Source organism: Drosophila biarmipes, chromosome 2R, assembly GCF_025231255.1.
Source record: "Drosophila biarmipes strain raj3 chromosome 2R, RU_DBia_V1.1, whole genome shotgun sequence".
Lineage (NCBI taxonomy): Eukaryota > Metazoa > Arthropoda > Insecta > Diptera > Drosophilidae > Drosophila > Drosophila biarmipes.
Window position 1 is genome coordinate 14829925 of NC_066615.1, and position 276770 is coordinate 15106694.

The window sequence follows — 276770 nt, forward strand, 5'->3', positions numbered from 1 at the left end:
CTATAAGAAACATTTAGTTTTGTTTGTAATGACTTAAAAATGTATGTATTTAAGTATAATAGGAAATATAACAAAATAAATATTTTATGTTCTTCGTCAGATACAGAGAAAAATTATAAAAATGAAGAACCAGAAGTTACCTTTTTTCTAGAGCCTTAGTTATAAGACATTCTTTAACTTAAATCATGCGCCTACTTTCGGAAATTTTATTGTATCTTGAATGTTTTTCACAAAAAAGTAAAAATTTTCTCTAAAAACAAACAAATTAAAAAAAGAAAAATTTTTAAAACATTCTATTTCAAGGCAAATAATTTAAAATATTATAAATTATAAATTATAATTTGAAGTGAACTTGAGTTTAGTTTGGTGTTATTTATTTGTATAAATAAAACGATTAGTACAGCAGGAGTGTGTAATTAGGAGTTACATACTCTACTCTAATTAAAATAAAAGTATCTTAACATTTTGAAGGCCGACTCTTCCCAGCCCAACCCCCAACTCTGTAAGCCTAACAGCAAAACAAACTGTTAAAAAGCCGGTAGGTCCTGAAAGTGTTCCCTGGTGACAGTTGGCTGGGCGTTGCCAGCTCGAAACTCGTTTTCGCCGAGCTCCGGCGACTGCGAAACGAACGAGAGCGAGCCAAGCCGAGCCCCAAGAGCCGAAGATACAAGTGTGCGAAAACTTCGGTGGCGAAGCAACAGCGACGGACTCAGATTCAGTTTGTCTTTCAATCGCGACTCGAACGGTTCTCAAGTGCGGATGTTGAGCGGGAAAGTGGAAAGCGGAAAAGCGCAGTCGAAAGCCCAGCTGAAAACTCGTGAAACTCGAAAACTGTGAGCAGTGAACAAGAAACAAACAGGTTGAAAGAACCTACAAGTATAAACCTAAACTTCAGAGATACAAGTGCTACAAGTGCCATAACAGCCATATCTCATCAGGGGAGCACAGTTCCAGTGAGGTGAATATACAAATCTCGATGCCCCAAGACTGTGCAACGTTCTCCCATCCGAATCCAATCAGAATCCCACCTGAGCGCTACCTGCCAAGCGTGTTTCACTTTGCATTACCCTCGCTGACCAGTTGAGGCCAACTTGTTTGCAACCCGTTCTCTCTCCCGGCTTTAAAACTCAAAGACTCTGATCTGGAAGAAAAAAGATACGAAACGAGACAAAGGAGTTATTTTCGGGCTCCGCTCGGTTGCCATTTGCATTTGCAGTGCCCCCCAGTTGGCCCATTCATCGCATAAATCGCGAATGCAAGCGGTCAAATTGTTATTGCCACTTAGAAGAGCTCTAAGCGGAATTCTCTCGCTTTTTTGTGTTCCGAGTAAAGTGTGCAATATCTTGGCCGAAACAGTAGCCACCTGGTTGCAATTCGCGACTTGCGGCACCGAAAAAGAAGAGGAAAAACGCCACCAAGACACAAAAGCTGGTCGAAAAAAGCGCTGGCGATTGCATCGCATGTCGAGGTTGTTTCGCATGCCCTTGCCCCACCTCCACCGCCGGCAAGCCCCCCTTCGACGCCTCTGCATACCCCCCTAGCCGCCCGAGAGCAACAACAATGCGAACAGAAAGAACTTCAAAAGCACTCCGACCCTCCGTCTGTTTTTTGGTGATTATAAGCGCAGAACCGCACCAGAAGTCAAAGAAAAGTGCAGGCAGTCGCGGCTTAAATGCCCTTATATTTTCCTATGTGCAAGTGAGCTGAAAGTAAGCAAAAAGTCATTATACTCAGCTGGTTTCATGAATGGTCTGTGGCTTTCGGCTTTGTCAGCACTTTATTTAGCTGGGATATTGGTTATTTTGTAATTTCTTGATGCATTATAATGTTTTTAGTCTATATAGACTTCTTATTTCAATTCTACCAACCATTTCAATATGTTTATTAAATCGTATTTCTATATTTGGCATAATCAGCACTTTCGAATATTTATATCGTAATTTCCCTCTTTTTTTAAGATACGATTTTTTTTTTTTATAATTTCATCAAAATAACGACAAAACTTAATGCTAATTTCAGTCTATACTTTTTATCCTATTAAATCAGGTTAGAAATACAATTTCTCAGATAAATTATTGTTAATATACATTATTTTATGTAAAAGGTTATTTTAAGAAAGAATTTCAAAAAGAAAGGGAAACACTGAATCATAGTATATTCCTTGCCTTCAAAACTATATACCAAAGGTATTATGGTTTTGTGGTCAAAGTTAAACAAAAAGATCCCCAATTATCCCTAATATGCTGGACCTTAATTATTTTACAAAGGCCGCTACAAAAAGCGTTGGAATTTCGCCGCAGCCCGTAAGAGTATTAAATGCAAAGGCTCAGAAAGCGTTTTTAGCCCGTTTCGCGCCGTACAAAAGAACCTGAGAAGATTGGCCAGGGCCGAAAAAAATGGGCAAAAAACCTGGCAAAAAAAGGGAAGGGAAGGAGACGTAGGGGCCGGCATGCTCAAAGCGTTTAAGCGCCTTTGACACTCAGCTGGTGGCATAAAAGGGGGCATGGTCTTCTGGATTAGGGGATTGGGAAGTGGCTTTTTTGGGAGGGGTGCCATGTGAGACGGCTGCCAATCAATGGCAGCCTAGGCCCATCACATTGCGGCCATTTTGGGCCGTGTGGCATGTTGCATGTGTGTTACCAAAGACAAATAAGGCCTAAAGAAAATCGGAAAAGAAAGAGAAAACGGGAAAAAACGCTTTCAGCAATCGTTTGGAAGTTTCCTTTGGTCCCAGGACCGAGGAAATTATGCGCTAATGGGGGCCAAAGTTCAATTTCATAAATAGTTAACTTCAAAGTTGCTCACATTCTCCAAGGAAATGCCAGTAAATTACACACCGTGTGTACACAATCAATTGCAGGCAGCCCGGCGGAGAGAGACATTTTCAGCTTATTAAATGGAATTAAGCAATTTCTGCGTTATTACCATGAATATTTGAAATCGGGGGCAAATACCAAGCCGAGGGATCAGTTATTCCCGGCCCTCTTTGCGCACTTTTATTTCACTTATTGATTCTTAGGCGGCAAATTAATGTTTTCATTGCGTTTTCCGGCGCCTTCCCAGCGGAAGTGTCGTGCGGTCCAATCAAACAAATACAAACCGAAATGCCCGAACATGGCCGAGTAAAAGGAGCCACAGAGGTAACCAAATTACGCCTAATGGTTTTTTAATTGTAACAATAATTGCTGTCGCCATTGCATGTAGCAGCACAGAGGCAGCAGCAATCAGAGCTTCTGAGGGGGGTGGAAGGGTGAGTGGGGTGCTCAAGACCCCCTATTAATGAGAGCTCTTGGCAAGCATTTAGGTGCCTGCAAATTACCAGGCAGCCATACAGGCAAAAAAGTTTGTGGTGCCATGCAAGGCGAAAAAAATGGAGGTGGAAAAAGGGTTCGTTTCGGGTTTCTATGAAAAAATAATCCTCTTAGCTCAGCAACTTGTAATTGTGGAAATATCAATATTCATTGTAAGGAGAAGCTTAAAAAGAGGGTTTTATTTAAAAATGCTTCTGCAAAATATACACTTATTATATGGCTTTGTTATCAGCCACAAATTACTATGCATATCATAACTTTTAAAATGTATAAGTACCTAGAAAACCACTTTAAATATTATTAATTTTATAAGTATTGACTCTAGATTAACAGCAGATTCAAATTATTTAAATAACAGAAACTTATCAGATACAGTAAATATATTTTTAACTTTTTTTTGTAGTTAACATTTTTTTTCTTATTCTAATTGAAAATGTATTTATTTCCTTATACCCCAAAAAAAAAGGCATAAAAATAACCTAACTTTAAATAAAAATCTTCTTTACCTTTTGGGAGGTGATTCTTAACTTTTGGCTGGGCAACAAAGACTTTGGAGCTTTAAAAAAAGTATTTAAATTTATACATTTTAAATTTCTTTCGGTGGATTACGGCGGATTTGAGGCTCATGTTTCTGCTGCGCTCGACTGTTGCTGCTGGGCAGAGCCCAACATAATTGTGCGCTTCATGTTTGTGACTGGTTTGGCTCGTGTGCGTGTCTATAATTAAGGCCAAAAAAGTGCTGGCCTTTGCTGTTCTCTATGAGGGCTAAACAAAAGCCAGCAATGAGAGTAGATGAACCTTGAACTTGCCTCTGTTTGGGTTCGTTTCCATGTTTGATTCTATTCATTGTTCCGTCGGCGGGGGCAGTTGATTATGAGTGTTATTTTTTTCGTGCTGCCCCAGCCTTCCTTTTTTTGCTAGCTGGCTTGTTGCTCTTTGGCCCTTTGGCTCTTTGGTCGTTTTCGGTTAGCCAACATAGCCTGAAATGGCCAAGCGTAGCATACTTCTGAGCGCCGAGGGTCTCTAATGTGCGCCATTTTGGTTTTATGCGGGGTCGGTGTCGGAGTGTGTCGAGTGCGAGTGTGTGTGTGTGAGTGTGCGTGTTGGCCCATTTGCCCAGAGGTCATTATAGACGCTGGCTTGGCCGCCAACTTCCGCAGTTGTTGCTGCCGTCGCTCTTGATGTTGCTGTTGTGGCATCTGCAAGTGTTGCTGTTGCCGTTGCCGTTGCCGCTGCCATGGCCATTGCCACTCTGAGCCTTTTGGCTTTTGGCCTGGTCCAGGTCCTCCAAAGTGGCAATTTGTCTAGTTCTGTAAGCGCCTCTTTTAACGATAATGATGATTGCGCATTGTTGCGTTTTTATTTCAGTGCACAACCTGTTCTCATGCCTTTTTTGCGAGTGTCTGTATGTTTGCTTAGCATTTTCCGATTTTCATTCATGGCCACACCGTTTTCCCGCTCCATCCTTTTTTCCCGCTGTTCTTTCATTCAGGACTTTTATTATTTTCATTGCCATTTCTTATTCCATTTGGCCGTCTGTCAGTCGTCTGCCTTTTGCTTTATGCCTCTTGCTTTCCCTCTTTTTCCCCGAATTTTCCCCTTTTTCCTGGCTGCTTTTTTCCCTTTCTGGCCGAAACGTGTCGTCGCCGTTGTTAATTTTTAGTGAGCGACGAATGCTCGCATTTGCTTTATTGGCCATGGCCGAAATGCAATGCCGTCTAGCCTCTTTTGATGTCCCTATTTGTTTTGGCCGAACTATTTTGATTTGGTATTTGCCAAATTCGGTTTTGTTTTCGGCCAATTCGGCATGACCGGCTCTGGTTTGATTTATTTTACACACACTTTTTGTCCCTGCTGTTTGTTTGGTAAATAAATTCTAAAAGTTTGCATACAATTTTCGTAAATATCCAGCCGCAAAAAGTGCCACAGTGTGCGGCAGTGTGTGTTGCAAATAATCAATGAACATTTTGCGGTTACCGTCGGTCAGTGTCGTGGCCCCGGTTGACATCCATAGCCCAGCATCCATCGATAGCCATCTATCGGTGCCTGGACTTTGGACCCTGGCCGGCGGCATCAGCTGATTACTTTATCACAAAAGCGGAAAATGAGGGGCCAAAACGACGGCACAGGGCCAACACACACGCACTCACACTCGGGCATAACTTAGCCGGCATTCACGTGCTGCACTGAATGACTTTATCGACTGCTAAACGTCGCTTGGCCATTTGATGCGGACGTCGATGTGCACACGTTTAACCCACTGGCAAATATTCACACAAACAGGGCACTGGAAAAAAGGATTTCGGGAAGATATTCAAGAGAAGAAATTGAGGAAAATTAAAAAATACGTTTGAAAAAGTATCTTAGAAAATCTTAAATATCTTTTGACATGATTATCGCATTTTTATTCACTGCCAGCTTACATATTATATTATTAGAGGAAAATGGTTACTTCTGAATAAAGATAGATACTCTTCATTTGAATAATTAATTATAAATTACAGTTAAAATCAAAAAATCTAATAACCAACTTAAATATTGGATAAAATATTGTTATTCAATGAAACTCAGGTAAATTATCCAGTAAAAAATAGTTGGAAATTCCTTTGAGGCCATTATATTCAGACAAATTTCAGCATTATCTAAGCACTTCCCAAGCACTATATTTAAATCAAATTTTATTTGGAACACCTAGTTTTTCGCGCTGTGTACTTCAGTGAGTGGCACACACTACTACGATAATTTTTCTGCTTTTGTCGTGTGCTCTGGCTTTGATTCTGGCTCGAGCTCACATCGTCCTGGGTCCTGGGTCCCGAGTCCCGAGTCCTGTGTCCTGAGCCCTCTAAATGTTTATTGCTTCATTCTGTTGCGCAATTTAATCGATGTCTGCCTGTCGCTCTGCGCTCCACTTCAGCCCGTTCTGATCCCTGATTTTAAAGAGCGGTTAATGTAAATCGTTGAATTATGGCAATTTACGATTTAATGAAAGTTTACTTCGCAGGGAATCAGTGGTTCTCTCGGTATATACGCTGCCTGTCCAGCTTTATGGGGCTGGCTGACTGGGGAGACTGGTTCGGGGGCTCACTTCCCAAAGGACTCTATCCTTTTAAGCAATTATCTTATAACACAATCCTGTGGGGGTCAATCCGTGCCTCATTTTGCGCTCGAATGCGCCGCACAAAGTATTTAAGTAACTCAAGCCGTTACCAACAAAACAGATTTGGCTGAAGAAGAACGGATAGTGGCTATGGGATTTGGTTGTTTTTCGGGCGGGGGGTTAGTCTCCCAAAGGCGGACGGGGTTAACCCTTTTTGTGTGCCCTCCTGGATTATGTATTTGTGTTTATCCTCAGTTTTTGTCTGCTGCGAACGGAGGGAGAGAGACAGCTTGCCGCAGAAAAAAGGAAGCCGTAATGAAATGCAAAATCGCTTAAGTTCGCCGGCAGGGGAAAACACAGCCGGCCCCGCCCCCCATTTTCCCCGCCCCTTTGTTGACAGCGTGTTAGTGCAAACTAAATGAAATTTTCTTCATGCTCCAGCTTTGTGGGTTTTTGTTTTTCCCGGTTTCCCGACTCTCCGGCTCTGCCGGCTGTGTGTTAATGTGTTTGGGGATGTCTATTAAGGGTGCTGCATGTACATCAGGCCAGGCATCATCCACATCATCATTACATCATTGTGATCATCATTAACATCGGGGCTGTAGTTGTACTTGCCGTCATAGGGCCGATGCCACAATACCTTGGCCGCAATTGCCCCATTGTCCTGTGCATAATTGAATGCTCAGACGCTTTTCAAATTCCATTTAATTCCCGGGGAGCAATATGTATGGTTACAGGGAGAAAAAATACACGAAAACATAAGCATTTCAAATGTAAGCGGCTTACCTTTAAAATCCCGAACAATTTTATTTGACAAAGTAATTTGCTCGAGACCGCGAAATCTTTAGAATCTAGTGAATAAATTAATCTACAATAAGACACAGGGAATTCTTTTATTCATTAATAAACAATATGGGTTGGTACTATTTTAAAAACTACACGAATTCATTAATAAAATGAGTCCGCGAATTCTTCAGAACAAGAGTATCTAATATTTATCACTTTGATATTTTTGATAGCATTCCCTTAATAACCCCTAAGAATACAAGAAAACGGCGAGTTATTTAGAAGGAAGAAAAACAAAGTTTAACAGAAGTCCAAAAGACCTAATATAAATATTCAAATCTCCAATGGCAGACATTTTTTCCCAGTGCATATGTGTGTGAGTCACCTTTTCAATGACTTCCGCATAAGTGTTTAATTTCCTGTGTATTAACATGCTTAGCAAAACACTGAAAAAGAGTAAAGGGAAGCTACAAAACGCAGTGCTGATATGAAAGGGGGTTGCAGAAAATAAGAGCTGAAAAGGTGCGTTTTTAAGACCCCCTGTGTGGGCTGGCATAACGATTTGTGCCAACAAATTTATTTAGAAAGGATTATCAGCAGCTAAGCGCCACGCTGGCACACTTCAAAGGCGGCCACGCTTTTCCACCGCCGCCCCCCGAAAATATCTTTGGGGAGTGGGTCAGGGATTGGGGGAAAACAGAAACAAAGAGCAAACAAACCGTCATGGCATATGCAAATTTCAATGTCAGACCCAGTCTGAATTTAAATTTGAATTTGAACTCGAGTATGAATTTGACATTCAATTTTGTTTTTCTATGGCCTGGGGAAAGGGGCAAAGGCTAAGTGGCTTTATTTCGATGATTATGGCCGGGGACCGAGTTTAAATAATCAAAATTCCAACCATTTCGAGATTAAACACGGAGTCGTGGAAATTCGATGCGCTCGCTGGAAAGGAGTTCTAGGGTATCTCTTCATTTTATGACATTCCTGCGATAACCTTTCGCTGAAAATGAACTTGATGACATTTATATGCTTTTAAGAGGCACATCGAGGGGGGAAATTGGTCTGCGTTCATATCGAGTTTAAAAATAACGACAAAAATTGTAGCAACCGAATCTGAAGGCGTGAGAAATTCAATTTGTTGTCACGTCCATCAGGTTAAAATAAAAGCGGGCGGGGGTTATTTGTGGAGCAGGGTTGGCATTTTCATGTTATTGAATACTTTAAAAGGTTTTTCGGCTACGCCTGCCCCCGCCCCGACTCCCAAACTCGAATCTTGCTCAATTTTCAGTCCCATTTTGCCTGCCCTTTTGTGTATTTCGGGGTTGGTAAAATTTTAGTTGAAATATTTTATTTACTAATTGCTCAGAATTTGCCGTATACGTGTACGTATGGGTTTTTGGGAAATTTGTTTCTTCTTGAATGAGCGCTCCCCTACGTTTGTGTGCATGTGCGGAAGTTCACACACGCCTGAACACTCACAGCCTGTCAAACGCACTGCTGGAAAATCCCCTTGCAGTTTTCCCTTTCGAAGTTGGCTGAAAATTTTCAAATTTCCGGCCCACCCACTCGCTCCGCGCCCAAGGAAATTGTCTACGCATGTTTCTGGCACTTTTAAGCGGATATAGTGTATGTGGGAAACTATTCAGCCAGCCAAATCTGCGCCTTATCCATTATTAATACACGAGTTTGAGTCTTCAACACAAATTTGCAATTTGCTCAAGACTCAGAAGGGGGGGCGTGAATTAGCTACAGCCCGATAAGGTCGATTTTCCGCCGCCATTTTCACCCTCCGCTTGCGACTAAATGGCATATGGATTTCCGTTGTCCATTCGTGCCTTATCTCGTTGCCATTGGCAATGTCTGTCTGATGTGATAATCCGCAGGAATTAATAAATAAACCATTAACAAATAAACTAGGGTTAAGTCCATGCACACAGCATTGCATTGCGCGGGGTGGGGGTGGTGCTCGGACGGGTGGTTGAGCTGTGGGCGGTGGGAGGTGGGTGAATGTGCGTGCCGCAGGGAAACCCTTATCAAGGAGCCACCAACAGGCAGGCAGGTCCAACCCCGACTTGACTTTCTGCAAGCATCAGCAAACAAAAGCGGAAGGCCCACTCCAACACCTCACTCTTCATACTTTTCCTCGGACGGTGGCACAAAAACCTAGAATCAGCCCTAAAAATATTGGAAATTATGATACAATATTAATTTTTTTAAATGTGATTCGATAAAAGTCACATTTCATTTGAAGCTTCACCTATGTGAATAAAAAAAAATGTTAATAGTAAAATCAAGGTTTTAAAAAAAATTAGTTAAATATTAAGATTATTTTTAAACATTTTGGGTGACTTGCTACCTTACTTCTAGGGTTATTCCATAATTTAAAATAATTGCTTTAGAGAAAAATAAAAAAATGTGTGCTTAAGAAAACTAGTTTTTCCTAAGAAAGAGTTATAAAAATACACCTTTTCTAATTTATTTATACCCCTAACCAAAGGTCAATGCTTTGGCAATAAATTTCCTTTGAAGGCGTGTCTCGAAATAAAAGAACGACAAAATGCAAATGGCATTTGTGCGTGTGTCGACGTGCGTCGCCAGAAATTTCAGTCGATTAAATGAAAATAAATGAATAATTGATAGTTTTCATGGCTCTCGCTCCTCGAACTCCACCTTGAACTAGGCCTTGGTCAACTGTAATTAGGGGAAGAGCAGCACAGTCGGTGGAAGAATGTGGTTTGAATAATTTAAACTGTTAGACGCGCTCGGCGTTCACCAGGCGGAGTGGGCGGCTCGGTGGGAGGGGCGTGGCACAGGCTGCTCCTGACCGGAGCCACAATGACGTTAATGACAGTGACGAGCGGTTGTTTGCCTCAGCTCTCGACCAAACATTCAGCGCAAACAAACAAACAAACAAATGCACGCACGTACTCCGTGCGACACACTCATCCCCACACCCGCACTCACACTGGCTCATAAAAAACAATCAAAATGCAAAACGGAACCAGGCAGACGACACTCCATGGGGAAGTGTCCGTGTGTGTGTCTACACTGGAAAGAATAGTTTGCAAGGCACTTAGAAAAAATCTAGTCCGAAGAGAAATGGGTGCAGTTGCCACTTAACACTTTGAAAGACCTCAGAACTTTAAATTTTTAATTAATAATCTATAATTCCAATAAGGCTAGTTAAGGCCTATCATTAGTAAATTTATGGAATTCGAATAAAATATTTTATTTATAAGACATAATATTATTATTTATTTATTTATTAAAGATGATAGTAAAGTTTTTAAAACTAAAACTAACATAGGGGGTAGTAGTTCTAGCTGCGAGGCCTTCGACTACGTATTATTGGACTTAATTTAGTGATATTTTACATTTTGATTTAAGATTAAATATAATATTATTATTAAATACAAATAGATTCATAAATAAATCATTTTTGTAAAAAATTTCACTAACTCAAGCGCTTATTTTTTTTAATTTGAAAGGACACTTAGTCGATTTATATGTTGCATTCCTTTTATAAAAAGAAACTCGTCCTCTCTTTTAATTATTTCAATTCTCAATTCTTTCTTATGAATTTTTACAAATAATATTTAAATTAAATATTAAAGATAAATTCACTTTATACTACTACATAATTACTTATATTATAAAAAAACTCTTTTAAGAGTATTATTCCAGATAAAAAACCTTTTGATCCATTCAAAAAATTGAATAATCAAACCCATTTCAACATCTGGTTAAGTTTTAGTTATAGCTTAGTTCTTCTAGTTCTTGTATATTTAGCTGAAGGCCTTTCTCACACCTCATACGGTTTTTCTCAGTGCACGTGCGTGAGCCTTGCACCAGGAGGATCAACGACAAACACAAATGGCTCCTGATTGCAGGCAGGAAGCAACAGCCATGGGGATACGGCGGTGGATCGGGGCACCAGGGGCTATCCTTCTGTCTGGCTATGCGACTAGAATTCAACATTTTGCCGCCATTAAAATCAAATTGCACTTTCGTGCAGCGCAGGCACAGGCCAGGATACTAAGCCAGAATCAGGAGAGATCCGGGAGTGGCCATAGAAAGTGGGCAAAATGGGGTGGCGAGCAGGCGTTTTTGGCAATTTCGGCAAAATATTCCTCTCGCTCCTGCCGTCGCTCCGCTTTTTTATGATTAATAAAAGCAAATGTAAATAGTCGCAAATAAAAGGCGGCTAAACGAAATGAAAGCAAGCGTTGCAAGGGCGACCTTCAGCAGGGTGGTGCAGGTGTTTGCAGTGGGTGGGTAGATGGTTGGTTGGGTGGTTAGGTGGCTGGGAAAACCCCCTGCCCTGGCCAAACTTTCGCTTAATTTCTATTAGCATTGCTGTCGCTTCGTTTTCATTGCTGCGGCACGCTCCGCAGGTTGCTGAGGTTACCCAAGGGTGGGAGTTGGCGTTGCAAAAGTTACTGCAGGGGTGGAATCAGTGGGCGAGGGGTGGTGCTGTTGGCTCGCTGAGGGAATGCAACTGTCTGCCCGGCTTGATTGTTTGTATTTCTCATGGCACTCGATGTCAGTCAAAATCGCTTCGTTTCCACCCACTCCCAAAACTTCGAACAGGCCAACTTCAATAACTCGAACCGCCAGATGTCACACGAATATGTTTATTTTTATGTACTGAAATGATTCCACTTTGAAGGGGTTTTGCGTTTCGGAAAGAAAATGTGTCTTACATCCCTTAGACATATTTTCTTTCCGAAACTCTATAATCACTATGATTTGTGGGAATATATTGTGGTACGAGCATAAAAATATTACTAAACCTTATATAATTTCTTTTTAAAGATCCTTTGGATAATAAATTATTATACATATCATACCTTTTACTATATACTTAAAGTCTTGAAAAGTTCTTAGCTCAACATTTCCCGCCACATCTTTGACTATTCCATTTCGACTTTCGTTCCAAATTAGAGCTTATTTCAAAGACTTAATGTTCTCTAGGAAAAGTCTGTGAAGTTTGGCTATTAAACGCGATTGCCACACAATTTCACAAGAGTTGCGACGAATTCGAGTTAGGGAACTTCGACTGTAAACCCCATTCCGTTCGGAACCCCCGAAAAAGTATGCACCACCCACTTTGTACTGTTGTTTGTTTTACAGCGTTTTTAACTTGTTTGCAGGGATTAGGTAAGCAACTCAAACAAGGACGAGTGCCCAGGACCTCGCCGGGATGCAATGCTAGCTCATAAAAATAGACAAAGACAGGCCCTGTCAATTTTCATCGGGAAAATGCTTTCTGTGGGGAGAGGTAACTTGGGGTATTTCCCCGAACCCGGTTGCCATAGACTGATTTCCATTCAGCAACCGTTGCCAGCATTAAATGCATCGAATTACATTTTCTATTAGCCAACTTTAAGAGGGGGGCTGTTTGGGATCGTGTGGCTACTTTGTGTGTGGGGGGTAAAAAAGTAGGGGTGGCCCATGGGCGGGCAAATGGGCGCAGGGGTGGGCGATGTACCAGCCCTGAGCGAATGTTGCTCGTTTGTTTGCTGCTTGTTTTACAATTCGCTTTTTTAACGCTTTCGCGCTGTGATTCCTTCGTCCTGCCAGCGGGTCCCTGACATTGTTGTGCGGCGCCTTGAACCTTTTGCAGTCCTTGGTCCTTAAACCCCCTTCAGCCACCACTGCCCCCCCATAACCCGTCTTGATTGCACAAGTTTTTGTACTGCGCTTTGGCTAAGAAGCCGCTGGCTGCACGCCGTTTAGACCTGCTTCTTCTCCTCCCCTTTTTTTCTGGCTTTAAGTTATGAAAACTTTTGTCGTTGTTTTTCCTGCCCGCCCTTCTTTCCTGAGCTCCGCCCGCTTCCCCTGCACTTCCCCTGAGGTTTTTCCACGTATTTGGCTCCTCTTTAAGCGCACATTAATCAAAGTTTTTCGTTGGGCTTAGGCGAAGTTTGGGGGCATTTATAAGGCAATTGTGGAGCTCGTTCTTTGGCCGCGACAGGTGTGTGGGTGCCGGCTTCTTGGCCCGCTTCTTTGATGGCTGCATTGAAGCCATATGGCAAGGGGGATAAATATTCAGGACACGATGGAAAAAAAGAGGTTAGGGGAAAAGTACAATAGACAATGGTCAGTTTTTCTGCAACCCATTTAAAAGGAGACTCACGAACAGAAAATGGTCTTAAAAATACCACATTCTGAATAGTTAGAATTAATATTTCCACTTAATTTCAACTCAATTTTGTATGTGTTTTTGTTTGGGAAAATCATCTGTTTTTAAAGAATATTTTTATAACATAAAACATTCAATTGTTTTAAAATTTTTGTTATAGTTTGATAGTTAGGAAATCATTTTTTAAATAATATTTTAATATAACTATTGGAGTACTTTACAGTAAGTTTATGGCTTCCTATATCTTTAGCGACTCTACTTAATGTAAGTTAGTACTTTTGTGTAAAAGAAAGCATTTCAATCTTCTTTTGATCTTTATTTTATATCTAAATTAAAAAATTAAAAAGAGTTTTTCCTGTATAACTTTGTTGATAAAGATAAAAATAACGAGGCCCCAGTAGCTAAGTGAATAAAGTAAGGCTTATAAAAGTAACTTCAATATTTGCTCTTCTATAAACCGCACTTCTGCCACAGTGCAGCTGGACTAACCTGTCAAACAAAGGTCTCCGAAAATTCCTGAAAACTTTCCCCGAACTGACCAGACATCTGGCTTCCAACTCCTATTTATGTTCCCGGCCAGAGTTCCGAAGTCAAACATCCAGGCTGGGACGGCAAAAGTAAGCTGCAAGACATTCGAAAGAGCCGACTGTCTGAAGGTTACCGCACACTCACACAATGCCTAATTGTCTTTGGGCTCGACTCTGTCTGGCCGTCGGGCCCCTCCCCCTATTTGGGCCCTATCCCCGCCCCCTGAGGGCCTGTCTGAGTGACTTATGTCTGGCTTTAGAGAACTTTTTGCAGCATACAATGTTGCATTGCAAATTGAAACACGCGACGCTGCGCGATGCGGAGCATTGGGAAAAAAAGCGGAGAATTTCCCAGACACACACAACTGCGCACATTCATATGCATAAATAATAATGCAGGAGCGTACTTTAAGTGCAGGCGTCTGCTAGGCTCAAAGCCCCGATTCTCAGGCATACTATATTGGGGACTCCACTCCCCGGCACCATCTCCATCTCCACTTCCATCCTTAAACCCTTCACTCGTCTAGCCGTCTGCTCTCGCTTTGGGCTGTCCGGTTTTTCCGGGAGTTTGAATGTGGGTGGTGGGTGGCTGGGCTGCTGAATGCACTTCAGCTGGTAAGTGTCTGCTGCATTTACCCTTGAAAACGCGGCCGCTGCAGACTCCGTTGCACGTTGCACATTCTGGCCGTTGCAAATGAGTTCAATACACTTGGCATAAACACAAACATTACTGGGAAATCCACTCATCTAGCGCGAGGGACATTCTCCCCTGCGCCGGCGCAAGTTTTCCCAACTAATAAACGCTCTCTCGCCTTTTTCCGCTCTTTTAAGGTTTTCCCGAACCCTGCCGAAGGGGGTCCAAACGAGTGTGTTTATTTAACACACTTCCTCGTGCCGAAAGCCCTCAGTTCGTGTCTGGTGCTCGCGAAGTGCGCGCCACAGTGAAGAGGGAGAGCGGAAACGGAAACGGCAACAGCAACGAGTGCGTCGCAGGCGATAACGGAAACGGAAGCCAAGGAACATGTGTGTGTGACGGGAAGATCGCTGATCGTCCGCAGAGAGAGAAATAAAGATCGCTCAATGCCAGCCAAAAGATTGCTCAATCAGTGAACTTAGTGAACTGCAAAAGTGACTGAAACTAGTCAGTGAAATAAGAAAATACTTTATCGCCAATTCAGGCAGCATGTGTGCCACGGGGAACCACAGGCTCTGCAGCCTCAGGGCTCTGCTCCTCGTGCTGGTCGCCATCCTGGTCATCCACGTGGAGTACGCCCGGGCGGATTATGAGAACACCTGGAATTTATATTACGAGCCGCCCTGCTGCACGGGCTCGACAGCTGGCCACCATCTGCGCCACCACAAAGGTAAGTCCCTCCAGTTAGTCAGACTTTGAGCACTTCATCCCGTTTCGCAGTCGCCCTCGCAGTCGCAGTCAAGGTAAGTGAGTGCCCAAGGAGCCCCGACTAATTTGCTGCCGGATTAGGGAGGGTTTATATACCAACTAAATTCAGTTTGCTTAGGCACTGCACTGAGAACTTGTTGGCATTTTTTTGCTAGTCCCTTGGCTTTTTTGGACATTTAAACACTGACTATTTCTGAGAATAGCTGGATTGTTGTTATCTCAAAGAACCCAAATTACAATAAATATTTTGAATAACTTTTAAGAAGTTCTTTATCTTGGAATACCCATGGCAAGCTTTTTATGCTAACACCAATATTATTTTACTTGTTTTAATTTTTAAGTGGTGTAGAAAATATCTTTAAATGAATTACCTTTCCTCAAAGCATTTTGTTTGAATATTTTATTTATAAGAAGATACTTTTCTTAGAAACCGATAGTCGGCCTTTCATCCTCATGCCAAACATTGTTTTATTTTCCTGTTGCTTTTTTCTTGGAAATTTTCGAGTAGTCGTAGAAAATATCATTTGAAATTTCAATTTGTATATAAAATACTTTAGCCTTGACCTGTGGGTTATACTTCTTGAAAATACTGTCCTTCAAAAAGGGAATATATCTTTAAAAACTTCATGCCAAGCCCTCCAAATGAGATGCTTTTTTTTAGTGCCGCTGCATGGGAAAATGCGAAATACAAATAGAATGGCTTAAACGTTTCGCCCACTTTGTTCGGCCTCGAATTCCCGGCCAGCTAAGCTCCGGCATACAAAACTATTCACAACAATGGGCTGAGGGGCCCAGGATCGAAGTTTGGGAAATAAGTCAACAGCTTACACAGCCGCGAATGCCAAGAAGCCGAAATGGAATTGTGTGAGAGAGTGTGTGCTTTTGGGGGGTTTCCCTTCTTATGGCCAAAAGGAATAATTTTCACTTTAAGCGGATTTGCCGCCCACGCCTCCATCCCCCCTGCCATGCTCCTCTTCTTGATTTGCCATTTCGGTCCACTTCCGTCGGCGACGTCTGTTATCCTTTTTCAACCCGGCTTTTTCTCCACTCCGGCCATTTGGCATCCAGAACTCGTTCGCATTGCTATTGTTTTGCCATTGTTTTATTTCATCGGCAAGACATTTCTCTTCCGCATTGTGTGAAGTCGATAAGGGGGTTCTAAAGAGGGGGTTCCAAGGGGAGGTTCCAGAACTTATAGACTCATTCGCGCGCAGCAGCCTGTGCTTCCTTGTACTTTACTTTTCCGCCAGTGCTCGAGCGAAATTAAAACTTTTGCTTCGTTTTGTTGTTTGTTCAATGGCAGGACCTCTCCCTTTCTCCTTTTCCCCATACTGACCCTCACTTCCGCCACTTAAGATGTGTTTTATTTTACCCCGAGATCTTCGTTTTTCCCTCCCAACTATTAGTGTTTAATTAGTTTTCAAGTGGACTTTTTATGAACCCAAAGCCGAGCTTAGCCCAACACAGATTCCCGTTTTACTGAGCTGTCGCTGAATAATTAAAACTCATTTCGCATATCGGATGAATGTGAGTAAGTAATCCGCTTTAACCAGCAGAAAAAAAGGTTTCTATAATGCGAAACTTTTTAATGCTCTCATTGGAAATTATGACTAGTATCACGGGGCTATTATGTGTGAAAATTCGCCTTTGTTTAGCATTTTTATTTACATAAACAATTTGGGTTTACGCAAAAGATTCCCAGCTCTTTACAATTACTGCAATCTGGGGAGGGATTTTCCAGCCGCAGAAATGTAAACAGAAACGAGTTTTAAGCGCTCAAACTTTTCCGGCGACCCCAAAAAAAAGGCGGGGAAGGAAGGATATTTTCAACTTCATAAAGGTTTCCCGAGACGGCAAAGTAAGCAACAAAAAAAGGAGAGCAAAGAAGGGAAAGTACGAGGCGAAAAGCGTCGGGATAGCATATCAGATGTTTGCGTTGTTAATTAAAGAAAAACAAGCAAAAGTTTAATGGCGAATATTAGCGCTCCCCCGCTGGAATGACCCCCAGAAACCTCAATCCACCTGGCTTTTGGTCCAAAGTTGTGGCCATTGCGTAAATAGAAACAGCGCAAAAAGGGGTGCTAGAGCCCAAAAATGAAAACGAAAAAACTTGGCTCCTTATTTCCCTCACGCACGCAAAGGCCAAAACAGGAAAAACAAGAAAAGCGGGAAAACGGGGTAGCTGTAAAGCAGGAAAATGAAAACTGCTCACAAATGTTCATTCCTGCCGTAAACTTAAAGAATTTCGAGCATTTAGCGCTGGCAGCCAACAAAAGTTTGTTGTTTCACCCTGTTGTGTTCCTTGCTTTTTTTCCCACTTTTCCGTTTTTTTTTTTTTTGCTGAAAACGAGAAAACTTTTACGTTCGACCAGCAGGTGGGAGTACGTACTTTTCGCTGTGGGCAGCTAAATTAGCCAGCCCAGCAAATCAGCAATTAAGCAGCAATTTTCAGCTGCAAACGCCAAAGGAGGACTACAGCTTTCGGAGGTATTTCCAGTCATTTCATAAGTTTATCCGAAAATTCAACACACAATCGAAGTCATGTCAAAGGTAGAATTGGCCAAAATCGGCAGCACAAAGAAGCACACACGCAAGCACAATCAATGCGGCAGTAACAGGGCGTATACGCAATGTGGGGGATGAAGATGCCCGGGGGCGGAATTTAAGAAAATCAATACCAACTCCCTTTCACCTGCGTGTGTGTGTGAGCTTCCGCCACAAATAGCAGGAACGCAGAGATTTACCTGTGTGTAAGGGCCAAAATCCAAAGCGAAATCCAAAGCCGACTAAGCCATAATTTACAATCGCATTGACCTGGTTTGCTGGCCTAAAGGATTCATTAGCCAACTGTAACTGCAACTGGGAGTGCCATAATTCAGTTCGCTTGGCCGCAAGTACAAATGCTTGCTTGACACACAGAGTGTGTAATTTATCTTAATGCAAAAAGCAGGGGCGTAGCGAGGACGACCTTCGCAGCTACAAAGATACAATGATACAAGGATGCCATGATACGGTTATAAATACACTCACAGCCACAAGAGCTGCGGTTTCATGTTGCCGTTGCAAACAAAAGCCAGACCCGGGATGTGTGTGTGTGTATTGGCACCTCGAAGGATAAGGCTAGGGCTCCTCGACCGCAAAGCGAGAGGAGCCAAGGATGCGCCTCCACTCGAGGACTTTTCCGGCCAGCCATCCTCACGCTTCCAAGCCACTCGCATTTGGGCTCAAGTTAATGACGACAAATTAATTAAACCAGAAATGTCTGCGCCACTAAATTTGATTATAAAAGTTTACGTTTTCCATTCCAATTTCCCATCTCCCATTCTCTGGCTCCGAGTGAATGTGTGGCTTTTGCCATAAATTCGTTAACATAATGATGCCATACTTGTACACATTAACTCCCCCGAAAAAGATGAGACCAACAAAAAAGATGGGCATTAAAACTTTGGTCTTCCAACATTTCTTTGGGATTGCTCGAAATGACAGTGGCAACTTGTTTATAGTTTTGGCTTAACAACTTACGGCGAGCCTATTAAAATTAATTTCATTTTATGTTAATGCCGAGTTTATTCAATTTATTTAAAACACATGTCGCTTGATTTAATTAACTTTACATGACCGCTGCGGCTTTTGTTGCAGGAAGCAGCCGCAGCAGCAGCACGCATGTTGCTCCTGTGACCGATGTTGCTCCCGCGGCTGTTGCTGTTGCTACTGCTGACACATGATGGCGCAGGCCCGATGGCCATAACACCCGACCTGACAATATTACGCCGCCATTGTAGTCTGGCGTGTGTTTTTAATTAAACACTTTAAACATTAAAATCAGATAGTACAAAGCTTGAAGAGTATATCATTTTAAGGGCTTAAAGTTTAAAGAAAGAAACACAGTTTCAATTTTATATAAAAACAAAAGCAGTAAAGCAAAATAATGCCAAAAATAAAGTTCAAATCAAGAAATTTTACGCTTGATTTCAAGAAGACTTGTTCTAGTAAATTTAAGAGAAAGTAGTATTGTAATCAATCATAATTGCTCTCGATTTTTTATTTTTCTTAGTGGTGGGTTAGACCACTAACTATTTCAATTAGTCAATAACACTTTACACTTGATTTCAATGACACTTGCTCTCTAAACAAAAATAAAAACTGAAATCAAGTATTTTTCCTCTTCTCTCTCGTTCTCTAAGTATAGGTAGTTTTCTTGTGGGTTTCCAATTCTTAAACCTATCTATCTATTCATCTTAAATTCATAGCCTTCAGGCCATTGTTTCAAATATTCATGGCTCAGGACCACAGAATAATTTTCCAAAATAATCATAATGCATCTTAGCCCCCACAGACCTTCACTCATTAGATGTGGCCATTACAAACACACTCGAAACTCAACCCCTGCCATGATATTATAAGCATAAATAATCATTAAAAGTAGACATAAATGGCAAACTTTGATCTTCAGGAAAGGCACTTAGTGCTCGGCCATACACTACCGCCTCGCACTGTACACACACGGACACCTCTCGGTGCACTTATTTACACTCGATTTCAATTATCTGCTCGAATGTATTTAGACACACCAACCACAAGGATAACAAAAGGGGGTATACACATATAAGGAGGTCAAGAAACAATATGAACAGCCGAAATATGTTCATTCATTAAGTGAGAGAGGGGATGATGGTGTGTGTCCGTCAGAAATAATTCGTAGTGAAATATATTAAAGTTATGGCCTGACCCCCGGGCACACATGTGGTGGTGGGTTGGTCGACTGCCCCCTTTTCTCTAGGAATTTCTATATATGGAGTAGCGTGAAATTGGGGGAAGTCCCGCTTTGGGCTGGATTTTTAGAGTGGACACCGAACTATTTTGACCGAAAGCATAAGGCATGGAAAAGTTTGGGGGGACGGAGTTTCCCGGGGGTTGCTAACCAGCATATTGCAAAAGTTAAATTGGTTTATTGTCCATTTTTATGACACAGAAAAAGTTTGTGCCATGCCAAATAATTGCATTAAGTGCAGCCTTCCTCCCCTTCGGACTCGTGCTGCATAGGAATTGTCTGATTTAAATGGATGTATCGGAGCTTTTTTGCATGATAAATTCCGGAATTCGGAGGGGGTAGAAAAATTAACACATCATTTAATCGACGCACAATGGAAACCGATAACAAAGCAATCAGACGGATAAAGTTCGCCACCCAGAGGAATGGACTGGGTGGAAAAACCATTTCTAATTAATGCTCAGCTGGCACTGTGTTTGTGTTGGAAAATTGTGCTGCCAATGAAACGCCTACGAAGTGGCAGAGTAGACAGAAAAAGGGGGTAGAAAAAGGAATGGAGAAAGGAATCGATTGACCTGCTTCCCCGGCAGATACTCCCAGCTCAAGGTTCTGAGTCGGAGTCGTATCCGTACTCAATAACAGTGTTTAAGCGGGATCCTCCGGCCTGTCCGTGTGTGCAGTCATTTATAATAAATAATAAACCTGAAACAAAGGACTCACCCACACGCACGAAACGGGAGACAAAGGAAAGTTATGGCCAAACAACTTCTTCATATGGATATTCAATATTTATTACGCATACGCCGTGTGTGGCACTGTGTGGCGTCCTGCAATCACGCTATTTGAAATCAATGCGAGAAAATATTCACTTCATTTGTATGTATATTCTCCCAGAAGTGGAAAGGAAAGGAGAAAGACAAAGTATTTATGATAAACAAATACTTTTCACTTTTTTCCCGCAACTCGGCTTGGAGTGTAAATGGTAACTGCGCTGCAAGTACATATATAATTTACTCAGAAATACATACATGCATTTGCACAGTACGTGACATGAAAGTGAGCCAAAAGGCATTGGTTTCGATTGAAGTAAAATTATTAAAACGAACGGGATGCAGTCTTCATAATATATTCAGCTCTGAGTTTACTTTGAAAGTCTTGAAAATTAAAGTAGGCATTCAAAATAACTTTTAAAGTTCTTGATGTGCTCCTACAAATATGCAACAAAGTTTTATTAACTCACAATTCCTTAGTTAGTGCATACTTTTGGACACCGGAAGTTATATTTAAAAGTCCCAACTATTTTAAATTCCTAATGACTTATGTGGCATTTCCCAATTTTATAATTTTCCGCTTTTAATGCTCGGTTTTTCTATTTTTGTTTTTCCCAAAGAACTAAGAACTTACGTTGGAAAAAGACATAAATGAGCACCCATCGACTGCTGGCATTCAAAGCGTCCTAATGTGCCGTCACGCACTGTTCGCTTATAAGGGCCGACACAAATATAATCGTATAAAGTCATTTCCATGAAAAATGAACTTTCCCTTTGCGGTGAGAAGAGGTGTTTTCACAAGGGGAATGGGAAATATAAGGGGAAAGCGAGGACGCGCCTTGTTTGCCCGGCCAATGTGGCTTAATAGCAATATATAAATCTCAACTCAGCCCGTGGAAATTATGCATTCGCATTGCGAGTGTTTCAATTGTTACGCAAAAATTATGCGTAAAGCATAAAAACCGCACACGGAGCGCAGATGGCCAAAAGGACATGGACGTGGAAAGGGGCGCATTAAATTGCAATAGCGCACAAGAGTATGCAATAAAATTTGGCTAATGCGTACAACAAGCAGACTGTCTGTGGCTGCAAGTGTGCGTGTGTTCGTGTGTAGTGGTGTGTTTTGCGGGTGTGTGCAAATATTAGTCATGCCACGGCACACACACACGCACACACTTACATGGGGAACCCCCCTGCACACATTGCCATTTCGAATTGCACATAAAACCGCCAATTTAAAAATGAAAACTGCCGGCCAGGCTGTCATGAGAGGGGATTTTCCACAGGGGGAAACTTCAGTCTGCCGCATAATTCACTTTTTTTTTTTTGTTTTCGCTTTTCCCCGCCGTTGTAACCGCTCAATTGCTGCCTTCTACCTTTTGGCGCAAAGCCCGAGCAAAAGTGAAATTTAGCGGCTACAATTACCGTGCAATTTTTGGGCCAAATTTCCTTCGGCTTTCGGAGGGGGCTTGCGGTGGGGTGCTTTTTGTGCTGTGCAATTTGCCACACTTTCGAATTAGAGGCCATAGTTCCGGGGTAGAGCTGAGGAGGGAGCACTGTGTGCAGCGAAGGTGGGTGGAATTTAAAATGCCCCACCATAAATAAGTGCTGAGGTGTTGCCCGATATTCCTCCCAGGGGGTGGATTCTCCTTCTGTCTCTGCCGGCCAGCTGTCTACGGTCAACTGCAACCTTGCCATTACCCTGAAGGCAGCGCCCCCCACCCAGCTAACCACCCAACCACCCGTCCAGCCACCCCCCTCGTCTAACTCTCTAATTTATGCACCCTTCTGAAAGCAACGGCACAACCTGCTGCGTTGCATGTGCTCCCCTCGGAGTTGCCTTTATACGATTTTTTAGTGCTACACGAGTTTTATAGAAGAAGCTTTTATTTTTTCTGGTTTACCCAATTGAGGTGAAACGGAAATGAGCTGCCGGAAACGGCAAACCTACACACCGACGGAGATTCGGGCGGACATACGGACGGCATAGTTGCGGATTAAGGAGGCCAGGTGCCGTTCTGTCTTGTTCTGTCTTCCCCTGTAATTTGAAACAATTTAGGCCACGCGTCGTCAAAGAAATGCCTCCGAATGTGCCGCCATCCATCCTCACTTTTTCTGGGAAAAAGATGGAGACTCAAAGGAAGCTGTGGGAGATTGCTTAAAGGGAGTTCTTAAAGTCGTGCTTAGCAGAGAGAGAAAGTGCTGAAGCAAATTAATACAATATGTTCCTTTCAATTTATGTCAGAACTCAAGAAAAAATTTACTGTATAAAGGAACCACCTAAAATTATGGTAGAAATAGTAACGGAGGTTGCGGTTTTAATATTATTTATAAGAGTAGAATTTTAAATATTTAGACAGACGATATCTAGGTTAATAATAAAATATCCTGTAGTAAATGCCATATTGTAAATAAGAAATTTGGAATCGATGACTACAAGCTTTCGAAGGCCACTGTTTATTCCCTAAAATTACACAATACCCTTTTTATTGTTTAATCGTTTTGCGATATGCGTCACTCGGCCATAAAAATCGGCTATAACCCATTTATGCTTTATATTTTTTTTGCTCTGTAGGATGTGTGTCGCACGCACCTCGCCGGCGTCTGGTCGAGGTGCAAAGTTATGCGCATACGAAACGCAAAAAGGCTCTAAGGATACTCCACTTCGTCCTTAACACTCGGCGACATGTGCGTGCCGCAAGGCGTTAGCATACTTCTTTCTGCCAGGTAGCCCAAAGTAAAGTTATATGTAGTGGGTTGTCGAGCAAAGTTAAAGTTGCCCTTTGTCACGAAATAGATACTCCTTTGTCCAGCCCCCAAGGCGTGTCGTCCAGAAAAAAAGAAATGCCTCAGAAAGCGGAAGCAAACGTGTTGAAAATTAAGAAAATAGCAGGCAAGCAGTCGAAAAAACCCCCGAATTCCCAAGCCAAACCAATCAACCTGGAGGGAGACCAGTCTCTGTTGCTTCCAGGGAAATTCTGCTGACGCAGGATGGGCAAAAACGAAAAAAAGTCCTGGTCTGTTGACACAAAAGGTGTATCCTGGAAATAAGCATATTATTATGTCCTTTGTGTTATGAAAGCGAGAAAAACCCAGGCAAATCTAATGAGTAAATGAAGAGAAGGGCGCGCTGGGCTGGGCAAACAAGTCAAATGATTTATGTGTATCCCGGTCGAAGGACACGACAGCCCAAGAAGGGACATCAGAACCTAAATAATATCTGCGATTAAAGGTGGAGGCGCCAGAGCCACCTTGCGTGCCGCATGGCTTCTTGTTTGTCTTTTATGATGATTATTTTTCAACATTTTTACGATTTATAGGACGGCAGTGGTAGAATGCAATTATAGTGCACGCACGGACACCGAGCACAATAAAACGATCGTAAAGGGGAATCAGGCTCCTCTATATATCATAGGAACTGTGTCAGTTGCAGAGGACCGACCGTGTCTCTCTAATTAGACGAGAGTTGCTACCCGTTTTCATGTCTCTGTTATGTGGGTAATTAAACTTACAACTTAGTGCCATTGTAGGTATAAACCCTATAGCACCATCTCTCCCTTTCCATCCCCATTTCCCCAGCTCCACTTTGTATTTGTGTTGCCAGCAGGGGAGCTTCTTGGAACTCACTCCTTTCGAAAACTCACCCGGCTATCATTATGCCGCACACACACCTAAGAGTTTTCGGCAAGGCGCCCTGGATTTATGGCAGCTACCCACTGTAACAGTGGGCCCCGGCTACAGTAACTGCCGGGGCCTCACCTGCTCCAACATAACACGAACATAATTCTTGCCGCATAATTGCAGCATTAACAGGGTTAATGGCGCCGCCACTGTCTTGGCATGTTTTTGCGAAAATGTTGCCTATTATGATGAGCAAATGTGTTATAAACAATAACATGAAGTGGCCAAAAGGGCTGAGGGGAGGGCCAAGAAGGGCTCAGAGGGACAGGTGGCAGCTGGGTAGTCTGTATTTTGTCGGGCAAAGTTTCAACTGCATCTGCATGCCTTCAACTAATTAGGAAAACTTTCTCGTGTGCTTAGTGAGTGTATGGATTTTAAGGATTTATGTGATAGAGGGATTGCGTAACTTTGTAATAGCATAATGTCATCTGTCAGGATATAACTATAACTTATAAGCGAAAAAACACCACGGTTTTAAAATCACTTAATCACATAGAAGCTATTCTATGTGCCTAAAAGTACGCAGTAAAAATATGAATCTGAAGAAATTTTATTTTAGAAGAAATTTGAAATCCTTAAATCTTATGAAATATATTATTTAAGAGCCCAAAAGCATGCAGTAAAAAAAGAAAACTTTAAAATATATTGTTGCATACTTTTAGAAACAGTATATATAATTGAAAAGTAAAAGCAAAGTGAAATTTCCATGTTTGAACACTACCCATAACAAAGTTCTTCATTCGAATGAATCCCCTCACCTGTCTTACACTTCCGTCCTGCACTGTACATCTCTATCGGCCCACACAACCCCACAAAAAAACCAGTTTCATGTGTTTTTGTTTAGTTTCGCCTTTTCGCCACGTAATTAACATGCAGACAGGCACGCACCCATCCTATAAGGCCGAACCCCTCGAACTCGCCCTCTCGGCACACCAGGGGTTAAGGCAACAGTGTTGCAGTTATTAAGCGAAGATGGGAAATAGTTCGACGGGGCTGCACCACCACCAGAAGCACCCGAAAGTAGCAACCACCACGTCTCAATACGGACACATAATGGCCAATAAAATGCATGCAATTTCCTACGTTCCGAGAAACTTTTGACGCTGCATTAACATTTAAATGAGTTTATCAGTGCGTGCGGATCACGGGCTGGCCGAGGGGGAGTGGAAAGTAGTACAAATATTTATGTAGCGTCTCGCAGGGCCACTAAAAAGCCATCTGGGCCCCAGGACAGCCTTCGACCCGGAGAGACAACCCCAATGATTCAGACTGATTTATGTGTTTTTGAACTTTTTCCTCTGCGTAATTTAATTAATGGCCACCGGGGCAAGGGGTAGTTCACTCACTTATCCCCGGGCACATTTCACTTCATATCGCCGTGGCATAAGGCATACCTGGCCCAAGATTAATTAGCACTTGCAACGCACTGAAAGTGTCAGGGGAAATCCCCTTCGGCCGACTTGTTTAGCAGCTGAAAACAAATTGCGGCCAATTGCGCAGCGACTTGGCAAGTGAGTAGGTGAGTGATGGGCCTGCCCGATCCGATGGGCGGTTGAGCTTTGGGGAAATCAAGGTAAAGTGCCGCCGCTCTGCTTGTTTTCCGCTTTCCTTTTTTTCGCCCCCTTTCCTTTTTTTTTGCCACTCATCCACACAAAGTCCTCGGCATGCAAACGTGGTTTTCATTTTCCAATGTCACGTGGCCGCTGGGAATCGGTGGGCAGCAGGGAAAGTGTTCTGGGGGCCACATTCATGGCCAGAGATATTCAGCTGGAAGCTTCCTTAGCACGGTGACACACAGCCCGGGGGATAAGCTGCAAAAAATTTAGTGCCCCCTCCTAAAAATATTAAAATCACCTACAAAATATGCAAGAGATTTATACCCCACATCCTGTACATAGTAAAAGCTTATCCACTGCACCCCAGCTACATATAAATATATTAAGACACTGAAAAAAAATATTTCTGCCATTAAAGTAGATCGTTTGGCTATTCAGTTCATGTAGGCAGATGTACGACAGGAATTTTAAAAACGAAAAAACCAAATTTAAAAATAAAACCCACGGTCCGTTAACAAAAACTTTCCCAAAACAAATTAGTAGGATATTATTTAATAATAGCTAATGATAAATATTCAACTATGTTTAGATTTAAATACCCTTTTGGCATATATTTTTCCAGTGCATCTAGATGGGTGTGACTTGCATCTATGCGAATGCCATGCACCCACTTTTGCCACCGTACAGCTCTCACGTTTAGTTTTCATAAATTTTCGCCATAAATATTTATGCGGGCGCTTTGAAATATGTAAAATTGGTAATTGGAAAATTTTTATCATACTCTGCTGGAAATTTGGCCACACACTCGCACCACGAGCACCGGGGCGAAGCTGGCTTTTGCTGTAATTTCAGGTGGTGACCCCGACGCGGTTAGATATCGAATTCCAATTATGCGCTGTAATTAAAAACGCTTCAAAGCGCACAAGAATTCCAGGGAAATGCTGGCCCACCCACCCCTTTTCCCACTTTTTCTTGCCCCTGCTTTTCCACTCTGTAGATTTCGCCATAAGCTTTTACCGCAAATACATGTGTCGTTACATTGAAATGGAAATGTAAAACTCGGAAATGCATTCCAAGTGGAAAGCAGCGGGGAAAGGCGGTGAAAATTCGGGCAGCAGTAAGTCGAGACGCGCATTTTTCAGCATATTAAACAAGCCAAGAGGTTCAAATGCTCCTGGTGTTCTGGGTCCTGGTGCTGTGCCTGCTCCTGCTCCTGCTCCGGCTCCGGCTCCTTCTTGGCTCAGATCCTTTTGGGATGGCTGTCTGGAGGGCTGTCAGACCACGTCGACTTCATCGTCTGCTTGACGTCTCATTTTTTCCCAGTTTCCTTCGCTTTCCTCGGCTGCTTGCGTTCGAGTATGTATCCTTTTCGTCCTGCTGCACGTCCTTTTTTCGGCAGCTTTTGCCAGTGTTGCTGACGCATGACGTAGGTGTCTAGACTTGCTAATGTTTCCTCTCGCCGCCGCTGCTGCCGCTGCCGCTGCTTCTGCTGCAGTTGCTGCAACTGAAACATGCAGCTTCCGATGAAGTCGTAAAACCATCCGCTGAATTATGTTGCCTCGATTTCTGACCAGTTTCGGCATCCCCGGGGACTTGGCTTTAAAAATTGAAGTTTAAGGACTCCGCAGCTCGCTGCTCCCGGAGCCACTGACATACTTCCCTTGTAAACCGACTTGTAATATATTCCCACGCCATTTCGTGTCGAGAGTGTGCAAGAAAAACACACATACGTACTGTGTGCCCGACCGCATTTACGGCGAGCGGAGAATTGCACGTTTGTGCTGCTAGATTACAGCATTGTCTGGCTTTCCCCGGGACCTCGGAGGGTCCTGGTGAGCCTGCAGGGGCCTCAAGTGCCGGTGCCAGCCATGTCTATGGCTTTATTTTTACTATTCTATACGGTGTGCCCTACTGTATGTACCATACACACTTCTGTGTCGCCGCTGCCGCGAGCTTTCTCCTCTGCCCAATTTCTTTCTGTCTTTTTTACGGCTCTGCCATCATAAACTGGCATAAAGAAGGGCCCGGAGAGAGCGAGAAAGGGCCAGTAGCAGACGGACGGACACACGGCCACACGGAATGAAACCAAAAGCGCAGCGCAGTAAAATGAAGTCTAAACTAAATCCCACATAAGGTACGAACGTGCTCAACACAAATGCCAGGTGCTTACACCAGCCCACACACTGGCACACGGGGCAGCGCAGGCTGTTTGCCGCTCACCTTATTGGATTTTTACAGCGCACACCGGGCAAAAAACTGCCATAATGGTGCATTGCCATTAACGTGACTGGCTAGCTACTTAGTATTATTAATATTTTTTGCCTTTTATTAGAGTTAAATGTATATATTTGAATTTTCCAGGTTGATACATGTCCAGGTTCCCATTTAAAAGGGAAATTCATTATACTTGATTTTGGGGTGCTTCAATAGTTTGTATTTTATACATGTTTAAAAGAGCACTACCAATATTTATAATATTATTATGATACATTTTATGCCAAATACCTATATAAATCCTTCTAGAAATGTTTTTGGGTGGAGTTAGGAATACACTTTTTTAATTATTAGTAAGAATGCAATCCAAAGCGATTTTCATAGAATATTTTTATCCCAATTCCCCCCCAAATTTGCCCCAATTCCTCGAATTATTCTGCCAGTGCAGCTACTATTTGTACTTGGCCCGCTCACGGGCTGCCTGAACAAACTTGCCCCAAAGCCAGAGCCAAATTTAAGCCTGGCCAACACCGGCCGCAGTTCACTTTGCATACATACGAGTATGTCTCGTCTGCATCGCCAGCCCAGTCATCCCGGCCAGTCGTCTCCTGCGCCACCGAGCGTCCTTGGGCAGGAGCATTCGAGTGGAAGCTGTTAAATATCGAACACATATTTATATGTAACGAGAATGCAGGTGGCTCAGGACATTGGCAAATGGCTTCGAGATTTGTGCGACAGTCCCGGCTGCTGGAAGCGAGATAAGCTTGATGCATGGCCAGGAAGCGGGACTTACAGTCCTGATCTGGAAAACTACCTCATAGACACGCAGAAAAACGGGCTTACTCTCAAAGGATTGAGTTGATGTTCTGGAATTTTCATCAGGTGCATTAACTACCAAATAAGAAAACCAATAGCCCTGAAATTATATTTCACCCAACATCGATCGATTTTCATTTTATTTCGCAATACCTAGAAATTACTCAACAGCAAACGGGGTTCCAAGGAATGTTTAATTTAAAAAAACTGACTTGGCAAACAGGTTCGGCTTCCTTTGGCTGCCGAAAGCCAATCAATGTTAAATTAACGCCATAAAAAATTACGCACTCCCTGGCACTCGACTTCAATCTACGGCAAAGTGAAGTAAAGTGAAGCCAAGTCAAGCAGCCGCAACGCAACTGAGACAGAATCAAATAAAAATTAAGTGCTGACTCAGTTCGTCTGGAAAAAAGAAAGGAAAGCGGGGGAAAACACTGTGCGGCATGCAAAGTGGAGATAAGAAAAAATGCTTCACAACAACAACAGAAACGGGGGCGTAGAAGGTGGCAGGTGGGCGTGGCAGGGCATTTACATGACCGCAAGCACAACAATGGAAGTCGCAGGCAAACAAAACTGTCGGCTGGGAGGTGGAACGAGGGGTGGAAAGCCCACATTTTCATATGGGGAGTGTGAAACAAAAGTCGGACCGAGAACTGTGACCATATGCAAGGGCAGGTGTTTTCTGGCTCCGTATAGATGGTGGGTGGATGGGTTGTTGCGTATAGGGAGGGAGATCCTTGGCTAAGACAAATGATGCAAAATACATTTGGACGCCGCGCCGCACGAAAAACGGAGGCAAATTTTTCATTTACCTGCTGCCAGCCTCGGAGTTTAGTACTTGGTCCTTGCCGCAGCATCCTTAAGATCCCGAGCATCCCCACATCCCTGCCATTCGCCGTTGCCATTGGAAGTTAAGTATACGTAACGTAAACGCAAATTTAATGCTTGAAAAATTCGCTTAAATGGATTTAAGTGCCGCCTTCTCTGGTTGCCTTGCTTTTCGGCGCATTTTTCTTTATATTTTTTCCTTTTGGCCGTCTTGCCTGCCTGCCTGTTTTTTATCTCGGCCAGCAGATAAATGAAAATCTTCAAAAAGATGAAGTAGCGGTCGGCGAGCAGCAACAGAGGCCAAGCTGAGTAGACTTTTGTGTTTATTGGGGCTACTTATCGACTGAGCACAGTCAAGTGAGCTTTGGCTTTGGCTTTGGCCCCCAGCTGCTGACCCATTTGCGGCTCAGACTTGGCCATATAGATAGCACCGAGGCTGAAGCCCAACCAATTCAGTTATCGGCCTCGAAAAAGACTTCAATTAACCGCCAAGGGGAAAATGATTACTTAGAAAGCATTTATCGCATTAAAATATGCGTTTCATTGCAGGGGAAAACGCAAAAATAATTACTGTGGGCTCTTGTAAATATTTAACTTGTTTTAATATTTACTTTTACCTTCTAGTAGTGCTGTCAAATCAATGCCAAAAGCATATGTTTTCTTTCCACAACAATCACAAAATAAATATTTAGGGCACTTGTAAATATTTTAAAGCTCAGCCTTCAATGTTTACTTCCACATATTTTCCATTAACACTGCAAAACAATTACTTTAATTTATGATACAAAAAAAACATTGGACAAATATTGTTCGGTCAATTGACTGAATCTAAGCCTTCAATATTTATGTCAGCCCAGTGTAATTCATTGCCCTTTGCCACGTATACTTGTCATTTAAAAGAAACTTTTACAGCCAAGGAAAACGTGCTTATAAACATAAAACATAAAAACCGTAAGTTTAAGGACTGACTTTGTTTAGCTCCCTTTTATCTGGTTTATCCGGCCTATAATTTATATGCTGACGCATCATATAATCCTTATCCCAGACGAAAAAAGAGAAAACCCTTAACCTTTGCCGCTGGCATTTAAATTTAGAGCCCTATCGTGGGGCGTAAATCGATGCGGAAGTGGGGAGGGAGGCGAGTTTACGATTTACGGCTACAGCTTGCCACGTTCAACAAGCCGCATACATTTTTATGGCCAATTAAATTCCATAAGCCAGGCTAACCGTGACGAAACCGCCGGCTATCCCGAAGATCTGTGTTTTTAGCCAGAGGTCCTTTAAGCTTTCCCCAAGCCCCTCGGGGCAGCCATCGATTGAGGAACCGAATGTGGTCACCATGGGGTTTTTCCGAGTGTTAAGTGTGAAGTAATGAATATTAAAATGGAGTTTACCGAAGACAAGGACACAGGCGGCGGCGGCGGCAGCGGCAGAAGCCACGCAGCCATCGAAGAAGAGCAAATATTTTGACAGCTGTCAGTCGAGGGAAATGATTTCGCATTTCTGTTGCTTCCCCCTTGTAGGGGCTTCTCTGGGGCGGAGTTTCCCGGGGAAAAGCTCTGCGCGTAGGGAGGGGGCGTGGCACAAGCCAATGCCAAACTGATAGACAGGCAGACAACGTGCGACTGCCGCCTGACTGCTCTTTTAACACCAATTGCTTTTTAATGCATGCACGTCCTTGCCGCTCTGCTCTGCCCTGCTCTCTAAAAAGTGAAAAAAATGGGGCCCGAAGGAGGCGAGCAAGGAAATTGATTGACATTTTTGGTGAGCAGACATTTCGTCCTATTTTATATGCAAATCAGCAGGATACTCGCACACACAGCCGCACGACGACGAGCATGTCAACTGGCTTCCCGTTGACAGGACAATAATAACGTTAAAATGTCGGGCATTTATCGTGCCAGCTTGTGTGTGTGTGTTTGCAGTGTATGTGTGCTTAGTCCTGGGACTTCTTCCATTTCCAACTAATTACCCGAGGTTTTCATTCACCACTCCAAAGCAGGTCAGTAGTTCCTAGGCGAAAATCCCGGCCAAGATTACCCCTTGTTCTTCTCCTCCTGGGCATCGGTTTTGGGTCGAGGATTCGCCGGCGGCGTTGGCGGTGTTGGCGGTTGTTCGGGATAAGCCCAGGTCGTTGGCAGCGAGTTCTGGTACTCAAACGTGTACAGGGACTTCTTCACAAACTCACAAACGTCCTCGGGCTTGGGGTAGATATTCGAAAGATCTGCGGGAACAGGGAAAACAAAGAAAATTCAAACATTCGTAAAACTAAAAAGTTATTTTAAAGAAAGGTATATATGCAAAGATTTTCAATTCCCCTTTGTTAGGGTCTTTTTTTCATCCGCATCTTTGAGATTTTTGTTTTACAAGAGAAAAGCGAACCTAAAAAATAGATATCTCAACTTTAAGGATCTTTAAAAGTATCCTTAAGAGAATGTTGCTTCTATATTAGTTTAATATCAAATTTTTTTAAGTGGGAGGTGGTGGGTTTGGCTATAGAAATACAGAAGTTGCAAACCTCTAAAGAACTCTCTTTCACTCATCTTACCATTATCAAACAGATACTGAGCCATGGCCACCCCCACGTTAAAGGCCACCTTACTGGCATCCTTGATGGGCGGGAACAGGGTGGCAGCATCCAGTTGCTCCTGGGTGGTGTTCCTGGCCAGCTCGTGCGCCACCACGGAGAACACCGAGTTGGGCAGATATCGGGCCTTGGCAGTGATGGCGGCCAGTGCGATGCCCGGAAAAATCAGACAGTTGTTGGCCTGGGCGGGCTTATACCTTTTGCCATCGATCACCACCGGCGGAAAGGGCGATCCGGAACCGAAGAGCACCCGACCCTGTAGGGAAGATTAATAGCAATCAAAATATATACCATTAACAGGGAAAATCCCACCTCAGTGTGAGTAAAGGCCTGTTCGGCGGTGCATTCCGAGTTGGTGGTGGGATTCGAGAGGGCAAAAACAGCTGGACGCTTATGATTTTTGGCCATGGCCTTCAGGACCTGCTCATTGAAGAGTCCACCTATGCCAGTGGCTCCAAGCAAGACCGAGGGCTTCAGTTTCTCCACCACCGCAAGCAGGTCCTTCATGGGCTCCATGGGCTTAACAAATCTTTTGGCCTGCTCCGGCGGATTCGGGCTCTCGCAGGTTAGCAGGCCATTGGCATCAATGATATAGACATTTTTGGTGGCATCCTCGTAGGAAATGCCACGCTCCTCCAGCTCAATGGCCAGCATATTGGCGATGCCCAGGGCCGCACTTCCAGCGCCCACGAAAAGGAACACCGTGTCCTCCAACTTGAGGCCCGTGATCTTTTCCACATTAATAAATCCAGCCAGTCCAGTGGCCCCGGTACCCTGGATGTCATCGTTGAAGCAACAGTACTTGTACTGATATTGATCCAGGAACTTCAGGGCGTTCGGCGTGGCAAAGTCCTCGAAGTGGATGAAGACAGTGTGCCCAAAGCACTTGACCGCCGCCTGCATGAACTCCTCCACCAGTTCCTCGTACTCAGGCCCTTTGACCCTCGGAATACGTGCGCCCACGTAGAGGGGATCCTGCAGCAGGGCCTGATTATCGGTGCCCACGTCCAGGCAAACTGGCATCAGAGTGCTGGGCGGCAGGCCACCCAGTGCCGTGTACAGGATCATCTTGCCCAAACTAATGCCCATGGCATTGGCTCCCATATCGCCAAGGCCCAGCACCCTGCCTCCGTCCGTCACACAAATGGCCCTCACTCCGTTGTCAATCCAATTGTGCATCAGATCCCGGATGTGGCCTTTGTCGTGGATGCTGATGAACAGGCTGGTGGCATGCTGGAAGTTCAGTCCATAGGTGGCCACCACATCACCCACCGTGGGCGTGTAGACAATGGGCAGCACCTTCTCTATGTTCTCCCTTATAAACCTATAGTACAGTCGTCTGTGGCGATGGTGGACGGCACTCAGGTAGGTGAACCGGCTGATGTCCGAGGGTCTGGCCTCGAAGTTCGTCCTGGCCGCCTCCATCTGATCCTCAATGGAGCGCACGGAGCAGGGCATTAGCCCCATTATGCCCAGACGCTGCCGCTCCTTGATGGTGAACGCAAGACCCTAGGAACAATCAAATATATAATATACATTTCATAGAACACAGTATCGTAACCCACCTTATTATACTTGCCATCCATTATGAGATGCCAATCGGGCCGTGCTATTTGATCCATTTCGTCATCATAGATGTTGACCCCTCGGCAAAAGCTCAAAAGTGGTCTAGCTGGAAGTCTCAATAGTGGATGCAGCCGGCGGAAATCCATGGCTCAAAGTTCTATTATACAACTCAAAATTTATAAGTTTAGTTCGTCATCTGGAAATTTTGAAGTGGAGACAAACGAAACCCTTCACATTTTCCAACGGTTAGCGCCTACTTTTTCTTGGGAGTTTTCTTTTCAAAAGCCGCTATACTTGGATGCGGTTTCATCTTGGGATATTTCCAAGTCTCGGCCAAGGAACTGCCATATTCCAGTTCATAGGAGTTCTTAAGGATATAATCCTCGACTTCATCTGTTTCTAGAGAACGTTTGGCAAACCCTATTTAAGGTACCAAAATTAGAATGCTTTGTAACACTGCTCTGAATAGTGCCTTGTAGTTACCATTATCTATCAGATACTTGGCCACTTCAACACCAATTTTATAGGCCACATCCTTGGCCTGATCCACCAGTGGATAGATACGACCTCCCGCTACATCCTCGTCAGTTGGAAATTTTGACAGTATGTGGGCGGCCAAAAGAAAGATTTCATCAGGCATTCTTTCGGCCACAACTGTCATTGTGCCCAGAACCACGCCGGGGAAGGCAAAACAGTTGTTGGCCTGGCCGGGAGTGAGTCTTTTGCCATTGAACTCTACTGGCGGAAAAGGGGAACCAGACGAGAATATGGCCTTTCCCTGGAAAACATGAAAATTCAATCCTGATACACCACCTCTATTCGAAACACTTACATCTGAGTGCTGGTAGGCCTGCTCCGCGGTGCACTCGGATTTCGATGTTGGATTGGAAAAGGCAAAGATGCCGGGACGCTCGTGATTAGCTGCCATAGATCGTATTATTTTCTCCGAGAAAAGACCAGCCTGCGAGGTGGCACCCATGATAATTGAGGGTTTGATTGTTTCTACTAGCTTTTCCAAAGACTTGACTTTCTTCATATCCTTGGCGAACACTGTCAGATTTTCGGGTATATTCTTTCTCCTGGTGGTCAAGGCACCTTCTTGATCGAAGATATATATATTTCTGGCCGCCTCGTCTTCGGTGAGACCTCGGGAGACGAGTTCCGTTTTGAGCAGGTAAACAATACCCATGACAGCGCTTCCTGCGCCGGCAAAGAGGATGACGTGCTCTTGCAGCGGCTTCTTGGTTACCCGCTGGATGCCCAACAATCCTCCCAGGCCCACAGCGGCAGTTCCCTGGATGTCATCGTTAAAATGGCAGTAGCAGTCCCTATACCTGTTCAGAAACATGAAGGCATTGGGCGTGGCAAAGTCCTCGAAGTGGATGAGGGTCTGCTGGCCGAAGGTCTCCACCACCGCCTCCATGAACTCATCCACGAAGCATATATACTCATCGCCCTTCAATCGCTCATCGCGTAGACCAATGTACAGGGGATCCTCGTGGAGCATTTTGTTGTTGGTGCCCACATCCAGGCAGATGGGCATCAGCAAGCTGGGTGGAATCCCGGCCAGTGCCGTGTAGAGCTCCATTTTTCCCACCGAAATGCCCATGCCATTGGCTCCCAGATCTCCCAGTCCCAGGATGCGTTCTCCATCGGTCACACAGATGGCTTTCACGGTGCTCGCCATGGGCCAGTTGGACAGCACCTGCTTTATGTGCCCCTTATCATGTTTGGTGATGTGTATTCCGGATATTCCCCTGTACAACATTCCGTATACGGTGCAGGCCAAGCCCACAGTGGGCGTGTAGATGATGGGCAGCACTATCTTAATATTCTTGGACACAAACTGGAAGTACAGTCTTTCGTAACCCTGACGTAGGGCCCTCAGGTACCGATATCTCTGCACATTCGTTTCGAAGGAGTGAAAGTTCGTCTCGATGCCCAGCATCTGCTCTTCATAAGTCCGAATGCAGGCTGGCATTAAGCCATGGATGCACAATCGCTGGCGTTCTTCTAGGGTGAAAGCCAAAGCCTATCGGGCTCTAGAGTCGTAACTCTGTGATTATAGACCTGCCATAGCTTACCTTATTATACTTGTCGGAAAGAACCACCGCAATGGGGACCCGTATGGTGTCATGTGTTGAGGCAGCACGACTTCTTAAGTTTGGATTCCCATCGGATCTGGTTGGGTGTTCTGTTTTTGACATGGAAGTCCGTCGGGTAAAACCATAATTTAGTATTCTAAAGAAACTCATCTTAAAGAAGACCAAAATTTATCTTAAGTTTGTAATGCTTTAGTGTTAAGGAATAAAATGATATGTGGGTCAAAGCCTCATTTGGTACTTGGTACATACCTTCCAAAATATCTTCTGTTTCTGCACTAAAGAAATATATATCATACATTAACATGTTAAGGACTGACAGCTAGGCACTTAGTGCCCTAGAAATAGCCCAATCTAGATAGAACAACCATTACCACAAATTGAACAATTTTTACTTGGAAGGCGAAACAAAACTGCCGAAAATGTCAGGCGCAATTGTGCCAAAAGAGGGCTAATTTGCATGAGGTCACAAACAGTTCCGTATCTATCACTCATTATGCATTATTATGGAAATCACTTTTGTAACTGCTATTGTTGCTGGCCGGCCATTAGGGTTGTCAATGGTCAGTACAAAGGACAAAGGGCAAAGGAGCGGGCCAAGTCAGCACAAATGACTCTTAGCGCGGCCATCAAAGGATTTGCCGGGCTTTGTCCCGAAAATAAAAAGTTGTCCTTGCCCACTGTCCTTTGTTTATTCGGGTGTGTGTTTGCCTGACACTGTGTCCTCGTTGTTGTTCCACTAATTGTGCCAAATTAGTTGACAACTTAATGTCGTAAAAATTTCAGCTAAATGCCTCAATCTTTTGTTAATGACATTGACAGCGGTGCAACTTTTTCGACTTGTGTTTTTCGGCTCAGAGCCCTGCCTCAGGACTCCGGGACTCCTTCTTTGAGCACGTGACATCGCTGGCAGCAGTACGTGACACTGTCAGTGTCAAATGTGCAAGGACATGGACGAGGAGCCCGTCCGCCGGCTGTGTTGTATTTACCCAGGCCCCCATAAATTAACTTTCTGTTTGTTGAGCCGAAATTATAATAGTTTAATTAGTTGCGTTTCGTTTTTTGGCCCCATCCTAACTGCTGCTGACAGTTTCATTAGGCTTTAATTAACTGCCTCAACTTTTGTTAATCAATGTACCCGGTGCGTATACTCAATCTTGTCCTCTCCTCATCTCTTTGCAGAACATGTCAAGGACTTCAGTTGCGGGCCGCTGCACTACAAGACCTTCTATATGGACGAGAACAACAATGCGCTTTATGTGGGTGCCATGTAAGTAGAAATTAGTTTAAAGGGGAAAAATTGAATATTAACTCTATCTAGAAAGTATCTTTATGCTATTTACTGCATCTTTTTTTTCATCCAGTGGCTTATAGTCATCCATTAGCCTTGAAACTATGTAACAAACTATTAATACGAATAGTTATTAACCTTTAGCCTGCAATAAATATTTAGGGCTTCATGAGACCCCTTTAATGGTGAAAAATATGCCATCATTTTCAGGAAACTTTCTTTTCCGGTCGCAGACAATTAGAAAGTTCCGCTTGAGACAGCCCCTATTTGGCAAGCCGAACGCATTTGGGGCTGCATATTTCATTTTTCCCGGTCTCCTCGCCACACTGTCGGCATACATAATTATGAATTAATGCCACCGACGAGGGGCGAAGTCTGGGGTTCTGCAATTTGACAGGGAGCGCACCCGTCTGCTCATTTGTCTGCGGCAAGTTGAACACGGCCGCATTTTCACAGTTTTGCGGCTTCGGGGAGTCCGGAAGAACCCAAGGAAAATGTGAGAGGGCCGGGGCGCCTAAAAGCGGGCACACAAAGTAACCAAAATTACCACTTGACTTGAGAGGAGCCGAACCACCGAGCCACCGAGCCACCGATCCACGGACGACCCCACGCAACCACAGCTGGCGGCTCTCGTCAGCGATTGCCGGGCTCCTAGAAAGCCGGCAGGGAAATGAAGATTAATGGTCTCGCAGTTGTCGGGGGAAAGCCACCAAAAACTCCGGCAGTAACTACATAAAACACACTTTAGACCGTCGCCGCTGCCCTTTGCGTTTTCCTTTTGTTTTCCCGGGGCGCCGCAAAAGTTTCGAGTGGCCGGAAAGCGGGAGATGGGCGGATGGTCGGATGGCCCGCCTGGCAGCGCTTAAAGTTGTGTCTGTCGCGCTGGCAATATTGCCACATTCGACATATCAATCAATCAGGGCACACTGACTGCAATAAGTACGCTGGCAGGCTGGCAGCACACTGCACAGCAGGTGTGTGCGCACCGACAACGATTTTTCAAGCCAGAAGAAAGCCTGAAAAAATGTCAATGAGCCCAAGTTTACCGGGGCCAGACAGCTGGCAACTGGTGTGGCATTAACTTATCGCAGAAGGGGGCACGAGTGGGGGATTAACCCGAGTGCCGGGGGCTGACAAAGTTGTCCTCCTCACCATGCTAATTCATTTCATTGACGTTGCCCTTTCTTTTCCAGGGATCGCATATTCCGGCTCAATCTGCGCAACATCAGCCAATCGATTTGCGAGGTAAGAAAATAAAAACAAATAGATTGAACCTTGTTTAATAAGAAAGTATTTCTTTTTTTTTTTTTTTTTTTTTTTTTTTTTTTTTTTAATTAACATCTTTATTTAATATAATCCAGGAACAGATCTAATTAAAGCCTTTAACCTAAATGTTTTCTTAAGTAAATAATCTCTTAATTATAAATTATAATTAGTTTTCAACTTGGTATATAGGAGTAGATCAAATTACGACTAGTTTCAAGTAAATAATATATTCATATTAGTCTCTTAGGAGCAGCCCAAAATGTCTTCTTTTGAGCCTGCGAATTGGGATAGCCCCCTGTAATCTCCGGGCTAGACGATTACGGTGGGCAGTTAGACGGTCGTTGTACCTGCTTGAGAAGAACGATATTTGGTCTTCAACAAGACTCAGGTTTAGGTCATTGTGAAGCGTTTGGCCGCTAACGAACCACTCACAGCCAGTGATTTGTCTTAATGTTTTGTTCTGGACGGTTTGGAAACGTTTTCGGTGGGACGCAGCCGCCACTCCCCAAATTTGGATTCCATATCTCCAAGTTGGTGCGATGATTTGTTGATAAATGTGCCGCTTGCATCTTAGAGATAGTTTGCTTTTCTTGTTTAGCATCCAGAATAATTGGTTCCGCTTTAGGTTGCACATTTTGACGACTCTGGCAATATGTTCTCGGAAGGTTAGGCGTTTGTCCAGTGTGAGGCCTAGGTATTTCGCCTTAGTCGCTTGCTCTATGTCCACATTATTAATGTGGACCACCGGAGTTGTTTTTCGGCGTAACGTAAAGCAAACGTTTACGCATTTGCTTTCGTTGATTTTGATATTGTTCGCCGTGGCCCATTTCTCGAATTCGTTGAGGTAGGTTTGCAGCGTTTGTGAAGACTCGGTCTCACTGTTCGAGGAGCTGAGAAAGCAGACGTCGTCAGCGAAGCTGGCCAGCAGCATTTTGCTGTTGTCGTAGGTCATTTCTTCATAGCTTGGCTTGGGGATGTCTGCTGTAAAGATGGAGTAGAGTAGCGGTCCTAAGACGCTTCCTTGGGGAACGCCAGCTGTAATGGCAACATTTGCAGAGATTGCGTCTCTGGACTGGACGCAAAAATCTCTGTTTGTGAGAAACGATCTGATGAGCTCAAACAGGTTGGCTGGCAGCGCTGTTTTGACTTTGGCTAGTAGTCCCGGGATCCAAACTCTATCAAATGCCTGTTGTATGTCAAGAAAGATGCCGTTGCAGTATTCTTTATTGTCGTAGGCCTTCAGGATGTGATTGACTACACGGTGCAATTGCTCAATCGTACTGTGACCGGCTCTGAATCCGAATTGGTGCATTGGGATAGTATCATTGTCTTCTAGGTGTATTATAAGTCGGGAAGCTATCAGCCTTTCCATTACCTTCGATAAAGAGGGCAGGAGGCTGATAGGCCGGTAGGAGCATGGATCCTGTTCCGGTTTCCCTGGCTTTAGAATCATACTGATTCTAGCACTCTTCCATTTTTTGGGAAAGTATTGCACTCTAAGTATCGCATTGAATATCAATGTGATAAGTAATAGTGCTCTCTTGGGAAGGATTTTAAGTACTGCGTTGCTTATTAGGTCATGACCTGGCGCCTTTCGACTTTTGAGGGTACGTATCATGTTTGAGACTTCTTCCAGACGGATATGTCTTATTGGAGGTGACATCTGGAAAGGGCGCTGTAGTATTTCGTTTATTCTGTTGATATCCTCCTCGGATGCGAAATTAAACGCAGTGAATCTGTCGCCAAGGTGTTCCGCAAATGTTTGTACTTGCTCTTCTAAGGAGCGACACCAGTTACCATTGCTGTTCTTCAGAGGCGTAACTTTCTGTGGCATTCTTTTTACTTTTTTGGTAAAGGACCACATATTAAAAATGGAATCATTAGAATAGTCCATATTGGTCAGCATATGTTCGAATTGCGCATTTTTCAATTCAGCCATGGCAACGTGAAGCTCTCTGGCGCATCTATGCCATTGAGCTTTATCCTCAGGACTGTGCGTTCGAATATAACGTCTTCTCAGTGCTCTCTTACGGACTAGAATCTCTGCAATGTTTGGGTCAATTCTATTCGAGTGGCGTATGAGGGCTCTGCCATGATTGTTTGCAGTGTACACGTTTGCACTCCTCGCCGCATTTGTCACGTTGGTAGTGAAGAGGTCTACAGCGTCGTCAATCTCAGCAGCAGAGTTGAGCTCAATGTTAAGGCGTATCGATCTACATAGTTCTTCCTTGAAAACAGCTACATTTGTGTGTTTGCTAAGAAGTTGTCTACGTTGAGTGCATTGTATGGCTTCTGTTTTTAATGTAGTGATGAGAGATAGGTGGTCCGATTCAAGGTCCCAGCTGTCTCTGATGCTTAGCTTGTCGTGTGGAATGTTGCGATAAATTGCAAAGTCTAAACAGGATGGTCTTCGATTTACTGCGCTTGGATAGTATGTTGGTGCTCCAGTCGCCAGGATGTTGGCGTTAATTGAGATGGCGCTTGCGGCAAGTAAGTTACCTCGGTGACAGGTGATCGCAGAACCCCACCATGGATGTTTGGCGTTCCAGTCTCCGCTGATAAATGATCTTGGGAAGTTGAAGTTACCGAATATGTCATCAAATTCTGATTGAGTCCAGCTGAAGTTCGGAGGGCAATAGATTGATCCGATGAATATTTGTCCTATACATGTTTGGATTCTGGCACCCACGATTTGGACTTTAGCATGGACGATTGGCTCGATGGGAAAGTGATTGATCTTTTTGTTAACCAGGATTGCAGCTCCACCCCTGTGGCTGCCGTCAGGTAGATTTGAAGTGTAGACTTCATATCCAAATAGTTGAAGGTTGGATGTCTTCGTTTCAGTGAGAAGGAGAATGTCAATATTCTCTCTCTCCGCAAGGTGGCCGATTTCCGTCATTTTGCCGGCAGCACCTCGCGTGTTCCAGGTGAGAATTTTTATTTGGGACATTGTGTAAGTTGCGCGTTAATTGCAACCAGCATCTTCAGCATCTGGGCTTGCATGGCGTATAGACCTTCGATAGCTTTTGAGAGCGATGCAACTGCCATTTCTAGTTTAGATTCTTGTGCATTTTGCTGTTGTGACACATCTGGGAAAAAGTGCGCATGATTTTTTGCACCGTAGTGATGTTGCTGTTGAATGGCGTCCTGTAGCCTATTTGTTAGGTTTCCTGGTCGTTTGTTTTGTTTTTCCGTGATTGGATTTGCATTTCTGGCTATTTGAGCATAAGAAACTCCATTTTCATAATGTTTGGGTGTAGAGTTATTGTTTATGCTCACTTTTGGGGTTTTCTGTACATTTTCGTTCATTTTGAGCAATTTTTGATAGGATTTGCAGCCACGGAAGTTAGCTGGGTGATTTTCACCACAGTGAGTGCAAGTTGCTGGTGCTTCTTTGCTTCTGGGACAATCTGATGATTTATGGTAGTCACCGCAAGAGACACAGATAAAAGGTCTGTAGCAATATCTTGCAGTATGACCAAACGATTGGCATCTCCGACATTGCACTATGTCTTGTGCTTTTCTGGCTACTTCAAAACGGACGCGTTGGCGACATAGAGATCGTAGTTGGAGTATATCTTTGTTATTTAGATTCTTTTCTACATTAATGAAGAAGAGGTTCATCTGTTCACCGCTCTTGTTGCTTTTTGGGTTATATATTGATAGAACTTTATGCCCCTGTCTGAGTAATTCCTCTTTGATTTTATGATGGAGCTGTGAATGGTGTAATCCTCGCACAACAACTCTGAATGGTTTCTCGTCTTTCAATTGATAGCAATGGAATTCAATTTTCAGGGAATTTAGTTGTCGTACTACAGCCCTGTAGGTGTTTGCGTCTTTGGTGTAGATTCTGTGAGTGGAGCCCACTGAGGATTTGATTTCAACATTTTCAAGATTTGTAACTTCCTCGATAGCGATAAGAAGTTCGTTCACGTTTGTCACGTCCATAAGAACGATTGGTGGTGGTTTTGGACTACCAGTAGAAGCAGATTTTACCGTAGATGAATCAGTTTTACTTTGTACGTTTGCGTTCTTGTTATGTGCATTGCTGTCTTTAGCCTTAGAAGCGGTGTGAGAACGGTAAGCCGCTGCTGCAGCGCTAGTCGATGGTTCGTCCACACTATTGCAGTCCATCTCATCGTCATCAACTGATAGTGTTTCGAACCTGTTTGCTGACACAGGGTCACTGGGTTCTAAATTTCTAATATCGGCACGTTTTCGTTGACTTATTGGTGAGTTCGATGACCCCTTCCTCTTCTGGCTCTGGATTTTTTGCCATCTGGGTGAATCAGATTCATTGAGGCCCGGTAGAGGGGGGAAGTCTATAGAAGTGCTTAATGCTTTAGGAGGCATAGGCGTTGAGCACATGCCACTGCATATGCTGGGTGATGATGTAGTGTAGGTATATATTGGACTGTGAGTTGTTGTCAGAGTACTGGTGATACAGGCTGCATTACTGCTTGATACTGCTATACCATATGAGTTAAGCTTGCCGCTAGTGGCCAGATTTTTTGCCAGGGTTAACTCTCCTGGAATCACCTCGTCCATGACGGCTTTTCTCAGAGCTTCGCCCAGAAGCATTGTTTCTCTGGTATTTGCCATTTCTCTCGATTTTATGCAAAGTCGAATGTAAGTCAATCACTGCTTTTGTTGCCCCTCTTGTACGGCTGCGCGCAGTGTGAGGGGAACAGCGATGCCCTAGCGGGCACAAATGCAGTCTTGTCGCACTACACTTATGTTGTTGTTGTTGTCCCACTGCCGACACTGCGCTAGACAGCGTCCGAATTTTTATGATCTGTGCTATTATTAGCACACGAAGAATAGATAACAAAATAATAACGCGTAAGCACGCACTTTGTTTTTTTTTTTTTTTTTTCCCACGACACAACTTGTCAGAAAGTATTTCAATATATCAAAACACAAATATCTTGATATGCATAAAGTATGCTATGAATTACGGAGAAGCATTCTCTCTCTTAAAACACAAGATTATCGGAGCCTACTTTTTTACACTCTTACAAGGGGAATCTTTATTTTTTAATTATTATATTACGTTTAGGAACCACATTATTAAATGTCTTTTAGGCTCCTCGATTCACATTAAGAAAAACATTTAAGTACAAATAAAGTTTTCAAGAATAAATACGCTTTTACTTGAACAGCCTCCTCTTTTATATGCATTTCCGGGCAACATCAATATGGAATATTAAAATCGATGAGTTCATGGCCTCGTGACAGCCCAAGAAGCGAGCGCCTTTAAGACCCACCCTCCGAGCCACCCTTTGCATTTGTGAGTGACCAACTTGTCACTGACAGCTCGCAATTGCTCTTTAATGATTCCATCTTCAACTATCAATATCCGCCTCGGTCCGTCCGCTCAACCATTTTCCGCCACTTTTTTCGTCCTTGTAAGCTGCAGCCCAGTGCACTATCGCCACCTCCTGAGACGTAGCAAATGCTTTTAACAGCAATTATTTGAGCTGACTTCTGTGCGAGCGTCGGCCAAAAGGAAAGGAATTCCATTTCAAGTCGAGTCCCAGCACTTAGGGCCCGGCCAAAAGGGACCGACACTCCGGGCAAGTGGAAATAAAAGTGGCAAGTGCGTCCACAGAGCCACCGGATATTGTGTCTATATGTCAGGCATAAAAATTGTCAGTCGATGGCTTTCTTTTTTCGCCCCCGCCATTGATTTGTGGCTTTCACTTAGGCAAAAGTATTTGCAGCAAGACAAACTCGGCGAGCAGATTCAGTGCTCAACAAAAAAGGCGAATCGAATTAAATAAACAAATGTCCAACGTGAATCGCATACAGAATATAAAGAAAATAAAAACGCGACATGCGAGTGTACCGAAAATTCTGGCGCGTGCTCTCGGTTGAACCACCCATGGCATCGCATTCCAGCACGCTTTCAATAAACTTGGCACACATAAATTTAAACCCGATGCCATTTCTCATTCTTTCAGCGCGATGTCCTCATATTGGAACCCACCGGATCGGATATCCTGAATTGTGTGTCCAAGGGCAAGCGGGAGGTGAGTTTCCCCTATTTCAATGACCATTTAAGCCCTTCCAAAGCATGTGCAAAATTCTTTTTAATATCAACAAAAGTTGTGAACTTAACTCATGCCACGGCCCTGTCCACTTTATTTCCATTTGCATTTCGAAAACCACAAACCCACAAAAACCGCTGTATGATTTCCTTACGACTATTATTTTCTAACATTAATTACAATTACACAAAACAAAAAACAAATCGAATGCAATTCGTTTTCTGGCGCTTGACAAGAAGGTGGAATGCCGCAACCACATAAGGGTTATCCAGCCGATGAACTTCAATGGCCAGAAGCTATATGTTTGCGGGACCAACGCCCACAATCCCAAGGATTACGTAATAAATGTAAGTAGACTGAAAATAACTTAAGACTGACAGTTGCACTTTGAGACAGTAGAAAAGTGAGGTTTTAAATTTGACTAGAATGTATTTACAACTTGTTAACAAGATACGCCACAGAAATTATCAGCATTTTGAAATAACTAAGCAATTTACATTTTCAGAGTAGGCCATCAACTCTTTGACAAGTTGTGTCGTGGGAAAAAAAAAAAAAAAAAAAAAAAAAAACAAAGTGCGTGCTTACGCGTTATTATTTTGTTATCTATTCTTCGTGTGCTAATAATAGCACAGATCATAAAAATTCGGACGCTGTCTAGCGCAGTGTCGGCAGTGGGACAACAACAACAACATAAGTGTAGTGCGACAAGACTGCATTTGTGCCCGCTAGGGCATCGCTGTTCCCCTCACACTGCGCGCAGCCGTACAAGAGGGGCAACAAAAGCAGTGATTGACTTACATTCGACTTTGCATAAAATCGAGAGAAATGGCAAATACCAGAGAAACAATGCTTCTGGGCGAAGCTCTGAGAAAAGCCGTCATGGACGAGGTGATTCCAGGAGAGTTAACCCTGGCAAAAAATCTGGCCACTAGCGGCAAGCTTAACTCATATGGTATAGCAGTATCAAGCAGTAATGCAGCCTGTATCACCAGTACTCTGACAACAACTCACAGTCCAATATATACCTACACTACATCATCACCCAGCATATGCAGTGGCATGTGCTCAACGCCTATGCCTCCTAAAGCATTAAGCACTTCTATAGACTTCCCCCCTCTACCGGGCCTCAATGAATCTGATTCACCCAGATGGCAAAAAATCCAGAGCCAGAAGAGGAAGGGGTCATCGAACTCACCAATAAGTCAACGAAAACGTGCCGATATTAGAAATTTAGAACCCAGCGACCCTGTGTCAGCAAACAGGTTCGAAACACTATCAGTTGATGACGATGAGATGGACTGCAATAGTGTGGACGAACCATCGACTAGCGCTGCAGCAGCGGCTTACCGTTCTCACACCGCTTCTAAGGCTAAAGACAGCAATGCACATAACAAGAACGCAAACGTACAAAGTAAAACTGATTCATCTACGGTAAAATCTGCTTCTACTGGTAGTCCAAAACCACCACCAATCGTTCTTATGGACGTGACAAACGTGAACGAACTTCTTATCGCTATCGAGGAAGTTACAAATCTTGAAAATGTTGAAATCAAATCCTCTGTGGGCTCCACTCACAGAATCTACACCAAAGACGCAAACACCTACAGGGCTGTAGTACGACAACTAAATTCCCTGAAAATTGAATTCCATTGCTATCAATTGAAAGACGAGAAACCATTCAGAGTTGTTGTGCGAGGATTACACCATTCACAGCTCCATCATAAAATCAAAGAGGAATTACTCAGACAGGGGCATAAAGTTCTATCAATATATAACCCAAAAAGCAACAAGAGCGGTGAACAGATGAACCTCTTCTTCATTAATGTAGAAAAGAATCTAAATAACAAAGATATACTCCAACTACGATCTCTATGTCGCCAACGCGTCCGTTTTGAAGTAGCCAGAAAAGCACAAGACATAGTGCAATGTCGGAGATGCCAATCGTTTGGTCATACTGCAAGATATTGCTACAGACCTTTTATCTGTGTCTCTTGCGGTGACTACCATAAATCATCAGATTGTCCCAGAAGCAAAGAAGCACCAGCAACTTGCACTCACTGTGGTGAAAATCACCCAGCTAACTTCCGTGGCTGCAAATCCTATCAAAAATTGCTCAAAATGAACGAAAATGTACAGAAAACCCCAAAAGTGAGCATAAACAATAACTCTACACCCAAACATTATGAAAATGGAGTTTCTTATGCTCAAATAGCCAGAAATGCAAATCCAATCACGGAAAAACAAAACAAACGACCAGGAAACCTAACAAATAGGCTACAGGACGCCATTCAACAGCAACATCACTACGGTGCAAAAAATCATGCGCACTTTTTCCCAGATGTGTCACAACAGCAAAATGCACAAGAATCTAAACTAGAAATGGCAGTTGCATCGCTCTCAAAAGCTATCGAAGGTCTATACGCCATGCAAGCCCAGATGCTGAAGATGCTGGTTGCAATTAACGCGCAACTTACACAATGTCCCAAATAAAAATTCTCACCTGGAACACGCGAGGTGCTGCCGGCAAAATGACGGAAATCGGCCACCTTGCGGAGAGAGAGAATATTGACATTCTCCTTCTCACTGAAACGAAGACATCCAACCTTCAACTATTTGGATATGAAGTCTACACTTCAAATCTACCTGACGGCAGCCACAGGGGTGGAGCTGCAATCCTGGTTAACAAAAAGATCAATCACTTTCCCATCGAGCCAATCGTCCATGCTAAAGTCCAAATCGTGGGTGCCAGAATCCAAACATGTATAGGACAAATATTCATCGGATCAATCTATTGCCCTCCGAACTTCAGCTGGACTCAATCAGAATTTGATGACATATTCGCTAACTTCAACTTCCCAAGATCATTTATCAGCGGAGACTGGAACGCCAAACATCCATGGTGGGGTTCTGCGATCACCTGTCACCGAGGTAACTTACTTGCCGCAAGCGCCATCTCAATTAACGCCAACATCCTGGCGACTGGAGCACCAACATACTATCCAAGCGCAGTAAATCGAAGACCATCCTGTTTAGACTTTGCAATTTATCGCAACATTCCACACGACAAGCTAAGCATCAGAGACAGCTGGGACCTTGAATCGGACCACCTATCTCTCATCACTACATTAAAAACAGAAGCCATACAATGCACTCAACGTAGACAACTTCTTAGCAAACACACAAATGTAGCTGTTTTCAAGGAAGAACTATGTAGATCGATACGCCTTAACATTGAGCTCAACTCTGCTGCTGAGATTGACGACGCTGTAGACCTCTTCACTACCAACGTGACAAATGCGGCGAGGAGTGCAAACGTGTACACTGCAAACAATCATGGCAGAGCCCTCATACGCCACTCGAATAGAATTGACCCAAACATTGCAGAGATTCTAGTCCGTAAGAGAGCACTGAGAAGACGTTATATTCGAACGCACAGTCCTGAGGATAAAGCTCAATGGCATAGATGCGCCAGAGAGCTTCACGTTGCCATGGCTGAATTGAAAAATGCGCAATTCGAACATATGCTGACCAATATGGACTATTCTAATGATTCCATTTTTAATATGTGGTCCTTTACCAAAAAAGTAAAAAGAATGCCACAGAAAGTTACGCCTCTGAAGAACAGCAATGGTAACTGGTGTCGCTCCTTAGAAGAGCAAGTACAAACATTTGCGGAACACCTTGGCGACAGATTCACTGCGTTTAATTTCGCATCCGAGGAGGATATCAACAGAATAAACGAAATACTACAGCGCCCTTTCCAGATGTCACCTCCAATAAGACATATCCGTCTGGAAGAAGTCTCAAACATGATACGTACCCTCAAAAGTCGAAAGGCGCCAGGTCATGACCTAATAAGCAACGCAGTACTTAAAATCCTTCCCAAGAGAGCACTATTACTTATCACATTGATATTCAATGCGATACTTAGAGTGCAATACTTTCCCAAAAAATGGAAGAGTGCTAGAATCAGTATGATTCTAAAGCCAGGGAAACCGGAACAGGATCCATGCTCCTACCGGCCTATCAGCCTCCTGCCCTCTTTATCGAAGGTAATGGAAAGGCTGATAGCTTCCCGACTTATAATACACCTAGAAGACAATGATACTATCCCAATGCACCAATTCGGATTCAGAGCCGGCCACAGTACGATTGAGCAATTGCACCGTGTAGTCAATCACATCCTGAAGGCCTACGACAATAAAGAATACTGCAACGGCATCTTTCTTGACATACAACAGGCATTTGATAGAGTTTGGATCCCGGGACTACTAGCCAAAGTCAAAACAGCGCTGCCAGCCAACCTGTTTGAGCTCATCAGATCGTTTCTCACAAACAGAGATTTTTGCGTCCAGTCCAGAGACGCAATCTCTGCAAATGTTGCCATTACAGCTGGCGTTCCCCAAGGAAGCGTCTTAGGACCGCTACTGTACTCCATCTTTACAGCAGACATCCCCAAGCCAAGCTATGAAGAAATGACCTACGACAACAGCAAAATGCTGCTGGCCAGCTTCGCTGACGACGTCTGCTTTCTCAGCTCCTCGAACAGTGAGACCGAGTCTTCACAAACGCTGCAAACCTACCTCAACGAATTCGAGAAATGGGCCACGGCGAACAATATCAAAATCAACGAAAGCAAATGCGTAAACGTTTGCTTTACGTTACGCCGAAAAACAACTCCGGTGGTCCACATTAATAATGTGGACATAGAGCAAGCGACTAAGGCGAAATACCTAGGCCTCACACTGGACAAACGCCTAACCTTCCGAGAACATATTGCCAGAGTCGTCAAAATGTGCAACCTAAAGCGGAACCAATTATTCTGGATGCTAAACAAGAAAAGCAAACTATCTCTAAGATGCAAGCGGCACATTTATCAACAAATCATCGCACCAACTTGGAGATATGGAATCCAAATTTGGGGAGTGGCGGCTGCGTCCCACCGAAAACGTTTCCAAACCGTCCAGAACAAAACATTAAGACAAATCACTGGCTGTGAGTGGTTCGTTAGCGGCCAAACGCTTCACAATGACCTAAACCTGAGTCTTGTTGAAGACCAAATATCGTTCTTCTCAAGCAGGTACAACGACCGTCTAACTGCCCACCGTAATCGTCTAGCCCGGAGATTACAGGGGGCTATCCCAATTCGCAGGCTCAAAAGAAGACATTTTGGGCTGCTCCTAAGAGACTAATATGAATATATTATTTACTTGAAACTAGTCGTAATTTGATCTACTCCTATATACCAAGTTGAAAACTAATTATAATTTATAATTAAGAGATTATTTACTTAAGAAAACATTTAGGTTAAAGGCTTTAATTAGATCTGTTCCTGGATTATATTAAATAAAGATGTTAATTAAAAAAAAAAAAAATTTACATTTTAAGTGTCTAAAAGTATGCAATTACTTAAGGATAACATTTTTCAGAATTCTGTGGGCTAAAAATATATTGTTGCTTACTTTTAGACACCTAAAAAAAGAGATTTGAGGTGAGAATACATTATGATTTCTGTGGTACCCCCCTTACATACGTTAAGAACTTTTTAAAAATCACTGAAGTTCTTAAATTTAACCACTGAATGGCATTTGTGGAAACTTAAGTTTCATAAAATCAATTTATTTTTTTTTTTTTTTTTTTTTTTTTTTTTTTTAATTAACATCTTTATTTAATATAATCCAGGAACAGATCTAATTAAAGCCTTTAACCTAAATGTTTTCTTAAGTAAATAATCTCTTCATTATAAATTATAATTAGTTTTCAACTTGGTATATAGGAGTAGATCAAATTACGACTAGTTTCAAGTAAATAATATATTCATATTAGTCTCTTAGGAGCAGCCCAAAATGTCTTCTTTTGAGCCTGCGAATTGGGATAGCCCCCTGTAATCTCCGGGCTAGACGATTACGGTGGGCAGTTAGACGGTCGTTGTACCTGCTTGAGAAGAACGATATTTGGTCTTCAACAAGACTCAGGTTTAGGTCATTGTGAAGCGTTTGGCCGCTAACGAACCACTCACAGCCAGTGATTTGTCTTAATGTTTTGTTCTGGACGGTTTGGAAACGTTTTCGGTGGGACGCAGCCGCCACTCCCCAAATTTGGATTCCATATCTCCAAGTTGGTGCGAAAATCAATTTAAAATCATATTTACAAGTTCATCAAACCGTGTATATAGTATCATCAATATGTACAGACTTCTACCAAATTTTACTCGTAAATTGAGAACCCTTTTTCGCGATGTAGGGCGACTTCATCAAAGTGCCTAATTGTGAATGTCAGACAAGTTTTTGAAGTTCATTTCAGCCCAGCGGGCGGCCAAATTAAAGTCAACTAATGCGCTTTCACCCTGCTCTCTCTCTCTTTAACCCACCCACACCCGAAAATGCCTCAACCACCCCAGGCAAACTTAACACATTTACCCAGATCCCAGTACGTGCCCGGCGTTGGCCTGGGCATTGGCAAGTGTCCCTACGATCCTGCTGACAACTCAACCGCCGTCTATGTGGAGAACGGAAATCCCTTCGGCCTGCCCGCCCTGGTAAGTTCGACCCGGAAAGCGGAAGTGGAATAAAAGTAAGGATAAAGGAAGGCACAAATAAAAAGAAAAATGTCAATTGTAATAAAATTACGAAAGTAAAGCGGGGCCAAAAAAGCAGAGGGAAATTGCCAAAGTTGTGTTTGGGACGGGCCAAGAAAATTTTAAAGACGGCCAAAACAGAGAAAGGCGGCAATAAAACAGCTAAAATTAAATTAGAGCAAAAAGGCATCTTCACACACACACCCGCAGAGGAAAAGAGGGGGCACGTGCGTACACTTTATGCGTAATTGTGTGCGTGCGTGCCCTGGCTTACTGGGCGTATGCGTGATGTTCGAGCCTTATCAACAGTTGCCCTTGCTAACCAAGTATGTCTGTGTTTTTCTCCACCGATTCGTCAACATAAATGCAGTACGCCGGCACGAATGCAGAGTTCACCAAGGCGGATTCCGTCATATTCCGCTCGGACCTGTACAACCTGACAAATGGACGGAAGGAGGCCAACTTCAAGAGAACCGTGAAATACGACTCCAAGCTGTTGGACAGTAAGTTGAGGCTTTAAATAACACTAAGTAAAATCGATAAGCATATGCAAAGAGATCCTTAATAATTGATATTTTAATTCCCGAAACGTTTTGGTTGTATTTGGATTGGTAAAAAAAAGAATTAATAAAAACTGATTTATATTTTATAAACTATAATTTATTAAAAAAAAAAAACCAATCATTTTCAGATATTCGGGGGAGGCATACAAAATCACTAGATTTTTGAAATCAGCCTAAAATACCATTATAGGTGTCCAAAAGTATGCAGGCAATAAATTCCTTCAATTTTGAGTAATTCTGTTGCATACTTTTAGACACCAAAAATTAAATATGCATATGATTTCAAAGACAGGGATGTGTGATCCGGCACCGAATATGTTATGCGTTATTCAATCACTATCCATAAATATTTTTCAGTTCAGTCTGCTTATATCCCGGAGGACCCATTTAAAAATATCTATTTTCTTCACCTTTTCAGAACCCAACTTTGTGGGCTCCTTTGAGATTGGAGAATTTGTGTATTTCTTCTTCCGCGAACATGCCGTGGAGTACATAAATTGTGGAAAGGCTGTCTACTCCAGGGTGGCTCGCGTTTGCAAAAACGACAGGGGTGGCAAGTACATGATCAGCCAGAACTGGGCGACCTATCTGAAGGCCCGGATGAACTGCAGCATCTCCAGCGAGTTCCCGTTCTACTTCAACGAGATACAATCGGTCTACAAGATGCCGAAGGACGATACCAAGTTCTATGCCACGTTCACGACGAATACGAATGGTCTGATTGGATCGGCAGTCTGCAGCTACGACATCCGGGACATCAACGCGGCCTTCGACGGTGAGTGTTCACTGTGGACGCGAGTGGGGATGCTCGTGTGATTTATTGCACTGTCCATAATTCTTCCGGGGGATTCCTTTTCTCCGACGACTGCGGATGGAATTACGCGCACAGGTGGAGGCCCAGCCCCTGGAATTTGAGCGTTAAATGGTGCGCATATTGAATTGATGGTGGCCTCACCACCGCCGCCGTACTCTTTTATTGAAACAGTCTCACATTCAAGTTGAATTTCTTTAACTTTGCTTGCGCCCTCGGGTCCAAGTAATGAGTACAGCCAACACTTTTTTAACCCAACTTGGCCCGGAAAGTTCATTAACACCATAAAGTTGGGGTCTGCCCGCGAGTGTGGAGCGGTGCCAAGACTGACGGGCAGACAATCGGGCAGACAGATCCGCACAGACACTGCCACCGGGCAAAGTGGTGCAAAAAATCTGGCATACACTTAAAATTCATTACGAAAAGTTTGCGGGCATGTTGCACAGACAGCAATGAGTGCGATAAAAAAATGTGGAAAGCCACAGCAATTAATTATGGCCACAAACGATTATGCTGCCGCACTCGAAGGCCAGAATGTGATTCTTAAATTGTATTTCATACTTGCCACGTAATAATGTTCATGAGGGGTAGAGAAAGTAATACATGTGCGAAGAGACCAAACCACACTGGGAAATTTAATGAAAATATGTCAATTAAAAGTGGTATTAAAGTGACATTGTCGGGGGGGGTTTGAAATCACTCTTTAACGCAATTTAAGGTGCAAAAATGTATGCACTTCATAAAGGCTACCCGTCTTTCTGGATGAGTTCTCAGTTAATAATATATTGTTGCATACTTGTAAGCCGAGAGGTTTCTAGGAACTTACTTTTATTTTATTTTTTATAAGATAAAAAGTCAGATTTTTACGATAAAGTGATTAAAAGGTCCTTAATATACAATTTCTTTTTTTACAAAGTGTCCCTCGCATGAACATTAAAGCAGGGACTCTTAAATTGTATTCTTTATTTACGCAGTGCGAGTGCCACAAATCTTTCGCGCCGTACTGACACACATAAATTAAGTGCAGCATTCTCCGGCACTCAACTCAACTCAACTCCGTACTGATGCTCCCTCTATATCTATATGTATCTCCATCCATCTACAGGCAAATTCAAGGAGCAGGCCACCTCGAACAGCGCCTGGCTGCCCGTGCTGAACTCCAAAGTGCCGGAGCCACGTCCGGGCACTTGCCACAACGACACCGCCACGCTGCCGGACTCCGTGTTGAATTTCATTCGCAAACATCCGCTAATGGACAAGGCGGTCGATCATGAATTTGGCAATCCGGTCTTCTTCAAGCGGGACGTCATACTCACCAAGCTGGTGGTGGACAAGTAAGTGAGAACTGTATTCATTAGCGCCGCCAGCCAGTTGCCAGTTGCCAGTGGTCCGTTGGTCTGGCAAGGAGCCAGTCACATGGGAGTTTCCCTGTTGACATTTGTCGGGGCAAATGTACTCGTGCACTGAAAAAATTTAGAGAAATTATTTTTATTGAAAATATAATTTTAATTGGCGCTCTTGACAAATTTACTGGGACTTGACAGTTTCTAAAAGTATACTATACAAAATGTAGCGTTGCATAGTTTTAGTGTTGTAAAAACTCTAGTACTAACTGCCCACCGTAATCGTCTAGCCCGGAGATTACAGGGGGCTATCCCAATTCGCAGGCTCAAAAGAAGACATTTTGGGCTGCTCCTAAGAGACTAATATGAATATATTATTTACTTGAAACTAGTCGTAATTTGATCTGCTCCTATATACCAAGTTGAAAACTAATTATAATTTATAATTAAGAGATTATTTACTTAAGAAAACATTTAGGTTAAAGGCTTTAATTAGATCTGTTCCTGGATTATATTAAATAAAGATGTTAATTAAAAAAAAAAAAAAAAAAAAAAAAAAAAACTCTAGTAAATTGTTGCATACTTTTTGGTATGCCTAAAAATAGTTTGAAATATCTTCAAAGACATAAAAGCCAGTTTTTTTAGTCAATTAAAGACTACACATTCTGATCTAAAAAACTTGTATTCTTTATTTGACGTATTCGGTTCCCCATTGTTTTTTTTAAGTGCACAGACTCCTGGGCTGGCTCTGTGCTGTCAGTTGTTCTGGCAGCGAAAAATGTTTTGTCTTGGCCGGAACTTGTGAACAAAGTGCCGCAGGATGTGTTTTCAGTTAAGCGCTCGCCACTGACGCTGGTTTTGTTGCCTTCTTTGCCTCGTTTCTCCCGCAGGATACGGATCGACAAGCTGAACCAGGAGTTCCTGGTGTACTTTGTGGCCACGACGTCGGGTCACATCTACAAGATAGTGCAGTTTATGCACTACGGCCAAAGGCACTCCAACCTGGTGGATGTGTTCGAGGCCTCGCCGCACAACGAACCTATCCGGGAGTTGACCCTCAGCCAGAAGACGGGATCCCTGTACCTGGCCACCGATCACCAGGTGAAGCAGATCGACATTGCCATGTGTGCCCGGCGCTACGACAGCTGTTTCCGCTGTGTGGCGGATCCCTATTGCGGCTGGGATGAGGACGTCAAGGCCTGCCGACCCTATCAACTGGGCCTCCTGCAGGATGTGGCCAACGAGACGTCCGGTATCTGCGACACGAGTGTCCTGCGGAAGAGGGTAACCTCCTCGTACGGCCAAACGCTGCACCTCTCCTGCTTTGTCAAAATGCCGGAAGTGCTGAGAAAGAAGCAGACGCGTTGGTACCACCACTCCACCGAAAAAGGACGGTGAGTAGAGTCCTTGAATGTGGTCAAAAAATAAGAATTTGGGTTTTATTATTGGCAATTTTCTATAAAGTGATTTCCCGAATCCTCTGCTCTTTAGAAAGATTAATTGCCAGAAAGCTATCAAATTTAAATTAAATTTTCTATGTGGTACCCCCGATTCTTCAGCTCAAAATTAATTGTTAATTAATTTATTGTTAATTAATTGTTAATGTGTTGGCACTTTCAAATCCAAGACAGCTTCATGATATGGTAAACCAAACCCATCAGTTCTAACCAACTTCAGGAAAGTTTCTAACAAATAACTTTAAAACCGAAAGAGCATGGTATATTGAGTTTTCGAGGGAAACACCACGCCGTTAATGTCTATCCGAAACGCAGATCTCTGGGAAAATTGAAAGCGAATAATGGTGAGATGGGTAAGCGAAACGCCGCTTCATCTCACTTAGCCGTGCCAATGCTGCGGTAAATTGACACTTTAAAATGCGCTCGAAGACTGCTTTTTGGCGTTTACACTGCTGCCGGTGCCCAAGTAATGGAAAAACTTTCAACTTTCCAACGGAGTAGACTCCCTGTGCTTGTGTGTGTCTCGCGCACACAGTTTATATTGATTTTTATTGTGCGTTTCCAATGCGAATAGAAAATGGAAAATTCCCTGCGCTATCGCAGCAGCCATCTGAAAAGCCATCTCTCTACATCTGTCCCTATCTCTCGTCTCCCATCTCTGTCTGGCAGCTACGAGGTGCGCTACACGCCCACCAAATACATCGAGACCAACGAGGGCGGGCTGGTCCTGCTGGCGGTGAACGAGGGCGACGGCGGGCGGTACGACAGCTACTTGGATGGCACCCTGCTCTGCAGCTACGGCGTCACCGTGGACGCCCACAGGTGAGTCAGCTCGAAAATAACCAGTGGTGTCTACAAGGGATGGCCCAAAAAGGTTCTAAACGAAGGGCGCCATCAGTTAAATATAGATGAAGAAAAATAAAATGTATTATTAGAAGCTTGGCTGAATTCGGCCCGGTTTCTCAATGTCAAGTTAATTTCACTGGGAGTTAAGTTGCTGTTTCAAAAATATTACTCTATAAAAATTTTAAGAAACGAATTATAGACTCTGTAAATGATTTAAAAACAATTTGCCTTTTCAAACAATTTGGCCTTTCTCTGACAGTTAACAAACTTAAACCTTAACATGACATTGAGAAAGCGGCAGTAAAATAACGTCTGGTTAAAATTTTTAAAAATACAGTTAAGTAAAGTATTAAAGGAAAGCGGGTTTTACAATTGTGTTAAGCATTAAAAATAATTTGAATTGTCTCGATTACCTTTAATTTAATTGTTAAACTTAAAGGAGGCTTTGTTTTAGAAATAGATAATACGCCAAGTTTGCTGCATTACCATACCAATTCAATTTCTTAAAATTTAAAAGCCTTACATTAGTTGATTACTCATTGCCCCGCCATTAGATTGTGAAAATATCCGAGTGGGCAGCACTGTCTGCACTTGAAATCCAACCCCCCCAGGCTAATTTCCGCTAAAATTTCAAAAACTTATTGTTCACTTTTCCCCATTCAGATGCTCGCCGCCCTCGCAGAAGCAGGACTACCAGAAAATCTACTCGCACTGGTGCAACGAGTTCGAGAAATACAAATCGGCCATGAAGCAATGGCAGGCCAAACAGGAGGTGTGTACCCATGGGAATTATATTTTCGGCTCGGGCGCCAGCTGCCGTTAATTGTTTTAATTAATTTTTGGGCGTCAGGTGCGGGGGTGCTTTTTGAGTTTTAATTATTTTGTAATTCGCTGCCAGAGATCTAAGTGCCTTCCCCCGCCTCTTTCGTTTTCGCCTCTTATTAGCAATGCGGCCTCAAGGACAAAACAGGACCAATCAGCAGCAACGGCAAGCACGTGAACGATGTGTTCAGCAACGATGCTCTGGTCTGACCCAGAAGTGAGTATCCTTGAGTCACTGAAAATAGGACAACCCATTCTATCTTCAGTCCCTGCATTATCAGAGCACTGTGAAAAAACTCGTTCTACCATCAAGAACTTATTTTTTTAAATCAGAATGTAAAGCGGAGATATCACAAAGTATAAAAGGGTCATACAATTTATGGTGCATACTTTTCTTCACCTTAAAAAATAGATTTTAAATCATCAAACATTTTTTCTTACCTGAACCAAATATATATTTAAATGTAAATGTATTTTCAACACAACAATCAATAATTTGTTCATTCGAATTGAAGGACTAGTTAAGATTATAAAAAGAGATAACAAGTTCAAAAAATTTTGCTGTATACTTTTCAGAAGCTTTCAAACAAATTTTTTAAATCATTAAAAATATCTTTGGTATCCTCAAAATTAAAAATAAATCTTTATTGATAATGGAACATACAGTAAGAAGTTTGAGAATCCAAATAATATTTTTGAGATTTCAGTCCTTGATTTTAGAACTGGTTTTTTCGCAGTACACCACACCATCATCACCATGTGTCCCACAGCATAACCAGTATTTGTACATTAGTACTACTAGACCCTGACGAAATCTAACCAAAAATGTCCTTTGTCCATCCCTGCCCCCCTTTCGGCTGCCGCTGACGCCCCTGAAAAATTGTTGTTGCCGCTGCCCAGAGTACTTGTACAGCTTTGAGTTCTTGTCGTCGTCGACGGAGGGCGTGGCCACCGCCCACCGCAAATTGTACATTTTCGTGTTCGTGCTTACCATATTTGCTCGCTTCTAAAGTTTCTAGTTAAAATGTAAATGTAAGTTGAGTGCCCATGTAAGACAACCCACAGTAACCCCCCGTATTTCCCTCTGTACCCACAATTTGTGCCCACTCAATCTCACTTTCTATATCTAAACATATATTTGCTCTATTTGGGCTTATTCTGTTTGCAGGCGCAGAAAAGCAGTAAGCACCCGAGGAAAGGGCGGAGAGGAACTATGAAAATGTGACAAGGGCCGAGCTGGGGAAAAACAAAATGAGAAAAGAAGGAAAATGGAAAAACCACTACAAAGACTGAAATTTTTAAGCTTTTAAAATCGACAATATTTCCAATAATTTCGATGCGTTTTTTGGTCATACTTTCGTTTTGTTTTGAGATGTTGTCAGCGTCAAACTGAATAATTTTCGACATTAACTAAATGATATACAAAGAAGGAGTAAACGAGAAAAGTTACTAGCAAAAGGATCCTGCCATAAGTCAAATGGAAATTACGGTTTTACACTCACACAAAGACACTTACAGAAGACACTATTTCTATTTCGAGCTAAGGTTAAGGTAATCTAACAGTACAGATACAGATACAGAGACAGCTACAGATACAGATACAGATGGAACTGCAACCACCTAAGTGAGAATCTGACCTAAAGTATTAGAGTATTAACCAGGCTCATGAGGCGCAACGATTTGATTTTGATTTCGACTTGGTTCAGTTTCCGGCAACTCGTCGCTTGGCCATTTCGGGTTTGGGGTTGGGAAGATCTTAAACGAATTTGTATATTACTTAGCCATATTTGTTCGACTAAACCTAGCGTAAGGTATATACATATATACACGAATAGCAGCCCCTGTTTAGGTCATAGACAAGTACGGAACCAACTTATTACGATAGCCAAAACCGGAAACGGAAGTACTGTTTCGGAGAACACAAACGACGCACAGCATAGCGGCTATATGGTCCATATGGCCTAGGGCGAACATGTACATAGGAGAGCTTTAGACGATAAGTATTAACCAGCATTGATTTTGACCTACTCGGCTACGATTTTAATTTGACGTTCTGTATTCGGCATTAACTCGCTCTTGTATAGATTGTGCGTTGGCCTAATGTTTACGATAAGCAATACATAGTTATATATGCATATGCGTACTTATAAATAAAGATAGACACATGAAGTTACTGCATTGAGACCAACATGCTCATGATTACTTACCCCGTAAATAGCGTAGGTAAGTCGGTGTGGCAAGTAAATACGTTTTTAGTAATATTGCAGATACTCATTGACACGAAAAGAAAACAAAACACTCGAACACACGACTCGTTGCATTTAGTAAACATATTTATATCCGCGAAAACTGCCATAATATAGCAAAAATCAAGGAAAACCCAAACGCTTCACTCAACCCAAAACCAAAATAGGTTTGTTCGCCGGAAAACAAAAGTAAACAAAGGGATAATGGAAAGAAAATCTTGAACATTACCCTCACCCACACACTCTCTAAATATTTTTCTAAAGATTTTCTCTGCTAAAATTTTTAATGTTTTCATCTTAGGACTTAACCCAAACAAAAAAATATATAAGAAAGCAAACATTTTAGCATTGCATACTGGCATTGCCATTGTAAATGAACTAAACCAAAACCACAAGAGGAAAACTATTTAATAACAGATATTTAAAAGCTACTAATGCTCTGAGCTTCTAACTTTAATGGATGACATGTTTTTGCGTTGCCTTTAGTAGAGTTTTTTGTTTGGACATTTATTGTAAATAATTTAAAGATTATGTGAAATGTTTTGTATGACAATCACATGATGTTGAGTAAAAAGTAAAACAAAAGCATAGAGAAGAGGAAATTAAACGGAAACTCGGAAAAAACACCCAGAAAATATGAAAAAAATTGCGAACGAGGCAATTTGAGATGAAAATTAATATTAATTGAGTACTTAACGAACCATTCACTGTAAAAATATTAATACAAAGTAAACAAATAATCGCGGTAAATATATATATACATAAATAGATAAACGACTTTTACAAAGTATTCATACAATAAAAGAAGATTTGCGCTTAACCATCATTCGAGTATATACCCAATTCAAGGTTCCATTCGAAGCATTTCAAACGCAGATTGATTCACGGGCTATCGAAATATTTCCGGAAAACAACAAAATCAGAATAACAGAAACAAATTAAGAAAACAAATTAGGTGTAAACACATAAAGTAAAATGCAGTAAATAAATGTGATAAGATTCTTTAATAAGCAAATCGAAGGTGGTTGTGGTCTTTTATTTGGGGAGGCGACTGTAAATGGGGAACAAAGGAAACTGTTCCTATTTGCGCTCGAATTCGACTTCGAATGCTCGTGGAACTCAGCCTTTATTTATTTTAAATGAGCAATGTTTCGGAGAGCGGAAACTTGCCGAAACAGAGCGATAAGAAGAGAGTCTTGGGAGGGAATAATGCCATTGATCATCGAATTTCGAATACTCTTTTCGAAATAAAAATACTGGTAAGTAGGGGTGATGAGGTCAAATTGTAGAGTGATAATTATTAATATTTTAATGGCCATTTAGAAACAATATTTTCAATATAAGTACAAATTGGATATTTTGAAAAGATATACAAAGATAAAGTCAACATCAAATATTTTGTTGTAATATTATTATCTTATGATAGTGATAATATTAGGTTATTATTCTATCTTATTATAGTAATAATAACATTTTCCCTTCATTATTTTAATATGTATTAATGTATATTTTTCTAGCCTGTTACTTCACCGAACAGATACATTTTAGATTTAAGGTACAAAGAAAGTGCTTTAGGGATTTGTAGTATGTACCCTCAGTTACAAACATTTCATAAAAACCAAGAAGCCCATTTTTAAAAGAGTAAAAGCAGTACCAAAACACAATTTTTAATCTTATACGAGAAAATTTGAGTAGGTAGTAAAACACAAACCGTTGAGCGAGTAGCATTGATTACCAGAAAAAAGAAGTTATAAACCTAGAATTCAAGGTGAAAAGCTGCCAAAATGTCAGCCTTACGACTGGCTCTACAGTTCATTCTCCTTAGTCTTGTGCTAGTTTCGGGAAAGTTTCGCTATTACAGGAAGTACAGATACTCCCCGGAGCTGATAAGCGAGTTGAAAGACTTTGAAAAGCTGATCCCCAGTGTCACCATCGACGAATTGGTGGCCGAGCACATGATCACAGACTCGGGTTTTCGCAAAGCCGCCAAGTTTTTGCGCAGCTCCGATTTCAAGAGGTTACAACAACGCACTGAGTCTCTGCCAGAAGTTGTGGATCTGATTATTTTTGTGCACCTGAACGATACTGTCCAGGGAAAAAGGCAAAAGTACTGGCAGCACCATGACAATTACAATAGATTACCAAGGTCTGTGGGCAACGTTCCCAGAGAGGAGATTGTTTTGGTGCTACTTGAACCCATCTCAGAGACCAAGAATCTGGGTTCTTTCACCAGCTTTGTGCAGGAGCTACTCACTCATCTGCCCCGAGATCGATTTGTGGCCTTGATCAATGAAAAACGCCAGAAAAGTCCCTTATTTGCGAAATTCTACCAGGCATTGAAAAGTGCTGAGTTTAAGACGAAGGCTGAGGCAGCTTGGGTAAGATATATTTGTATATGATAAGAGGTATAAGACATTATGGTAACAATGCATAAAGGTATTTTTTTGTGATATTTTGAGATATGGGGATGCCTTTAATTGTGATCAACGTAACGAGAAACCCTAAAATATTTCTTAAAGTCATTCCGAAGCTACCTTTAATAATTGTTTTTAAAGGGGTATATTAAGTTTAAAAACAATTTTTCTAAGGGAGAATAAGCTAGATGCATTTCCTCTGAAGCCCTCTTATATCTTTTATATTGAAGCACCTCCCTTAATTTCAGAAAACCTCAAATGTACAGAGCGTGGTCCGGGAGCTCTCAGGCCACTCCATCGATGCGCAGGAACTGAAAACGATTGGCTACGAAGTCCTCTCCTGGGGCCCTACGTAGTGTGAGAAATGCCAAATAAAATCGGAATTCAAGTTCCTGCATAAAAATATATGTGGCTAATGAAAATTCCAGCTGGGCTCTCCGTTCAGGCCAAAAGACCAACGCCATCCGATAAACGATAGCCGGAAAATGCAGTGAAAAACCTAAGCAAATAACTCAATGTGACAAACGGACACAATGCCGGGTTGCATTTCATTTTCCGTATTGATAAATGGAATGGAATATCATGCTTTCGCTCAGACGCACACCTGTCAAAGCCAGACTCGTGCAATTTAATTTGTCTGACTTTTTGTTGTGGCCATGTTTCCTACCATTTCATGGTGGTTGTTTCAATTATTTTATTGTCGCACGGCGATAGTTTCGAATGCAGTCAGGGGGGAATTCAGCAACCGGCCGGAGGACCACCCACATGCACATACACACATACACACATACACACAGTGTAGCCCCACACAGCATGAGTTGACACATGAAAATTGCATGCAATTAATTGCCCGCCGGCGTACTTGGGCTCCGACTTGGGTTCGAATCGAAATCAATATGCAGACTGGGGCAAACAACTGTTATTAGACATGATATGCCATGCAATTTGGCCCCCAGTTAGCGGTGCCCCCAAGTCCCTGACCCTCCGGTTAGGGTCATGTAATAACAGCCCCGCCGTAAGTACAGGTCCTAGATGTTGAGCGTGTAGTACTTGCGGGATTCGGTGGTGGCGATGGTGCGGTTCTGCATGCAGTAAACGTCGACGATGTTCATGCGGTACTCCGGGTTGTACATGGAGGCCTTGATGTACTCCATGGGGTTCTCCGGCTGCGGCCACAGGGTGGCCAGGCCGCGGCGAAAGGCGTAGGTGAAAATCGCCTCGGCCATTTGCAGGCTGATGCACTGGATCTTCCGCATCGGCGGATAGACGTTCCGCCTCTCCAGATCGCAGGGCCAGACCAGGCTGGCCAATCTCTCGGCGGCCACGCAGAAGGCTTCGTCTGGTATGGTGGTAAAGCCGGCCAACATCACGCCACAACTCAGTCCGGCCACCAAGTAGGCACTGGTGCAATGACCCGGCTGGTACCACTTGTTGGCGTACTTCAAGGGAGGCAGCTTGGAGCCCGAGATGAAGATGCAGCGTCCCTTGGTGTAGGAAAAGGCATCCTCCGCGGAACACTCGGCCTGTTCCCGGGGTCTGGACAGGGCAAATATCACCGGTTGATCAGAGCTCTTCTCCATGGCCCTCAGCACATCGGGGGTGAAGCTGTTCGGCTGCGAGGAGCCACCCACCAGGACATTGGGCCTCAGCTCCCGAATGGCCTCCAACAGGCTGGCAATTGGCTCTCTGGGATTGGCGAACTCCAGCAGCTCCTCGGGAATGTCCTTCCTGCCCAGCACCACCAAGCCATTGGCATCGAAGAACCACACTTTCTCCCTGGCTTTCATTTCGATGATACCCTCTCTCCTCAGCAGGGCCATGCACAGTCGAGCCATGCCAATATTTATGGCATCGCCTCCGTAGAACAGGAAGACATTGGCCGAGAAAAATGCCCTTTTCAGGCGGTTGCAAACTATGACTCCGGCCAGAGCCACTGCAGCCAGGCACTGGAAGTCCACGTCCACGATGCACTGGCGGGCGCGGTACAACTCCAGTTGCTTCTTGGCCTTCTGGGCCTCGAAGTCCTTGCAGAGGATCAGGGCATGGGAGCCGTACTGCTGCAGCACGGCCAGGGTGAACTCCTCGAAGAACTTGTCGTACAGCTTTTCCGAGGTACGATGTTCCTTGAGGCCAGTGTAGGCGGGGTCCTGCAACAGCTGCTCATTATTGGTGCCCACATCCAGCATCACGGCCAAACAGTGATCCGGATGAATGCCGCCGAAGACCACGCTGTTGTGGATATTGGAGAAGAGGACGGGCATCTCATCCACACCCAGGTCACCTAGACTGAGCACCGAGGCCCCATTGCTCACCAGCAGGCAGCGAACCAACCTGTAAGGCCAGTTGGCCAGGATCTGGGGAATGTGACCCAGATCCTTGATGCAGATGAACAGGCCCTGGCCCACCGAGTGCAGCATCCTGTGGATCTTGAGGACCTCCATGGAACCGGAGGCATCGGTCAGGGGAACATAGCGTTCCGGATTGGACAGCAGGAGGTAGTAGAACAAGCGCCTATTCCTGCGCGACAAGTAGGTCAGGTAGACATACCTCTGCAGTTGGGTGGTAAACGTGGCTATGGTCTTCGCGCAGGCCATCACCTGCTCATCAATGGTGCGCACCGCCACCGGGAGTAGTCCGTGGATGGACAGCACCCGCCTTTCGTTCAGTGTAAAGGCCAGTCCCTTGTTGTAGTTGGTGTTGTTCAGCATCCACAGACCGTTTAGCTTGGAGGCCGACAGCCGGGTGTCCGTCTTCCAGAAGGTGTTTAGGTGGCGAGGCAGGTAGTCGATCTTGTGGGACCTCTCGAAGTCGCTCACGCACTTCAGCTGGAGGGCCTGCGCCTCCTTTTTATGCTCCGACTTCTCCTTGCTCGTCCTGGGCGACTTAAGCAACGCGTCCTTGGGCATGGTGCCTTTTTCGGGGATGTTTCTGGATGTTTTGGGATCTGTAAGGTATAACAATGTGGGATATTACTGTCCGAACAAGGTCTGAACCAATACTGGGGCAGATAGGACCGCCTGCTTGTTCGTTTCGCACTCATTTGCATGCACTGAGAGAAGTGGTACTTACATTACCTAGAATGTCACGTTTTGGGATCCCCAACTTGTTTTACCTACCAAGCCCATATACTCTTTGTTAAAAGAAGATGGAAGAAGATGGTAAGATGATGATGGTCATAACTATGACAATATTAGCTTAATAATTTTTTTTAACTTTTTTTTGTAACAATAAATATTTTTTAAATATTTCATAACTATTAAGTTAAATCCGTCTATGCTTACAGTTATATTCATATTCGGGTTCTGAAATATAGTTAGTTTAGATTAAATAGATTAAGGAAAATAGAATGATCGATAGCACTATCGATACTATCGACGATTATATAATAATCAAAACATCAATGGCTTGGCTATCGATATTATCGCTAAGCTACATTTCTCATTCAAATTGATAGCCAAAAGTACCGATGGAGCCCTCTATAGATGTTTTTCCAACCCTAGTTCAAATTACGAAAACTCTAAATTCAGAAAGAGAATATCTGCAGCAAAGAACGTAAATTATGAATTATAAAAATTAAAAAAATGCCATTCAGAACAGTTGCAATCCACAAATGTTCGTTCGTAATGGAGTTTAATTTATTAATTTTTCCCGCTGTGCAGTAACCCAAAACGTAGACCAAATTTGAGACCGCATTCAGCATCGCCACTCCGCGCGCTCCACCACATCCCCACTTACATCCACATCCAAATTCACATCCACATCCGCAGCCACATCCACATCCACATCCATCCGTCCCACCGGGCATTATGCAAATTGTGTTGCGCACTTTGCGGCGACCTCAAACTCGGAGTGACATCCTAAAATGTCGCCACTTCCGCTTCGGATCTAGACCCCCACCCCATGCGCACCCCCCGCCGAACAAGTTTGTCAGAATTTTGATGCAAAATATCAACAATGTCGGGGTTAGGGGTCGCAGTTCTCCGAACATCAAAGTCTTGGCCGCACCTTTTATGCTAAATACGCGCGACAGACAACACAGGAGCAGCCAGTGCCATTTGTGGCCATCTCAAGTGCACTTGGCCGGCGGAATCTTAAGTGGAATGGTAATACTTTTTGGCCCCCAACCGAAGGGATCTCAGGCGGACCGTGGCTGAGCATTAAAAAACAAAGGGAACCGAATGGCCCGGCCATAAGCGGCTTAATTTCCTCGGAAAATGTCCGGGAACCGGGTTGCTGCGCTCCCCTCTCAACCAGCACATTCCGATAAGACTAACTGGGGGATACAAAAATTTAAATACAGCAAAAATTCCATAACTAATTGGAAGTGGAAGGGCACAAAACACACTAGAGCAACAGGAACTAGAGACCGGAGACCTTCTGAAATCCAATTATCTACCGAGATGCACAAAACTCTGTGGGAACGCCGGGTGGTGTCGAAGGATATGTGCTTGGAGGCTGGGCCACTGGATGGTCGGGGGAATATGCATCACAGGTTCATAATGAAATCAATTTTCAATCAATCGTTCGCATAGCAAAGTGGCAAAGTAGCAAGGCAGCAGGAGCAGTGTTTTTCTCAGCCATCCTGAGGGGGAGACTTTGCTGCTGTTTTGTTTCGGTTTATTTGGATCCTTGTTCGGGGCTCCCTGCTCCCAGCTCCTTGGACATTTGCACTTTTTTCGCATTTGCACTTTGCTCCTCTGTCAGCCGCTTTTTTACCTTTTGCTTTTCGGCCACGGATGTGCTACAAATTGAATTTCTGCCGCGGGACACATTAAGCGATCGCCCGCCTACGGCCTTTGGCATTTGAACATAAAAATTTATGCGAGTCGACGGGGGTGATGGTGGATCGAAGTGGGAATGAAAATGGGCGGCGAAATGGGCATGGGGACTGCAGGTGCCCTGCACAAAGAATGTTTATGCGTCGTTTATACGGAACAATTTGAATATTTTATGGACAAAATTCGATTTCGGGGCTCCCTCTCGTCCAGTACGTGCAGCAAAAAAGTTTTGCATATGGAAATTGATTTCCTTTGACCACACATACTCGATAGTCTGCTATAAATACTTGTGCGTCCCTGTCGATGTCCAGTTTTTGGTCATTCACACGCACGCTTAGGCAATGCCAAAAACTCTGGTCAATTCGATGCCTGACAGTTGTCAGGCTGAAGTAGGAAAAAAACAGGAAAAACTGAAATTTAGCAAATATACGCCGGGGGCAAACAGAAAAGAACAAAAGTAATTTGCACCTCTACGAAAAAGTTTTGAAACCTGGCAATTTATATGCACCACGTGACGCTTTTTTAGGACCCGCCAGACTCAGCTACTACACAGGGAAAAATAGATAAACTGTGAAGTAATATAAAACTAAAAAAGAGATGGTCACTGACTAAGAAAATTAAAATGAAATGTTAGATATCTCATCTCTTTAATTCGCAATTAAGCGCTAAAATATTATTTATAGAAAAGCAAAGGTTGCCAATTAGTATTCGACGTATTTAATCCATCTTTAAATTTTTTATCATTTTTTATGGCATAATAATATTTTTCCTTTTTTGAGTACATAAAACTATTTTTAATTTGGAAAAAAAAAATAATTTGTTTTTAAAGAATAAAGAATTAAACATAATTGAAGGGTTTCTTTTTTTGACTGCATAATAATCTTATTAATTTAATTTATTTTTATATTTTTAACCAATTTATTTTTAATTTGCTTGTATCTTTAACTATCGAATTCTTCCTTTGATATAAACTCCACAAAACTTTAACTGAAATTTTAAATATTTAGTTACCTTTTATGGATATTATTTAATTAAAAAATTGTTAATTACTTTCTCTCCCTGTAGGCAGACGCAAATAAACGATACCCTCCATCTTATTATCAAACCGGGCGAAATTGGTAAAATTTTTACTTTGCAAACTTCAGCTGGCCACAAATCAAATCGAATAAACTCCATATGGATTTGGTCGCATTTGCAGCTTAAATATGCGCAAAACTAATACAGGCGGTTGGCCGCCATAAAAAAGTGGCCGGCCCTTGGGGAAATTGTTGCAGTTTATCAAATGTTTTCGCATCGCATGTCGTGGCCACTGCGTTTTGGCATTTTTATTGAAATTCCCCATTTCGCCATTCGGCGCTCTGGGCATTTAATGAAAGTGTCGCACTATTTCACAATTTCGGGCATTAACTATTTGGATAATTTATGGGCCTCGACGGGCTAGCTGGCGAGTGCAATGGAGTGTGGGAGGTGGCCTTTGAAGGGGAAATTGGAGTGCTCCTAGCTCCTGGCAGCTCAAATAAATGTCACATGACTGTCGGTGTGGCTGCTGTTTGCCTTCCGCCCCGAGGCTTGCACAAAACTGCTCAAAGTGAAAAGTCTTAAATAAAAAATGTATAAGCTTAATAAAAGCGATGCAGTGAGTGTTGGGAATTTCTGTCGATTCCTGCTATAAAAGCACATACACAAATGTGTATACATATGCGATACAGAGCACACACGACAAACTTTCAAATCGGGAGCTACGTGCGTCAAAGCCAAAAAGCCCCAACTTTATATCGCGCTGTTTGCCCGCTTTTCCCGCTCCACCATCGCATTTTACCCCTGCTTTTACTTTGGCAACTTCAAAAGACTTTTAGCTTATTTTTTAAGTCTTCTTTTTTGCCCCCACTGCTGCCCCCTACAGCTAGCTGCCTTCAGCTCTTGCTATTTCATTTAATTTAATTTCATTTTATATTTCTTTTGACCAAGTTTCTGGCGCTTCTGCTGGTGTCGTTGCCTATTTAACTGGAATTTAGTGTTTATTTGGTTTATGCCGAAAGTGCAGAGTCCCGAAAGCCGCCGACCAGCATAAATATCAGGAGCAGCGCTGAATTATGTAATTAACTTGTTGCACGCTTTGGCAAAAACTATTCGCAATCTGGGCAAAACTAATCGCATGTATCCGGCAAATAATTCCGCCGCAAACGGAGCCGTATTAGTGGCGAATTAAAGGACCCATAAACACGAAATCAGCGCATGCCGAGCGCAGCCGAGGAGCCAAGTCCGCATAAAAATTGTTAACGGAAGCGAAAATTAATTAAGCCACAGGCCAAGGGCAAAGCACGCACTGCCACGCGATGGGTGGCAAAAGCGAGGGGGCGGCGGAAAAGCTAGTTGCCGAAAAGTGGGCGGGGCAAGTCGGTCATCTGAGGAGAGGCTGCTGCTGCCGCCGCCGCTGCAATGCCTCGGAAAATATTGAACGCCTGGCCCGAAGACCGTAACGCGCTTTTAGACGTGCTCAAATATTTGCCAAACGTGTCAAAAGCGACGGAACACTCTGCTCTTCAATCTGAAGGATGGGTTGGGGCATCCCCCAGAATGACCCCTCCCCCGCCCCCGCCAACGCGCCACGAAAATGCCAAAAACCCCAATTGATTGAAGGTTGCGCAGGCAGATGTCGGTCGACAGCGATGACCTGTGTGTAAGGACATAATTTCTGTTTTTGTTACGCTCCGCTGACATCCTGTGCGGGGGTCAGGCGCGGGAAATCAGAGCCAAGCCCGAAAAACTGATTGACATCTGACGGGGACAAGTCGGCGTGGATAAAGTATCCATCGATTGATCTGTCCATCTATGAATAACCCATATCGCATCGAAATGTCGCAGTGAGGGGCAGGCATCACATAAATAGGTAGGCATTAAATATGTTGGCTTGGCTGAATCCTCAAAATATTATTTTCCATTTATAGAAAGCCGTTTGCTATACACACATATCAACTTGTTATATCTTCCTTATGTTAAGGAAAAATATGATTTTTATGAAGTGACCCTCTCCTTAGTAAAGTGTCACAGAGAGTATATAAATAGGTTTGCCTTTAAAATAAAATATAATTATCCTTTTACAGAAAACAGCATGAGGAAAAATTATATTTCATGGATTTGAAAATATAATTTGCATGGAAACCAATTGCAAAAATTTGTCAAAATGTAAATTTTTTATAATAGTTCTTAAAAATATTGAAACCAATTTTCATATTACCATATTTATTAGATCAAGCTAAAAGAAAAGCATAAAAATCCATAAAATATTGTTTTTATTTAGAGACTTAATTTGGAAGTAATAGAGAATTATAATAATAATGAAGGTAAGGTTGGTTTTGCTGAATTTTTAAAAAATCATTTTTCCTATATGGAAAGCTATAAGTTAAGTAATATGTTGCCATATGATCCCGTTCAACAACAATATAAACAACTAGCTACATGGAGGTCTTACATAAATAGATAAATCTAACTCAATCAACTTTATAAGAGTACTATGTTGGTTGCCTAAATAAATTGCAGTTAATCATTTTCAAGCTTGTGTATCTTTTTCCTTTTGGTAGTTTACCGATCTGCTGACACTTCGATTTTGGAGCCATGTTCCCAATTAAACAACAGCTCTTTCTACGTGCTGCTAAAGTGCAAACCGAACTGGCAGAGGGAAAACATTAAGTGTGAAACAGATTACAAGCTCGGGAAGAAGGGACGGGCTGCCCGGGAGCCAGCTGGGGAATCTGGCAAGAAGTTTTGGGGACAGGCCGCCTGGCAAGGAGAAGGAATCGGGCCTAGACAAGTTAATTTATGGCAGTCAGTGAACCATCCCAGATACTACGGGCAACGTCTGCTGATGCCACAACTCAAAGTGCTCCCTGCAGCCCCCCAGTCTCGGCGCCTTCCTCCATGCAATCCCTGCAATCGGATTTACTACCCCTCCGGAACTCGCCCTTTTTCCTCGGATTGTACCCCCCTTTTTTTTGTTTTTCTCCGCTGCGGCTGTTTGTGCGAAAACTTTTGCTAATTTGCGGTAATGTTAATGCTGAACTTTGCACAAAATTAGTCAAGTTCTTGGCGCGGCTCGACTTGGCGCTGCGGATTAAGCGCCATGTTACGCCAAAAGTGTTAAGTTGGAAATAAATGTTGACACTTGCGGTAAAGCGGCGCTCTTATGCCGCAACATAAACAAAAGGCGCCTGGCCAAGGAAATCACTTTAAAACACATGGCGTCGAGGGGGGCAGCCAGGCAGCATGAAATTAACTGTCCTCCGCGTTCTCGTCCTCGTCCTCGTCCTGCCAGGATGCACTGCGTCCTCTGATCCCCCCGCTCCTCCTCCCCAGCCCGGACTCAGGTGCGTGTGTACCGCTGACTTTGCCGGACTGCAGTTAATTAAGTCGCCGCCAAGTTGGGCCGACGGCACCTTTATGGCAGCTGAGGTATGCCAGCAGCTCACTGAAGAATTCTGCCGGGGCCAAATTAATTTATAAGTTCGGCCCGCCCGGCACACTTGCGGGAGCCGGGCAAGGGGTGTGAACATGTGCACTGACAAAAAATAAGAATACGTACTTTAACATAAATATTAAATTTAATATTTCAAACTAAATGTATAAGTTCAGTAAACAGATAAAAAAGGATGATACAATTTTTAAATATTTAAATTATTCTACCAAATCTTTGATTATATGTTAGTCACATGTATGTACTTTAGGTATTTTTAATACAAAAAAAAATTGTTTAAGTTATATTTCCCAAAGTAAGATACTGTTAAGTAACATACAGTGCTATAAATTAAAATAAAATAAATTAATAAACATTCTGCATGCTTTCATCAGTGTATCGTTTAAGTATCCAGAACCATTGTGATAAGAGCCTTACTTCAAGCGATTGGATATCTTAATTGTATACATTTTTTTTAAAGTTGAGAAAATGGATTAAAAAACTTAAAAATCTCTTAAATTGTGAGGAAAATTGAAAAGCTTAAAACCAATAAGATTAAATATATTAAAAGGTACTTTCTTAGCAATAATAGTTTGTTTGTTAAAAAAATCATTGAGCTCAGTACTAATTTTCTAATAATAAAGCCCCTGTGGATCTCGACCCTTAATATTTTATACAGCACTAATTAAACTGAATTGAAAAATCCAATTAGTGGTAATTTCTCCGAGTGCTGGATAACTGGCCGGGCCAATTGTTTACGGTTGCAGCCAAACCGACACCGGCAAACTTTGAGCCCTCGAAACTTTGCGCTCCGAATTCATAAAGTGTCATACGTTACGGGGAGGCCAGGAGCGACAGCCCCCCAGCCCGGAGTATAGGCCAAGTTTTAATCAAGTTGGGGGCTTAGCGAAATAATTTATGTAAAAAATTGCGGTGCAACTAAAGTTCGGTCGGCTGACGTTGACGGCGATACAATTATTATTGGTTTGTAGGCAGAACAGAACAATGTTCTGTGGGCCTGTAATAAATCAAGCCAAGTGAATAAATCATATCTGCGAACACACAGCGGCGGGAATGTGGAGAGTGTCACAGTTGACACATGCGAAAGTGAGCGGCAAACGGCGACTGCGACGGCGACGGCGACATGAAATAATGACATGAAAATTGACAATTTTATTCCTACTTAACTTGCTGAATGAGCAAATGAATACATCACTCAGTGGGTGTGAGTGTGAGTGCGAGTGCGAGTGCGGGTGTGGGATGGGTACATATGCATGTACATATTTTATGCACAGTTTGACAAGCGAGCGAGCTGGAAACGAGACCTGAATGGGCGTCTGAGCGATTGACTGAATGACTGAGTGAATGAGTGACTGGCTGGGTGACTGAGTGACACACACAGTGACTAACCGGGTGACATTCCCGCCAGCTGTCAAAGTGTGAACATCACACTCAGGCGCCCGCTGAGTGGGGTGTTTTGGGTGCGCTTTTCTTTGATTTCCATCGGCGGAAATGCAGTTGGCCAACGCCGCCCACAGGAAGCCCGCCCACTTTGGATAATTTACGAGGTTGAAAACGAGCCGTGTTTTATGGCCTAATCGAAGCCACCGATGATAGCCATAAATCTATATTTATTCACTGCAGATGTAAGATACACTCAAAAGAAAATTTACCCAACTACAGCTTAAGGCTAAGTGGATGGTTACTTTTACTTTTTTATAATATCACTCGGTATTTATATTTATTTTTAATCTTCCTTTGAATCCTACGATTCTTACAAATTGTTATAATTCACCCCTATACATCATGTTTTAAAAATAATAAGTATTATTAAATTTGTAATCTAATAAACATTAAACTTTAGCCTTCCAAATATTATAATCTATTCTCAGAGTGTTGTGACCTCTCCTAGCTGCACCTCGGTCATGAAATCCCCTCCATAAACTGGGGTTTTTGTTGAATGCTGCTGATTAAATTAAATAATCGCTGGGACAAAACGATTGTCGGAGTCTCGAATGGTCTCCAAAGTCTCCACAGAGCGGCGGGCAAAAAGTAGCCTGGGAAGTGGCGGCCAGAAGTTCAGAATCGGTGCAGAAGATCACATCGCCGGAATGAATCGCGGTCACCTGGTACTCTTAGTGGTCTGTGCGGCTGGGTTTTCCCTTTCAATGGGTTTCCCACAGAAAGAACTGATAGCGCCGGACAGTGACGAATCGGATGTGAGTGGCATTGGCTTCGTGACCCTGGACGGAACCGCCAGCGACGAGAGTGACGAAAGTGACCAGGGCAACGCCTCCGACGATTTGATATTCCTGAGTCGCAAGAAGCCCACTCCCTCCAATAGCTCCGTCGATCTGAGCGCCTTTGTGGCCCTGATTCCCCTGCAGGAAGTGCAGTCCATAGCCGCGCAGTATTATCACCACGATGCCGAGTTCCAAAGGGCCTATGCCTTCCTCGCCAGCAGCGATTTTGCGGACATCAAGCGCAAGATCCTTCAGCTGCCGGAGGTCGAGGAGTTCACCAACTACCTGGGTGCCCACGGCTTGGATGTGATCAAGGTTATGCACGCGGTGGCGGCGGTGTTCAAGCACTCCGTTCTGGGATCGGCAGACGTCAAAGGTGCGTATACGTTATGTTTTGGGCAATTCCAAGGCATTAAAGCCTACTTAAAGGGGTTTTCAGAGATTTTGATTTATTGTTTTTAATATTCACGGCAACTGAATATTATTTTCTTTTGATTAAACTAAATTAATATTAATATTACTATACGTTTACTATACATTTAAACCATTACTTATGTCCCATTTATCAAGGTTTCGTATTCATTTCAAATTAGGTTATTATATATTTAAGTCTTTTTTAAATGTCCTCTATTTTTTAGAAGCACCTAAGGCCCCAACCACCGAGGATGGCAGCTCGGCCGCCGGCGAGGCGCAGAGTGGCCTGCACGGAATGGTGGAGAGGGTCCTGGAGATCCTGCCGCAGGACCAACTGTATGCCCTATTTTTCGACGAGTTCGAGAGCAACAAACAGTTCGCCGCTTTTGTGGACAGCATTAGCAGTCCCAAGTTTGCCAAAATTTTGAGCGGCCTGCAGGTGAGTCGGAAACCCGGAATCCCCATGTGGTAATTGTATTTCAGTTGGGGACACGCTTTGTTTGCTCGGGCCCCATCTCCTTTCTATGTATACATGTTCTGGGGGAAAATTGTTTAAAGGAATTCCATTTGAAACGGCCGTCCTCGACTGCCAGGTTCCATAATAATTTCCCACAGGGACGTGAGAAAAATTTCCGATTGCTTTATTGAGTTTTGGCCAGAATGGAAGGTGCAGGTTAAAAGTGGGCAACTTTTATATGCGATTCCGTATACAAATCAACTTCCGTTGATGCCTCAGAATTTTCAAGTGCCACTGCCTTTTCTTTTTATGTTTTTCTGCCGCCTTTCCCACTGCCTTTTTCCTTTCGCCTCGCTTCTAATTGGCAATTGAGCTGGGCTACGTGAGGCACATATTTATGAAATCAAATCGCCAGCCAGCAGGCAATTTATATTTATTTTCCCCGGTCCCGAGCCCATATATATTTATCAGCCATTCGATGCAGAGTGTTTCTGATAATTGATTTCGCCGCACTGATTCACGTTTCATCTTCTGCGTTTCAGAACTCATTGCCGCTGCGAAATTTCCTATTTGTCCTGCACAACAACAGCATCTACGTGGAGCGGATTGTGGAGTCTGTTAAATCGTATTTATCCATCTCCAGCTTTTAATTTGCTTAAGTCTCGGGGATTTTTCAAGGCTCGCTGGTGGGTTCGATGTGGCAGGAAAACTGGCAGCAATGAGGGACAGTAACTAGCCTTACATATTTATCAATATTAAATTAAATGCCATCAAAATTAGGGCCAATTTCACAATGTCATGTTAAAGCTCTGGTTTATTATATAACAAGAAGTTAAAGTGAACGATGAGTCAAAAAATTTTGTTGCATCTGCCGTCAGTGATAACTTATTATGCAGTTCATTGGTAAAATCAGTCAGAAAAAACTTAACTCAGTGTTGAAAGTTAACAATACATTGAGAAATCGGATTTGAAATTATTCTTCAAATACAGTTCCTTCTAATGTTATATTTTACAACCTTTTGTATCTTTTAATTACTCAACTTCATTTCATTATCAATTTAGATTTATAATTGCAAGTCAAAAGAAACTTTTGGAAGTTGTTCTAAAAATGTGTCCTATCTATAGCCCCAACTGCTATATTTATAATGTGGTAACTTTCCCTAACTGCGTGTGCTGTTTAACCGCCACTTTTTGCCTATCACGAGCATATGAAAATGGGCCCCCATTTAGTGTGTAATAAACGGAAATCCTTTAAAGACATTCGCTTGTCGTGGTGGCGGGAAATCGATGGGAACTGGAATTATTTAGCAGGAGGCGCCTCCGGGGAATTGACAACGGCAAAAGAAACTTGGGCATATTAATAACATTGCAGGCACCCCCGAAAAAGCCGAAAAAAGAGGGTTAAATGACGTCAAAAGTTTATCTGCGAAAAAAGTTGCCACGGCTGTTGGCCCTGATTTATGCCGTCGAATGCCAGGAGACGCCTTCCACGACGCAACGCAACAGTTGCAACTCTCTTAATGTCGGCGTTTATTTGAATAAACTCCAACTTTGATTTCACAGGCAGCGAGCACGGCACAGGCAAAAAGTTGCAAACTTTTTCGGTTAACTGATTTCCACACAGACCCACACCTGCAGCTTCCTCGCTGGGTGGGAAAAACAAAAAAAATTTTCGTTCTCGCGCCCCCCAGGAGACTCATAATTTAGCGGGAGTATATCAATAAATTACGCATGCAGCAGCAGGTGGAGAGTCCCAACGGTTGGGGTTGCTGCCGCAGATAAAAGTATTGAAAAAGTATCCAATTAACTGCGTAGCTATGATGCAACTTTGACCGTTCCACTCCTGCCCAGCCGGTGGTGGCTTCTGCCTCGGAATCGACATCGTCTCATCTCACCTCGGGTCGTCTAGGTTAAGTCACCCTCGACATAAGGTGAGCGTCAGCCGTCAAGCGGCAGACGGCAGGCATCAGGCATTCGACATCAGGCTCCATTAATCAATTACAGCCCAACCAGGCAACCACCCACAGCAGCCGCCCGAGCATAACCCATCCGGAGATCACTCTTGCCAACTGTTACCATGCCTGCACTCGAGGAAATTACGGATTCTTTGAATAGTACAATGAGATCTGGAGGAATGCGACCTATATATGTATCTTTAATTATTACTTCTTCAATTATATTGGATTCAATACTATATAGAAATAAGATATCTATTACCTGGGATGTTAAAGCTCTTTCACCTGCATTAAAATAATAACTTGTAATATAATATAATATAATAATAATCTATTTTTCTGTTAATGTATCAATCTTTCTTAGAAGTTTCTATCTATCTATCTATCTATCTATCTATCTGTCTATCTATCTATCTATCTATCTATCTATCTATCTATCTATCTATCTATCTATCTATCTATCTATCTATCTATCTATCTATCTATCTATCTATCTATCTATCTATCTATCTATCTATCTATCTATCTATCTATCTATCTATCTATCTATCTATCTATCTATCTATCTATCTATCTATCTATCCATCTATCTATATGTCTATCGGTATATCTATCTATCTATCTATCTATCTATCTATCTATCTATCTATCTATCTATCTATCTATCTATCTATCTATCTATCTATCTATCTATCTATCTATCTATCTATCTATCTATCTATCTATCTATCTATCTATCTATCTATCCATCTAAATATCTATCTATTAATTTATCTATCTATCTATCTTTCTATTTTTCTATCGGACTCTTTACATACCTTCCTATCTATTCATCTGTCTATCTTTAATAAAATCAATTTATTTATTTCTTTACATAATTTACTTAAATTGTTTCTAAATAACGAATTGTCAATACCCTCAATTTATTCTGAGTAGGTAAGAATCCGACTTAATTGTCAAAATTGTGAGTCCAACAAGTATCACCACTTTCTAACATTAGAAAACTTACTAGAAACCCCAACCAAATCCTCGATTTATTTTTTCAAGTGCCTTCCAGGACGAAATCCAATCTCCTGCAACCTGTGCGGGGCAATCATCCGACCTGCCACCTGGGCGACACACTTCATTCGATTGTCGGAGGCTTAGATTGATGCCCGACGGCTTGCCGAAAACTCTGCGAAACAATTTCAAAATTTCAGTCTCTGAAGGGAAATCAAAATCAGAATCCAGTGCAAAATGACTGTGCTAACGGGAGCCTCATCCGCGGGATTTCCCAGTGCGATGCCGGCGAAGCGGATCAGCTGGCTGCCCTACTCCCCCGGTCCACGGTGGTACCATATAACTCGGCAAGGGGCACGGAGATCCCCAATCTGAAGGATCTCTTGCTCCTGCAGCGACGTCTTCAGGTTGATTTCCTGGCCTGTGAGGCTCTGTGGACGATTTTCGTGGCCGCCGCCTGGAGCTATCGCTACAGGACGCGGCTGAGGCCTCTCCCTGGTCACTGGGGAACCATTGACCTCGTGTGCAACACCCTGGGCGAAGCACCCAGACTGGAGGCACTGCAGCAGCAGCTCATGCACTGCGATTACGAGGCCTGCTCCCCCAATGTGGTTCGTTTGCTGACGGACGTATTGGTGGATCAGGCCGATCGCGTGTCCCTGAGCTCCCTGCGACCCAGTGAGTTCGGTGAGCTGTACTCACACCTGGGTATGCCTCCTCCCAGGCGTCCACCCACCCAGATCTTCGAGGTGCGAATGGGCGGAGAAAACCAGAGGGGTGAGGCCTACGCCCGTTTGAGGCAGGACAACAGGGAGTCCGTTCGCCTGGGCTTCTATGGCTGCAAGTTGGAGAAGCTCTACGCCCTACTGAACGCCAACTCCCTGAGTGATGGAAGGTTTCTGGAACTCACGAGCGATGTGAATGAGGCTTTGGCCAAGAGTAAGCCCCAGGCTGGAGTGGGTGGCTCCAGGTGCGGATCCATCCTGCGCTGCGTGGCCGTGGTGGAGTTCGTCTTTCAGGACAACGAAACCAGCCCGGATAAAAGGCATGTGATAATTAGGGATTCGGAGACCATGCAGGTGTCCTATATCCTCCTCTATGGCCAAACTTGCCACGAACATGCGGCTGAGAAGCACATGCAGCTGCTGAGGGAACCTGCCCGGAAAGTGCTCAATTGGTTAGAGGAGCATCAGGGTGAAGCCATTTCCTTGGGCGTCAGTCTGCTGATCGTTTCCTCGATGGCCCACTTGGGCTACAGTTTCTTTCGCCACTTTGCACGCACGGGATTACACGTCCTCAAGCGGGGACTGCTGTGAAAATTGATAATCGTAAACTTTTATTCCACCGACTTCCATATCCTGTGACCTTGAACTGCTGCAGGGCTTTGTTGCCGACTTCAGTTGCATTCCCCACTGAAGATGGCCACAAAACCCAGTGGCAGGACATCAAGTTATGTGCGAAATGAATTCGATTCTTCTCACAGATTTTATCTTATAGGGGGAGGGGCTGTAAAGTGGCGGACCTTGGCTTCACAGTGCCCACATAAATAACAACAATTTAGCATTCACAAGTGACGCAGTAAAAATTTATGCGCTCTCGCACATTTTCAATTTTCTGCAATTTTTCTAGCAATTGTGTGAAATTCCTTGCGGCCATTGGGCAGCAGCAGCGGCAGCTCCAGCAGACGATGCATGTGGCAAGGACACGGACGGATTTGTGAGTGTGCGTGTGAGTGGGTATGCACCTAGAGAATTTCAGAGAGCCATTAATGGACTGAAACTTAAAAATATAATTAATAAATACATATATATTAAAGATTAGCCTAGGAAAAAGTAAAATAAAGGATATACCAATACTTATACTCGCATTCATAACAAGTGTGCAATGTTGAATTATATGAATATTGTTTTTTATTAGCTATGTAAAATGTACAATTAAGATTATATTTTTGGGATGTATAATTAAGATTCATTTATAAGCAACTAAAATTATTTACTCTTGCCCATAATACAGGCAAATTTGAAATAAAAAAAAAACAAATAAAAAACACATATAATACTTTTTTATTTAATTTTAGCTCATTAAAATGTATATAAAATTTATATGACTATCTATAAACAATTGTAATAACTTCAATTTTTATTTTTTGTTTTAAGTTTAAATCCTTTTTGTTTGTTTCTCTTTTCCTACTATGCTAATTCAAGGACAAGACCCCCATTTTATTTCCAGTGCACGTTCTGTGAGCATTATGTGCCGCCGGACACTTTTAGGGCCGCACAATTTAGAGACTTGCTGGCTAGATTTTCCATTCCATTTTTTTTCGAGCACGCTTTTCTTTTTTTGTGTCATGGAAACCCGCCAGCAATGTGTGTTCGTGTGTTGTGTACTTATAGTATGTGTCGCTGGCTGGCTCCGCTTTTTACATATGCTCGTCTGCTCGTTGCTGCAAGAAGTTATGCCCGGAATTCCAAGCTGCCGTTCGATGTCCGGACGTTGGCCGCCGCTGGTCAGATGGCCACATGGTATCATGGTCACATGGGCTCCAGGTCTCATGGTCTCATGGTCGGATGTTTGGATGGTCGGCGGGACATTGCTGGCATTTTGAGGCGTTGCTTGTGCGAGGCATTTTTGCAAGCCATATTTCATTGAATTTACATGCCCGACTCGGGGGTTTTCGACCCTGTTTGTGCTGCAATTACCGTAAACCCTCCGCAGCCGACGCTCTATCAGTGCTGATTTAGACCCCATTTTCCGGTCCTTGGGACCACTTCTTGGGCCCGGCTGACAGTTCCCAGCAACCATTAATAAAGGCACACATCAAAGTTGGCACTCGCCACATAAAATTCAATTTAGTGACAGCGACACCAAGTAAAAAGGCCATCCCCTGAGAGAAAAGCCAAGCCGAGATGCACATTAGCATGAGTGCACTTGAAGAAAATAAGGAGTGCGGTTAGAAATGTTGGTATAAAAAGATAAAAAATTAATAATCATAAGTATTTAGGCTATAAGAGCTAAAAATTAATAAAAATCTAAATTACGAAAAACACAATTCCTAAACTTTTAATTTCAGCAAATGGTTCTCTATAAATGAAATTGAACATTGTCATATATCTTTTATATCGTACTCTAAATTTGAAGAATTTTAAAATTTGATTTACTAATATTAATATTAATCTCTAGACTTCTGAAAACTTCTTGAGGTCTACATTTAAATTTTTTAGACAGCGTGCAACATAAAAGCATTTACAAATATTTTTTGGGCACCTGCCACCTTTTTTTTGCTAAGTGCATCAAAGGGCAGGGGGAGTTAAACAGGTTGGAGTGGATAACAGATGAAGGGAAATAGAAAGTTCACCCACTTAGGTCCTGCACTCGAAACTGAAATCAAAATAAATGTCAACGCTGCTGTCACACAAAGCCAAGCCGATTTCTACCCCGCTTTCTCCATTTCTCCGAGCTTTCCAGTGAGAAAGAGAGTGCCACACCATCCCCCGATTTGACTTAGTTCCCTGCTTGGGGTCGAAGTTTTTGACTTCCTTAATGACAAAGTGCGGTGGCGCTGGCTTCCCTGCATCCACAGGATGATGATGATGATGTTGATGTCGATCTCCATGCGGCAAGGACGTTGATGATGCAATTTCCCTGGCCGGAGTGGCCCTCCCCATTGTTCGTTTTGTTAATCTAGCAAAATTGATAAGGTGTGAAATTCTTGATTTTATTTTCTGCGTCGTGCGCACCAAAATGTTTTCCTTTCTCCAAACCACCTTTTTTCCTTTCTTTACGTTTTTGATTTTTCCTCCCCGCCACCCGGTTATTGTTGGGGTTTTCCTGCTTTATTTTTTGGGGCGGCCTTTGATGTTCTTTGATGAGGTGTTTGTTTAGTTTTTCCTCTCTCTCGATTTTTTCCTTTTTTTGGTTTGATGTTTCGGCGCTGTAAACGCAATTTGGATACGATTCAGGCGGCAAAAGCCCAACCTGTCTATCACGCTTTTTTCCATTTACATTTTAAACGAAATTTAATCCAGTTTGTGGCAGCGCAACAACACCTTCTGTCATTTGCTTTGAAATTTAAATAGGCAAGGAAATTGACTTTGCAACGACGGCCGTGTCATAAGAACATGCCACATAACTGGCAGTCAGATAGACAGACTGAGTTACATTCCTGGGCTTCCACGCGTTTTCCCTGCGTTTTCCCGGCATTTTCCCTGCGTTTTCCGATCGCTTTCCCTGGGCACCGGCTTAATTATTGGCCCGTCAATTGCACAAAGAGAACCAGAAACGGAAACCGAAACAGAAACAGAAATGGTTCAAACACTGGCCGGGCATAAATTGATTTGTACCGACACGGGAAAAAATGGTTGCCACCGATAGTGGGGGGTCGACTGGTTGGATGGGTGAGTGGGTGGTGGAAAACCCCCGCCGGCGAAATCCAGTTAAAGTGCAACATGCCACTCACTTGAAGTTCCCCCAACGTTCTGCCAAATTCTCCATTGCATTCGATTCGATTCAATGCGATTCGGTTCGATTCAATAGATTCAAGTGGGCGCAGCATCCTCTTCTGCACTGGGGGATTGTTTAATTATTGGAAATACTCGCACCGAACTCAAAGGATCCTCATCCCCATCCATCTGGTGGTGTGTGCACCTTGGTAATCTGTGCATTAGCTGCATCCGCCATTATGGCCAAATGCAAACTTCAAGTACTCCGCCCTCAATCAGGTGTCCATATCCATTGCTTAGTGACCACAACATGAAGAGCCTGATGGCCGAAGGCAATCAAGATTGCACTGCAATGAAGCAGTGAAAGTGCTCAAAAGATTTCTACTTAATTTTATAACATTTCTAATTTAATAAAAACATTTTGTAAGTCATCCAAATTGTAAGGATTTTAATAAAATTAAATAAAATAGATACACTTTTTTTTACTGGACATGCACAATAAGGATATATCTAAGACACAATACTTACTTGAATATAAAAATTATATATTTTTTAAGGGAATATATACTTAATTTAATAATATCTTTGACTATTTAAGGGAATGTTTCAAGGACAAGCCAGGCTTGGAGTCCAATAAAGAGGTTTTAGTCCTAGATAAGGGAATAAATCATAAATGGAATTTAACAAACATATAAGAACACATACTAATTATTTAATTTGTATTTTATTTTTATACATTTATTCTATTTTTTAATCAGATAACAGTTTTAAATTATTTTAGCTTCTCTTTCTGGCAAAATAAAATTGTTTTCCGAGCTTCTAAATACACTTAGCTATTTTCCCCGTGTCCAATTGGTCCTGAGATTGGTTAAATCTCAGGCGGTTGGCAGATGGCGGAATGGGGCCCCGAGATCAAAGTGCCCCTTTGACTCGCTCAAGTGGCCAAGCAGATAATGCCGGCACAAAGGGCCGTGGTCGTATGACGGTCTGGACGACCTAATCGCCTCTGCAGCAGCGGCAGCAGCAGCATGTGGAGCGTGGAGCAGCTGCCACGGCTGCAGATTGCGCATACGCAGTGTGGCGGTGCCGCTTAGGTTTATTTGTCACGCGACTACGGCCCTCCAAATTGATTTAAATCCTCCTGATGGCAGCATAATTCGATGTGGCTCTGTGGGGCTGGCATTTTGGCAAATTTCATTTCCGCCAACCCAGTTAGGTGGCAAAGTCGCGTCGAAAGTTTGCCTCTATCCTGTTGCATCGCATGTGCGTTAATGCGGGCAGTTAACTTGATTTTGTCGCATTTACCCACACATTAAAGAGGCGGCGGCAATGAGGCAGCTGCCGAGCTTGCAACTTGCAGCGCCAACTCGCAAGACAAACAATGCCGCGCGAGACAAATAACTGATGGGCGGCGTCCGTGGCAGGTTGGAAAGTCTGCGCCACGAAGTATGCAATGCACAGAGCTCATCAGCGCAGCATTTGCGCACACTCGGAAAAAAACAGTGTCAATCTGAGAAACAATTCTACAATATATATTTCTTTAAATAATCAACAAACATTTGGTCATAAAAAGATATCATTACAACCAAAAATTTATTAAATAGCTTTTGTTTTCTAGAAATATTTATAATCCTAAATATGTAGAAACATATACCTAAGTATTAAGCTTACAATAATTGTGATAAAGTGCTTAATATATTTCTGTGCACTTCTCAAACCGTGACTTATTTTTCTCAGTGATAACAAAGCACCCGAAGAGGGAAGCGCGGGGTGCTAAGTGAGTGAGTGATGCATGCCGTAGACGATGCAAGTTGAAGGAAAATGGTAAATTACGTTGACAACAGGGCCAGAGGAAGGAGTCAATCCTGTTGCGACGCTGCTTGGTCCTTGGCCCCCATTTGCATGCAAGTATTCTGGATGCGTGCTGTTTATTTATGATTGCATTTAGCGCCCCGTGCACTATACCCTTTTTACTATTTTCCGCAGATAAACCCCATATAACTAAGCCCCCTTGCAAAAGGCATCATGTGCAAGAGCTGTCTGCACTTGAAACCGATTAGATATAAATTAATATAAAACATTTGCATATTGATTGCGCTATTTCGCGGGGAGTCAGAGCAATATCGGGTATAGGGTCGATGAAACTTTAAATATGCATTACTATTTATAAATTTAATGGGTTTTGCACAATTTTAGAATGCTTTCATATATGATAAATATTTTGTTGTACTATTTTATTTTTATATTAGGGTTTCATTCATTTATTTACATTCTGGATTTGAGACAATAACGAATGTCAAATATTTTTATTATCTCTAATATTTAAGGACTTTTTAACAATTTGGAACTCATAGAATGAAAAACATTACAAAACTGCTAGCAATATATAAAACCCACCAGAGAAAACCTTTAATATATGTTTTTCGCCGAGTGCCGAGCAACATGTTTCGGCAATTGAAAACTTTAACGACCACCGAGGCTGTCATCGAGCATGTCAAAACAAACATTATAATCCATAAACCCCACCCGACCCCATCCCAATGCCATCCGCCTACTTTCCACGAACAGAACTCATGTGCTCATGGCTCCATGGGGGTGGCATATTTTTAATGCGTTTATGCTAATCGAGCGGATTTCGATGCGGCTTGCCTTGTTAAATGTGCCAAGGCTGGACGTGTCGGTGGAATAGGAATTTCGGGATGGTATGAGGCCGGTTCGGGGCCCGGCTGTCAACACACACATCCTGCTGATTGCCATGTGCGTTGTCTTCCCCGACGAATTTGCATAAATTGCGTTCAAGTCGAACTTGGATGGGTGCTCGAAAGTGATGAGTAAGGAGCCACAAAAAGCGGCGAGTCATTCGGGAGAACCCTCGTCCTTGGCAATTACGGGGCCCCAGGTAATTACGTGGCCAGGCAGCCTCGAGAGTCCTTCTCACTCACCCGAAAAGCGGCCGAAATTATGCAGCGACATTGAAGTTGAATGACTCTGCTGAATTTGACATCAAGTTTAAATTACTTTGGCAACCCACACATAGGTATACACAGCCACTTACCAAAGTTGCATGGGGTACAATCAAGTGCCCATGTCAATGGTCAACATTTTGGCAATCAGCGTGGCCTTTCCCCTTTTTTGGGCCACCAAAAATTTTCAATTATGCGAAATTTGCTTTCTTTTGTTGCACCCGCTGCCTCTGTGCCGAATTAGGCACGAAAATTCTCAATTGAATTGGCCCTGATAATGACAACCTCCTGCATTATGCCTGCCCAGGGGCCCGGGGAATATGGACACATGGACATATGGACCGAGGAGCGAGGACCAAGGACCCAGGGCCCCGTGCCCCGTGCCCAGGACCTCATCCACAGTTTGAACGACAGCGACAGCCGCTGAGCCACTGAGGCATTCAGAAACTTGACAATTTCGTTCACCGTCCTCCTGCCACAAATATGCGATTGCCTTGTTCTGGTGCAAATGAATGGACCCCCGAAAGTCCGGGTCCGGGGCAGGACCTCCTCCGAAAGCCCGTGCCCCAAAAACCCAGGCCCAGAGCCACCGAAACGCGCCAGTTTGTGCAGTTCTGTATTTTCTTTTTTTTTCGGGGGCTTGGGCTTTCCCCTTGGGTGGATGAGGTGAGCGGGGGCGGCGGACGGCTGATGGCGCTGTGGTGCAAATTTTCACAAAAATGTACCAAACATTTCGCTGTACACGGAGCACGGTGGTCCTCGACCCACTCCCCGCCCTGTCCGATGCTGCGGCATGTGTGCAGGCGTTGCTGCTGACGGCTGGATGGCTAGATGGCTGGATGGCCTAGAAGCCCCCCATTTTCCACGCCCTTTCACCGTTTTACTCTTGCCCCGCCCCCCGCACCGAATGCAAGGCAGAAGGCTTTCGCTTATACAGTGAAACATATTTACCTATTGCAATATAAACAATAAAAAAAAATTGGAGATTATTAAATACAAAATCTGCATGTACATTCCATTAAAGTTTAAAGCTTTTAACACATTTTTTAAATTTATTGAAATATAATACACATTGAGGATTTGAGAAAAGAAATCTTAGTTTGAGGAACTGAAATGTTTTAAAAAATATTATTTTTTTACTATCCTTAAAATATTTTTAAAACTGTTTAATATAAACAGAAAATTTTTATATTAAAAACAACAATTTAAAAAAAAAAAGGTTTTTGAAAAATATACTTATCAATGTATTTGATTAATTATAAAGCATTCAAAAAATTGCATTTAGTATACCTATATTAAACATCATCCGTATAGAAAAAATTTCGATAAAGACATTACCATTAAAAATGTAAAATATCCATTTAAAATATATTTATCAGGTATTCACCAGACTATCTTTAAATTTAATACATTAAGCTGGATAGTTTTAAAAACCTTGTATCGTACTTTAAAATATGATCCACAAAAAACCCAAATTTTGGTTATAGGAAAGGTGTGTACACTATCAAAAAGAGATTTTTAGCAATTTAAGATTATAAAAACCAATACAAACTAATTTCTCTCCGTGTACTTACCCCCTTCACCCCCGGCACTCGTGAGCGGCTGACTTATGCATCCATCCATCCAGTCAGCCGCCAGGATGCCCCGCCCGGCGAGCGAAAAGCGGAGGAGCGGGCGAGCTTGTGTGTGGTTCACTTTTAATAAATTCATAAATATTTATGTATGCAAAATTCGGGCCAAAATGCTGCCAGCAAGCGACTGCGACTGCGGCTGGTCCACCTAGCAATCTATTCAATTTGCCGGCAGGGCAGGAGCAGAAGCAGGAGCAGGAGCACAGCGGTGCACATGGCAGGGAAAAGATCGAACAGGACTATATCCAGCCAGGCTGCACAGCATCGAGAGACAGAAAATGGCGATAGATTGATGCGGCATGTCACAAAAACCGCAACAGCAACTGCAGGTGACTGGGGATGGGCTGCAAAGGTGGGACACGGTGACATGTCCTAGGCTGAGACACGAGCAATTTCCATATTTTGTGACTGGGCGAGTAAATCATGAGCCGGCTTTGGGGCTCCAGACTTTCGAGCCCAACTGCAGCGTCGAACTATGCAAAATGGCAAAATGCCTCTTGCCAAAGATTACGAGAATGTAAACGGGGTTCAGCCCCGACTCCCAGCCTCACAGTTGCGAATCAATTTTTGGCCAAAGAGTGTTCAGCAACATGTTAATAATATCTTGAGCCACCCCGTCCAGTTTCAGGGCGTTCGAGGCGGAGAGTTCCCAGAGAAAATTGGAATACTCCTCGGCTCATCCGCACTGATGTGACATCAGGACGATGCTAAATGGGAACGAGGCGTATAAATCACAGCGGGCGGCACTCACAGAGCACTCCTATTTTAATCTGGTTTTTGAATACTCGTTAACTTGCCTTTTGTTATTTTTTCTATATTTCTTTTTTTATTTTCACGCGTATTTGCATACAAATGCGGCGGACTGAGTGCGGAAGCCTGGCAGCCCTGGCAGCCCTGGCTGTGGCGTTCGCTCGCCGCCTACACACTGTTGAAATGATTTAAAATCAATTTATTTTTTTCTATTATCCCTATGTAAATCATTTCACGACCGACAGACAGACAGGCGGACGGGCCGAGAGTGAAGAAAGTTTCCCGGCAAATAAATCAACTTGATGCGTGGCCATGGGAAAAGAAGCAGAGCGAAAGCTAGAAAAAAGTCGAGTGAATGAATTTGGAATTATTTACAAATTCGCAAACAAATTTGCACATGACAAGCGATTGCGATAAGTGGGGATGGATTATGGGCGGGGAAAGCAGCTTTAATAGCGACTTGATTTCGAGAATCACAAATGGGAATATTAAATTAAAAGGGGACTTAAGGGGGATAATAATGGAATTCGTGTTGCATTTTGAGGGTTTGGTTTTAATGATGTATTTATTTCAGATTTAAAGTTTAAGCAAAATATAAGCATAAGGAATTATAAATATGAGTCATAAACAGTTGTCAATATTTAGTTTATTTCAAACCTTATAGCGCTCCCAAATATATTCAAAAAAATACTGCCATCTGCGCTAGTGTGACCAAATACTTCATATATAAGGTTACCAATAAAAGCGTCAAGCCTACTGCCACATTAATAGCTCAAATGAGTACTTAAAAATTCATATAACTCCGCATCAGTGCCACAAAATATGATAATGGTTGACATTATGCCATTACTGCATCCAGAACAACAGACATGACATCCAGCTAATGACATTTAAATGAGCACTAAGTTTAAACAGACCAAGCGAAACTCATTAATATTTATGCGCAGAAATTATTCCATTCGGGTCAATGTGTGACAAATGGGCAATCAAATATTTATTTGCCACAGACAAAATGCAAAAAATCACAAATGCAGCACAAATTTTTAATATGTATAACTGCATTTAATGGCCACTGAATATTTATAGAAAAAATTACGCACAAATGCAATAATAGCGAAAATGGAAATTAAAGGCGTAAAACAACTAATACGCGAGCTACAAAAAGTTTTCAACTCAATATGAATAACAAATCGTGATGAAATTTACATTGAAATGGCCGCAAAACGCAAACAAATAGAAAACAGCCTGCGAAAATATCAAATTGCATAAATAACTAATTAAATTTAAATTTGCAATTTAATGAGCGCAATTTACGAACGTGCGAAGACTACAAAATGCTCTTTCGGGATGGTATCAAATGTTCGAGGAGTCTGGGTTTCGGGTGCCTCGCCACTCCTATTTCGCTCATTATGCATAACGCTGGAAGCGGGTACAAACAATACCTATATGAAGCCCTAAGATCTGTTTGACATTTTTTCACATTTTATTTGCACCGCTCCCGGGGAAACTTTGCTTTCAAATAAGTTTTTCTTTGGCGTAAAGTTGGGCGTAATTAAAAATGTTCGCATTTTATTCAAGATCAGGCTAATTAAAAAGTTTTGACCAAACCAAAGGGGCTTGAGAGTAAGGTATTTAAAACTTATAAGAAGCTTGTGCTGGGCGCTCGAAACCAAGGATATGAATATCCAGGGCGACAACAGAATAAACAAATAAAATTAAATAGAAATGGCAGATGATTGTGGGGCACCTATAGGGGGAGGAGGCAGAAGCTTGGATGGACGCAGGGTAAATATCACAGCAAGTGCAATTTTCATGAACAAATAAGGAGCTTGGCGAGCTGGGCGAGAGGGGAAGTATCTCGGCTGAAGACAAGAATTAAATAAAAATAGCTCTGAGCCATATGCCAGCAAACTACTTGCCGACTCTCGGGACTTGCTAACCCCCAACTAGCTAAGCCCTGTCGTTCAGGGGTTGACGATGACGACGACCACGACGACACTGCATCATTTCCAAATGAAATAAATCAAAATAGACAAACAGGCAAATAAATAAACAAACAAACAAAGCCAGTCAAGCGAACAAAGGGGAGCACAGTGAAGCCTGGACAGGAAGGGCAACTCATTTCAAAGGCAGTGAACAAATCGTACTTAACTGCAGTGCACTGTAAGTATTTAATCGATTTGCCTTGCAAAGTTCTATGAAAGCAATATTTCTTAACAAAAACACGAGTAATTGAATGAAATTAAGCTTTTGTTTTAAGAACAATATGTAATAACATATGAAGCTTAAAGCTATTTGACTGCAATCAATTTTACAAATAATATTTGTATTAATTTAAGTGCAATTTTTCCTTTTCCTAACTTTTCTGGAAGTTGTACAAATGTTATTTAAAAAATTTTTAATAAAAAGTTCGTACTCAAAATCAATTTTAAAGCCCTTTTCACAAAAAACTGCATTTTCTGTAATACAATTCCACTAAGACAATTAAATAAGCAGTAAATTAATAATGCCATAATTTCGTTTTTTCCAGCACCAGCTTATCCCTTGTAATATAGGATCAATATAATTGCAATAAACATTTAAGGTTCTAAATTACGGGCAGCATTAGTCCGCACAATTAAATTTTTTACAAGATATGATTTTGCTCGTCCCTTCCCAAACACATAAAGCTATTCGAGAGCCATTCGCTCTTGTGGGTCCGAAAAGACCAAAAAGCTGAGCACTTTTATGGCCAGCAGCATTATGATAATGAAAGGCAACAAAGAAGCGGCGCCATTGACACTTAAAATTTAATGTGCGGCATTATGTTAAGCACCTGGCTGTGAATGCAACCCCTTTGGAGTCGACTCACACCTGAAGAATGTGTATACTGCACCGATCCGCAGCACATAAGCATATTAATAACGCCTTTATTCCGCAACAAAGGCAGCTGGGAGCTGGGTCAAAGTTGGGATGATGAGATGATGGGGCAGACGTGTGGCGCCGTGGCGGTTTAATTTAATTAAACAACATCAATCCGCTGTATGCGGACGACCACCTTTGGCCCCTCTAATAATGTGAGTGAGTAAACGTTACACTTGTAGCAAAACGTAGGCTTCTAATTATGATTTTGAACTTATATAAAGTTCACTTTTGAGCTTCAAAAAACAATACAGCAATTTTTGTACCCTTAACGCTGTTAAAAGGCCTTTTTAAAATTGTAAAAAATTATGATGATGAGGAAACATTGTAAACAGTGTTGGTAAATGTAATTAAATTTTGTTTTATAATTATCTGAATGCGAAAACTCCAAAACGAAAAGCCGCTTCAAAGCTATCGCATGCACTTATTTCGGTTTTCCTTGTTTGAGTAGGGTAAAACTCATTTCAACATTACATTCCAGTGTTGGAAAGGCCCTAATTTTCAAACTGTATCCCAAATGGGATTAGATTTAGTTGGACTCCTTTTACTTTCAGTGCACGTTCCCCACTCCGCCCCCATCATCCAGCGCGCTTAATACAAGGGATTTACAACTTTCCCGTAATAATTTTCAATTAAAAAACGCACTTCAACCCCAGGCAACGTAGCAACAACGAGTTTTGTTACTCATTTTTCGGCTGCTGTGACGTGGCACTTGACAAACAAGATTTGCATGTCACACACATACGCACGCCTGAGCATGGTGTTCCTGTCATATTAACGGTGCTCTGCACACACACACGTGCCTAAAAGGATTTGAGTCCTTCAGCGCACTTCGCACGAATGCCTTCTGTCATCGGTACGCCCCCCATCCACAATGTTCCCCCTTTGCAGCGCTCGCTGGCTGCAAATATTTGATTAGCTAGACAAAAGTTGCCAACTTTTTCCCACTCTTCAACAGCACGGTTTTTTTTTTGTTTTAGGGCCCCCATTATGACAGATCCTCCCGTCAGAGTTGCCTCGCTTTGGCAGACATTTGATGGAGAGACTACTACCGCTCGGATCTCAAAATGTTTACTCAGATATCTGAGACACTCGGTGAGGGTCGGAGTTGCTGGCAAATTATTTTCACAAAGTTGGACTCTAAGCTGAGTTTGAGAGCTGGCAGTTGGGCGAACTAATGTGTAGTAGGCCGTGGTTCACGTAGATCTCGGGTTGCAGTTGCGAAATCATTTCGAAAGTTTTCTTAAGCCAACTTTTCAAGCGTTAAAGCCGCAATAAGTCCCCGGACCCTCACTCTGTACGCATTTGAGGTAGAAAATCCTTTCCCCCCATCCTCGAGCTTAGTGTGCTTCCAGCGGAGATTGTATGAATATTATGAGAGCTGCAAAAAATATTACGGGGTAAGCAAAGTGCAGTGAATACCCAAGTAAAAAGGCTTTCAATGTTTTTAGTTGTATGTAATAAAAAAAAAAACAAATGAATAACGTAAAATATTTAGAAAAAATTCTAAAGAAAACATTTGAATTTAATGATATAGAAAAATATTTCAATGTTGTATAACTTATGCAATACCAAAAACTAGCGATTTGTGTTTTAAGAATAAAAATACATATTTTTTATAAACTTGGTTTTAGGAGGGCTCACAGTACTTCAAGCTAGGCTTCACACGACGCCGCCTTTGCCACAGCAGCCGCAGCACTTTTAATTTCCGCAAAATTTTTTAGCTCGTTTTCGCATAAAGTGCTACAAAGTTGCTGCTGACGTTGACGCCACAGCAAATGCGTGTAACTTTTTAATCAAATTATGTGCAAATTTTCTTTGGCAGTAATTTTTAGTAAAATTTTGCACAAAATTACTGGCGAGACAGTAACAGGAACAGCCGCAGCTTCAGCTTCAGTTGCTGCAAGTTTGCGAGTCTTTTTAATGCCCGTCTCTGGCTGTATTTCATTTTGCATGCGGCCAGTCAGCTTATGCCATATGCCCCAGCAGCACATAGTCTCATCCCCCCGGTTTGCCATCGGAAAACGCCTCCCATCCGATCTGCCAGAGAGCCCGCATTATTTTTAATTGAATTTTAAAGTTTTTCGCCAAGCCGAAGACGAAATATTTTTGTTTTTCCGCCAAAGTTTGCCTCTCGTTGGGGCTCTGGCAATTTAATTAGAAAATCATTTTGACTGCCGCTGTCTTTGCCACTTTGCCAGAAATTTATAAAGTAAATTTTGCCAAGCACAAATCACATTGGGTTGACTGCAGATTTAGTTTGGGTGTTGCCACATTAGTAGCCAAGTTTATTTCATTTCGTGGCGCCCAACGTGGGTCGCTGGGCATTCGGCATCCGGTGGTTGCAAGTGCGGATGCGAATGGCTTTGCATTCGGTATCACGTATTGTCTGTCCTTCTGGTCGTTTTCATTTTTTGTAATTTGTAGCAGACACATTAATCAAAAAACTGCTACTCGCCACGAGGTCCTTCGTGGTCCTAGTCAGTCACACATGCCAAATGGCATTGGTCAACTGCCGCTGGCCAGGCTTTGTCAGCCCCTCCATTGTGGCCCAGCCCCCTCCCAATCCCACTTCAGGGTTATTAAGTGGTGGAGGTAATTGAAATGTCAGCGGAAGTGTTGCTGGCCGCACACACAGCCTGCGGTTCCAGGGGATTCGGATGAGATGAGCCCAGTGTCCAGGCGGCGGCGGGAGACGGTCCCTGAAAAAGTCATTCCACGGACCGGAGTGTTTCCATGGGACCACCGGACATAGGAGACCGTAACGAGCATTAACGAGCCCTGTAGTGGTTAATTATGTCGGAATTGGGGCCTCTGCGGTGGGGACAATGCAAGTTGACCCAGCCGATCCAAAGAATCGGTTATGGCTAAGCGCATTTTTGGGAAACAGATACCATTTTTTGTTTTTCAGGGAATAACAAGTTCAAAAAATACCTTAAAATAATAAGAATGAATGCTTGGGTTAATCATGATATTGATAAGAATTTTATTGAACCGCAAAGTAAGCCATCAGGCTTTTGTGTACTTAAGTTAGGTCTTATTAGTTATTAAAAACTACCTATGTGATCTATAACTTAACGAATCCATTATAGCAGCACAAAACTACAATAAATTGTACAGTATTTTAAAAATATTGTACTATCGACTTTAAAATGCAAATGAAAATAATATTTACTTATATTTTTTAATAAACTCATAATAATCTTAAAATAATTGATGTAGACAATAAAGCTGCTTAGAATAATATTATAAAACGAAAAAAATTAGCATTTATTAGGTGACTTGTTAATAACTTTCTTTAAAGAGACTTGTAATAATCCCATCTTTTCTAGTTTTAATCTCTCCCCAGTAGTCACATCGGCAATTCACAACTGGCAACCATTTCCATCCCATTTCAATTTGATAATTTCCGTGGCAGTTGGCTTACTTGACTAACGATGTACGAATTATCAAATGGCGAATACAGACTGGGATCCATTTTCCGCATCCCATAGATACACATGTATACTTATATCCTGAGAAGGTGTGGGCGTTGCGGAACTTTTTCGAAAGGACAGGCGACAGGTTTTTGCGCCGTTTTCAGCTTACCTTCGAATTTGCTCGAACTTTTTCGTTGCCAGAACTTTTTCATTACATTTTGACTTGTACCATTCTCTATCTGCTGTTGTTTTTGCCGAATCTTTTTTTATTTGGGCTGCAATTGCTGGACCTGCTTCTGTGTTGTTTATGAGCTAATTACATAAGCTCGTTATTAGGCGAATTACTTGTTTCTTCATTTGCAGCAGCCGCTACAGCAGCAGCAACAGCAAATAAGAAAACTTTTTTAATTATAACCTCATTTAGATTTGACGTTGCCGTCGCTTTCGCTTCCCTTCGCCCAAGTTTGGCCTGACTGTGCTACTTTCACATTTCCCCGGCAATCTAATCAGCGAGCACATTTAATTTGATCTGATTTGGCCAGGTTCGGTAACCGAAACCGGTGCACTGAGGCCTGGCTAACGTGGATGCACCTTAATCGCTTCCTTTCTGGGATCAGGGGGATATACCCATAGCGTATACCTTACTTTGCTGCTCAGCGGAAATCGTTGTCAATGCATCCGCACATCCGGGTGCCGACTCCACTCGCCACTCAGCAGAATTTATATATTTTTTATTCCGATGAAGCGTAAAAATACGTTTTACCTCTCGCTCCCCAGAAATAAATATGCTGAATTTTGTTTATGCTGCATTTGCATTTGCATACATCTTTGTGAGTTCAATTCTCGTGCGGGGAATATCAGACTTCAGACGGAAGGCAAATAAGGAGGCGAACTGCTTCTTTAGTTGTTGACTGCAATTTCCTTGGCATGATTTCCACATTTTTCTTTTTGCCACCACCCCCCCACTCCTTTCTCTTAGCTATTTGTGCATCTGTCTGTGTGTGTCTTTCGGAGAGTGTGTGTGTTGGGAAAATATTTGATTTACGTCAAATTGACACGCATGAGTTAATCAAAAAATGATTTGTTATTGCTTACAAATGCATCCGTAATTTCCATATTTTTCCAAAACCAAAAGTAAGTTGCATTAAGTGTATATTTCAAGTGGTTTATTCCTGGGGAATTTCCAATCAATCGCCATAGTTTATAGCTTAAGTGATGGATTTTCACATTTAATTTGAAGTGCCTCAATTAAACTAATTTATTCGTAATAAAACAGTTTTAAAAGTGTAAAATACCTTTTAAAAATATGTACACCGTATAATAAATATGCATAAATAAAGCGTATCGAAATAAGAGGATTGGTGGCAACTAACACTGTAAATTAATGTGTTTAAAAGCCCTCTTTGATTTTTTAGGCAACACCAAAAATAATGTTTTGACAAAGGACATTCTATGTTTTTGCAATAACTTGCTAAATGTACAATGCACATACATATGTCGCATAAACATTGGTTTCCGAAACATGGAAGAAAGATATAGGTTCCCAGAGGTTAAGCCCCCAGAGGTTTTGGGAAATTTCCACTTGGGCTGCGACTCCGAGTAAGATGGAGAGAGCCTTCTCCCAGATGTTAGCCACTTGAACATCTTGCCGGGCGGAGAAGAACGCCACCTTGAGGCGTCTTCTCGGTTAAACAAGATAAATGGGAAATGTGAAAATGAAACATCACCTTTCCGGTCCCTCGCCTGCTGCCCCATCGACCGCAGGATGGGGCCAAGATATATTCAGTATTTATATTTCATCCTGTTACCCAGCTACCCAAGTAGAAGATAACATTTTAATAGGGCAGCGCCACCTATTGGCCAGTAGGTGGGTGTAGGTGAGAGGTCCTTGGGGCCCACGCCCACGCCCTCCGCCACGCCCCCTACCAGGATGTCTGTCCATTAGGTTAATGTGCACTTCAAACGAAATTAAGATGAATTGATTAAAATTACAAGAGTGCAGAGTGTTTGCTTTGGCTTCGGTTTGAGTTGAGTTGAGTTGAGTCGAGTTGAGTTTTGTGGCAAAGTTCAGGGAGCAAGATTAAGTGCTTTCATTTGCCTTCGCTTGAAAAATGATGCAGCCCTGAGGTCCTGCAGCTTGGGAGCAGGACTTTGGAGGAGGAAACTGGCGAACCGATGGCAAATAATGAAAGTTTCGGTCGGCAGTTCGCAAGTGCAGGTTGCAAAATAATGAATGGGGCCTGCATTTATTAATGTTTTCGGAAAGCGTTCGCAAATTAATTGCCATTTAATTTGTTATGCTAACTACACTCACACACCGAGAGACTAATTGGTTTAGCTGGCAACATTTTGCGTAGCTTTAATTAAATTGTAAATTTTCCGTTTAGCCGGCAGGAAGTCGAGTCGAGAGAGCAGCGAAAATTGCAATTAAGATAATTATCTGGCAAAAGCAAAAGTGTAAATCCTTTGCGCTCCAAGGATTATGCAACTGCAGTCTGCGCTGCTCCACTTCCACTGCCGCTGTGTGCCGCACTTAATTTGCATAAATTTCAAATGAATCCATTGGCCAAAAAAGCGCAGCTAAACAATTGCCACTGATGAAGCAGCAACGGAGAGGCGAAAGCACACGGCCAGAAAAGGGGTGTTGAAAGTGGTCGAAAATTATCAGAAATGAATATTTATTTATTTTATAATTTCTTCTTGAGTAGTATAGAGAAGTCTGCCCGTTCTCTGCCGCCACACGCACAGTGTGCAAAAAAGAATACTTACAGAAATTAAAGATTGTATGTGAATATTGCTAGTGTGAGCCAATTTCTTGGAATTAGGCAATTAGGCTTATTTTCTCGCAGTGCCAGAGCTGCAACAAAAATTGTATTTAATTTCAAACAAGGGAAAAATGGTAAAAGTTGTATTAATGTAAGTTAGATAAATTCTTTCAGATATGCTTCAAATTGTATTATTTATTTTTAATCATAGGTAGAAGCCGACTTCCTACAAAAGACTGCCCACTCTCTGCCGCCACACGAACAGTATGCTTAAGGCTGCCACGCGGAAATTAGCCATGTAATTAGTGTGTAAGTATTTTCCTATTATAATAGGTTATATAATCAACTATTTCATTAAATTTTTTGCAGTGCCGAGGATGCTGGAAACTGCAGCTTGGGGCGCTTACTTTGTCTGCGCCACATGGCAGCCCTGCATTTCCCCGTTCGCTTTCAGGTGCCACAATCACCAGGAAAGATGTCGCAGGATAATCGAAGAACAGGGAGCGGGACCAAAAACACAGGGCCAACGGGCGTCGGAGGAAAGGAGCCGAGAATTTTGTGTTATTCTTACGGATTTTCTACTTTGTTGGCAATGTAAGCAAAGCAAAAGCAAGCGGCTCCCTCGCCCAGCACTCAGCACGCCGGCCTTCCGCTTTCATTTGCTCTGTGCAAAGTTGACGCTTTTGTTTGATTCGTGTCACACAGCTGACCAACGCCCCTGGGTTCCTCAGACGGTTTCTTCATTTTGCGCCCACCCACTCCACAGCCATCCCGGGCCTGACCAAGGTTCTCTATCGTTCCACTCGGCTGGAGTTACTTTGCTTCGAATTATGCAAAACACAAAACGGGCAGGGAAAGAAACACAAAACAAATAGAAGGACGGAATTGTCAAATGAGATTCAATGTTCTGCTCAAGTGGCTCTCGTCTCCGGCTCGCCATAAAGTGGAGTGGAGTGAATTTTAATAATAAATTTTCGTGTGACCACTGAGGAAAGTTGCAGCGGCGGAGGGAGCAGCAGCCTTTGCAGCATAGCTCACATGCAATTTTCCAGAATTTACTGCTGCGTGAAACTTTGGCAATTCGGTGCCGAATGGCGAATGGTGAATGGCGCCCAACAAAGTGGCGGAGTCTTGGCCAACCGGGATCGCCTTGCGTGTCCAGGCACAAGCTGAAGGCAAATGAAGCTACAATTACGTCTACAAATACACATAAAAGGGGAAGTAATTTGCAATTAAATTACGACGAAATGGGCAATAGAAAGGGAATTAATTGTCCACGAAATGCAATTATGCTTTGCTCTCGCCCTCTTCCCCATTTTTTCCGCCTTTTACTCGCCTGCAAGCTGAATGAGCGAACAAATGAACGAGTGAATGGCATCGCAAAGTGGGGCAGACCAGGCCCAGTGGCTCAACTTTGGTTGCAGCTTAATGGAATTGCATATTAAGAACTTGTCAAAATGATAACTTTTCCTCATCGTTGCCATCAAACTGAGACTGCCAACATGGCAGTTCGCACTCGCTAAGTAAGTGGGTCTCTGCACAGAACTTTAATATTGAATGGCCCGAAATGGGAGCGGGTTGGGTCTGGTTTACCCCCGGGTTCACCCTAATAAATTACGAATGTTCCTTTTATTGAACTTAATTTCCTTTTTTTGACCAACGAAAGCAAACGAAAGCAAAGTAAAAGCCGCTGCAAAGGAGATATATGGCCGCAGTCGAAGATTACTTTTAGTGCACAACACTAGACGAAAATTTGAATAGGCTTGGAAGAGTTTAGAACTCCTGGTTTATTGGAACTAATTTTTGTGGCATTCCTTAATAGAATAAGAACTTGAAGTTTACAATAAAAACAAATACTGAACCACATAAATTTAATCCTTCAATGAAAAATATATTGTTATTTTGCTGTTAGCTTAACCTTGAAAAAATAATTTAAGGCGTATTAAAATTCTTTACAGATCTTTAACTTTTTTAGTGTTACCGAAGTCCTATAAGATTCTGCACACAAGGTCCAATGTAATAAAAACTAAATACCACATTTGGTATTTTATACTTACTAACATTACAACTATTATAAAATACTGAATTGACCTTAAGAAAAATCTAAAAAAATTCCACGAATTCAAATGATTTATTTAAAAAAATAAGTCGTTCAACCAAAAGGTCCTTAAATATTTAATCAGTTTAAAATAGTTGTAAGCTCTTCTTGGTTATCCGCAACCTCTTGAGGCTTTCAGACTTTTTCGAAATTCCAATAGTCCTTTCTGTTTTATTCTAAAAGTGAAAATATATATTTTTCCCCCAGTGGACACACACTCGGTGATTTTTGCTGCACTCGGAGCTGCAGCCCAAGGTTGAGTGCCTCAAGCAAGCCGCAAGCAGCCAAATGCGAAGCCTTTCAAAACCGTCTAACGATCGACAAACAGATGTGGGGGGCAGTGGGAGGGGCATTTAAGGTCCTGCTGCAGGATGTAGCAATGGAGATGGTCAACATTTTCGGCTTCCATGGACTTGGGCCTTGGCTTTGAGCGTGGCACGCAGCAAATGCGTTTGCATTACGGTCAGATGTTTGCGGCGAGGCCCAGTCCGCAAACTTGCAGGCGCACCCAAACAAACACAGCAGCCCCCGAGAGTTGTTTGCGCCTTTATGGCAGCCGAAGTTTGACCACATTTTACTAACAAAAATATTACAACAATGCCGAGTCCTGAAGTCTGCCTGTGGTTAGAGGACCACAGCCTCCTGCACACCCACAGCCTGCCATCGCCCACCGCCCTCCGCCCACAAAAAGGATGCAATTAATTTTGCAAAAGGACAACTTCATCTGACAGCAATAATGTATTGCAAATACCAGGGCCGCACAATGGCCAAAGAAATGCATAAATTGCCGGCTGAAGGCAATGAAATAAGTGCGGAAATTGGTGGGGGATTAAATGGCCTAAACAGTTGCCGCGGCATTAGGCTGATCGGACGGGTTCAAAACCCTTTCCCAAAAAATGGTGAAAAAAGAACACCAGCAAGCCATTCGCTTCGATGTCGTCCGGCAAACTTTTCACTTTGCATGAACATAAAATACATACCAAATAAAACAACAACGCCAGCACCAGCACCACATTGCTGCAACAACAAAAAATGGGAAAACTTTTTAATTTATATTTAAACTTTTTCAAAGTGTTGAGAAAGGGGCGTTATCTACGGCTGGTGCGACTTGCTGCCCCGAATGCCAAATAGTTATAAAGCACCGAATGTGCCCTGCCATGCAGAAGTGTGTAAAACGAGGCTAACAAGCTCGGCTCCCAGTTTAAAGTCCAGCGGATGGTAGTTGAGGTCAGCCGGGGATTACCTTACACAAGTTGGCAGGGGCTCCCGCTCCCCGCTGTGATGAGTGGCCAGCACTCCTTTACGGATATCATTTATTGATGGTAAGATGAGTAAATTATGCTCTAGGTCTAGCGAAAGTTCTAATAAAATGTGATTAAACAAGTGAAAACGACATGATCTATTAGATAGCTTTTAGCTCATGGGAGTGCGAGGGAGATGAAGATATGCATGCTGCAAATGGGCTGTTTCAGAGATTGCACACCACAGGAATACGCCACCTAGCGCACATTTCGTTAATTACTTGATATAGGTCAAATGTTATAGGTACATAAGTAAGTCGAAGCGTGTATCTGGGTCATATAGTTGACAAGAGTTAACTAGGTATATCTTATTTGCATGTTATAATGAGCTATCTCGATTTTTTAATGTAAAATTTTAAGGGGTTTTAGCTAAAGCCTACTATAAGTATGACATGCTCTTAAGGGCAAGAGTATACACACATCACTTTGTCGAAAATTCCTATCATTTTAAAATACATACTCTAATTCAATTAGAATATATTCGTTGACAAAATGATTTTAATTGTAGCTCATTACTCGAGGTACAAATTACACGTTTGTGCCCCATATACCCGGTAAAAACGTGTTGTTTTCAGATCTCAATCAACAACCAAAACGAATTACGAAACATAAAAGCAACATCATATCAAAAATGACAGCTTATTCGAGGACCAATAGCAAGATGAAGCGCGGCATTTTGTGGAAATGGGAGTTACTAATAGTTTTTAAAGTGATCGGCTTGTCAATGCAAGTGGAGTACGAATTCGAGTTGGAAGACGAGGAAATTTATAGCAACTGCAGTGAAGTACTCCCCGGAACCCTAAATATAAAAGGCTTGTTTGACATGACCAACCTTCGCACGGTTATGACCTCAGAGGGAATCGAAATGTCGGGAAACATGACGTGTGTTTTCAATGCCCAGCCATCGGATCGCATTGAGGTCTTCAAACTGCAGAAGTAAAATATATTGTGCCTTATTAACAATATTCCTGTTTTAGCTGACTGGAAGCCTATTTTATTTTGATCGAGGTATCTGGCTACCGACAACACTCAATATGGTAATAAAGGACTTCTGTCACGTTATGTTCGATGATAAACAGCTGTGGTACAGGGCGTGGTCCTCTCGGATAACGAATAGAGATGTCATCAAGCGCGATTGTATCAAAGTCCAAGGCGTAGGTAATTATACTTTGCAGAGTTCTTTCATAGTTTTGCTTGGCCTTACAGACATTAATTATAATGGACTCATATACAATAAAGCTACGATTTGGTACTGGCATACCATTACTTCCCACTCGGCACGCCCTTCGAGTTCGGGTATTTGCAATCGACCTATCGACCGGCCAGAAGCGTCCACACGATGTCTGCTACGAAATAAGAGGAAACTTTTACAAGATTTGAAGCTTTTCTGTTGTAATATGAAAATATAAATAAAATCGTATTAATGAAACCGTATAAAACAGCTGTGAACTAACTTACATTAAAGTATTTCATGATGTAATTAAATAAAAATGTAATATACCATACTATAAGATTTTAAGATCCAAAAGGTCTTTTAGAAATAATTTTGCGATCCAAAACAATTGTTAAAGTCACAAGGAAAATTTCAAAACTCCACTTAAAAAGTTTACATTTATTAATCTTAAAAAACCTTACGCCCTTGGATTAAGCGAATTATCAGATAGCCATCTACGTGTTTTACGCGAGCTAAAACTTTAAAATTATATACCTGCCTTACTGGTTATATAACTAGAATAGGTGTATAATTAAATGTTCACCGCCTCCGGAAGGAAGTTTGCGTGGTAATGCCGAATTAATAATGGTACCTAAACTAATGATGATCACGATATATAAAAAGAATTTCCAGTAGCCTCATTTCCCATTTCATAGCGAAGATGAAACGAGGTTTATTTAATATTTGGCAGGTTCTGATCATTGTGGGACATATCCCCAATTCCATGGAATTTAAATACGAATTTATAATGGAAGATGAGCGTATATTCAGTGATTGCAACGACAAGCCACCGGGAGTACTCGATATCACTGATTTATTTGACTTCACCAATACCACTTTCCGGATGACTGAAAGTGGGGTGACGCTTTCGGGATGCAAGACTGTTATTTGGGGTATCGAGCCATCTGATCGAGTTGAGGTAACTCAAAATATTTCCGAGTAATTTTGGTATACAAAACCAGAAGTAAAATTTTCAGATTGCTTTAAGCGGGCTTTACTTCGATCGCGGCACCTGGCAACCAACCACTCTTAATGTGCTGATCAGAGACTTTTGCACGGTAATGTTCGACCCGAAGCAGGCGTGGTACGACTCTTACAGTAAGCACATTAAAAATGCAGCAGAAGTCAACCACACTTGTTTCAGAGTAAAAGGAGTAAGTAAAATGGCCAAAATTGTACATTGCTCACAGTGATTTCCTTGTTTCAGTCTCAAATAATATTCGAAACATATACAATACAACCGGTATTCGCCAGTGGAATGACTATAAAAAGTGGTCGCTATGCCATGCGATTTATGCACTCAGCATATGATGAAAATGAGGTAGTGCGCCAAAACAAAATTTGTTACGAGATCAAGGGCGAGATACAAAAATCAAGTCAATCTAAATAAAGTACATATTAAAGATAAAATAGTGTTTGCCTTAAAAAAAAGGGTGTTCATTTATTGTTGTAATTAAAGCTATTTTCAGTTATTTTACCCGTAACTCGTAGAGTAAAAGGGTATACTAGATTCGTCAGAAAGTATGTAACAGGCAGAAGGAAGCGTTTCCGACCCCATGAACTATATATATTCTATATAAAGTATATATATTCTAGTCTGTCCGTTTGTCTGTCCGTCCGTCTGTCCGTATGAACGCTGAGATCTCCGAAACGATAAAAGCTATATTCAGACCTTGCATGCAGATTCCTGAAATGTATTGGTACCAGCAATACCTACCGACTGACCAAAAAAAATGTACCACGCCCACTCTAACGTCCACAAACCGACCAAAACTGTGGTGTCCACAGTTTTTATGCTAGAAAATTTGCTTAAATTTATTTGTCTCATCAAAATCTAAACTAAACTCTAACGCCCACAAACGTCTAAAACTCTTGAAACAGTCTGCCGCCCATACATCTCCATTTTCATTTTGCTCCCTCAAGCTGAGTAACGGGTATCTGATAGCTCTCCAGCCTAATTTAAAGATCGCTATCAATGCCGTGGCGTGGCACCTAATGAATTGAAAATTGTATATTGTGGTTCTATAAAACAGGACGTATAATTTAAAATTTCAATTCCGGAAGCAGATAGGTGGTAGTGCAAATTTAATATTAGTAATTAAGTCAGCGAAAGTCGAGAGGCAGCCTATAAAGAGCCAACATTTCCAGCAGCATTCATTCCCTAACCAAACTGAAGATGAATAGAGGTCTTGTTAAGATTTGGCAGCTTCTGTTCCTATTGGAATGCATCAAAAATTCTATGGAGGCTAAATACGAATTCGTTATGGAGGATGAGAATATATTCACGGCTTGCACTGACGAAGCACCGGAAACATTGGACATCAAGGGTTTATTTGATTTTTCTAATAACACCTTCGACATGAACGAAAGTGGTGTGACACTTTCCGGAAATAAAACTGTAATTTGGGATATCCAGCCATCCGACAGGGTAGAGGTGAGTAAAATCATCTTTTTTCAGAGTCAAAGCAGTAACCTTCATTTCAGCTTGCTGCAAGCATACTGTATTTCGATCGCGGTACCTGGCAACCAACCACGCTAAATTTAAAGGTCAAGGACTTTTGCAAGGCCATGTTTGACAAAAATCAGCTCTGGTATGACGCTTATTCCAAACACATAATAAATACCGCAGAGATAAAAGAAAAATGTTTCCGAGTGAAAGGGGTGAGCACCATTACAATACATTTGGATAATTTTTTGAGAAACCATTTCTTTTAGGCCGTAATCATGCTAGAAACTTATTCGGTTGATTTCATAATGTCTACTGGATTTCCATTGAAGAACGGTCGCTACACGATTCGATTTAGGTACACCGCATTCGACGCAAATGAAGTGAAACGTCCAAATGAAATCTGTTTTGAAATCAAAGGTGTTTTTAATAAATTAAACAAATGAAAGTATCCATTCTCTTTAATGACATATAATTATATCTCCCAGTGCAGTAATTAAGTTGTAAAATCTCCTTTGCGCTTCCATTAGCTTAGTGGCAGGTATCAAATAGGCGAGGCACTCTGTTATAACGCATTAGCTTGTTCTTTTTTGTTAGCTTACTAAATGATTTTTATCTTCAAAATAAAAAAAATATTTTTTACTTTCAAAACCCCATTGCCATATTTATTTTTAAGTAAGTATTCTTAATAAAATATTTTATTCTAAAATTTTAAGCCCACAAAAATTAAACGCTACTAACTACTTTTGTTTTCTCTAAAGCCTATATTAGCCTTGATTAGATTTTCTTTTATTATGAGTTATATAACACAATTAACGCTTTTATCGGTAAATATAAAAATGTGATTCATCGATTGGCGTATAATTTTAAGATTGATATCCACGGCATGTGCGGCTTATATAACTTGAAGTATAATTTCAAATTTCACTTCCGGAAGCCTATTTTTAATAATAGTAATTAAAATAGCGTAGAGTAGTGGCCTCTAAAGAGCCTGAGTTTTCCACATCAACTCATTCCGTAACTTTACCGAAGATGAACAGAGGTCTATTTAAAATTTGGCAGCTTCTGATCCTTCTGGGCAGTATACAAAATTCTATGGAAACGAAATACGAATTTATTTTGGAGGAGCACATATTCACGCCCTTCAGGTACGATGTTTGTCCTAAACACATCATAAATACCGCAGAGATAAAAGAAAAGTGTTTCCGAACGAAAGGGGTAAGGATAATTAAAACACAAGCTTAATATCTAGAAACTTAATATCTGCTAGAAACTTACTCGGTGAATTTTGTATTCTCTAGTGGATTTTCGCTCTTATTTATAGGTTCACTGCATTCGACGAGCAGGAAGTGAAGCGCCCAAACGAAGTGTGTTTTGAAATCAAAGGGATTTTTAACAAATTACGCAATTGAAATGTACTTAAGTATTCTATGATAATACGACCCAAAAAATAACAAGTCAAAGGTTGACTTCGGCAAGCCGAAGTTTGTATACTTGCAGTTATAAAAATAATCAATAGTTTTATTAAATTGAATTCGACATTCTTAAAAGTATAAAAATGTATATTCCCAATATTATAAGATAATTCGTCAAGAAGCCCCAAAGTATAATTTTTTTCATATTATTATTATTTCATATTATTATTATTATGTTGTTATGTTATTTTCAAGCTAAGAAGGTTATATGTTAAAAAACAGCAGATATAATTTTTATTTCATGTTTCCAAGCGTAGAAGAAGAAAAAACACCGAAGACATAATTTTTCCATATTATTTTACCACTAATTTTCCGATTGTTCCTATGGGATCTATATGATATAATCGTCCGATTTGGTTAAAATTTAATTTGAAATTCAGAACTAATTTAAAAATGTTATATCCAAGCTTAGAAAGGTATATGTTAAAAAACACGAAAGGTATAATTTTTAAAAATTTTTCACCCGATGGTTCCTATGGGAGCTATAAGATATAGTGGTCCGATCCGGCTGGTTCCGACTTATATACTACATGTAATAGAAAGAAGACTTTTGGGAAAGTTTCAGCCCGAGAGGTTTAAAACTGAGAGACTAGTTTGCTTAGAAACGGACGGACAGACGGACGGACAGACGGACATGGCTAGATCGACTCGTCTTGTGTCGCTGATCAAGTATATATATACTTTATGGGGTCAGAAACGTCTCCTTCACTGCGTTGCATACTTCTGTCTGAAATCATTATACCCTCTGCAAGGGTATAAAAAGTAGTAAGAGTAGTAGTAAGTAGTAGTAAGAGTATTTTTTCTTTATATTGTAAGGCTTTCGTGGGTATTTAAATTTTTTTTTAGTTTTACATTTTGTTGTTATATCATTGAGTATCGAGAAAAAATATGATTAACTAGAGTCCCAAAGGCCACTTCGGTTGCTCTTTTTCGTTGGCTTAACCGTAAACGGTTCGCATTCATTTATCAATATTTATAGCATTTAATGTGCAATTTGCATTTCTTAATGAAATTACACAGAAATTATATATAAATCAGCATAATTTGAGCAACGTGCACCGTGGCACGCTCAACTGGCTGCCAGGCGGGTATCGATATCTCGCCGGCCATGTAATTTCCGCTTAATTTGCTGCCATTACCACAAAAATGCATTAAATGTGTGTGCAGACGCGCGCGGCAATGGCCTTTAAATGCGCTGCAATTATTTGCATTGCAATTTTAATTGAGTGTTAAAATATTTGCGGCCACCTGGTGCCGCGACCAGTGAAATATGGCATCGCCTCTGGGCCTCAACGCCACCTAAGCCGTGATTCCTGGCTTAAATCTCCAAGGAGCTGCGAGGTTGCGCAGCACCATTGATCTATCCTCATTTGCTCCCATGGTGATGCAACTCGCCATCGCATCCTATCCCGTCCTCTCTGAATGCAATCCCATTGACTTAGCTTGTGCATCAAAGGTCCGGCTGTGGGGATGCATTAATAAATTGCGTTGGATCCCCAGTGAAGGCTGCAACTGCAACAGATTTGGCCTAAGCACACACAGCGAATAATGTGGGAGAAAAACGTACATATGTACTTAAAGTTTTTTTTTCCAACTAATAGATTTTCAACGACTAGAAGTAGCATTAAAAAGAATTTTTTTTTTTGTAAAAAAAAAATTATCCTATTTAATAAAAAACCATATGTTTTTAAGTTTAAAAATAATATATATTTACAAATTTGTTTAACCTTAAAAATAATATTTTTTTATATAAACTTCTAAAAAACTTAAAAAAATGATAATTTTTGATAAATATTTAATCCAATTAGAGAAGTTAATATAGTTTTTATAAAAGTAATATTTCATTTTGCAGCTTACGGTTTAATAAGATTGGAAAAAAGTATGGTTTAAAACTACCAGTGCATTTTGTTAAGCTGGTTTTTAAAAATTTAGAGCAGATTTCTTGTCCAGAAAATATTTAGCATAAAAAAGTATTTTTCAGATTTTTTTTTTTTCTATGTTGAACTTATGAATAGAACAATTACAAGTTTTAAAAATGTAATTTTGTATTTATCGCAATTCACACATTTAGCTATTTTAATATAAATCCAGTCACTTAGCCAAAAAAGGATCAAAAGGAGTCCTTTGGGTTAAAACAGCTCGACTCGTGTTAATGGCAAACATTTTTTTCAGTGCACCCGTACGCATACACACAATGGCTGGGGACAGGCCTGTCGATTTCATTTGATATGCGCCTTTGGGCCATAAAATTTGACACAAACGCAGGACACCCATTGGGCCACAGATGCCGGATTTCGGGGGAATGGGAATAGGAATGGGAATGGGCAGGGGGTCCTGGCCAAAGCGTTGCTCATTTGCAGGCGTTATTAAATTGCGTTTTTCAGATGCGACAGAGAGCGGAGAACAGAGAAGCGAACGGATGCAGAGGCAGGGGCACTGGCATTTTAATGAACTGATGCATTCGGCCAGCTGCATTCGGGCCGAAAATGCCCCTTTGTGCATTTATTTGTTTGCCTTGGCACTGATTGTATTTGCATTTGTGCGTGTGTTTGTCTGTGTGCCATTGGCAAACGTTCGATTTGGTGTAATGAAATTTTCTAATCAAAGCGTTTTGTTTATTTGCATTTGGTCATCGGCTGCTCCTCTGGCTCCTGCCGTTCGAATGTCCGAGTGCTCGACTGTTCGGTTTTGTTTGGCTTGTTGACTGCCCGCCATTGTTTACATTGGGTCAAAGGTTGTCACTTGTGCAAATACTAATTAGTTGTAATTAGGTTTTACATATGCATACCAGCCGCAAAACAATTGCGAAGTGAGTGGACGTGGCATAAGGCGTTTGCTGATTAATCGATGGATTAATCTTTGGGGGAAAAGTGCATTACACTCGGGGGAAAAGCTTAAAGGTCTTTTGGTTAAAGTGGTAACAATTAACTAATGCTTACCTACTTATTTAAAAAATATTTAAAAGCGGGAAAGCATCTTGTTTTGTTTAGAGAAATAATCACTCATTTGACTAATAGATTTTAAATAATTTTTTGTTGAGCCTCATTATTAAAAAAAATATATATATTATAAACTTAAAATGTATATATTTATTAATATAATTATTAATTATTATAGTTTTATTATTTTAATCAATAATATAAACAATCTGCTAAATTTTTTAAAAAGACATATGTTATGTACTTAAAATATCTAACAAATTCTAATAAATCTGAAAAACATTTAATTTGTTTTATATATATCTCATATTTCCTTGGTTTTAGGTACATTAATTGTTAAGCTTTTTATAACCTTTATAATAAACCCAGAAAATGCTCAAACGAGTTATAACTCGGCCTTGATTATAATTGAATATAATCCAGGAAAAGCCTTTCTTGGCTTTCTAATTCTTCCCTGGTTTTTCTCAGCTTTTAAACTTAATCTATGCATTGCTTTTCCTGCGTAGCTCAGCCGTAATCGCTTTGATCTGGTCTCAAATTAAATGGCATTTGCGCGGCCAATTTACATATTTTTGGGCAAGGCAAAAATGGAAACAATAAGCCATAATTTTTATATAATTAACTCTATTCCCCGTTTGGCGCCTCACAAAGTCTTTGAAAACTCATTTGAATATGAAATTCATATTCAAATTCAAATTTTCGCAGCTCTAGCTGCTTTCCCCTGGCACCCCGGCGTTCTGCCATCCTGGCATCCTGGCAGCGAGTTCAATGAGGTGTTAAACCATAATTTGCACAAACGCTTGGCTGATTCGCCCACCGCCCACCCACTCGCCACCCAAATGGCCACGCCCCCTCACCGCACATTTGCATTTCGCGCGCTTTAATTTTTACTTTATTTCTTTAGAGCGCATTTGGGTGTGCTGCTTTCTTTTTAAATAAATTTTCAAGCTCCATTGTTCTTTTGCCTCAAAGTGTTTGGCCACAATTACGCAATGAAGTCGAACCGGTGGGTTGGGATTTTTTGATGCATCCACCGCCATCACAGTTAATCGCCATGAAATTTGTGGCCCATAAAATGGACACTGGCCACGCGTAATGGCCAAATTTTATTAGCTTCAATTTAACAATTTGTGGCTAAGGCCACTCCACGGACTTTATTAATATTTAAACAAGGCGTACATTAGACTTATGACCGCTGTGCTTTCCCACAAAAAAGAAAGCTCATTTCACCTGGCCCGGCTGCTGTAACTGATGAGGATTCAGCCCGAACAAAGGAGCCACGCCATTTTAATTTTTCACTTGGCTGAGTGCAGAATTAAGACATTAAACGAATGCGTCGCACTGTCCCCGTCCCGCGGCTTATAATGAAGTTGGGGCCGGGCACAGCTGTGCCAAATCCCCCATCCAGCGTCCTCGATCCATCCCATCCACCCGTGTCTGTCTGCCCCAAAGAAGACTGTACCCCCGAACAACTGATTTTAATAACAGTCATCCGCTGCCGCTGTGCATAACGATGCGTAACCGTCGAGCAGGGGAGAGCAGGGGGCGTGGCAGGGCGTTTGAGCCACGTTATGACTTTGATTCATCAGGAGGGAAAGTGGCTGGGAACCTGCGACAGCCGCTGACCTGCACTGCCGAAAAAATGGGGGGCATTAAGGAATTTTCTATTTAGAAAATATTTTTAAATTAAAAATGATATACATTTTATAATATATAAAAAAGACCCCTGTCAAGTTGAAGTTTATACCTATACTATATCTTATATATAATATTCTCTGAATTTAACAACTCTTTGTTTTTTTCAACTTTTATACCAATTTGTGAAGCGTTACATTTTTGATTTATTAAAAATAATGGTTAGGATTTTTTAAGAATAATAAGGAAATAATTTTCGATGGCTATTATTTAATTATAGGTCAATATCATCTATTTTAACTAGGGGAATGGTTGTTTTCTGAATAAATTTATACTTAAAGAACTTAGTTTAAAGGATATTTAATTCATAAACTAATCTATTATCTCTAAAAAAATATGACATTTTTTATCCTAAATGTGAGTCATTAAGGAGGAATTTCGCGCCGTGTCTACTCGCCATTTGCATACAAATGGGCGTTGGACTTTGACGCATAAGTTCGCCGGCAATTTGCTTATAAAACGTATTCTAATTGCCAGCAATTGCGACTCGGCGACAGCAGCAGGTGGAGCTCCCGAGCTCCTCTTCTTTCCGCCGGCAGTCGAGGGTTAAGAGCTCAGCGGGCTTAACCCAAACGGATCCCCAAGCGGGCCACACTCAACGGATCCGGCGGCAAAATGAAAGCGGCAGCTCGCCACCCTTGTCAGCGCTAGTAATAAAACTTTATTGAATTGTATTGATTTTAAAATTATTACCATTGAGGCGGAAGTAATGCAATGTAGCCGGGCTCATATGAGTGTGTGTTTGGGTGGGTGGATGGGTGGTTGAGCGCTCAAGTGTGTTCTAGCAGCGGCTGTTGGAATTTAACAAACAACAACATTTTCATTATTGTGTGCAGCTCAGTGCAGAGAAAAAATAAAGTGAAATACACCGAACCCAAACAAAGGGCTCGGCGAAGAGGGGGTCTGGGTATTGTGCGATTCGGCCAAAAGGGGTGCCGGGGATTCAGATTCACATTCACATTTCACCCCTTGGAAATCCCCTTTGTCGTCGTCTCAAGTGCTTAACTTTCCATTTCGCTGTGTGCGCTGCAAAGTAGGCAACGTTTTCTTGGAACGCAACACTCACACACACGAGCTCACAGGACTCGCTTTGGTTTTAATGAAAATCTAACATTTATTGTAATTTTCCCTCTGTTTTTTCGCTTTTTGTTTTTGTTTTATTTTTCCGACTTGCCGTCGTTGTTGTGTATTATTCGAGTTCGGTTTGGCACGTGCACAAATGCAGCTAATCGAGTGTGAAAATTGCTCTGGGTTGCCCCAGGAATTTCCTCTTTAAAGTGGGCCCAGAAAACGGGCTTTAAGGGAAGCAAGTTAGGAACATTACATTTTTGGTAATGGAAAAAAATGTTCACAATTTAAGTAACAAATAAAGGTAGACTTAACAAGATATTTTATAACATTTTAATTTAAATTATATCCCATTTCACCACATTTTTTGCTTTGAATCTAAGTGTTTACCTTACGTCCTAGGCCTAATAGTCAAGTTAATATGATTTACTTGAAGTAACTCAAGTAATTCATAAAAGGTCAATTTAACTTTGATTTTCATAAATTCAGCATAAAAGGTATTGAATAATTAGACAACTAGGCCAATTAGATACATACATTTTGACTCAAGGTAAATTACATTCCTCATTTCATTTAAGGAAGTAGTCTGGTTGGCCTAACTCTGAAAAATAAGATAATGTTTAATTATTTAATGAGAATATAAAATTTCCTTATTTATGTTTTCCCCACAGTACCAATTTTGCTAATGGTTTTCAGATACAAGCACAAATTTACATGAGGTTTACTGATACACTGCTTTGTTCACTCACTTGCAGTATTTCTGGGGAAAAGCGGTAAGTGCTCGCCACTAGTCCACCGGATATGCAAATCCCTTCGTGGAACTGGTTCCGTGGGGCAGCCGCAAAAGCCTGCTCTCGGTTCCACAGCCTGCCAATTCATTTCTATTCATGTTATGCAATTGAATTGCCCAAGTTGTCGTCCCAGGGCTGCGCTAAAGCCTGCCTTTCCCGCTTATGCATATGCACACAGGACCTGGTCTCCGTTTTCCTTCCTTCTTTTTTTTTTAGGTGACCTGTTCACCCGTTCACCTGCTCACCTGTTACAGCCAGGATGCAGGATATACGTACCTGTGGTCGCCTCCAGCAGCTGCCTGCGGCCAAAACTCTGTTTGCTCTCTCCTAACTGAGAGCTAAGCCACAGTTTCAGATAGTTGCATCCCCCTGCAGCACCAGTCCCCCTAACTTTTCCCGCCCAGCCTTTCCCCAGGATTTTCCTGCTGCCTTTCCCTGCAGCATTTACCCTATTTTGCCCTTGTCGTGTAAAGACAGCACTTGCGGTTGAGTTGATCTGACCGCTTGTCCGGGCAAGCCATAATTATGCAATTTCTTGTCAACATGCTCTGCACGGGAAATGCACAACGTGGCTCAAAGTGGGCGTGGGCGGGTGTGCAAGAGTGGGCTGAAACAAAGACTTGAATGTTTTAGCTTCTTGAAATTGCCAGACATTTAAAGGCAATTATGCAGAGTGAGTGCCGTCCCCCCAGCTCACCACTTTTTGCGGTGTTGCCGAATGGACACGGGAGACATAAGCAAGGACATAAATTATTCATGGCTGCATTTTCGGGTCCCCAATCAGATGCCTAATTTGCCATGCTTAGCCCAAAACGAAATGCTCCAATGAATCCTACACTCAGTTGGGAACACTTCAGGGAAACTAAGGTTGTTGATCTGAGAGGAATTCATCACTGTTCTAAAAACATATGACTTATTTTCAATATTTGGGATTACTGAAATTTGAATATTTTTAAAAGACATTTTAACCTTCAGATTTCACACTTTATCTGATCCACAAATATGTTCTTTAGGAATATTAATATTTAACAAAATTATTAATATTTAGTAAATATCTGAGACGCTTCCATCAGTGTTTCAAAAATATTAAACATTATGACTTTACAGAAATGAAGATTATTTTTAAAGAACCTTTGAGACCAAAAATGTATCTTTCAAGGATCAGAATTTGAAGTACTTTCTTATCATAATGTTCTTTAAAATATATAGCTATTTGTGCGAAACTCTCCACAACTTGTAAGTCGCTTTCCCATTGACTTCAAAAAGGTAATCTTGAGCCTGGAACGATTTATTTTCTCAGTGGAGTACGCAACATGCATGTATTCATGCTCCTGCGATTGGCAGTATGTGTGAGTAAACATTGTAGGAAATTCCCTCTTTTTATGCTCATGAAACCTAATCACACACTCCCGCCCACTGCCAAAAACCCATTAAGAGGCAGGCTAAGCCAGCATCCAGTGCGTTCCGACTGTATTGGCGAGTGCCGTGGGGTGGGTGTGCGGCAAGTGTCTTATCTACTTCCTGCTGATATGTTTATGATGCCAATGCCACTGATTATCAACTGCACAAGCCAGATGAAGATTCAGAGCGGGAAGAATAAGCTCTAAAGGAGCAGTCCAAAGCCCACAGCCCACAGCCCACGGCCCATGGCCCACCGCCCACCGCCGCATCCAAGAAAACGAAAAGTTATTGCAATGCGTTCGTTGCCTCAGCGGAAAGTTGTCATGACATCGTCGTGCTCGCAAGTAGGGGTAGTGCCATTGGCCACAGATTATGATTGAGTTTGTTGCACACAGATTACACTTGGGAAAAAATGGTATACCTAGATCAAGAAATAAGCGAAAAAACTGATAGGGAACACTACAGTAATACCTATTTCATGTATTCTTTAAGCAACAAAAGTTTAAGCAGTTTATAAAGAAATGATATAATAAAATATGAGGAATCGTTTTGAACATCACTTTCTTGGCTATATAGAAAATAACCATTTACTTAAAGTTTATGTATAAAATGTTGACCAACGATGATGGAACTAAGAAATTTATGGTTAGGAGATCTGATAAAGAAAATATAAGATATGAAATCAAGAAACGCTATCATAACCACATATGACCATTTATGATACTTCACTTAAGGTTGAAAGACTTAATTTTGATGGAAGAAATGGATTAAACTATAAATTATATATAAGTATCCTAATATTTTGAAGAATAGTTAGAGAAATATCCTTTGAATAAATGTGTGTAAATGTCGTATTTCTCATCAATAAAAGAAAATGCCATTGAATTCCTATAGATACCTAATTGTTGACATAGCTTACTAAATCCTACAAGTAGCTCCCCCCATTTCGGCTGAGTGTAGGGAAGTCTCCCTCGCTGAACGGCGTCATTTGTTTCCCTGCAATGTCGAGGAACAGGAGACACGCAAAGTTATGGCGGTGAGGAAGGTTCCTCTGTTGTCGTCAAGCCATAACGCGCATCATTATTAGGCGAAAATTATTATGGCACCCGCTGGATATCAAACAGCATCTACATCGCACGCCCGCCTCCCAAGCCCACCTCCTCGTCACTCCTCAAGCTTGATGGCATAACGACTTTGGCCAAGAGGGCGCTGGTATAGAGCAGGGGCCAAAATGCAAATCTCATCAGTTGGATTTATGACACGCATAATTTTTATTGTGTTTGAACTGCCAGCGAGGAACACATCAGAATTTGGCACATGTCCCGGCATTTTTGGCCGTGCTAATTCAGGGCCCAAGATTTTGTAATTTTATGTCCTCGAGTAAACATTGCAAATTCTGCATTTGCTCAGTGCTGCCGCTCCTTAATAGCGCCATAAACAGAGACGCCTGGAGGCCGTCTTTGATTATACGGCAGAATGGATGGGCGATAATGGGTGGAGTGGGTGGTGCTGGCATTGGGTGGTGTGGGAGGTGTGTGAAACAGTAGCCTTGGGCATTCTGCGAGTGTAATTAACAGGCCTCTGATACGACGTGTTCTAATGCGAGCCGAAGTGCATGTATTTATGCCGGCGCCTCGGGCCTTCACCTGCTTCTGTTCCAACTGCTGTTGCTGCATTTGCAATTAAGCCTCTTATTGTTACACGCGAAAAAAATGGATGGTCGAACTGTCCAAAGGGACTACAAGTGAATAATCCATCAATAAAAATTAAATTGAGATTATTTTGTTCTTGATAAGCTTCGATTCTAATGAAAGAGCTAGTGTCAAAACAGTTAGTTTATAAAATAGTAGTTACTTAAAGTTATGTAAATAAATAATTGTTAAGTTAATGGTCAAATTGACCATATCCCACCATTAAAAATAAAATGAAGAGTGGTTTGTTCTTAATAAGTTCCTTTTTTAATCAAGAAACTAGCGTCAAATTAAGTAAAATATAAGGTAGTAAGTATTTTACGTATATATTTTTATTATTACTTTGTACATTTACCGTTTTCTCTGACTATAATGACCAACATGTTGGAGTGCTACCATCAAGTCTTTCGCATACTTCAGAACTAGCTGAAACACACACCTTAAAATAGTACATGCAATTTTATATTTTACTTATAAGACTAAATAATTCACTAGTCATAAAAAAAACAAGGGATTATGCTTTTCCAGCACAAAAAGTTATAGAAATGCTATTTAATATTTGAAATACAAGGTCAAAAGACAAAAACATTAATATGGTATCAAGTGAAAGCAGCTTATGCCTCAGAAATTTTATCTTAATTGAACAGGATCTCCCAATTTCATTTTCCAAGGTGGTAATTAATTAAATTTGTGTATGCCAGTGTATTATCCAGTTGAACACCTCTCGAACAGAGACAATGGCAGCCGCAGGCTAACCGAAAGACATCGCCCGAATGGGGGGGCTGTTGTGGACTGTGGAGGAGGTGCGGGTAAGCCACTGTGGGTGGTATGGAAATTATATTCGATAAAAGAGCAACGGACACTTCCGGCGAATCCACTCGAGGAGGTGACAGCTCCGGATGCAGTGACGCAGCACCAGCTGATCGAACCGAGAGCCGTTTTCATGGCCGGCTAATAAGTTAACTGCGGCATAATGGCCTGTTTCCTGCATGAATTGCCAATTATAGTTGTACCATTGGACCTCCTCTCCCCAGGACCCCTCTCCAATTTCTGACCCCACGGGGGAATCGGTTGAAAAAGTGCACTGTCAGCCGAGCTGGGTTTTCTGGTTCGCGTGCCACAGTGATTGATGATCGTCAGGATACGTGCACACACATATCTAGGACACTGTGGAGCCGGCTGTGGGAGTGTGAGCCAGCTAATAGAACAAGTGGCAATTGCCATATCAATGATGTTGCCATGCAAAACCAATTTGGGGGAGGCTAGCTTAACGAAATTTAGTTGTGAATTATTTAACAATGAAACCGGACCCAATTAAATTCAAACATAATTGGATTGGACGTAGAACCATTTTGCTCGCAAATCGGAAACATGAATAGCCAGCTAACAGTTTTGAAACTGAAACAGATATTTATGCAAAACGAATATTAAGATAAGTGTTTGGCATATGCGAGACAAAATCAAATAGAATTAAAAAACTGAAGCATTCATGCTTACCTATTTAAGAATGTTATTTGATTAATTAAAGATCTCATATTTTTCGGCAGCTTTTATAACAGTAAGGAGAGCCTCATTAGTAAAAACCTGCAATAAAAAGGGCAAGAAGTGGGAAAGCTTTTTACTAATTGCATTTAGGTCGTTAAAAAAAATAAATAAATAAAACCAAAAAATAATATGGTGCAAGTAACGTAGCCATGGAGAAAGTAACTCATTTCGCCACTCACCTAGTTGTGAAACTGGCTGAAACATTCAAAAATGCTTTAAGCTCGCAACTAAGCCCGTAAATTCCGATCGAATTGAATTAGTTACAGCTAAAAGCCCCCGCGGCACGCACAAATTGCTGCCGCCCGGCGGCAACATGCAACATCCACTCGTAGCACGGCAGCAACAACGCCAGAGACAGCAGCAGCAACAACCCGCAGGCAAAGCCAGTAAAATCCATTAACAGCCTCCAAACTGGCCGCAGTGTTAATGATTACCGCTTATCTGTTTCTCGAAACGATTTCGGGTGGCAAATGCCGCCCACTACACGCTGGTGTTATTTATTAATTACAAGGTTTTAAATTAATTACGCAGCTTAAAATATTAACATCGCTGCCAGGGAAACTCCCGCCTTCTGCGGGCTGCCTCTCCAAAAGGGGGGCAAGTGAAACTGTGGCAGATTGATTTGGCAGCACAAGCGACTGTGCTCTGAATACCAAACGAATTTGGCTGCCAGAGCTTTGTGGGTAACCATTAATCAGCGGAGCAAAAGAAAAGCCCGGCAAAACACGAAAATACATATCTACCTCCCCCTCTGCCCTCGAGCATGTTGCTCCTTTTTCACACATCAACTGGCACAAGTAAACTTTTAAAACTGTCAAATTGCTGTGTGATTTGCTGGCAAATAATAAACATGTTTAGCGAATAAATTCATCAAAACTAGCTCCCGAGCGGAGAAATGGGAAAGGAGAAAGGGGAAAATCAACCGACAGGACTAACGAGGAGCCAACAACACACACCCCCGCATACGGAATGCAAACAAATGGAGAATGTCGACAGCACACGCAGGTGGTTCACGCAAGTCCCAGTGGGTGGTTCTGGGAGGTAGTGGGTGCCAGTGGGTGGTGCTGAGCAGTGGGCGGTGGCTCCACAACAAACAGAACTAACGAAGAGTTGACTTCAATCGCTGTCGCCGCTGCTGTCAACTAAAATGCAGCGATTTCCGCTTTGCTTTTTTCTGAATAAATATTGCTTCGATGGGGAAAAATTAAATTAAAATTAAATTAAAAAGCTGCTTAATTATTAACATAAAACCAAAAAATAAAAGTCAAAATACCCAAAAACAGCCATTTTTTGTTTTTAGAAAAATATTTAATTATTTTAAATAACTTTTATTGAAGTAACGCCCATGAATATCTTTTCATAATGGCTTACAAACGAAATTCTATTATATTTTTCATTGAAGATTGTATAAAAAAATATATTTAAATAAATATTGCTTAAAGTTAAGAATTTTTACTATTTAGTACTGGTTTTTACATATATTTTCTAAAAAAAAATGTATGTGAAAAAATATTTATTTATTGTTTAAAAACCAACAATGAAAAATATAAAATTAAACTAATTAAACTACTCCCGTACTTAAAATTAATTATTATACTAGCACAAAATTGTAATCGTAAATAAAATTAATAGCATTAATTTACGCTAGTTCTTGTGGCATACAACCCTTAAAAATAAAATAAATAAAATAAAGTTGGTTATTAGTAGATAGCAGATAAGTTTACATTTTAATCCAATAAGATTTTCCTTATATTACAAACCCAAATTGTAGTATTCTTCACCAAAGAAGTTCCTCTTTTTTCTCTGTGTGCTTTAGTGTTTTGTTATGGGCTTGCCAATAGTTAGTTATTGTATAGAGTCTGCCCTGCAGATGGGGTGATGGTGATTAGTACCTACTGTTGGCTTTGTTTCCCCTGTTGGCCTTTTACACAGCTACTTGGGTGTTGGGTTTTTTCATCGACTGATAACCTGGTCTGCTGGTCGGCCTTTAGTTTTCCCTTGATTTTCTTTTTTCCAGGATTTCCCCGTCTGCGTTTCGTGGCCTACAGATTGAGCGCTTAATTTGTTAAGCCTCGAAAAGTAGAAACTCAAACAAATCAGAATATCTGACCGAGAGTCAAGGCGTGTTTGCCTTTCTACCTATGCTCATATGTATGTCCATTGGGATGTGTGTGTTCTTTTTGCTTCCTTTGGGTCTGGGGCTCGGGGTTGGATTTTGTGGGTGCCCAAATGTCTGGTGGCCTCCATCGGAGGCACAGCTTCAATCAGGACCACACGGGCACCCACTCGCATAGAGAGATGGAATTTGTGTGGCTGACATCGGGGCACGTTGTTTGTTCGTTACGTTTTTGCCCATTTTGAATCCTTTTTGCCCCCAGGAACTGGATTCACCTGTTCGACCCGCTGGCCTTTTGGTTGCTCTATTTTTGGCTTTTGATGTGCAGGATGTACTCATCATCAAAGGATTCCCCCAGCGGACGTCGTGATAATTGTGCTTGTGTTTGTATTTTTTTTAACCCATTTATGCTACCTGCATGTCGCATTTTCTTAACCTCCCTGTCGCTCGATTTTCCGGTTTTTCCTTATTTTTTTTGCCTTGTTTGCACTTGACTTTTTGCCGGTTTCTTTTGCCTTTTGGCCGTGGGTATGTGTGATTTTTACCATTTTTTCCCCGTTGGTGTTTCTGTTTACTACTGGCAAATATTGACCCGCATTGATTGTCGTTTTTCCGCTTGTAAATTACTGAGCTGAGACGGGGATGGATGATGATGAGTTGAAGATCAGGTAGGGGCTTTCCAAGCATGAGACTTTCCCTTTTTTAAAGCTATATACACACTGAGAAAAAACCGATTAACTAAATTCCATGATCTAATGTAATCTAATTGTATATATTTATGTACGTAAGGAAATACATAAGAAATAATGTCGAACCCAACTGTCTAAACTGATCTAGTGGCTTTATTCAACAAAAAGAGAATGCGAATTCTTTAGATCTAGAAAATTTAATGATTTCCGCACTACCATTTATTTATTTATTAATAAAAAAAAGATGACGAATTCTTCAGAATAAGTGGGAAATGTCAAATGTTTATCTTATTATAAATTTTTTCCTGTGTATTATTTATCATCATAATTGTTAATACTTAAGGCACCAATTACAAGATGATTTTCACTTTACCTTGTTGAAGTTCGAAAGTTAATAATCTGGTGAGTTATAAAAGGGATAAACCCTTGAGTTATTCCCGAGCAGACTTTTACTTTTCCAGCTGAAAGGAAAGTAATTGGCTTGCGCTGGAAGTTCGGCAGCCCATTAAGACCATTTAACAGTTACAGTTATGACTGGCACTGCCACAATATTGAGCCATTTTATGTATATTTTTTGTGCGATTCCTCTTTATTTCATTTTTGGCGTCATCGTTAAAATGGATTTTATTATTTCCGTTGGCAGCGTTATTAATGTTGTTGTTCTGCTTTTGACTCTACTTCCGGCCCGCACACACACACGCTCATTTGCCCACCCACGCATACACACGCATCAGCGTGTGTGTGTGTGCCAACAATTTATATTTTTCAATTAAGCAGCAAAAATTTTACGCTTTGTTTCGTACAACTGTAATAAATTTCAACTACCCTTATTGCCTCCCTTTTTGCTCATGTTTCACTTCATTTGGCCGCATATGTACTGGCATTTCGATTCGGGTTTGTTGCCACTGTAGCCGTAGTTATTTTCCCGCTTTTCATCTTGGTCTTATTGCCCCGGCGAATTTCCGCGTTATGGTTAAATTTTGTAGCACGCGTGTAATTGATAGCCGCCCTCGGCTTAATTAATAATTTCGGAAAATTCGAACATGGCTCTGCGGGGAAATGGTAGCTTTAGAAAATTGTAACGCATTTAGCTGAATTCAGCTGCAAAAGTTTGATTGAAATGGAAATGGAAATTTTATTGGTTACCAGTGCACAGCAGGAAAATAATAATGCATCATTAATCTTCGTTGGCTACGTAATTATTATAATTAAAAATTAATAATAAGAATGTAACGTTCCAGAGAAGGGAAATAAGGGTGAGGAGCTCTTGAGTAACAAATTAGGGTGGAATCAGGTATTTCACTGCCTACTTTTAGGCACAGCTGCAAGTGATTTTAAATCTCTCGGTTAATTTTCGGGCACCTTTTTACTGGGGAAAGCTGCACAGATTACGAGGCTTTTAAATTTATTTCATAATTAATGTTGGCTCCCTAAAAGTATGCTGCAAGTAAAGGGTACTCGAATTTCCGAATGAATTGAAAGTACTTCTGATCTTAAAGTATTTGATTGCCTTCTTTTAGACACCTAGCATGACATTTCAGTCCCGAATAAATTAATTCTTTAATTAATTCAATCAATTTGTATGAAAGTAAAGTTCGTTTGGGTTAGGAATTCACCCCAGTACATGATTCACCCTGGACAAACACCGATACTTCTATATGCGCGACGGTCATACACATCCCAGCCAACTTAACCCTCCGTCAACCAGCACCATTAAACAGCTCTTGTTGGCTGTAAAGTGCTCGTTTAGCACAGCGCTCTTGTTTTTGTTTTTGTTGCACAATCATCAAACGGTTTAGCTGTAAAACTAATTGCATTACATCAATTTTTCTGTTAAAAGTCAATAACCAATCAAACCCCAAGCCCCGCAGACCCCCAGAACACGGATGGAAGGACCCATGGACAGAGTTTCGGAATGGAGTGCGGGTCAAAGTTTGAAAACGTGCAGTTAAATGCACACAGACACGCACACACAAAAGTAAACGTTTGCGTATAGATATATATATATATGTATAGGTACAGGAGAGGGGAGACAACCAGTCGGTGGTCAATTTAATGGCAGCGGGCTGGGGCCGTACGGTGGTGTGCGGATCCATTGAAGAGACGGATGTAGCGACGAAATAATGACAGGAGTAATCACATTAGCCCCCAACAAATACTTTTGCAGGCGAAGCAGGGTGGAAGGGCGGCCGGGCGGCAGGGTTGCCAACGCCCCGGAATAATTGTTTCAAATGGAAGTGGTACGCAGGCAATCAAGAATGAGATTGCCATTTGCAGATTATCGAATTTCGCTTGGAGTTGCGCTCACTGCGCCCCATGCCGAAAGTGGAGGAGTTAAGAGGATCTTCCAGCGAGATGACAGCCCTGTCAGTCTCTGCACTTTGCACACTCAAACAAATAGTTTATAAAACTTTTGATTTCCAACCCAATAAACCAGATCAGGTAAGCCTATTGAAGTTTCCCTATTAACAATTTTAACAATTTTAAATATCTTAGAAATAAGCTCTTGGGAATTATAACACGAAACGAAAGAATATCTTTTTGCATACATTCCGGAGCAACCAAATATAACTGAAGTTCGGTTAATGACCTTCTTGCCCTTTCAAGATATAGTTAATTCTTTTATTGAGCTTTTGAGAGCTCTCTTACATTATAATTCCCTTTTTCGACTATAAATGGTTTATAAGCCATAAGCAGAAATAACCACTTGAGAATTATTAAGTCGAAAAGTCAAATATTTTATGGCATACTTTTCGGCGGACACTATTTGAAATTGGTGCACGACTAAGTTATTTCTAGGATGAAGACCTTTTTTAATATTTTTCTTCAGTGCACTTGCATACACAAAGACAATCGCGCCTCCCCCAAAACGCAGCCTCGATGACGTGTTCATGCAGCCCCTGTCAACATGACCCCCGACCTTCGACCCCAAACGCATACACAAACAAAACCTATCCAAAGGGGTGGCTGTGGGCGGCAAGGGGGGCGGGTCTGGGAGATGCGGCGCCAAATGCTGACGGCGCACAGAGTGACCAGTTGACCAGCCCTAGACGAACGTTAAATCGTTAATTGATTACGGGACAACATTGATTGTTGTTGTTGATTTTTATTCCCCGTTTTTTCTCTCGATTTTCCTAGATGTTTTTTCGCTTCGGTTTTCAGCGGTGGACGTGGAAGTGGGGGCTTTATTTGGGCAACGGATTACGCAGTGGGTTTGGGCAGGGGCCAACTCCCCCCAGCTCTAATGAGTACGAGGATGAGCTGGACTACAAGAACTGGATGTGTCCTGGAGCATTTTAAAACTAATTGTTAAGCAAGCGGGCATGCCAGTCGAACGAACGAACATCCATGTCACGTACGCACAAACCGCAAATACAGACAATCTGGTCGAAATATAACCGGCAGCCAGTGAACAGGATGGAAATGGATTCGAGGGATTTCGTGGGCAATGTGGGGCTCTGAGGGGTCCGAAAACACCGCTTTGAAATAGAGAACGGCAGCAGTGACTCCTGTAACTGATATTGCAGTTAAGGCGGTAACGAGTCTGCCGCCCAAGGAGCAAAAAACAAATCGACCGCTTCTGCTCCTGCTGCTGCTGCTGCCACTCAAAATTCTGGCCACCCGAAAAAAGGGCCAAAGGGCTGTTGGCCAAGCATGAAAATAAAATACGAATGGGGTAGTAGCAGCTAGCTGGCAGCACGAGCAGTACGAGTGCATGGCCAACTCCTGACGAGCATTTTAAGCAGCAATTATTTACTTTTACTTGATGCCGAATGACAACAACACGGAGTTGGCATAACAAGGCCCTCGTAGCATAAAATTCAATTTAACTATTTTGCAAAATTCATTACCGAAAATTCGTAGCATAAATTCCAGCTGTATGAATGCATTCCCAGGGAAAAGAATGAAGCTCGAGGGGCAGGAAATCCGAGGGACTTGAAAAGCCAAGGCACCAGAAGCAGATAGGGAGCAACATTGTCTAGGTTACTAATTGATGAACTAGAGTGTGCGGTGTAACACGTGTAGACCAAGTTTCCCAACAAATGCCGGGCCAGTAACTAAGCAAGTCAACACACTCAAGAAAAAGTGTGAAGGAGAAAAAACACATTTGATTTTTATAAAATGACTTGATAATACGCGAGTTTTAAATATACTACATTTGAAAATATATCTAGTCTGAGTCAGAAATTTTCAAAAAAAATTTAATTTAAGAATTTATTTTAATAGAGTTAGTTCTATTTTATTTAAGGTAGGATTACCAAAAAATTATTCACTTAAAAATTTGAGTTACAAAGCTTTCCAGTTGGGGAAAAAATATTTGGTAAGGCTTTAATACACTTATCAATACATATATATAAAATATCGTATTTTTTGCTCAATGCTTACAACTAAATTTCTTTCCCGAAAAAATAGATTTATAGAATGCAAAAGAGACAATGGAAAAACGTTGGGATTGAGAAATATGTAAGTTAAGTTAAATAAGTAGTATGTGGATTATAAAGAATTAGTTTGCTTGCACATACTGCTTACAAGGTTTTTTAAATTTTTTTTTAATACAGTGTATGAAAATCTTTGCTGAATAAAACAAAACTCACTCCTCATTCAAAATCATTTTAAATAAGTTTAAAATGTAAATGTAAAAGGTAAGTTCTAAGCTAAACATTCTAATGTGGCCTTCTTACATTTTTTGCGAGTGCTGCAGCCACCACGTAGCGCTTGTTATTTTAATTTCCGCCTAAAAGTATGCAACAAATTGAAAGGATTACACAAAAGTTTATGCAATGCAGCAGGAGCTGCACAAGCAGCAGCACAACAGCAACAGCAACTGCAGCAGCAGCAACAGCCAACTTAAAACGGCAAGACAAATGCGACAATTTAAGCGCGTTTTGGACCGCTGGCACGCCAGCAACATGGCATAAAATTAATGTCAAGCAAAATGGGGTTACAGCAAGAGCAGCAGGAGTGGCACGGGCAGGGGCGGGAGCAAAAGAGGAGCCGCAGGGGGTCGGACGTTCCCGTTCGCCGCCTCTGCATCTCTGTCAGCCAAAAACTGCTGCAAAATGATGTGGGCCGTGCCGGATCGGCTTGACTTGGCTTCCCAGCTAGCCATGTGTGTGGTGGGCGTTGCGAGTGCAACAACTTTTGTTGCATATTCAGCAGCAATGCCTGCAACACCAACAGCAACAGCAGCAACAGTGCAATTTGGTTGATTCGAAATAAACTTGGCAACGCTTATATGGCCGCATTTTGTGGCAAATAAACTTGCAACTGCCAGCCATAAAAACTATGTCGATGTCGACAAATTATGCACGACAGTATAAAATCCTTCACTCAGCTGAAATTTAGCACCGACTTGTCAGTGTGACTTTTGGGCGCCCAATGGCTGCAAGGCCTCATAACTGGGCCCAAAAGCCGAATCAATGAAGCATTCCTGGGGATTTTTGTCATCGGAAAACGACCTGGTTTCCAGTTGCACTAATGATGGCATATTGTGCGTGTGTGCAAGCATGTGTCGATGAGCATTTTCCTTTCTGCTGATTTTCCACATTGTACTGACTACTGACTGCACACATCAGAGGCTCAAAGATGGCAACCGAGCCCCACAAGTCAATGCTTTGCGATGGATGTGCAACGCTATATTTACACCACATTTTGATTTGTCGTATTGATTTATTCTTAAAATTCCCAAAACCCATGAAGAAATTATACTTTATAGCAGTCAATAAATGAAGTTTTTCCCTACTACTTACTAAATATATATTCTATTCTATTCTCCTTTGAACACAATTTTTGTTAAAGATGCCAAAGCTGATTTATTAATATAATATTAATGGTAGCAAACAGATTATTACATATACCTATTAATTGTTGTGTCGGAAATCTTGAAATTCTAAGAATTTTTTACTGTTTTATAGCAAGGAATTAAATAAAAAAAATGTGATTACTCATAGCTGATAAGAAATGGCCTTATTATTACTCTTTCTCTACAGTCTCAACCATTTTGAATTCAGGGTAAAATTCATTACCTATTTTTATGTAGATATTAGTTAATAAATGCTTCGTTAATATGATGCATAACAAGTAATATTTATTAATAAATAATAATATTTTTAAAATAGATTAGTTTATAAATTAAACAGTCTAAGAAATCTGAGGACCCCAACTGATTACCTCAAAGAGGACTTGGATTAGTTCATCAACGTTTATGCTTTTTTGATTCAATTTCTTTATTGGCGCTTGCAGTTGACCGGAACGCTGAAAATAAAATATTATTGAAATAGCAAAATGTATTATAATTATATATATTGTATATCTAACCCTGGCACGCTGCACTAGCTCCTTAAACTCTGGATTCCGTAGAGACTTGTAGAGTTTGGCGAATTCGCTGCTCTGTCGCATTTTCTGTGACATTAGCGAATAGATTCTGGTCCTTGGCAAACTTTGAATAACATCCCGAAGGAAAGTAGTCAAATCGCGGCGCAGCATAAGTTCCACGGGTACAGTGCGCGACAGTTGATAGGCACGCAGTCGGTTGGGCAAACTATCCACAAGAGTTGTGATATCAAAGCCCGAACCGTACTCGGTCAGATAGTTAATGATATCCACAAAGTCGGGAGCGGCTCGCACTTGCTTCCAGGTCGTTATAAAGTCATCGCTCCGCACAAACTCGACTGCCTGACGGAACTTGGGATCGAAGATATAGTATCTGGCGGCGATAAAGCCAATTCTTCGACGGGGAACCAGGGCTACAAAATCCTTAAGATCCGCTCGCAAGTCCCCAGAAACTGAGACCCAACAACCGATAGCGGAGATCAGAAAAATAACCGACACGGAGGTGGAGAAAGCCATTATGCGACTATTAGACTTTTAAGAGCAGATATTGCTTATATACTGCTGTGCGCACAATATTTGCCTTTGTCTTCTGCAGAGGGGGTGTGCCAGGTGCTAATTGAAGACTGTCACCCGGCTCATCAACTATTTAGACCGTAGAAACTATTACACAGTGGGAAATGTATCTATCTTTATGATAGCAACCTGTTTGTTCAAGTAAATAAATTAACAAAATATATATTATCTTAAACTTAGGACAGTTTTATTTTATAATTTTACTATAAGCTTATCTTTATTTATTTTTAGTGAGTAAGGGGCAACTTGATTGAGCAATACTTACCTCTTTTTTCTAAAAATGTATACTATTATACCATTAGTTTTATTCCACTGCCCACTCTTACTTTCACCAGCACCGGGGATAAATACACTGGCTACTATCTGTACTCAGTATTCAAAGCAGCGACTTCGCACATGATAAACAAGATGCATGGTCAACAAACACTGGCCAAACCTCGATAAATCAAGTGAGACATTCTTTTGTATGGCCCAAACTGACTGTAATTGCTCCCATTTGTGCATTAAAAATAATGATTGATTCTGGCCCGAAATGCATTTCCCTTCCCAGTCCCAGGCAACCCGAGCTACATTGTTCTGTTGTCTGCAGAAGCCGAAAAATTAGAATTCAATTGCGTGATTTATGCATTTGGAAAATTTACGAGCCTTCTGAGAATTCCATGCCTATGTTTGTATACACCCACAACTTCGAATCGAAGAAATCCACACTTCATTAAAGCAAACCACGGAGTATTTGTCTGGGCAAACACTGTACTCAAGCCAAAGCTAATAAAGATTATAAATTATTTCTAAAATTGTATGTGGCACTTCAGGAAAACTAAAAGGGAAACCTAATTAAGTGGCATTAATCATGTTGCATGTACAAAATATTTTATAAAACTATAAATAATGGTAAATTTAAATATTTGACAGATACTTTTGCTAAACTGACTCCCTCAAATAAGTAATACATTACATTCGTAAAGATCCAAGTAAATCGAAAAATATTTTATTCCAACGAATGATTCACAACCAGAGATTAACTAAGAATGCCACAGCACTTCCTCCTTTAAGAGCATAAAATGTCAATCTGATTCTGGGGAATCTGTTGACTCACAGATAAGTACGCCTTTAATACTTCGGAATTTTACTTACATCAGTTGCATTCGAATGCTCCAAGATGAAGCAATCCCTGTGCGCTGTTTTACTGGCTTCCTTAGTTCTTGGAAACCGAATTTACACAGGACTGGCTTACCTTCTGGATACCAATTGTGGCTCTTCAAAGTACTCTTACCGAATAACTGGAGGCCAAGATGCTGATCTGATGTCTGCCCCATGGATGGCATATTTGCATACGAACCCCAGATTTATTTGCGGTGGATCGCTTGTCAGTCATTGTTCGTATTACAAGTATAAAAATATAAAAATTCAATACTTAAGAAATATGTTTATATAAGTCAAATCCAAAGAGAAACTTTAACCTTAAGCTCGATCTGCAATATTTATCAATTCACTAAGTTCTTAACTTCTTTTTAGGGTTTGTCTTGACAGCTGCTCATTGCTTTAGGGATCAAACTGCTACAATGTGAGTGATATTTTAAAATGCCATAAAAATATGATTATGATGATAATAAAGCTACCATTTGTCGTTATAGATTTGTTCGACTGGGGGAGAACGATTCAAGTCGACGCATTGATTGCGATAACTACGATTGTGCACCGGCACCTACAGAATACTGGGTGATGCAAAAGTTCGTACACCCGTACTACAAAACAGCCCACTATTATGATATAGCTCTGGTTAAACTTAACCAGAACGTTATATACTCAGGTATGGAAGTCCCTCCGCCCTTTCATCAGTCTCCACAAAGAAGTTTCTTTATTTAGAAAGCATTCGACCGATTTGCGTGATGTTGAACCCCAAATGGCAAGGATATCTGGACTCCATTCGCTACTTCATTATATCCGGTTGGGGTGCCACGAATTACACAGATGTGAGCGAGAAACTGCAGATTACCAAAGTTCCCCAGATTGATCGTCTGACCTGTCGCTCCTGGTACGGCTATGTCGTCGATCGTACCCACATTTGTGCCGGCGAGAGTAAACGTTATGTGGGCAAGGGCGATTCTGGTGGACCCCTGGGAAGTATGGTGAACTATGGCTTCAGTAGACGTTTCTTTCAGTTCGGCATCGTAAGCCATCTGCGAAAACCCTTTCAAGGCGTTTCAGTATTTACGAATATTTTGAGTTACTCGAACTGGATCTACCAAACTATTGTTGTCAATGCCAGCTCTTAATAAGTGAAAAAAATGGTTTAAAAACACAACGAAATAATAAAAACCACTTTATATATGTATTATTTATGAATTTGTATTTTTAAAGCGCACACAACAACTAAATAAATGAATTAATGATCAAGTATATACTTATGCGATGAACTTCGATGATGATTCGATTAAAGAGGTCAAGCGGGGTTGTTGATAAGTCGGAATCTATTTCTTCTTCAAAGTGATAAGCGGGTTTCGTTCAGTTTCATTTGAAAAGCTTTATGATGCAGAGCACTCTTGTTGTGCTGCTTTGTTTGATTATCGTCAACCAAGTTTTGCACGGCTCGGCCAAATTACTTGATCCACAATGTGGCTTGAGCCCAATTCAAAGAAGAATAGTTGGAGGGTCCACTGCTGAACTGAACTCAGCTCCATGGATGGTATTTCTACATGATCAAAGGGTATTTATTTGCGGAGGTTCTCTAATTACGAAGGGTTTGTATATTATTATTCTATATCTAAAAAGACAATCAATATGTTTCTGTTTATAGAAATACCTACCATATTATATAATTATTAACTAAGTTATTCTTCTTAGATTTTGTTCTAACCGCTGCACATTGTGTTCTTCCCACTCCCAATCGATTGTTAGTACTCTACTCAGATTTTATGAAAACTTAGTTTCTAATTCCTGTTTCATTTCTGCAGACTGGCTCGGTTGGGCGAGTACGATTGGACCACAGAACCAGACTGTTATAATCGCTTTGTATGTGCCCCACCTTACAGAGATTACACGGTTACTAAAATCTACACACACCCGCGGTACACGTCGATTGCCAACCATGACATAGCTCTGCTAAAACTGAACCAGTCAGTGGTATTCACAGGTAATCCCCTGGCCTAGTCAAAATCTTCTTTCAAAAAAGTTTCAAAAATCTCTCTATCCACAGAGACCATACGACCTATATGTGTGTTAATGCATGAAAATCCGGATGAATGGTATTGGTATGTGGATGCGGTTAAGGAGTTCACTCTGTCCGGCTGGGGTGCTACAGAAATGTATTCGGTTAGCCCCAGGCTCCAAACCGTCAATCTCACCCAAACCGAAAGGGGAATCTGTCACGATCAACATGCTCCCAACGTCGATCACACCCATATCTGTGCCGGAAATAACTATACCTATGCCTGCACCGGAGATTCCGGTGGGCCGCTCGTAACGACGGTTTACTATGACGAAAGAGAGATCCATGCTCAGGTCGGGATTGTTAGTAGTGGCTCGGAAAATTGCAGAGGGATAACCGTCTTCACCAATGTGTTAAGCTTTACTCAGTGGATTGCGCAGACCATTTCATATGACGAGAGATACATGTGTTCTGGTTAAGCATTTTATTTATCACAGTGTTTCTGCAGAGGTTCTTTATTAATAAAATTGTCAAAAGTAATCTAGGTAGGAGTATATGTTATTATTTTTTATACCAATGCATAGGGTATTTTTACTTTGTTTTTATTTATTTGATAAGACAGTTCCGTCCTTGTTGAAAATATGTTTTTTTCACCATCGCCCGCGATTAAATCGGGGTTTTTATTAACTATAAATATATAGTATATAGATTAAAACCACCGGAAATATACTGATTCAATGATTCAATTTTGAAAAGCATTTTAAATAATTTAATACCATTGAAGTATTTCAAGATGTTAAGGCACAAGTTAACTTAAAGTTAGTCGCGATAAAACTACCTGCAATTCTTCTTAACCAAAATATTTTAGACGATTAGCTCTTTGCTCTATGGCAGTACCATAGCAAACCTAAAGTCAATTCATGTTTGAATTAAGGTTAAAGCACCAAATCAGTTTTGGGATCTCTTTTAATCTGCAAAGGCGCACAAAAGGCAGACGGCAGGCAATAAATTTGCATCAATGCTGCAACAATTGGCAATATTCTGTGGCAAAGGCAAACAAATAACCGAGCAGAAGGTGAGGGTTCGATTGTGAAAGAATCTTCCATGGACCAGCCATTTTGCCCTCCCCAAAAGCCAGCCAAGTTAGGTGTGTTATGTGGGGCATTTGGTGTTTTTGAGGACAAAAAACGGAAATGGCAATGGAAACGAACGCGTTACGTGTGTTTGGGGGCTCAGAAGCCGGCTGAACGCCTCCTGCTAGCCATCCACCACCCACGAGGCCATCAGATCCAGCCAAACTGAATTGTTGCGGTGTTGCCAGGATGCCAGGATGCCAGGATGCCAGCTCACCCAGTTTACTGGTTACCGTGCGTAATAAGCTGCAAAACGCTTTTCGGGCCCTGCCTCCTTGGCCATTGTCCTCTTTGAAGTTTGTTTATGATTTTCGGATGCGGCACGCACCACCCCCGAAAAAAGCGTTAACCGCATGAGATTTAGATTTGGCGTATTAGTGAGATTTATGCATTTAGGAAATTAAACATCCTGTGCGGGTGGACATTTTAAATTTGGCTCCCCCCATGCTAACTTAAAGGTGTACTCGGCTCCCTGGGCTGTCATTAATTTGAAATCATGCGTGAAATCGCGTAATGTCGCCAACACGCCCATTCCAATGGCCAAACCCACAGACGCATCCACAACCCACATTCAGGTTCAGATTCGGGTCCAGATTCACCGCCGTAGCTACATATAACCATGGCAATGGCCATGTCCTGGCCTCAACATCCTCCTTGCACACTCATTTGTGTACAAAAAATGAATGTTTTTGCTTGTTTTTTGCGCCGCCTACTTGCCAGTGTAATCATGTGTGTATGTGTCAGTACGAGCACTGAGCGAAAAAAGAGCAAGCAAATGTTTGTAAATGTCTAATTGATTACTTAAGCTTAAACTATAATATACAAATCTTGTAAAAAAAATTCTTGAATATACGGCGAATATAACTTTCAAATAACCAATTTCATTATAATTCCCAACCCCTTTTGGACAGAAATAAAAGATTAAAATCGTGATCTATTAATATTACCAAATGATATATTCCAAATTTGGTTATATTATTAATCATTTACAAAAATTTATTTTAATATATTTAAAGCGGTTTTTCCAAAGTAAAAATCTTTAATTTTACTGTCGAATGTCTACTGTATTTTCAAGATAGCTTCATCTTGAAAAAACGAACTTGAGATTACTTTCATCTTGATTTCAAGAAAGTTTAATCTCAGAAGGGTGAGAAGTCAATTGCTTAACTCAAGAACACTTTACTTTACTTCACCTGATTTTTCTGGGTCTGGAAAGTAACATAACCATCAACTTTCTCGTTAAAGATCACATCTAGCTTATAAGCTGATCCTACTTTTTTCAGTGTATTTCTCCTTCTGTGACTGCGCGTTGGCTGTTTTTTATTTGGCCCATCAGCACGTTGGCTGGCCCACTCGGCGCGGCGGAAATGCGTTCGACCACATCAATCACGCGACATTGACAAATGTGAATATTTTTGTTGAAAATTATATGCGGTGGGTGGTGGGGGGTAGGGTTTCGGGCGGTGGGTGGCAGTGGGCCGGATTTCGGGCTGGTTGGCAGGAGGGTTTCTGCAGCAGAGAACCGGCCAAGTGGCTGTGCAAATTATTGGCTACAATAGTGCTTCAAATTGGGCAATTTATTGCTTTATTGCTTTTACGTGTTTCGTCTGCGGCTTCGTTGCAATTTTTTATATATATGTGCATTTACCCCCTTCTGCAATTCGCTTTTTCATTATGTCGCCTGCAGAAATGCACTTGTTGTTGCCGCTGTTGTTGCAGATAATTGCAAATTTAATCATCACATAAAGTTTCAAGTGCGGCCAGGTTGTTCCTGGCAAAATAAATTCCTTTGATGACAGCTCTGAAGTCTTTTATATCCCGTTTTGCCAAGAGTTGTATGTGAAGTTTTACACAATAAAAGATTTGTGATCCTAGTAAACTGCCAATCGAAAAGAACGACATGTCATCTGGTCCCTGATTTTCCTTAGTTCAGTTTCTCGATTCCAGCTCAACGGAGCGAACACTGCCTTAGTTTTTTTAATAAAAACCCGATTTTTGTATTTTATTTTTCAGTCCAGTATTTAGCAGTTGATTCGCTTAACTGTTACACCCACTCGGTCGCGTTGCTAAATTATTGTAAAAGTACTCAGAAACTCTCTGTAATCGGTGAAAATTTCCAGCGAAGTTGATCCAAATTGCTGCACAAAATGACTCGATCGCAGGTGATCTCTTGCATGCGCCGCTCCACCTTGGGATTGTTCAGGGGCCAAAGGGCACTTGTCCTTGCCAAAGGACCAGGTTTCCAGCAGGTGAGATATTTTAATTAGATATATCATTAAAAATGGGGCAAGTGAAGTAAGTTCAGTCGCCATCTGGATTATTACTCTCTTTTTTCTCTTCGGGAGAGTTGCTATAGTGTTTTGCTCTTTCTATTCGAGAGTAATCTATTCTTGAATAAATTTTCAAGGCGAATATTCAGATATTTTCATATGAAAAATGTAGTTAGAATTTTGTAAAATTTAACAAAAATTACTATGTTAAAAACTTAATAAATATATGTACAATTCACTTAATATTATATTATTCCCAACCCCAGGTGAGGTGCAAAGGCGAGGATGGGGGCTGCAACACCTGCAATTTGCAAGGCGTTGTAGTGGGCCTCTATGCCAAGGACGGTGACAAGGGTCTGAAGCTTACCCCGGGTGGCGAAAAGTTCGACGACCGTGTAAGCGGCAAGATCACGGAACTGATCAAGGAATCTGGACTCAATGGTGAACTCGGAGTGGGTCGACTCTTCCAGAACATAGACAAGGAGTACTGGGCCGTGGCGGTTGTTGGCCTGGGCAAGGAAGGCGCTGGCTACAATGCCGAGGAGGTCATCGACGAGGGCATGGAGAATGTCAGGGTGTGCTCTGCCGTCGGAGCAAGGGCCCTCCAGATGCAGGGTTGCACCACTTGCCATGTGGACGGCATGGAGTACCCAGAGCAGGCTGCCGAAGGAGCTGCCATGGCCGTGTGGCGGTACAATGTGAACAAGCGCAAGAAGAACCGCCTGGCCATTCCGAAGCTGGAGCTCTATGGCTCCACGGATCAGGATGCCTGGACCAGGGGTCTCTTCAAGGCCGAGTCCCAGAATTTGGCCCGTCGTTTGGCAGACACACCCGCCAACCAGATGACCCCCTCTATCTTCGCCCAGGCCACCGTGGATGCACTGTGCCCCTGTGGCGTTTCGGTGGAAGTACGATCGATGGATTGGATCGAGACCCAGAACCTCAACTCGTTTCTCATGGTGGCGAAGGGCTCGTGCGAGCCTCCCATCATTCTGGAGGTCAGCTACTGCGGCACTTCGCCGGAGGAGCGGCCCATCCTGATGCTCGGCAAGGGTCTGACCTTCAACAGCGGTGGCCTGTGTCTGCATCCGAAGAAGGGCATGGATGAGTACCGAGGAGCAGTTTCCGGGGCAGCAGTCTGTGTGGCAGCCATTCGGGCAGCAGCTGCTCTATCCCTGCCCATAAATGTATCCGCAGTTCTGCCCCTGTGTGAGAACATGCCCTCGGGAATGGCCACCAAGCCGGGTGATGTGGTCACCCTGCTCAACGGCAAGACCATGAGGATCAAGGACATCTCACTGGCCGGAACCGTCCTGCTGGCGGATCCCCTGCTCTACGCCCAGTCGACATTCAAGCCCAAGTTGGTGGTGGAAGTGGGCTCGATGGCCAGTGGTATACGCAAAGGACTGGGTGCCTCGGCCACCGGCTTGTGGACCAATAACTCCTTCCTGTGGAAGAACTTCCAGAAGGCAGGAGCTCTCACCGGAGACAGGCTGTGGCGCATGCCACTGTGGAAGTACTTCCGCAATCTAGTGACCCCTCTCTCCTCCTACGACATCTGCTCCACGGGAAGGGGACACGCCTCCTCCTGCCTGGCCGCTGCCATCCTCTTCGAACTGGTTCCCTGCTCCGACTGGGTCCACCTGGACACCCACGGCACCGGGATGCTGGCCCAGCATGGAGTGCCTCCCTATTTGCTAAAGGACTGCATGACAGGACGCCCGACCCGATCGATCATCCAGTTCCTGTACCAGATGGCCTGCAAGTGATGCATCTTTGTTTAGAACTTGACGAGGGATCCACGGGTCCCGATTTCTGTGAACGTAAATTCAGTGTCCTTCGTGTGTTGCGTCACTTGTTCTGTATTACCCATATGACGTCCCTACTTTTGGGTTAACTGGTAGTCAGTATGGTACTAGGTCTTTACTTGAAAGATGTATTCTGTGGTGTCAGAATGGTTAAAATTCGCTAATTGAACATTAAAGTCATAACAAATCTCTTAAATATACTCCATATGTTGACCATGGCCGGTAAAATTTGGATTTAAGGTTTATCCCTTATACGTACTGTTGCCTTTTGGCTAATTTAGAGCCCCATATACGTGCGTAATCTATAACTAAATAATTTGCATTCTTTTCTATTCTCTGAACTCGAAATCAACCATATTTAAAGGCCAAAAAAATGTTTAATTTTTGTACCACATTTATGTTTATTTTGCTTAAAATCAGCTTAAAAGAGATCTACCAATTTTTATGGTACCTTGCTGTTAGAATTTTCCTATGTAACCCAAGAAGCTCGTGACCTGGCTTTCGAGCCACCTTTATGGGCCTCCATTAGCCAGGACTAAGTGCTGGCCAGCAGGACTCGTTTACATATGCCTAATTAGTGCCGGAAAAGAAAGCATATTCGGGTATTTCGGCACAGGACCTAATTGCTCCAAGAAAACGCTGGCCGGGTACGTGCTGAAAGGAGATGCGAGGCCCGGCGCACATTCCTCATTAATGCGCACATGTTTTGCATAGGTAATGACATGCACAGGGACAACTTTCAGTCCTTTTTCGAGGCTGCGTGACGGAGGTTTGGCCTCATACATACCTCCATTTTACGCACATCATGGGCAACTAATAAATTCTCTTCAAAGTTTGTAGCGCCCACCTAGCTTATTTTTAGAAAATCAAATAAAGAAAAGGTAGAAAAATGTTACAAAAATGTAACTATAATAAGGTATATAATTTACAAATTACACTTTTATAAATTAGCTCTGTAGGATGACCACTTTAGGCATATCAATTAATGTGTCAAAAATACTTTCAATATCTAGAGTCCATTATTCTTGTAACATAAAACTTCCATCACTTTGCATTTTATCTGATTAAATAGCTTTACCAAATTATACAAAAGCTGTCTTTAGAAAAACGAATTTTGAATACCCTTACAGAACTGACGAATTAAGGAGAGGCCAAAGAGCATATAAATAAACCACTTTTACTAGAAGTAGTACAACCATTAGGTCATCCAAACATCTTATCCAATAATAATACAGATGGCATTAGAGAGAGTATAAAAACCACCACAAATATAACAGTCCTCCTTCAGCTTTTTAATGAATTTTCGAGCAAGGTCTCGCGAATTGATTTAATTCCCCTGGTGGCTTCCTTTCTTCCTTTTTCTTGCTGATTCGGTCGCTTTTTTATCGCAGTCACTGTGCTGGACTGGGAGCGAGTCTCAGTTTCGTTTTCGGTATCTTGTTTGTTGCTTAATTGGAAGGAAATTAAAAAATAAACAAGCAGCGCCAAAAGCAAATACTACACGCTGGCGATTACCTGGACAGCACCACCGTTTCTGGGTGGCTGACTGTATATATATACCGGCACCCCACCTGCCAAAAGAGGCCCACCGGCTGTTTGGAATTCAATTTTCTTTTCCCCCAACCGCCGCAGAAAGAGCGTTAATTTTATCTTCAAAATAGATTTCCAGGTTGTTTGTTATTTTAGGACCTGCTGGCGTAAGAATTCCGCGCGCCCCAAAAACTTTACAACCGCCCGGCTGGCCTCAGTATTTGCCTTGAATTAATTAAAAGCCATCAATGCCCGCCAATTGGCAGCAGCCGTACAAGGAGGACCATGAGCAATTGGCTAATTGAAGCGAATTGGAGGACTGAGGAATATTCCTGTACCAAACACACATATCAGTGCACACATGCGGGGCCGGGAACAACAAATTGAAATTCAGGGCAACAGTTGAGCCAAGCAAACAGAATTTGGCCATTGATGAGACGCCAGTCGGGAGACCAAGTTTCGGCTTGCCCCTGGCCATGGAAAGTGTCTCCCAGCTTAGTGGTGCGTGTCCCAAAACTGGGTTTGCCTTGGGCTTCGGGTTGCCTGCCCAGGAGCCCGCAAATACACTGGGAAAACATTTTCATTTAATGATTTTGAAAGTTTGATCATAGGGATAAAATCTTAAAAGGCTCTCTCAAATCAAAAAAGAAAAAAAAGAGGGAGATAGCGCGAGAAATTACTCTGGTTTAGAACGAGACAGCTATATAAGATGCTCTCCAAAATGAAAAAAAAGAGAGCAATGATGTATACTGTGCGTGTGGCGGCAGAGAATACTCAAAGCTATCTGATATTATCCTAGCTTATGAAGCTAGATGCTGGGGCTCTGTGTCAATTAAAGTATTTTAAAATCTAGAGAATGCATAGCTGACAATTATTTTAGCATACATTCGATTAATAAATAAATTTTATTTTATTTTTGTCATAAGAAAAGCTCTCTTTTTATTAATACTGTCTGTTCCCAACATTTTGCCAACTGCACACCGGCATAACTAATAAGACACTTATTATGCGATGGCGGTCTGGTAACGTTAGACCAAGTTTAACGATATCACGTACATACGTTAACTAACGCTAACTACGTCGTTAAGTGGGGGTACGATGGCGAGTCCTGGTGCGTTCGTGGAGGGACACGCGCCGAGACCAGGACACGGACACGGATAGGTATAGAGTCGGAGTCCCGGAGTCGGTGGCGTTCACTAATCAAGCTCCCTGGCTATATGGCTTTCCCGCTGCGAGCGAGCAGAAAATTTACATTTTCAATGTCCCCGGGTCTCGGGCACTCAGGTGAAGTCGGGTGAAGTCGGGTCCTTTATGGCGCCCGGGTTCCTGTATTTGCTGTTGCTGTAATAATCAGGATCACGTCGCCAAACATGAGGCTTAGTTAAATGCCGCTAATTAGGGCCCTTTTGTGCGCATTCCTGGCCGGGCTATTAAAAACCGAGCTAACCATAAAAGCCCACCGTTAATCAGCTGCACATACCTTAAAAAACAAGAAACAAGTACAGCACAGGGGGGGCAATAAAAACACTCGTAATGCCCGTAAGGCGAAGTTATTGGCCGACTGGGGAAAATCGCGTTGGGAGCACGAGGATTTATAATTATGCTTGGGTCACTGCCAGTTGAACTCGCGGGCCAAGGCGCTTGCCAAGAGAATCTATTTCGATTGGGAATTGCCAGAGACAGAAAACAATAAACATAAACGCAATATTTTATATTTCCGCAACAAGAAACAGCGGGAAATTGTCAGCGAGCACATGAGACTAGTCAGCAAAAGTTTGGCCGGCGGGTGAAAAGTGGCGGGGAAAATGTCCAGACCCTGCCAAATGGCCAATTCCATCGAAGTTGGCTCGGCTTTGACTTTAAGCCCGCACCCGGCACTTTGTAGCTCATGCATAATCCTTTTCAGCTTAATCGACTAACCTTACTGGGGGGGGGGTCTTAAAATCAGTTTGAAAACCCAAATAAATATGCAAATTCCACCGGGGGCCAGAAAAGGTGTCCCAAAAGGTACATTAGACCCCGAATATCCCTTCGCACTCGGGCAAAATGTTTTTGTCACCTACGCAATCGATTAAGCGATAAGGTGGATACAATGAGAGCTCACAAAGAGCGGCAGACAAAGCGCTTTCAAATTGAATTTATACGGCTTGTTTAACGCCGCTTAAGTTAACAAATATATATAAATAAATTTACATGGACGTATACGCCGATGAATACACATAAATTAAAGCCGGATTTCAGCACACTGTTTACATTGTCCGCCAGAAAGCAGACCGACCCATTGTTCTGGGGCGAACAAAAGGAATGTTTCAGCTTAAAGCTTATAACAAACTATCAAACTGGAATTAAACACGCACCCACAGCAGAACACACGCGCACACAGCACTAGCTAATTATGCAAATGAGTTTGATTGCGAAAGCGGTGCGCCGAAATGTAGGCAACACTTTGCGAAAGGCTGCTTTGAATGCCAAACAAAAAGTGGAGGATCCGTAAAGCGGACCAGCTTGACTGCCTTTTACCCTATTCTCTCAGGTGAATGGGCACAAAAATGGGATATAACAGCATTTTAGAGGATATAACAGCATTTTAGAGGGTACCTAAAAGCAGTTCTTAAATAAGTCCGGTTTCGTAGTATAAGGAAATAAAAATGTTTATTTATGGCGCGGACTGTACCATTTATTTCTTAAAAAAACAAATATAAATAAATGGGTTCAATATAAGATGTTTTTCCAAAGAATATTGGTCATTCTTTGTTTTTGGCGACCCAAGATAAGAATATAGAAAAACGCGAATTCTTCAGAATATTGCGAACTAAAGAATTATCTGTTGGGCTTTTTGAATATTTTGTTCCTTTACCTATGAAATACAACGATACATTAATTTAAGACATTACCCTATTAATTAAAAGAAAACCCTTTCGCATTTAAAAAAATGTATATTTTTTTGAGTTTATTTATTTTATAACCTTAAAAAAAGTTATCTGCCTATCCTTATTTTTTTACTTGTAAATCAGCAAAGTAACTAAAATTCATTTTAGTGAATAGTGCATCATAAACAAATTTAAAAACATGTTTAATGTCCTCTTTCCATTCCCGCACCCACTCCCATATACTCTTTTACACTTCCCAAGTGGCGGGTGGAAAAACAACAAAATTAGCATAATTATGCAATCTGCGAGCGCCTCACACACATTTCGCCGGCTAATTCCAAATAGAAAACTTTTCAGCAGCAAACCAAGGCTGGTGGAAAAGAAAAAATTTATAGCCCGTCGCCCAACTTTTGGTCAGCAAAGCTGGCTGAAAAAATTTGCATAAAAACAAACGTAACGGCTAGAAATCAAATGAAAGCGAAACTTTGAACGGGATAACAACAAAAAAACAGAAAATTTAATACGAAAATACAACAAACAAAATGTGGTACAAAATCATTTAGAAATATGTAAAGTAAGGATTACTGTTTCTTTTTCAGATCATTGAGAACTCGGGCGATCTCGTCCTTTAGGGCAACGGCACGACTGGCCAGCATTTTGGCCAGAATGGCATGCTTTTCGGCCATTTCCAAGGCCTCCTTATCGCGGCTGCTCACTTCCCCTGTTTTTTCGGCCGATCTCTGGGCCAACTTGTTGGCGGCTTCCACGGCTTTCGAAGCCTCGGCCAGAGCTCCTTGGGCCTGTCTTTGAGCCGAGGTATAGGCCTGTTCGAGGGCCTCAAGACGAGCCTCCTTCTTCTTCTTCAAGTCCTCTAGGGTATTTGTGGCTTCTGTCAGCAGAGAAGCAGCTCCCGAGGCCATGCTGAACACCTGCTTGGCCATATCCTTGGGCGACTCCTTGGCCCCATCTACGTCTTCGGTTTTGGGTTTGGCTGTTATCTCCAGCTTGGGATAGATGGTAAGTGGTTTATCGTCTTCGGGTTTAATGGCATCTTCAATCTTAGCCGGCCCTATCTTTTCCTTGAGCTCTTTCTTTTCTTTCTCCTTGGCCAGCAGTTCTGCAAGTTGCTTAGGATCCGTGTAGACAGGACCCACTTCGTGTGCCCCTTCAATACTATCTTTCTGATCCTTTTTGGCATCCTTCGATGATGATAGCTGCATGCCCAGTATGGGTTTTTGATCCGAACCCTGAGGTATCTCTGTCAGCGACGCCTTTTCCTTAGGTTTACCAGGCTCTCCTGTTTTCTTTTCCTTCTTTTTGGCCAAATCTTCGCTGCACTTGGCTATGTTGATGAAGACCTGCTCCTGCTCCTTTGAGTTCTCTAAGTTACCATCATTGTCCTTGTCGAACTTGCAATCGTTTTCCTTTTCAGGTTTCTCCTTGCAGGGATCTTCCTCCTTGCAGGGATCTGGTTTGCAGATGTCTTCTTCCTCCTTGGGCTTGCAAGGATCGGTTTTTGGCTTGCAAGGATCAGGCTCACAGATGAGTTCCTCTTCCCTCGGCTTACAAGGATCAGGCTCGCAGACTGGCTCTTCTTCTTTGGGCTTACAGGCTTCCCTGCTCCTCTGGTACTCCCTGTATTCTTCAGCCTCTTTTAACTGACGCTTTCTTTCCAGAGCCCTGGCTATCTCCCTGGTTCTCTCTTCTTGGGCTTCGCAGGGATCTGCCTCGATGGATAGGTTGGCATGTCTGGCCTTGACCTCCGGATTGGCTTCCTCCTCTTCGCTGCGTAAAATGGTTTGGTTACAAATATTTGGAGCGGACTCGCGTTCCTTAATACTATCTAGGGACTTTGTGGGTGTGGGAGTGGATGTGGAAGTCACTGACTTGCCAGAAGCTTCGGCACGGGCTGCCTTGGCGGCTTCGGCTTTCTTCTGAACATTCTTCGCCAGGCCCGACAGCTTCTCCTTGAGACTGTTGAACAGCACAATTGCCTTGGCCACCAATTCCTTGGCCATTCCACTGGCCTTCTCAGCCAACTGAGTGGTGTCTATAGCTGGTTCGGTGGGTTTCTGCGGAGCCACAGGTGCTGCAGGCTTAGGTACCTCGGAACCCTTTTCTGGTGGTTTCTCAGGGGATGGCTTCTTTGGCGGTTCCGGTTCTTCCTCATGGTGCAAAGCTGCTGCTGCCTCGGGATCCGAAGGACCTGGCATTTGCTCCTCGGGAGTGTGGGGCCAGAAAGTGGGTTTGTTGATGAAATCCGGTGCCAAATGGGGACGGGCAAAGCAGAATTCCTCCATGGTCATTTGGTCGTAGGGCTGCATGGCCTTTACGAACTCTAGACTTTCCGTAAGCTTCTTGATTCTCTCGTTTGATTCGGCCTTATAGGCGGCTATAGCCTTCTTAACCACTTCCGCCTCTTCGTCCACTTTCTCGAAGTAGCGCTTGTGATCCACCATGGCGTGTCGATTCTCAAAGACGGAGTGAAGCTTATCATACTTGGTCTCGTAACCCTTCACCCAATCCACAAACTCTTCGCGGACATTCTGGCGGTAGTACTCCCAGTCAATTGGCGGCAACGATTCTGGGTACTTGCGAACTCGACTGGCGAAGATATGTTATGGTTACTGATTAGGGCCCTACTTAAGATATCACACTGTGAAATAAGAATCTTATGAGTTTCGAAACATCACAGGATATTTCTAACCTTCTTACATAAAAGTATCTTCTGAAGAATTCGCGGTTATTTTCTTTTTGTCTCAACAACCCCAACGCATTATCATAAGAACCGAGAACTCTTAAGAAAAATACGGTCTGGCATCACAAATAGTGCATTTTGATTAAACAATGATACCAAAATTTTAAGGTAATTAAAAAAAAATCTTAATTTGTATCATGCTGAAGAGAAACCCCTTAAAAATGAATAAAAAAAAACGCAATTATTCTATGTCAACAAAATTGAAATGGTTGATTCATAAAATGCTGCAGAAAAATTTGTCTTTAAATGAGAAACAACCTGGCCTTTTATAGATAGTCGACTCATTAAGTTCGCCCAAAATCAGACCCCCTTTTATACATATCAAATGTTCCTTGTAACCCCTTCGACTTGTGTAACCCCCACTTACTCCTTGTACTCCTCGTGCTTCTTGGCAAACATTTGGAACATCTTCAGCTGGTTCGAGGGCACCTGCTTCATCAGGTCGGCCAGCTGGACAACCTGGCAGCTTGTCTTCCCGCCGCCATTACCCTTGATGCAGTTCACCAGTTTCTCCCACATCCTTTGATTTCCTCAGCTTTCTTGGTTTAATTTTTTATTTATATATATGTGCAGGTGTTCACATTGGCCTCCAGTCTGTTCTATAAGTTATACAAATGTGGGTTGTGTGTGTGTGTTGAAAACTGCCAAGGAGCCAACTGAGAGCCATTAAAAGTGAAAATTCCAAAAGGCTATAAAAAAAAGGGGGGGCAGAGAAATCGAGATTTCAATTTATAGCCCGAAATTGCATATTCATGCAGTTTCAATTAAATCAGAGTCAGTCGCAGCGACAGCGAAGCAAGTGGGTTTGACTAACTGACAATAAAATCGAAAATTAATTCCGAGCCAGCAGGCTGCTCAAGGAAAGTTAAATGTAATTGCATGGCATGGGGAGAGGGGGCCTTTGGGTGGTAAAATCAGGTGGGTGGATTTGGGGGGGAAAATGTAAAATCACACCCTTGTAAATGCGTGTGTGCTGGGGTCCCAAAGTCGGAGAATGCTCCAAAGTGACAAACGCAATTTATAACGCAACGAAAATGGGCTAATGCCAATTCTCCAGGTAATTGTCAAATGCGAGGGAGAGCCCTCTCTCTCTCCGTTTCTCTAGAGAAGGATGGTGCGAGAGCGGCAGGACGAGCCACCCCTGCTGAAATCCCAGGATATGTTCCTTGAAACGATTTGGAAACCGAGCGAAACAGGCGCCTGCGCCCTGCGAAGGCCTGGCTGTCACTTTGACAGTTGCCAGAACCCTCTCACCCCCAAAAAGGTCCTTTCGCCACAGGACTCGAACAGCTGCCTCTCTCCCGCAGGACGAAACGATGTGGAAGCGAAACGGCGAGAGAGAGAGCGAGTGCTTGTCTGCTCCGTTTGTCAGCGAATTTCGAGCGTCTGTAAATTTGTATGCCAATTTTTCTGTGTTTTTGCCCTCAAAAATATTCAAAACTCAAGTGAAACCTAATATTTAACTATCTGACTAGTGAGACATGGTTGTGATTACGTTGCTATCCCTCGATAAGCCCAATTAAAGCCTAAATCAACTTATCCCCGAGTTCGTGTTCCTTTTCGCGTGTTTGTGTGTACCATACAAAAGTGTGTTTACATTTTTTCAACTCGTCCTAACCAAGAACTAAACAATAGAATTCATGGTTTAACAAAGGTTTTTCCCAGGACTGAAGCATTAATTTAATAAAGTAAGTTGGTGATGAAAGTCAAGCTTGTTTTTTATACTTATTTCCTTTAAAACATATCAAGAATCTAGGGTGTATGTGATTGTTTGGGAGTGTATGTATGTGTACACAAACACATGTATGTACTTGAGAATGGGGGAAAAGGACATACCTGTGCAAGCTGGGCCAAGGATTCATGTGGGCTGTCCTGAATAGGATGAAGAAAAGAAAATAAATACACAAAATCTCCAATTCTATAAGCAGTAAAAACATTGATTCTAAAGGCCAATGAAAACAAATAAATATCTTTAAATGATTAGGACAATTAAAATGGCAAACAAATTGTTTAAAAATTATACATAGATTTTTAAAATTTATTTTGAATTACTTTTAAGTAATTACTTACCTAGAAAAGTGTGCAAATATTTCAATTTTCTTTATAAATTAAAAATGGTATAGATATAATACAAATAAATAAACCAATTGGCCTTATTTTGTTAAGACAATTAAAATAGATGATAAAAAAAAAAAAGATTTGTTATAATTTATTTAGAATTAGTTTTAGATAATATCTCACCTAAAAAAGTGTGAAAAATTTTAATTTTCTTTTTACTTGTAATAGGCTATTTATATATTTTTTATAGACATACCTGCCTAGCCGTAAAAATTGCTCAAAAACCCTTTAATCAAATCCCCAAAAAAGTAATCACATAAACAAAGTAAGCCCAAAATAATGGCCAGATGCCCAGTGGTCATGGCAACACATTCACCCACTTTTCGGCTCAAATTTATTTCAAAACTTAATGAAACTCATCAAAATTCCCTCGGACCGAAATGAAATTCTGCAAATGAACTAATTGACTCGAATGATACTTTACAACTTTGCCGGGGCTTAGCCCGGATCCCGGATCCCGGATCCGCATTCGGATCCCAACTCTTAACCCCACCAAGAAAATAGAGTTTTGCGGCAAGCGGCGAATAATGTGGAAAAATAAATTTCCAAAGCTCGCTGGCTGATGGCTTAGAATTTTAATGTAATTTATTTTTGGTAGCAGCCAAGTGGGGGTCGCAGGGGGCAGAAAACCAAACGGAGGCCAGAAACAAATAAAGTATGGACCAACATAAAAATTTATATGCAGCGTAATGGCAAAATATATATGTACAGCCTGCCATAGGCCATGTCGGTGCTTTGTTAAGCCCTTCTTCTTGGGGGCCTGCCACTCTCCCCCTCCCTTCGGCTGGGCAAACTTTTAAAGTGTGCAATTTAAATGAAAATTTCCCGAGCCGAGGCCCGCAGTTTCCCGTAGAGCGTGTCAAGCCACGCAGGCTGACTAGCAAGTAGTTACGTACACCCGAACACACCCAAAACTACTTATTTATGAGGGGGCTGGGGGCTAGGCGCGGTGTAGGTCGGGTTAGGTTCGTCCCGCCTCACCCAGTGTGCCAAGTGATTTTATGCTAATATTATGGGTCATTGGGATTTGCGCAGAGCAAAGTGCTTGTTAAACATTTCATTAGACTTAGTGTAAATACCCGCGGTTAACAGGACCTCGTAAAACCTTGCCAATCCGCCAGTGCCAAAACCACCCGGCCCACCCCCCGAAAAGAACCACCCACGCCCACTGGCCCCCTTTTGTTCGGCGCCCCCGTGTTCGTGCATATGGGTGTGTGGTCGGTGGCCCAAAGTTTCCTTTTGAAATTGAAAGTGTTGATGGGACCCACTGAGCCGCGTCTTGGGTCATATGCCAGCATATGGTGCCTATTTACAGTCCGTTTCGGCACAGGAAGTGCACTTGAGTTAATCAATCACGAGGAGAAGAACTGAACTGAACTAGAAATCATCAAATATGTTTAGGGATCCCACGGAATAGTTAAGTTTAAAGTGTAATTACCTTGTACTATTAGAAAATATTTTAAATACAAACTTAGAATGCAGACAATCCTAAAAAACTCAAGGAATACGGTTTAATATTTATTTTCTTATATAATATTTAAATACAAACAAAGAATGAAGACAATCATAAAAAAACTCAAGGAATACTGTTTAATATTTATTTTCTTATATAATATAGAGTATATCATGGCATTATTTAAGAATCATAATATAAATAATCAAAAGTGGCTTGTAGATAAAGGTTATATGAGTTAGGATTCCTGTTTTTGACCTACTAAGTGTCTTAATCGTATATATAGTAAAGAAAATCTTTTTTTTTATAGGACTACTACTACTAATAATTATTTGAGAAGTTTAATAACGCTCTTAAATATAATTTTATAACTAAATTTGTATACTCTCTACTTTTATCGGACTCCTTATAGCAGCTCCTCCACACTTATGTCGCGCACAGTACACCTAACCCTAGCCTGTCCACAACCTTTTGTGTATGCGTAATTATTCAGCAGCTGCTGTCAGTCTAAAATAAAAGTGAATTTCACCAACCAAATATTGTACAAACTCAAAATAAGCGAAAAGCTGAAAGGTCTTCTGTAGAAGCCGCCCGAAAAATGACTTTCGTTTTAATGCCAGAATCATGTCAGACCCAGATGTGACCACATTACATATTGCACTACTTAGAATGTATATATTTTCGCCGTGGAGCTGGCGTTTCTTTATTGGATTCGTGTCCACATGCGGCTGACAGAATGAGTTTTTGATCAACTGGCGACGTCAGTCAAAAGTTTGCAATTAGTTATTGATGATTCCGGGGAATCTCGGAGCGGGATCCCTGAGCCTGGCCATGAATGAAATATGGCCATTGTCGCACTTTAAAGCGTTAAATGCTCCTTTTTGTTCGGCGCCGAAGAAGCGGCTGCTGCCGGCGGCAATAATTGGAAAAATTTCCATTTGTCCTTTTTGCCCTTGTCCGCCCGGCCGTTGTCATGGCCAAACTGGACCAAGGATCAAGGATTCCTGGCCAGAAGCGGCGGGCAAACGAGGCCGTAGGCGCATTTGCCATCTGTCACTCTGGCACTCGTGATGAATGTGTTTGACGTGTGGCAGAGGGCACAGGACTCGGGGCACGCCCCCCAATCGAGGACCTTCGCCCTTGGCGGCGCCTTTCCGCACTTTTCCACCCGTTTTCCGACCTCCACAGCTCCAGACCCCCCGATTTCCACCGTCATCTCGCTGCCACACCGCATGACGTTGCATACTTTGCGGCGCGAGCACCCGGTGAATAATGTGCGTCGGAACTGCCGCCTGTCGATGGTGGAAATCTTAATGGCAAATTGCGCAGATGTACCTATATATCTGCTATATGAGTAATTACACAGAGCAGAAATGCGAGCACCATGCTCTTGAATATATCGCGATAAAGCGATTTCGAGATTTTTATCTCAGAAACATGGGAGTTGTTGATGGATTTCTTCTGAGTTTGAGTTCTAATTTTCAGTAATTTGCCTAATAGCTAATAATAACTAAGTAACGTCCAATTTCTCGACGTCCGGTTAAGGTTATAGTTTGATTGTCTGTCAGAGAAAGTTACCATAAAGTTTACTTGGTCTAAAAATATATTTTTTCCTTAATGTAACATTTGTTGAACGCACGATAATCACAAGACTTAACAAGACAATGAGAAACTAAATTTCAACATGATATTGAGAAATCGGACCTCGAAATACCAAACTAATGTTATTAAATTGCTAGTTTTTAAATATGAAATCCAAACATACTGTTTACCATTCAATACATTTTAAAAGTAGGTAAAAAGTAGATAACATTTTTGACAGTCAACTGCGCTTCTTGCTGTCAAAGCGATTCCTATTTCCAAGGATTTCACTTACTAAGCGAGGAAAAGCTCATTATTAATTGAATGTTATGTTTTTCCCAAACATTTCAGATCCAATTTGAAGACAGAACCCGACCAACTCGAAACAAAAGTGTTGCCACAATGAGCAGGGTGCAATGGCTTCTGCTCGGCGGTTGCCTCATGCTAATTTCACAAATACAGGCAGTCACCGAGGAACTTTCACCAGGTGAGTTTTTCAACAAACAGCAGAGAAAAGAAAGAATATTTTAATGTTTCCGTTTAACTGGGGAGCTGATTGAACCGGCTTTGCCGTCTGGGCACAAGTTGAACAGTCTCCTGCATTATGCAAAAAGAAATTGCAGCACGAATGTTGCATGCAGATGAACAGTAGGTCAAAACAAGAGACCCTCTTCTACGAATATATTTACACTAAGAAAAATTGCGCAGAATATAAGGAAAAAATTGGAAAAAGACTTGGGCGAGAAATCTAAAAAAAGTATAAAAAAATTTAGTTATAAGGATAGTTGGGTGCTTTTGAATAACTAAACCCTTTCGAAATTCCTAGATTTTTAGCTGTAACTTAACATATTTACTTCCGACTTGAAACCCCATTTTCCCTCAGTGGACTATGGTCCTTCGTTCATTTGGTCCTACGATTCCTGTGTGTCGATCTATAATGCAAATTTATGCGCTCCTCAACTCGGGCAACTCAATCAGCGCACTAGTTGCTGGGATTATAAATAAACAATGGACAAGTCGGACGGCCCTTCGATGGAGCTGCAAGTACCCAAGTACGGTATTCACTGCCAGCATGAACATCAATTTTAATTATGCAAATGTCCGACTTTGACTTCGACTTGGCAACCCAACCCAAATCAGAGGCATCCAATCCAATTGGCTTAGAGCTCATTATAACTGCATTAGCATTAGGCAAAAGTGTCAGTTGTTGTTGGCCAGCAACTCCATTATGAGTGGAGTCCCTTCGAAATAACCAAAAAAAAAAGAAGAAAACAAAATAATAAACGAACGACAGAGAGAAATTTTCAATTTCCCCGTGGCCCAATGGAAATCCTCCTGCAAATGATGATGAATGTGCCCTGGCTGTGACCCAAATAAATTTGTCAATTTATCATTTGCCTAAAATAAGATGACATTGGTCTGGCTCTGTCGTTGGATTTATGTGCCCCAACCTCAAGAGTGTTTTCCGGGCAGGGCCACGCAACAATTGTGTGTGGGTCTGTATCTGAATCTGAATCTGTATCTGGAGATGCAGATGAAGGCTTTCAAATATTTGAAAATTTTCCCCGCTCACAGGGCTTCTTGCATCAACAACAACAGCCCGAGTGCCAAGATGTGCTACGGTATGTGAGTGGGGATAAGTGTCGGCTTATGCTTCTTGTTAAACAATAATAATTGCAAATCAAGTTAGGTTCCTTCTGGTCTGGCACTTGATATTTTGTGGTTTTTGGTTTTGATTTGAATGGAGCCAACTTGTTCTAAACCCAAGGCTAATCGAATCACAAGCACACACACGCGCACTCCCTGAACTCTGAACTTTTGCATTTTGTTTAGGTTTTCGGCAAGCACTTTTTGTCTTCGCCAGCAAAGGCTCAGAACTCTCCCTAACAAGCTGACAACTTCAAGTTCTACACCTTTGTCTTCGACTCACAACCAAAGAACCCACACACTCCCAGCACACACAGCACGGAACAATGAAAGTTGCGTTGAAAGTAGGCAGCGCTTCGTTGGTTAGGAAGTTTTGCGGTTATCTATCAAATTAGTAAATAACTCACTTGACTGCATTAATATTACTTTGCCTGCCCAGCATTTGTGGAATTTTTTACTCCTTATTAATGATCTATTACAAAGCGAACCGCAACGAGCAAATACTTAAGATTATTTGCCTGCAAAAAGAGGGATGCACACAGCTCACAGCAACAGCAGAAACAACAGATGAAAATTAATGACTTCAAGAGAGCAAGTTAAGGGCCGGACACTGAGAGAAAAAATTGGTCATTGGGAAACCACATAATTGATTAATGATTGCACAGTGTTCATCCTTATATAAAAGTTTATAAATACAATATTTCAATTAAAATTAAGCTATGAAAATGTATCTGCATGTGCTGCATTTGAGCTGTGATATGTGAGAGGTCTGTAGGTTGGTCCTGAGTTCGATTACTTCTTTCTTTTTATTCCAACCTTAACTTGTTTAACCAAAAGTGTTCTATGTCATGCAAAAGCTTCATCTTTTAACTTGGAAAACTACTTAAAAATTGTAACTAATATTTTTTTTGTGAATCCTTAGTAATTAGGTTTGGTATACATAAGATTGATGTGTTCAGAATTAAATTTTTTTTTTATTTAAAAGTTTTATAGTCAACGATTTTAAGTCAGTGTTTTCCAATATCGGGTGGTTGTAGCCGTGTTCCAAAAGCATGCTTAAAATGACTTGATTGTTCATTATACAATTAGTAATAAGAACCCCGTTTATTCTCAGTGTAAAAGAGGGAAAGAGTGTTTTGTTCCAGTGGACAATGCAGCACTCGAACATCTCCCAATTGGGGAAGGGTACGCATCCCCCAGCCAGTTCCACTCTCCTTATATTATTATTAATGCGCGACGCAAAAAAGGTGAACGCGCACCTTTTTGCTGCGATGGGAAATTATAAAAGTCGGGGATAATGGAAAATGTTTCGGGATGATGGGGATGTTCGAGTGGAGCGGTCATAGCAGACAGCTTATTATCATGGTGGCAATAATAAAAGGGAATTATTAATATGACAAAAGACAAATGACTGAAATCGAGTTTGAAATGACTCTGGAATGGTTGGTGGGGTGGGTGTTTTTGGGTTGGATGGTTATGGTTTTTGGGGTGGGGATGGGCATGGGCATGGGCTGACAAACAAGTGCCAAGGGGGCCAGCACACACACTCGCATGGACAGGCCGCAAAGACAAACGAATGGGTCCCGGCCTTTGTGGCTCTGCCTTGGCTCCTTTTCCTCCTGACCCTCGTGGCAAAATTGAAAATGTGGTCTCTGCACGTGGATGGGGACGCACAAAGGATGCGAGTGTAACCCTCTGGAGCAGAATGACAAAAGGTCAGAAATACATTATGTGCTAATGCAAAGTCCATGTTAATAAATGTTGATTGAAATAATGATGATTAATATTTAGCATTTTGACATTTTGGCCTGCGGCTTCGCTGTCGCAAAAACACTTGGCCAACAATAGTTGGCCATTCAGGGGCTATTATCATTTATTTTGTGTTTCGGTGTTTGTGTGCCGCGTTTCGTTAGCAAATTGAAAAAATCCTTTTGTTCGCCAGTTGCCGCCGCTGCTCAAGTTGATTTATTGTGTGCACAATTATTCCCGGGAGGAAGTCTTCTATACACTTTCCACTTTTATTCGGCGACAACAATTTATAGCTGCAAATTCTTGGCCAGAAAGATTGAGAGGGTGAAATGTGAGGGGGGGGAGCTCACCTGACATCCATGTGCCGCTCACATGGTCGAATTTTTTTGCAATTTCATGTTTTATTTAGTGCATTTTCCACGGCCAACCCCCCGAGTTACACCTTTACCCCTCCACCTGGGCCAATAATTCCCAGGCTATCCCCTATTTTTTTCGCCTTTTGTGTGTGTAAAGTACGCTGCATTGGCATTTTTCGATTATTGGTTTTCTTTCATTTGATTGCACATTTACACATTCTTGTTGTTTGCTTTTTACTCGCCATCGGTCCAGCTTTTCCCGCTTTTTGCACCAGGGTTTGCTTGCACCACAAAATGTCGAACGTGTCGATACCCTGCCTCTCTCGGGGTATATTAGTTGCAAGTTAACTAACTGCTTAAAAATATTTAAGTATAAATAATATAATTTTAATAATTAAATATATCTTTAATAAAAATGAATCTCCTAAAATCAACGCACAACTTGTATATTTTACAAGGATTTGACTTTTTTTCCATTTTTCAACAACATTTTCCTTGCCAATATTTTTTCTAACTTTTTCCTAGTTTCCAAAGAATCTCTAAAATATAATCCATAAAGCCCGCTTGAACATGGTATTGAAGTTCTGATCAGCCAAAACTTTCTTGGCTTGTTTATCTTTTGTTTCCTTTTAGCTTCTTTGGGTGTGCCTGCTGCTGCTGGAAGCTGTGATTTTATTTGTTTTTGGCATTTTCTAGCCCACCTTTTTCCGAATTTTCCACCTTTTCCCCCTTTTCCCCCTTTTTTCCCTGACTTTCTCACACTTTTTTCCGTTGGCTCTGCTGACGCTGTCAAGTGTTTTGTCGCTTGTCAACGATTTTTCGCCGAACTTCCGCAAAAGCCAAAAATGCTTGCCAAATCGTTCGCATCCATGTATGTGTGTTTGGCAATTGCAATTTTGGATATTTATTGCAAAATGCAGTGACTGTAAAAATGGCAGGGACGGAGTGCTGGGGGCAGGACCAGTCTGGGGTAAGCCCACAGTCAAGCCACAGGAACCCAAACTCCGCCCCCTAATTGGGCACTTTGTAGCCCAACTGAGGACCTGATCCTGGCAAAATGCTACATGTTATTAAATTAACGGCAGACATACAGCGCTTTGCATATGAAAAGTGACAGTAAGTGCAGCAGTTTTCCCCAGGAAAAGCGAGAGCATGTTAGTCTGGCCCACGGATGAGGAAAACGGGTGGGTAGCGAGCTCCATAAACTTAAAAGCCTTGTCATGTTTGCTTAACATTCATTTTTACCCCGGCAAAGCCCATTTAATTGTGTTAGTGAGCGTTTTATTATGGCACGGAGTCCCTGGACCACCGTAGCCCCTGACCTCCCCCACCCCGCTGGTTTTCCCAACCCCTCGTCGACTTTTCCGGTGGCCCAAGTCCTGTAAATTGTCGCTGGCATCTGTCCCGTGTAGGGAAATAAATTAAATGCGAAGCAAAGTGAAAATTTTTGCATAGAGAAAAGTGTTTGAGGAAAATTCACCGAAAAAAAAAAATGAAAATATTAAGGCCCGCAAAAAACAAGAATTTAATGAGTCATTTGAGCGAAGCCCCGAGGCCAGAAATTTCCGGCAGAAACGAGCGAGTGAAAACTTTTTCCCAGCTCCTCAGGCGCTTGGCCTCGCACTTCAAAGCGAATCCTGGCTGGATTTCAATTTGAACTTTGGAAATGCTCGGGGCCGGGCCGAAATAATAATTATTTTGATTTTGGCTGTGCCCCATTGCCAGTTCATAATTATGCATAGTTGGTAATGAACGGCTATATGCATTGTTCTCAATAAACTCGGACAAAAGAGCTTTAGGATCGATAATACAAAAACCATCTTTTATCTAAAAAAAACTGAATACATTCCCTGGAATAAGTTGTCATCCCATAAATCTTAACGAAATACTTTTTCCCTCTAGAATATATTTTAAAAGAACCATCTTTTAACCCCCATAAAACTTAAAGATCCAAAAATTTACCCAATTAAAAATTGCCAAAAATTGTGTTCCTCTTACCCAACACCGTACTCTATCGAGCATCCCAAAACTTAAACAGAAGAGTGTTCTTTCCCCCGGAAACGGTCTGCACTGGTAACAAATACTCCAAATAAACAAAAGCCCGAGAAAGCCACTCGGGAGGGGCAGCAGAGTGGATGGGGCCACGGAGACACAGACAGTTTGATGGAAATTGTTAGGCAAGAACAAGCCGGCAACAATGGAAAATACAAAATACTTTTGGGAATCAACACCAAAGCAAACAACACACAGATACGGCCGACAAGTGCATATGTCTTTTCGTTTGAGAGACATCTGAAAAGGGAAGAAGTATGTGCTATAGCTTTGCAAAATTAGAGGAGCACCGAGGGCGAAGGCAAATGAGCCAGAGACACGTAGAGGATATGGGATGTGGATGGCGTTCAAAGGGATACTTGGGGGCAGGGCTGTGGGTGGCAGCCGGGTGGCATAGACACAGTTACTTAGCACGTCAATTGCATGTGGCATGTGGATATACTATGCTCCCGAGTGGCCTTGCCTGCCGGAAAAGGAAAAGCCAAAAACCCGGACTCGAACTTCAACTTGAAGCCTGGCATTCGTGCACCGAGAATAATAGCACAATGGAGATATCTCCATACCAAAATTCGTATTATTTGTAAGACAATTACTAGACCTTTCTGTCATTACTAAAATTATACATAAACTAACATGGCTTAAATTGGGTTCGAACTTGTGTATCGTGAAGTTATCCATTTAGGAATATAATATACAATATATAAGATATTGGTATAGTTAGTTAGTTATTCTTGTTACCAGACTTCGAATTATATGCCTAAGAGTGTTTTGATCTCGATTATAATATTTTTAATAAAAAATATATATATCTTTAAATTAATTGAATGTTTTCCAATCTTTTTAAACTGAAATCTGGTAATAATACCCTACCAACTATTGAACTGTTGTTTTCTGTGTATTTTTTGGAAGCTGGAGTTATATGAAAAATGTACAGCACTCTGCCAAACAAGTAAAGCAACAGACGTTGGCCGTATAAATACGTTTATACGTATATGCGAATGCAATGAGCCATAAAAAAGCTCCTGGCAAGCGGCAGCTCAAGTGGCCAATTGGACCGAGTGTGTCCTTCCCAGGGAGTTGAGTTGGGTTCCCTCCTTCGATTCTGGTTCCACCCTCACCTGCCCCTCCCCACCTTTGTGTGCTGTTCGGCAATCAGGCGATGTTAGCTGTAAATTGATAATACTTAACGTGCAGCACACATTTCCACACTCACCTCTCCGACTTTCCACCACCATCTATCTACTTGCTTATTTGCACTTGACTTTGCAGTACCAAGAAGTAGTGTCGAGCAGGGCAGCCACTTCGGGCACGCAACATCGTTTAAAATTGCACTCTCGACGCAGTATGATATGAAGAGACATGAATTTCCCGACTATTAGGAGTGTTTAACTGAATCTATTACCAGAACAGTACAGGTTTTGATACTATTAACCCTACTGGGGTAAAAATATGAATAAAACATCTTGGGTATAGATAGCAATGGTTAGCTACTTCATATTTATAAGAATATTAGACCATCCCGTACTTGAGTTATACAATTTAGCAATATTAATTCGATATAGTTATATTTATTTAATTGGGATAAAAAAGACCCGAGCTAACTTATCCTTGAGTGAGGATTAAGATTCGTACTCTCTTTTAGTATCTTTCACTTTAATTTTTAATTCATAAGAATCTAAGACCCCAAACATTTTATGTTTTTCACAATCTGCAAATCATTTTCTAAAAAATTCATTAAAGATAATCTTAAGATATTCCCAAAATTATTTCACTATTTAGTCATTTTAATTTGATCTACAAATAATATTAAAAAAATGTAATTCATTTATTTCTTAAAAAATTATTAAAAATAAGTATAATTGAGGAAATATAGTTTTATCATTTAATTTTAAATGTTATTGAAAATATCTTTCTTAGTAAAATATTAGAAAAATGTATTTTTAAGAGTTTTCTTTTTCGGCGAAAGTGTGAGGCATTTTATGATACTTTTGGAAAGCCTTGAGCCCCCCATTGGTGCCTGGGGTTAAACACTGACTCCGCACTTCTGGCTGAAAATGCGTTCCTTGTTTTTGCCCGCCCTGCAGCACCTTCACATGGAACCAATTTTAATGCGCTTAATTCCGAACAAAAGAGCCAACTGCTGCAAGTTAGTAAGCCTACCTACTTAATGGCAACAAAGGAGCAATCCTTTGTTTGTTCAAAGGCGCAATCAGACGGCGGAGGAGGGGGCGTGGCAGCCGTCAGTCGACGGGCAACAATAACAGTCGCTGAGGGAACTCCTCAGAGTCTGAATCAAAATCGGTTTGTTTGTACTTAGTATTTGTGTTTGTGCAATTAATAATGCCTGAGAGTCTGAAAGGAATAGTCGTTGTCCCCGCCGCCCCCACTCCCTATGAAGTATGCGAAGTCATTTCATAATTTTCCGACTTTTTCCTTTAATGAGGTGGGGGGAAATGCGCAGACAATGGTCAGTTATCTCGTTGAGAGCATCTCAAATATGCAAAACTAAATTCAATTCTTGGCTAATACAAATATGCATCTCGTAGCTGGAAATGTTTAACTTTTGCTCTAATCTGACATAATGAAAATGAAGTGGGAGTGGGATTTGGAACAGGAGAAGTCTAGTCGGAAGTGGCAGATTCATCTCAATCAATTAGGGATCGGACTTGGGTGTCTTGCACAAAAGAAAATTGAACTCCATTTTGCATGAAATACAATCTAGATAAAGAAATGCAATGGAAAAATAGCTAGCGATAGTGGTTATTGATAGCTAAATTATTTTTTTTTTTAATTTTAAAATTTATTTTACTTTTGGATCACAAACTAAACTGATTTCCATGCCATGCATTTTCCCCCAGTGCACACAAAATGTAATAAACTTAAGTATGCATGCTGGAATACGTATGCCGAATATATTTGCATAAATGCAACTACTGCACATGCACGAGCCAGGCAAACGTCAACAACAATGGCTCGGCGGAAACAGGAAATGCAAATGTCTCACAAGGGCGGAAATCTATTTCAATAAACTTGCGACATTGATAAATTATTAATCCGACATTTTCCAGTTGTTGCTACGTTTCGGCTGCTGCCCCGGCAGATGCAACTTTTGAAATTCAATTATCCCCTAGCCTGACAAGCACATTTGCCCAGCTTTTTCCTGAGGTCAGCCTAAGAGACAGGCCAGAAAAAGAAGGAAAACCAGAAAGGCCCCATGACAAACGAGTGGCAATCGGAAAAATGTTGCCATAACTGGGGAACCATACATCTGTGTGCCATCGACAGGGCTTTGTGATGTTTCCGCCTGACAGCTGGAATTAAAATTTCCCCTCGACGAGCCGATTTATGCCTCCAGAGCCTTTGAACGCAGGCGAGAATCTGCTCCAGCCGAATCAAAAGCCAGTTTCCCCAAACCAAAAGTCTGTTAATTGTTGTGTGGTTCTGCACCTGATGTCGCAGCAGTGGAAGGGCGTTGGGAAATTCTGGGCCAAAAGAGTTGACAGCGAGTGCGTTGCGGTGCCGGGGAAAACTTCGAGCCGGATTTTCCCAGACTTTGCTGACATGCGGCTGCAAGCTGCGGCTTCTGACCCATCAGAAAACTCAGCTTTGCTGCGGTCTCACCGTAGCTAAGCGATAAAATTATCCACCTTTTTTAAACATTTACCCCGGCGAATGGCGAGTGACAGCGCTGGCACTTCAAAAAACTACACTATTGAAAGAAAAGAAAGAAAAATCCATATGTATAAATAAGCCATTAAGAGAAAATAATGAAGCATATAATAAAAAAATTATTTTTAACTATTCCGTAAGGTTAAGGCACGACATAATATTTTGGAAAATGGTATACTAAGTAGTAGTCTTATCAAAACAACAACAGGAACATGGAGAATTAAAAAAGAAGTAATATCTACATAAGCTTAAAGATATATTTTGAAGATGGATTTTGAACAGGGATCGAAAATAATAAAGTTGTTCTAAAAAAGTAAGGGATATGGGGATGGTAATGGATCTTTAATTAGCCTTTTCCGAAGTATTACTACGAGAATTGAAGACTTTTATACCTCCCCCAAAGTATAATAGTTTTTTTTCTGCATTCATTATTGGATAATCGCAATAAGATAATTTTTTAATACAATGAAATTTCTGAACCTTTTGGGGTGATTTTTTTTAGTGTACCTGGCCCCAAGAGGGTCAAAATGTAGGTGTGGCCAGACTTTAAAGTGCTTAATTTTGTCCCCAGTTTGGCAAGCACTTCTTCTAGTCTGTTGCACGCGTTCAAAAGGCTGCTGCTGCGAGCGCCGGCCGCTTTGTTTTCCCCAATTCAAAATGCAACGAATTCTGCACCGTCTGCTGCATTCGCATTTGCATTTCGCAGTCGCAGTCGCAGTCGCATTGAGTGACACAATATAAATCCGAATGTAGTTGAACCCCGTCTCGCTGGCGTCCAAAATGCTTTTTTAATTATGCACATGGAAGGGAGACAGAACAATAATGCGGAGGAGGAAAACTGCCGGCAAGTTTTGTTTGCCGACGAGTTAGACTTTGAAGCTGCCAAGCCAACTTCCTGACTAGTCTGAAGTCTGTCTGGGTCTCGTGCTCCATCATCCTCCATCCCGCATCCCCTATTCGGCTCGCTTTCTCCGGCTAGACAAGATTTGTTTATCTGGCTCCTTCGCCGCTTGTTTTGCAACTCTTGTTGCTTCACTCCGTAGCTGCAGTTCGCCGCAATCTGTCCTCTTGATGTGACACTTATCCGGGAAACGCAACATCCAGCTGACTTGCGCGACATTCAGTTCCGACCTACAGATCTGATCTTAGGGATCCGCCTTAAAGTTCACCTGTTCTCTTACGTGACGCTGCTAGCTTTACTGGGAACCAATCTGAGCTAGGAGAAGATACTGTTTGAAAGAACCTTAAAGGTCTTTTAAAATCTTAGCTCTATAAATGGAGCTTCCAAAGTACTATAAATAACCCATAAATACGATACAGGATATTGAGTTATTATAAGGTGTATAGAGTTATGTATGATATTATTAAAGACCTGAAGCTACAACTTTATAAAGTTTATAATATCAACTAACAAGTATGGTCTACAAAACGAAAATATAATAGACCCTTAGATATTTTAAATAAGATATGCTTTATTACTTTCTATTGGTTGTTTTTGCTAATATTTTTATTCAGGCAATGAGCAATGATTTATTTAATAATTATAAAGGGATCAATATTATTTCTATAACTTGGGCTGAGGATATTGAGTAGATAACATTACCAAGCATTTTGGGATAGAAAAGTAATGCTAAGTCGAGGACCTTGCCCCCTATGGCTAAGGTGACGTCATCAACTATGCAATACAAACACATGCAATTATGTTGTGTGTGCGATAACTTGTCATTATGCAAAATATGCTGCATTATTTATGGCATAAACACGGGCGCTGACATTGCATGTCAGGCCAAAGTTGCGTCCTGCAAAAAGGCAAAAACTGCAACTTGGGCTCGTGGCAAAAAGAGAGTGAGTCGTGGTAAGCAAACGAGTGCAGGAAAGGAACAACAATGTGCAACACAATTGCTGCCGCACTTAAAATTAATTGAACTTGAAACAAGTGCAGCCGCAGCCGCAGCCGCAGCGCCAACTCATGAGAAATTCTGTGGTCGAGCCAAAAGGCAAAAACTTTTGGCCCAAACCCAGGCACACACACACCCCGCACTCGCAGAAAGCTTTCATTAGTTCTGGCCGGCCAAGTTTTCGTCGTAGCTTACTTTTTCTGGTCAAGTTCCAACGGCAAACTTAATATTTAGTGCCATTTGCTTGCTCTGACAGTTTCCAGAAGTCAAATCGTTCTTGTTCTTGTTCGCCGTTGAAGCTACCGCTTTTGAACAGTCAAAACCTTGTAACAGGAACCAGATTGAAAAAAAATTTCTCTTTCTCTTTCAAGGAAAGACTCTTAAATAAAGTTTCGTTATGTAAAATTATTTATTAGGGAAAAATTTGTCTTAAAAAAGTATGGATTGATAAGGTAGAAAAAAGTACAGATTATATAAATAAACATAGTTTAAATATTTTCAGAACCTTTTAAATATTTCTAGCTTTTAAATGATTTTTTAACCCATACCAGTTTTTTGAATAAAGAATACCAATCACTTTCTTTTTCATTCATACTATATTACTCCAAATATATTTTTAAAAAATATGTATATGGTTATAGGAATATACATAAATAATTGTAGAAGCAAACGCTCAAAACTTAATGATATCAAAGTCAATTAAGGGGTCTCACAATAGGCTGGTCCCACTGTGGTTGTTTTTGTTTTTCTTGTGGGTCAGTCCAGCTTTTCTTTTTCATTTCTTTTTGCTCTCTGGCTTTGTGTGCGAACAAGTTGGCAGGAAGAAAGTGCATTGAAATCTTTGTAAGTAACTTGAGTAAGCCAACTTGGCGCAACAACAACAGCACAACAAAGGACAGGCAGCAGGACAACAAATAACAAAACAGGACATCCACAACAAATGGTTTTTATCGCTTTTCCAAGCTGTGTGTGAGTGGGGGTGTGCGTGTGTTTGGTGGTGTAGTTCCCTGCTGGTTATTTGGCCAACTTTTTCTATAATGCACGTAAAGTTGCTGGCCACTGACAAGCTGAGCGACCAACAACAATGTTTGGCGAGACAAGTTTCCATGTTTTATTTGGCATAATCAAAATGCTATTTAAGCACTCTCCCACGCTGTCAGCCCCTCAATTTATTTCGCACCCTAGGGCCGAAAGTATAAAGCAATAAAGTGCAACCATAAATGCGGTCGAATTAATAGCCCAAAGGATCCGAGGGATCACAAATTGACGATTAACTTTTTTACATAATTGTAAATTGATACATTATTTTTTTCTTAATTGCTCGAAACAGTGTAATATTGCCCCATATTGAAAAAAGGTTGAGTATTAAAATGTCGTATTAACAAATATATACATGTTTAATTTAAACTTGAATCCCTTTATACTAATGTGGCAAAAATAAACGAAAATAAAAAACCTTTTTTATAAATAAGTTAAGTTAAGTTTATTTTCTTCTAACTAATACGGATTTTTCAATCCTCGAAACAAGAAAAATAAGAACTATAGTTCGCTTATAAGCGTGAACAAAAATTCATAAGATCATCTTTACTTCTATGATATCCATTCGAATATATCGCTAAACGATTTTTTTGGGTATTTAAATTTTTTAAGTTGTATCTTTAATTAGTGCCGTTATAAAACCTACATTTTTTCATAGGTGGAAAAGAAAAATTTTGACAAGTTTAAAGCAGAAATAAGTAAAGGATTGCACGGCATAAGGGGTCCAAAGGTGAAGCCCGAAATAAAAGGGGAGTGCCGGACCGATGGGACCTCCAGGCCCTCCAGGCAATAGTCACTATTAATATTGCCTGCTAGAGCCTAAAATAAATTTATAAAATTTAACAACAACTTGTGGCTCAAATATATGTATATATTTATATAAAAGATATTAATTTTATTCAACAACAAAAATTTTATATTGCAATTTTAAAAGAATCCAAATAATTGCTTTGTTTCGTACTTGCCCATATTTGGCTGCTATTTTTCTGTCCGCATTTGTGATTTTGTTCTATTAAACTGACCGCAAGTGCACGGCCCCAAAATAAAGTGAGCTAGAGAGAGAAACTAAACGCAACACCCGATCCCCAAGAAAGCCGGAGCGGGACGGACTGCGTGTGTGTTTGGTGGCCACGTGTGTGAGCATTGTGCCCTTGTTTGTGTACGTGTTGGGGCATACGCGCTGTGCAAAGTGCGCTAAATTAAGCTGTCATTAAGGACTTAATTAAAGTCCTTTGTTGAAAGTTGACATTGTGTGAAAGAAACGTTTGCGAAAACAAATGACAATGGCGACGTTGTCGCTGCTGCACTTGAAAGGCTATCCCCCGAAAAGAGAAAAACCCAAAAATGGCGCCCAACATCAAAGCAACTACAAAGGCAGCAACAACAATCCGGGATAGAAAGGGACGGGGCGAGGGGGATCGGATGGGATAGAGTGGGTAAACATGTGTCAAAAATTTTCAACAGTATCATGATGCAAGTGCCTTGGGGGTGTGTGGGTGTGCGAGGGAAACGACTAGTGTGGTGGTTCTGCGAAAACTCATTAGCAGGCAAACAGAGAGAAGAGGCCAACGAGACAATGGCAGCCAGGGGCGTTCATAGGATATTGTTAAGGGGTTTTAAGGACTTTTTTATAGTTTGGACTTTTTCATACTTTAACAAAATAAAAATTGTAAAAAGTTACGTTTTGTTAAAAACTAATAAACTACTATTGACTTTCTAAATCGAGCGGGACCAAAGGGAGTATGGGTCGTATGAAAATTTTTTACTAAAATCTAAAGAAAAAATTAAATACTTCCAACGGGAGAAATTTTTGATCTAATTTAACCTTAAAAAACTTTACCCTTGTACATACATACATGTATTTTGTAAATACACTGCAATAATAATGAATTAATGAATACAAAATTGTTATTTGTTACTTAATTCAAATGAACAAAATAAAACACAGTCTCAGCACCTAATAGAAGGGGCTGCTTAACAATCTAACCCCCGTTTCCGCCACTGATGGAAGCACTGGTTGCACCCACACACAATTGCGAATATCAAGGAGAAGAAAACATAACCGACTTGCTTTTTAATTAAATATTTTGCCGAGCAGACACTCAAATGCCAGAGACACTACCAAACTGTGTTTAATTGCCGCTCGAGGCTGCTAAATGCAAGAGCTCGTCTGCATACCTAGCTGGCTGTACCTACCTGCCATCCATCCACCCGTTTTGTTTGTCTGGCTTAGCAAATGTTTGCTTATTGCCAAAATTGTCGTTGTCCTTGCCAAAAATCACTTCGCCGCTTCCGCACGGTAAAATACGAAAATTGAAATCCGCCATTTCGCAACTGGATGATTGCGGGTCGGAGCAAAGATGATTTTGACAACTCAAACTGTACGTCGTCACCTGAATATTAAATAATGTTATATCTTAAGCTAAAACCACTTTATGATCTGTTCTTAGTCGTGTTCTTAATTTGACCAATGCCAATGCTTTCTAGTCTTTTCAAATTGAAAGAAACTTTAGAAGTTAAAAGTTAACTAAATCCCAAAATCCCTTATTTTTGTTCTTCTTAAAAGTTATTTATTTGAACAAAATATAATTCATTGATTATAAAACTAATTTATTAGTTTCTTTGTTTGTTTCGTGGATGATTGCAATCAAGAAAATCATTTCGAATACTTTAAAAATGGTTTCTGTTTAATATTGAAAAAGTCGTTACTTTTTTGAAAAAAGAAAATCCCCCGAAATACAAAATTTCCCGATAAGCGCGATAACTCGACACTGTCGGTATATACCGCAATCTGCCTGCGATATTGGCCCGATTAAAACGCCTTAGTGTATTTCTCACAAGTGCGTTGTCGCGGTGATCGTGCGTTGTGTTTTCCTTTTCTACTTGTTGTCGGTTCGGTTGTTCTTTTGTGTTTTGTGCTTCCGCTGCGGACTCTCAGGCACTTTCCGAGTGTTAATTTCCGTGGGCGGCTCCTAGTTGGCAGAGGTAAAGCGCCGGAAATGCACTTACTTTAGTCTCAATCCATTGGCGTGCAACAGTTCATTCAATTCGGAGTTCGATTTTCGAAATTCCAATAGCCCAAAACTCCCAACAACAACTCAAGTGTGTATCTCTATTTGTGCGTGTGCGAGTGTGAGTGCGAGTGTATGTGTGGCAGTTAAAACTGAAACCAGGGAAATATTTGCAGATTAATCAACAATTTATTGAGGCAGTGCCTCTTAAATTGTTTGAATATAAAAGTCCGCGTTTGCTTAGCCCCCATCTCGCGATCTCTTTTTGTTTCGCCCTCGGGAGTTGGGGAGTTTTCTTTTGTTTTCCCGAGCGTGTGGGCATATTACAATAAAACAGAACCAGTTTCCAGTTCGTTTTGCCTCTATCTTTATATCGCACATGCTTTGCGCGAGTGCTAAATGCGTTGAAATCGAATTGAAAACCGAGCTGAACACACAACTGTGTGAAGTGCATTACGCCTTTATGCGCCTGCAACGCATACATAATTAATCCGGAGCGAAATTGGCACTGCCGATCGGGGGTCCAAAAAAAAGCGGGGGCGCTATAAATCGCCCGGGGAAAGAAGTTTATTTTAAAATCCATTTGCCAGTGAAATCAATTCCATTGCAATTGCCGCAAAAGTGTGTAAAAATAATACAAGTTAAATGCGTTAACGGTTATTCGTGGGAAAAAAGACGCCGGTTTTTCCTCGCACATCGGTAAAATCAACAAGCAATCGCCCTCTCTCGCTCTCTCTCTCTCTCGGGCAGTAATCCAATTGAGGTTTGAGGGTCGCCTACGCCCCCCTCTCCGTATACCTCTCCCGCTCGCAGCGCCCCCGCAATGCCGTGGCTCCAGCTATCGCCCCTCCTCGCACTGCTGCTCCTGCTGTCCTGCAGCGTGAGCGAGACGGCTGCGGACTACGAGAACACCTGGAACTTCTACTATGAGCGTCCCTGTTGCACTGGAAGCGATCAGGGCCACAACTACGGGAAGCACGGCGCAGGTAAATAGCCGAATAAGTAACGGGAAAAAGGGGTGAACACGGATTAAAATGCATTTGTTAAATAAATTTAAGTTTCGTGTACACCGGGTTTTTCGTAGGGTGTTCCCAGGGGTTCTACAATCTTTAAACATAAGTATGGATGAATAAATATACAGAAAGTTAGAAAAGATACTCTTACCTTTGGTATCTTTAAATATTTTAAAGAAATACAATCTTCAATAATTTATTTCACTTCAAAAATATTTAAAAAATTTTAATAAATTGCAAACCGTGTTTTTTAATGTTTTATAATATTTAAAACAATAAATTTCCCAAAAGTCCTCTTTGTTTTTTTTACATATTAGCAATAAAAATAACATATGTATATATAAGATATTTCTCTATTTTCTAAGCTCTAAAATAGTTTTTATTAAAAAAATTCGTTAAAAAGTACTCCAAAACTTAAAAACGAATATAATTTTGATAAATCATAGGCTTAACTCCTTGAATGATCGCCAATAAGTGGGATTTATCATTAAAGAAGTTAAACCGAACATTGTAAACATTAAACTTATGTTTTTAATAATACAATAACTAAAGCATGGCGAAGTAGCTCACTACTGGACCTACAAAATCCCCTCTACAGGGTACTCTAGGCTTCGACTTACAAGACGCTCCCTGCTCTTCCGTTTTTTAACAGTGGCCAATATTATTTTTCAATCTTTCGGGCAACAACAAATTTGTAATTTATTTGCCATAATACTCGCACATGTTCTTTGTGCCTTTATTATTTATCTCGTTTGGTTCGATTTCAATTGCACCCATTTTTTTTGTTGGTAGCTCGGTTTGGGCCATTTTCCATTTCTGGCCCGCGGCATTGTTATTGTTGTTGTTATTTATAATTTGCATATTAATGCGTTGCATTCATAGCGAATATTGCTGGGCCGGGCAATTGTGAATTGTTGCTATTCATATGCATATTTCATGTTTAAACAAATACCAATAATGTAATCATATTTTAACCATATGCAGTCCCATAATCCACAGAGATAAATCCTGAATGCCTGAATGATATATAATTGACTGGCTCCCCTGAAAGCCACCGCTCCCGAAAGTGTGTATACTGTACCATTCAAATGCGAAATCAAAGTCGATTTCCCAGTGGCTTTGTTCTTTTCGAAGTTTTGACCAGTTTTATTGAGTCATTAAGGCCCAAGACTTATTCAAAATTCAACTATGTGAGGTCGAAAACAGGTTTTCCCCTCGTTTGCCGGCGAAGCATGTTGGATGTTGCCTAATAATTTTGGCCAGCATTAATTTATCATCTTGAGGTTGATTGAAAAGTTCCCCAGAGTTCAATGAATGCGGCGGAGGAACAGCAAAAAGCCATCAGGCGCGTAGAGCGTAGAGAATGTTGGATAAAAAATTTAAATCTCATTTGGCCAGGCAGGCGAATAACAAGAACTTCGGGTCAAGACCAGTAAACATTTTCTAATAGTCCACGTTCCAGAATGCCGTTCCCGTGCCCCCTGCCCTGTCCCCTCCGTATCTATATCTTCAGCTATAAGCTATAAGTGCTGCATAAAACTTCACGTGCCGACAACAACTTTGGGTCCTTGCCGCATGTTGCGCTGTAAACTCGATGGCTAAGCACTTGCCTTCGAGGAGAACGTGAGGCGATTAGGGAATCGTTCGAGCTGTTTGCGCATACTTTTTCAGGAGTTGTATAGATCTCTGTACTACCAAAATACATGCCAGGGCTGGCAGGCTGGACACTGCACCAGATGCACTGTATAGGCCGATCACCGAGCCATAAATTAAAACACTTAAACCACAAAAGCCACCGAGGCGTATAACAACAAAACTCTAAAATGTCAACTATAAATTCCCCCGTTGATGCGGAATATTTATTACATGTTTTCCTTTTTTTCCACGTCTGTAAATGAAAAAGCACTATTTTTATTGATTTAAATGAAATTAATTGCGCTTTATTTTAGGGGAACTCTGAATTTATGTCCCTCCATGGCATTTCCCATCCCATACTGGCCCGCTCCGCCTCTGTCGGCACCTCCGCCACCACTTCAAGCGGTTGACTCAGCGGTTTGACAGATGTTTCTTCCACTCTTTTCGAAAAATTCTATTTTTGTATCGGCTTTGTGTCTGCCAGACGCTCTTCCCCGTATTTGGTCCTCCACGGCTCGTCACAAAAGATACCAGTTGGCCCGCTGTTTGACATGAGGTGTAATGACTTCATTATAAAGACCAAACCCCTGATTATTGACTCATTTCGGCGGCAGGTAGCTAAGGTTGAGCCCGAAGGGGCTTAATGATAGAACTACAGGCTTCCCGCTGACCCAAAATGTTCTCTGAAATAGGAGTTCTGCTGATAGTCTTCACACATCTTAAGCTTGTTTGACCAACAAAATAGTTAAATGGGCACACAACTTACTATTTTTTGGTACTTTTATATGTATTATATTATATTATATCATATTATTCTATTAACATTTGCTGCACAAATTAAATAAATATTTGTTTTGGAGTCTTAAAGGTTAGGATATATATTCTGCATTTCCTGAACAAAATTATTTCAAAATAATATCCAAGTTCCGAAGAGAGTGCATGGTAATGAACCCATTTGTTCAATTCTCCATAGTTTGTATCCAACAAAAAGCATAGCTGGCAAAACTTCACAAAGCCAAGTTAGACAGTTCAGAATTATAGCAGTCATTTCTTATTTGTGCTCTACACTTGGCTTAATTTTTTATTGCCACAAATAGAGCTAGAGCTGGGGATTAATGGCTTGCAAGTTGTCTGATTTGCTTCCGAGTGCAGCCCAGCTTTAAGAGCTCGCACTCACTTGTGGTCTCGTCAAGCTGTAGGCACTGCTGACCCATTAAAACGACAAAAGCGATAAGGGGTTTTTTTTTTCTATTTTGTAGTCTTTTAGAGGGAGGCAGTTCCACTCCATCATGGCAATGTCAAAAGCTGTTCACACAGCAGCTCCCATTGAGCCCACCCCTTTGCTGTTGAGCCGGGTGCTGTCGGTCCTCCGAGGTGGTTGGGGATTTACCTGGCTTTGAGCCGGGAACCAAGCCGGGCAACTGGGCAATCGGGGCACCACCCAAAGCATGTCACCGCGGAGCTGCTGCGAGGAGCTGTTCACAGTGGCGAGTTTGCCGCGAAATTGAATTTCAATGCATTGCCCGACACCTGCAGCTGCAAGTGGGGCTTCATACTGCTTCCCTGCGAGTCGCAACAAGCGGCGGTGGCAACATCATTAAAAGCGTGTTTAAAGCCGGCCCTTTCGGCCAAGTTTTAGTTGGCCGGCGTTGAACGGAGGGAAAATCACGTTTCGCCCTGGACAAGTTGGCAAGTCCACTTGCAGGAAACAACTTAAAACTGGAGGAAGAACTTACCTAAGTCAGCAAGGGAATCGGAAAGATTTCTTAAGTTATCTCAGCTTGTAGTAATTTAAAGTCTCAGAACAGAATATAGGATATAGGATAAAGGATACAGGATATGTGATATAGGATATAGAATAAAAGATATAGGATTTACATAGGATATAGGATATGAGGTATGAGATATGAGATATGGGATATAGGATATAGGATATAGCTTATAGGATATAGGATATTGGATATAGGAATAGGATATAGGGTATAGGCTATAAGATATAGGATATGGGATATAGGATATAGGTTATAGGATATAGGATATAGGATATAGGATATAGGATATAGGATATAGGATATAGGATATAGGATATAGGATAACGGATATAGGATATAGGATATAGGATATAGGATATAGGATATAGGATATAGGATATAGGATATAGGATATAGGATATAGGATATAGGATATAGGATATAGGATATAGGATATAGGATATAGGATATAGGATATAGGATATAGGATATAGGATATAGGATATAGGATATAGGATATGGGATATAAGATATAGGTTATAGGATACAGGATATAGGATATAGAATATAGGAGATAGGATATAAGATAAAGGATGTAGGATATGGGATATAGGGTATAGGATATGGGATATAGAATATGGGATATAGGATATGGGATATGGGATATATGATATAGGATATAGAATATAGGATATAAGATATAGGATGTAGGATATAGAATATAGATTATAGGATAAGGTCAAGGTCAAGGTTTTGTTATCTCAAAGAAGCATTTTAAAGAAATGGGAGCTTATATATTGGCTTGTATCCCAAATGTAAAAACAAATTTAATTAAAATTGATAATGTAATTTGAAGTTTTTTTCCCAGTGACCTATGTACTTAGTATGTAAGAACTACTTACATAGTTACGCAACACCCGATTGATAGGAGCCACTTTATGTAGGCGCTGCTGATTACAGCAGAGGAAGTCCGCTTATCGCTCGCAGAGTGAAGGAAAAGCGGCAAGAGGAAAAACAAGAGAGAAGTCTGAGGAAGCTGTGGCCGATAGCAGAGTGTCGCAAAATGTTGCAAAAGCAATTAGCACAGGCAACGGGCCAAATGCAATCAATCAACTGCAAATGCAGTTAGGCCACAGATTCGGTCGTTGCCATAATTCAATCACCTTAAATTGATGCAAACAACTCGCTTAACGTTAATTTCAATTTGCCCCTCATTTAAAGGTGAAATTTAATTAAACTTCTATTCACTGCCAGCTCGTCGGCGTGTGCGTGTGCGTATTTGTATTTTGTGCTGGCTTAATTGACTTAGGCTAAGCATGCTGAAGGCCAGAATTTGCATTCTCTTTTGTCTGGCCAAAATATAGTATGTTGCATATGGCAAGCAACCTGCGGCTTTGTGCGCACTTAAGTGGCAACAAGATTTCCAGCCGGACTCCCTGAATTCATGGCAAATTAAGCGAGTCGCAGAATGTTTCAGTTGTCGAGCAAATTTGCCATAAAGGTGCTGGGGCGAATAATAAAAAAGTGGGAGAAGTAGCCTGGCATAAGGAAGTGAGAATACTCTCTAAAGCTCAACTACGGTTTTAAAAATAAATATAATTATAATAAAAGAGCGGCTAACAAGGATTAAACATTCATTTTTAAGCAATCATAAACATTATGTAACTTAATCAACGTTTAAATGAATATTACTAATAAATATTATATATCTACATACATCTTAATAAAATAGATATTAAATATTATAAAAACCAAACTTAACACAACTTAAATATAATAAAATAAAATTACTTGAATAATAATTTACTTAATAATAATTTAATAAAAAATATATATATGTATGTGTTCAAACTCGTTTCGATTACTTGGTCTGATTTTTTGTACCCTCAACTCTTCATGATACCTGAATCCTACTTTTCAGGCAACATTTTCTGTCCCTAAAAATGTATTTGCTCATTTTAGCTTCGCTTGAATGCGGAAATACCCTTCTCAAGGGTATAAAAAGTGGGGTTTAAAACTATTTGAACCGTTTATGTGGCAGCCTCACACACGAGCTCATCAAATGAAGTTGCACCGGGGAGCCACCTCTGCTTGTACCTCGTTTTTAACCAAAAATGAAACAGTTACCGCATCCGCATTTTGTTGCGTTTTTGCTGGCAGCTTTTGGGCGATGTCCAGGCCATATAACTAGGATGCTCGGATGGTTATGGTAAGGTGTGGTTTGGGAGCTGCTGCCATTGCAGTTGCCGCTTTGGCTGGCTGTGTCTAGTGGTGTTTTGACTGCTCTTTTGATGCTTTTTTATGAGTGCGCTCTTCGGGGTTTTTGCATTTTTGCTATTTTGCAACAAAATGAACTTGCGCCGCTGCTGCGCATTGCTGTTGCCGTAAAATGGACTAAATTGAGTTGAAAATGTTTCGCACACCCCCCTGCCGTTCATGGCTGCAGTGCGGTGTGGTGTGGCACAGTATTAAAGCTGCATCCCGAAGCCTTTGGGCATTCACTGTTGTACAGTGCTGACAATAAGTATATCTGCCATATGCGTTTTAATTATATACACAACAGACAATCAAAAGGAGACAAGCCCTAAGTGTGAGTTTCTGTGTGGCTCTATTGTGTTGTTTCGTGCAAATGAAATGGCAACCACTTTGGGTAAACATTTCGGTTGACTCCCCAGTATTCCCCCCCCCCCCCCCCCCCCCCCCCCCCTCCTGAAAGCCCTATTCTTCTTTGGGTTTTCTCCACCACACCCCCTCCCATGAGGCCACCTTTCTGTTTCAGCTTGCAGCACAGGTGCAGACGTCTAGACGGCTTTCGAGTGCTTAGAGCCGACGTGAATTTCTCATAATTAGCAAAGGCACTGAAATAAGTGGGGAATTTTCAGCAGGGAAATTCTGGACGGGCACGCCAGGCTGGGAAATTAACTAAATGGTTTTTGACACGGTGTGAGCTTTGGGAATTTCGATTATAATATCATAAGTGAGGATTATATAAATGGTTACGGCGTACCAAAAAAATAATAAAAACTTTCCAAAGCAAAAAAATAAGTTGGGAATTTTTAGAAGGGATTTTGTGGGTGGCTGGGATATTAATAAATGGTTCATTTCAAGGTGATAATTATGATTATATAAAGGTTACAATGTATCAGAATAATCTTCAGATCAATAATATATTGTTCAGATATGTTAAAACCTTCTAATTTCTAGAACTAGCTATTGCAATGATATAGTGGGAAATTTCCAACAGGGAAGTTCTTAAAGAGCACTGCCAAGCGGGGATTTTATTATCATATATTTAAAGTTTAAGTAATAAAAACTGCTTTTGTTTTTCTTATATGCTGGTAGCCAAATCAGTATTCAGAAGAAAGAAATATATTTTTATGATATTAAGACCTTAACTACAATACCAAACTCTAAGATCCTTGTTTTTTATTGTCTCCTATTTCCGTTTGTGTTGATTAAACTTGTTTTGCCTTTTTCCACCATCCCTTTATGGTCTAGACATTGGAATGTTGAGCTGTCAAAGGAGGAAAAATTATCAAAGGATTTTTTGAGTTATAATGCTTTAAAGGCTACTTGCATAGCGAGCTATGGATTACCTTAAAAGCAGCTCCAGGCTGTTGATTTGACGCAAGAGCCTTGAGAGGCGGTTCCAGTTTCTGTGTCATCTACTGCAAGCATTTCGGTATTTACCTAAACATCTCAAAGGTAAATGTCAGCCAAAGTCCGTGCACCTGCAGCTGACATGGCATATGTGTGTATATAAACGTGTATTCCATACCCACATCTGCCTGGGGCACGGTCGGATGGGCGGATTGAGTGGGTGGCACAACATTAACTTTACAATATGCTCATTGCAGTCGCCCCTCGACTGCCCCCCTGGCCAGCACTCGCATTTGATTTGATAATAACGTTTTCGGAAATGTCATTTTCTCCCTTCCAGAAATTGATTTGACTGCCTCGTCTTGGCCCTTTTCGCTTCGTTTTGCCACGTGGGGTTGGTCGTAAAAGCCAAACGCATATTTACGAAGAGCATAAAAATTATTGACATATATGGCGGAGTCATAAATGCTCATACACATAAGCACTCTCCAAGCTCAGCCCGCTGAAAATCCCAAAAGAAAATTGCCAAGCCAAAAAAAAGGAATATAAAATTTGGCATTTTTTGTTTCGTTTTTTTTTTGCGTTACTCAAAGGCAGCTCGTAAATGCAATTTGATTTTGATTGGACTTGGATTAAAAGCAAATAAAGTTCACATCTTAAACGTCAAATTTTGAAAGGATTTTAGGAGTTGCCTTTGGGTAAATTTTAGCGGCACATTTGGGGGGACTACGATTGGGTTTTTAAAGTCCCCAAAGGCAAGAAATACATTTTATGTATTTTTTAAAATTCGAATGACACTAGGAATAGAGTCTAATCCATTTAAATGTACTACATAAAGAAGGCCCTTAAGCTAGTAGAAAGTCAGGTCCATCCTTAAGCAACCTTATTTTCAAAACATGGCAAAATACAATTGATTCGATTCAGCAACTTGAAAGCCTTAACTCACTCCGCCCCATAAAGTGGCACAACCGATTGGATAACCCCGATTCGCTAGAGTTCACGTTCTTTAGTGCCATCAATTTTATGTTAATATTTGCCATATTTTTATTGGCTTAATCCAGTCATGAAATCGTGGCAATATGCTTTTACTGGCTGCCAATGACAATTGGCCCCCATAAACAATTTCGCAAATCGTTGTGCGCCGGAGAGATTTAACCATTTCCGCAGACTTCATGAAACATTTATAGTTTTCTGGCTCAGAGGCCGAATGCGTTATTGACTTCATGGCTGGCAACTCAGTGTGGTCAATTAAGTAGCGTATATGCAAATTATTTATTAGTTTTCCCCACGCTTCGTTGTGCTGGCTTTAAGCGCATGTTTTGGCCATTCAAGATGTGCGAGTGCAAAACTCTGGAAAAGTTGTGAAAAAATAAAAAGGCAATGTGGTAAAAGGGAAAAAAGAAAAAATAAAAAGGAAAAAGTCGAAGAAAGAGCAGGAAAGTTCGACAGGCATTCACAATAAAAATATGTACAAAAGCATTTCAAGCGTACACAAGTCGACTTCCTGTTTGGCAAGGACATTCTATCCGAATTGTGCATGCAAACAAGGATGCGAGCGAGCGTGTGTGTGCGCACTTCTATTGTAGTTGGCCAATAGGTGACTCCTTGCTTCCCCCGGCCCCCTGCCCCCTGCCCCCTTGGCCGCAAAAATATATTCACTCGAAATCGGAAATCAAAAATAGCTACATTTCTGCCGGTGGGGTCTTGGGTTTCCCTTCCGTATTTACATATTCTATTGTTGGGCTCGAGCATAAATCGGATGCCAGTTGGGTTTTCGGCCGGTGGCTTGGGTTCGAGGCAGGTCCTGCCTCGGCTTCTGGGGTCCTGCCCTTTGTTGGCTCCTTTGGTCCGCTCTGACCTCTGTCATACTTTCGGCCATTGTCCGGCGACTGCCGAGGGGGATAATGCCTCGGTCATCCATATTACTTGAACGACATTTGACACTTTTGGCTGCCACAGCTTCCCATGGTGCCCCCCATCTCGCATAATTCCCATCGGCTGCTTGGCGGCAAAATTAATTGCTGATGATATTGAAGTAGCGATGAGTGACAGGCGGGCAAATACAAATTAGTTTAATTAAAGAATTGTGTGCTCAGCATTTAGCGATGGCCACATAACCACACACGACGGCAAACAATTTGCAGACAAAGCGACGTCACAGAAATTAACATAATACAATACTTATAATTAATGAGTCTTGTTTCGCATTGTGCCCCAAAACCCAGCTTGTTTTCTGCTTTGCTACGGCGAAAACTTGTACTTTAATGTAAATAAACAAGACAATTTTCCGGCAGGGGCAAAAAATGTTCTCGAAAATGTCATTTGATTGAAACGGGATATCTATCTGTATCTCTGGCCCCCCAACCGGGCATCCCGTTTGTCTGTGGCCACCACTGTCCGGCGTTCTGTGCGGCAATGAAAACTTTGTTGACACTATCTAGACGCTGTGTCCGGCGTCTGCGACTCTTGGGGAAAATTCACTTAGGGAAAATATCTTGAGCAAATATTGAGTTTAGTTAACGGAAATATTTGTATTTTTTTCTACATTTTCAGATCATGTGCGGGAGTTCAACTGCGGAAAGCTTTACTATCGTACATTCCATATGAACGAGGATCGGGACACACTCTATGTGGGAGCTATGTAAGTACAAAACTCTCGGAAAGTAGTAAAAATTAGATTAATAAATTAGTAGTAGAGTTTTGATAATAAATGAAAAACAATTTTTAACATTCCATTTCGATTTTAAACTCAAATTTGTATTCATTCAGGAAGTGAAAGTATGTTTAAAAGATAAAATCCAATTTCTAATTATAACTTAGACTTTTAATTATAAATTTTTAACCTGAGAATAAATCAATAATTATAAATAAGACTACATTAAGAAAGTGAAATGTTGGGAACTACTTTGAACAGTCGGCTTTTTTTCTAAGACGGGCATAGTGAAGTACTCTTTTCTGTATCTGCCGCCACACAAACAGTGTACAACAGCGGTCAGCATACTAGCCCGTGAAAATTACTAAAGTATTCTTTTCTGATTCTAATATTTTACTCTTTGTTACACTTTTATTATTACTGATAGAACCACATCCTTTAAGCTCTAAATACGATTAGTTATGTATATATTTTCCTCCTTTCAGGGATCGTGTATTCCGTGTGAACCTGCAGAACATCTCCTCGTCCAATTGTAATGTAAGTACCGCTGCCATGACTTCGCCTCTGATTATACTAAATGCCTCAAATATGATAATCCTAGAGCACGCTTTTAGGCTAAGTCCATTCGTCGCCGAGGGTCGCCAAGGGTCGCCGAGTGGGGCGGCTGTCCTGGAGGTGGTGGCAGGTTGTCCAGGGTCGGAACACAAATCTAACTGACAGCAGTAAGGGACAAAAATCGTGAAAAGCTTTTGGGCCAAACAACTTTGCTTGCGGCTGTTGCTGTTGCTCTGTGGCATATTGTTAAAAATTCATTATACGCCGCGTTGCCAGCGGATGGGGATTGTTGTGTATATGTGCTTGCCATAGTTTCCAAATGGCCGCTAAGCTTCTTGCCGCTTTTTGTGGCCATAAAGCGCCATCTAAACGTTGTCAGCACAATACACCGGCTTAGCAGCCTTTTAGGCGCACTTCAAATGGCAACAACCACGACGTCGACAGCCACAAATCTTCGATTCGCTGGGGAGCAGCACGGGCTGAAAAAAATGTTTATTTTAGTTAACCCACAGGTCCTGCTGCCTACCAAGCTACCCAAAAAAGGGCCAAAAAACATATTTAATATGCACTCTCTTGTCCGGGCATTAGGTTCCGGGAGTATTCCCCAACTGGTTCGGTTCTGCCGGCTCAGGTTTATGCGTTGCCCAGATATAAATATTTTTTCGGGAGACGCCACATACGCGAACTTGCCACAACATTTGCGAGGCAATTCGATTACAGGAAGTGCTACCCCGTGTCTTGGGCTCCAGCCTGGGCTTGCTCTCGGGCTGTTTATGAATTTATGACTTGCAAAAGTTTGTTTTATGAGCGCCGCACACCTGACTTGGTACCGTCCTCTATTCCATGCCCTGCCATTCCGTAATATTCCTGGCCCTACAACGCATCTCCGCAGCCGAATCGTAAAAGTCTAAGAGGTTATACTTCCTTGTAGCATGCTTGCCAGCCAGGATACGTCAATATATTTTATGCGGTTAAGTGCGAATACATTCGCCGTGGGCATCATTTGGTTCTGGCCTATACACACGGAGTTACACTGGAGAAAAGTGGGAAAGGAAGACCTATTATGTATGTTGGAGAGTATAGATTGAGGTCCCAATACGAAAATGAAAATGTCCTTAAGACAATTTCCCATGGTAAAGTTTTAGTTAGTTTCCAATATTTTTCACAAAGTTAAGAAGAGGTTAAATTATTTGAAAAGTCAATTTAGTTTTATGAAATTTTCAGACAAGAATTATTTAAAGAGGTTGTTATAATACAAACATGGTATTGAGAAACTAAATGTTTCCGACAAAACATGACATTGAGAAACCCCTTAAATTCGTTTTATGGCAAACATATTTAACTATAACATTACAACTAGAGATATTTAAAACCAAGCATTATGTTAGAAACTACATTTTTCGTGATATTGGGAAATCGGCCACAAATTTGTTCTTTACTATACATGTAGTCTGGTTATCATATTATTTATGGATAACTTGGTTGGTAAGCGAGGTTTTTTGTGTTGAAGATATTTTTCGGTAGTTGTCAAATAGATATTCGAGATATCCATACCCACTTCGGCTCAGTGTAGCCCTGTGCCTCGTTGGCTCCCAGCTCCTGCACCTGTTCCTCCTCCGGATCCCTGGCTCCTCATCACACTGCTCCCGCTGCTTTATGCGCCAAATGCAAATTCAACTAAATAATACATGATTTTGGTTTTATATGAACGCTCTGCTGCGACTGCCTGCCTCCCCAGTGGGCGGATGGGTGGTCGGGTGGTTGGGCAGGACGATGGCACTGGGTGGGTTGCCCCGTGGGTGGCTGCGGCGGCAGTGGAGGTTGGTGCGTGAAAATATTTCGTGTGTGCCTGGGTAACATTACGTGATTTATAAATAAATTTAGTTGAAAGCATTCTGAAGGTGCCACGGACGACTGCTAGTTGTAGTTTATGCCGCATGCGGCAGACGCAGCCTCTCGCCCCCCGAACATTTGCAATATACAATTTTTGTATTTTAGCTGTTTTGAGTAAATTGAATTTTTGAACTGATAGAAGCCACGGCACGTGAGCTTTTAACCTAATGGTTAATGGCTGCAATCCCCAAGATGAACCCGATTTGGATTTGGTATATATTTAGCTGACTTATCTCTGGCTTACTTTTCGTTACAGCGCGATGTGATCAACCTGGAGCCCACCCGCGACGATGTGGTTAGCTGTGTTTCCAAGGGAAAAAGCCAGGTGAGTAAAATATATCAGTAGCTCACCAGAAGGAGATTTAATGTCCAAGTTATACCTACTTAAATTTAAAAATTTAAAACAATGCAAAAAATGCAGAAAATGTAAAAGAGATAAATTTCACAAGGAAAATGACCTTTTGTGCCATAAATTCATGAGAATTTTCCTAATATGCAATCCACAATTGTTTTACTTTTTCGTCAAATTCCTGTGCACTTCTGCCTCTACTTTATGTGCTCCCATACATAGTAACTCGCAAATAAATCACATCCCGGCGGAGGTATTTCAGTAACTCGATTGCAGTTTAAAGCCAAGGAAATCCCATCGACTGGGAATGTGGCAGACGCTTCTGTTGCAACTCGTTTATAATGTGACAGCAAATCCTTTCATTCGAAATCAATTTCAAGTTATTCGTGGCAGGAGTAGCTGCAGCAGCAGTAGCAGCAGCAGCAGCAGCAGCAGCAGCAGCAGCAGCATGTTGCATGTTGCACACACACGAGCAACATGGGGCCACATGGGCATCCTGCTTAAGTCATCATAAAGCTGCTTGTGCGCCACTGGCGCTGCTAGTAATTTTTGCAGCGTTTCGTTGCATTGTTGCCAATTGATTTAGCTTCGGCAGCGACGCGTGCAATTGCAATTTGTCCACATTTCTGCCACAAATTCGCTGCAGCATTACGGAACATGTTTCGATATTGCTGCGTTTCGGGGGCACAAAACAGATGATGTCGCTGCCGTACAATAAATTGGAAAAACAGCCCCACAACATTGTCATCCCAACTCATCCCGTTGAATTCTTTTGTTCCTTTGTTTTTTGTTTAACAACCATAATCGATATGTGTTTTTGCAGATCTTCGATTGCAAGAACCATGTGCGTGTCATCCAGTCAATGGAGCAGGGCGATAGGCTCTATGTGTGCGGCACCAACGCCCACAATCCCAAGGATTATGTTATCTATGTAAGTCGCCCCCCTCCTCCCGATTGGGAAGCCATTTGCCATTCGACGGCTTCCTTTCACGTTGCCACATAAAAGATTGCCACCGACAGTTGACTTAAGATGGCAATCACCAGTTGCTCACTCAGCCTTTGACTTGACATCTATGCTATATGCCGTAGATAAAGCAACTAAACTCAAGTCAAACACTCGAGGGGCAAATCTTTTGTGCACCACCACACCCATTTCACTTGCTCACCCTTTTACTCTTTTGCTTCCTAATCCAAGGCAAATCTGACTCACCTGCCGCGCTCGGAATATGTGATTGGCGTGGGTCTGGGCATTGCCAAGTGCCCCTACGATCCCCTCGACAACTCCACGGCGATTTATGTGGAGGAGGGCAACCCGGGTGGTTTGCCCGGCCTGGTAAGCAAATTGCTCGCATAAACCAAAACTTTCTCGGACCCTAACTGAGGCTGTAAATTTGCTCCCCCTCCCCAGTACTCCGGCACCAATGCCGAGTTCACCAAGGCGGACACGGTTATTTTCCGCACTGATCTGTATAATACTTCGGCTAAGCGGTTGGAGTATAAATTCAAGAGGACCCTGAAATACGACTCCAAGTGGTTGGACAGTGAGTATATTTTAAAAGCATTTACTTCTTTACGCTGAAAGATGTTGATTACCTTTTTGAGCGTCCATTTCCGGAGGAATACATGAGCATTATCATTTTAATTAGTTCTATGTTGAATTATTAACTAACTGTATTTTATTAATCTATACTATATGTATAAAAACCAAATTTTAAGCATGCATTCTCAGGGGAAAACCTGTACACCCTCATATCTTTATCATTATCATCACTAACTTACTTTTTCTTTACTTTTCAGAGCCCAACTTTGTGGGATCCTTCGACATTGGCGAGTACGTGTACTTCTTCTTCCGTGAGACCGCCGTGGAGTACATCAACTGTGGCAAGGCCGTCTATTCCCGCATTGCCCGCGTGTGCAAGAAGGATGTGGGTGGAAAGAACCTTCTGGCCCACAACTGGGCCACCTATCTGAAGGCCCGGCTCAACTGCAGCATCTCCGGCGAGTTCCCGTTCTACTTCAACGAGATCCAATCGGTCTACCAACTGCCCTCCGATAAGAGCCGATTCTTCGCCACATTCACGACGAGCACTAATGGCCTGATTGGATCTGCCGTATGCAGTTTCCACATTAACGAGATTCAGGCTGCCTTCAATGGTAAGCCCAGCAACCAGCACCCAGCACCCAGCTCCACCGCCCTTTTTGGGGTGATCCGCACATCGCATCGCGTTGACATGCAATTTTCTCCGCTTGTCCATTGTCCCCCAAGTGGATTGGGTGGCACTGACTTGGAAATTGGAAAGGAAAATGGAAATGGCACCCACAAACTTATTGGCAAATTTTATTTGCCATCTATACAGTGTTTTATTCCGATCCCTCCACCCCCTCCAACTGGGTGTTTGAGTGTTTTGTAATTTCAGTTCAGTTCAGTTCGATTCGTTGCCGTGCGCAACATAAATCGCATTAGAAAATCCATTTGAATGGATTATGGCCACACACACATGGTGGTTCTTTTTATTCTCCAACGGCTGAAGGCTTAGAGGGGCAGCAAGCACCAGCTGACACCTTTGGTCGTAGATTTAAGTCTTCAATTGCAGCTCAGCACTCGAGAGCTTGATAAACTTTTTCCTTTTTTTTTTTTTTGCCTCTGTTCCCTCCAATCTCATATGAGCAATTGTTCTGTGCTCTTTTCATTTTTATCCGGCGCGCACAGGTAAATTCAAGGAGCAATCTTCATCGAATTCCGCATGGCTGCCGGTGCTTAACTCCCGGGTCCCGGAACCACGGCCGGGTACATGTGTCAACGATACATCAAACCTTCCCGATACCGTCCTGAATTTCATCAGATCCCATCCACTTATGGACAAAGCCGTAAATCACGAGCACAACAATCCAGTCTATTATAAGAGGGATTTGGTCTTCACCAAGCTCGTCGTTGACAAGTGAGTGTTGCAACAAAGCGTTTCTTTTCTATCTGCAGGTGTGATATGTGACTGTTTATTTAACCAGTTTAATCCTTTGGGATTTCGGTAACTGTTAAAAAAAAAATGGGGAAATTCGGTGAAATGTTGCTTTTTATTTTTTGAGAAATTCTTTACCAGTAATTTGTATTTTCAAGTGGTTATTTTTCTTTTAATGCGTGTAAAGCTAGGGAAATTAAATAAATCTCAAAAGAAAATGTGAAATAAAGCAGCTGCGAGTGGCGAGTAATGAGTTCATTGCATTCACCCCTTTTGAGTTCATAAATTAAAGGCTCACTGGTAAATCCCATAAGCGGCTTTAAGAGTATAAGGTTAATTCAAGGTTACTTATATGCGTATTTAAACAATTTCCTTCCAGAATCCGCATTGACATCCTCAATCAGGAATACATTGTGTACTATGTGGGCACCAATCTGGGTCGCATTTACAAAATCGTGCAGTACTACCGCAACGGCGAGTCGCTGTCCAAACTGCTGGATATCTTTGAGGTGGCTCCCAACGAGGCCATCCAAGTGATGGAAATCAGCCAGACACGTAAGAGCCTCTACATTGGCACCGATCATCGCATCAAGCAAATCGACCTGGCCATGTGCAATCGCCGTTACGACAACTGCTTCCGCTGCGTCCGTGATCCCTACTGCGGCTGGGATAAGGAGGCCAATACGTGCCGACCATACGAGCTGGATTTACTGCAGGTGGGTTGATTTGAGTATTGTGAAAAACACTGCTAAAGGAAGTGTGAGAGAGATGGAGATATGCATGCAGCAAACCGGCTGTATCTGAGATGACGCACTTTATTTGCCTTTAACTTTTTAGTGAATAGTCCGTTTTGAACCATGTTTGGCATAGAGACGGGTACTGACAATAAAAACAAAATCCCTTTTCGCAAATATTAAAAAATGCTATAGTTGGTCTATTATACCCTTTAAAAATGTGTTTATAGTCGTTGAAAAATTGGCATGCTACGTTTTATAAGACATATATTAAAACCGAAAGTTATTCCGATTAAAATAAAATCAAAGCTAAGCCAGATGTTATGATATTTCTGTTTCATCTACAGGATGTGGCCAACGAGACGAGTGACATTTGCGATTCGAGTGTGCTCAAAAAGAAGATTGTGGTCACCTACGGCCAGAGCGTGCATCTGGGTTGCTTTGTCAAAATTCCCGAAGTGCTGAAAAACGAGCAGGTGACCTGGTATCATCACTCCAAGGACAAGGGACGGTGAGTGGAATTCACTGGAATTTGGTTTGATTGACACATGACCAATCGCATGGATGTATCTTTTATAGCTACGAGATTCTATACTCGCCGACTAAATACATTGAGACCACTGAACGTGGCCTGGTTGTGGTTTCTGTGAACGAAGCCGACGGGGGTCGGTACGATTGCCATTTGGGAGGTTCGCTTTTGTGCAGCTACAACATCACGGTGGATGCCCACAGGTAAGCCAATATACTCTCTTGATATTCAAAAACTATCTTAAAAGTGTTATGGCAGTTAGAATGGATTTATCCTATTCTATAAGAGATATAATATTCAATTACACTCGTATAACAAGTATAATCATGCTAAAACATTGCTTCTCCCTTTCTAAGGTGCACTCCGCCGAACAAGAGTAACGACTATCAGAAAATCTACTCGGACTGGTGCCACGAGTTCGAGAAGTACAAAACAGCCATGAAGTCCTGGGAAAAGAAGCAAGCGGTAAGTGATAATGAGGACCAATGCCCCCAAGGGGTGGATTTGTGGTAAAATTAGGTTGGCAGAATGGTAATGTTGGTGGTTCTGGGATTTCTGCTGGCTTTGTTGGTGTGGTGTGCCGAAGGCAGACACACACCATAATAAACGATTTTACTGGCAATTATTTTAATAGCCTTCGAGCGCGGGCGGCTGTCCAAACTGACACCGAAACATCAAATCAAAGGGAAAATAATAATAAAAGCGGTGTAAGGTAGTTAAGTTGTCATTATCCAGACACCCCACCTGTGGTGTGACCCAAATGCAGGGTAATTGCCCACCTGGGTGGGGGATGCAATGGAAATGTAATTAAAATGCAATCACTTTGGGGCTCAAATGTATGTACCTCCGCAGTTATATTTACTAATCGCCTGTGTCTTATGTTCTTTCTTTATTCGTTGATTTTCCTTTTACAGCAATGCTCGACACGGCAGAACTTTAGCAGCAATCAGCATCCGAATGAGATTTTCCGCAAGCCCAATGTCTGATATCACGAACAGAGTTTCGCCCTCAACATGCCGTCATCGTCCAATCAGTTTTAGTAAATCGAACGCGAAGAGCATACGGAACCCAACAAGGAGGACGGCCGAGAACCCATTATAATCATTATTATCACCGACATCATCATAGACATACTTTCTTCAGCAATGAACAGAAAACTCTTCCTAAAGGATTATGCATTTACCGAGGCATTTACAATGCGTTCATCGACTTAGAGTTAGACATTAGGGTATTATCGCACGACACAGCTCCTCCCGTACGGTGCATTTCATCCACTTAAATCGATTCACATAAATAATATTATAAATACGCCACCAACCATAGTTAGTTACGACAATTGAACTTGGAGATACATATAAAACTGCCGCAGCATCGCACATTCATATCGTTAATTGAATCTAGACCTTGATCAGTTTCAGTATGGTAACAACATATATATAAATATACATATATCCAAACTTTGAACTTTCAAGGCTTCCTTATAAGTATGGCAACCTAAATGTAATCGGAGAAGCAATGTGATGTTAAGTTTTGATAAATTTATTAACAGCCTGACTGCATAATCGCGATGAACACAATATAAATGTACTATAACGACACTCAGATTGAGATTGTACACATGCAAGCATTCGAAACACGGATATATGAATCAGCCCTAAATCGAATACAATTCTAAACTCACAAGCAATACTCGCCTAATGTGCATCGACATAATTAACTCGAATCGGTCCATAGCTTATATATACTAAACGATATCCAAGAAATGTTCATTAATGTGTATTATGTGTGTGTCCTTCGAGAGCCAGTTAATCGTAAACCCATTTCTTGCCCCACAGAACAATTTATTAGAAAGTATTTCGATTATGATTTTCAGTGTCTTGCACTCTCTTCAGACTAAATGTACTTAAGGTAATTTGCAAAAATCTTTAGTTAATAAGCGTTTAGTTATAATAAAGTGAGATAAAAACATTTTAATAAAAAATATCTAAAATAAAAACTATTTTAATGGTTGTTTTATCTGGAAACTATATATGGATGGGATATTATAGGTGTATTAAGGGTGTCTAAAAAATGTTTAAAGTATGCGAATATCATTTAATATTTATCCAAGCTTTACTTTTGTCGCTGAATGTTTTAAAAACAGTATCCCAAATCAATTCAACTGGTTATTTTATAGTAATAGCAACGATATGTTGATGGAATGCTATAGATGTATTTTATAATGATTGTAATTTACACCAAATAGCAGTAATTAAGGATATGTTAAACAAATATAAAAACCCTTTAGTCTTTATTTAAACTTTAACGTTTCCGCTCGATGGTTTAATAAAATTTAAACAATAAATAAACATGCTTATTTTATTGTGGATCAGTACATTGATGGTATGTTATGGTTGTACTTTATAAAACATATTTTCTAGGGGTATCTAAGATGTGAAAATACCCCAATGTTTAACCAAGCTTTGCAATTGTTGCGAGGGTAATCTGCAAACATTTAACAATAATACATTCCAAATGAAGGGTGTGGGAAAATGCTGTCCAAATAATAATCATTTCGAATTTCATTGCAACTCTGCTTATCTGCGAACACATTGCATAATTCCAACCGAGTGCGCAAAGACAAATGTTAATTTTAAATCAAATACTTTGAACTATTCAACTTGGCAAATATTTTATAACGAGGAAACCCAAGCCGGACATCGGGCAAGGTTGGCCGCCCCCGTTGGGCAGCAGTGTGTGTGTTGGCCAGGTTGTTGGAGACAAAGTTTGTCGTGCCGGGGACTCCGGCCTTTCGGCCAGGTCAAGCGCAAAGGCGAGAAATAACCAAATTTCCAATTTGGTTTTCGGGCTGCCTGTGTGTTTGGTTTGTCGACCCTTCGGTTCACCTTGCTCAAAGCCAAAAGGCAAACATTTGCGTTAAGTGAGTGTGTGTGTGTGTGTGTGTGTGGCAAAAGATTTGCATATTTCTACGCTCGGCCAACGAGCAACATTAAATTGAATTCCATATTCAAATAGTCGGGAGATAAGCGTGAGCATACTTTCCAATTATAGATTGTCCCCCCGCAGACAAATAGAATTAAAGTGTAGCATTTTTGCATAATTCATGATATACTGGCTTGAAAATTGCGCCTGCTGCCGCCGACTGTTCCCACCTTAATTAGTTATGCAACACCAAAAATTAAGCTTAATTAGCGTTGACTCACTGGCTTGGAAAATTAATTATTTCCACTCGCCGTTATTATTATCGCTGTGCACTTGGCCGGAGCATCAGGGCCCAGCTTCCGGGCCCGGTTGTTGACTACTTAATTGAAATTCATATGATTTTTTTCCTTTGCACTCTCCACTTTTGTCATTATCATTTAAATAGCGTCGAGGGCGTTATAATCCCGGGCAGGGCGTTCCGCGTTGACAGGACTTCTTGCGCAGCTCAATCTGGCGGCTTTGGGGCTGCTGGTTAAATGAAAATAATGCATATTAGTGGGCAACTCGGAGAACCCTAAGCTTTGGCTAACAAATATAAAGTGCCGAATGGGTGAAGGCAAAAATATTTAACAAAACACCAATGGCTAGTTTAAAAACTCAAGGCTCAATTAAATCATAATTTAAACACCAAAAATTCTTATTTGAAAATTATAAGTATCTATGGGGTTACAAGGTATAATGGCTTATTAAAATATTTAGCAAATAACCGAAATTTGTTTCATATAATAGGTCAATACGATTATTTTAAAGTTAAGCCCCTGCAAAATTAAAATCAAAGGAATTTACTTAGATTATTTATTGTTTTAAGTATATTTCGGAATATTATATCCATTTTATATTAAACAAAATATATATTAAAATATTTTTGACTATTTATAAACAAACTATTTTTTTTTATTCTTTTTTTAAACTAAAATTTGTGTTATATAATGTTCAATAACCACCAAAAAGTTTTCCAAAAAATTGGATCGAAGTAATCCATTGCCTCGACTGGGGGATCTGTCAATCCGTATCACTAGCTCGTGCCACGGGAAAGTTCAGTTTAATTTAGCTTGTCGTACGGGTCACAGATGAGCTCGCCATAAAAAAAAAACGAAACAAAATTCTCAGTGTTAATAGAAAATTTCCGAAAACCGCGCGTGACTAGAAAATTGAGAGTTACGTGGCTCAGTGACCTTTTTACCTCTGTATTGTTACAATAGTAGAAATACGCGTTCGTAAAATTCCCAGTGTTTTGATATTGATATTGAAGTATGCCGTTGTACAAGGACATGTCTTTGGTGCGGGCTGGTCTGCGGTTGATGGGTAGTCGCAGGGATGTGGGAAAGACGATGGTGCCGCTCTACCGTTGCTATGCCACCTGCAAGAAACCCAAGGGTGTGGTGGTGGGCGTCTACGCCAAGGATGGCGACAAGCCGCCCAAGACTACTGCGAACGCCGTGTCCCTGGACGATGCCCTGGGTGGCAAACTGCTGACCCTCATCCGTGAGCGTGGGCTGGACGGCACGCCCGGCAAGGGGCTGCTATTCAGCGGCTTCGAGGGCGAGTTCCAAGCGGTGGCCGTCGTCGGAGTTGGCCCCCAGGGTGCCTCCTACAACGAGAACGAGGAGCTGGACGAGGGCATGGAGAATGTGCGCGTGGCGGCGGGCACTGGCGCCCGGGCCCTGCAGCTGCAGGGTATGTACGAGGTGCATGTGGACGCCATGGAGTACCCGGAGCAGGCGGCCGAGGGTGCTGCGCTGGCCGTCTGGCGGTACAATGCCAACAAGAGGAAGAAGAACCGCATCATGACCCCCAAGCTGGATATGTACGGCAAGGGCGATCGGGATGCCTGGGTGCGGGGTCTCTTCAAGGCCGAATCCCAGAATCTGGCCAGGCGCTTGTCAGACACTCCGGCCAACATGATGACCCCCTCTATATTCGCCCAGGCCGCTGTGGATGCCCTGTGCCCGTGTGGCGTCTCCGTGGAGGTTCGCTCCATGGACTGGATCGAAGACATGAACCTGAACTCCTTCCTGATGATCGCCAAGGGCTCGTGTGAGCCGCCCCTGCTGCTGGAGTGCAGCTACTGCGGCACCTCGCCCGAGGATCGTCCCGTTCTGCTGCTGGGCCAGGGTCTGACCTTCCACAGTGGCGGCCTGTGCCTGAAGCCCAAGAAGGGTATGGATCAGTACCGGGGCGCCATGGCCGGAGCTGCCGTTTGTGTGGGCGTGCTCCGGGCCGCCGCCGCCCTCTCGCTGCCCATGAACATCACGGCGGTGATGCCGCTCTGCGAGCACATGCCCTCCGGCATGGCCGTGAAGTGCGGCGACGTGGTGACCCTGCTCAACGGCACCACCATGGGCATCAAGAACGTGGACAAGGCGCCGGTGGTGCAGCTGGCCGATCCCCTGCTCTACGCCCAGGCCACCTTCAAGCCCAAGCTGGTCATCGACATCGGAACGGTCGCCATGGGCGTCAACTATGCCGTGGGCGGAGGAGCCAGTGGCCTGTGGACCACCTCCAAGTCGGTGTGGCAGAACTTCCGCAAGTCCGGCGGCCTGACTGGCGATCGCATCTGGCGCTTCCCGCTGTTCAAGTACTACAAGCAGATCGTCAACAACAACATCACCTATGACCTTTGCAACACGGGCAGGGGTCCGGCCACCTCGTGCCTGGCCGCTGCCATCCTGCACTCGCTGGTGCCCTGCGTGGATTGGGCCCATCTGGACATCCGGGGCACCGGCATGACCACCAAGATCAACCCCAGGCCCTACCTGCTGAAGGACTCGATGACCGGACGTCCGACGCGCACTGTTATCCAGTTCATGTACCAGATGGCCTGTTCCGGCCAGTAGATTGCCTCCTCTATGGACACCTCATTTGTGGGCCCTATGTTGTAGCTTGGCCCATGTATTCGATATTTGACTCTTTGGTACTGTGTTTGCACGCAATTAATCTCTGGCCTGGGATAGCGATCATCGTGAATGTGCACTTTAATATCGTTAACAATAAATTGTATGAGTTATGAGGATAACAAATGTCTGTTTTCTCTATGTAAGGTTAAGGTTTTAATTATCTTCTAGTTAGATTAAAACTATAGATAACCAGCAGTTAAATTTTCCTAGCCACATTTTTTTGAATCAACAATATAACGTAATGTCAAAGCTAACAAGACTTTGAGAAATTGATAGAAAGGTTATCTTTAAATTCACTCGAAATACAAGTAATAAATTATTAAATTTATTATAAATTCAGTTGGCAAAATGGTTACTTCCTATCATATGAAAAACTAGAACTTACTCAATCCAATTCCCCGCTAATTAGTATTCAATCAACCAAAACCCAGACCAACACTGCAACTCAAGGCTGGGTAATTTCGCTTCCGATTGAGGCCTCCTTCGGTGCCCACCTGTCAAATCAAAATTTGATTTTCAATCGAATAAATATGGCCTGATTTACCAACTCGATTGATGGCGGCATTGCGGATTTCGGGGCTTTGATGAGCGATGTGATTATGTTGACTATAAAATATTTACCTCTTGGCCGGAGTGACGGGAAAATTGCTTTGAAGTCTGTGGTGCCGGGGGTAGAGGTGCCAATCAATGGAATTCGGTAAATGGCATTATGAGGTTGCCTCGATATTATCCACATACAAACATATGTACTAGAGGTATACTTATTCGTACAAATGTGCCAGCATTTATCCGGCAGAATGTTACGGCTAATTGCAAACGGAGCACGAAATGGCAAATGTCTCTCTCAATATTTAATTGGTCCCTGCCAGGCTTGGATGCTCACCCGCTCCTTCGGTCCGGTCCTCCGGAAAGGATGCGATTCACCAGGTGAGCATGGGCATTTGACTGCAAGCCATGTAGCTGCAGTTGGCAAATGTTGGCAAATCGCCGTTTGTGTGCTTTTGACTCGGTTTGTTTGCGGCCGCTTGGCCGGTCAAATTTAATTTCGCCTTCTCGAATGCGAAATGGCATACTTCTCGATTATATATTATACACACAGAGCAGTCCCTTGGGTGCCTGGGGCTCGAAGCCCTAACATTGCACTTAACGCATACAGCTGCGCACAATGTCCTATTTGCCCAAGGATTTTCGAGCCACCCACCTGCACCCCCGGCCCTTCTTGCCATTTGTTACCTTGATTAGCTAATGCTAATTTGGGGATTTGCAATTTCCTCTCCGCTTGTTTATTTATGCCTCGGCTTCTGTTTGAAGTGCTGATTGTGCGGCCCAAATGTAATGCAGAAACGAGTTTGGCAGCCCGATTGGCAGATATTTTATAATATCTGTGTCTAAACAGAGTTCGTTGAATACTAAATCAATAAATATTTTACCAAAAATGATTGAAATTGGGGCTTCTTATTTGTTTATTAAATACCTATGTTAAATACCATACCATATTAATTTTCTCAATATCTCTTTGGGTTTTATAAGTCAAATATTTAAGTTCGACTTGTAAATATTTTGAGTTTCCAAAGTTAACACAACGTATACGGAACTTAACCTGACATTGAGAAATCAATCACAAATATGTTAATTTTATCCTTACATTTAAGTAAATTCTGGCTTTTTAATAGGATTTAATCATAGAAATTACATATAGAACTTACAAATTAATTTACAATTGATTGATTTTCTGTAACAAAACATTTTTAGCATGAACTACTTGATAATCTACATGACATTTTAAATACGATTGATTGAGTATTAAATGAGCTTTTAACCATTAAATGAGCTTCATACCATACATCAAGTGTCAAAAATGTCATAATATTTCATGCCTGAAATTGTTCTTAGGCCAGAAATTAATTAGTGCCCTTTGCCCATTTAAATTCAGCTAATTTGCCTTCAATTAGAATATCTTAAGGCGAATAAAACGACATTTTTTGTAACTCGCAATAAAAGCCAAAAACCATTCACAGCTCTCCACATCCAATTCCCCAATGGCCAGATTGCCCTCAGCTGAACCCATTGACTTTGGGCCATTTACGAGGAGCAAGAAAAAAATTAAAAAACATAAACGTCTCATTTGAACACAAAATGGCAATTTGCTCAAGACAACACCGAAAAGGCTGCCCCCGTGGGCGGTCGGGGGTTAAGTGGGCGGGGTCCCGCCTTGGACACGGACTAAGGAAATGCACGGATTTTATTGCTTATTTGTTAAATGGCTCGAAAAAGTTAATCAAGCGTGATTTTGATACGCCCCAGAGATAACGAATTATACGTACTAGGTGGTGGGAGCTTGGGGAAATGATTTTCCCCTGCATACATATGCAAGTAGCCCTGTGTATACTGCTGTTTTCCGCTCGGCTATTGTTTTTATTGGTAATTTGGGAACCAAAAAAAAATTCAAAATTTCGCCGTTTGACTTTTAGGAACATGAAAAATATTCTGGAGCTCAGACATATCGTCAACGACACCTGCGTTTGTCGTTTTATGAATTAATAAAGACGCCAGGTCGGTTGGAGGTCTCCAAGCCTTATGCCATACATCGCATAACCCCTAAAAACCCAACCCACCGGAACTTCAAAACATAATGCGAGCGGGATAATACGAGCCGTCTTGTAGCTTATTAAACGTATTTTTACAGCATGCTTTACAGGAATTCTCACTTTATATGCAAACATGTGAAACACTATAAACAAAAGACCCCAATTTGCACGCACACACATACGCACTGTTGCCCCCAGACGCACACACACACACACAGCTGTTGTGGGGGAAATTTCGCTTTCTATTAAATTTTACAGTAAACTGAATTTACACCCGCTCAGCAGCGGGGGGTGTAGGTGTTGCGGAAAAGCAGGAAAGGCAGCAGCACTTTTCTCATATAAACACAAAATTGCAGAAAATGGCGACACCTGCTGTTGCAAATTAGAAAAATAAGATGTTTCATAAAAATGAAATGTCAGTTTTGGGGGAAGCTGAGGAAAAATAAAAGTGGGGAAAAGAAAAGCAGAGGCCCAGCAGCACAGCAGGGAAATCATCAACAACAACAGGTGACAGGTTAGGGAAAGTTGTTGGGCAAAGCCAACACAAATGCGACGTATTCAAATTGAACACTTCGAAAAAATGTGAAACAGAAAAACGTATTACTAAAAAAACAAAACATTTAGAATTGTCTAACTTAAACATATAATGTAACGCCAAACAAATTGAAACATTTAAGCATTTTAGTTTTTGGTGCCTAAAAGTATGCAGGCAGAAAAGGATATGAGAGTTTCTGAGTGAAATCAATGTACTTATGATATTAAGTTGCATACTTTTAGGTACCTACAATTACAATTTTATAGGGATCTGAAGCAAATGACCGAACAAAAGTAATTTTTATTTATGTACGCCTTTTTCCTATTAATTTACTGATATGTACTTGTTTAAGAGTTAATAATATTTAAAATTTAACTTGGTTTTAAAATGTTAAATTTTAATTTTTTTTTCATATAAGAAAATCTCTAGATGGGATATCTTTCAATTCCTTTCCTTCAGTGCAACCAAAATTTAGATATGAAAAATTTCAGAAAACCAAAGATGGGCAACTCCGAGGTGAAAACAGTCTCTTGACTTACCCATTTTGGGGATAACTCCCTTTCGAAAGGTAACACGTCTCTTATCAAACATTTTGCTCACAGCGATTGGGCACAAAAGTCATTTAAAGTTTGCTCAGCAGTTCGATGCTGCAACATTGGATGTGGAAAATGCTGGGGAAACAGCAGCAGAAGCCGTAAACAAACACAGGGCAAGAGGAAGCAAATCTAATAAAATCAGCAGATGATGGTCATTAGACCGAAAAGTAATTTCATTTATTCGCAAACTCGATTTGTTGCTTTGTAGCACGAAGTGCGCACGAGTGCTGCTCCTGTTTCAGTTTCAGTTTGCTTTCTGTCCCGTCCAAGGACTTGCCCTGAGTATCCTGCACTGGCCAAGATAAAGGCCAGGGGCCAGGGGTCAGGGGAGTTTTAGGCGGCTAAGCAAGGCAAATCAAAGCAGCGAAGCGTTCAACCAGCGTCGCGCGTAAAAACCAAAAAGAAAGGCAACAAACGGCAAAAGAAACACAAACAATGAGTGCAGCCAAAAGCAGACAAAGTGAAAAATCACATGCACTGAGAAAAAATATAGGCACACATATTTTCCTTACTGTTGTTAAAATGAAAGGTTCCTTCTGCATTTCCTATACAAAAAGAAATAATGAAATACCTTTATTTTAAATATGAATAAAGGTATTACACATAAATCTAAATTTTGTATTTGTAAAATTTAAATTTAAACCAACCAACTTTTAATACTTTAAAGTTTTCAGACATTTATACAAATAATTTGAAATTTTTCCCAAATGATATTCAACTTCCATACATTTTGTTCTACAGTTTTGTATATTGAGAAACACTTGAGTGACTTAAAATATTATGATCTTTTTAATTTATATTTATCAATTCAAAAACTGAATGTACTAAGCTGAGATATTAAAATATCTTCAGAACTGACAGTGTTTTTTATATCTTCTTTAAAGAAGTCCCAGAAGTACCAATGATATAAACACTTTTATTTCTCTTTTTCAAAATAAGTATAAAAAAAAACGATTTCTCATCCCAGGAGAGGTTTATAAGCCAATGTTGATAATAATTTTTCATGACATTTATTTTTTCGTGTGCACTGGAACGGCACTAAAGGGGAGTCCGGGAGCAATAACAAAATGTGCTGCGCTCCTATAGATTTCTTAAACAAATTCCGAAGATGCGTCGTTAAAATTTGGCCGCCACTAAAAGCACAAACGGATTAGGAGCCCATCAGGAGCCGGGTTCAGTAGATCCTGAGATCCTGCGCGGAGTGCCTTACCGTTGGGGTCATAAAACTGCTTTTTGGGGGCCCACAGAGCCGCGCACAGACACACGCTCACCTGTGTAATAATGGCGAAACAATAAAATTTGCCGGCGGAAAAGTTTCTCGCTTCGCAATTTCAATGGCAAAATCAAATGGACAAAATGTAAATGAAAATGCTTTTAAAATGAAATTTAGCGTTGCCCAAGCGCTTCATTGTTGCGCAGTATGGACCGCGCTTCCTGTCTCCGTCTTTTCCTCCTCCCGTGCAAAACGAATGGCATTTTCGGAGCGGCACCTAAACGGAAATGAAATTAAGCACAAAATGTGCCATTTGCCAGCTGGCAGTTGTTGTTGTAGTCCGCCCTGTTTCAGTTTCAGCCATTACTTTCGCCCGGGCAGCAGTAATTGAAAAGTTGGTAGCAACGCAGGAGCCACTTGGAGAACCGGAGGCCCAAATCCCGAGCACTCCATGTTTGCTTTGCAGGTAACGAATTTCCTCGCCGGCACAAGCTGATTTGTGGAATGCCATTAAGCCCTTAGTCGGCCAGTTAAGGCAAGGAGATGGTGTCAGATATCAGGAAACTGGGGATTAGTCAAGTTTTAACCGGCCTTCAGGCTATATAGTCATGTGAAACATTTCAATCCCGGTTAAACTAAGGATTTTTAAAGGTGCACCCTTAAATCAGTAACATAAGATCATTTTTACACTCAAATATTAATGTATTTTCATACTTGTCGTTAGTATCTCTTTATCTTTTCAACAAAACAAAGGAAGGAATTGGACAAAAAGTAAATTAAATAAGCAAAACAGTTTGTGGAAGGAACGATTGATGTTTAGATTAAAACGAAAATGTTTCCATCTCTCATGGCAATTCCCTTATAATATTTACCTAACTTTACAATATAGAATTATTCAAAGTCACAAATAATGGTATTATCTCATAGAAATATATTCGCGAATACTAGATAATATATACTTATCTGTTAAATTTTCGAATTTACAAATAATAAAGAACATTTTTTTTATCTTATTATTGTAGGTTTATTTGTATCTTTAAAAAGCGAATATTAACTCGACTTTGCTCTTATCTATTCATTTATGGGAAGTTAAGGTCAATAATTTTCCAAAAAACTTTATAGAAATAAACATAAGCAGACCTCTTCCTCCTCTAGTCTTCTAAAGCACTCCGGAGAAGTGTCTGTGCTATCTCACACTTTCAGTTACTACGAATGCCGCAAATAGTCGACACTCAGGTTGATGTACGAGTGCAATGGCCAAAAGATCGCTCACAGCCTGCCACGCCCACTCGGCCAGCTGGTGCCGCCGCCCCCGCAAAAGTAGCAATTCGCAGAACAAGGTTCGTACATCTCCGGGCATATGGTACTTCATAATTTTGATGGTCCAACGAAAAAGTTTATTTTCCATCTCCGCACACACGTCCACTTTTCATGCGGTCAGTGGAAAAACTTCGCAGCTATAAAATATGGTGAAGTGAACTTCTTTGCGTCAGAGTTTTTATACACTTAGACTAGTGCTTCCCTTTGCTTACAATATTTGATTAGCAATATTTAATGAAATTGTCATGGTTAGACATATGTACATTTGTCCCCCGGAACATGGCATCATAATTCCTGGGGGAAACTTATGGGGAAGTTGGATAATGAGGGAATGCCAGACAATGAGAGGAGAAACTTTATGCTAACTTAAACAAACTCCCGGGTTTGCCATCAATTTATCGGGCTACGGAGGAAAGGACGTAATTGCATTGGCCGCATGAAAGGAAATCATTAATGACATACTGCCGCGGTGGTGGTGAGAACGGTGGCCGCCCCTTGTGGATGGCCGAGCATTTACTTTTAACAATTCACGCTTTTCCTTCCAGGAGGAGAACAAAGTTAAGTCGGGTGGAAGTGCAAGTGCAAGGAAGAAATTAAGCTGAACAATATATTTTCTTCGGCAAGTGCAGCCTGCATCCGCCCCCTAAGTTCCGGTCCTGTCCTTCTCCTTGCCACCGCCCGCGCCCTTATTAGCAGCGCCCTTGTTTGCCTTTTCGCGTTTTTTGCAAGGTCCTTTTTCGCGCTCTTGTTGTGGTTATGCTCGCTTTTGCCGCTGCTGTGCACTATGCTGTGGCAGTGTACACTGATAAAAATGTTTAATATTTTTACAGATATAAACATTTTGTAAAGATATTTTGATTGAAATATTTATGTACTCCTTAGAACAACATTTAAAAATACAGATTCTGTTCCTGGATTATATTAAATAAAGATGTTAATTAAAAAAAAAAAAAAAAAAAAAATACAGAAATATTTTAAGTTTTTCAGAACTACCTAAAAGTATGCTAAGAAAAACTTAAAGTGCTTATCCTTGTATTTATGAAAGGAACTTTTGAATTTGAAACTAGTTGTAGCATACTATTAGGGGCATATTCTGGGGATTATAGTAAAAATAATAAAAAATTAGTTTTAAGTAAAAAAAAATGAGTTAAGATTATTGGAATTTTAAATGTATTGTAGCACACTTTTAGACGCCAATAAAGATTTTATTAAAAGAAGCATTTTTGTTAAAAATATAACATATTTTTAAAATATATTTAAAATACTAATGCTGGTAATGCCAATTTTGTTCACTGCAATACCAGCCATTGAAACACAGCAACAAAGCGCGAATTACCGCCATTTTGTGCACTTTGAACGCCATGTTGCCGTTTTTATCGCTCTGCTCCTTCTCATCCTTCTTCGTCCTTCGGGAGCCCTGCCCAGAATCCGCAGGACCTCTTGTCATTGCAGCTGCCAAGTAATTTTCCCAGCGCCAAAGAGTGCAGAGCGCGTCTCATTGAGGCGGGTAATTGATTTATGTATTTATACTGATTTTTTAATTAATTTATAAGCTTTGCTCTGGAGTGGCGGGAAGCCCAAAATGCTATTTAATGGCAAAGTGCGTAAATCAATTGGCGATGGATGCCTGCTGTAATAATAAGCTTTTTCACTGCTTATTACAGCAACTATTTCTATAGATATAGATCGTAAATCATCAAAAGTGCCAGTGTAAGTGGGCATATTCAATTACTTCTTGCTAAGATAAATGCACCGGGCAGAACTAGTAATTGAATTACCACTTTTTTGTAGGTTAATATGGCATTAAGTGCAGCAGTCGCAACCAATTGATTGAAGATTGAAAGTGGATCAAATCTAATCTATCAAAGCATTAGTCGTTTATAAGATGAAAGGACTGTATTTGCCAATTAGGGTTTAATTCGAAAGTTTGGCTTCTAATTTATTAAATTCTAAATTTTAATAACTGAGTTTTTAGTTCTATGTTTCATTTTAAAACCGCAACGACGTGGAAGTATGTGGATTTTCAATTTAAACATTATATTAAAATTCTTCGCAATATGTGTATCGCCACTGTGATTAGAAAATATTTATTTAATTTAAAATTTAATTACGTGTATGTATAGAAATTTAGATTTTCGGTTTTTTGATCTAAGTTTTATTATTTAACCTCAGTGATGTGGAAAAGCTACATAAATGGTTTTAAAATGTAAACACAATTTTAGTTTCTAGCCCAAGCAAGCATTTCGGTCACCAATGTGTCGAGGAAATATTTATTTAATTCAAAATTGTGTTATGTATGCCTAAACTATACTATAATTTAGAAATTTCTCTTTTATAAGTTTTTTTTATCAAACCGCAACTATGGGGAAAAGCTTCATACTTGGTTTATAAATGTAAACACAATTTTATTTTCTTGCCCAAGCCAGTCCTAACAATATTTCGACCGCCACTGTGCCGTGGGCGTGGCATAGGCCTTCCGCTCTTTATTAGCAATACAAATGCAAACAAACTGCACAAACACCAAAACAGCGCTCTATACGTGAGCGCGTGTGTGTGTGAGTTCATTTCCGGTGGGGGACGATGTATTTTAATCCTTGTTGCTGTCGTTGTTGCTGTTGTAGTCGCAGTGGTCCTTGCTGCGTTTGCGTGCATATGAAAATTAAAATTGTTGACAATTGTCATTTTTTTCGCATCGCTGTTGTTGTCATTGTGTTGTCAGCGTTGTTACCGCGGTTGTTGTGGCTCGAACCGCCCACTGTCGTATTTTCCCCGGGCTCTCCCAACCCCCACTCCCCGGTGTTGCCGTTGCTGCCACACGCAACTAACCGCATTTTGATTGCCATGCATTCGACCGAATCGTGCTCGTTGCTAAATTGAAAGCATTTTCCGTGCCGTGAATCTCGGTTGCCAGCAGCAGTAGCAGAAAAAAACACATATTCGCAGAAACCGGAGAAAGAACGGAAGTTGTCGCTGGCGTGTTGCATGCGTGGTCTGCATCTCCAGTGCCAGTGGCAGTGGCGCACTGCCACGCCCCCATTCCCCAAATCCTCAGCCTCCTTATCCTTATCGCCAACAGGCTGTGCGATTTGTTTGCTTGCTCAGCGCAGCTCATCTCATCGCCGCACAGAGTGTGAAACTGCATTAAAATTGGTTATCCTGTAGGTGACAACCATCCAATCAATCGGAATATACACGTCATTTATGTATACACACAAGAAACCCCAAGGCATAAGCCTTATTTTCAAAGAAATAATTTGAAATTATTTTATATAATATACAAAAAGAAAATAAAATTAATATATGTACGTATGTACTTACTTAGGTGCCAGTTTCTCGAGTTCCGGTTAACATTTCTCAACCAGATTAAGTTCCAGTTAAGGAATTTAGATTTTCTGGAGCGTCAATGAAAAAGATAAGTTAAATTCTTAAGTTCATATTTATAGATTCAATAAGAGTACATTTAATTAAAGAAATTTTACTAACTTAAGGTCGTTTTCATGAGTTCCGGTTAAATTTTCAGGGAAAGATAAAGCCTCTGTTAGAAACATTCTGAGTGTCAATATTTATGTCCTAATCACTAAATTAAATTCCCTTTTCTTAATTTAGAAAAATATTTCATTCAGAATATTTAAATATTTATCGAACTTTTAACTTTTTAGATTACAATTTTTCGCAGTGCACATATGATGAGGCTTTGCCGTCGCCTAACTCAATTGATTTGCTAATGTTCCGGAGGTGCTAAGACCAGAATGAGGCTTAATTAAGTTTTTGTGTTGCTGCCGGCTGAGGAGATTGTCTGCATGTGTATCCTTGAGGGCCTGGCAAGCGCGCACATCTTGTATCTGTGTGCTGTACAAGTATCTTTCGGATACCAAGCTACAGCCAGCCAGTCGTGGCAGCTGTCAGACGGAAATCTCGCAAGTTCATTCAGCCACACAATAACATAATTATTCAATTACACGATGTTGCTTGTTGATTTGGCTTGAGTTTAAAAAAAAAAAGAGAAAATCCCTAAGACGCATAAGAACGTAATCGCTCCGAACAAAATCAACAAGCGAAGGTCTAATGCAATTACAGGAATCCAGGCGGATATTTGCCGAACGGAAAGGGCAAACTCTTGGCGAAATTGTGAATGGTAGACCAACATTTGCACAGGCCATAAATTCCCAACATTCGCCAATGCCAATAAGTTGGGGCCGGGGACTAAAGTTTTACATTGGTAACCGAAAAATATGCAAAGCAGTCATAATTTTACTTTAGAACCGAAATATTTTCGAACGAAATTGTTAGCAAACAAACTTTTTTATGCATCAACTAATTTCAATCAGCTAACAAAAATGTGCTTGCTGCCCTTTTCCGGCAACCGCAGAGCGAGCGAGTTGCAGAGCGAGGAAAAGCGCCGAAAACAAACGGAAAACTTTTGTCAATAATGCCGACGACGTTGTTGTGGCTTTCGCTGCTGTTGTTGTTCTTGTTTTCCAGACTGCTTTTCTTATTGTAGTTTCCATCGCCGCCAATGTCTTAAATCCCATCTGATTGCGCTGAGTGGCAGTGACAATCGGGGGCTCGGCGGTCGAGGGTTAAGACAACTTCTGGGAAACTGCGAATGATCCGATGCACCTGCCCCACCTTCTGGGAAATAAGTTTACCAATCCACTTCTCAGACTGAAGGAAACCAAAGGTATACAGGGAAATAATTTACAAAGAAATGTATGTTTTTAAAGGTTATTTTTAAAGGTATATTTAATATTAATCAGTTAAAATTAAGTATTTTTATTGAAAATAAAGTAAGTAAGTTTTTTTCTTATTTTAAAATAATACTTAAAAGACTTGGTCCTACAAGCCAGATCACGAATATGCTTGATTTTAACAAATAATTTTTAAGTAAATAAAATATTTCTATATATTTACATTTCTTTTGTGCTAGTGCCAATATATCCTGAAGTTAAATAGCACTCCACATTGGGACTAACATTTGTATTGTCTTTAGGCGTTGTATTGAATTAACTAGAATCAGCCCGAAGGATGAATGCAAATTAAGAACTATGCTCCCTCTTTCGAAAAATAAATAGGTTTCCCGATGACCTGCCAAAGTGTGAGCCACGGGGCTTCACCTTGGCTAATACATTAATTAACTTTGCCTCCGACCATTGTATTCCAGTGCCACTTATTCGTGGGCTTATCACTGAGCCAACCGAGGGGTCGGGGCCAAAAACAAATACACAAAGCTCACCCTGGCCCTAGCCCTATGTATTTGCTTAACAATCACAACAAAAATGGGTGCGCCAAACTTTTAATGAGCTAACGCCGCTGATTCAGCGTTCTAATTAACATTTAACGAGCACTTCGTCCGACTTACACAGAAATAGGGCTCGATATGACCACCTTGCGGCGTAGCATTTGCAGATGAAGCAACAGATTCCTGTGCTTTATGTGGGGTGCTAGGGAAATATTCAATTTAGACATCCATTTTCTGAATTTTATGTTAGCTATTTTTACCTCATTATTTATTGGGGGCCCTAACTTATGTCCTTATGCTCCCTACTTTATAAATAAACCCCGTTTATAGTGCAAACTACATATTAAGCATACCCATAAGCATACCCATGTACTACTTAAGTATATAAAAGAAAATTAAAAATTGTTTACTATATTTGTAAGTGTTTTTCAATCATTAAATTGTTTTGAAAACATTAAATGGATATAACCACAAGAAAAGTTTTAATATAATTAGTGTGTGGCCTCTTTTAAATCTGTAAATTTACTGCAGATTTTCTTCATCCTTTAACATTATTTACACAGAAAAAAAGTTACCAAATAAAGAGGAAATAATCTAAAAACAAAATGTTTGAACATTTCGATTTTCCCTACCTGAAGTAAGGACAGAAATCGAGAATGGCCCCTATAATCTGAATGAGTTAAAATAAACTTCAAAATTGCTTTTATGATAAAAAATCTGGGAGAACTACATATATTTATAAAAGATTTTACTTACAGAACATTCATATATAAAACCCATTATAGTTTAATAATACAAATATATTAAAACGTGAAATATCTTAGAGTACATTTTACAAAATTTATGTCTAAGTTTAAAAGTCCAATTAACTTAAAAATGGCTTTTAAGGTAAAACCTATATTTGTAAAATAATTTCTAATCACAAAACATTTTTTTGATATTACTTATATGACATTAAGATACTTTTCTCTATAAAAAAAAGAATTATTCATATCTGGAAATCATAATACATTAACAACACAAGCATATTAAGTTGTTTAAAATCTTAGAGTACATTTTACAAGAGTTCTACATTATTCCAACGCCACATATCAAGTATACGTCGGTTGAGGGAACTATAGAATTTCAACCCCCACTATAAGGGCGCCACCTAGAACACGTACGTTCTATTAATCCATAGCTTTTACACCGAAAAGTTCCCCAAAGCTGTGGGGGTGGATATGAACTGGTAGGGTTGAAGAGCCGGGAAAAGCTCCGAGCTGAGGCCGCTCTACGACCCCAAAACATATGGGCTGCCAGGCTGCACAAAGCTGCGCTGCTGCGAGAGAGTCGGGAGAGGCTCCTCGGATTCGTGTTCGCACCGCTCCGTCCTCCGCTGGCGACGTGTTTATGGCGGAACTCTCAGTTCGCTCGCGCTCAGGCTCTGGGAACGTTGTGCTCTGGACCGCCGAAGGACCAGCTCCACGCTGGAGTACAGCCAGCCATCTATATATATACAACATTTGGCCTGAAGTGGCCAAAAGTGTGACAAACAGAACGGAAAGTTAGCATACTTTTGCGAGTGACGATTTGGCCAAATCGTGAGTTCAAGCCCCTGCACTCGAAGGCAAATCGAAGATGTGCCCAATGTGACCCAATTGAAAACGCGAAAACGGGTCGTAGCTACACATAAAGTGCCCATCTATATATATCCATACAATATATACACGTATGTGACTGGTCCTGAGTACATCCGTCAATGCGAGGAGGTAATCCCCAAGCCGATATGGTGGGCGCGGTGGAGTTGTTTAGCAAACACACATAAATTAATAATCAACATTCTTGGGCCTCGGGCAAAAAGTATCGGTTATGCGGGGCTGGTGTGTGCGTGTGTTTGTTTTACTTTTCTGGCAGAGCTGCAAAAAAAGTTCAATTGCTGAAACTTCAGGCAAACAGCCCCAAAGGGTTCGCCTGCTGCCGCTGCTGCTGCTCCTGCTGCTGCTCTTTTTCGAGGCACAGCTGATTTCCGAAGCCCTCATGGCGAACATGTTGGCTTGTTTGGTTTGAAGCTTGGCAACCCCCTCATCTCCAGGCCCCTCCACTGGGGGAGCCCGAGTTCCCTGGGCCTGGCTTCACGGGTTACGGCGCTGGAGCACGCACCCAAAGGGCAGCGCAGCGTGCACACGTAATAATAAAGCCATAATCAAAGGTATCCCGGGACAACGGAGCGTATGCGTGTTTTCGGCTCAGGTCGGTGGCCTGGCCAGCAGCTACTCGCTATGACACGCGGAATGCCAAGGATTCGGGCATTGATAGAGGAATACTCGAAGAAATTAGTGAGGTCAGGTCAGGTCTGGACATTCGTGGGGAGAGTTTAGAAGGAATTCCACTATAACATAGACTTTTGCTTACAAAGAATTTCGATTTATTGAATTAAATAATTTTTTATAATATATATTTATTTTTTGGAAATACATTTGTAATGCAAGGTTGTTTTCATTTAGGACCGAAAGTAATATTATTTTTTACATATTATTTACACAATATGCATTCATATATATTGTTTTTCAAACATATTTTATTTATTTATAAATAACTATAATTTAACAGTAACAATAATATTTTATATTGGGATTTATTGCATATACATATTATTCTAACTTTTATGTAAACTATTATTACTAAAGGTAACATGTCTAAATTGTATTTTATTTTTCAAATAGTGTTTATTTTTTTTTACTTCTTTTATAATCATTAATGATGTTTACCTATACGACCTATAAGCAAAGTTCAAACAACAAAAAATATTTTAAATCTTAAAACTAGGAACTTCTTAAAAGTAATTGGCTTATTACCAAGATAAGCAGAGCCAATTCTAATTATTTTTCCCATCGAAGACCAAACCAAAAACCACAGCATTCGCATTCCAACTTACTTTGACCATGAAGCGGTTGCAGAGATCGGGCAAATAGAAAGTGCTCCCCCTCGTATCCCAAAATTTCCCCGTCTTAGATGGCATTGCGGCTGGCACCATATGCACATATTTGGCGCCCAAATCGCCCCACCCCCGGGCGAAACACCTATTTATGGAGCACAAGTGGTTATCCCAAATACTTGCCCTGCCTTTCCACCGCCGATGAACAGTTGCGGCCACACTTCGGCACTCGGCAGCGGGAAAACCACAAACAACGTCTGCAGAGGGGGCACACTTCAATGTGTTTTCACTCATATCTCTGGTTTTCCGGTAGCATATTTATTTTCCACTTTAATGGAAAACATATGCCGACGCACGAGTTCGAGGAACCGGCCGCTTGGCAAAGGTATTTCTATTGCCATGGACATGGATCGCTTGGATCTAGATGAATTCTATTGCATTGCGCCGCCGAGTGATTGCGCTTAATTGTTTCTAATTGCGTGTGTTATTTAATTAAGGCAATTGCACGGCTCACCTTGAACTATCGGCTCATCGGGGGGCCCGGCGATTAAGCGTAATTCAATATGCGATGATTGCAGTTGCAATTGCGTTGGATTCGCCTTCCACTGGCGTCGCTTACGAGGAAAATGGCAATCGATAGAGGCCAACGGAGCCGGCTTCTCGGTTTGATTGCTGTTGTTTCCACAGTCCTCATTGCCATGGCCACGATTATGTTAGCGGAAAGTTCTCAGAAATCACCTGTTTATTGGGCCAACTTGATTGGCGGCCGGCGGATCGGTTAACAAGGGTAGACGTCCCATGATTGCCGCAAGTCAGGCGAACTTCAACCTTTTGCAGACCTTTCGCGCTGAATATTTAATTTCTGTATTTATTTGAGTTGCTTTCAGTGTTACTTATTACTTTTTAATCTGCAAAGTCTCTTGATTTGGGTCATAATTCATTTAGATGTCCTCTAAAGCCCCTAAACTTTTAAGACCGCCAACACCATTTCTATTTCGGGTCATAAATCACATTAAAGATCCGTCTCCTCTAAATGTTTTTAGGAATTATGAAGCTCTCTGACACCATGGCCACGCCAATAGAAGAAAAACTCGATCAAAACCTGAAGGTAAGCCGAAAATACTGCATATATGATTCAAAATGATGTGATATAATAGTCCTATTTGCATTCTCAGGTGCGAACTGGCATGGTCCATGTGAGCGATGGCAAGAGCAGACCAGAGCCCCTGCGACTTAATCTCACAATGGAGTTGCTTTCGCTGCAGAAGTTGGAGGTCGTCACGCCCAGTAGTTGTCACCCCAACGGACCGCCAATGGAATCGAAGGTGTGCTATATGGCTATAGGAAATTTTTAGATACTAATATAACTTTTTTAGGAACGCATGGTTCAAATTACGCGCCAAAAGCAAGGCGGCCTAGGACTGAGCATAAAGGGTGGTGCCGAGCACAAGCTGCCCATCTTGATATCGCGCATCTATAAGGATCAGGCGGCGGATATTACGGGCCAGCTCTTCGTGGGCGATGCCATCATCAAGGTGAATGGAGAGTACATTACGGCCTGTCCCCACGACGATGCCGTCAATATACTGAGAAACGCCGGGGATATAGTTGTACTCACGGTGAAGCACTATCGCGCAGCCACCCCTTTCCTTCAGAAGCAGTGTGAGTATGGGGACTTTGTTTCGGGTTAACCAGTATTGTATTAACCCTCTTCAATAACCTAGTAACCAAGGACACGCCGGACTCTGACAACGATGCCACGTGCGCCGAACTGAAGGCAGACGAGGGCTACAAGTCCTCCGTCAATAGTGGAACCATCAGTCGCAGTTGCAGTCGCCCCATGTCAATTTGCTCGGAGCCCGAAAAGCGATGGACCGATGTGGTGGCAGGTGAGTTATCGGAATTTATGATAAGCAAGAAAGGAAGTTATACCCTTCCAGTTATAAAAAATAATAATATTTCCCACCAATTTTCCGATCGTTCCTATGGCAGCTTTATGATATAGTCGTCCAATTTTGATAAAATTTAATTCGAAATTCAGAACTAATTTAAAAATGTTATATCCAAGAAAGATATACTTTTTTTTAAATTTTTTCTCCGATAGTTTCTATGGGAGCTATAAGATATAGTTGTCCGATCCGGCTGGTTCCGACTTATATACTATCTGCAATAGAAAGAACACTTTTGGGGAAGTTTCAGCCCGATAGCTTTAAAACTGAGAGACTAGTTTGCGTAGAAACGGACGGACGGACAGACGGACAGGAGAAGAATATTTATACTTTAGGGTAGGAAACGTCTCCTTCACTGCATTGCAAACTTCTGACTGAAATCATTATACCCTCTGCAAGGGAATAAAAACCAAGATATAAATAATTCATTGGTAACAGATTAACTTTAGAATTACGCTTCAAAAGAATAGAGAGATTTTCTGTTCTGTACTTTTTTATTAAATACAATTATTGCTCTTCGCTCTTTAGATCTCTGAAGATCCTAAAATATTTTAAATTAAGTTTTGAGTTCGCTTTTTATTAAAATATCTTAATATCTTTACCTTCAGTGAAGATCGTAAAATTGTTTTAAATAAGTTTTAAAGTGCGTAAACTAGGTAGTTGCACTTGGTCGAGATTTTTACTAATTTATGAAGCCTTTAATAATATATATGTATTTTCTAAGCTTAAAGTTGTTTTGATTAGAATCCTTTGAATTTTGCCTTTTAAATACTAAAAAAAATGCTAAAATGTTCTGTTATTGCTATAATTAATCAATCTTTAGAAAAATCTTTCTTTGATTTTTAATTAATCTATTTTAATATCTCCTTTGCAGTACCCCTGATGATGGCCTATGTGACGAGATATATTTATGGCACTGACAAACTGCGCCAAAACGCCTTCGAAGTACGTGGTCTCAACGGCATTACCACTGGTGTCATACACTGCGACGAACTGGCCATACTTAGTCAGTGGCTAAAACTGATCACAGACAATGTGGTGGGCCTGACGCATTTACAAGTAAGATGGTAGTTAAACAAACTCCCTTCTCCAAATTACTTACATATTTTTCCCTTAACAGATGAAGCTATATAATAGAAACTTTGCTGTGGGCGAGCGCATTGAGTACATGGGTTGGGTGAACGAGGGAGTGATCAACAACAACATCTCCTGGCAGAGCTACAAGCCCAGATTTCTACTGCTCAAGGGCACCGAGGTGATGCTCTTTGAGACGCCACCAGTAAGTCACAAAAATGATTTTAAATAATTACACAAAATGTAATATAATATTACCCCAAAACCAGTTGAATGTGGCTGGCATCAGCAAGGCCTTGGTGGTCTACAAGGTCTATCAGACCATGTTCCGCATCGTCAAGGAGTCCGAGACTGTGGACAGTCGTCAGCACTGTTTCCTGCTGCAAAGTTCGGGTCACGAGCCCCGCTACTTGAGCGTGGAGACCCGCCAAGAGCTTCTGAGGATCGAGAACAGCTGGAATGCGGCCATTGTGACCAGTGTCATTAAGTTGAGCGTAGGTCGTAGGATTTTCTTCTATTTCTAAGGACTGAAAATATATATTTTTCCAGCGCAAGACCTTCGCCGTCTCGCATCATGGAAAAAGTGGTGGACTCACGCTGGACTGGCAAGCTGGATTTTCCCTAACTGAGGGAGCTGACTCTGCTACAGTTTGGCAGTATAAGTTCTCCCAGCTGAGGGGCTCTAGTGATGATGGCAAGTCCAAGCTGAAGCTGCACTTTCAGGACCACGAAAGTCGAGCAATCGAAACAAAGGTATAAAAAACCATCTAGATTTGTTTGGTTGACTCTGAAGATATTAAAAATGTTATTAATACCATACATTTTTGATTTCCTTTTAGGAACTGGAATGCCAGGTCCTCCAGAGCCTGCTCTTCTGCATGCACGCCTTTCTCACGGCCAAGGTGGCCTCGGTGGATCCGGCATTCTTGAGCTCAATTCAGCAGACCTAAATCAAAACACTGACAAGGATTCACGGACTCACATTTAGAGGGTATATGGAGTATGGAATATTCGTAAAGTGCATAGCAAATAATTCGAATATGAATGTTGGACTAGGTATCTCATACACGATTGTCTGCTTGTACTTCTTATAAACAAGTACGCGTATATATGTATGTATGTTGATCTGAATGATTGTAATTGGATACTGATATGGATATATTTATGGCGCTGATAAAACTGAAAGTGAAATCTCTTGGTGCATTACACTAAATTTTAAGCATACATAAGGCAATTACTTTAGGCATTTTTCCTATTACGTAGACTTGGTACTTACAAAACAAATTGACAACAAATTTATATTGTTTATAACCGATTGTTTTCCAATGTAGCCTTTATAGTTGAATTACTTACCCTACTTACGGAACGATGAAACCGCACGGGTCTGCCGATATACTGAATGTCAGAAACCTGTCGCTTTTGCTGCGAACCAAAAGGCTTCGAAGGCGGGGGCCTCAAAGGCTTTATTCCGTGCTGTATCCTCTAGAGATGTTTCTCCGAAAGTTGAACGAAAATTTAATCGAAATATAACGTATGTTTTGTGTGCGCTCTCAATGAAAATTTAATTTTCGAAACAAAAAAGATGAACGAATGCTTTAAGGTCGGATTAACTGTTGTTTTTTACTGAAATAATAGCTGATGTCATATTAGATATATACCTTATAAAATATATATATAACATCCACAGAACAAATCTCAATGCACAGACGTAATATGAACTAGATTTTATAACTGTTATACATCTAATCGGAGCCAGTTAAGTGATTCCATCAGACACTCACTTAGGTCATTTGTCAATTCGGAAAGTGTCTTTCGGTGGCAAGGCGATTTGTTGCTTATGCATATTGCATCGTATTGATTTTAGGCATTACAGCACAACACACGTACATCCACATACTTACGAATTAGTTAGCGAATCATCGACGAGCACAATGGATCACATATGTAAACACACAAATATCAAGTTGGCGCATTCGCAAGACTCCCCAAGCCCAGAATACTATATGAAATATGAAAATATAAGTGTAATCCGCATACCAAGGCAGAAAAAGCAGAATCAAAAGTATTTACTGTACATAGGCTTAGCTCTATTGGGTTAGATTCCGCTCTATAGCACCACAAACGAGTAATATACCATAACCGCAGACTAATATTCACTGAGAAACCCTATCTAACGCAGCCTAATCGCAACCTTAACCCAAACCCGACCAACATACGTAATCTGCATACACCGCAACATGTTATACGAGTATCAATTACCAGGGAGTTAGACCTCCCCCATCCGAACTAACCATACATCACGTATATATTTTTAATGCAAGCTTACATAGTATGTATGTATGTATGAAGAGGCGACATACGAATATATATATGCCATATGTACCCCGAAACTAAGAATACTACTCAAAGCTGCGATTCTGTAAGAGAGTTCAATATTTATCCGGAACTGCGCTACTTGATACGATACGAAAGGCATTTCTGTTGCTTTGGTTACGATCCACTCTTACTTTAATGCGTTACTAATTGCAATTATTGTACAAGAAAGAGCATTCAAATTGGAATAAAACCCCGAATATCTAATCAAAGAACTATAGATGTAGTGTTTTTCTTAAAATTTTAAAGGGCTTATCAATCATTCTCTGTGTTCCTTTTAAAAGACATCCACCCACCCATTAAAAACCAACTTGTTTTTCAGTAACTGAAAGTATAATAATTTATTTCAACATATTGAAACAGAACTCATGGCTGTTAGTTCTGCTTCAGCGTGAAAGAAACTCCTAAAAGAATACTAAAATATCAAAAATCTATATACAGAAACCATTTCGGAACTGGGATTGCTTATGATAACTCCCAATTGATTGCTTAAAATGGCTGCTTTAGGCAAACAATCGTAGTTGCTTGGACGGGGTAAACTAGTTTAGAACAAACCTTTGCATATGACAAAATCCCCTCATGGCTGTGGGAGGTCACTTTGTCGTTCAACTGCGGCAGCTTTTGCTTCAGTTCCATGAGATGTGATATCCTATAACGTGTTTAAAGCTTTTACAACATCATTGTGTGTATGTACAGATTCTATGCCCAATTTGAGCCACGATCGTGTCGTTAATTCCATTGGCATATGCAAACATTCTCTCAGGGACTCAAGGATTCCTAGGTGGATTAACCGACGAGTGTTTCTGTCTCTTTAACTTGGTATTATCTACACAGCATTGTATATATGTGTCTGCTATAAGTGGCATTAACCATACGAACTACAACCTAGTCTTAACTTAGTTCTTATGGTTTGAAGCTGATCTCTGTCATGGGTCGCTTCTCCTCCGGTGGCGAAACCTAAGTACGTTGTTTGCGAAATGCGAGGGTCCTCCAGGACCTGCTCCTAATGTCGAACCAAAAACACAAACCTCCATGCAATGCGACACAAGTACATATGTGAACGTGAGTTGTTGGTAAATTTCCAAATCTAAACGTAGTAAACTTGAAAACGAGCCACGGGTCGAACTCACACATCGACGGGTTCCTTGGCGGTTTCCGTGTCGGTGAGCCGCACCACGGTGACCTCGGTGGTGACCCCGTTCAGCACCATAGCCATCGATTGCTGATCCCGCCAGGGCGTGGTTAGAATGGTTAGCCTTTGACGTAGGCTTCCCGGCGTCGACAGGAGCTTGAATATCGCAACCGCCGGTATCATCACCACCGAGGATCCGGCTATACACCATCCCAGCGCATTGGCCCAACTGGGATACACGTAGTCCGCATAGGTCAGAGGTTCGTAGCCAATCAGGCCGTAGACCGTGATGAAGAGCAGGAAGATCGGGGCCACGAAGCGCCAGCAAACCTGCCAGTACCTGCCCGGGGGAAAGCCAATCATATCCCTGATGTCCTCGCTGAATCGATTGGTGCCGTAGATCCAGGACACGGCAATGGCCTCGAAGAACACGGCCACCAATATGGAGTAGCCGGCGGCATAGCGGTCGAGCAAGTGGAAGAAGTAGAAGCCACCTTGGGTGCAACTGGCCAGTCCAACCACAAAGTACAGGGAAAACAAACCAGCTACAAACAGCTCCCGGTTCCGTTTGATCTTGGGGAACTCGTCGCTCAAGGCGGTGATTATAGCCTCAGAGCCACCAAACTGTAAGGTAAGTACATTTAAAGTTAGATTCAAAGTTTAATGCGAGTAAGCAACACATAAAAATAGATTTGATAATCATATAGTATCTTTATAAAGTATACTGTTTCCCTCTTTTAGAAGTCTATCGAACCAAAACAAGAGATATATGTAGTCATCGTACCCGAGGTAAGAGTAAGATAACAATGTAAAAAAATCTGTAAAATAAAAAAAGAGCACAAAAACCAAGATACCGAACATATCAAAGTAATACCCCACATATCTAGATACTACACAAATAAAAATGAATATCATCAAAACTATCAGATTATCTGATATATTTTTTCTCTGCTTATATCTAACACTCACCGAACTATCCAAGCCCAAGGTGAGCAGCATCATAAAGAAAATAAGAGCCCAGAAAGTACTGGCCGGCATGGTGGCGATGGCAGCTGGATAGACCACGAAAACCAGGCCGGGTCCCTCAGTGGCCACATCCTCGATTCTCACACCCAAGGTGTGGGCCATGTAGCCCAGCACGGAGAATATCACAAAACCGGCTATAAAGCTGGTGGCCGAATTGATAAAGCTGGTCAGCAGAGCATCTCTTTTAAGGGTATTAAATTATTTGAAATTATAAACAAAAAAATAGAGCCCAATTTAAGAACATACTTGTACACATTATTGTGGTATTTATTGTAGGATGCATAGGCCAGCAGCACTCCAAAACCAGGACCCAGGGAGAAAAACACCTGGGTGGCCGCATCCACCCAAACCTCCGCCTTGTAGATGGCGCTGAAGTTGGGCGTGAGATAGTACTGAATGCCCAGAAAGGATCCGGGCAGGGTGAGACCCCTGATCAGTAGGATCAGTAGCACCGCGTAGGGGAAGAGGGCCGTGAACCACACAACCTTGCCCGAAGTGCTGATGCCCTTCCACAGCGAGAAATAGCAGATTAAGTAAACGATCAGAAGGCACAGTGCCATGTCCCACTTGATGGCGCCCAGATCGTGGATGCCCTCGCTCTGGTTCAGCTCCAAAATGTAGCGACTGCAAGGAGTTTTAAGGTTATTTTTGGTTGAACGAAAAAGTAGATCATACCCACTTAAAATACTCTGAGGCAGCGGACTGGAAGCCCTCCACATGACCCACCGAAGGCGTCTCCAAACTTGTCAGCGAACCATTCACATAAGACTCGTTCAGGAGCAGGCTTTGGTTACCCATCACAGAAAAATCACTGTAATTGCCTATCAGTGGAACACGAGAGGTGTTTTGGCTCTCGAACTGGTAGAAATATTGAAATTACGAGGCTATTATGATTTTATACACATTATTTAACCAGAAAACAGATATATCTTCACTTTTACTCCGACATATTAATGACACTTTAAACATATTTTAAAATCTACTTACCGGTCTACAATTTGGGGTATTCCAAATATTATTGCACGACGTCCACGGCAATGAGCTGGTGAAGGATGCAAAAAAGAAACGCAACGACCAGGCAATAATCACATTATAGTAGAAGTCCACATAGAAGGCTATCAGCACCACAGCATAGCCAATTCCTGGAAAGAAATCAATCTTATAAATGGTTTTCTTTAAAATATATACTATGCCAACTACTCACCCTTGAAGAGTGGCACTAGGCGACCCCAGCAAGTGATGGCTCCCTTACGATTGTGCTGACCCAGGGCCAATTCCATGTAGAATAGAGGAATACCACCGACCACCAACATAATGCCGTAGGGCACAAGAAAAGCGCCTGAAGTGGGGAAGTTATAATATATTTGCTATTTTTAAAAATATAAAGGCTCAGGGACTTATTAACTAAAATGGTACTACTTCAAGTAGTTTTAAAACTCAATTTAAAGCACCTAAAAGCAGGCAATGATAACTTTTTTAGATCCAAAATCTAAGAAAGTTTATGAAAATAAATTCATTTTAGTTTTAGCATTTAAAGTTATATTTTTATACAAATACCCCTTAACAAACTGAGTTAATTAACAATGAAAATAATTTTGTACCCCATTTAACAGCTCCCAAAAGCAGGCAATAATTTATTTCATAGCAGGAAACCCAAGGAACTGGAAGAACATCCAGTAATGTTTTTAAATCATATTAAGTTTCCGCCGCTCGATAAATTCTTCAACATTCACCTTGCCTTTTTTACATACAATTTTTATAATAATGATTGCATAACCGCCGCATATCGAGTGTTCAGACTGACCCCTGTCACAACCTCTGCATTGTTCTCCGCTCTGCTTCCGCCGACAAACCTACATAATTGCACACATATTTCCTACATAGACACGCCGACCTTTATGTATGCTCGATGGTACACAAAATCAAATTGTTTTACAAGTGCCACTCTAAGGTTATTTTAAAAACATTAACAGCAGCCTGGGCGGGCGGAGGAGGGCAAGGGCGGGAAAAGCGGGCAGAGCCAGCAGACTCAACTGTCTCCGGCAGTCATCTCCGTCACCTCCGGAAAACCCGGGCCAAAGTCACACCCCTTGTGGGCCTGACAATTGGTAGAGTGCCATCGATACTTTGCTGAGTGGCAGGGGATGATGTTTTTATGATTTGATTATGTCTATTAGCAGGCAAAGTGGCCGACAAAGTCGTCTAGGGCCATTACATACGTACATCTGCCCCGGTCTCTAGCTATCTGCATGGGTGTTCTGCTCTTCTATATGTACTATATCTACAAAGGACCTGGCAGCCCGGGCGCTTCCTCCCTTCGTCCTGTCAATTATGTTGAAAATGTAAAACAAAAACGTCTGAAATAAAGTCGGGGCATCTATGACGCCCGTCACTGTTGTTGAAGCCATAATTTCCGGTGCTTCAAGTGCATTTCCCCCATTTTCCACCAGCTCGTCACGGACACTGTGCAGAGATATGTGCCTCTAATTCGATTCCCTGGCCATAATTCGGTCAAAACTTGGCCAATTTCAGGCACAGGACATGTGGATGGGATGGTATGGGGAGCAGATTGATTTTCTATTTAATTATTTGAGAAAGTTCTGTGCGCTCTAACAGTGAAACTAACTTTTTAAATCATTTTATTAGTGTAATTGGCAAAGGTCTATCGAAGTGGAACCTAAACTTGACTAAGATAAAGTTTCTTATCAGAATAGAAATCTTAAATTGCCCAAAATGTTTATGTAATGTAATGTCTTTACCAAATTTTATAGAAGAGGATGAAAAGCAATTTAAGGGACTTTAATTATTTTCTGTTAATACGTGAATATACTTGAATTTATAGGTTAATCCATTTGACAAAGGTTGGTTAAAATAAAGTATAAAATACTGTGACTGAGAAGGTTAGTGAAACGTTTGAAATAAAAAAATTCGATTTTTCATATAACTCTTATAAAATTAAAGTTTATCTTCTAAGCGAAAGTTTATTTAATGTTCTCTTATTATGTAAAAATTACCAAATTTCTTATTAAACTAGATTAGATAGATTATAAAACTGAAGTGCATAGCTAAGTAATGCAGAAACACTAAATATGCGCGATCTAAGCCTGAGGCAAGAGCCTGCTCCTGGGGTTTCGGCCATAATCCAGGACAATGTGGCTGGCACAGCCTGTTGCTGCCACCAGAGCCCCACTTCCGAGTTGCAGGCAGCAGAAAAATGGAAAAATGGGAAACAGAATAAATAATACCGACTAAGCTGTGGTAATAATCGCAACCTGAGCGAGTTGGTGGTCCTGGCAACGGACCCAGAGTGGAACTTAAGCCGGAGCCGGAGCCACTGATTGAACGCAATGAAGCGTATAAATATAACAATTTATTATTATGATTTTAAAGGGCGAGCGGCGTGCTGTAGGAGAAAAAGCTCATAAAATAGTAATAACTATAACGCAGGCCCTGTGAGCCACACATCCATTCAGCGGGAAAGTGCCGCCATCGGGGGAAAATGGGTAGATGGAGATGGAGATGGAGACATGTTTCGCACATGAATTTCCCACAATGCGATGGTGGAAAGTGCTCCGGCAACAAAAGCCTAGAGAACTCCACATAAGAGGGCTGACATATTGCCCAGAAATGGGGTGGGAGGAAAAAAGAGTGAAAGAGGGTAAGCGGGCCAAATGCGATTATGACTGCCAGATTTAGTTGTCATACAGAAGCACTTAACTTTCGGAATTGTTTTGAATGATGGCGTTCACGATGAGGATCAGGAAGCGAAGTAAGTGTGTGTGTCCTTTGCCGCCTTTCCAGCGGGGGAAACCCTGCGATTTGACAAAGGAAACTGCGCCTTTCCCCCTTCCGCCGAACCCACAGCACTTGGCAGCACTTTGACAAAGTGTTAACAAGGCCGAGAGGAAAATGCAGAAGGCGGAAAGCTGGAAGCGGAAGGCGACGGGTTCCGTGGCGAGCCCAATGATGTGTAAAGCCATATAAATTATTTTCACTCACCCAGAGCGGTTCACGAAATGTCTTTATGCCCCTAATTGGCCAGTTCACACGGAGAGAAATCCCTGCCATGGGTCAACCCAGTTTTATGAATATATCTCAAAGATGATAAGATACTTTATCGTTAGCCCCATAGTTTGCTTTATGTGGTATAGCATCCATTTAAACGTAGTTATAATGGTTATAAAAAAAAATGTTGATTCATTACTTTTGCAGCATATGCATATAATAAAATGTTCTTCCTAAGATTTTCATAAGTTTTACTTTGGATTGGTCATAAAAATTATAGAAAATGTTAAAATATGGTTATAAGCTTTATAAATATACTTATTACAGTGGTATAGGAAATACAAAGCAGTTTCTAAGCTTGTAAAACTATTAGTTTTAGAAAATAAAATGTAGATAGTCCTAAATATTGTAGAAAAATGTTTTATATTACCCTTTTAAGGTATAGATATTATTTGGGATTATATAGAAACTATCTTGGTGGTAGTATCACTGCTTTTTAGAGAATATGTAATCAGGATAAGGAGGACTCACCACCGCCATTTTTGTAGCACAAATAGGGAAATCTCCAGACGTTTGCTAAATCGACGGCGAATCCAATAACCGATAATAAAAAATCCACCTTGCCGCTCCATGTTTCGCGCTCGTCGCTGATGCTATTGTTATCGTTATCGTGTGGCGTGGGCGTCTTTGATTTGGCTATGTGTCCGGTCGGTGACATCTGCGACTATATAACCCGTCGTGTCCTTGGTCCAAAACGTGGAGTTCCCGCCGCCGCACTTTGAAATCTGTGGAGTCAGAGCACTTCAGTGGGTCAGCTCTCTGCCAGAAATATAGCACCGCTCGAACCGTTTAAACCCCACACCCTAACCCGAACCCCTCATGGACTTCAATGAGTGCGTGTGTCCGGGGCACTTGAAACCCGTTTGGCAACGACATGTGCTCACCCAGCCCTTGAAGAGCTCGTTGGCACATTACGCATACGACAGGTGGCATGTTCAAACACACTGGCCAGCAAACACTTGACCAGCCATCCACACCACAGAACAGGCACACATATCCGTCCATATGGGCCCCATGCCCGGGCATCTTTGCGTGTAATGAAACCACAAGCACGTCAAACAATTAATCTGATCTACTTAATTCCTCCCCGCTGACTTTAATTGCCCAGAGTTGTGATCAATTAGCAGGGAAGGCAGATTGAGTGCTTAAAGTGCTCTGAATTTTATTTACGAGCGACTAGAATGCATCTCGCTTTGTGTTCTAGAGTTGATAGAAATCTATTTTAAGTAAACAAATGATTAAGTAATAGTGTTTGTTAATTTATCTTATAGTAAAATATTTTTGAAGGGTATTTAAAATTCTAGTTTTCGAACAGTTAAAAGTATGTATGAAACTGCTTTGTGTACACACAAGAAAATATTAATTGCATAATTGACCTATATTATCCGTAATACGAAAGTACAAATTTATTTATATTTTGGTTACTATTTAATAGTAAAATAACTATAAAGTTGGGATTGGGTTGGGACCATTTCACTATAAATTGATCAGTTTTACCTAAAAGTTCCATTGACTTACAATTTTAAGAGTGTTTTTTGAGTGTACTTATTAAAAATAGTAATTGCACAATAATTGAAGTACAAATGTGAATATTATTGTGTATTTAAGTTTTCTTGGGATATGAGCGGTAATCTCTACTAAGGAATAAATTTACAACTTGTAAACAGCATTTTAATGTGCCTTTAGTTGCATTTAATCTACGATCTACTCTCTAGCAATTTAAAAATACTACTTAGTAAGTCAAAAGTGTAAAATGTTTAAGATTCCACTTATTAGTTATTAAATTCAGAGGCACTTTAAAATAATGTAGGTAAGAACTATGTTTAAGTAGCTAGTTGCACCAAAGGTTTTCCAAAAATGTGTACCCATAATTGGCGTTTTTCGCCCACTTACCTAACAAATACCTCGCTCAAACCATGTACTTGCACCAATCCATTGTTGAGTAATCCTTGACAGCTTTGAAAATGATCCGGAAAACGCAGAAGAAAGCTCCACACAAGCAATGCCGAATGAGAAACAACGAACTTCACTTCACATTCATTTGAGCAGGGGTTTTGGGGTTTTTCAAAAACTTTCGAGGCCGTTGGCAGTTCAAAATCGCAGCTGTGGCGCCTTCGGTGACATGCGAGCGTTTGCAAATGGCTGCTGCCCAGCGGCGCCTTTTATAGCCCGCGACAAGTGGTTACCGTTACGTCGGCTGCATCTCTTATCACACCCATACACGGGCACGGCCAGCACGCACACACACTCACCCCCTGGCACTTATGTGCGGAAAAGCTTTGTGTGTGTGTCAAGCGCAGCGGCGGTGGAGCTGAACCTCTAGAGCTGAGTTCGGAATGCTGGAAGCCAGAGGTCGCATGCGCCAAGGAAACGTCGACGGAACCGGAACGGAAGTGACCAATTAGAGTTGCCTTACATATACAGCGACGACGGTGCGTATACGCGATGTACGTGTGCACAGCAGGCTGTCGCTGTGTGCGAGAGCACTCGCTGTCCGTGTGCGCTGTTAGCCGAGGATGCTGCTGTTAACTCGAGGGGCCATGTTAACTCTTTGAGAGGGAACTATTTACTCGAAAAGTTGATAAACTTTGTATTTATCATACATTATTTTTATTGAAACTGAAAAATTGTTATCTTTCTAGGAATATCTGATATGCTTAATTATTAATGTTTAATGTGCAGTATTATTAATGTTTAAAACAAATAATATTTCTAACTATATTTTTATATTTTTGATAATCATTTAAAAGCTTTCCGCTTGGTTACTACATAGATACTTTTGCTTTCCTTCATGATTTTAATTTGAGTGTGCATTGAAACATTGAAAAATGTACCCCTAGCATTATCTTAAGAGTTTTATATTACTCGTTTTAAGCCAAAAATCGTAGAGGTCAAACTCAGTCATATTTATGTTGATAACTCACATGGATGTCATTAAAAGAGAACTGCAACCACAAAATATAGCCACTAGTAGAAAGTAGAAAGTCAGAGCAATAATAGAGAACGGTGACTAACTCAACATGATTTTGAATCAAAAAAACGGCATAGCTATACGAGTAATGCAAGAGAGCGACTATGGAATCATGAGGGACTACTTCCACTACGACGAAACAATGGGCATAGGACTCCAAGTCAAATTCATCTGCGGAACGAGGATCAGACAAGGTCTCTCCATAGTGGTATTCGATGAAGGTAACAAAAACCTTTTGGTTGGCATTGCCGTGGCCGAGAAAATGGACCCCAAAACAATGGAGAAACAGCACAAGGAGGCCGAGGAAGTGGAACCAAATGCCTTGGGTCGAAGCCGGAAGATGGTGGCCAAAGTGGAGCAGGATGCCAACATCTTCGAGCGCTGCGGAGTCTCCAAGTACCTGAGTTTGATAGCCATCTCCGTTCACGCCTCGATGAGGGGCAAGGGTCTGTTGACCCAACTAAGCGTATGTCTGATGGACTAGGGTCGCTCTCAGGGATTCCCCCTATTTATTGGCTGCAGCAGCAGCTACTACTCCATATTTAATCCACCAGCTCCACATACGCACATGCGGGTCGTGGTTGCCAAGCTGTGAGGAGTTGCTAGTTGTTCATATAGTCATTTTTTTACATATTGAGAAAAAAATAAATTTCCTTTAGAATTTTATTAATTACATATAATATATATATTTTAACTTAGAGGACGACTCAATTTGGCGTAGTAGTACGATTCTTAATACAATTGGGTGGAACTAAAATTGTATTTTTGTTGAATATACTTTTATTCTATGTTAGAAAATGGTCGATAAAAATTATTTTGGGATTGCCAATTATAGTGAGCCAATAAGATTGATTATGGGAACTTATTTTTACAAGGAGCCGCTAGGGTAAGAGCTTAATTCTTATCAGGCTCTACAGCATTGGTAAAGAAATACACTTAGGAAATACATAAAAGAGATATATATATAAACAGATTTTTAATTTTTTAAATATTACCTTACTTCATTAAAATTATAAAATGATAAATACAGATATATCTATAATAATGTTAAACAGTTTTTATTTTTTTATTTAAGCTATAAACAAGACACATAAAAATTCTTTAAGAAATATACTTATAGTTTTCATTGACGAATTGTAAGGTGAAACTTTACAGAAGGCTAAAATATTTTATTCTACTAGCAAGTTAAAAGATGTTCTATCAGGGCAGTGAACTTTAGATTTTAAGATTAAACTAAAGACCTTGCAATTTTATTTCGACCAACCAACAATAGTACACATTTATGATAAGCAATCACCAATCGCCAATTGTTGAAAAAAAATTGGCAAGACAACGGTCAGTATAAAAATGTGAAATAATGTGTTATCTTCTCCATTAAAAGAAAAGCATAGGACGGATAGAATGACTTCCAACACAAGGGAGGGCGTCACGATGCGCGTTATGGTGCTGGAGGATTACGAAAATCTAAAATCCTTTATGAAAAAAGAGTACTTCACGGCGGAGCCCTTGTGCTAATCCTCCGGAGGAGATGTTTATCTGCAGAACGAGAAGGAGAACGATGCCATAAACCTCTTGCTGATCGCCCAGGGTACGTCCTTCTTGGCCGTCGACGAGAACGATGGTGGACGAATTGTGGGCTTCGTCCTGGCAGGAGCCGAAGTTCCCGAGGATGTGGAAAGGAACATCCAAATTGCTGAGACTCTGACGGACAACGCTTGGGCCGCATCTTTTTAATAATAATGTAGCCGCCTCGATGAGGGGCAAGGGCCTGGGTGCTCGCCTGGCCACCACCCTGATGAACCTGGGTCGGGCCCAGGCCTTTTCCGTCATGGTGGCCTACTGCACCAGCTCTTACTCCGCTCGGCAGAAGGAGGCCCTTGGGATGGAGTGGATGCACTCAATGCATTGGCTACGCCGACTAGAAGGACGATCAGGAACGAGTAATCTTTGCTCCGGCTGCCCCGAACACCACGCTGCGAGTAATGGTCATAAAACTGTAAAGGGGATATGAGTCCTTAGTGGAACTGAATATCCCATAATAATTTTATGATAAATTCGACTATGCAATTTTTAGTATATAATTTTTGTTATAATTTTAAACTGTTTTATAGTAGAAGAGATTTAATAAAAAAAAAGGAGAATTTTTGATAAAGCTGTTTTTAGTTACATAGACTTAAATAAAACATGGGAGAATTGTTTTTGAAACTTTCATAGAAATCAATAAAATCTTTTTTCTCGAGATCCTTTTTTAAGGGATACTTGACTTTGAGAGTTCTATTTTACTATATGTTTAAGGACTGAATTAAAAAAAAGTGAACATTTTCGTAAATATATGTTAAAAGTTAGATGGTTAACTCAAAATATATAACTTGCGAGGTGGAAAGAGCTTCATTAAGCATTTAAAAATAGTGGAATCAGGCTATTAATTGTAGTTATTTCCCCTAACCAGCGTTGCCGATGTAGTTGTTTATCCGCTAGATCTAGCTGTTTTTGATTGGCTGACTAGATTTATTGTAAGACAGCGCGAATTTATTATGCTTTTAAATTCAAACCAAATTCACTTAATTTAAGCTTCCTAAAATAATCTGATAACTTGATTCCCCTCTAAAAATGCAAGTCAAAAGAGCACCACTAATATAATGTACCAGTCTAGCTACATTTTGGTCTAGCTATTTCTAGCTTTATGGCTAGAAGAGATTTCCGAGCGAAGAGTTGGCAGCCCCGTCCCCATCGTCATCTCTAGCTGTCATTCGGCGACGCGACGAAAAGAATTCAACGTGCTCACTTTCCGCTTCGGATTTGCCAGAGAAAACTAATCGAAATGGGCGTACAAGTAGTTCCAATTGCTAACGGTGATGGTGAGTACAGGGCTGAGGGCTTGGAATATCCGGGGAATGCCGAAAGAGACCGGCTTGTCTAACCTAAGAAGTGCATACATTTGCGATGCACAAGTTGGGAAAATTACCCGCAACACTGTGGTCGTCTCGCTCACACACATGCATTCTCGTACTCCTCGCCCGCAGGCAGCACCTTCCCGAAGAATGGGCAAAAGGTCACGGTTCACTACACCGGCACCCTGGACGACGGCACCAAGGTGAGTAGTCCATTGGGTCAGTGGTGGACACCAAAGCTAATGGCGGTTTCGCCTCGATCCTAGTTCGATTCGTCGCGCGACCGCAACAAGCCCTTCAAGTTCACCATCGGCAAGGGCGAGGTCATCCGCGGCTGGGACGAGGGAGTCGCCCAGTTGAGCGTCGGCCAGCGCGCCAAGCTGATCTGCTCGCCGGACTACGCCTACGGCAGCCGCGGCCACCCCGGCGTCATTCCGCCCAACTCCACCCTCACCTTCGACGTGGAGCTGCTCAAGGTCGAATAGATCCAGAGGCCGCCCGCTGTGTATACCCCCATTGAAAATCGCGGGGGTTGCGGACCGGCGCACGGACGCCGAGCCGAAGGACACCAAAATCGGAACCAGAACAATCCAGCAGCATTTGCCAACCCGAAATAAGAATGATAACTCAAAACCCAGCTCTAAACTAGCACTAATTTAACCGCAATGGGAACGCATCTTCTACGCATACAAATAAACATTTATTCAAGTCAATGACAAAGAAATGTGTTTTTCTCATCTATTTACTAAATTGCAATGTAAAAATGGTTGTAGTAGTTTTGAAGAGCCTGTTTTTTATGTTTTACTGAAAGGTCAGCAGTTAAAAAGGATTTAATTTGATTTTTTGTACATCTTAAAGATTTTATTACTTGGGAAATATAAATGGTTCATCCTAACTATTTACAAGTTTAAACAATACCTTCAGTACATTTTTCGAGGGCTTTTCCGATGATTTTACAGAAAATCATTGAATTTATCAAATCCACTTTGTCGTTTAAAAATGAAGATTTATTCATTGTATAAAATCAAAAACAATCTTATACGCAAACAGTATTTATTCTAGTCCATGTGTATATAGTCATGCTGTTTGTGGTCCAACCTCGTTCCCTGCTCCACTTTAATTCTTGCAGACCACGTTCATTATCTGGTCAATGAGATCATAGCGCTCGTGCTCGTACTTCTGGGCATGCTTCAGCCAGTGGCCGCGCACCTTCTTCCAGCGGGCCACGTTGGAGGAGAGCAAGTCGAGGGCATCGGCTCCCTCGAGAGCCTTCTCCCGCCTCATCTCCTCCTGGCTGAACTCCAGGCGCGGCGGAATGATGGGCAGATTCGTGGACTTGGGTTGCGGCAGCTCGGTGAGCATCTGCATCTCTCCGCTCTTCAGTTTGGAGAGTATCTCCTCGCCGTTGTCCCCGCGTTTGGTGGCCGTAGTTGAGCCATCTGTCTGAAAGGTGGCCACGGCGGGATTCCTGGGTTGATTGGCCATCCAGGCGCGGCAAATGGGGTACAGGGGCGTGCCGTCCTGGTACTTGGAGAGGTCCAAGCTGCGCTCGAACAGGCGCATCACATAGGACTCGCCGGGAGCCTTCTGGACAGATCCAGAGCCTACGCTCTTCTTGTAGAGCACTCGCCTGGCCTTGATGCGGGCTCCACTTGCCCCGATGACGATGGCCGACGAGGAGGTGGATGGCTTTGCAGTGGCCCCCGCCGTGACCGCCTTGACATCCGGCTCCAGCTTCACATGGTACTGGCGCTGCTGCTGCTGCTGGATCAGCAGCTTCTTCGAGGGACGTCCCCGGATGGGCAGATCGGAATCGGCGTCGTCGTCCTGCGCCTGGTGGCTAGTCTGGGGCTTCTGCTCCTCGCGGCGCGTCTCCCGCAGGCGTAGGGACGTCTCCTTTTTCTTAGGCGTCACCTTCATTTTGGGGGATTTTCGTTGGAAAATTAAAGAAAACCTATTTCGAATGTCAAAACAGAAATCAAACGGAAAGGCGGCGCTTCGCAACACTGAACGGGGTTCGTTGCCCAACACTGCTAAGGCCGCCATTTAAATAAATTACTAAAAAAGCGGCGCTCTTCTGTAATTTGAATTGCTTAAAATGTTTTTAAATTAAAATTTATTTAATAAGAAAATTTAACTAAGCTAAATATGTATATGCTTTTTAATTGACTTATTTGTTTGGTTGTTTTTATAAGGAAAAAGAATGCAAAAAGAATTTTAATACCCAAATTAAAAACTATTGAACACGACTTAAATACTTGTATTTCCAAGAATGAAACTTTCGATCTTGATTGTATGGATCTAAATGTCTATATACCTAAAAAAAATATTAAATCAGCTGACTGTATGCCATTTTAATTTTAGTGGTGGTTTTCTCAGACTCAAAATTAAAAACTGGTAAAACTATATTTGAACAAGGAAGAACTCTGCAGTCGAGTGTCTCGACTATCAGATACCCTTTACTGAGCTTGCGGGAGAAAGAGGGAAATGGAGATATATTAAGGGAAAGAGATTCAGTCTATGTTATCTGGACACCAGAAAGATTTAAGCGTTTAAACCGCTTTTGGGCGTAAGAGGGGGCGTGGGCGTAGGTCAATTGATAGGTATTTGTGACCCAAATACTTTTTAGTAGACCACTGTGACCACTGTATGGCGTTTCGTGGCACAGTTTTTTTAGGTCAGTTGATAGTTTTTGATGAGACAAACCCTTTTAAGTTAACATTTTGTTCTATCTTTTTTTTCGAAGTGAATGTTTTAAGTTGCACTGTGAAGAAGAAGTACTGAGAGTTGCTCCAAAAATACATCTTTTAAATATCACCTAAAAGAGTCCGTAAAATTTTGATGGGTAATTGGACAAATTTTATGATTTAGTGGATGTAATGAAATCTGAGTAAAGACTCTATTATTGCTTACGTTGAAAAACAAAAATACTGATCGCAAGCGATATTTACCGATGTTTCTCAAAAGAAGGATAGATTTCGATGCATCTTAACAGCGCTGTTAAAGTGTCACTTACGTTTGATCACTCTGGCTTACGTTAGTTTAAGTTTGCTTACGTTCAATCACGAAAATGCTATCGATGTTTTTCACCTCTTTCCCATCCCTAAGAACAGTTCGTGATCTTCTATCTCCCTTTTTACTGACACTTACGTTTGGTTACGGATGCTTACGTTTAGTCACGTTCAAACACGAAAAGTCACGAAATACTCGATAACACACGAAAATTCACGACATACGCGATAACAAGAAAACACGATAATTCACGATGTTTTCCACAGCTATCGAGCAGATCGGTTGATCGAAGAAAGACGACGAGAAAAAGTCGTAATAATTATTTGTAATTGTTGAATAAATTTAAACAAATGCAAAACTAATCGAAACAAAGCCGAGCTAAGCGGGTGCGCGAGTTGCGAGTGCGTGAGAAAAGCGAAACGGATTATCAGCCAGAGAAAGGAGAGCCAGTGAAAATCGGAGATCTCGAAATCACGAAATTGAATGCCAGAAAACAAACAAAAGGAAGCGGAGCAACAAAGGAAACCCATTAATTACTTGGTGAGTGGGAGGTGCAGAGGGGAAAAGGATGCGAGGTGCGAGTACCTGGATAATTCTCCTCCTGGCCACCCACACCCAGCCAAATTGCACAGGTGTGGGTGGCTCTGCTCGGTGTGCAAATAACAAATTGTGAAAAACAACTCACAGACGCAACTCGACACATGCACACGTATGTGGATCACTGTGAGGTAGTGCAACAAATTAAGGCAATAAATAAACACATTTCGGCAGGGGCAACAAGTTGTGAATGCGTTTTTCGGGGGGCGAGGGGCTTTGCCAAGTTTCCCAACATTTTACTTTCCAATCGATCTTGGTTTTTTCGCTTTTTTTATCTATGTACTATTGCGTAGCTGCCAATGTCACCTGTTTTGTGCGCTCTTTCGCGCTCTCTGCCGCCCTCTCTCTCGCTCCCACACTGGCTGTAGCTGGTTTTTATCTTTTGCCGTTAACACGGTCTACGTGTCCCTCTCGCACTCGCGACTGGGTGCGGGTGTCTGTGCAGGCCTGCACGTAACTGTATTGCCACACATGCATACGTATACGTATTTCCGCCTATTGATAACGGCTAAAACTCCCTCGAAATTCTTCTGGAAATATGTAAACGAAACGTTCGCGTAGATCCCACCGCCCACCGCTTCTAATCGCTAAGTGCAAATATTGATTTTCAACACACACATCTGCATACATACATAGCTGTTAGAGTTTGTACCACTATCAATAACAATAGCGGTCACTGTTTCTGTTCTGTTTCGGTTTGGTTTTCGCAATGGGAAAACAAGTTCACCAATTTGTTTTGCACTTGTCCTACACTGAGAAAGATCTGCATGCATAAGACATGTTTTAGATAAATTGTAAAAAATCATTATAGATCCAAGATCATCGTAAAAAATGGGATTTTAGAAAAAGCTTTACTAACATACAAGGAAATTAATCAATATTAAGTATTAAAATTATTGTTAAAATAATCTATGTAAAAGCACTTTTTTACAAATTATTAATTAAATAAATAATATTTTTAAATGTTCTGTAATTAACTTAATTTGATTTGATTTTGACCTGCTTCTTTCTCTTTGTGTATATTATTGTTTCTGTTCCGTTTTGTGCCTTTGTTTATGTGATTATTTGTTGTAATTGCGGGAATTTCCCGGCATTTGCACAGTTGAGAGTGCAAATATGAAGCACACAGAGAGAATTTCAGCATCTGCTTGTCATTATCTCTATTTACTCTCAGTTCTTGGGAGATAACTCTGCCTTAACTTAAATGAAGTGTGTCTCATTAAAATATAATCGTTTTTTTTGTTATTATAAACTAAAATGAGACTTAAATTATGTTAGTCATGAATTAAACTATTTTAGATTGTATTAAAGAATACATTCTAGTACATACATGTTAAACATTTTATCGATTTTTTCACGAACACGATTACTAGATAAATGTGAAATAGAATTTTAATTAATAGTTAACAACTTACTTTTTAATTGAAGTCGAGAAAACGACACTTCGTTAGGTAGTATGTGTGAACAAATCTGAAAAAATACGGTTCCATTTTATAATTCAAGTTCTTTACCTATTGATTCAGTGTCTTTTCAAATAAGCTTTAAAAATATACTACAAAACATTTCTAGACTCCCCACTGCACAGTATTTACACGCGCTCAATGAAAACTTTCCCATCAATTCAAATCAATCTTATCGCTGCAATAGTGTTTTCTAATGGTTCGAGAGGGGGAAATATAGGTCCCCTGTTGCGAGGAGACACGAAAGTCGCGATAAGGCGGGCTTCCCCCTCACAACCTCACCGCACCTGGTGGCATTTGGACATCGACTAAAAATAACTCCGCTCTGATAATTTGCACGTTTTTTTTAAAGGGATATGGGGGCGATCATAACACACGAAATTAAATGTAACAAGAACTGGACTTGGGGGTAAAGTGTGCTCGTTGACTTTCCAATCCCAGTCCCAAACCCGTACCCACTGCCGTTTCCCCGCCGATTCGATTCCGATTCCGATTCCCATGCCCATATTCAATTCTCGAAGTCGGCAATGACGTCAAGGCCTGACGTCTGCAGAAAATTCCGCAAAACGCCTCTTCAAATTATTGGCGAGGCAAGAAAAGCAAAAGAAAAGCGCCCCGAGCACCAAAATACAAAATAAAAGTATTTTCGTTCCATTTTTCGTCTTTTGGTATTTTGTGTGCTGCTTCCATTTCATTTCATGTCTTTGCATTTGATTTATAATTTTCACAGTTCCACATATTTTTCCTCCCCTATCTCGTTTTTTCTGTTTTTAATTTCCCAGTCGTTTTGTTGTTTCAGCACAAAGTGAAAGTTGTTTTCCATGTCACTTACTTCAGCCTCTTCCTGGCATATCTTGCTGGTTTCTTTTGCCCATATGTTTTGTGTTTCGAAACCGAGTTGAAGGTGCGGGAAGGATGCCCCAGTACACGTAGTTCCCTTCACGATTTATTTCTGTATACAAGAATATTTTTGGCCATTTTTTGTTATTTATATATATTTATTTTTTGACGTGCCAGACAGCGAGATTTCCGGTCAATATGCACCGATACTTCAAAGTCTTTGAGCCTTAAGTCCAGCGGAGACTTTATCGGGCTTATATAGTAAGATTGATGGACATAAGGATTACAAGTTCGGCTGTAAGTCCAAAAGAACTTTGATTGGGAAAACCTTAAGATATAGCTTGTTTCTGCATAAACTGAAAGTCTAAAAAATCAAGACTAGAAAGGGGTTTGTTTAAAATGTACTTATAAAGTAAGATTGCCAACTTAATCCAGTTTCTGAAAAACCAAAGGGTCGATATGGAATGATCTAATGGTTATAATCTTAAATTTTATTCCCAAACTTGTAGATTTTTTTTTTAAATCTCTGAGTATCGAAAAGTAATCATTGGAAATACCCATAAGAAAATTTCATGTAAGTCAGAGAAAGAACACGCGCCCACCGTCGTCTTACAATGGCATTTTAATGAATGGAAATTTTGCTCAACTAATTACAAGAGTTTCCCGTGTAGTGCTGCCCCCACCCATCCCATTTTCACTCCCTCACAATCCAAAATACCTAAACAATCGTGGGCTGCCATAATTTTAATGACTTTGTAAACTTTTTTTTAATTTTGTTCTTGTTTTCTATGTTTTTGGCACACAGTGCGAACTTTTATTTGTTTTTTCTTGTTATTGTTGCTCTTAGCAGGTTTTATGTTTGTTTCTGTGTCCTCGAGGAAACACAAAAAAACCCGCACTATAGAAAAAGGCAATTTATCTTTTACCTGTAGAATAGGTGTATTGTATAAACAGCGCGTGGCACAAATTTAAGTAACATAAAGTAATCACATTTTTGGTTTATAAAATAATACATTTTTTAAAAAAGAAAAAAATAAATTCTGGGAAAAGAAAAAATAGATATTTTAGAAAAGAAAAATAAAAAACCATTTTTAGAAAAGACGAAAAATATATGTTTAAATTGAAAAGTTTATTATTATTATCAAAAATAATGGGAATTCCATTACATAGCTATTAAAGCAGGTATTTATTTTCTAAGATAACTATTAATAAATACATATTTTAATAGTAATGTAATGGAATTGCCACTGTTTTCGTTTAAGAAAGTTATAGCCTTAATATTATCTCGTTACTTATCAATCGTATATATTCGTATATAAAATAGATAATACAAAAAGTAAATACTAACTTTCTGCCATCCGAACTGTATTTATGTGTTTCCCTATGAGCATATGTATCCATAGCACTATCATTCCACACGAGTACTCCCAACTTCCCATATGTATACCGGGGCTGCGAATATTTGACGTCGATTTCCGATTTTCTGGCTTGTGCATTCTGGGCCCCGCGCCCGTATGGGTGTATCTCTATCTCGTCTATCTGCCCTGCATATATCTGGCTAATTGTGAAGGTCGTTTACGTCTGCAGTCGATCGCCCCACTCTTGTTGTTGTTTGTCTGCCACCCGCTATAAGGAAAAAAAAAGGAGGGGGAAAAAGAAAGGCAGACGAAGCTGGCAAACAAAGCGAAGCGATCGAAAGAGCACACGAAACGAATTTTCATTGCCTCCCCAACGACCTCTTCCCCTCCGATTTGATCTCTTCTCCCCAAGAAATTCCTGGCGAAAAATCGGGAGAAATTGTTTATATTTATACGCTAAATATTTTCGAATATCAGATCGCAATTTACGCGTTCCGCTCGTCCGCCCATAAGTACCCCGCAATATGAGGGTGGAATTTTATGGAACAAATAATTCTATCATACCTTGGGGTTTATCGCTAATAGCTTCTGATTTTTTTAAAACATGTTATCACAGGCGAAAAACTTTCGCTCTGGGATTAGAAGAAACACCAGCTGGAAGGCAAAATGATATATAAATGCATAATTTATGGTTAATGTTTTGCTGGCCAATTTTAAGGCGCCATCTCGGCGAATTTAGTGGTTCATATTTTTAATGAATTATACGTATTTTCCTATAGATTCTGTGTCTCCGACATGGTTTGCTTTCGCTTTATTATTTGTTTTTATTTATCGTGTCGGGAACAAGGTGGCGGTGCGAGGGCGGTTCTAATACTTGGCTAAGCCGTTGGCTAATTTAAGCGATATTCTTATGGCCGCTGATGGACAGCAATTAAATGTTTATCCCAATTGATGGGTTTTCGTTTTTTATGCATTCAATTTTTCCCTTACCTCAGCCAGCATATCATTAATTTGTAGCTGTTATTTTCTTATATATTAACATTTCTTCTATACGTAGATGGTTTTCTGTACTTGTTGTTGTTGGGCATTTTTTTTCAAATATTTCATTCAATTTTCTCGGCTTTTCAGTGTTAGTGTGAAACACCCACACGAAAATGTATTTTTATGCAAGAGAGGCAAACCGAAAGAGCCAAAATTTCTTATATAGGACCGTATTGGTGTGGCAAAGATATTGAATGATTGAATTGATTCGTTACGGGCTCTTTTATTTTCTTACATTTATTGTGATGTGTTCGGCGTATCAAATCGCCTTTGTTCCACAGTGCGTATGTGTAACCGCGTTTACTATAGGTAGTATTATTTTTGTTGAACTTGCATTTCTAGTTCGAATTTCGATCATTTTCTCGAGACGAAATTTATAATATACGTTTTGTTTACGCTCTCCCAAACATTTCCCACACACAAGCATCGAGATATCTCTCGGTGCTCATGATTATTTCAAGATTTTAGGCCTTTCATTCTCGAAAATGCCTGATAGTTGCTTTTCAGTTCTTCGCTGGCATTTAAAGCGTTCAAACGCGTTCGAAGCAAACTGAAATCCGAAATTATTGTTTTTGAAAACTGCGTGAGACTTTCACAACTAACGAAATAAAAACCAAAATAATAGAAACGAAAATACGAATAAAAAGCAAATTCGGACCAATTTAAAATTATTTTTTATAGAAGTGTTATAAATAATACTGTTTAATAAATCAATAAAAATAAAGATAACTTTTCAAATTACCAAAAGTGTTAGTGTTCGGAAGCCTATTTCAACAAAAATATAAATTTAAGAAAACAGTGTATGAAGTGATAATTTTTTACAAATTCAGACATCATAGTTGAAATTGTTAAATATATTTTAATATTTTGCTACAACAACATTTGGCAACGATAGCTGTCAAATCTTTATTTAACACCGTATCATATTTATATAAAATGTAAGTTATACAAGGTTCGAGAAATATGAAATTGGGTTTAGCGAAGATATAAACAAAATTAAAAAAAATATATAACAAATGTTTTAATTATTTCTCGCTTTATTGGCATATTTCCATTTATCACCCTTTTATGGACAAAATGTTGTTGTAGCTCACATGGATATGGTCTAGCTTTACTCTATTAGCAAAATAAGGCGCCAATAGCTTATCTATTGCAACCTGGATAGTATGTGCTAACGCAGCTGATTAATTGTTTCGCCATCCTTGGCAATGGCCGATTCTGTAGGCCACTCAAAGCGAGATATAGACAACATGGCACGGCAAAGTTGTGTCATAAATATTTTTAAAACCCATGTCATTTCGCCGGAGATCTCTTCCCGCCCCTGCTTATCCGCAGCTTTTTATAATTTCGACAAAAAGTATGATAAAAAACTGTTCTTAAACCGCTTAGTTGATGTTCTAAATCGGGCAATGGTATAACCCTGAGTGGGTGAACGAAGAAATCGATTTGTTTTCCCCCCGGTAATTGAATTAGAGCCAAGCACCTGACTGATGACTGTGTTTCTTTGCATTTTCCCAGGTCTCCAGCTGTGACAGATGATGGCCTAAAATGGCGGCTACACCACCAATGCCGCCCGGATCAAACACCCACCAACTGAATGGCAAACCGAACGGCAAGGGCAACCCCCTAACCGAGGCGATCAATCAGCACTTTCAGCGGAAGAACCAGAATCAGAGCCTGAACCAGAGTACCAATCCCAACCAGAATCCGAGTCCCAGCAGTACCGTCAGTTGCAGTCGCAGCGGGAGCAATGAGCAGCTGGAGCTGCTCGAGCATCCATCGCATCCCCAGGACCAGCAACAGGAAGCCAACGGTGGCAAGGCCAAGCCCAGTTGTCATTGCACCAACATTAGTATTATGCACCTGTTCCATGAGATGAAGCAAGAGTTCCCCACGATACCCGATGCCATAGTGACGCAATGCGTCAATGAGAATTGCCATCAGCGCGACAACTGCATCCAGATGTTGAGGAAGGAGCTAGCCCTGCATCCCATCCCAGTGCAAAGCTACCCGGCCAAGGTGTTGCAACAGCAGCAGCAGCAACAGCATCATCAGAACAGGCAGGCCAAGCCGCCCACGCCGCTGAAGCCGTCGCGGGTAGCACCAACACATCCGGAAGTGGGCCAGTGCAATGGGGTGGCTACTCCGCCAGCTGTTAGTAGTAGCCCACATCCCAATCCGCAGCCCCGGCCACGACCCACAACGCTTAATCTGCAGCGTCAGTTTAGCACCCAGCTGCAGCAGAAGATCCAGCAGCGCCAGCAACGTCAGCAGCGCGATAACCATCCGCCCCAGCTGACTCCCACGTCCTTGAGCAAGCCGCTGCGCAGGGCACCGCCGCTTCCGCCGCCTCCGAAACCCAAGCCCGGCAGCTTCTCCAACGACTCCTCCTGTCTCACCAGTCCGATGAGCTCCAGCGAATCGGAGCTCTCGCTCAATGCGGTCTCCTTATCGTCGCCTACGTCGGCATCGGCGGCGACAACAGCTGTACAGGGAGCGTCGACAGCAATCGCATCAGCGCAACAACAGCAACCCTCGCCCGTGCGGCATCGCTCAGTCATTACGCTCCAGCCAGAGCCGCCGTACGCTCGCGACTTCCGTAGCATTGACTTTCCGCCGGCGACGACGACGACGGCTACGCCGCCTCTTCCTTCGCCCAGCTCGGCAGCATCACCAGGTGCTGCTGGCGGACGCAAGAGCTTTACCTCGCTCAACCTAACGCTGCGTCAGCCGACGGGTTCGGCGCAATCGGCCATCGACATCACCGCCGGCCCGGCGCCCAGTGGCCAGGGCAGCGGTATCACCTACTCCAGCGTGAGCTTTGACGCGCGTCGGGGAACGCACAAGAATTTCCAGCTGACGGTGACGGACGAGGGCAGTGTGTTCAGTGCGGGCTGCATACGCCCGAGGACAGCATACGCCGCTCCCTGTGAGCCGGTGGCCAGTGTTCCGGCGAATCAGCAACCCCCGCCGCCGGCCGCCGTGGTGGCCGATGGACTTGGGGAGGCCGAAATGACGCCGGACGTGTTCCCCTATCCCACGCAGGAGCAGAACCACATTGTGGCTTCCAACTACAACAACAACCATGCCGTCAGCAGCAACAACAACAACAGCGGGATCAGCAACAGCGTGGACAGCAGTCCCACCATGCCGCTCTACGAAGGCGTCATGGAGGAGTGCGATCGCGAAGGTGGGTTCACGTTTTCGGATATTGTACAGCAGGGTTTTAAAGGGCCCATGTGCGTGGTCAAGCGCTTTTTTATGGCCATTTTGTATATTTTTACCCTAGAAAAAGATAGTGTACAGTTGAGAGGAAGTCAGCAGTCAGTAGGTGATATTTTGAGACATACGCCTATCTGTATATTTTGTATGCTTGCTATTTAAATGAAAAACATTTTTTAAACTGAGTCTGATGGTGTGTCAAGAACAAACACCGAGAAGTCGTTTAGGTCGTGGCAAAACCAAAGTGCGCTGCAGCTAAATTATAAATTCAAGGGCACTTAAAAGTAACCCAACTAGATAAAGAGTAGTTCTAGAAATTAGAGTACAACTAGGGAAATAGTCTCTGAATAATAATCTAAATTATTGCGTATAAAAAGTCATACATTTCTAATACAATATATTTTTTTGATAGGTCACTCTTCCAATAAATAATCTAAGTGATGTGCAAGATATTTGTAAAAGGGTATACCATTCTTCGTTAACAGACTCTGACCCCCTCCACTCTTGTTATTATTGTGTTCCGACGCGCGTTGGATTCCAGTGGTTATCGACCAGACGACATCGTAGTTGGGCTCCACGGTTCGGTTATCAGTGAGCAGGTTCGCCCAATATTGTTTACACTTGATAAGGAAATTGAATTACGCCCTGAAATAGAATTAGCGGGAACTGGTCCGTCTTATGGCTCGCAAAAATGGAAATTCTGGCTGGTATGCCTGCTGGCAGAGTTATATGGCCTCAAGGGAAGGGTTCAAGGCGCGCCAACGAAGGGGTTACCCGGTGTCATGATCGATGTTAGGGTGTGTTCACTAGATATGGGCTCAAAATCAGTGGACAATGATTGGGTGACTTTAATTAAAAATCAAAATGAAAGCATTTTATAATAGATGGAGTAATATATTGACGTCATGAAGTACGCGACAGAATCAGTTATCAACCAGAGATAGGGTTCTATTGAGAATTTGAGAATAGTGAAGTGAAGCAAACAGATGAAGTCATAATATATGAGTTGTTGTATAATCCAATGTCATACGTCATTGTTATTATACTTATTAGAACTATACATCATTTTTTTTAAGAGAGGATTGCTTTTACTAAAGTACCCCTCATACATAGCCTTCCTGACCTTTTGGATATTACAAATATATACCAAACCTGATCCATTATCAAACGCCCACGCGTTGATATTTCTTTTGTCTGGCTTTGGCCATGTTTTCCCCCATTTATCACCCCCTCTTTTTTTCGCTTTACTTGTACGCCTTCTGCTTTCGTCGCTCTTTCTGCGACTTTTTCGATTTTTTTTCGCCGCCAGGCGTTCAAGTTCAGGGCGAAAAGTGTGGGTGCTAAGATCGGAGGAAAGGAGAAAGGAAAGAGAATTAGAAGAAAGCGCCACGGAAAATCTCTCCGTTTGATCGCCTAAGGTATTAGGCATACGCAGCGTGGGCCCAAAGGCACTTACACTTTGACATTTAATCACGCGACGCCATCACGAGAAAGCACTTTAAATGTCGTTCAGATTGTCGGAGAGCTCTCCACTTGGCCAGAACATTTTGGAATTTGGAAATGCATAGGCCATTAGCGAATTAACCTATCAATTGAGATGTATGATGATGTGACATTCGGCGCGAAAACAAAGATTTAGATCTCGGATCCCTTGGCCCACTGCCCTCTCGGCTATTTCCGTTGGAAATCTATCAAGCGTCTAAAAATATTCAGATGAACAGTAGTCGTCCAAATCAAAACACAGAATGCATCGAAGAGACTTTGTCTGTGGTTCTTATTTTTACCTATTTTTTCGTAGGAATAAATTATTATTAGATTGATTTTTGGTTGTGCTTGCTTGCGCATTTTCACTAAATTTATCTATTTAAATATAAGTTCTGTTTATAAGCCCCTCCCGCTCTGCGGTGGCCGTGCGGGTGGTGGGGTCATTATTTTTAGCAACAAAACAGAGTAATAAAATGTGAGGCGTTAGACAGCAAAAATAAATCTAGCCGCGGGGAAGATATGGAAATGCAAAATGCCGAAAGGCAGGCAACTTGTTGCCAGGCCAACAAAAGGCACACATTCCAAAGGCAATCGATTGATCCATTCATTTCGCTCCCTCTCTATTTTTATTTTAGCCCATGCCGCCACCATCGAGCGGCAGAAGCAGCGGCGCGACAAGCTGGCCAATGCGCTGAGGGACAACAAGAAGCGGCTGCTGGTCCTGGAGCAGGAGATCAACATCCTGACCGAGCCGGTGCCGGTGGGCGAATCTGAAAGACTGGATAGAGATATCATGCGACTGACTGAGGACTGTAAGCGGTTGCTTGACTGCATAAACGGTAAGGATATGGTAATGCACCATCCGTACAGCCAATGCTTACTTTCTTTTTCTCCGCAAGCCCCTGCAGAGCCGCAGGCGAATGGCCCTGGTCCTGCGGCCAGTCCCATGAGCCGCCAGCACCTATCACCCGCCAGCAATGCTCCACAGCAGCAGCCACAGCCATTCCCGCGCCAGCGTCAAGGTGCTCGCGTCCAGGCGCCGCCCAGTTCACTCCGTCTGCACTCGGTGCCGGCAGCACCCACCGCCCAGCCGGTCAGCCTGGACTTTGGGCAGCACCACAGCAGTGCTCCGTCCTCGGCCTGCCTGACGCCCCAGCAGCAGAGCCACCAGCAGCAGTTTCAGATGCAGCAGGAGCCGCCACCCACGTACGCCCAGTACTATCAGTTCCAGCAATATCTGCAGCAGCAGCGACAGCAGCAGTTGCACCAGCAGCAGTTGCACCAGCAGCAGTTGCAGCACCAGCAACAAATGCTGCAACAGCAGCCGCCGATACAGCCGGAGGAGGAATTCCTGTCCGACTCCGAAGTGGACGAGGAGGAGGAGACACTGGACTCGTGGGCCTGCAACATGTGTACATTCCGCAACCATCCGCAACTGAACATTTGCGAGGCCTGTGAGAACGTTAGGATCCAGCCGGGTATGATACGCATTGTTCCCAGCGGAGGCGGGGCCGCCGCTGCTGCTGCCACCTCCCCCGGCAGCCTGGAGCAGCAACAGCAGCCGCCCCAGCAGCCGTACGCCCTGCATACATAACCCAAAAGCTGCTGCAAACGTGCATGAGAGCTCGCTTCCGATTGTTCCTGCATGCGCTCGACTTTGAAACTGTGATAGCATTTAAATTATGTAGTAGGCGGCAGGCAGGTGCATAATCCACTGCATGGCTCAAACTGAAAGACATGGGCAAGGCGAAAACCCTTGCGAACGGAAAGCGCGGCCTGTTTAAATTATTTTATTTCATTTATATTAATTGCAATCGCCTCAGCCTCAGGCCGTATGTTTTATCAGTAATATCTAACCGTTTTAACTAGCTTTAAGCCAACGAAAAACAGAGTTTATTATTTTTAGCCACCTTAAAAATAAATAAAGAATGTTATTTAAATATTTACACAAGCTTCGCCAATTGTTGCCTTACACGTTGATTGGTAAAACGCAAAATATACATGTCTGTGGGCTTTTGCCAAATGTTTACTTTTAGCCCCTTTGCTGAGTCGTGAGGACATACATATAACTCTCTCGCCGGGCGAAAATCGTGAGTATATAATGAGCTCTCAGTAGCGTTATCCTTATTGATTGATACCCTTCGCTGTGCAGGTATTATACACTCCTGGATTCTATCATGACAGTCGGCCAAACGATCACCATGAGAACATAGACACCTCCAGAGATATCTTAATTCTAAACCCGAATTTCTGTTTATTTTTCGGAAACTATTCTAAGGATTTGTAAAAAAATGTGGGGAAATATTTAGCCCAACGCTGCTGGCAGCAACTAATGTATTTTCTGAACTAGATTAGCCACTATTATACTTCGAATCCGTAAGAAAAGACTTTTAGTAACGTCGCAGCAACTGAAACTAGCTAATATTAATTGTAAAAAAAAACCGTGTAAATTTTGTAAATACTTGTTAAGCTAACGGATAAATATATGAGTTAGGGTTTTTCTACAAGAGAAATAGAAAAGGTCAACTAGCAAAGGATTTTTGTAGGCTTTTCAAAAGCCTCATATTTAACGACATTAAACTGCAACTTGGAAGAGTGATACGTGTTTTTATTTGGGTATGGAAGTCTAATGTTTATTTTAAAAACATTTCTGTGCAATCGACTTAAAAAAATTTCAACTGTTTTTTGAGTGCATTTTTCGTATTCATTTTATTACCAAGAAAATTTTTGTGTTTTCTGTTTACAAAACTCGGGTATTTAAAAATGATACTAGATTACTCGTTTCAGACTCACGCTTTAAATCTCTGCTAGGATTTCAACATTAAGTAACCCCAATACTCATTATTCAGAAAACACAACCTCCAGTTTATTTGGCAATGCATTCTCATTTAACAAAGAGTATAAATTGTTATTAAATAAATTATAAGTTTCAACGGCTCTCGCGGATTTTTTAGTAATCAATCTAGATGATAAAATAAGAGAACACAAGTTAAAAAAAACTATTTGCACAGCTAATGTAAAAACCTACCTGAATCATACATTCTGATACCGATGAGATCTCCATTACGATCGTACGGTCACGAGGGATGAACTTAGCCATAGTCCGGATCCAAGCCGATATCTGAGTCCAATTCCTCTTCGCTTAGAAAAAAATCGTATAGGTCGTGGTCGCTTAAATATTCAGAGTCATCATCATCCGACTCATCAAAAATGTCCAGATCATCCGAATCGAACTCCTCATCGTCCTCTATCAAGTTGGCGAAGTCGGTGTTTAAATCATATTCGAGGGAGGACGTGCACTTAATTTTGATAATGTCCTGAGGAACTTTCTCAGGATGCTGCAAGGTTTTTCATTACTTTAGAATTTTTCTTTTGAAGCAGAAAAGTTTTTGTTTATAATATGAATCTGTATAAAATTATTATAGTTATTAATCATTGGAAGGCGAAAAATATCAAAACTCCTTTTTAGTTTTCAGGTGATTTTGAAAATCACCCTATTTAAACCGACTGAAACCGTAGATACCAGAAAATATACCAGATTCCACCTGCGCTAGGTCGCGTTGGCCACTTTGGGGGATCGGTAGGGTGGTCCTACTAATACTCGGTCCAAAGGGCAATTTTACAAACAATTAGAAACTATGTGGAGGTATACGATCCTGAACAGCAGCAAGTTGGCAGGAAATGCCACATTCTGCAGGCGAGTGGCGACGCATAGTCCTAAATTGGCGGCGGAGGCCAATCGAAAGGAGGAGAAGGCGAAGGCAAGTGAGAATGAGTCGTTCATGGCCAACATATTCCGGGGGTCGCTGGTGTCGAGCCAAGTGTTCCCCTATCCGGATGTGCTGACCTCGGATCAGAAGGAGCTGACCAATAGCCTGATAGACCCGTTCGAACGCTTCTTCTCCGACGTCAATGACGCCGCGCGTAACGATGCAAATGCCAAGATAGATGACACAACGGCGACGGCTCTCTGGGAACTGGGCGCCTTTGGAATCCAGGTGCCTTCGGAATTCGGAGGCCTGGGTCTGAACAACACCCAGTACGGCAGGCTGTGCGCCATTGTGGGCGCCAATGACCTAGGGCTGGGCATCACGATTGGCGCCCATCAGAGTATCGGTTTCAAGGGCATTCTCCTGTACGGCACCCCGGAGCAAAAGAAGAAGTACCTGCCCAAAGTGGCCGCCGAGCAGGTGTACGCAGCCTTTGCCCTAACGGAGCCTAGTTCCGGTTCAGATGCTGGATCCATTCGCTGCCGCGCTGTAAAGTCGGCCGATGGTAAACACTACGTGCTGAATGGTTCCAAAATTTGGATTTCCAATGGAGGAATCGCCGATATCATGACTGTTTTCGCTCAGACCGAGCAGGTGGACCCCAAGACGGGTGAAAAGAAGGACAAGGTGACGGCCTTCATAGTGGAACGATCCTTTGGGGGCGTTACAAGTGGTCCGTCGGAGAAGAAAATGGGCATCAAGGCATCGAACACGGCTGAAATCTACTTCGAGGATGTGAAAATCCCCATCGAAAATGTGCTTGGCCAGGAGGGTGACGGATTTAAGGTTGCCATGAACATATTGAACAACGGCCGGTTCGGTATGGGAGCCACGCTGTCGGGCACTATGAAGAAGTGCATCGAGGTGGCCACCGACCATGCCAACAGTCGGGTGCAGTTCGGGCAGAAGCTGAAGAGCTATGGATCCATTCAGGAGAAGTTGGCCCAGATGAATATCCTGCAATATGCCACCGAGTCGATGGCGTTCACCATTTCGCAAAACATGGACGCTGGCAGCAAGGACTACCACTTGGAAGCCGCGATCTCCAAGATCTATGCTTCGGAGAGCGCCTGGTACGTGTGCGACGAGGCCATTCAAATTCTGGGCGGTATGGGCTACATGGTGGACACTGGTCTGGAACGAGTGCTGCGAGACTTGCGCATTTTCCGCATCTTCGAGGGCACAAACGACATTCTCCGGCTGTTCATTGCACTGACTGGCATCCAATATGCGGGATCCCATCTCAAGGAGCTGCAGCGTGCTTTTAAGAATCCCTCCGCCAATTTGGGACTGATTTTCAAGGAAGCCTCAAAGCGAGCAGCCTCCACCGTCGGTCTGGGTGGCACCGATCTGAGTGTCCACGTGGTGGATGAACTATTGCCCTACGCGAAGAAAACGGCCCATTGCATTGATCTTTTTGGTCAATCGGTGGAAGAGCTACTGCTGCGATACAACAAAAATGTAGTAAACGAGCAAATTTTGCTCACACGACTGGCGAACGCGGCCATTGATATATACTCTATGGTTGTGACGCAATCACGATCATCTCGCGCTGTCACTCTGAATCTGCCAACTGCACAGCACGAGCTCAACATGACAAAGGCCCTGACCATTCAGGCCTCTGATCGAGTGATTAAGAATCTGCAGGCCGCCACATCCAGCCACCATAGGGCGCTTAACGAGAAAATGTCGTCCATCGCCCAAATCGCTCTGGAGAATGGCGGTGTGAATACGACTGGTGTCTTAGAACAAAATTAGAAAATTACATTTTATACGAATTTAAAGCCTTTGATTATTCCCTCTAAAATAAATGCAAATAAAGTCTTGTAAATAATGAAACACTACGCAATAAAGCAAAGATCACTCACTGACTCAAATGTTGAAGGTTATCGGTATTGATTATCTCTATTTCCCCCAGTAAGTGAGCAATGCATGCAAGCTTAGATGGTCAAATCGAGAACTGTCCTAATGACCTTTTTTAGTTCTCTACCAATAACCTTTTATGGCACTGACATACCTTACCAGCTGGGAACTAGTAAAGATCCCTACAAATATAAAATGCTTTGAGACACTTACCTCCATGACAAGCTTCTCGAGGCATGAGTCCAGGCACGGGATCCAGAGCTGGATGGGCAACTTGCGCTTCATCTCCATGTTGGCCATTTCCTGGCGCACCTTCGACACGATGCCCAGCACTATTTTCTCGGTAGGAGCGATAAAATCTTCCAGCGCCACGTAGCTCAGATAGCGGCAGGCTTCGAAGAAGCGCAAGATCAATGTGTCCGGTACGTTCATCGAGTGGCGAAGGGTGAACTTCTCCAGCATGGACAGACTACATAGCTCATCCAGCAAATTGTCCGTCTGCATGCGCGATACGGTGAGAGTGCGTAGTGCGACCAGCTTGGCAACGTACAGAACCATTTCCCTGGTCAGAGGGACATGACCAAATATCTCCAGTTGCTCCAACTGCTCCGCTTTGTGCTGCGCCAGCTGCTCGAAGAGCTCCGCGCGAAACGTGTCGCGCACAGGCGTGGTGGTGAAGACAAACAGCCGCTTCAGGCTGGGCAATTGGGCAACAAATTCGTACTTCACGCCCTCGTCGATGCTAATCGACAGAGACTCAAGCTGTTCACAGGACTTATCTTGCACTATGGTTTCGTAGATCTTAACACACGACATGTTTATATTCAATATACTGAGCTCCTTTAGCCGTGGAAAGGAACTGCATATTTTGGAAAGGTGATGGCCCTCAAAGAAGGTGCAACTGTTTAGTGACAATGATTCGATGGTGGATGGCAGCTTGGACAAGTATTTCCCTTCCAATGGATTTCCTTCCAGATTGAGGGTCTTCAGGCTGCGAAGATTTCGCAGGGCCCAGATATCGCCATCGGAGATATTCGATTTGATCAGATGAAGCGTCTCAAGCTGGGGCTTATTTCCGAATATCTTGTGCATGCTGCGCGATGACATGGGACAGTTGAACAGTTCCATTGTTTGGATGTTGCTGCAGTTGATGGCCAAGAAGTCGCACAGGCGCTGCTCGTGAATCGTGGGCATCATGCCCTCCACCTTCTGTACATGGCAACCGGACAGCTTGAAGAAGTCGCGCATGTCCCACACGGTCATGCCGTCTAACTGGGCCAAGTTCACCTCCTTGTGCAGCCTGGCGGTTGCCATCTGGTAGACCGCCCTGAAGCGCAGGCAAGTCCTGGCGAAGTGTATCTGATCAGACAGTGTGAGCCCCTGCAGCACGTGCTCCAAGCAATGATCGTTCAGGCTCATGATGGCCGGCGGAGGTGAGGTCTCCTCGTTGGGTGTAGGCATTGCCGGTCCATAGGCCTCCGGCTGATGCCAGCTGTCACTGGCCTGCACGTGGAACTTGTGTCCTTTCAGGTGGTGAATCCGGCTGTGCAGGGCCCTGGCGAAGGAGTAAGGATAAGCAGTAAGCGCTTGCAGTTTACATATCCAGAACCTACTTGGCTGCGGCTTGTTCCTCGGCGTAGAGGACGTGGCCCGTCAGCTGAGTGGGTTTGGGTTTGCGACCGCCGCGTCCGCCTCGTCCGCGGGGCTCGTAGATCTGCATGTGCAGCACAGTCCCGTAGATCCCGAAGTGCTTCCTTAAATCGGCCTGTCTGAGCTGCAGGAGATGATTAGCAGGGGTTTAGTGGCGTATGTAAAGGGCTGAGGAGCAGGAGGACCTACCCCTGGAGGAACCCTGTAAAAGTAGAGCTTCTGCACGGGAATGTGGTCCTCGGTGTAGGCAATGGAGTCCTTAAAGTAGTAGTTCTGGTGGGCTGCAAGGAAACGCAGAGGATTATTTCTTCTCTCCCGCAGCATGGCCAAGTTCGTGTGCCAAGTTCATTGGCTGCAATTAGCACTCGCCACTGGGATACTCACACGGATTACTGACGAAATGAGACATATTCGATCCTGCTTCTGCGCTGCGCTGATTCGTAATTTGAAATTGATTTTGTGTTTAGGAATTTCACATTGATTTCGGGCGCCAAGATTAGTATGACCGCAGGCAGTCTTGATATCCTAAAAAATACCATTCTGAACTATTTGAAATGACATTTTCGCGGGGGCTCTTGTCAAAATGCGTTCTACTACAGGACTTTCGCAAACAATAACACTAATTAAGTAGATTCCCCAAAATATAATATATTAGGAATAGACTTATTCCACATAACAACAGCTTACAAAACAGATGAGATCTTAATTTGATATGTACTCAAGAGATGGACACTTCAAATTAACTTTGCTCTGTTTTTATGAATGTTTTACTTTTTTTAATTCCGATTTTGGCCATGTCGAAAAATAAATACATTTTATGTTTTTTTTTAATGTGCTTTTATTTTTTTTTGTTACATGATTAACTTCGTTTATGAAGGTAAACTTAAAGAACACATAATTTTGCACTACTTATCTACAAATACATTTGTGATACAAAATGTTTGTATTGCACAAACAAAATATTTTAATTCGTTTTAATTTTGTATTTCTTTATCAATTTAGTATAAATTCTTTGTTCCTGAACTTACTGTACGTTCGCAAAAGTTTTACTTCTTTATTTCCAAAGTACCATGTATTATAAAAACTACAACACGTACATCAGTGAGGCTACGGCATTACTTAACAATTCCCTATTCCCAAATAAATACCAATTCAGCTGGCCTTTAAAATAATAATACAGTCTGGTAAATTATTTGTTGTCCACTACGGTCTAAAAGTCTTCCTGATCAGTGATCTTAAACGCGATAGCTGCTTTTTAGAAAAAGGGAAAACAAGAAAAGTTGATAAAGATGTAAGGGGAGAAACTTCTTATCTCCAGTTTTTTAAATGTATAATAATATATGTGTGTTTTATATATGTGTACGTGACCGGCAGAAATCTAATGGGAGAGAATCCAGAAACCCAGTACTGATCAGTGCCAGTTCCGAGAGCAAAACATTTTGAAATTGAGTGCTTTCGAGACACATCATATCAAAATTTAAAAATGGCGTATTTTATTGGCGATCCCAGTGAGTGAATCAATCAAGGTTTTTTTTCGTCTGCTTCCTAAATTAAAAGTAGCTTTAAAAAACTAAGACCTAATAACTCTACATTTTATAGACCTAAGACGTGAGAAAGGGACTTGGTATACCAAATACTTCTTAAGATACAGAAGAATCTAAATGAAAGCACTCCATTTCCATTTCCAGTGGAGCGAAACTACTACTTCAGGGACCAAGTTGCCTACACAGAGGATCATATTCCAGTGAGGAAACTACGTTGGTGCGATGCTCCACCGCAGGTATTTGCGCTTTCGCAAGTGAAGTTGCTGCTTCCTAATCCTTGGTTTTCTTTAGCTTTACGAGAGAACTTTGTACGCCCACTTCAGGTCATTTGGGCACATACTTGAAATCCACATAACTAGGCCCGGAAATGGAGCCCCTCCTTTTCAAAGTGGTCATGTGATCTACGCCCAAGCCACGGATGCAGCCCAGTAAGTGCGACTCACCTCGTTATCAAAACTTTTAGTGACTTGGCACCCAATTCTAGAGCTCTGCGAGCCAATGGCTACAATGTGTTCATGGTGGAGGCCAGCGATAGTTGGGAGCAACCTGATGCCTATGGAACTCCTAGGGAACTAATGCTCCGCCAAGAATCGATGCTCTTTTCGAGGCTCAATGACGACTGCCTGGGGCACATAGTGATAGAACTAGGATTGCAAGATCAAGTGCGCTTCGGCAGGACCTGTCCGCGCTTCAGAGCGATCTTGGAGAGAACCGCCTCCAGGCTGCACTCTTCACTGGACTTGGGTGAATTCAGGACCATGACCGTGTGGGACATGCGTGACTTTTTCCAAATGTTCGGCTTACGTGTGCAGGTCCTCCACGGGAAATTTGAAACGGACCACATGGAGCGTTTCGCTGAATTCATAGGGGAATATTGTGTCAATTTGAAGTCCATGCAAGTGGTGTGCAGCCCCCAATTCGGACTCCATATGCACACCATATTCGCCAGGACCCACCAGCTGGTGGAGTTGAAGCTACATAACTGCGAAATAGCGGACGAACCTCTCTTGGAACTGCAACACCTGGTAAACTTGAAGAAATTGAACTTGAGCTGGAACCTACTCACGGGGCGCACTTTGGATAGACTACCGCCCTCCATCGAAGTGTTGGATCTTAATGGTTGCCAGGGCCTAGAAACCCAATACATTCCGGGCTTTTGCGGAAACCTACCCAATCTCAAAGAGCTGAACATACAGAACATTAATACATCGCCCAGAAAGGTTTTTCTCTTCCTGGTAATGGAGAATTCTTGTCCTTCGCTGGAGGTGCTAAGGGTGTCGGCCCATCCATGGACCACTTATGACTTTGTGCCCAGTCTGCCAAGTCTAAAGCACCTGACCATCTACAGTGGTGTCGCAAATGACGGAGCATTCAGGGACTTGTTGTGTAGTCGTCTTATAGGTGGGCTCGTGGAGCAGAAGTCCGCGCAGCTGGAGCAATTGGAAATGTTTGGATTCGAGTCGGTACCCATTCAGCAACTTGGACAAATTGCCAGGCTCAAAGGCCTTCGTGAGCTTATTATGCCAGATACGGATTTTCCCGACGCTTTGCTGAGGCATTTACCAAACCTCAATCGATTGGAAAAGATCTGCTTTAGGCCCTTGAGCGCCCATGAAAACATGATACTATATCTGTTTTTGTGCTGTTCCAAACTGAACTATATTCGCCTGGAAAAACACACCCATTTTAACATCAATCTGGTAGGAGGAATAGTGGCCAAAGTGCGGTGGGAGATAGCCACAAACGTGGTTCAGAGGAGGCTACCTATCGAACTCTGGGTATCTATGAAGAACGAGCAAATAAATGAGTTCAAAGTGGCAGTAAGTATTCATTACTGTTGCAAGTTGCATGGACCCTGCTAATTCACAGTTCAATTTTAGAATCCTGACGTTGTGCCTGAAGATATCATTCAAATAAGGTGCACGGACGATCATAACTTGCGCCAAGATACAGGGATAGAACTATTCGAGCAGTGATGATAATCGAACACCATGTTTTTTATCCTTTTATACCCATTATATTTTATGTTTTTTTATCCCTTATACCCACTATATTTTATATGCACATAATCGACTTTATATAAAAAATTTCAATAAATGAGTTCGAATTGGCAGTCAGAACTCTATACTTTTGGATGTTTAATATACCCTGCTAGTTCACAGTTTAATTCTAATCAAATTCAAATAAATCAAATCATTCAATCATAACTTTCGCCAAGATACTGGGATAGAACTATTCGAGCAGTGATGATAATCGCTTAGCTTTAGTATACACTTTAAATTTATTTAACGTCGATTAACCGACATAATGGCTATAATTCGTTGTAAATAAAAATAAGCAGTTGACATTGATAAGTAACAGGAAGGCGATAAACAATTTACTGCTCGAGAGACATGACGTCCTCTTGTCTAAAGATCAAAGAGTCGCCATCGCTTTAGACTTATATGGTCATTTGCCAAACTAACTCTATTTTCTACAATATAAAATCAAAAGCCCATTAAGCACAATCTGTACTTTGTTTTTCACTTTTCATCATATATTTGTAATCATTAAATATAGTTTGTGTTTTAAAAATTCGCTTCTATTAAAACTTTTTTGTTTCTTTGCTGAAAACCTAAAAATCATCGTTGTTTACTGTGTAATTGTTGTATTGTACCTTTTCATCAATAATTTGCTTTTAATTTTCAGCTATTAAGCGCTAGTCTCGCATTGGTGTTTAGAGTTTTGTCTTAAATTTAACGAGCAACATTCAATTAATTGACTTTCCAAAATTGCACGAAAAAATGTCGTAACTTATTACTTGCAGTAGGAAGGATAATAATTAGTTAAACTTCAAACGCCTCCGCAGTATACATTGATAATAGGATTAAGATCTCGTAAACATGTGAATAATTATAAGAGTTATAGATAATACGAATTTTGCTTGTTAACAAAGATCAAGACAAACTTAACACAAATATAATACTTTGTTGAGTGCAGAGAAGCTTAATTAAACAGCACTTGCTCTGTGGATATGCGATAAGTTTTAACAATTATAGTGTTGACAATTCATAGATTTATAAATATACCTTGACGGCTATTCAGGCAGCAGAGGATGTATATTTGATTTCACTATGCGCGCGTGAGCTGTTCAGGCGAGAAGCGTCGCTGTTTTGGGCAAGGATCAGGGTTTTTAGGATCAACGAGGCCTAAACTACAATGCGCTTTTTAACAACACGTCCACGTATGTATATGCCTTGTATATGTTTATGCATGTATATTCTAATAAATTATTGTACTCTCTTGCTAGTGCCAAATGCCAGTTTGGCCACATCATATATCATTGTCCAATTGCCTGCTTCCCTCCTCTCCATGATGTCCTCTCTCTAAACGTATGAGTATTGCCGTACTTGGAGTATTTTTCTTGAGATTATTGATTGGTTAATTATTGCTGAACGAGTTGCTGGATGGCTTAGAGTGTGACGTCGTGCTCTTCGTCGAGCATTTCCACAAAAGCTCGTGGCACCAGGCCCTTCATTAGGCCTTGCTTTCCGTACATGTAGTCCTCGTTGACCGGCGAACATTCGGTGACGAAGATAACCTGGAAAATGTTTTGCAGATAGCATAAGTTAGTCAAAGAGTGATTGAATGATTGACTCACCTCATTTGCACTTAAATTGAGCTCGGTGTGATCCTTGGCATCGTAGGAGCAGAGGACGCGGGCCCGCTGCATTTGATCGGTGCTGACGTGCAGGGGCTGACTGGGTTTGTGGCCGGGGCCGACCGCGTTGGCGGCATTGTTGTTGCCAGGACCACGGGCCGCGGCTCCGGACGATGGGTTGGACTTGCTGGCCTCGTTCACGTCGAGCGGAATGTATGGTGTGGGGCCTCCCAAGCTGATGGAAGATGCAGAGTTTAATGAGAGTTTTGATTCGGCTCGATTGTGGGTCTCTAAATGGAGGGATGAGCTGCTGAAACCTGATCTTTACAACTACGAATGACGGATAACAAGAACAACAACCTATCTAGTACGTATAATTAATGGTAATGTTAACTGGCAAAGAGATCCGACTCCATTTGAGGGTCGGGTGACCAAGAAGGACCCCTAAACTGTGGAGACCGCCGTCGTATCGAACTCTATGTGAAAGTCTTCCAGCAGGTTCGTTAACGACTTGTCCAGATCGGGATCTGGATCGCTATCTAGGGCCAGGCCCACTAAAGAATCGGAATCACAGGAATGCATCGACACAGAGCTGGGAGGCCCACCATCAACGTCTTCGCTATTGATGCGCAGGCGTGGCTTGGGATGCTGCATTCTGTAAGACCACAAACAGATAACATAACGCACAGTGAGATGACCAAAAGGGGGCACACGGGATACATCAGGTTAAGGGGACCTGGTTGTTTGTGGTGCAAGGACAGATTCTTTTGGTGCCTATTCGAGGGTCACTCACACAGCCATACTCTATCGTCATCGCCATCAACTTACTTGGCCAGCTCACGCTGCAGCTGCTCCATGACATCGCCGCACTGCTTGTAGTAGCGCACCTGCGTCTGGATGAAGGCGTGCAAGTGGCGCAGGTGCGAGGCCTGCGAGGTGCTGATCCCGTCCAGCAGCAGCTTGGTTATCTCCGACTGCCGATCGAACTCAGCCTGGGCCACCCGCAAGTCGCGCTCCGCCTGCAGAAATAATTCGAATTAGTAATCCACTTATTGATAAATCATAAATCAAAAGCTCGGTCAAGGTTTCGATACCTGCTCCAAGACGGCCTCTGGCGAGATGCCATCTTTCTGTACAATCCAAGCAGCAGAGGGCAGAAAAAGACCGTGAATAAGAAGGCCATTACGAAATCAATCCCCCCAGAATACCACCATCCATCCACTTACCGACTGCTGGCCCAGCATGCTGCGCGCCTTCTTCACCCGGTTCTTGCAGGCGTCGAGGTCCAGGCGCTTGGTCTCCAGGATGCCGCGCTCCTTGCCGATCGTCTTCATCTCGCCGTCGAGGAACTTGCGCAGCGGCTGTGTGAAGCAAATGCCCGAGGTGGCTATAAAGTCGTGCTCGCACTGGCCCAGCTTCTGCTCCGCCTGGCCAGCCTTGATAAGCGCCTGGCCGTAGGGCAGATCCTGCCCGAAGTCCCCGCCTGCCTCGATCATGTCTAGGGCCAGGTGCTCCAGGTTGCTCAGTCGCTTAGGCTTCGACTTCTCAATCTTCTCGAAGATGAAGTCCTCCACCCGGTTCTGGGGATTGGGTATCAGCACCGACTCCGTGTCCCGCACAATCTTCTCGGTCCATGTCTTGGTCACATCCGCCCGCTCGGCGAGATTCTGGAAGTGCAAGTCGTACTCAGTGCGCTCGGTGGTGCCCAGTTTCTCCTCCGTGAGCTGAAAAATCATTGAGAACCAAGGAGAATCGTTAAAAGGGCAAAGAGTGAACGAAAGTGCTTGAGCTCGGGCTGACCCACCACTCCTCCCGCCGAAGACCAGGCCCCACACCATCCCCACCCGCATTTTCAGCCCACCCAAAATCATTGATTTCTTCACCTGCACCACTCGCGATATCGTGCTGCCCGCCTCCTTCACCAGGTTCTTCACGTTGAAATTCGGCAGATTTATGTTCATTTTGGCCTAGGAGTTCGCCAATGGGATTTGGATGCAGATAAAAGTTGAACTTTAACTCTAGCTTCTTTGCAGTCCAATTTGTTTGTATTTATCCTATCCTATCCAATTTGCACTTTTCTAGTATGACCGTTAGCGAAGCGTTATGATAAAGAAGTAAAATACCAAGTACCAAGAATATCGAAAACATACCAAAATGTTGCAACAGGACCTAGGTTCTTATTGGAAATACCAAGTTGCACTTTTAAAATTATTTTCTCTTTCAAAAACTTTTTAAATCCCCAATACATATTATTATGGCTTCATTTTTAAAAGAATTTGACCTGAAGTCAACGGCATCCTTTATTTTTTTAAATTACGTCCAAGTTTCTAATGTGTACTCGGCCAAATTAAAAAATTTATAAAATTAAATACTTCAATCGCGAAAATCTCCTTACAAAAAATCCAAATATAGTGGTCAAATCTCTTACTGATCAACTCTCCGACCCTGGACATCTATGCAGGACTTTTTCACAGAACATTTTTCAATACATTTTAAATATGTGAAGTCCCAAAATTCCTACCGACGGACATACAAACAAGTCATTCCTATGGAGAATATATAATAAATGGTCGCAAACAACAGAACAGCTATGTTGCGATATTACTCTTATTGTATATTACTTTTATTGGAAAATAAAACTACGCTTAGGAATACTGCTGACAGAAATTAATATTAACTAGTGAATCTGCTTCCAAAATCCGCCGCAGTGGCAGTGCAGCCATTTGCTAAACCACGCTTTAAGCGCCGACGTCTTGGCCACCTTGTTGGCATTATTGACAAAAACGAATCCGCAGCGTGCGCACCTCCGGATGGTGCTTGGTCGTGCGCCCAACTGAAGGTTGCTTACGCCATCTTTAACCGAGCGGGCGAATACCACCTCCTCCGTTTCCATGTCCTGCAGACAAAGTGGTTCCACCAGCGAGGTGAACTGCAGTTGGCCCGACTTAACAGCTGCGAATCCCTGGGCACTTAGCAGCGTGGTGGGGTTGAACTTGGTGGGCTGCGGAATCAGCAGTTGCTTGGACAGCAGACTGCACTCGTCCAGCAGCATTTCGTCGGGCTCCGCGGGATTCTGAGCCAGGCGAGTCAGCAGACGAAACAGGATCACCAGCACATCGATGTTGTCCATTGTCTTGGTATAGACGGGCAAACACTGGGTGTTCAGCAGACCCCAGATGCGGATCATAACCAGAAGCTCGCGCAGACTGCTGATGGCCACGATGTCCCGACTGATGTCGTAGCTGGGCCGCTTCCCGGACAGCTTGCTCTTCATTACTTCCTCGGGCAGGCGATGCAGCATGTTGAGAGCCAGGTCGGTGACCCACTGGATTAGCTGCTGCAGACTCTGCAGCATTACCGGCTCCACAGTAAAGTCCTTGGCATCCAGATTGAGCATCACGGTGTCCACATCCGGTATGGATTCGGCCAGCTTAATGGCCAAGTTATCAGCGGGTCCTTTGTCCTGAAAGCCCAGATCAGATGGTCGAAGAAGACTCTTGAATGTTGTGGATATGGCGTGTAGGATGATCAGATTGTCGAACTCCTGCTGCTGCACGCGGCACAGATTGGATTTGAGGGCCAGAAAATTGGCATAGTAGTAGTGGCGCACATACGAAGGTTGCCGCGTAAAATTGTCCGTTAGCTTCTCCACAAGTGCCTCCAGGTTTCCAAGATTAAGGAGCAGCACATCGCTAGCATCGCAGCCAGTGACGATGCAATATTCCAGGAGCAGCAAACCTGATCCTGCTTGCTTCAGCAGAGGTGCCTGCATGGCGTGCAATTGCGCATGGCTATCGAAGATCAGGAGCATTTGGCTGGTGGGCGTCAAGTCGCCGCTTACGAAATGTACTCCTCCACTGGCGTCCGATACCTTTTCGAACTGTGTGTGATTAAGCTGTTTGAGCGTGTTGGGCTCCAGCACCTGGACACTGTTGTCCTGGAGAATGGCGTACACCTGGCAGCAATCCGGCGCGGAGACCGATAGTCGGGTTATGCTGATGTCTGCCAAAGAGGCATGCAGTTGCACCTTGCCCACCTGTTCCCAGCTTTCCGATTGCACGAATTCATTGGGCTTGCTGTTGGCTCCCTGGAGCAGCGCGTGGACACTCTGGTGCCGGCGTGTCAGGGTCCATTGCTCCAGTTGGCTCCCGCCACCATTCGGACACGCATAGGCTATGAAGATCACCTCCTCGTTGGCCACCCGTGTCCACTTCAGGTGGCTGATGCGCCTTCCGTCAAGGGGTCCCAAAAATATGCTGGCCTGCGATTCCGACTTGATGACCAAATGCTGCTCCAGACCCAGTTCGCCCTCCAAGGACAGGGAAATCCTGAAGCACTGCACCAACTGTTGCTGCCAGCCGCAGCTAAAGGCCACACTCAGTGCTCCCGAGGGACTCAGCGTCATGCTGCAGTGCTCGATGAAGCTGCGCGAGATGCCAATGCTGTAGAGCGTAGGCGTCAGCTCGACGACCTCGTGGGCAGTGCCTTCTACTCCTCCGCCGGCGGATGTCTTTTGTAGCACTGGCAGACTGAAAGCAGCCAGCAGACCGGAGGAAGTGAGCAGCACGCAACCCTCGCTGGGCACGCCTCCGAATCCGCTGAGAGTAGGCTTCTGCTGCTCCATCCGCTCGAACTTCTCGGCGTAGTAGGTGTGATCCTTTTTCTGCGGATTGAAGATCACCCCCTTGCCGTTGTGGAAGAACTGCGCCTCGATGATGTCCTCGCTGGGCACGGTGGCATGATACTGCAGGTGCCACAGGTTGATGGACTGGTTCTTTGTCTGCCAGATCTCAACGCGACCGCCAACGTAGCCGAGCAGCAGTTGCTCCCCGTTGGGGCTCCACTGGAGCACGCTGATCAGGGACTTGGAGGAGCACACCTTGAAGTACTCCCAGGGCGTCACAATGTCGCACACGTACACATGGCTGTTGCTGGCGCCCACACCCAATCCAGTTCCTGGCAGGGATCCTTCGCCGGCATCTCCGCCGTGCACCTCGTCCCTGCTCTGCAGGGCGCTGAACGCCACAATATTTCGCGCGGAGACGGAGCAGAGGACCTGCTTGTGCGGGAAAACACTGTCCTTGCTGAACTCCTTGCCCTCGACTTTGTACAAAATCGTCATTTTAGCAGCGTAAACAAAACCAAAGCGGAATATTATTGTTTTTAGGCGGCGACGTCTTCCAGCACTAATCGCCGTTTGGGAACTTCCCAACACTGAAGTGAATGTTCACACTGCATTTTGTATAATAATAATTTAAAGTTAAATTACATATGATAAATTAAATATTATTTTTAAAATGGTAAGGATAAGCAACTTGTTAAAAAAAATGTTATAGAAAAGAACAAATTTTGAACAATATTTTACGTCGTGTAATAAAACAGAAAACTTCTATCATATCATAGACAGACCAATTAAGAATAATTTTTGGTTGCCCTTGTTTTTAAATGTTTAAAAAGCCTAATTTAACCTATGGATGTATTTTTATTAATCAATCCTGGATTTGATTTTTAAATATGTTAAGTTCAGTGGAGAAACGTAATTTGGAAGTACTATTACCTCTAGAGGCAGGCTAAGTTAGCGTAGAAGCACAATCGAGGGACGGTCACACTGTCGCTTACCAATTTTTGTTTTGTTTACATCTAACCTGACTGATCTGGTTTTATTTATTAATTATTCCGATGTTTATGGTCGATTCGGGGCCGCAGGTGTTTTGATTTGTGCCCGCGACAACTGGTGAGTAAAGTTTTCGAGGCACCGCGCTACCGAGCGAGTTCGGCAGCCGCCAAACAAAAAGCGGCCCGCAAACCGGCTTTTTCCGCCTGTCGACGCCTTGTGTTTGAAGCGATCTTACTCACAGTTTATTGAACTTTGAGGCAGCGTACATTAACTTAGGGCAATAAATACACACACGTCTTACGCACTAACTAATTATGGTATAGAGTATCCCTCCCCGAGCGGCTACACCAGGTTGGCGTAGCGCAGTCCCTTGACCAGACTTCCGCTGAAGCTGTCCTCGTCTGTAAACCGGATTCCGTCCGCCTGGCAGGACTGCAGGCTGCACGGATACTCCGCGCCGTAGGCACCAGTGTCCCAGCGTATCTGCAGCTCGTAGGTCAGCTCAGGATTCAGCACGCAGGCCTCCTCGCGCCGCCAGCCGAGATGCAGATCACAGTTGTACTTGGTGCTCTGGCCCTGGACGACATGGCTCCACACGGGCTCACTGGCCGGACCCTCGCTCTCGGCGGGCACCTCACACAGGTCCAGGCGCAGCGATTCCCGGTACTCCAGTTGCTGGACGTGTCCCAAGCGGTTGGGGGTCAGCCGACTGTTTAACACCAGGCCCATCAGCGAGATGAATCTGGAGCACTTCAGGCGCAGGCGGAAGACCGGTGACTCGGAATCCACTGTAAAGGGTCGACAGGCCTTGTAGTAGCAGCGCTCTACTGAAACCACGGGCGCCAGAGCTGGTGATTTTAGATCATTCACAGTCGTGGCCACTGGCCAATCGCTTGGTTCACCACCCAAATCGTGCACCACCAGATCCGCATCGCTGGGACCCAGTCCCAACTGCTCGCACTCCTGGCGCGTCCACTCGTACACGTACCAGATGAGCAGCTTGTGCGGCTCCTTGCAGGCCGCTATTATGGCCTTGACGCACTCCTTGGACACGTGCACATAGTGCTCCTTCAGATGGCTCATGTACTGACCATTATTCACACAGCAACGCATGAAGAAGTTCATGCACACCTCCAGCAGGCTGTCCAGGCCCATGCAGACACTCAGCTCCAGAGCGGGCAGGATGTTCGCGAAGCGCAGCTTGCGGGTGATGGCCATCAGCGTGTCGGCGATCAGCTCCTCCAGCAGATACTTCTCTGCCGCGTAGTACAGCTCAATGCAGGCCACCAGTTCCAGGCCGTTGTAGTCCACGACGCCCGTGTAGATGTACTCCACCAGCACCTTAAAGATGGCGGAACTAATGTCGTGGATTTCGATTTCCGGCTCTGGCTCGTTGTTCTGCATGGGACCAAAGAACATGGCCTCAAAAACAGGACTGGCGGTGCTGAGGATAAGCTTGTGACACTTCACCTGCTCCTCGCAGACGTGAAACACACAATCCGTGTACTTGGCTCCATGGAACAGCTGGCCGTAGCGCCGGCCCAGAACACTGCCCACGCTGGCCTGCTCTTTGCGATCCACCGCCGAGATGCTCATCTGCGAAAGGGGCAGAGAAAGGTGGTTAATATTAATGAGCCCATAGAGAACCAGTTTCCAATTTGCGCGTGTCAAGAGGGTCCATTAATCATTCGAAACTCGAATTATAATAGAAACTATTTCGACACGGGGAATAGAAAGCGAGACGAGTGGGGTAAAGATTCGAAATAAGCTTTAAAAGAAACCGAAACGAGTTTGCTGAAACTTTGTTTGACCGCAAACTAAAGATTAGGGCTAAAAGAGAATGAAAACCAACATTCAAAGTTCCAGGCTGAAGAACCCCTTGGTAACTAAAACATAAGTGCCATTTGATATTTTCTTAAATCAAGTTAGCACACTTTCAATTCGACTTGCCATTTCATGGTTCCTTAATGTAAGGGCGTGTGCCTAAGATGTTAATACTGGAGGTCCGATAACGCAATCCCCCTTGAAAACACTATCTGTGAAGTCAAGGAGGTTCGTGTACGTAAAATAAAGTGACGCAACTTGCATTGAATAATATCCATTACCCCATGCATTAGATTTCCTTAGTCATGGCCAAGATCGCGGTGTTTACCGCATGCAAAATACAATAAACAGATGAACAGATGTATGTAGGTATTTGGGTGATCGCACACATGCCAGACTTTTGTTTATCAATAAGCCGAAATAATACTACGGCGAGCCAGTTTGTCAGCCAGCTATTCATCTATTGCCGGCTCGGGTTCGGTGTTTGTTTTTTCAGGGGGTAATATAAAACCGGTTCTAAGTGTTTCGACAGATTTCATTTGGACAAGTGTGGATTAGGCTAAGGCGACTTGTCAGGAGCACCTTATTTAGTCACCGGGCAGCACTTGTCGGTCTTATCAAGTACATGATTTATGGTCTCCAAACGGAGGTTACTATATGCCCCCTAATGGCCACTTAATGACAAACCATCAGCCCTCATTATCACTTCGATAAGCTTTACAAACTGCGTACAGGGTACCTATAGAACCATTTGTAAACAGCGGGCTCGTCTCGAGATGATCGTGCTGATCTCGGGCTCCCTGCTTTTCAGAATCCCAAACCGAGCTCATGCAAATATTATCTTTTTATTGCAGAGCTCGTCAATAGTCTGGAAATCTGCTGCGCACATTGTTGACTCGACTCAAATCGTGCGATTCGGTTGCGTAAAAAGTACCTAGCCAAGGTGGTGAAGGGTTCGCAAACGACCTTAGGGCTAATTTATGGCTATTCAGAACATTGGAAAAGTATACGAATTAAGAGGAGAACACACCTTTGGCACTGTGACAAATTCGCCTCCAAGCAAACACACGAGCGCTCCGCCACAAAAGCGATCTATATGGTAAAAACTTGGGGTATAGATGTACGAAAATTGAGTTCGGGGAAATTAAAAGCGAATTTCACGCGTCTAATTGAGTGATCGTCGCGCCGTCGCCTCGCCGCCTGAACTTGACCGATATCGCGTCTTCATGCGCCAGAGGACCCAGCTGTTGCACGATCGTTCGGAGAACCTGGGCGAGCACCAGAATAGACACACAACCGTCGAGCGCAACGCGCCACCTTCAACTGATCTTACCTGGCAAGGCGGAACGTTCTCCCAGCGATTTGGGGTCTCTTCTTTGCTGGCCTCTCGCGATCTCGCAGCTTTTCGCCGAGCTCTCAGGGCTCTGGGCTCTCCTCTGCTCCGAGTGCGCGATTCTCCTTCGGATTTGGTAGCCCGTTTCTTCCAGTTTTCTTTTATCCCGAAAGGTTCCCATGTGTCGTTGCCTTATACTCTGGGCCAGTTTTAGGTAGGGCTCCCGTTTCTCCTCAGCCATGGAGTCCCATAGGGGCTTCTCTGAGGCTAATCTATTCGAGTTCACCACATCCAGGTAGTTTAGATTGCCTAAGCCCACTTCTCGTATTCGCTGGGCGAGCAGGAAGTTGAAGAAGGCATTTGTAGAGCCCAACTGCTGCAGTTCTTGCAGCTGACAGTTCCTTGTGGTGCTAGTGCTAAATCGTACATGGGATTTGGTTTTGGGCGACTGAAGGCCCGGAGAAGACGTGGGTGCGGGTGCCGAGCCTTCGCCAAAGCCAATGTCATGGTCGCCGAAGTAGGAGCACCAGAACTCTAACGTCTTCTCCCAGCTCCAGTCCATTCCGGGGCACAACTAATTTTGAAGTATGGGGCAGGGCCAAAGGGACGGTTATCTCTGGTATCTCTCCGTAATGGCTGCTCTTCCCACCTCGGCGGAGATTACAAATTAAGCGTCTGCCTGGCTTCTCGCTGCCGGCGATTGATGGCCAACCTTGAACCCTTTCAATCGACTCTTCTTCAGTTCAGCCGGGGAAGCCAAGCACACCAAAGCTATTTCTGTAGATCCCAGTCTCTGCTATACCCTACGCTCTTCGAGGGGTACATCTTCCACTCGTTTATGACGCCCTGAAATAACAATGCTTTTGTGATAGTGGTTACTAATCCAATCAGCTCTAATCAGTCTAATTTAATTTTCTAACTTTGGAATACGGTAAAGGGCGATCTTAAAAGATAGGAAAATCAAATTAAGCCACGAATGTTTTCTTTATAAATTAAGAAAATTACATTTAATAAATTAGTATTATAAACAAATCATATGGAAAATTCTGTGTAAAGTACAAAGTTTGGTAAAATAATTTAAAATCCTGAAGGAAAGAAGAAAATTAAGAAGAAGTGGAAAGTCCTTTAATTTAAAGTTATTGGAACAAACTTAAAAATACTGAAGGATGTGACAATATAAGTAAAGTTAAGTAGAAAGTAGGCTTCTTATAACTTCTTTGTTTCAACCTAATGCCATGATTTTTTATCGTTCTAATCACTGGTTAATTTATGACTCATTTTGTAAGTAGATTTATATTATTTTTAATATAGAAAAACAATCAACAACTTTAAAACATGAAACCTTTTTGGGTTTATAAAAATTGAAACATCAAAGTTCGTAAAACATATGCCAGAAGAGCATTCATGCTTCGTCTAGAGCTAGTGTCCCCCAGCTGCTTTGAGTTTGGCTTTGGCATGTGGCTGGCCAAACAGGTAATGGCGCAGTGGACTCTGGAGGCTGGGCCCTCACGCACATTTCCACCCAGATACACACACGTGTGGCTTCTCTTGTTGTTTGGAAAGCCCCTTTGTCATGGTCTTAGCACTAACCTCTTCTGTCTTTCGCCTTTGCAGAACCTGTGATGCACCTGCCGCCTGGACAACTGAAAGTCCTGCTCATTCTGGCCCTGCTGCAGGAGCTGCAGGTGAAGCCGCAAAGGGAGCTATTCCAGGAGCTCTTCGAGAAGGATCTGCAGTTGTGTCCGGTCTGCTTCTCTGGACAGCGCGAGCGATGCGAGGAGGTGTTCCAGAAAATTGCAGAGCCTTCGGATTGGAGCAGACTTTTGAAAGCCATCTCCCTGCTCTTCGATCAACGGGCGATTTATTTTCTAGAACTGAAGGAGGATCAAGAGAAGACCAAAGTAGTGGCAAAAAGAAAGGACATTCATTTACAGAAACGTGAAGCGGAAAACTCGAGAAAGGAATTCCTAGAGCTGGAGGAGCGACCTGGTGGCTTCCACCTTTGCCGGACTTCTTCCAGAATACCCCGATTCGTTGATTACTTGGCGCAGCGTGGTCATGCCTCCGCCAGTATCTGGTTCTATATGATGCACTACGTCAGTCCGCTGCTAATGCAGGAATTGTATTTGCTCCAGTTTCCAGTGCCCAAGACCCATGCCTCCTGTGGTCTTACGCATTTCCAAGCCTACGCAGGACGTACTTTAATGCACTACGCTGAAGCGGAGGAAAACCTTCGCCTGGAGCTGTCTCGTCAGCTGCTCCAACTCGCCCTTAAGCTGACCTTTGGCTTTTCGGACTTTCGTATCTACCTAACCGATTTCACGGCTGATAATTTAGCCTATGACGACGACAGCAAAAAGGTGGTTCTCATCGATTTGGACTCCTTGGTGCTGGTGGACGCTGCCTCCACTTCAGGACAGGCACAGAAATACGAGCCCCTGCCTGGCGAGGGAGGATTCACCTTTGATGTTTCGGCATTCTGCTCCGGCCAGCAGCTGGATGCAAATGTCTACCAGGCATGCCTTCTTGTAAGGGATGTCTTGCTCAGGAATACAGACAACGAAAGACTCCAAATGCTCTTGGAGCAGTGCGTTGCCTGCCAAGATGACCTCTGTGATATGCGCTTTCAGCAAGCGTACGACTTGATCAAACTGCTGGAAAGCTAGAATTAGAGCCAGGGATTGGAGATCCGCTAGTAGTTAATCGTTTATAATCATAAAACACATCGATTACACTCAATTTAATATCTAAATGAACGTCGAACGCCGAACTTTGAAGGATTGGGGAGGAGGGCTAGCAGCGGCTACCTGCTATCCGGCTAACTTAGGACTAGGACGGGCGTCGGTTCAGGGCCTAGATAATATCACGTGGCACACTCAGGAAGTGTATGGAATTGGACACATGGTGTGTGATGTCCGTCAGTGTCTCCTTGTGCACGCCTCCGAACAGGATGAGCTCGCCGTTGCCGGCAATGAGGCTCGAGAGGATTAACCGGTCCGGAGCGCCCTTAAGCACGCCGAAGTTCTTGTACTCCATCCAGTCGAGAGCCGGCTCGCTGCTGTCCAGGATGCTGGAGATGTCGCACACGAACAGGGATTGCACATTGCAGCGCAGTCGCTTGGGTGAGGGGGCGCGCAGTGGTTGTGGTTCCACTTGGGCAGCGGCGGGTGCACTGCGCCGCGAGTTCCGTATGGCGTTCATCTTCTCCTCCATGCGACGGATGCGCTCGTTGTGATCCCGCGAGGCACTTCGCGATCGAGTGGGCACATTAAAGGCGGCCATACGAAAGGGATCCTGTTGGAAGAAATAATTTTGACTAAGGATTTTTTGAGCCCGTTTAACAACTCACCTCGTATAGCTCATCGAAGCGTTTTGGCAGCCTGGGCTCATTATCACGACACCTTAGCGCCAGGTTCCTCTGCAGCCGCTGGGCGGCATCCACATCGCCATCGGCGGGAGATGGAGGAGCATTTGGTCTCACTGGCGGGGATGGGGGAGATGCAGCAGGAGCTGCAGCTGGCGGGGCATGGAGATCACTCAATCTTCCCGAGCGTGGCTGGTTGTTGTTGTTATTATTATTCACATTGCTGTTGTGCAGAAACTGTTGGGCTTGCTGCATGTGCTGGTTCAGAATTGCTCTTCGGTTGGCTAAATACTGCTCCTGGGGGCCCAGAGCTGCTGCTGCCCCTCCCACTCCATGACGGATGTTTCCCCCGCGATTCTGTCCAGGACCACCCATAGCCCCGCCCAATCGACGCTCCGGCATTGGTATTCGGTGTCCTCCGGGGGGTAGATTCTGAAGAGGATTCGGCGGCGGCGGTCCACGACCTCCTACGACCGGGACCCTGCTCTGCTTCATCATCTGGAAGTCCTGCGGCATATTGGGCGATGGTCCGACAACCACAAGATAGTTGTTAACCTTGCAGCCTGGATTGCACCACATGTGGACGGCTCCGAAGCGCTTGTTGCGCACATTAAGCGATTTCCAGCACCACGCATCCCTGGTCATGTCCAGCAGCCAGGCATCGGTGTACACCCGATTGGCGCCACCACATCCGCCCACGACCAGCAAATGGTTCCTGCCCAGCTCCACCTGGATTTGTCCGTATCGCGGACTGGGTCGAGTGTTGCCCACGAAGAGCGGCTGCCACCAGCGCTGCTCCGGCAGATCCAGCACCCAAGTGTCGTTGGAGTTCACGTTGACATCGTCCTTGATCTGGTAGCCACCGAAGATGACCATTCGATCGCCGTGCACTGTGGCCGAGTGACCAGCCATGGGTGGAGGGCAGGATAGCGAGTTCCGCAGCAGCCATCGATTCTTGCCCAGGTCGTAGTAGTGCAGCTCGTCGAACAGACACCATGGCTGGTAAGGCGGATGCAGCGAGGGGTAGCGCCAGCCGCCGAAGAGTACCAGCTGATCACGCCACGCCACCATGGAGGCACTCCCCTTCGGCGAGGGATAGGTCCCTGTGGCCACTGGCCGCGCCCAGCGCATGTGCGTCAAATCGAAGCGCCAGAGATCGTTGAAGGTGGTGTCCGAGGAGGAGCCTCCACCAAACACGTACATGGAGTTATCGTGCCGCACAGCCGAGTGGGCAAAACGTCCGGCGATGAAGGACAGGGGTGCTCCGGCCCCGGCATTGACCGTCTGCTGGGAAAACACCTCCCAGCGCAGTCGGAAGTCGGTGAGGCCCTTCTCCAGGTTCAGCTTGGAGCGGCGCACGAGATCTGGGCAGGATTACAAGTTAATTAAAGAGTGCTATGACCAATTCTGAATACGCACTCTTCACAATGGCATGCCATCGCTTGCACACCAAGCTGCAGTGCTCCAGGTCGCCGTAGGGCGGCAGGTAGGTGAAGATGAACTCCAGTATCTCATCGGGAAGGACATTCAGATTCACAGCGGCCAAGGTCGCCGCGCAATTCTCATTTTCGCCGTCGACCTTGTGGCTGCACGCGTCCATCCTTTGTGATGTCCTTGCTGCCTTTGCCTCCTGCCTTCCTGGCGTTCGTGGTGTCTCTCACCTTCGGATGCTGCACCACAGAGGCAGCAAATGGCAGCGAAAGGTCTTAGGTCGCGTAACCGTGGACTAGGACTCCGTTTTGGCCTGGTATTATGATGGTTTTTGCCTTTTTTGAGAAAACTAAAATAAATTATAAACAGTGCGAATGGTATGACCGCGCTTGGAGTCACGAAAGATACCACTAATTTCTGGAAAATATACCAGAACAAAAAATACTGCTCACAAAATATTCCGCTGTTTTAGCTTTTGAAATATTTGATTTGTTTAATAAGTTTTTATAGGTTCTTATCCAAAATTAAAAGCCAAAATAACAAGCCAACTTTACATAATTACTAAAAAGTAAAAAACTTACTGACTTTGCTTACTTATAGAAACTCGCTATCAGACTTTAAGAAATGTTGTTGAAAAATTGTCAGAGTCTTCCATTGAATGATTACAAAAAAAATTACGTTAAAAATAATTAATGAATAAATATTATTGATCTAGGCAAACATTATCACTTTTATATATCAATTTTAATATGCAAATATGAAATATAAATAGTGTAGACATGGTATAATCAAAGAAACAGAGATTTCACATCTCCGATGCCCGCGTTTCTCTGCGAATGGCAAACAGCCAGGTAGAACTTCACGTGTAGCTTTTAATTTGTTTATTTGCAATCTACCGCCAAAATGAGCGCAACAAGTGACAAAAAAATTGTAATAAACAAACGCTTAAAGGGTCTGCCCCGCGAGGCTCTGGAAAAACTGAGCCAAACCGAACTGATCGATAAGATTGTCCAGCTGGAGGCCTACAACTTTCAGCTGCGAAATCTGCTGCAGAAGAAGTTAACCGAACAGGACAAAAATGATGAGGAATACGCTATATTATTTGGAAAAGAAGCGGAGGACAAGGTTTCCAAAGATAAGAAGGTGCCCAGCAAAGCGCAGAAGCAACGTAAGTTCGATTGGAGCAGGTAAGTGGGTGGGTTTTAGTAGAAACATTATAACTAAATATTCCCATCTTTTCAGTGCCCACAGGCGTCATGTTCTGCTGAAGATCACCTACTTTGGCTGGGACTATCAAGGATTTGCCTGCCAGGAGGACTCCAATGACACCATAGGTAGATTCCTTACCCATCTGTTAGTTCTGTTAATTGTTCCTTACTTTTACTTATTTACCAATAGAATCCAACTTGTTTCGCGCTCTAACTCGCACTTGCCTGATCGAATCCCGCGCCACCTCCAACTATCATCGCTGTGGACGCACCGACAAGGAGGTCAGCGCCTTCTGCCAGGTTATCTCTATCGATCTGCGCAGCAAACATCCCCCCGAAACCCAACTGGATCCATCTGCTCTGATCTCAGAGATCGACTATTGTGGTCTGCTAAATAGGGTGCTGCCCAAGAACATCCAGTGTGTGGCGTGGATGCCACTGCGCAGTCCAGTTTACAGCGCTCGTTTTGATTGCGTTTCGCGTAGCTACCGCTACTACTTTCCCAAGGGCGACCTGGACATTTCCGCAATGCAGGAAGCCTGCAGACTCCTAGTGCGCCATGCGGATTTCAGGAATTTCTGCAAAATGGATGTCCACAATGGGGTGACCAACTACATGAGAAACTTACAGTCGGCTAGGGTGCAGGCTTGTGAGGAGAATCAATCGAAGACGGGCTACGACATGTACTACTTGGAGATCCAAGCCAATGCCTTCCTTTGGCACCAGATACGTTGCATCATGGCTGTGCTATTGCTTGTCGGTCAAAGAAAAGAGCAACCCAACGTTATTAGTCACCTGCTTGATGTGGATTCCAATCCCTGCAAGCCCCAATACACGCCAGCCATTGGTTTGCCCTTGAATCTGTTCCGCTGTGATTTTCGGGACAAGACTACGAGGAGTATAAGCCACCCATCTAACGAGGATGCAAATGAAGAGGCCATGGACACCGCCACAGAGGGAACGCAACCATCAGATGCTCCCGCCTGTTCCGAGGAACGTGACCTGACTAGTTGGATTTACAGTGAAGAAAATCTGCAGAAGCTAATTGAGAACACTCAATGTGAGTGGACGCAGTTCAGTGTGAAAAGCACCATGATACGAAATGTGCTTCAACAACTAGAAAACCTGTTAGAGGATAACTTCAAACCCAAAGAAAAGGTGCAGGCACAAGTAATCCTGCTGCAGGATTCCGTCAAACCGCGTCAATATCAGCCTCTCTTGGAACGCAAACGTTGTGGTAAAAATTTTTAACTCACATTATGCATGGTATTTATACCATTCTAATTAATTTTATTTACAGAGAGTTTGGAGAATCGCATAGATCATTTTGTGAAAAAGCAACGACTGATTGTCAAAGATGAAACGGAAACAGCGTGATTTATTTTAGTAAATATACATTAAGACAAAACAGATTTAGCTTTTCAGGTAAATATATTTAACTTGTATGTAAATATAACTTGTACAACGTTTCGAATCTTAGCCTAGTCTAGAATGGGTAAATAATTTAAAATTGTAACTCCATACAATTGATTATATACTATTTGGGATTCTAGTTTCTAAATAGAGTCTGTATATAAGTGTAGTTATTTCAAGGGGCTTTGTACGATTACGAAAAGGGCTTCATTTTGTGTAAAGAAGCCAACATTTAACTTGGTTAAACGATGCAGGTTGTCCATAATCAGGTGTTTTCAAGGGGAAAAGTCAGATGTGGGTATTAACTAACAACCCATTGATTTAGCTTTCTGTAATCTGCAAGGGAGAAATGTATAATTTTAGTGTTGTATTTATACAAGAAGTTGGATTAGCTGCACTTACTTTCTTCGCAAGATCTTAAGCACAATGGTGCCCTCTCTAACGTTCTTAAAGAGTCCTATGGTTTCGGCATGACTCATGCCCTGCACCGAGTTGCCATTGATCTCCACTATTTCATCGCCTATTGGGGTATTTTCCATAGTTAGAATTGTATACCAATGAATGTTTTTAAACAAATAACTTACCTGCTTGCAGTGTGCCATCATCGGCTGCCTGTCCGGAGGGAAATACGGTTTTGACAAAGATTCCCATATTGCCCTTGGGCGAATCGCGGCCTCCCACTATGCTGAAGCCCAGAGATTTCAGTCCGGGTCCCTTGAAGAAGGTGATAGTCTTCGGAGTGCAACGACCACTGCCTGGGAATTTAAGGATGAGCTTAGTTTATAAAGAGAATATGTTCTGTGGAGGGGAATATCTTCTCCACAGTTTTCAAATTTCAGTTACTGTGGCTTAGAAATCACTATTATATGTCACTTAAGGTGTCTAAAAGTATGCAACAATTTATAAGACGACTGTTCTTTATTAACTGCATTCTTTAAGACACCTTGAGAAATTTTTAAAAGTGCTTGAAAAACCTTTGATTTTTTTTCAGAATAACTTTTAAAATGTTGACTTCTTCTAGTTAGCTATTTAGTGGATTATTGGGTTACTGATTCTCACCCTCGCTCATGGACGCTCGGATGACCTCCGCCATTTCCTCGTCGCGTATGGTTAGCTTGGCCACCGGCAGCGATGGCCTGTGATGCATTAGGGCAGCGGCCGGCGGAGCCAGGTTGGCGCCTGCTCCCGCCGATGTGGATGTCGAGGATGCTGGTGAGGATGAGGCGTTAACATAGGGATTAGGCGAGAACAGTGAGACGCTCTTTGGCGTGTGCTTGATGTACAGTGATTGGTGTGTCTGTTGCTGGTTTTGCTGCGCTTGCTGATGGTTAGTGAGATCAGTGGTTGTGGTGTTGGCTGTAGAGGATGGGGTGTTAGCGACTCCCTCCCCGGCGGTTAGACTGTTAGTCGGCGGCTGCATGAACAGACTGAGGCGCGACGAGCTCAGCCGCGAGTGGGCAAACCGGAGCGAGCGATAGTGCGAGTTGGCCAGGTTGATGGAGTTCCTAGCATAGTGGGTGCGCTGGCCAAACTGCTGCGGGTTCGGGCCGGGGGACAGGGCAGACCCCTCGGAGCAGCGCTTCCGGGCCAGCAACTGCCACTTCTCGTCGTCCGCCAGCGAGGTGGCCACGCACACGCTCGCCGCCCGATTTGCATACACTGGCGTATAGGATTCGGTGTCGTTAGCGGGGTCATGCTCGTTATCCAGCAACCGGTGGTTAGGGGAGGAGGAGCAACTGCTGCTGCCGCCACTGCTGGCAAAGAGCGGGGTCGGTGTTAGAGCCAAGCTGCGCTGACCTGAGGAGCTGCGCGCTCGCCTCCTGAGGAGCTCGTGCTCCGGCCCGCCCACCTCCAGTGAGTGCCTGGGCGTTGAGCTCCGGCGATGCTGCATCAGCGGCATTGGGGTGGGCATGGTGCTCACACTGGCCATTGACCGCGCATCGCACTGGTCCTCACCCTGGGCATCCTGCTCCTGCTCCTGCGGCTGCCCCTGAATCCTCTCCTGCTGCAGCTGCAGGCTCTGCACGCTAGTCAGACTGTCGGTGCTCTGGGTGCGCTGCACATAGCTCAGCCTGTGGCGCTGCGTGCTCATCCCATCGATGCGGATTTTGGTGTAGAAGTCCGTGACCGTGGTCACCTCATCGTGGGCAATCACCAGGTCGATGCAGTTGTCCACGAAGCTGCTCAGCAGGCGCTGGACCTCCGCAAAGGATTGGATGCCGCGCAGGTGCTTTCCATTCACGTTGACAATCTCGTCGCCCAGGCGAAGGCGGCCATCCCTTAGGGAAAGAGTGTAAGTTATGGTTAGATCATGATGATTTGATATTTTATGGGTCGTTTTCTCAATATCATGTTAAGTTTGTGTTTAGTTTTAAATTAATTTTCTCAATGTGGGTATCAGGATATAAGGAAAATATAATTTTCCAGACGAGCAATTTAACTCCACGTCAAAAATTAACATGACATTAAGAAAACGAGGAGGGATTACGGAGGGATTATTATTCCAGTACTTACTTCTGGGCCATGCCATAGGGTTCCAGCTCCACGATGAGATACCGGTACTGCTGCTCGTTGCTGTTGGTCATCACTGTCTTGGGTGACAGGACGATGCCGATGTAGTCCTCCTGGCACTTGCGCTCCAGCTTCAGCTGCCTGAATCTCCGCCGGATCGTCTCCGTTTCGTAGTCGTAGTTGTAGCCGCCCAGCGACACGGGAGCACTGCAAATGCTGCTGTTCCGCGTCGATGGAGCCGCACCCAGGCCCATGCCCAGGCTCAGGCCCATGCCCATGCCCACGCCCTCCGACGAGCTGAGCGAGATGAGCGAGTTGCGCTTGAGGGTGCCCGAGGCAATAGATTCGGTATCTCCGCCGGAGATGCTCAGATTATTGCCCAGCCGGGCTCCCGTCGCACCCCCATCGCTGTCGTAGCCGGACTCGTTCGAACTCAGACAACTACTTAATCTTTGGTAAAGTGGTTCCCAGTCCTTGGAGGTGATGCTGTCGTTGCGTGACACATTGCTCAGCATCGCCTGTTCGGGGGATCGGCGCTGCGGTAGGGGCGATGCGGCCTGCTCCTGCTCGAGGAGATCCCGCTGATGCTGCTGGTGCTGATGCTGCTCCCGCTGCCGTTGAATCTGTTGCTTCAGGTGACCGGGTCCATTGCCGTGATTCTCCTCGGGCAGCACGGAGAGACGGGATCGCAGGAAGGCGTACGGAAAGGCCCCACGTCGCGAGGGATCGTGCTGGCCACTGGGTGCAGTGCCTCCTCCTCCTCCTCCCGCACCACCGCCCGTTGCTGCACCACTCGGAGGAGATGCCAAGCTGCCGGCACCACTGCCACTACTTGTGCTGGCTGTCAGGCAACTGCTCACCTTGGCTATGTCATCGCAGCTACTGGACTTCAGACTGGCAATACGCGGCAGTCGCTGCTGCTCTCGCTGCAGATTCAGACCCTCGGTGGGATCGTCGCACTTGACGTAGGAGCAGCTGGACAGCTGGCTGGTGGAACTGCTCCTATACAGCGTGGTGGCCGCCGGCGTGGCCTGCTGGGCCGCCTCCGAGGCCTTGAGGAGATTGTGGGAGCGATGGTTCAGCATGCCGGTGGAGCCGATCCGATGGAAGAAGTTCTTCAGCGCCTTCTGTGGGCGGGCGGCCGCCTGGAACTGATGCGTGGGCGTGGACTGGGCACTCTGGCTCTGGCCAGAGCCCACATCCTGGGCCAACTGCTGTTGCTGCTGCTGCTGCTGCTGCTGCTGGTGACGCTGCTTGATGGTCTCAATGGGGCCCGACTTGCACTTCTTGAGGGTGCTGGTCGTGGATCCGGAGCTGCTGGGCGAGGGCGAGGCCTTTGACGAACTGGACGCGTTGGCTCCACCGGACCCACTCTTGTGGTGCGTTGGCGAGTGGAACAGACTCCTCAGGTCCGAGTGCGATTTGTGGGCGGCGGCGGGCGAGTCGCTGCGCTTCAGCAGATCCAGTTTGCGACTCATGCGCTTGCCCCAGGTGAAAACTGCAGGAGGAGAGAGCAGGATGGAGGATTTGCAATCAGAAAGCGATTTCTAACTTAATTATAACACTTCAATAAATCTCAACGCCTCGCCGCAAGTCGGCGCTGTGGCCGGTTGACAGATGAAAAATGTCCAGGGTTCCGTACCACATGGTCTTGATCTTGGACACGGCCAATGACAATCCACCGCTCCAGCTGCACTGTGGTCAGCCGGCTTGCCACGTGCCGGTGAAAAGGCATCCGATTTCAAGGCATTTGCGGTTGGAGTTTCCCCCACATGGAGTCATGAAAGAGGGGGTCGGCCCCAAAGATCTTTCGACCTTAACTGACGTTGAAGTCTTTTGACAAGAAAGCACAGGGAAGCCAGCGGCTTTGATCGGAGTTGAGGGATAGATGGAACCATATTTATTTGTTTTTTATGAAGGAGCAATGTTATATTATAAGCTTAATATTATTATTCCTTCTTACTTAAATTTTTTGAAATTTAACCTGCCAACTTTATTTTATTTGATACCATATTAAGAACTTAAGTGATAATTCCATTTAACCCTACATCTCGCACTATTAACTATATTAATAGAACTGCACTTAATATGCCGAAGATAACCACATAGGTTAGACCCTAAGAGATATGTTTGCATTTTCTATTGATCTCTGGCATTAGCAGCCCATCTCCTGGTCATCGAACGATCGTAATTCTGCAGTTATTGAGCAATAAACACACCTCAATTACTAATAGAGCATAACCAATCATTAAATGGAGTCGGATTGCCCATCGCCCAGCGGATATCTAATACCGTCGTAAAATGTTTTAACGATTGGGCCTTAATAGCAATTGCAAACACTTGGAGGAGCACAGAGACTGGGCGCTAGAATGCTCCTCTTCGAATCTGGTTAATAAACAAATTTATGCGCTTGTTCCATATTTATCGCCCGAAGATGAGGTGCTGAGGACGGGGACGGGGCATTTACCAACAATTAGCATAAAACATGCACAGCCAAAGATTCGAGGGATCAAGGAGGCATCGCTTGCCATTGACTTCAAAGCCCATTATACGGCTCCACCAATAAAATTTCCAAAACTATTTCCATCAAATCGAAGTGGCGGAGTGAGGCCCAAAAGCGTGACCAGTGATGCGAGGCAGTGACTCAGGGCACTGACTAACCCACTTACTCACTGGCACTGGGGAAAATGGATTTCGGAACTAGGAGATGATCTTCGTATAGAAAATATATATCTTCGAATTCTAGCTAATAAGTTTTACTTATAACAAGTTATATATTTTTGAGGGAGAAGTGTATTTTAAGGAACAACTCAGATTAATAATATCATATCTATTGAGTTGTATTGTAGTTTGGAGCTTGTAGGTAGGGACACAAATATGTAAATATTTGATATGTTAATATTTAATTTCTAGGATTCATTCTTCTCCCTGCTGAGTCACTGCATCCACCAGTGATCAGTGATCACTGGGCCTATTCTGAGCCACCTCTGGCTCTATCCAGCTTCTTTCGCTGACTCGTGCCAAAGTTGTTTAATAGCCGCAGCCCAGCCGCGGGCCTTGGTCCGTTCAAATTGCCCTGGCTCAGGCCATGTGTGGGCGCAGCGACTTGGAAGCCGGGCTGCGGATGGGCATGATGACTGCGATGATGATGATGAGGAGGCGTTTGAGGGGTGGCCAGATCCAGAGCCAATGCAGGTTGACAGCCGCTCCGAACGGCGAAACTCCACCCAAGGCCTGACCGAGTTCGCCTTTGATTAAAGTTTTCATTGCAATCACACAGCCGAAGGAAATGGGGGGCAGGATGGGATCGCATGGTATGGAATGGGTGAGGAAGGAGGAGCTGCAGCCGAGTGTTAAACAATAATAGGAAACGGCGCGCGGGCATCAATTATATGACAACCTCAGCCACACTCCCAGAGACTCTCCCGATCCCGGGATCGCTGGCTTCGCTGGTTCCCCTCCCACAGCCCCATCGCCATCTCCATCTGCAGTCACCGCCGGCCACATGCCACAAATTCTACACCCACTTAACTTTCAAGACGGTGTCAAATGCCCGCCAGCCCAAGAGGCCCGTTTCCCTCCCATGGCACCCCTCAAGAGTCGCTGGTCGGAGATGGCTTTGTTGCAATTTTGCCGGCTGACATGTAAGCGGTGTTGAGGCAAAACCATTTGAGGCCCAGAGAGCTGGAACAGAATCTTAGAGCTGAGCATCTGAAGTGGTGCAGAGGTGGAGAAAGGAGCGGAGCTTGCCAGGGTTGCCAGAGAAAGGAATGGTTCAGAAGAGTCTCTTCTAATTCTATGATTATTTCTGAAGATCTTAGTTAAGTTAAGGGTCTTGAACCTAGTAAAAGGGTCATAACTTAGGGATGATATGTTATAACTAAGCCAAAGAAAAATGGATTGCGCATCTCATCAGTTCTTATATTTATAATGGAATATTCCAATTTCAATTTCTAATTGAAATAAATTATTTTATGACAAAATCTTCAAGTGGGCTTCTAAAGTGTTGTTGGATATCTGAATGGTCCAAAAGAAAAGTCTTTATGATTATTATAACTTCTAGGAATCCTCTAATAATTATTATCATTATTTTTATTTAGTTTACGGTCTGAAACCTACTTGAAACCTACTTTTAGCTTTGAGATGTGGTTTAAAAAACGGTCAATCAACAATCCACTGTTTTTAAATTGAAATAATGGAACACTTGTAAAAGTTTCGAATGAAGAATATGAAAATGGAGGTTCTAATTAATAAAATACACAAAAATAAGCAATTTAAATTCTCAAGATCTCGAAACAAAAAACCTTATTTCAATAACAATTGATATGCAACAGAAGACCCCGCTCAAAAGAAAGCCGAAATACCCAAGCATACCTTTATGCAAATGCGAGCGCAATTCTGCGCGATTCTGTGCCACTTTCAGATCGAACGGAATCAACATCAGAATCGAAATCAGTTCGGGAATCAGTTTGGCAGCAACCAAATGCACATGGCATGCAGTAATATCTCACGTAGCAATGCGAATTCTCGTGGATAATTCCTCTCCCACAAGACCTGGCCATAAGGGCCTGGAGTGGGCGGGAGATGAGAGATCGATAATCGGTTTTGAAATCAAGTCAGGGGAACGTGTAATAAGCGATAATCCACAATAAATGCGCATGCGTGCAGCGCCAGAAAAATACAAAGTACGAGGAAGAAGGTGAAACCATCCTCAGAGCTCAACTGGATCGAAAATTATAGCATTTAGGCTGGGAGCGAGGCTCGAAAGTCTTTTATGTTATTGATTTCCCATCGGCTTTTCTTTGGCTTTCGTTGAAAGCCATTTACAATTGTTTATTTAGCTATTTCTTACTTATATAGCAAACTGGAATTGACCTTGGGGCGGCACACTTGGCAAAAACTTTAATTAAAGCCAATTAAGTTCGGCATTAGAGGCGGCAAAAGCTCAACGAACTTAAAACGCGACTTTGGCATGCAATGGCGATGGCTTTGGAGTGGCTCTTGCCTTGGCCCGGGCCCCAAGATGAATGAATCTCGGGGAGCAGCAGCTGCATATTCCCGCGGCACCTGACAAAACCTGCCATATCTTCTTGGGGCCCCAACTTGCAGCTGTTTGGCCGCTTTTGTCGGCCGGCATCGCGGCCAGAATGCAATCATCAAACGTTTTGCGGTTGCCGCAGAGCGGTGGAAAACATTATTTGAATTGCCGTTTGCTAGAACCCGGCCTATAATGACTGCCTGCGGTCAGCCGCGCAGTCGGGGAAAAGTGAAAATCGGAAAAGTTTGCACTTGGTATGGATATTCTGGCTCTTATTTTCCCATATTTTCTCGTATTTTCATGTATTTTCGCCTTTAATTTGCCAATCACTTCATCAGCCACTTCCTGCCCTCGATTCCTCGCTTATCTAACTGGCTGCTCTAATACCCATATCTATTTCTTGTAACTCCATTCATTGATACAACGAAAAACCTCAATCACATATCACATAACCGGGCAAAAAGAAATGAAACAATCTTTGTGCGAATCATTGAAACTAAACTGAACTCAACCAAAGTAAAGTGAACTGAACTGAACTGCACAGAATGACATATAATGACCGGCTTTGTCACACTTCGTCGGCTGTTAACTGGGAGGTTTATTACACTGAGGCAAAAATCTTTAATAACGGTATACAAAAGAAAATGTTTTTTTTCTTCTAGAATAAGTTGGAACCCCGAGCATATAATTTATCATACAGATCAAAGCTCTATCATCTGCAAAATCGTATAATTTCAAACTTTTTTTTATTTTATTTAAGAACACTATCTATCCTTAAAATCCTAAAGAATATTACTTAAAATTGGAATTGGAAAAATGTATTCATATAGAGCTATACCTATTGTAGAGGATATAAGCTGAATACAAAACATATTTTTTTTAATTCTTAAGAACAAAGTTTTATAAAATTATATAGGTATTGTAAAGGTTTCGATATATATAGAGCAAAAACAAGTCTTTTATAGCTATTGTAGAGATGATTTAGATATTTGTATGACAATCTTATAAAACTTCTTCGTAGGAATTTATATTTTTAGAAAAATGATATAAGTCAAAAAAATAACCCATAACTTCCGTATTCAGACAATTTTTTGATCTAGAAATAATTGTTTTTCAACTTTAATGTATATTTTGTCCACCGTGTAGTGTACGATTTTGGGGTGGGCTCGGCTCCTCTTCAAAAACGAGACCACAGCCCGGCTCCGCACTTCCAACTCGTGCCGAGCTGAAAACAATACAAATTCCAGTTGCAGACACATCGGATCGCATTACAGCGGCGGTGTTGTCGGCGCGCATTGATGCGAAATCGGGTCAATACGGTATTTCGGAGTGTATTACGGATGGCAGGCTGCAAAACAGGCATCGTATCGATGACAATTGGCCCCTGATTGGCGCTGATTTACCCTCCGCCACACACGGAAGCACTGGGAGTGCCGCTTCCTATGTTTAGCTTCGGAAATTAATTGTTTCAATTAAAATGCGCTCTAAACTGAGCTCCTAATACCGGGCTGACAACACACACTCGCCCAGGCTTAATTTATGGACTCATTTGCCCCATCACCTTTGTCCCAAAAATTTCCCCTTCCTATGGGCTCGAAAATAAAACAAACTCCGAGGGGGAAGGAAGGGAAGAAAAAACACTCGAGGCGCCGCCACTTGATGGGAAAATCAATTTTCCGGCATTTGCCCGGATTTGGTGTCTATTTTTGGCCAAAGTACTTACCATTTCTCGTGGTGCTGGCCAGGGAAGTGGAGCTCCCAGAGTGCGAGTTGCTGTTGCTGACGTCAAGGCTGTTGCTGTTGCTGCTGCCGTTGGTGTTGCTGCTGCTGCTGTTCATGTTGCCGCCGCTGTTGCGGCTCGGTTCACTGGCTGGCAATGAGTTCGATTTGTGCTCATCGTCCAGGACCACAACGGGCACCGCTGTCACCAATTTGTAGTCGGGCAGGTGGCCTACACAGAAAGAAATGGACATCAAATTTATGTTGGATTGGTAATTTATTAGGTATCATGTATACCTTCTAAAAATGTAATATAGATCCTATATATAGTTAACTTGGTCGTTATTTCCCTGTAAACTTCCCTCTTTTAAATTCTTAAAAATAATATTTAATAATACTGAGTTTCAACAAAATAGCCATCTTATCTTAAACATATTTTCCTCCGTATACGGAAAAGAAACCGGTATCAGTTCTGTATAAGGAAATGAAAGCCGGGGTTCGAAGAGATTATCAAAAAAGCAGAGATAAGAGCGAGATTCCAGGAAGTCCTTAAGTAAAATCTGAACATGTAGGAGATCTATATATCAGTTCAAGTAAACTTTTCCATCGCAATGGTCGTCTACCTTCCTCTCATAATATTTATGGGACTATGTTGCCTGCAACATACAGTTCAAGCAGTGTTTGAGCACAAAATTTGCGGTCCACTAGTTGAACTCGTGGTCAATCATCTTAATGAGGGTCCATCAAATTTTAATAACTGGACTAAGGAAATAAGTTTGTCTTTGCATAATGAACAGCAGGAGCGAGTCTCATGGAATATTCCCTGGTCGCGTTTGCTGGAAGACGGAAAATCATCACTGGAACTGCAAAAGCAACTAAAGCCCAGAAATTCCTTCAAACTAAGGCTTTGGATGAGCCTCTATTGGCACCTTAAAAGATCTCAGCTTTTGAACGAGGTTCTTCTCTCAAACTTTGCCCTGGAATTGATGAATATTCGTAGTGCTCAACCAGAGTTGTGGAATAATGGTCTCCAGAACATGGGACAGAGTTTTCCCAGATCTTTGAGACTTCTGCTAAGAAGTTCGCGTTTGTGCTTGCAACACCAAATGTTGTTTGTTGGTTCTGAATATCACCTGGAATTGGGTGCCAATAGCAACTGCAGCACTTGGGAGGTTCAGGAGGAGAAGCAGGATCACTGGCTGAGACTAGTAAACGCCTGTGATGATAGGAGCCATTTCTTTATCAGCATGTTATCACAGGGAGTATCGCACTTCTTGTTCAGTGCCCCCAATAATAAGGCAACCCATTTTTGTGTGATAGGAGGTTTGGGGTTCTTCGAGGAAGCATCAATAAAGAATTTTGGTTGCCAGTGGCATTTAACTGACTGCAGATTTTTACACTTAGTTTAATAACTTAAAATAATAATCATGATATATTAAATAAAATAAAAAATGTATATTAATAATATTTCTATATATTATCAAAGACTCCGATAAGAAACTATAAAGGCCATAAAAGAAAAATTACTCATACGGCGTCTAGTTAATAAATGTGCATCTCCCCCCTTCTTAGTATTTCAAGGACTTTTTGGATTCCATATTATTTATTTAGAGATTACATTTATTAAAGATTTATTACAGAGAGTACACGGGAAGTATCCTCCAATCTCCTAAAACTTGGCTATGAATAAGTTACAAACTTTGAAGATCTATGCACTTTTTTAATAGTTTTCCTACTCGTTAAGGAAACTAACAAGTTTACTCAACTGTCAGCGGGTTTAGCGATCTTTTTTTGAAGGTCCATATGTGATACCAATGGTAGTTTACCCCTTGAATACCAATATCTTTTACTTACCATTGGGGGTCAGGGATCGACTGCTCTTGTTGCTGCCCGCTCCTCCGCCGGCAGGCACTCCCTTCTCGTACAAACAGCTACTGGAAGCGGCGTGCAGTCGCTGTGCCACATATTGCTGGTACTGGGCGGCATGTTGCTGCTGCTGCTGCTGCATGGTGGCAATGCTGTTGGTGCTGCCATAGCTCAGGAGCAGTGTGGCCGAGTGGTTGCCAGTGCTGCCATTGCTGCCAAGTTTCGAGGGCACGGGCACGTAGATGGTGGGTGGCTGGTGTTGCTGCTGCTGCTGCTGCTGGCGGTGCAGACTGGTGGCCTCTTGCAGCGACATCACCGATATGGCCGAGGGCGTCTGCCTTCCACTTAGCAGGCACGTGGGCGTGGCCGTGCGTAACGGCTGCTGCTGATGTTGCTGCTGCGGCAGACCTGCGGCAGAGGTGGCCGGTGCTCCGCCGGCCGTTGCTGTGACCGCTGCCGTGGCGGTGGCTCCATTGCTGGCCAGGGTGGTGCAGCTGAGGATCATGACGGGCGACTCGTTGAGATCAGGCAGCGATGAGGATATGCTGTTGCTGTTCGCGATGCTCTTGGTCAGTCGGTTGTTGCATGTTGCCGGCGTGTGACTCTTGTTGTTGCTCTGGGAAGTGTTGCTGCTGTCGGGTTGCTGCTGCTGCTGCTGCTGTTGGTGTTGCTGAGCGGCTAGTGTGCTGTAGGTGTCGGTGGATTTGCGCGTTTTGAAGAGACGCATACTATGTTGCTGGTGCTGTGGGCGCTGCAATGGTGCACAGAAAAAAGGAAACATTAAAACCCATTTAAAATATGCTTGAAAAATATAATAAGCTTAATTTTAACCACTAAAATTTATCAATTTTTCTTCAGTGTAGTATTAATTTTGAAGAAAGGGGAAATTGGAGCAGACCTGGCTCTTTTGTGGCCCAAATTTGTCTGCAATCCCCATCGAGATTCCCTATTTTGTTCGCAGCTGTTGCTTTTTTCGTCCAACGGAGCGTATAATAAACGCAAATTGCAGCGAATTTTAAAGTGTTGCTGCTGCCGCTGCCGCAGCAACTTGAACAAACAGCACGGCCAATGATTAGCCATCGATTTCCTACTTTCCTGGCTTTGATTTGATTGAACTACTCCAGATAGCAGTGATTATTAATCACTGATTAATTCCCAGCTCAATGGGTGGGTATATTTACAGAGCGTGTGCGTTCAATCCACACAGCTTTATTTATAGAGTAGTTTGTAGCCTTAAAATAGCAGCCCCCACTTTTCTCGCTTATCAGCTGCTTGGAACTTGCCCATGAGCTAATGGATCTGTCGTCTTATCGGTTCAATAAACGCATCAAAGGTGATTATCAGGCGGCAATAAAAAACGTAACCGAAAACCTGCTGTTGTGTGTGCTTATATAATATTTGCTCAGTGCCTGTGGCTCTTGTTCTTACCCACTGCCGGGTATCATAATATTTGCTCGACATTTTTGTCGACCGATTAGTGTGGGGAAATCAAGGAAAGTCAACGGCAGGCGGCGAAGGTCAGCCAGCAGCTGTCGAGTGGGTGGCCGGGCGGGCGTTGAACCACTCGATTGCTGCGCAACCACAGCGCTGGATGGCCCATTCGCCCAACTGCCTCTTACTTTTCGAATTAGCCAACCTGGTCAAAGCTAATTTGATGTTTTACGAGCCTGCTAGCAAGCTAGTTGGCCCTAGCCAAGTTAGCCAAGTTAGCTTTGCCAGCTGCAATGGCCACATCTCGTGCCCCTCGGTGCGGCTAATCGATGTGACATTTGGTTGTGCAGCAGGCGGACGCACTTCTTACACTGAAAGAATTTATTAACTGACATAATATTCATTTGGTAATTAAGTTTAAAGCATTTCCGAAAAGAATTAAACTGGTTGTGAAGTTATTTCTTTTTAAAAATAAATGTTTTATAAAAATCTTTATAAGATGGTATATTCAAAAAATACATATATTCCAAATATAGCTTTCTATAGCATGAAACAGATACAGAAAACAGGACTAAAATGTGCAAAAAAATATTTTATAATGTTAAGCAAAGTTCTTGGTTAAGGTGAGGATATTAGTCTTGTTATTAAAGTTAACTTATTTTCTTTCAGTGGATCCGTATATTGAACAGTGGTAAAACAGTAATAAGCCGCTCTTTGATTGTTTTCTTCTAAATTTATAGCCATAAACTATTAGTGCTAATAGCACTTAGAAAAATCGATTGGAGATGAGTTATAAACACTATGCTTAATAATGGCTAAGCTTCTGACCATTTATTGCCTAGTGCTTGAACGATAAACAACTTATTTATTTGTTTGTTTTTAAATGAACCATTACCTTTAACTGCCAAGAATAGTAAACATTGGTAGTCGTTATAAATATTTGCTTATTTATTTACATTTTCGTATTTTGTTATAAGTAGGAATATAAAAATCTTTAAGCATACATAGTATGTTTTTTCAAAATCAATATAGATATAAAAACTCTATAAAAAAAAGAAACTGCATAGAACTCTATTAAAATCTTAATTATGATTAACCATTGGTTAGAAAAAAAAGTCTACATTTGTATGATAAATTTCAACCACTGTTCACTGCCCAACCGAATTCTCCGGCATTTCCTCCTGTTCTTCTCAGGTTCCATGGGCATTCATGCCCCTAAGAATGACCCCCCTTTGCCATCCCAAGCATGCGCCATCGCCAGCTCCTCCGGCTACTGTTCAGTAATAATTTTACTAATTTTATCAGAAGCTTTTGAACCTTGTCTCGCTGATTTTTATAGACGCTTTTAAGCAGGGGCCTGCGGTTTGGAGCCGAGCAATACGTTGTCGTAATGTGCATTTAATTGGTCTGCGAGAGGTCATTGCCATAAATTGCCAGTGTGTTGTCTAATTAATAGTGCAAAATTTTAATGGCCAGGAGATGGAATCAGTTTCGCTTCGAGAATCGGAGTCGGATGCGCTGTCGGGGTCCGGAGTCATAGAACCCAGCGATATCCAGGCAAATGGCCGCCTTGTTTATGGGGCGAAACCAGTTTCAAGGACGCGCCGCTGGCGCAATTCCAAGAACCTCACTTGGCTCATTACCGCATGACGATGATGCGGACTAGATGGCTGCATGGAGGGGCCTCAGATCGGATCGGCTGGCAGCGGGATCCAAGGAGTGGGCAGCGCGAACGTGACTCTCTGTCCGCGGGGCTGACGATTGCTAAACTATTTTTTAAACTGCGCCTCAGTCGGACAAGGACAGGGTTAAGCCGATGGCCTTTCCTTCGCGCAGCTCCCCCCGTTCCCCCACCTTATTTGGCCGCACTTAATTTTATTTTAATTTGCCCTCGCCTCGTGTGTTTATTTTTTTCTTAATAAGTAATAACAACATTTTCTCCTCATCCTTTTAGCCCGATCCGCTGGAGGAGCCGGCTGCATAGTTGTAAAATTCCTGTAAACAAGCCGGGCTGCCACAGCTGTGGCATGCGGCATGTGGCAACTGCAACTGGCAACGCACACACACGCTGGCCAACGCACACTGATTCAAATGATCCCGCCAACAATTGCGGCAATGGATTGCCCCACGGGTTGCCAGAAGAGTTGGTAGGGCGAGTTTTTGATATATACAATTTTCATAGATTTTACATATCTATACCACTGCTCTGTAAAACGAATGTATCAATACAAAAGAATCCGAAAATATCTTAGAGTTTGTTTGAAAAAATATCTTTTCTTAATAGGTATAAGTAGACTCGGAAAATTAAAGTTTTATTTTAAAATTGAAAAATTGAAAAAATAAAAATTGTCCCACTCTTATGCGCTCTTACGAAGAAATTGGGCATTTAAGAAATAGCAAAGAACTCTGCTGGAAAGAATATATTTTGGGATCTGCAGATATTATTACTCATACGTAGTGTTGTTTTTGATGTACGATTTTGGTATAAACGGAGTAGATTTTACCTAAAAACTATTATTAAATTTCTTTTAATATTTTTCTTATTCAAAAATTAACTTGAAGAGCTATTTTTGTACAAAATTGTAAAAGATACACATTTTCTAGAAGTAATTTTAAAGAAAACCTTGAATTCTACTCCTAAATCCTTAAAATTGTATTAAGTTTTTGTTACATTTACTCAAAACAAAATAGCTCACTAAAAACATGAGAGTAAGAAGATACCTTCGACATCTTTAAGCCCGCTTCCCTAAACTTCTTGACCACCCCCCTGGTGGCTTTATCACCGGGCAGCCCAAGAGTTGTTACCTTTTGTTGCCACAAACTTTTGAGTTATTTTTTCTGTGCATGCCTTACATATAGAAGCACACGTATATATATATCTTCGATATGGCCTATCTACCGTGTGCGAGCGAGTGTGTCTACTACTGGCAAGTCCGCATTCTTTTAAAGGTTGCCAAGTTGGCCGGGCCGAAGCCGAAAAAGAAAAATTGAAAATAAAAAGCAACAGAAACAGAAACCGAGACGCACTCGCAGACAGAATCGGAGTTTGGGAGTCGGGCAGTTGGAGTTTTGGGCCCAGGTCGGTGTTTTGGACCAGTTCGAACGAAACCTAAGCCAGAACCGAAAACCAAAAGCAAAAACATTTGCCCGCCGGCTGCCTTGGGCGGTGCGTCGGCGACTTTGGCGCATGCGTTCGGTTTTCAGTTTCATTTTGCTGGCTTGTCTTTTTGGCAGTCCAAAAAAAAACATTAACAGAGACTCAAAATCATATCTGTTCGGCCAGAACTTCTACCAGTTTTTGGGCGCCAATCACAGCTTTAATTGCACTTCGCACTGCGAAATCCCAGTGGTTTCGCAACTAGAAGTAAGCCACTGGAAACCGGCATTATGGCAAAGCTGCTGACCTTCAGCTGGCACCTGTTTGCCCAGTGCAGGAGGATTATCAGCCGCAGTCGCCGTTCCAGCTAATTAGGCCTATCGCATCATATCAGAGGCACAGGCTGCCAGTGACTCACTGATGGAATGTGGCCGGCGTTGATGCCGCATCGCATGGCTATAAATAGTTAACCTAATCAAAATGCAGGCGTGTAAGCAAACCATTTGCATAGTTGTTGATGGTGATGTTGCTGTTGTCGTTGCAATGCTGCTGATGTTGCTGCTGCTGCTGCTGCTGCTGCTGCATGTTGCATGTTGCTCGCTGGCAATTAACTTTGGCATGCGCAGACATTGGTCTAAATGTCAAGGTAAATTATGATGCATTCAGCTATTACGTCTAATAGTCCGAAATTCATGCACGTGTGCAACTATTTTTAGTTGTTGCTGTTGCTTTTCCCATTTGCCGGCAATGACAGATCACTAAAACCTGCTGCAGCTCCACCCCAGCCTCCGCGACTCCTTGTTGTTGCACTCAGAAAAATACTATCCAAAATCAGGGATTTGATTGTTATGAAATTTGGTATTTACTGGCCAGTAAAATAGTCATTTTCAGGTTATAAATGCCGAAATTCAATGGCTAATAACATAAAACCACAAAATAAGAAACCACAGAATAAATAAATTTTAAATTACGATTTTAAGTGTAATGTTACTACTAACTCGCACATAAACATAAGAAGGTATTCTACTATTTTTATTGTTAACATAACATGGGCTCTGAAAGAAAGCAAGAAACTTCATCAGAATTTTCGGATATATGTAGTTAGTTTAAAATTTTTCTCCTATTGATTTTGCCTAGTTTTTTTTCCCGTGTTCAGTTGTTTGATGCATGTCTTTGGCTGCGCCCTTTTCTACGCTAATTAAGCTGCGACTTGGACCCAGTCTCAGTCTCAGGCCCAGTCCCATGCCCATACCCTCGCCCAGTCTCAGTCACAGAGTTTTATCTTGGGCTAGAGCGAGGCCAAGGCCCCTTCGATTGCCATCTGAAGAGATGAAGATGGGCTGGCAATCGCAGGAAGAGTGGCTGGGCCCGCGGCGGTTGCAACATTTAATCATCACATTGCTGCAAAAATCGTATAATTAGCGTTTTTACGATTACGCGCTTTATCAAAATAGCTGCGGCAGCGGCAGCGGCAGCTATTGCACATGCAGTAATAGTTACTGATTGCAGTGAGTATGGTATCTTGTGGTTCCATACCATGGGTGATAACGAAGAAATATGATTTCTTTTTTTATCTTTTAAGTATAATTTCATAAATATATCATATCATTTCGGTGCAGGGTTAGTTATAATAAAATCTCTGTAAAAGGTGTCCTTCAGATTTTGTTAAATCCAATTTTTGGGCCTTTTTAAGTATAATTTTAAAGCTAAACCATACTTGTTTATTAAAACTTTATGACCATAATATTAAGCTTTCTAAAGTAGGTACATTTACAGCAGTAGTTCATTTCCCTTCTGTATACTAAACTTATCATTATGATGATAAGTGGATTTAACCCACTGTACTGTAGATAATGAAATATTTCGTCTCTTCCCCAGAAAATTGCTGGAACAGATACATGCACTGTTATAACTTTTTTAAAAGATAGTTTCGATGAAAGTCACACACCCACAGCGAGCTGAAGCCTAAAAAACTTATCAATTATGGCTATCGAACAACTGTTGTCCGTAAGCTAATACTTTCGCTGCTGCTGCTGCTGCTGCTGCCGTTGATGTTGCTGCTGCACTGGCGCCAGCAGCATGTGTTGCTGCTGACAGGCAATGACAGGACAGGACGCCACGTCCACGTCCACGTCCACATCCTTGCGGGCTTCGCCACCGGCCACTGGCAACTCGCAACTCGACACCAGCAACATGTGATGCAATAAAAAACGGCCAACAGCCATGTGATGCTTCACTTAATCAGGTGTTGCGACTGATCCGCCACGACAATTACACACGAGTGCTGCCAATGTTGCTTGTGGCAATTATGCCTTGAACTTGTTCTGACTGCGCAGCAGCAACAGCAACAGCCATTGCACCGCTCTGAAATGACAATTTCATTTGGAGCCCGGTGGGTCTGAGGCTGGCGAGGTTGTTCAACCCAGTTGGCCACAGCTCCATGGCTTGTCATTAGCTAATGCATGACGGCGGTGGAGCAGGAGTGCTTAGAATGCGACTGAACCGCCTGAACCTCAATTATGAGTGC

General features: G+C 42.3%; 34 protein-coding genes across 54 annotated transcripts in view; 21 read left to right on the forward strand and 13 right to left on the reverse strand.

Annotated features, from left to right (window-relative positions):
- Positions 1 to 736: 736 nt before the first annotated feature.
- On the forward strand, positions 737 to 60449 carry LOC108036488 (semaphorin-2A). 4 transcript variants are annotated; one of them, XR_001768842.3, is made up of 16 exons: positions 737 to 958; positions 14701 to 15233; positions 37345 to 37432; positions 38647 to 38698; positions 44683 to 44751; positions 45006 to 45116; positions 51170 to 51307; positions 51717 to 51849; positions 52328 to 52684; positions 53826 to 54054; positions 54954 to 55457; positions 56190 to 56342; positions 57030 to 57138; positions 57312 to 57405; positions 58089 to 58220; positions 58357 to 60449. XR_001768842.3 is itself a non-coding variant. In XM_017112679.3 (15 exons), the coding sequence occupies exons 2-14, from the start codon at positions 15053 to 15055 to the stop codon at positions 57396 to 57398; spliced, it is 2211 nt and encodes a 736-aa protein (XP_016968168.1). In that variant the 5' UTR covers positions 737 to 958; positions 14701 to 15052; the 3' UTR covers positions 57399 to 57405; positions 58357 to 60449. The 4 variants fall into 4 exon arrangements, 3 of the variants coding, with proteins under 3 accessions (XP_016968168.1, XP_050744266.1, XP_050744267.1); XM_017112679.3 differs by lacking the exon at positions 58089 to 58220; XM_050888309.1 differs by lacking the exon at positions 58089 to 58220 and having other exon boundaries at positions 45009 to 45116.
- On the reverse strand, positions 31666 to 34206 carry LOC108036490 (NADP-dependent malic enzyme). The gene is made up of 4 exons (XM_017112682.3): positions 34060 to 34206; positions 32807 to 34003; positions 32456 to 32750; positions 31666 to 32131 (listed from the first exon to the last, which is right to left on the reverse strand). Exons 1-4 carry the CDS (start codon positions 34204 to 34206, stop codon positions 31944 to 31946), a joined length of 1827 nt encoding a protein of 608 aa, XP_016968171.1. The 3' UTR covers positions 31666 to 31943.
- Positions 34314 to 36363, reverse strand: LOC108036489 (NADP-dependent malic enzyme). Of its 2 annotated transcripts, none has more exons than XM_017112680.3 (4): positions 36145 to 36363; positions 34893 to 36092; positions 34544 to 34838; positions 34314 to 34480 (listed from the first exon to the last, which is right to left on the reverse strand). In XM_017112680.3, exons 1-4 carry the CDS (start codon positions 36313 to 36315, stop codon positions 34314 to 34316), a joined length of 1833 nt encoding a protein of 610 aa, XP_016968169.1. In that variant the 5' UTR covers positions 36316 to 36363. The 2 variants fall into 2 exon arrangements, with proteins under 2 accessions (XP_016968169.1, XP_016968170.1); XM_017112681.3 differs by having other exon boundaries at positions 34893 to 36073; positions 36145 to 36288.
- A 679-nt stretch (positions 60450 to 61128) lies between the features above and the next one.
- LOC108036662 (uncharacterized) lies at positions 61129 to 62253 on the forward strand. Its single transcript, XM_017112944.3, has 2 exons — positions 61129 to 61812; positions 62097 to 62253. Exons 1-2 carry the CDS (start codon positions 61219 to 61221, stop codon positions 62202 to 62204), a joined length of 702 nt encoding a protein of 233 aa, XP_016968433.1. The 5' UTR covers positions 61129 to 61218; the 3' UTR covers positions 62205 to 62253.
- A 272-nt stretch (positions 62254 to 62525) lies between these two features.
- Positions 62526 to 64849, reverse strand: LOC108036661 (NADP-dependent malic enzyme). The gene has a single exon (XM_017112943.2). It carries the CDS (start codon positions 64752 to 64754, stop codon positions 62877 to 62879), a length of 1878 nt encoding a protein of 625 aa, XP_016968432.1. The 5' UTR covers positions 64755 to 64849; the 3' UTR covers positions 62526 to 62876.
- An 8315-nt stretch (positions 64850 to 73164) lies between these two features.
- On the forward strand, positions 73165 to 75450 carry LOC108036249 (uncharacterized). Its single transcript, XM_017112258.3, has 3 exons — positions 73165 to 73695; positions 73958 to 74172; positions 74733 to 75450. The coding sequence occupies exons 1-3, from the start codon at positions 73188 to 73190 to the stop codon at positions 74838 to 74840; spliced, it is 831 nt and encodes a 276-aa protein (XP_016967747.1). The 5' UTR covers positions 73165 to 73187; the 3' UTR covers positions 74841 to 75450.
- A 1650-nt stretch (positions 75451 to 77100) lies between these two features.
- LOC108036277 (protein mono-ADP-ribosyltransferase Parp16) lies at positions 77101 to 78626 on the forward strand. Its single transcript, XM_017112288.3, is given in 2 exon segments — positions 77101 to 77448; positions 77451 to 78626. Coding segments are annotated over 2 exon segments (1077 nt in total). The 5' UTR covers positions 77101 to 77381; the 3' UTR covers positions 78461 to 78626.
- A 21416-nt stretch (positions 78627 to 100042) lies between these two features.
- Positions 100043 to 100791, forward strand: LOC108036212 (uncharacterized). The gene is made up of 3 exons (XM_017112203.1): positions 100043 to 100330; positions 100389 to 100565; positions 100618 to 100791. The coding sequence occupies exons 1-3, from the start codon at positions 100043 to 100045 to the stop codon at positions 100789 to 100791; spliced, it is 639 nt and encodes a 212-aa protein (XP_016967692.1).
- A 494-nt stretch (positions 100792 to 101285) lies between these two features.
- On the forward strand, positions 101286 to 102014 carry LOC108036211 (uncharacterized). The gene is made up of 3 exons (XM_017112202.1): positions 101286 to 101543; positions 101602 to 101778; positions 101832 to 102014. The coding sequence occupies exons 1-3, from the start codon at positions 101286 to 101288 to the stop codon at positions 102012 to 102014; spliced, it is 618 nt and encodes a 205-aa protein (XP_016967691.1).
- A 786-nt stretch (positions 102015 to 102800) lies between these two features.
- Positions 102801 to 103551, forward strand: LOC108036209 (uncharacterized). Its single transcript, XM_017112201.2, has 3 exons — positions 102801 to 103058; positions 103109 to 103285; positions 103340 to 103551. The coding sequence occupies exons 1-3, from the start codon at positions 102801 to 102803 to the stop codon at positions 103514 to 103516; spliced, it is 612 nt and encodes a 203-aa protein (XP_016967690.1). The 3' UTR covers positions 103517 to 103551.
- Positions 103552 to 124546: 20995 nt separating this feature from the next.
- Positions 124547 to 125329, reverse strand: LOC108036290 (uncharacterized). Its single transcript, XM_017112302.3, has 2 exons — positions 124799 to 125329; positions 124547 to 124735 (listed from the first exon to the last, which is right to left on the reverse strand). Exons 1-2 carry the CDS (start codon positions 125327 to 125329, stop codon positions 124622 to 124624), a joined length of 645 nt encoding a protein of 214 aa, XP_016967791.1. The 3' UTR covers positions 124547 to 124621.
- A 1249-nt stretch (positions 125330 to 126578) lies between these two features.
- Positions 126579 to 127786, forward strand: LOC108036208 (serine protease grass). Its single transcript, XM_050888031.1, has 4 exons — positions 126579 to 126752; positions 126902 to 126950; positions 127021 to 127196; positions 127253 to 127786. Exons 1-4 carry the CDS (start codon positions 126701 to 126703, stop codon positions 127660 to 127662), a joined length of 687 nt encoding a protein of 228 aa, XP_050743988.1. The 5' UTR covers positions 126579 to 126700; the 3' UTR covers positions 127663 to 127786.
- Positions 127787 to 127911: 125 nt separating this feature from the next.
- Positions 127912 to 129064, forward strand: LOC108036207 (chymotrypsin-like protease CTRL-1). The gene is made up of 4 exons (XM_017112199.2): positions 127912 to 128127; positions 128231 to 128279; positions 128341 to 128519; positions 128583 to 129064. The coding sequence occupies exons 1-4, from the start codon at positions 127914 to 127916 to the stop codon at positions 129011 to 129013; spliced, it is 873 nt and encodes a 290-aa protein (XP_016967688.2). The 5' UTR covers positions 127912 to 127913; the 3' UTR covers positions 129014 to 129064.
- A 2524-nt stretch (positions 129065 to 131588) lies between these two features.
- Positions 131589 to 133945, forward strand: LOC108036255 (cytosol aminopeptidase). The gene is made up of 2 exons (XM_017112264.3): positions 131589 to 131916; positions 132204 to 133945. Exons 1-2 carry the CDS (start codon positions 131815 to 131817, stop codon positions 133704 to 133706), a joined length of 1605 nt encoding a protein of 534 aa, XP_016967753.1. The 5' UTR covers positions 131589 to 131814; the 3' UTR covers positions 133707 to 133945.
- Positions 133946 to 138640: 4695 nt separating this feature from the next.
- LOC108036264 (proteoglycan 4) lies at positions 138641 to 141535 on the reverse strand. The gene is made up of 2 exons (XM_017112275.3): positions 141271 to 141535; positions 138641 to 140749 (listed from the first exon to the last, which is right to left on the reverse strand). The coding sequence occupies exons 1-2, from the start codon at positions 141420 to 141422 to the stop codon at positions 138727 to 138729; spliced, it is 2175 nt and encodes a 724-aa protein (XP_016967764.3). The 5' UTR covers positions 141423 to 141535; the 3' UTR covers positions 138641 to 138726.
- Positions 141536 to 142282: 747 nt separating this feature from the next.
- Positions 142283 to 181143, forward strand: LOC108036551 (semaphorin-2A). 3 transcript variants are annotated; one of them, XM_044091984.2, is made up of 15 exons: positions 142283 to 142591; positions 146407 to 146542; positions 172028 to 172115; positions 172613 to 172664; positions 174832 to 174900; positions 175748 to 175855; positions 176120 to 176257; positions 176333 to 176465; positions 176722 to 177078; positions 177635 to 177863; positions 178261 to 178597; positions 178963 to 179126; positions 179195 to 179347; positions 179501 to 179609; positions 180059 to 181143. In XM_044091984.2, exons 2-15 carry the CDS (start codon positions 146458 to 146460, stop codon positions 180128 to 180130), a joined length of 2094 nt encoding a protein of 697 aa, XP_043947919.1. In that variant the 5' UTR covers positions 142283 to 142591; positions 146407 to 146457; the 3' UTR covers positions 180131 to 181143. The 3 variants fall into 3 exon arrangements, with proteins under 3 accessions (XP_043947919.1, XP_043947917.1, XP_043947918.1); XM_044091982.2 differs by lacking the exons at positions 142283 to 142591; positions 146407 to 146542 and adding exons at positions 161306 to 161449; positions 162066 to 162461; XM_044091983.2 differs by lacking the exons at positions 142283 to 142591; positions 146407 to 146542 and adding exons at positions 161343 to 161449; positions 162226 to 162461.
- A 2014-nt stretch (positions 181144 to 183157) lies between these two features.
- LOC108036240 (cytosol aminopeptidase) lies at positions 183158 to 185146 on the forward strand. Its single transcript, XM_017112249.3, has one exon. The coding sequence runs from the start codon at positions 183380 to 183382 to the stop codon at positions 184961 to 184963; it is 1584 nt and encodes a 527-aa protein (XP_016967738.1). The 5' UTR covers positions 183158 to 183379; the 3' UTR covers positions 184964 to 185146.
- Positions 185147 to 197930: 12784 nt separating this feature from the next.
- LOC108036624 (gamma-1-syntrophin) lies at positions 197931 to 205042 on the forward strand. Of its 2 annotated transcripts, none has more exons than XM_017112895.3 (10): positions 197931 to 198262; positions 200472 to 200536; positions 200604 to 200753; positions 200805 to 201090; positions 201153 to 201317; positions 202252 to 202436; positions 202498 to 202656; positions 202721 to 202945; positions 203001 to 203204; positions 203291 to 205042. In XM_017112895.3, the coding sequence occupies exons 1-10, from the start codon at positions 198253 to 198255 to the stop codon at positions 203399 to 203401; spliced, it is 1560 nt and encodes a 519-aa protein (XP_016968384.1). In that variant the 5' UTR covers positions 197931 to 198252; the 3' UTR covers positions 203402 to 205042. The 2 variants fall into 2 exon arrangements, with proteins under 2 accessions (XP_016968384.1, XP_016968385.1); XM_017112896.3 differs by having other exon boundaries at positions 197931 to 198094.
- A 104-nt stretch (positions 205043 to 205146) lies between these two features.
- On the reverse strand, positions 205147 to 213164 carry LOC108036642 (sodium-dependent dopamine transporter). Its single transcript, XM_017112916.3, has 8 exons — positions 212941 to 213164; positions 211519 to 211772; positions 208187 to 208321; positions 207970 to 208124; positions 207662 to 207840; positions 207229 to 207606; positions 206926 to 207163; positions 205147 to 206580 (listed from the first exon to the last, which is right to left on the reverse strand). Exons 2-8 carry the CDS (start codon positions 211703 to 211705, stop codon positions 205951 to 205953), a joined length of 1902 nt encoding a protein of 633 aa, XP_016968405.1. The 5' UTR covers positions 211706 to 211772; positions 212941 to 213164; the 3' UTR covers positions 205147 to 205950.
- A 903-nt stretch (positions 213165 to 214067) lies between these two features.
- On the forward strand, positions 214068 to 216018 carry LOC108036205 (uncharacterized). Its single transcript, XM_044091615.2, is given in 4 exon segments — positions 214068 to 214609; positions 215419 to 215739; positions 215741 to 215906; positions 215908 to 216018. Coding segments are annotated over 4 exon segments (1140 nt in total).
- Positions 216019 to 216724: 706 nt separating this feature from the next.
- On the forward strand, positions 216725 to 217633 carry LOC108036250 (peptidyl-prolyl cis-trans isomerase Fkbp12). The gene is made up of 3 exons (XM_017112259.3): positions 216725 to 216876; positions 217042 to 217112; positions 217176 to 217633. Exons 1-3 carry the CDS (start codon positions 216840 to 216842, stop codon positions 217392 to 217394), a joined length of 327 nt encoding a protein of 108 aa, XP_016967748.1. The 5' UTR covers positions 216725 to 216839; the 3' UTR covers positions 217395 to 217633.
- A 261-nt stretch (positions 217634 to 217894) lies between these two features.
- Positions 217895 to 218911, reverse strand: LOC108036244 (protein lin-37 homolog). Its single transcript, XM_017112252.3, has one exon. The coding sequence runs from the start codon at positions 218827 to 218829 to the stop codon at positions 218026 to 218028; it is 804 nt and encodes a 267-aa protein (XP_016967741.1). The 5' UTR covers positions 218830 to 218911; the 3' UTR covers positions 217895 to 218025.
- Positions 218912 to 220169: 1258 nt separating this feature from the next.
- LOC108036522 (proteoglycan 4) lies at positions 220170 to 232523 on the forward strand. Of its 5 annotated transcripts, none has more exons than XM_050888292.1 (6): positions 220170 to 220461; positions 226736 to 228407; positions 230560 to 230763; positions 230833 to 231402; positions 231961 to 232014; positions 232077 to 232523. In XM_050888292.1, exons 2-6 carry the CDS (start codon positions 226766 to 226768, stop codon positions 232103 to 232105), a joined length of 2499 nt encoding a protein of 832 aa, XP_050744249.1. In that variant the 5' UTR covers positions 220170 to 220461; positions 226736 to 226765; the 3' UTR covers positions 232106 to 232523. The 5 variants fall into 5 exon arrangements, with proteins under 5 accessions (XP_050744249.1, XP_016968224.1, XP_016968222.1 ...); XM_017112735.3 differs by having other exon boundaries at positions 220171 to 220461; positions 230824 to 231402; XM_017112733.3 differs by lacking the exons at positions 231961 to 232014; positions 232077 to 232523 and having other exon boundaries at positions 220171 to 220461; positions 230824 to 231866.
- A 239-nt stretch (positions 232524 to 232762) lies between these two features.
- LOC108036204 (uncharacterized) lies at positions 232763 to 237728 on the reverse strand. Its single transcript, XM_017112196.3, has 6 exons — positions 237592 to 237728; positions 237397 to 237488; positions 237171 to 237331; positions 235771 to 237112; positions 232953 to 233262; positions 232763 to 232886 (listed from the first exon to the last, which is right to left on the reverse strand). Exons 1-5 carry the CDS (start codon positions 237614 to 237616, stop codon positions 233017 to 233019), a joined length of 1866 nt encoding a protein of 621 aa, XP_016967685.3. The 5' UTR covers positions 237617 to 237728; the 3' UTR covers positions 232763 to 232886; positions 232953 to 233016.
- Positions 233527 to 235565, forward strand: LOC108036587 (very long-chain specific acyl-CoA dehydrogenase, mitochondrial). Its single transcript, XM_017112843.3, has one exon. The coding sequence runs from the start codon at positions 233563 to 233565 to the stop codon at positions 235450 to 235452; it is 1890 nt and encodes a 629-aa protein (XP_016968332.1). The 5' UTR covers positions 233527 to 233562; the 3' UTR covers positions 235453 to 235565.
- Positions 237729 to 238356: 628 nt separating the features above from the next.
- On the forward strand, positions 238357 to 240893 carry LOC108036238 (uncharacterized). Its single transcript, XM_017112246.3, has 6 exons — positions 238357 to 238498; positions 238582 to 238715; positions 238896 to 238987; positions 239043 to 239179; positions 239236 to 240571; positions 240632 to 240893. Exons 2-6 carry the CDS (start codon positions 238691 to 238693, stop codon positions 240725 to 240727), a joined length of 1686 nt encoding a protein of 561 aa, XP_016967735.1. The 5' UTR covers positions 238357 to 238498; positions 238582 to 238690; the 3' UTR covers positions 240728 to 240893.
- A 372-nt stretch (positions 240894 to 241265) lies between these two features.
- LOC108036640 (endophilin-B1) lies at positions 241266 to 244658 on the reverse strand. Of its 2 annotated transcripts, XM_017112913.3 has the most exons (7): positions 244542 to 244658; positions 244275 to 244469; positions 243618 to 244115; positions 243486 to 243521; positions 243220 to 243410; positions 242392 to 242626; positions 241266 to 242331 (listed from the first exon to the last, which is right to left on the reverse strand). In XM_017112913.3, exons 2-7 carry the CDS (start codon positions 244350 to 244352, stop codon positions 242203 to 242205), a joined length of 1167 nt encoding a protein of 388 aa, XP_016968402.1. In that variant the 5' UTR covers positions 244353 to 244469; positions 244542 to 244658; the 3' UTR covers positions 241266 to 242202. The 2 variants fall into 2 exon arrangements, with proteins under 2 accessions (XP_016968402.1, XP_050744178.1); XM_050888221.1 differs by lacking the exon at positions 243486 to 243521 and having other exon boundaries at positions 244542 to 244657.
- A 334-nt stretch (positions 244659 to 244992) lies between these two features.
- On the reverse strand, positions 244993 to 247611 carry LOC108036425 (mediator of RNA polymerase II transcription subunit 16). Its single transcript, XM_017112553.3, has one exon. It carries the CDS (start codon positions 247511 to 247513, stop codon positions 245069 to 245071), a length of 2445 nt encoding a protein of 814 aa, XP_016968042.1. The 5' UTR covers positions 247514 to 247611; the 3' UTR covers positions 244993 to 245068.
- A 378-nt stretch (positions 247612 to 247989) lies between these two features.
- LOC108036428 (divergent protein kinase domain 2A) lies at positions 247990 to 253917 on the forward strand. 3 transcript variants are annotated; one of them, XM_017112557.3, is made up of 2 exons: positions 247990 to 248125; positions 252780 to 253917. In XM_017112557.3, the coding sequence occupies exon 2, from the start codon at positions 252788 to 252790 to the stop codon at positions 253829 to 253831; it is 1044 nt and encodes a 347-aa protein (XP_016968046.1). In that variant the 5' UTR covers positions 247990 to 248125; positions 252780 to 252787; the 3' UTR covers positions 253832 to 253917. The 3 variants fall into 3 exon arrangements, with proteins under 3 accessions (XP_016968046.1, XP_050744179.1, XP_016968048.1); XM_050888222.1 differs by lacking the exon at positions 247990 to 248125 and adding an exon at positions 250783 to 250931; XM_017112559.3 differs by lacking the exon at positions 247990 to 248125 and adding an exon at positions 252520 to 252638.
- On the reverse strand, positions 248131 to 251307 carry LOC108036427 (uncharacterized). 2 transcript variants are annotated; one of them, XM_044091721.2, is made up of 2 exons: positions 251166 to 251307; positions 248131 to 249604 (listed from the first exon to the last, which is right to left on the reverse strand). In XM_044091721.2, exon 2 carries the CDS (start codon positions 249602 to 249604, stop codon positions 248351 to 248353), a length of 1254 nt encoding a protein of 417 aa, XP_043947656.1. In that variant the 5' UTR covers positions 251166 to 251307; the 3' UTR covers positions 248131 to 248350. The 2 variants fall into 2 exon arrangements, with proteins under 2 accessions (XP_043947656.1, XP_043947655.1); XM_044091720.2 differs by lacking the exon at positions 251166 to 251307 and adding an exon at positions 250863 to 251011.
- On the reverse strand, positions 253859 to 256364 carry LOC108036426 (F-box only protein 42). The gene is made up of 3 exons (XM_017112554.3): positions 255949 to 256364; positions 254515 to 255893; positions 253859 to 254459 (listed from the first exon to the last, which is right to left on the reverse strand). Exons 1-3 carry the CDS (start codon positions 256127 to 256129, stop codon positions 254019 to 254021), a joined length of 2001 nt encoding a protein of 666 aa, XP_016968043.1. The 5' UTR covers positions 256130 to 256364; the 3' UTR covers positions 253859 to 254018.
- Positions 256365 to 256806: 442 nt separating this feature from the next.
- Positions 256807 to 259292, forward strand: LOC108036461 (tRNA pseudouridine(38/39) synthase). Of its 2 annotated transcripts, XM_050887374.1 has the most exons (5): positions 256807 to 257147; positions 257203 to 257294; positions 257359 to 258405; positions 258469 to 258593; positions 259176 to 259292. In XM_050887374.1, the coding sequence occupies exons 1-4, from the start codon at positions 256864 to 256866 to the stop codon at positions 258543 to 258545; spliced, it is 1500 nt and encodes a 499-aa protein (XP_050743331.1). In that variant the 5' UTR covers positions 256807 to 256863; the 3' UTR covers positions 258546 to 258593; positions 259176 to 259292. The 2 variants fall into 2 exon arrangements, with proteins under 2 accessions (XP_050743331.1, XP_016968118.1); XM_017112629.2 differs by lacking the exon at positions 259176 to 259292 and having other exon boundaries at positions 258469 to 258647.
- The window catches only part of LOC108036460 (protein enabled), a 43281-nt gene continuing 25091 nt past the window's right edge, over positions 258581 to 276770 (reverse strand). For 4 of the 5 annotated variants that reach the window (XM_044091795.2, XM_050887371.1, XM_050887372.1 and 1 more), the window contains exons 4-10: positions 269704 to 270466; positions 267854 to 268081; positions 261096 to 262590; positions 259641 to 260860; positions 259166 to 259336; positions 258984 to 259101; positions 258581 to 258917 (exon numbers count right to left, since the gene is read on the reverse strand). In XM_044091795.2, the coding sequence (XP_043947730.2) occupies positions 258887 to 258917; positions 258984 to 259101; positions 259166 to 259336; positions 259641 to 260860; positions 261096 to 262590; positions 267854 to 268081; positions 269704 to 270442 (4002 nt within the window). In that variant the 5' untranslated portion in view covers positions 270443 to 270466 and the 3' untranslated portion in view covers positions 258581 to 258886. The remainder of the gene's footprint in view (positions 258918 to 258983; positions 259102 to 259165; positions 259337 to 259640; positions 260861 to 261095; positions 262591 to 267853; positions 268082 to 269703; positions 270467 to 276770) is intronic. The other variant, XM_050887373.1, reaches the window with a different exon arrangement.
- LOC108036177 (uncharacterized) lies at positions 268416 to 269405 on the forward strand. The gene has a single exon (XM_017112167.3). It carries the CDS (start codon positions 268461 to 268463, stop codon positions 269256 to 269258), a length of 798 nt encoding a protein of 265 aa, XP_016967656.1. The 5' UTR covers positions 268416 to 268460; the 3' UTR covers positions 269259 to 269405.

What these genes read in the sequence shown, in the direction of transcription:
- LOC108036488 (XM_017112679.3), top strand. Translation starts at nt 15,053, where the DNA reads ATGTGTGCCACGGGGAACCACAGGCTCTGCAGCCTCAGGGCTCTGCTC. An exon ending in TGTCCAAGGGCAAGCGGGAG is followed by an intron (nt 44,752 to 45,005) that starts GTGAGTTTCCCC and finishes GCGCTTGACAAG; the next exon opens with AAGGTGGAATGCCGCAACCA. An exon ending in AATGGCAGGCCAAACAGGAG is followed by an intron (nt 57,139 to 57,311) that starts GTGTGTACCCAT and finishes GCCTCTTATTAG; the next exon opens with CAATGCGGCCTCAAGGACAA.
- LOC108036624 (XM_017112895.3), top strand. An exon ending in TGCTCTTTGAGACGCCACCA is followed by an intron (nt 202,657 to 202,720) that starts GTAAGTCACAAA and finishes CCCCAAAACCAG; the next exon opens with TTGAATGTGGCTGGCATCAG. An exon ending in GTCGAGCAATCGAAACAAAG is followed by an intron (nt 203,205 to 203,290) that starts GTATAAAAAACC and finishes ATTTCCTTTTAG; the next exon opens with GAACTGGAATGCCAGGTCCT.
- LOC108036427 (XM_044091721.2), bottom strand. Translation starts at nt 249,604, where the DNA reads ATGAGCATCTCGGCGGTGGATCGCAAAGAGCAGGCCAGCGTGGGCAGT.
- LOC108036250 (XM_017112259.3), top strand. Translation starts at nt 216,840, where the DNA reads ATGGGCGTACAAGTAGTTCCAATTGCTAACGGTGATG. An exon ending in TCCAATTGCTAACGGTGATG is followed by an intron (nt 216,877 to 217,041) that starts GTGAGTACAGGG and finishes CCTCGCCCGCAG; the next exon opens with GCAGCACCTTCCCGAAGAAT. An exon ending in CCCTGGACGACGGCACCAAG is followed by an intron (nt 217,113 to 217,175) that starts GTGAGTAGTCCA and finishes CCTCGATCCTAG; the next exon opens with TTCGATTCGTCGCGCGACCG.
- LOC108036255 (XM_017112264.3), top strand. Translation starts at nt 131,815, where the DNA reads ATGACTCGATCGCAGGTGATCTCTTGCATGCGCCGCTCCACCTTGGGA. An exon ending in AAGGACCAGGTTTCCAGCAG is followed by an intron (nt 131,917 to 132,203) that starts GTGAGATATTTT and finishes TCCCAACCCCAG; the next exon opens with GTGAGGTGCAAAGGCGAGGA.
- LOC108036587 (XM_017112843.3), top strand. Translation starts at nt 233,563, where the DNA reads ATGTGGAGGTATACGATCCTGAACAGCAGCAAGTTGGCAGGAAATGCC.
- LOC108036212 (XM_017112203.1), top strand. Translation starts at nt 100,043, where the DNA reads ATGACAGCTTATTCGAGGACCAATAGCAAGATGAAGCGCGGCATTTTG. An exon ending in AGCCATCGGATCGCATTGAG is followed by an intron (nt 100,331 to 100,388) that starts GTCTTCAAACTG and finishes TTCCTGTTTTAG; the next exon opens with CTGACTGGAAGCCTATTTTA. An exon ending in ATTGTATCAAAGTCCAAGGC is followed by an intron (nt 100,566 to 100,617) that starts GTAGGTAATTAT and finishes TTGGCCTTACAG; the next exon opens with ACATTAATTATAATGGACTC.
- LOC108036640 (XM_017112913.3), bottom strand. Translation starts at nt 244,352, where the DNA reads ATGAACATAAATCTGCCGAATTTCAACGTGAAGAACCTGGTGAAGGAG. An exon ending in CGATATCGCGAGTGGTGCAG is followed by an intron (nt 244,116 to 244,274) that starts GTGAAGAAATCA and finishes ATGATTTTTCAG; the next exon opens with CTCACGGAGGAGAAACTGGG. An exon ending in CTGCAGCGTGAGCTGGCCAA is followed by an intron (nt 242,627 to 243,219) that starts GTAAGTTGATGG and finishes ATCTTCCATCAG; the next exon opens with CTTGGGAGGCCCCACACCAT.
- LOC108036244 (XM_017112252.3), bottom strand. Translation starts at nt 218,829, where the DNA reads ATGAAGGTGACGCCTAAGAAAAAGGAGACGTCCCTACGCCTGCGGGAG.
- LOC108036209 (XM_017112201.2), top strand. Translation starts at nt 102,801, where the DNA reads ATGAATAGAGGTCTTGTTAAGATTTGGCAGCTTCTGTTCCTATTGGAA. An exon ending in AGCCATCCGACAGGGTAGAG is followed by an intron (nt 103,059 to 103,108) that starts GTGAGTAAAATC and finishes CCTTCATTTCAG; the next exon opens with CTTGCTGCAAGCATACTGTA. An exon ending in AATGTTTCCGAGTGAAAGGG is followed by an intron (nt 103,286 to 103,339) that starts GTGAGCACCATT and finishes CATTTCTTTTAG; the next exon opens with GCCGTAATCATGCTAGAAAC.
- LOC108036208 (XM_050888031.1), top strand. Translation starts at nt 126,701, where the DNA reads ATGGATGGCATATTTGCATACGAACCCCAGATTTATTTGCGGTGGATC. An exon ending in TTATTTGCGGTGGATCGCTT is followed by an intron (nt 126,753 to 126,901) that starts GTCAGTCATTGT and finishes ACTTCTTTTTAG; the next exon opens with GGTTTGTCTTGACAGCTGCT. An exon ending in AGGGATCAAACTGCTACAAT is followed by an intron (nt 126,951 to 127,020) that starts GTGAGTGATATT and finishes TTGTCGTTATAG; the next exon opens with ATTTGTTCGACTGGGGGAGA.
- LOC108036489 (XM_017112680.3), bottom strand. Translation starts at nt 36,315, where the DNA reads ATGAGTTTCTTTAGAATACTAAATTATGGTTTTACCCGACGGACTTCC. An exon ending in AGGCCTACCAGCACTCAGAT is followed by an intron (nt 34,839 to 34,892) that starts GTAAGTGTTTCG and finishes CATGTTTTCCAG; the next exon opens with GGAAAGGCCATATTCTCGTC. An exon ending in CAAGTATCTGATAGATAATG is followed by an intron (nt 34,481 to 34,543) that starts GTAACTACAAGG and finishes TACCTTAAATAG; the next exon opens with GGTTTGCCAAACGTTCTCTA.
- LOC108036177 (XM_017112167.3), top strand. Translation starts at nt 268,461, where the DNA reads ATGGTCGTCTACCTTCCTCTCATAATATTTATGGGACTATGTTGCCTG.
- LOC108036211 (XM_017112202.1), top strand. Translation starts at nt 101,286, where the DNA reads ATGAAACGAGGTTTATTTAATATTTGGCAGGTTCTGATCATTGTGGGA. An exon ending in AGCCATCTGATCGAGTTGAG is followed by an intron (nt 101,544 to 101,601) that starts GTAACTCAAAAT and finishes TAAAATTTTCAG; the next exon opens with ATTGCTTTAAGCGGGCTTTA. An exon ending in CTTGTTTCAGAGTAAAAGGA is followed by an intron (nt 101,779 to 101,831) that starts GTAAGTAAAATG and finishes TCCTTGTTTCAG; the next exon opens with TCTCAAATAATATTCGAAAC.
- LOC108036204 (XM_017112196.3), bottom strand. Translation starts at nt 237,616, where the DNA reads ATGTCTCATTTCGTCAGTAATCCGT. An exon ending in GAGGAACAAGCCGCAGCCAA is followed by an intron (nt 237,113 to 237,170) that starts GTAGGTTCTGGA and finishes CTCCTTCGCCAG; the next exon opens with GGCCCTGCACAGCCGGATTC. An exon ending in TCGAGAAGCTTGTCATGGAG is followed by an intron (nt 233,263 to 235,770) that starts GTAAGTGTCTCA and finishes AAAACCTTGCAG; the next exon opens with CATCCTGAGAAAGTTCCTCA.
- LOC108036522 (XM_017112733.3), top strand. Translation starts at nt 226,766, where the DNA reads ATGGCGGCTACACCACCAATGCCGCCCGGATCAAACACCCACCAACTG. An exon ending in GGAGGAGTGCGATCGCGAAG is followed by an intron (nt 228,408 to 230,559) that starts GTGGGTTCACGT and finishes TTTTTATTTTAG; the next exon opens with CCCATGCCGCCACCATCGAG. An exon ending in GTTGCTTGACTGCATAAACG is followed by an intron (nt 230,764 to 230,823) that starts GTAAGGATATGG and finishes TTTCTCCGCAAG; the next exon opens with CCCCTGCAGAGCCGCAGGCG.
- LOC108036290 (XM_017112302.3), bottom strand. Translation starts at nt 125,329, where the DNA reads ATGGCTTTCTCCACCTCCGTGTCGGTTATTTTTCTGATCTCCGCTATC. An exon ending in AGCTAGTGCAGCGTGCCAGG is followed by an intron (nt 124,736 to 124,798) that starts GTTAGATATACA and finishes TTTTATTTTCAG; the next exon opens with CGTTCCGGTCAACTGCAAGC.
- LOC108036249 (XM_017112258.3), top strand. Translation starts at nt 73,188, where the DNA reads ATGAATCGCGGTCACCTGGTACTCTTAGTGGTCTGTGCGGCTGGGTTT. An exon ending in GGGATCGGCAGACGTCAAAG is followed by an intron (nt 73,696 to 73,957) that starts GTGCGTATACGT and finishes TCTATTTTTTAG; the next exon opens with AAGCACCTAAGGCCCCAACC. An exon ending in AAATTTTGAGCGGCCTGCAG is followed by an intron (nt 74,173 to 74,732) that starts GTGAGTCGGAAA and finishes TCTGCGTTTCAG; the next exon opens with AACTCATTGCCGCTGCGAAA.
- LOC108036425 (XM_017112553.3), bottom strand. Translation starts at nt 247,513, where the DNA reads ATGACGATTTTGTACAAAGTCGAGGGCAAGGAGTTCAGCAAGGACAGT.
- LOC108036238 (XM_017112246.3), top strand. Translation starts at nt 238,691, where the DNA reads ATGGCGTATTTTATTGGCGATCCCA. An exon ending in CAAGCCACGGATGCAGCCCA is followed by an intron (nt 239,180 to 239,235) that starts GTAAGTGCGACT and finishes ACCCAATTCTAG; the next exon opens with AGCTCTGCGAGCCAATGGCT. An exon ending in TAAATGAGTTCAAAGTGGCA is followed by an intron (nt 240,572 to 240,631) that starts GTAAGTATTCAT and finishes GTTCAATTTTAG; the next exon opens with AATCCTGACGTTGTGCCTGA.
- LOC108036490 (XM_017112682.3), bottom strand. Translation starts at nt 34,206, where the DNA reads ATGGATTTCCGCCGGCTGCATCCACTATTGAGACTTCCAGCTAGACCA. An exon ending in TGGATGGCAAGTATAATAAG is followed by an intron (nt 34,004 to 34,059) that starts GTGGGTTACGAT and finishes GATTGTTCCTAG; the next exon opens with GGTCTTGCGTTCACCATCAA. An exon ending in TCAGTATCTGTTTGATAATG is followed by an intron (nt 32,132 to 32,455) that starts GTAAGATGAGTG and finishes CTGTTCCCGCAG; the next exon opens with ATCTTTCGAATATCTACCCC.
- LOC108036426 (XM_017112554.3), bottom strand. Translation starts at nt 256,129, where the DNA reads ATGGACGCGTGCAGCCACAAGGTCGACGGCGAAAATGAGAATTGCGCG. An exon ending in ATGGCATGCCATTGTGAAGA is followed by an intron (nt 255,894 to 255,948) that starts GTGCGTATTCAG and finishes AATCCTGCCCAG; the next exon opens with ATCTCGTGCGCCGCTCCAAG. An exon ending in GCTTCGATGAGCTATACGAG is followed by an intron (nt 254,460 to 254,514) that starts GTGAGTTGTTAA and finishes TTCTTCCAACAG; the next exon opens with GATCCCTTTCGTATGGCCGC.
- LOC108036428 (XM_017112557.3), top strand. Translation starts at nt 252,788, where the DNA reads ATGCACCTGCCGCCTGGACAACTGAAAGTCCTGCTCATTCTGGCCCTG.
- LOC108036661 (XM_017112943.2), bottom strand. Translation starts at nt 64,754, where the DNA reads ATGCCCAAGGACGCGTTGCTTAAGTCGCCCAGGACGAGCAAGGAGAAG.
- LOC108036551 (XM_044091982.2), top strand. Translation starts at nt 162,299, where the DNA reads ATGCCGTGGCTCCAGCTATCGCCCCTCCTCGCACTGCTGCTCCTGCTG. An exon ending in CCAAGGATTATGTTATCTAT is followed by an intron (nt 175,856 to 176,119) that starts GTAAGTCGCCCC and finishes TCCTAATCCAAG; the next exon opens with GCAAATCTGACTCACCTGCC. An exon ending in CGACTCCAAGTGGTTGGACA is followed by an intron (nt 176,466 to 176,721) that starts GTGAGTATATTT and finishes TTTACTTTTCAG; the next exon opens with AGCCCAACTTTGTGGGATCC.
- LOC108036662 (XM_017112944.3), top strand. Translation starts at nt 61,219, where the DNA reads ATGTCAGCCTTACGACTGGCTCTACAGTTCATTCTCCTTAGTCTTGTG. An exon ending in CGAAGGCTGAGGCAGCTTGG is followed by an intron (nt 61,813 to 62,096) that starts GTAAGATATATT and finishes CCTTAATTTCAG; the next exon opens with AAAACCTCAAATGTACAGAG.
- LOC108036240 (XM_017112249.3), top strand. Translation starts at nt 183,380, where the DNA reads ATGCCGTTGTACAAGGACATGTCTTTGGTGCGGGCTGGTCTGCGGTTG.
- LOC108036207 (XM_017112199.2), top strand. Translation starts at nt 127,914, where the DNA reads ATGATGCAGAGCACTCTTGTTGTGCTGCTTTGTTTGATTATCGTCAAC. An exon ending in CTTCCCACTCCCAATCGATT is followed by an intron (nt 128,280 to 128,340) that starts GTTAGTACTCTA and finishes TCATTTCTGCAG; the next exon opens with ACTGGCTCGGTTGGGCGAGT. An exon ending in CCAGTCAGTGGTATTCACAG is followed by an intron (nt 128,520 to 128,582) that starts GTAATCCCCTGG and finishes CTCTATCCACAG; the next exon opens with AGACCATACGACCTATATGT.
- LOC108036264 (XM_017112275.3), bottom strand. Translation starts at nt 141,422, where the DNA reads ATGTGGGAGAAACTGGTGAACTGCATCAAGGGTAATGGCGGCGGGAAG. An exon ending in AAGCACGAGGAGTACAAGGA is followed by an intron (nt 140,750 to 141,270) that starts GTAAGTGGGGGT and finishes TATCTTCGCCAG; the next exon opens with TCGAGTTCGCAAGTACCCAG.
- LOC108036642 (XM_017112916.3), bottom strand. Translation starts at nt 211,705, where the DNA reads ATGTCACCGACCGGACACATAGCCAAATCAAAGACGCCCACGCCACAC. An exon ending in GTGCTACAAAAATGGCGGTG is followed by an intron (nt 208,322 to 211,518) that starts GTGAGTCCTCCT and finishes TCCCCACTTCAG; the next exon opens with GCGCTTTTCTTGTGCCCTAC. An exon ending in TACCACAATAATGTGTACAA is followed by an intron (nt 207,164 to 207,228) that starts GTATGTTCTTAA and finishes TACCCTTAAAAG; the next exon opens with AGATGCTCTGCTGACCAGCT.
- LOC108036461 (XM_050887374.1), top strand. Translation starts at nt 256,864, where the DNA reads ATGAGCGCAACAAGTGACAAAAAAATTGTAATAAACAAACGCTTAAAG. An exon ending in CGTAAGTTCGATTGGAGCAG is followed by an intron (nt 257,148 to 257,202) that starts GTAAGTGGGTGG and finishes CCATCTTTTCAG; the next exon opens with TGCCCACAGGCGTCATGTTC. An exon ending in CTTGGAACGCAAACGTTGTG is followed by an intron (nt 258,406 to 258,468) that starts GTAAAAATTTTT and finishes TTTTATTTACAG; the next exon opens with AGAGTTTGGAGAATCGCATA.